The sequence below is a fragment of the Pelodiscus sinensis genome, chromosome 4, assembly GCF_049634645.1.
Source record: "Pelodiscus sinensis isolate JC-2024 chromosome 4, ASM4963464v1, whole genome shotgun sequence".
NCBI classification, from domain to species: domain Eukaryota; kingdom Metazoa; phylum Chordata; order Testudines; family Trionychidae; genus Pelodiscus; species Pelodiscus sinensis.
In genome coordinates, this window is record NC_134714.1 from 108,427,432 (window position 1) to 108,669,060 (window position 241,629).

The window sequence follows — 241,629 nt, forward strand, 5'->3', positions numbered from 1 at the left end:
TCCAGCCCCACTCTTTTCATCCCCCTACAATCCTGCCCTCTCCCCACTCACCCACAATGGTCCAGCCCCCCCCCCACAATGCTGCCCTCCCCACACTCACTCCCAACGGTCCAGCCCCCCCAGACCAGTCCCCCATCCTGCCCTCCCCACCACATGTCCCCCAACGGTCTAGCCCCCCCAATCCTGCCCTCCCCCTACTCACTTCCAACAGTCCAGGCCCCCCAGAACAGCCTGCCCCCCAACGATCCAGCCCCTCTGGACCAGCCCCCCATTCATTCCCTTCTCCTCCTCCCCCCGCTCTCACCTCCGGGTCCCCGACGCGTCTCCTTCTGGACATTTTTTCAAAGTGACAGCTGAGTGGTAACACCAGCCCCACCCCCTTCACCTAGAGTGAGCCCTGGCAGCAACCCACCCACCCACTGGTCGGCCGCTGGGCCCCGAGCCAGTTGCAGTATTGAAGAGGGGCCTCCATATGCTTCCAGCAATGGCAGGGAAGTCACTTCCCTCTGCACTGCCAAGCTCTGTGCAGCCCCGGGGAGATGCATCGGTCTCTCATCTCTTTCCTCCCACAGTATCTTAAAACCTTCTCCTGGAGGAAAGGTTATCCTGTGGAAAGTTTGGTTGCAGTAGGTCTTATAGTGTCAAAGTTCATATAGCACAAACATTCTCCTTTATATATTAGATACACAGTTGAACCTCTTTAGTCTGGCAGTCTCTAGTCCGGCAACATCTGTGGTCTGGCATGATATTAATTAGTTGGGTGTCAACTTATCATGGGTACAGCCAAGTTTCCTTTGGTCCCATAAAGTTTGTTTACAGCCAACAGTCCTGGCTCTCAGTGTTCTGTGCTGTTATTTAGTTCTAATTTTTCACATAAATATCTTCTAAGATCCCAGTAAGCAGTGGAAGTGTTGGCAATGCTGGTAGATAATATTGACCTCCTGTGGTTTGGCAAATTCTCTGATTTGGCGCCGGTCAGGTCCTAAGGGTGCCGGACTAGAGCGGTTCAACATGTATTACCATAGCACAAACACAACATGATAAAAATAATCAGAAATCAAACTCAACCTGAAAATTACAGACAACAACTTGTACTGCAATCTATTTAGCAGTGTAGTTAGCCTATTACAGCAACTGGTGCTGTGCTGTCTTCCTTATTCATTTTCACGTGTTTTTTTTCTGGCTGATGGCTTATGAGCACTGCAAGAAACGTTACTCCATCCCCTGTAATTGGATTCAATGTTCAGTTTTACTTAATGGCTACTGTAAGTATTTGTAGTTTTTGCAACACCTCTCCCTACAATACAAAGTGGGTGTGGGTGAAAGGAAACATACAATGTGAACATGTGTAGTTAAAATTAATTATAGTATACAATTGAGGTAATAGAAATGATCTGCTGCTAAATTATGTCTCCTGTTTCCATTCAGATGGATTAATGTTTATTGTAAACCCTTGAGAAACCAGACACACTCCAAAGTTGTAATGAGTGCTATCATTATTGCTTTGGACATTCACTGAAGTGTAATTATCTGATCATCTGCCTTGTTTTAAAAAATATTTAAAACCTGTTATACATCAATTCTGAGCTGACAAGTTACAAAACAATTTCCTTCAGAGGCTCTGCTGCTTAGTAGTTTTCTGTACTGGGACTGCCATCTTCTGGGGAAACTGCAGCTTTGCACATTTTCTCGCTTTCTGTGAAGAAGACACTGGAAGAGGGGGTTAATTTTTAATAGCCAGGGAAGTAAAATAGCCGCTGACTTATTTGTTAATACAAAAGAGAGTGTTACTCACTTTGTGCAGTAATGAAGGTTCTTAGAGATGTGTGCCCTTATGGGTGCTCCACTCTAGGTGCTGGTGTGTCCTTGTGCCAGCCATCGGAGATCTTTTCTAGCAGTGCCCTGCTGTGCTGTGCCGCGCACGCATAGTAGTGTCTTCTCATGCTGTCTGTTGACTGCATGCACGGTGTGGTACCTCCATTCCTTCTCTACCTTGGACGTACCCCAAGGAGGCTCCAAAGTAGGGGAAGAGAGAGGGGACACCCACAGGGACACCCATCTTGAAGAACCCTCATTAGCGCACAAGGTGAGTCCCAGGTATGTCCCTGTGGGCGCCCCACTCTAGGGCCGTGTCCAGACTCAGGGGTTTTTTCGGGAAAAGTAGTCTTTTCCTGAAAAAACTTCCCCTGCGTCCAGACTCAAGCCGCGTTCTTTCAAAATTATTTCGAAAGAACGCGGCTTTTCTTTCGATGGCGGTAAACCTCGTTTCACGTGGAAGAACGCCTTCCTTCGAAAGTTCCTCTTTCGAAGGAAGGCGTTCTTCAAAGTAAAGAGGCTGTCTTCGAAAGAGAGCATCCAGACTCGCTGGGTGCTCTCTTTTGAAAAAGCGGATTTCTCTTTCGAAAGATCCGCCTGCAGTCTAGATGCGATCTTTCAAAGAGGCTCTTTCGAAAGATGCTTTCAAAAGAGCCTCTTTCGAAAGAAGCCTGCAGTCTAGACATAGCCTAGGTGTCTGAAGAGCAGTCTGTCTCATAGAGGCGGGTTTTGGAGCCGTGTCCTGGAGACAGTAGAGATGACAATGTGTCTCACTGATGTTGTTTGGATTGGGCCAGATGTTAGAGCCTAGTGTCTGGCAAATGTGTGTTCAGAGGACCGGGTTGCTGTTCTGCAGAGGTCCCCAAGTGGGACATTGTTGAGGAAGGCTGTAGTTGACGCCTCCGCTCTGTTAGAGTGAGTCATGATAACAGGTGGCAGTTGCTTGTTATGAATGGTAACAAGTATGGATGCAAGAAGAGATCCATTTCGATATTCATTGCAAGAAGACAACTTGTACTTTCAAGCATTCGGCAAAGGAGATGAAAAGTCTTGTGGATTTCCTCCAGGACTTAGTCCTGTCTAAATAAAAAGCAGTTGCTCATTGGACATCAAGGGTATGTAACACCACTTGAACTGCATCATCGTGTGGATTTGGATAGAATGCAGGGAAGTGTATAGGTTTGTTAATATGGAAGGGTGTGGGAACTTTTGGGAGAAATGTTGGGTGAGGTCTAAGTGGGACTTTGTCCTTACTGAAAAACGTATAAAGAGAATCTGCCATCAAAGCAACCATCTTGCCCACCCCATCTGCTGAAAGTGATAGCTACAAGGAAGGCTACTTTAATCAATAGATGTAGCCACGAAGATGTGGTGAGTGGTTCAAAAGGCAGCTTTGTGAAACTCTTAAGGATGTGGTTGAGGTCCCACAAAGCGGTTGGTGGTTTTACTATGGGGAACATATTTTGTAGGCCCACTAAGAAACATTTAGTCATGGGGTGCAAAAAGAGAGAGACCCTATCCAGCAGTTCATGAAACACTGTAATTGTTGCTGTGTGGACTTTTATTGAGCTAAAAGAGAGAGCTGATTCCCACAGTTCCCAGAGGAGGTGGTCCAATATGATTGGTAGCGGAATGGTGGGGGACTGAGAAGTTATATTTTTCCTGTATCCACATAGAGAATCTCTTCCTGGTAGAATCTCATTGACTATTGATTAGTATTTGTTTTACCCTGTCAGAGCAGGACATTTCAGCAGCATGGAGCCATGAAGGAATTAGGCCTTGAGGTGAAGCATGACCGGATCTGGATGGAGAGTCCTGCTGTGATGCTGGTATAGAAGGTTGTAATATCGTGGGAATGCATGAGGAGCAGAGATTGCCAATCATTGTAGGTACAGAAACCAGGGTTCTACTAGTATGACCCATGCTTGGTCCTGTTGGATTTTCATGGTTACTCGATATATCAAGGGTAGCGGTTGGAACGCATAGAGCAGTGGGTCTTCCCATCTGAGGAGAAATGCATCGCCTAGAGATCCCTTCCCCAGGCCTGTCCTGGAGCAAAACTGGAGGCATTTGTGATTGGATCGGGTCGCGAGGAGGTCGATGTTGGGTTAACCACACTTGGAGAACACTTCTTGGAGGTCTGTTTTGTCCTGGTCCTGCTAGTCTGAAAATAGGTAGCTGAGATTGTCTGCCATAACATTGAGAACTCCCGGTAGGTATGTCACTGTAGTAATCCGGTACTGTATACATCTGTTCCAAAGTTTCATCACCTCAGTACAAAGGGAGCTGGACCATGCGCCTCCTGCTGGTTGATGTAATACATACATGATGTATTGTCTGTTAGGATGCGAATAGCCTGTCTTCGATATATGGAAGAAAATGATGGTATGCATAATGTACTACTCTTAATTCTAGGAGGTTGATGTGGAGTATGGTTTCTTGGTAAGACCATTTGCCCTGTACAGTGTATGGGAGTCCAGGTGTGCTCCCCAACCCATAAGGGAGGCATCTGTAGTTATGGTAATCATCGGAAAAGGTTGTTGAAATGGAACACCCTCTAGCATGTTGTGCGGCTGTGTCTACCAATGTAGCAAAGATAGGCTGTGGTGTGGTATGCTGTTTTGTTTATAGAGTCCTTGGAGGGGACATAAATCATAGCCAGCCATGCTTAGAAGCAATTCATATGGAGTCTGGCTAGTCTCACTACGTATGTGCCAACATGTGGCCAAGTATTTGAAGACAGCTGCTTACTGTCATAACTGGTGAAGCTTGTGCTGTATTTATGAGGGCAGTGAGTCAAACCTGTGTTCGGGTAGTGTTGCTCTGGCTGTGATGGAATCTAGTCAAGCTCCTATGAATTCAAATCTGTGTGGGTTGCAATGTAGATTTTTGATAATTAATATAGAATCCAAGGCTGAGTAGTAGCGCAATAGTCATGTTGACCATATTCTGAGTAACTCGGTAGGATGTGCCTTTGATAAGGCAGGTGTCTAAATAGGGAAAGATTATCACTCCTGGGTGATGGAGGTATGCTGCTTCTACTGCCAGCATTTTGGAAAGACTCTTGGTGCCGTTGATAGCCCAAATGGGAGAACCTGGTATTGGTAATGGTTGGTTCCTACCATAAAATGTAGGACACATCTGTGCTCTGGATGAATAGTTATATGAAAATAAGTGTCTTGGAGGTCGAGGGCTGAGAATCAATCTCCACTTTCTAACGCTGGTGTGATGCTTGCTAATGTTTCCATTTTGAACCTTCAATTCGTTACATACTTGTTGAATTTTCTGAGAACTAGTATGGGTCTCCACCCCCCCAGTCCCTCCCCCATGTTCTTCTGTGTGAGGTAGAACTTCCTTCCTCGATGGGCCAAAGACACTGGTTTTATGGCTCCAATTTGCAGCAGATGTTGAACTGTTCTAGTTGTAGCAAGTTCTCATGAGAGGAGTCCCTGAAGAGGGATGGGAATTGATGTGAAAAGTATGGAGTAACCCAAACTGATGATTTCTAGAACCCAACAGTCGGATGATATCTCAGTCCATCATTGGAAAAATGCACTGTAGGTGATGGGTAAACTGAGGCATGGACAGTGTAGAAGGTGGTATAGGTGGGCATGTTGCTTGAACCCTTACCCAAAACTTCAAATTTGCTGCTTAGATGTGGAAGGTTGGTTCATGCTGGATTGATGCTGATGCTGTGGTCTGTGCTTTTGTTGCCTCTGTCTTTGTCAAAAGTCATAGGGTCTGTGGTACTACCTGTATGACTCCCATGGTCTTGAGTAGGAGTTGTATCTCTGATGCTTATTAGGCGGCATATACATCCCTAGTGTTCTCAGGGTAGTTTGTTAGTCATTCACAGAGTATAAAACCTCATCGGTTTTACTGGCAAATAAGTGGGACTTGTCAAATGGAAGGTCCTCTGCTTTAAGCTGGAGCTCCCTTGGTATATCCGAGGCTTAGAGCCAAGAAGCTCTGTGCTTCATGATTGCCAAAGCAGTGTTATGTGCTGCGGTATCTGCCACGTCCAGGGCTTCCTGGAGTGCCATGCAGGTGATAGTGCAGCCCTCTTGCATTATGGATTGAAGCGGGGGATGCTTCTGCTCAATATAGGGAGAGGGGTTACACTGTGAAATAGTGACCATAATGTAATAAAATTTAACATCCTGGGAGAGGGATTGCTTGAAAATTCCCTATTCTATTCACTCCCTCTGGGGCATCTGACATTGGCCACTGTCAGCAGACAGGAGACTGGGCTAGATGGACCTTTGATCTGATCCGGTATGGCTTTTCTTTTGTTCTTATGCTCTGGGAGGAACTGCATGAGGTCCTGCAGTTTTGAGTAACTGGCACGGTCTTAGTCATCCAGGAATGCCAAATAATTGGCTACATGCAGTCATAACATAGCCAAAGAGTAGACCTTTCTGCTGAGGATACCGAGCTGCTTATGGTCTTTATCCTGGAGGGTAGACTGGAATTGGGGAATACTTGGCTTTGTGATGTTCATCATCCACCACCAAAGAGTTTGGAGGCAGATGTGAAAAGAGAAAGTCCACCCCCTTGGCAAGGACAAAATGTTTCTTATAATTATTGATTGAGGTGGGTTTTTGCTGAATGGTGTTGGCCAGGTCAAGAATGGCTTCATCCACAGGGAGAGCTATCTTGGAGGATGTAGAAGGATGTAGGATGTGGAGAAACCTGTGTTGTTTCTCCTGTGCTTCTTGGTGATTTATCACCTGTGCATTGGCTACTCATTTGAATAACTCTTGAAAATGTTGTAGGTCATCTGTAGGAGTTGGGGTTGTAGGATTCTTCATCAGGGGATGAAAATGAGTTGTGATGGGGGGGATCTGTCGTCTTCCATTGACAGGGGCTCTTCCTCTTCAGACTCTGGTACTTCAGGTGAGGTGGGTGCAGTATCACAACTCGGAAGCAGAGGAGACTTGGCAAGAATTTTTACAGGAGTTGAAGGCATAATGTGGTGATTTTTGTAAGCCAGCCATGCATCCCATGGGGACCATTAGCTCAGGTATAGAGATGATGGGTATGGCCTGTGAAGACCATACCAGCGGGGAGAGGGAAGCAGATGGGTAGACTTGGATGAGCGCGACTTGGAGGATGTCTTTGTGTTAGTGAGGAGTGTTGGGATGAGAACCTGCTTGTGGTCCTGCATCTGCCTCACTAAGTGATATTGAGGGTGTTGGTCATCCAAGGGAGTAGATTGAATGGGCTGACGATGCCAGTGAGTGAGGTGGCGACTGAACATCTGAGTTAGTTTGGTCAGTGCTGAGGTATGTCTTGGTGCACTCTTATTCAGTGCCACTTCAGTAGGTGCCATTGGTGGTGCTGTCAGTACCGGAGGCAGCATCGGCGTCAGTGCCCTCGGAGGCAGCATGTCGCCATGTGTAGACTTTGATGCTGTCTTCAGTGGCAATTTTGGTGTGGTCCTCGGTGCTGTGTTATGCAACAGTGTCATTGGTGCTGATGTTGATGCCGGTGTCGAGGACTTGTGCCTGGGTTCAGAATATGCCCATTTGTGTGGCGCGCTATGTTTTGCTGGCACGGTGCCAGAGGTGCCGGGCTTATTGGCAGTGCTGGCTCTAGTGGAGCTTGGAACCTGGGGCAGGGATCTGGCTGGAGATGTCCTGGCCTTTGCCCTGTCTGAGGATGAGGAAGGATGTTTCTTTTCTGAAGTTGGAATTTTTTTTCCCTCTTGAGTTCTCACTGAAGCAGGAGAGTCCTCTCGGGTTGGTTGGAGGAATTTCTTATACAGAAAAGTCTTCAGGCAATTCGCTCGGTTGCATCTTGCCTGCGCTGTGTAGTTGGAACAGTGCGGGTACTTTTGGGAGTGATGACCTTCTCCCAGGCATTTTATACAGGATGTCAGAGGCATGCATGATATCTCTGCATGATGTCACAGGGTGACTGGTCCTTTAAGAGGGATCAGGGTCTAGTGCACCTGTGATTTGTTGGCTGTCTACCAATTGAGATTAAGAGAAGGCACATGGGCCATAGAAAAAAGCAATCAAGGAAAGGCGAAATGCCTGAGACTACAGCGGAGGGATTGGTTTCATGACTTCTTGAGTTGAATAGCCAATGCTAGGTCATTGGGTAGAAGAGCCATGAGATGAATCAGGAGAGTGGAGCCCTGGAAGAAGGCATAAAGGAAGAGGGAACTGTGTGCTGGTGGACTAATGGGTGCATCACCTGGAAGTGATGCTCTTGGAGAGGGGAAATGGAAATCATGGTACTTTTGTACGTTTTATTGTGGAACTTGGGCGAGGGGTTGTACCATGCACGTTCTATGGACTATTCTATGTGTGGATACACAAATAAATTATCCCTTAAAATAGCACTATTTAATCCGATAGTGAAAAGACTTCTCTTTTTATGGCTGAACTGAGGGGAAACTGGTACATTTATGTCATGGCCTGTCACAAGAGGGCACTCCAGTCTGGGGCCACCCATGAGAGAGACTATATCATGCCTTTCCCAGGGAGAATAACAAGGATTTAATGAGTTTTTTCTACCTCTGAGTGCTCCCTGATCGTATTTTAGAAAACAAATTCTTAGAGTCCCCTTATCACTAAGTTTGCACCCATCATGGTCTTTGCTCTGACCACTGTAAGTGTCTTGTTCTGCCCCTCCCTTTTGGCCTAGATCCCGCCCAGACAATCTCCTGGCTGAGGGCTCAAGCTGTTATATCAGTTCTTGTCTCTCAAGAATGTCCAGCAATGCTTAGCCCTGAGCTTAATCACCAGAATCCAGGTCATACTAGCTTCAGGAAAAGACATTTTATGGAAGTACAATGCGAAGAATCTCATATCGTAAAATAAGGTGAGGTGACCGTAACCACACTGCGGTCTCAATTTGATGGATGAGCTAATTACAGGATAGACACGACTGGCTGCAGCAAGTAATGGGAGGGGCCATTTAAAGCTCCATTGTTCTCTGGAATTTTAAGTATCAAGAATGTTTAAGTTCTGAAGCATCCCCACTCCGTTAGTTGGTGATGTCTTCCCTGGCACTGCTCACCAGATGGAGACAGACACAGTCCAGTATGCTCTGGCCCTGCTCCTCACCACCCTGACTTAGTACACATATGGGGCAATGGCAGCTTTGCACCTACTAGGGTGTTGCTCTTGGTTTTCAGTAGCACAAAGGGGCTGCAATGGGACAGAGAATCTGGCATTGTTACAAAACATTACCTGTTCCCTCAAACTCCTACACAGGATAAATCCTGGATTCCTTCCATATGTGGATGGAGGCCCTAGCTCAAGACATTCTCTCATTTTAGTTTAGTCTCCAAGCTCTCTCCAGGTGCATCTGCACAGCAACCTTCCCTCGAAATAAGCCACACAATTTGTGCTATGCAAATTGAGTAGCTTATTTCGAAATAGCTTATTTTGAAATTTGGCGCTGTCTACACAGCACCATTCCAACAAGTCCCTTAACCCTCATGGAATGAGAGCTACAGGGATGCTGGAATAATGTGTCCATTATTTCAAAATATATTTCAAAATAACGGGTGCATTAAAAGATGTGGAATTGCTATTTTGGGATACTTCTAGTATCCCAAAATAGCCCCACTGTCTAGACGTAGCCTCCGAGAAGGATTTCTTTACCCCACAAATTCAAAACAGTTTGAAGACTCATTTTTCTTTTCTGCCTTCCAGCAGATCTTGACAGATCCCTTTTCAGTTCTTTTCACATATAGCCATTAGTATTAGCCCGCCACTGAAATAAACTCCTTGGCCACACTGTCAACATCCTTAGGGTATGTCTACACTACCCCGCTAGTTCGAACTAGGAGGGTAATGTAGGCATACCGCACTTGCAAATGAAGTGGAACGAGGTGTACCGGTAGTTCGGAATAGGAATCCTAGTCCGAACTACCTAGTTCGAGCCCCGTGTAGCACGGGGTTCGAACCAGCGGGGTTTTAAAAATGGCGGCTCCCCGCTTATGCAAATGAAGCCCGGGAAATTCAAATCCCGGGCTTCATTTGCAAGTGCGGTATGCCTACATTACCCTCCTAGTTCGAACTAGGAGGGTAGTGTAGACATACCCTTAGAGTGTTATGTCTGCAACACAAGTACAAATGCCACACATGTACAAATTAGCTTTCACAGTTTGAATGCATGGATAACAACGCTAACTCAACTGCCCCTATACAGCCATGTGATTCACCTACACATACCACATTTAAGTCAGGAAAGTCACATCCTACAGAGGAGATGCCTGTGGAAAGCACAGTGCAAACAATGGCCCCATTTCTACATCTAAATCCATACAGGAGGATTCCTGTGCCCAGAGACCTGTTGACTTCAGTGGAATGTCATATACTTGCAGGGGTTTGCCAGGGCACTCTTTGAAGTCACTGGGGCACATACAGGGCAAAGGTACATCTGCATCAAACCAACCACAGCAATGAGGCCTGTGAGAAGCATCTAGCTGCTCTATCTTATTGTCCATGAGATAAGTACTTTCCTTTAAGAAAGGCTTTATGTTATAGTTAGTACTACCTGGATGCTTTTAATTAACTGTACCTCAGCCACAATGAAAAATCAATATTATCATAAAACTTAAAGTTTATTTTTTCTTATAATTTAAAGTGAAAGTTTTGCCAATAATGGATAAAACTCTAGGTTGACATGGTGGGCAGATGGTATAGAGGCCATGTTCTCTGTGTTCTACTGTACTAAATGCATCTTCTAGCTGAAGGAAAATAGTGATTATCAAAAAGTCAATTGTCATTCTGCCTCTTTAGAAAAATTCCCATTAAAGATAAAGCCAATTTTAATTAGATTAAGTATCCAATTACTGTAATTACATTTTTTAAAAATTCACATCATGAGGATGACCCTTTTTAAAAGGGTTACAAGAATAATTAGTGTATTCATATTAACCAAAATGTATTGGATAATATTTATACCCAGAAGGCAAAGTACATTACACATATTTCACCTTTGGGGAAAGCCTGCAAATGTTTTGGCAATGGTATGAATATTTATAGGCAAGAATGTGCTTTAGCAAGATTATATGAGAAAGCACTTTTATGCTCACAAATTTTTACCCAAGGGTAAAGAATACATAAAATGTAGTGCAGAGATTATGGATATGCAAAGTATGATTTAAGCAAGGACTTTATATCCGTTTATTTAATTAATTGGGGCAGAAGACTATTTTTCTTATTTTTGTGACAAAAGAGCCCAAAGAATTGAATTGTGAGTTTTCTCTCTGCCCACTAACCATAGCAAAGGAAACTGGCAAAGAAGGTGGAGGGGAAAGTCCCCACCTCACTACTTGCCAGAACATAGCCAGCCATTTTCACTCGTCTTAATTCTGAGTCATATTTTACCCAGTAGAATCCCATCACTCTTTTTTTTCTGATCACGGGCTCATAATTCCAAGGTCAGAAAAGCAGGGTCTCTAGGGAATTTGCAACTATATCATTACTTATTTGGGGACAAACTTTTCAGTCTTTAGTCTGGGGAAGAAGTAACTCCGTGAAAGGGGTTTAGGGACCTAGCCCTCAATCCTGGCTTTACAAAGGAGCTGCGGAAATCTGCTAGGGAGCTTCTCTGCAACAGTGCTGGTGCAGCATATTCACAGATGTTATCATTTCCACAGCTTTTAAGGGCTTTGGAGTCCTTGCTCCATGATTTGGCCTTAGTAATGTCTTCCACTGATTTTCCTAGGAGTTTGGCCTTAGTAAGAACTGCCCAATTTAGCCCTTTACTTGTACTTTTCTCTTCTACCCTGCCACTCATTTTGGCTAACTTTACCTTTTCCAAATCTGCGTAAGTTTCGGTACTTGACTACAGACCAAAGACAGCACTCCAGGAAACTCAAACCATTGGGAAACACTGGGCCTGGTTCTTTTTTCACTGATGTCACATTCACATCAGTGAACTTGTATTAAATTTAAACTAGTATAAATTTAAACTGGTATAAATAAGAGAAAAATTAGGCCCAGATTTTTAAGTGCTCTGTCAAATATGTTCGTGTTCACAAATTATCAACAATTGAACAATTTGTATGTATTTTGCTGTTATTCAAGAACATTCAATTAGGCTACGTCTACACTGGCTCCTTTTTCGAAAGGGGCATGCTAATTTTAAACTTCGGAATAGGGAAATCCACGGGGGATTTAAATATCCCCCGCGGGATTTAAATAAAGATGTCCGCCGCTTTTTTCCGGCCTGGGGAAAAGCCGGAAAAAAGCGTCTAGACTGGCCCGATCCTCCGGAATAAAGCCCTATTCCGGAGGATCTCTTATTCCTACTTCAAAGTCACATTTGAAGTAGGAATAAGAGATCCTCCGGAATAGGGCTTTATTCCGGAGGATCGGGCCAGTCTAGATGCTTTTTTCCGGCTTTTCCCCAGGCCGGAAAAAAGCGGCGGACATCTTTATTTAAATCCCGCGGGGGATATTTAAATCCCCCGCGGATTTCCCTATTCCGAAGTTTAAAATTAGCATGCCCCTTTCGAAAAAGGGGCCAGTGTAGACGTAGCCTTAATGTTTTACATGATCAGATACCAGCCGATAGATTGTTCATGTGTTATTTGTTATTACTGTTGCTTCACGCTGTGCTATCTGATGACACAAATCACATTGAAGTGTTTCTGCTTGTTGGATGAGTGAAACTTTAGTGACGAGAGAAAAGGCTTGAATAAGTATTTTGTGGCACAAACATTTGGGCAAACACATATTTGCATGAGTATTAAAATATCGAGTGTAAATATTTGTGTTGCATACATATTAGCACACTCTGTTTCTATGAACTTTTCTGCAAACAAAAATATCAAATAAATATTTTCAGCAAATGAATAAAAGCATGAAACAACAAAACAAATGCATGCATCTTAAGGGAACAAATGTTCTTGAATGTGTTTTCAGTATTCACCCAATATTTGGGAAGAGTTGGGAGGATTGGAAAGCAAGGATCAACAGAGGGAGAAAATGGATGGGGTGAATGTCAGGAAGAGAGAAGAAATAAAGAATAAAAAAAGAGCATTAAAATGTAATTCTAGATACTTGAGACAAACTATTTTGGCTTAATGGCTGGAAGTATCACTATAAATATCCATTATATGCACACACATATACAACACACATAGTAACTGAAAGGTTTTTTTGTCACATAAATCCTTTTATTTTGAATACTATAAGGACTATCCTTGGAGATTCATGGATAAATATCAAATCTTGTGCAGACATCACTTCTTTAAAAACACCTCCTTGATGGCAAGCAGCATCCAATGTACAGTGATGGTAAAAAAATCACTTCATGAGGTTAACCCTTTATAAAAGTATTGTGGGAATAATCAGTGTCTTCATAGTAATGAAACTCTGTATTGAGTAATATTTATACCCAGAAGGCAAAGTACATAACGTGTATTTACAAGACTTTCATCTTGTTTGCTCATTCTGTTTGCTTAGGAGCCTATTTCCATACCTATATTTGTATATATGGACAAGATGCTCTTCTCAGTTTAGTTTATGGGAACTTTTCCACTGACTTCAGTGGCTGTAGGATTGGGCCCCTAATCAAAGCTGTCCGATGAGTGCAGTGAATTGGGACAACTGTTCTGGGCCCTGTGTTATTGGTGGGGGGAGCAGGAACATGCTTCAGTGTGTGCGTGTTGTGCGAGACTTGGGCTGTCTTCGGAAGCGGCAGCCATAGGTGCCGACTCTGTGGGTGCTCCAGGGCTGAAACACCTACCAGACAGTCCCTTATCAATGCCTCTCCATCTGCCCATCCATGCCTCCCCCTCCCCCAGCAGGCACCACAGATCAGTGCCTCCCTCTTCTCCCCAGTGCATACTAGCAGATCAGCTGTTTTGTGTTTTCAAAAGGTACTGGGGGAGGAGCAAGGGAGCAATGCGCTCAAGGGAGGAACTGGACAGGAAGAGGCATGTGGGGTTGAGGTGGGACTGGAAAGAAGCAGGGCAGAGCATTGGAGGAAGGGGTGGAGTGGGGGCGGGACCTGGTTGGAGCTGGAGGGGAGCATTCCCCCAACAGATTAGAAATACAAGCTGATTTGTCCCAGGCTGTACACCCCACTAGGGATAAGCCCTGACCCTAACACTCTTTGGCTGCGTCTAGACTGGCAAGATTTTCACTTGCCAGCTGTCTACACTGGCTGCTTGAATTTCCGCAAGAACACTGACGATCTCATGTAAGATTGTCAGTGTTCTTGCGGAAATGCTATGCTGCTCCCGTTCGGGCAAGAGCATTTGCGCAAGAGGGCCAGTGTAGACAATGCGGTATTGTTTTGGGCAAAAAAGCCCCGATCGCGAAAATGGCGATCGGGGCTTTCTTGCGCAAAACCGCATCTAGATTGGCATAGACACTTTTCCGCAAAAAGTGCTTTTGCAGAAAAGCGTCCATGCCAATCTAGACGCTTTTTTCCACAAATGCTTTTAACGGAAAAGTTTTTCCGTTAAAAGCATTTGCAGAAAATCATGCCAGTGTAGACGTAGCCTTTGGGTTTGATTCTACCTACCTCATGCACCTACATTTTTTACTGAAATAAATGAGGATTTGGGTGAAGTAGGAAGATTTTTCTTCTAGCCATAATTTTGGTGTCAGAAAGGGTACATCTAGACTGCATTGCTATTTTGGGATACCAGAAATGTCCTGAAATAGCAACAAGGAATGTCCAAGGAATGAGTCCAGTATTTCGAAAAAAAAATTCAAAATAATAGATGCTCTCATTTGCCATCCCTGTAAACTTCATTTTATGAGGAATTGGTGCCATGTAGATGTGCCAAATTTCGAAATAGCCTTTCAAAATTAAATTTTAAAAAGATACGCAATTTGCATAGCGTAAATTACGTATCTTTTTTCAACTTCAGAGTGCAGTCTAGACATAGCCAAAGCTTGGTCCTGAGGTCCCTATCAATATATTTTTGGATGATCAATATAGTTGTTGGATATTTGCTGACTGTATTAAATAAATGTTAAATAAAACATGATAAAAAATGTGTAGCAACTGTCTTGCTCCAACTACATAAACAAACTAGAATAACATTTATTTCAGAAAAATCTTTTTGATGTACTAATGCACCCAACTTGTTCTTTTTCCTTGCAGTGTGAGCTGCAACAGCTAGCATATGCTGTGTCAGTGGTCACTGTACAAGTGCTTCCATAGTCTGGCTGGGGATTTGATTATCCAATGTGGAAAATGAGTTCTGGAGCATAGTGGGTATTTCCATACCTCTCTGTTGTGAGAAGTAAGGAAGGAGAAGCTAGAAAACAAGTGACCCTTGTCAGAAATGTTCTATTCTTTCCACTTATGTCAAAAAGAGTCCACTTGCAGACAGCGACACTACCCTCTGTTTCATACTGTTAAATGCATGAAAAATGCAGAGGAAGCCCCTGATTTTCCATGTTAACCATCACTGAACTGACTCGGTAACACTCACAGGATTGCTAATAGCGCAGTTGTCTCTTGCTGGTTACTCATTGCAGCATGAGCCTAGGGAGGCTCAGGGAGGTCCTACAGCTCTTTTAGTTGCCTCTGTGTCCTATTATAAGTAGTCTCACTCTCTCTCGTGTGCATGTGCTAAAAGAGTTAAAATGGAAATGGTGACATACTGTTTAAGTTGACTTGAGACTGCTTCTGGAATGGCAAAGGCTTGTTGTCCTGGGAAACAACAACCTCCTGATAAACTGATTCTTCTAAATTACTACAAGATATCATAGCCAGCTTATTATCATTGAGGTAGATATTTGTGGTTGCTCAACATACAAAGCTGTCATCCAATTTGTTAGGATGGCTACAACTTTTTCAAGTACAAAAAGGAAAACTGCATAAAAGCTGCCTTTGAAAGGGAAGTGTCTCAACATTGTTTTTGTCATAATACAAAGTAATTAACAATACAAAATTGTATATTAGTGTCAAAGGTTTTGCTGAATTATTTATTTCCACTATGACTACCAGTAATTGCAGATTTAGGGCCTTATCCAAAGCCCACTAAAGTAAACAGAAAGATTCCCCCTTGACTTTGGCTCTGATCTTCGGTCTTTTATTTGTTATTGTTCAAGAATTGTTTCTAAATTATCCAGATTCTTAGGAATGGGATTGGGCAACTGATCACACAAGACATTACTTCCATCTTCATAGAAACGTGGTCACTTCAACTCTAAACATAAACAGAATTCCAACAGTTTTGAAATCAAAAGTTACAAGTTAGTTCAAAGATTTCACACCATGTGTATTAAAACAGCAAATGTCGTTAATCTACACCACATGCTGCATTCAGCACAAAGTTTACCTAATTTCAGATAGAAAATGCCATCACACATAATCACAAAAAAAACTTATTTTACAGATCATTTCAGTGTATTACATTTTAATTAAGCTTAAACGATACTTTGTTGAGTGCACATTACCTTTTAATCTTCAGAGATAAAGAAGAATTACCAAGAATTGATCCCTGGACTGTGTGATGTAGTTATGAAGTCATTTAAATTCTATACCTCTATAAGACATTCTCAATACAAACAAAGAGAAGGCCTCACTCTAACATTGAGGGTAGCAGAATCTGGACCTAAGTGAGTAGTGGAAAGTTTACTAGTGTATGGTTTCCAATCCATCCTCCATACAATCTTTGTGAAGTTAGCAGCAAACACAGGACTGTCATGAACAGCTCTCCTTGTCCTCTCCAGATATTCTCATTTGTGGCTTCTGCAGGGATTCATTCTGTCATACAAGTGAAACATCTTGGAGAGATGACTCGGAGTAGCCAGCCCTCAGTCAGGGGATTCCAGAATTTTCCAAGGAGCTAGTGAGGGAAAGCAAACCCAGGAAACAGGGTCTCTCATCAATGGGAGATCAGATAAAGGCTGCCCTCTTCCCAGAGGTGAAGTGTTATGTAAAAACAATTACTGGAACCTTTAGAATGATCTCCAACTGTTCAGAAGTCCTAGTAACTTGAATAGTGATAGAAATGTAGCCGTGTTAGTCTGGTGTAGCTGAAACAAAATACAGCATGAATTATTGGGCCTAACCAAGTGAGTTATAAGATCAAGAATACATATTCCTGCGACTCCAGAAATATAATCTATACTATCATGCGCCGAAAGTGTCCGTCTGCTATGTACATTGGACAAACATCTCAGACACTTCACCAAAGAATCAATGCCCACAAAACAGACATTAGACAGGATCACAAAGAAAAAACAGTTGCTTGCCATTTCAACCAGAAAGGACACTGTCTCAATGACCTACTCACCTACATCCTACTTCAGAAGACATTCAAATCTGCACTTGAAAGGGAATCCTCTGAACTGGCATTCATGCTAAAATTCGACACTCTCCGCAGGGGGCTGAACAAAGACCCCAGCTATCTTACCCATTACAAAGATAGCTTCCCCAATTATCACCTCTAATACTATTAACTCACAGACATCTACCCTTCCCCACCTCTAATATCATTAACTCACAGGCATTCACATTCCTTCCTCCCCCCCCCCCCCCCCCGCATCCCCCTTCTGTTCTGAAATGTGATTTGTCCTTTTCATATGTGTTCATTTTTTTTTAATTCTATCCTTTGGTATATATAGCTGTGACTATTTTCTTCCACTATTTGAGCTGAGGAAGTGGGTCTGGCCCACGAAAGCTCATCATCTAATAAACCATCTTGTTAGTCTTTAAAGTGCTACATAGTCCTGTATTTTGTTCTAGTAACTTGAGACCTTTCAGGATTGTGCCTTCATATTGGTCTGCTAGGCCTTAGTGAAAAGCAGTTCTTCTGTTCTCAGTTCAAATCCAATTACTAGTATAGTAACACTTGTGGAAAGTCAGTTAAATAGTCGCCACAACCTAGTCCCGCTGCAAAATAATCTATTTCAGCTATAGCAATCTAGTGTAATATAAATATAATGGAAATACCAAACCATTACATTTAATTTGACGTCACAGCTTTTGCCTATGATTCTCAGAAAGAACCAGTATAAACACAGAACTCTCTCACCCTAGTAGTAGCATGAGAGCAGAGATTTTTAGAAATGTAGCATGAGACATATTTGTAGCAATTTACACAATAGCAACCCAAACTTATGAATTATTTCCAATCTTCAGATTTCAAACTTCCTCCTGAAAAAAAAACCCATCACCCCATCATTCTCTTCCAGAATATGATCTGAGGAAGTGGGTCTGGCCCACAAAAGCTATTAAACCATCTTGTTAGTCTTTAAAGTGCTACATAGTTTTTCCTTTAGTTCTAGAGCACACAAATCCCAGGCAGCTGTTAGAATTTTTTGTCAAGATCTGTTCTGAGCAGAGTTAGATAACAGTGTGTTTTTAGATACCAGTAGTTGGTCAGTCTATTTTAGCACTGTTATGACCATTAGTGGCTGAAGTGCACTATTGGTACAATGCAATGGAAAATTTTAGGGAAAAAGAGATAATGAAGAGTTGGAGACACTTTTCAAGAAGTATTTCTTGGTGCAGTTAGGAAAAAAAACCATTTTAAAATGTACCAAAGTGCACTAAATACATCCAAATACATAAATACATTAAGGCTACGTCTAGACTGGCATGATTTTCTGCAAATGCTTTTAACAGAAAAGTTTTTCCGTTAAAAGCATTTACAGAAAAGAGCGTCTAGATTGGCACGGACGCTTTTCTGCAAAAGCACTTTTTGCGGAAAAGCATCCGTGCCAATCTAGATGCGGTTTTGTACAAGAAAGCCCCGATCGCCATTTTCACGATCGGGGCTTTTTTGGGCAAAACAACACCGCGTTGTCTACACTGGCCCTCTTGCACAAAAGCGTTTGCGCAAGAGGGCTTTTGCCCACACGGGAGCAGCATAGTATTTCCGCAAGAATACTGACAATCTTACATGAGATCATCAGTGTTCTTGCAGAAATTCAAGCGGCCAGTGTAGATGTAGCCTAATTGTCTTGTACTGTATTGTAAATATTTGTAAATAGTAAATCCAAAATACACCTTGCTATAATTTTCTTGCACGGTTTCCTTCTGAAAATTATGATCCATAGTGTTTTCAAAGTTTGAACTGACATTCTACTGAGAACTTTGTTGGATATTTTGTCACCAAAAATATAATATACATAAGTGGCAATAATGTTGACTAATTAGTAAATTTTAAATACAAACTTGCTACAAGATAGTCTACTGGATTCTAAAATAAATAAAAGCATTTTTATCTAAGCAGATATACCCAGTTTTAGGTTTTTGTTCGCATAGTCCTCATGTATTATATGCATGTGCAAAATGAATGCTTCTATTATCTTCTCTAAGGCTATGTCTACACTGCCTCTTTTGCCAGCAGAAAGTATGCTAATGAAGCGCTCATTAGCAACTCTCACTTCATTTGCATAATGAAGGCTTTTTGTGCAAGAGGTTTTTGTACAAAAAACAAGCAGTGTAGACGGTGCTGTTTTGTGCAAAAAAAAATCCTTTTGCGCAAGATCTGTATACCTCTTTTTTTAAGGCATCTTTTTTGAGAATCTTGTGCAAAAGGGGGGTTTTGCACAAAATAGATCCATCTACTAGTTTTTGCACAAAAACCTCTTGCGCAAAAAGCCATGGGCAGAGATTATGCAAATGAAGCATGATAAATTGCTAATGAGCACTTAATTTGCATTGCCTCTTCTGCAAAAAAGAGGCAATGTAGACATAGCCTAAAAGAGAAGACAAGGTTCATTCCTGAAAGGAGCTCAAAGCCACCTGAGTATTGTTGAGCCCTTCCTAAAATCCTACTGAAGTGAAAAAAGAACCAGGGATGCCCAGCAACTCACAGGAAATGCTCCCCCCCACACACACACCAATTATTGCTCACCCCTGCTTTACACCCAAATAATTTCCCCTACCTAAATAAGGCTAAGAGAATGAAAAACCCACAGCTCCCCGTATGAGCCAGAGAGATCCCACACAGGCAATGAAGGGGTTGAGGAGGCAGACCAGCTCTCCACTAGCAATGAAAGGGTTTGAGACACTGCCTAACCCAATTAAGAGCTGACCAGGAAGAACAGAGCTCTGCTTTGCTTGGTGGGATGAAAGTTTAGTTGCAGTCCTGATGCAATGGTTGTAGGCCAGCTGGATTGGCTCTCCTGGAATGGATGGCTAAATTTTGGGGAAAGGAAGTTAAATATCGGCAAATTAACTCATCCAATAGTTGATGCATTTATATCGACTACTCCATTACTCGATAGGGCCTGTGAAGTGTAGCAGTACCCCAGGGGCTGTTACTACACTTCAAAGGTGAAAGCACCAGGTGAAGCCGGGGTCAGCTGGACTCCCCACAGTGCCATGAGGAGCCTGAAGCCAAGGCTGCGGGCGGGCGGCGTGTCAAAGCGCACGGAGCCGGGGATCTGGCTCCAGGTGGTGCTGCCGCTTTGAAGTACCCTCCCCTTCTGATCAGGCCGCAGAGGGGAGCAGCCTGTGGACTGTCCCATGAGCAATGGATGGCGGCTCCTGTCCGGGGCTGGGGAGGGGCAGAGCAGCGACTCGGGAGCGAGCGGGCGGGCGGGCGGGCCCCACGAGGCTCTGACTGGGGCGCGTTTCTTTTGTTCTTGAAACGCCCCAGCCAAAGCACCGTCCTGACGGGCTCCGACGCGCCCCTCCCCCCGGGCGCGGGAGCAGCAGAGGCTAACCCGGGCCAAGCAGAGCAGCCCCGCCAGCCGCTAACGCGCATGCTCTCGTCGCTCGCGCACGCTCAGTGATCGGCCAATGACGAGGAAGGGGGAGTCCGAGCTTGCGCCTTACTCCCCTCTCCCCCCCCAACCGCCGCAGCACGCGCCGGAAGTACATCGGGGTCACGCAGCTCGGATGTGGCGCCGGGAGCCGGTTCGGTTCCGGTTGCGCGCAGCGGTTTTCGGTCGGCGGCGGGGTGGGCGAGCGCGGGTTGAGTCCGCCGCGTGCGGCCGTTGGGGGCGGCCATGGCGTATCCCACCGTCCGGAAGGTGGCGATGGTCTCCTGCCTGGTGCTGTGCGTCTCCCTGCTCCTGCCTAGGACCTTCCTGTCCCGGGGCGGGAGGCAGGAGCCCGGCAGCGCGACGCCCGAGGGTAAGAGGCCTCCCCTGGGCCCGGGCCCTCCAGGGACGTGGCGACCCTTCGCGTCCCTAATGGAGCTTGGGCTGCTCAGCTGCCACCCCCCGCTCGGGGCTTCCACCCTCCTCTTGGAGTCTCTCCTCGGTACCGGGGAGGGCGGCCGCTTCTTTGCCTGAATCCGACCATAGGGAAACCCAGTTAGACTGTGACTAGCCCGATCCCAGGGCCAGCCACAACTGGGAGCATTTTATCCTACTGCTTAGGAACCCCAGATTTGGACCAAGGCCTTGTAGTGCTCATGGCTGCGCAGACCTGGCAAAAAGGCCAGGCCTCGGGAGCATACAGTTGGCAACTTAGTGCATTCCAGTGGCTAATGTTTGTAATTCCAAGATTCTCATACTGAGTTACACGTTGCATTAACAGGTAGTAATAGAAACTTAGATACCAAGTTTAATTTACTGCTTAAGGCATAGAATCAGAGTTTCCAACACTTTGGTCATCTGAAGAAGTGGGTTGTACCCACATGATACCATCCATATGTTTTGTTAGTCTGTAACAGGAAAAACTTTAAAAACAACCCCAACAAATAGTCTGGTAGCACTTTAAAGACTAACTTGTCTATCTCTCTGAAGATAATTCTTTGTGTTTGTCTGGTTACCTTCTGTGCCAGGATTTCAAAGCATCTTACACACACACTCTTGATTATCACAGCATTCCTATGCAACATTATCCACATTTTTAGCAAGAGTCCTGAAGAAGAGAGGTTAAAGAAATGCCATCATCTTTAAAAATCTCCATGTGGGCATTGAATCTCTTGCAAGGGCATAGGAGGTATAGGACACACTGAGTCGGCTACAGGCTTATAGGTGTGTGAGCTTTGGGTGTAATGTACAATGGGATCTGCAGACTTGTACGTTGAAATGACCCCATTTTGTTGCACTATTTTGTAAGAATGTGTTTGCCTGGTCAAAAAATTCCCCACAGTACTATATAGTAACTTTGGCTGCAGCTCTTTCCCCCCACAATTGCTGCTTTCATTTCAGTGGTGCTGTTTGTGCAATTCTTGTATAAAATATGTTGGTGGTTTTTTTTTTTTGAATGAAACATACTGTGTGTGTGTGTGTGTGTGTGTATATATATATATATATATAATTCACCAAATATTTTTTCCATCTCACCTTTTCTTGTTCTCATTTCAGAGATCTTTGGTATACCGTGGATTTTCAGAGGCGAAGTCATAGTTCAGTGTTCCTATCTCTGACCCAAATACCTTTTAATCAGATGTCCCAAGTTCCATTTGAGTTTTATTAATTAATGTGTGTAGTAGCTCAGATAAATGTTATGTCAAGGGAGATCACATTACAGTATCCTTCATTCACTGTGTTCTGTCTATTTGAAAGAGATTTTCTTTTGTTTTTTATTTTGCTTTTGAAGTGTCATATGAAATAAAAGTTTATTTGAATCACATTTAGTTTCCTACTCCAATATTATTTCTGATTTTTTTACCAATAACATAACAAACATTTTTACGTGACATATAATTAGGATTAGTACAGTTGTTTTGTCATTTTACTTTCAACATGGAAGATAGAACATGCTTAAATGTCTCTCTTTTGGGATAGCACATTAATGACTCAATCTCACAAAGTGCAGGGTTCTCTGCCTCCATGCCGTCACAGTACTTAGGGCATGTATACACTACAGGGAAGATCGACCCTCCAGAGGTTGATCTTCTAGCATTCAATTTAGCCGGTCTAGTATAGACCCAAAATCGAATGATGAGGGCAGCCCCTGCCAGCATCCTGTACTCCTCATTCTACAAGGAGTAAGGGAAGCCAACGGGAGTGTGTGCTCCGGTCAGCCTCCATCAGAGTAGCTGCTGCAGCAGTGTGGCTTAAGGGAAGCTGAATTCAGCTACACGATTTTGCGTAGCTGAATGGTGTACTTTAAGCCGACCTGCTTCATTTAGGATAAACTTAGGCAAAAAGTACTTGACTTGAGTAGGGCAGTTCTCATTCTTAAATTTAAGCGTGAATTTTTAAGTGGTGGTGAATCATGGACAATACTAAGCAGCCTATAGGACTGAAACCAGATGCCTTACACTGATGGGGATGTAACCTCTGTCTGTTGCACAGCTTCAGTTTAGAGTATATGATCCATTTCTCAATTTCATGGCAGCAGTTTCATTGCAGTTGTTTCTAGACCAAGCTCTTAATATTTTTATGAAAAAATAAAAAATATCAATTAAACAACCATGATTAATTTTCTTGTCTGTAGTCCTCTTGAGTGAATAGTGTTTAAATACTTTTGAAGTTGAATAAGATAATGTCATTTTTAAACTTAAAGGAAATGCCCCAACTCTAGTCTGAATAAAAAATGCATAAAGTTTTCTGCGGTTTGTTAAAATCTAACATTATTCAAGAATGAGTTATCAGACAAGTCTATAACTTAGTATGGGTATGTCAGCTAGTGTAACACTAAAGCTGTGTTCAGAAGTATTTTTTTTTTCATTTAAGAAAGCAATAAGCCACATAGCAGTAGGGGTTAAGCCCCACGGGTGTCATATATTTGATGTCCACTTTGCCATTATGCAAAAGGCTAAAGGATATTGGTTAGGAAAAAGAAATAAAGCCTATATTGATGCTTAAAAATTACTTTAAAATATAGCCCTCTGTACTGTATCCTATGTATTTTGTTACATGGATTCATTTAATTCACTGCTTATTAAAAACACCCCCCTCCCACTCAATGACATATCTTAAAATGGAGGTTTTTGAGGAGTTAAATATGAAACTGAATCGTATAATCAGTACTGCAATTTCAGTAATGGTTTCACAGACACCGAGGCCAAAAGGGACCAATATGATCATCTAGTCTGACCTGTGTAACACTGGGCAATAAAACTTCCCCAAAATAATTCCTTATTAATTCTGCTGTTTTCGTAATTCCTTTTTCACAGGGATTTATTTTTTTAATTGATAATGCATAACTGCATGATAGAAGAGTTAAAGGACAAGAGCAACTGGATCTGACATCATTAGCCAGGATGGGTAAGGAATGGTGTCCCTAGCCTCTGTTTGTCTGAGGGTGGAGATGGATGGCAGGAGAGAGATGGCTTGATCATTACCTATTCAGTTCACTCCCTCTGGGGCACCTGGTATTGGCCACTGTCGGCAGACAGGATACTGGGCTGGATGGACCTTTGGTCTGCCCCAGTATGGCCGTTCTTATGAAGTTTTCATGGGGAGACTAAAGGACATGGAAACTATTTCTGCTACAATAATCAACAGTGAATTAAATATGTTTAATATATGTTTAAAATAATTAAATTATACATTGATTTCTGTATGACAAACATTCCCAAGCAATGGATTTGCAATCAATTTTCAGTTAATTTCAGAATTTTTAACATGGATCATAAAATCATCTTTCTTTTTTGGTTCGGTCTTTTGAGCAACTGGATCTGACACACTTAGCATTTGAATTTCCTTCAGTCAGGGAGGTTTCCAGATAAAGAACTTTTTCTGTTTAAGATAACTATCTTGTCCTTTATCCCTTCTTTCCATCCTGCTCCTTTCATTGTTCAATTTTTGTTTAATCTTATTAAATGTATCATCTGGTGGCAATTTCATAAGGCATATTCCTAAATTGGTTTGTTTTTCCCAACTTTAAACGTCTAAGAACACAGCAAGGTCCCTTTTCTAAAAAGCAGTCATAAGCAGTATTTATATAATAAATACCTGATGCTGTTTTCAATATATCCTGAGGAAAACTTACGCTGGTTGATTATATCAAAAGTGTATGTAGTTGTGTCCTCATTATTGCTTTAAGAGTGAGCAATAGTTTAAGTGGTGTAAGTTGTGCCTAAGATAAAACAAGTCATATTGAAATAAAATGTAAACTAGCGCATGTGAAGAAAAATAAGCAAAACACAAATCTAGTGGGAGTTGAAAACCTAGAAAATAGACAGAGGTTGGTTAATGATCAGTGATTTAAACATCAGCTTGTGGCTTGAAAAAGGTTAACATAATTTGGGCCTCGTATAGGCAAAGGTATCCCAGGGGCCATGGTCTTTATTTGGTTTGACTACCTGGAATAATGCATTCAGTTCCCAGTAGAAAGATATCAGCAAACTGGAGAGAGTTCAGAGAAAAGCAATAAAAATGATTTGGTGGCTGGAGGGAAAATTTAGATTAAATATCAGGAAAAACTGCTGAATAGTGAAGTGCATTAGTTTGTTGAATGGTCTCAAAAGCAAGTGATAGAAGTACCCTGGCTTATAAAATATAGTACCGGGCTGGACAAAATATGAGAAAATACATTGTAGCAACTGGGAGGGAAATGAACTGTTGTTTTTTTTTAATTCCTAATTTCACTGAAAAACAGCTTGCTCTTGACTCACTATGATGAAAAACCCACAAAAAGCATAAATGTCAACAATGCAAACCATAATTGTAAAGAAGCATAAGTATATAGTTAGAGTTCTCACAATATTAGAACTTGCATTTGGAAAGTCTGACTGAGGCTTTTTGTGCCTGGTGCTGTACACTGTGTGTTTAATTAGTACAATTTGATTGTTCATAGTGTGCAGTGGTTAGGACACTTGCTTGGGTTCATTTATGTTCTCTGGCACAGCATTTTGGGCAAATCACTTAGCTGCTATGTGGTTCAGTTCCAGATTTGTGTAAAAAAAGAAAAGTATTATCCTGGAAGGAAGAAGTCCTCTATTACCTGCTGCCTGTAAGAATAGCTATCAAGAACTGTTCTGGCATCCTCTTGACTGGGTGCTCATCTGGAAAGATTAACCTCTTGAAATAGGTTAGCATAAAATAGGTATAAATAAATCTAGCAGAACTAAGTGAATCTGATGGAGTCTGTCTAGATTTTAAGCTTGACGATCTAATTCAGTGGTTCTCAAACTGGTATGCTCATCCCTGGGGGTATGCAGAGGGAACATATACTCATCTAGATAATTGCCTAGTTTTGCAACAGGTTAATTAAAAAGCAATAGTAGAGTCAGGACAAACTAAAATTTCAAAGCAGGGCTTGTTTATACTTCTCTCTATATTGTACGCTGAAAAGTAAATACAATATATCACAATGATTTATAATTGTGGTAAAAATTAGAAAGTAAACAATTATTCAGCAATAATTGCTCTTACACTTTTTTACTTGTATGTCTTATTTTGTAGATAAGAAGTTTAAAGTGAAATTTGGGGTCCAAAAGACCGATCTTACAAGAGGTTCAGTAGTCTGGAAAGGTTGAAAGCCTCTGGTCTAACTAACGTCACATAGGGCATCACTTCTAAATTTGGTCCTGTGATGGATGGGAGTAGTACTACCCTTTTTTAAAACATTACAGCATTCAGTAACTAAAGGGTTAATCCCAGAAAAGCAGGTAACCAGGAAGTGTTGGCAGGAAGCCAGGAGAACCAATGGAAAGAAACTGTTGAGATTTGAGTTGAAAGGAAATTTGTCTGCTACGTACGTGTGTGTGTATGTGAGTGTGTGAGAGAGAGAGAGAGAGAGTGAGAAAGAGAGCGTTTAAACGGGGCCGGGGGTGGGGGATGAATTGAACCAGGCAAGATTACCCATGCCTGGAAATGGACAGGATCTTGAAGATACAGATATGTAAGTGAATGTTTAATTAGACATTGCAGTCAGGTTATTTTCTTTGTTGTAGTTTGATTAAATTCCTCTGTGCTGAGTCCATGTGCACCTCCCTTCCTCCCCATGCACTGTACCTAAAGCTGAATCCCAGGGAAGCAATTCTCTGTTCTTTAATTTGTTTTTGCTCAGTAGCTTTACAACACCTAGCAACCGAGTATGCTTTACCAGATATATCTTTGGTTAATAAAATTACTGTTTTTAAGACTATGATCTGATTCTTGTGTCCTGGAAGGTAATAGAAGGTCTGTGTATGCAAGCCAAAGGTTGAGAGGTCAGCTATCAGAGATTAGTTTTCCTTTTTTTTTCCTCCAAGCTCTCTTGTGGTAAAATAGCTTGGGCTACCCTTCTAGAAGAACTTCCCAAGTGAATCTTCCTGGGTTCAAGAAAGTTTTGTTTTTCACGTAGGTAGTGGCAGCATACCACTCAAGATCAGGGAATCTGTGACTGGGGAGTTTTTAAGCAGAAGCCTATAAAGGCAAGATATTTTTAAAGTCTCTTTTAGGCCCCCACTTTCTGCACTTGACATGCCAGAGTAGGGAACAGCCTTGACAGGCCCAAAGAGTCCAAGTACACCTACGTGGTGATGAGTTCTAAAATAAATGCAACCATTCAGGAAAGAAAGCATCAATGAAGATAGCTCAACAAAAACCTGCTAGCGTGCAACCATAGTGTAAAAAACGATGTTGGAGTGCACAATGAATAGTGACAGTGTTATAATACTATTAGAGCAGTGTTTCTTAAACTTTTTAAGACTGAGAAACACCAAACAATTTTTTTTATAAGGAACACCAAGCCAAAAAAAAACAAGTCGAGGGAAAAAGTTATTCAGGAAAAAAAAGAATTGGGGGAAAATTGAGAGAGAGAAAAAGTCGCCTGCCCCTTTAAGGGTGTCCATTTTGAATTCTGTTCTCCATGGCACACCTCCACTGCCTCGCGGCACAGCGGTGTGCCGCGGAACACAGTTTAAGAAACACTGCGTTAGAGAAACCAGTGATACGCCATCACACAGGCAATTGGGATCTTTATGGTCACCAATCTCAGAACAAATGTTCTGGGAGGGAAGGGGGTGGGAAGCAAGGACATTTCAAAGACAGACAAGGAAAAATAGTAGAGACATAAAGAACTTCCATCTGACGAGAGCTTGAAAATATTGATACAGTAGTTTAGAAAGAAAACCTCAACAAAGCATACAAAATAATGGGTGGTACAGAGAAGGCAAATGGAACACCTAACAATTGACAGGTTCCAAACAAAGATGTGGCACTATAAGATGTATGCTTATCATTCTATAGACCTGCTTTACATTCATCATCACCACCCTTTCATTCAGATACTGTATATTTGGACGTGTAATATGTTGGTTTTTGTATATCACTTAGGCTACATCTATACTACAAGCCTCTTGCGGAAGAGCAAATGCAAATTGAGCGCTCATTTGCATAGGTTTTGAGGAAGAACAGCTCTTGTGCAAAAGGCGTTTTTGTGCAAAAAGGCGCTGTCTACACAAAAAGGCTTGTAGTATAGACGTAGCTGTAGCGTGGTGCTGGGACAATGCAAATAATAAACATTCATTCACCCTCTTAGGTGGCATAAAGGGACCTGGAGAAATTAAATTAATATGTGAATTAGCGTAACCAAAAGGATCCATCTGAGATAATGAAATCTAGAACCCTTCACGAATCATCAGTTTGTATCCCGCCCAGCAGTGAATTTAATTTTTTACTGTTGGATGCTCAGCAGCCTCTGAAATCTTGTGGTCTCAGTCCAGTTGTCTAGGGATGACTGTCCATATGATAAAACCCAGTACAATGGTAACAATTGTTTGGTTGATAGTCTCCTCAGAGAAGTCAAGGAGTGAATGAGTATGGAAGCTGAACTACATCCCATGACAGAGCTGGGTGAGGAAGCTCAGACTAGAAGAGTGTCAATTGTAGCTGTTCTGTGGTTAGAGGATTTCATTTTCTAGTCATGTCAATGAGGCATCTTTTACAAGCACTAAATTCACATAACACAGCGCAATAAAAACTGGTGGTAGCCTCAGTGTATGTGAGTTTCTTGTAATTTTCACAAACAGCTAATTTTTAGGGAACTATTTCAAGTAGCACTGGTCTGAAATATTGGCTCTGTGCATATTTTAAATTATTTTAATCCAGTTAATTTAATTTTTTTTCCCATTGAGATGGGCATATACATATGTGTTTATATTTTCTTGCCACAAAAGTGCTTAGTATGGAAACAGTCTTTTATAAGCATCTCATACCTAATATGAAGTAATGTTTTATGTTATATATTTGTGAATATTGCTTTTTAAAACTACTTTTCATTGCTTTTTGTCATAACTCTGACTTCCTTTTGCAACACACAGAATACTTGTGCACTGATTTTAATAGAACTTTACATAAAGAAAATGATTGTATATTATTGTGTAGAAAGATCCTAGTGATTGATTAAATAATTGAGGTAGACTCATTCGGAATGAAATTGTAGCTTTTAAAGAAGTATGGTGACATTGGAAATCACTGCACTTCTGTCATTTTTTTACCTACTATTGGCACCAAAGATTATTAGAGCTGAAAGAAATTGGAGAAAAAAATCTATATATATTTCTCTTTATTTATTTGGATTTGACAGCACTCTGCACTCCATCATTTCACTTTCGCTTGTGTAGTCAATTTCCTGTTTGTGTGGTTTTTTTCTGCAAAGTAAAGGAAAAGGATGGGAAAGAATTTTTTTAAAAATTAGAAAATGTCATTTTTAAAATGATAAAAACAGACAAAAGTCAAGGACAGAATCTATTTCAGCCCCTTTTTTTTAAAATGACTAGATTTCAAGTTGCTAGTGTTCATTTAGGTCTAAGTTTATTTCTTTATGTAAATTAAAGTTTTTAAAGCGTGGTCAAAGCTTCCTTGGAAAGGTAGAAAAATTATCAATTGAAAAATAGTTCTGTTTGTGTCACACATTTCTGTCCCCTCCACCCCATAGCTGATCTTTTTTTAAAAGATCATTTTAGTGAATGAGATCTGTTTCCTATGAGTATTTCGGCTCCTGTGGCTTACTCCCCACTTGAAGTGGCAATGCTTTGTGTATGGAATCCACAGAAACCTGTTACAAGACATTCCTGCTGTATCTACAAGACTCTTGTCAATAAGATGTCTTGTAAGGTACACTTTTAATAATTCAATAAAATGGACTATAGTAAGTGAAAGGGCTGTTAGAGCTGTGTTAGACTGAGAATTCTTTGGTGAGTGATACACTCATGCCCGGCACTCTTTAAAAAAAACCACCTGCTGCTCAGTCAGCAACTTTTAAAATAAGGGCTTACTTAGTTTTAAAATAATTCTGTAACTTCCACTAAAAATCTTTCTACTCACTGTAATCCATAACCTTTACTCAAGGGCCCCCGGTCCTGTGTGACTAAATGGGATGCAAGGGCCAAGCACCCTTTATTTCAGTGGCAATGTTAATTTATTCAATTTTAATGAAATACCCTTCATTCCAATCCCCCGCCCTCCTCCCTGCAAAACACTTCAGCTGTGGCTCACAGAATGTCAAAATGAATCAGTGATTATGTGCATCAATATTTCAACCAAGGTTTTAGTTTACTGTGTGTTCCAGGTAACCCATCTCCATAGCCTTGCCAATTGTGATGCCTATGTGTCTGGCTTAGAACCAGCTTCCTCCCATGTATGTCAGGGAAGCAGGGATCTTCAGTGACTTAGCTACCTAGTCTTAGCTGCTGCACTGTTTTTCAGACAACTAAGCTCAGTAGCCTACTTTGTGGCTTCTCCAGTTCTCTGGCTCCATTCTGGACTCCAGTTCTGACTCCTGTTGCCTTATTCCATGGCACAGTGCAGGGAGATAGCAGTGCAATTCAATTTGCTCCCCATTTGTGGAGAAAATTGGAGTGCAAGAGGCAATTGCAGGCAAGGAAGGGAGACAGAAAAAAATGTTAGATACCTGATTCAGAAAAATGACAAAATCTGTGGGAAAAATGATGAATTCTGTGACATCTTACAGAAATACCAAATTCCATTCATGGACCTTGCTTGAGGCAAATGAGAGTTCACCTTTGCAGAACTAAGCACAGGCAGGCATCAGTTCCTTAATGTATGCTAAATTCACATTTTCAGAGTTATCTCCCCGGCCCTGAAGATGAGAAATGTTTTTTTTTTCTTAAATAGTGAAAATAGATTCTGTAGTCCAATTCTGGAGCAAGATGTGAATTGCAAAGCAATATTTTGTGACTGAGGGATAGCAGAATATATTGGATCCTGTCTATACTGTTTCCATTCTCACATTGTCTTGTCTTTGAGTCTATCACTCCATTAATAATTTTGTAAGTCAATTCTTTGTGCAACCTACATCTTCCTTGGATTAGAGATTAGTAATTAAAATAAGATCAGAAATACTAATTTCTTACATGAGCTGTAAATAATCCAGTATAGTTTACTGTGCAAAATAAGATCACAATTCTGCAACAACAACAACGAGAAGTCCTGTGGCACCTTATAGACTAACAGATTTATTGGAGCATAAGCTTTCCTGAGCAAAGACCCACTTCATCAGATGCATCTGATGAAGTGGGTCTTTGCCCATGAAAGCTTATGCTCCAATAAATCTATTAGTCTATAAGGTGCCACAGGACTTCTCGTTGTTTATGCAGATTCAGACTAACACGGCTCCCCCTCTGATACTGCAACAGGATCTGCTACCACGGACTCCTGCAGGGTTCCTTGAAGTACTTGTATACTGCATCTACACTAACAGATTCTGCTGCAGAATTAGGCCTGTCCCAGGAAAGATGTGTGTTTAGTTGCCTCTTGAGCTCAGAACCAGAAGTAGAGTTTCTGATTTCTAATGCAATCGCTGACCTTGACTTCCTCGTGGCCTTGGACAAGTTATCTATCAGTCTACCTCAGTTCTTATTTTATATTCATATCTCTATTTTCTCACCTGTAACATGAGGACAGAAATTATGATTACCTGTTTGACAATATTGCACGGAGAATAATTGGAAAGATAATTCACAATTTTATCTTTAGCAAGCCACCCCCTTTCAGTGATGCAAATATGGTACTTAAGAACACAGAGATGAAGCCATCCATGCAAACTATTTCACTTCCATAAGAATGTATATAAAATAACAGAAGAAAAATCTTCAATGTGTTTTTCAGGGAAGACAAGTCATTTTCCTCCAATGATGCATCACCAGGTGTCCCCTGAGGGCAGGTCTTCTGGTGCTCATTTTCCAAGGTCTCACCTGGCAGAGGCAGTTGCTAAGGCCAAGGGTAGTGGAGGAGGAAGTGGCAGTGGGAGAGGTCTCGTGGGGCAGATCATACCTATCTATGGATTTGGAATCCTTTTGTACATACTGTACATTCTGTTTAAGGTAAGAATAAATATCTGTCTTTAAAGCATTGATGCATCCCATGAAATCTTCTGAAAATTCTAAGTTTGTGCTTGTTTTTAAAAATCATTTAGACAAAAATATCTTTAGTTCAACCTAGCACAGAAGAAGATACAAATTAGTGAGTCAGCAATTTATGGAATAGTGACAAATAGGCAATATTCTGCATGATAGCTTTTACAATAGCAAATACTGTAAGGATATGTCTACATTACAGCCTTGGGTGTAATTTCAAACTTGTGTAGATGTACTCATGCTAGCTTGCTAAAAATAGCAGTTGGGGTATGACAGTGCAGCCCTAGCTGGTTCAGTGTAGATCTGATACTTAAATTGCAGCAAGGGTCTTTCTATAATTTAGGTCCCACTATTTTTAAGTTGGATTACAATTTTTTTTCTCCACAACATCTGAGAGAAATAGTTAAATCTATTTTTAATTAATTAATTAAAGAAAACAACATTAGCTGGTGTGAATCAGCAGTGCAGCATTGACATCCCTGGAATTCTCCTAGCTGAAGTTCTGGCCCAAAGAGAAGTTTAAAAAAATCACAGATTAAATACTTCAGAGGTAGCTTGTATTTTTTATGGATACTTATGCAGAAATGCCTAGTATTTACCCACATACATTTAAACTGGAGAAAATCGTGGCTCATACTACGTGATCATACAGTAGGTGTAAGGCGACCCTGATATAGGCTACAAGATGGGGAGTGAGAGCAGACTCTGTGGCTGTTACATCCTTTCCCATCCAGACTGGAAGGGAGCAAGTGAGCTGAAACAGTCACTCACTGTGCCAGCCTGCATGAGAGAGAAACCAGTTTCCATGCATAAAGGACTTGTGTCGCTTGCTTCTCTCCATAGAACAAGGGGTGAGCTAGGCACTGAACCATGGCTCAGAACAATTGGTAGTTTCTGTTCTGGAGAGCCCCATGTTCAGAAGAGGAGAAAGGCTTTTGCAGGCAATGAAAGATATGTTGGCTGGGCTGCTTAAGCACAGTTCAACAGCATCTAACCTCATACAGATGAAAGGGAGTGACTTAAGAGCATATCACTTTTTGGTAGATCCTGATTACATCTGTGTTGCTGTCAGTGTTAGTACAAAGCCAGCGAAGTACATAATGGCAGAAAGCTTTTGGCTAAGACAGAGTCAAATGGGTTAGAATGAATTCTCCACTCTCTCCTTCCCCCAGTATTTTGAAGAGCCAGTTTTGCCTCCAAGAAATCCTCTTGTAGTAGTGGGTGCTCTGTATACAGATGGAATATAGGATTAGGCCATTTGGAGTAATTTCATATTTTTAAAATGTAAATGTGCTGTTTATCAGTTAATCCTTAATTCTGATTTAAAAAAATCATTGGTTATAATACATGATAGCAGGTTTTGGTTAGCTAGGTTTCCGTAATTTTTCATGATTTTCGTCTGTTTTTTTTCCTCTGGTGGTATTTTTCATGTTTAATGTCTAGTATAATTTTAGCTTTCTCTCCTTGTCTTGCTTTGATGCCTTTTGAGTTTCTGTACTGCTGTTCTGTAACTTCTACAATAATAATTTTTTCCACTTACAGCTCTCTTCCAAGAGAAAAACCACTACAGTGGAGCGGAAATCTCCTGCTGCTATCCCTGGAAACATGAATAGGAAAATCAGTAAGTATTATTTCCAAGGTGCTTAGAAATTATCCACATAACCGTTTACAGAGTCATTGTCTTCTGGACACAAAGTAAAACTGCTGTTCCATATGAAATTAATGTTAGAGTTTTAACCCCTCTTTTGTCAGAATTTGTTTAAATAGGAATATAAAACAGCAAACATTATCTTATTTGCTGCTGTTGAAATAGCGCAGCTGTTGTAAATCAGGTGACTCCTCCATCACTTTATAAATTAATGTGTAAAATCAAAACTTTAAAGGCTTGAGATATTTACAATAAAAGGTGAAATGTGTAAAGGATGGGAGTGACACAACATGGTACAAAAAATGTCTGTTCTCTTCATTTGTTTCACTTACATCAATAATGTAGAGAGAATTTAAAAAAAAATTAAAGCACCATCATGTTGCTGGTGCTCATTAATAGTATAAAGGACACTCCATCAACAAAGCAACAAATAATACAATATAGAATGCAAAGTACAAAGTCCTCTGTCCACCTGACAGCAAAGTGCCACTAAAAATTATTCTCTATAGGCAAAATAAAGTTAATTGGGCATTCCACACAGACTCAGAAAATTGCATGATTGGGGGTTAGCAATAGAAAGAGGTGTTTCCATCTCCCCTTAAGCATGGAAGGAATTTGTCAAGTCCCTAATGATCACTTATGAAACCTGTCAATCAAACTTATAACGAAGTAAACTTCATCATTTAAAGTTGCAGTAAATAAAATATTTTTCCACCTTGCCTATATAGAATAATAGCAGCGCTGGTGTATGGTAGCATTTTACACCTTTAAAACATTGAACAAACTTTAGCTACTGAGTCTGTTGAGTATGGGCTTGATCCAGAGGTCATTGAAAGCAATGGGAGTTTCTGCTGACTTCATTGAATTTTTATATCAGGCCAAATAATTTTTTTAATGGCTCTAGCTCCAAAAAGAGCTCTCAGTCTAGGTGAGAATGTTAAAAGTCGAGAAGCAAAGTTCTCCCAGCTAAATGCCTTTTCTTAATGTGAATGTTCTGGGCAGTTACCAGATTGTCTGTAACGTTCTCTTCCCATTGCCACACTGTTTAAATAGCTGACAGGTTTGAAACAGCCAACTCACTCCCAGCTCTGTTGCCTCTATTTTCTTCTCTTTATTTTTAAATAGAATCATAGAACCATAGAGCTGGAAGAGACCTCAGAAGGTCATCAAGTCCAGCCCCCTGCTGTAGGCAGGACCAATTCCAATTAAATCAACCCAGCCAGGGCTTTGTCAGTCAAGACTTAAACACCTCTAGGGATGGAGTCGAGTATCAGAGGGGTAGCAGTGTTAGTCTGAATCTGCAAAAGCAGCGAGGAGTCCTGTGGCACCTTATAGACTAACCGAAGTGTTGGAGCATAAGCTTTCGTGGACAAAGATCCACTTCGTCAGATGCTCCTCGCCACTTCTAGGGATGGAGACTCCACTACTTCCCTAGGTAACCCATTCCAGTGCTTCACCACCACCCAGCTCTCACCTGTGGCTCCTCGTAGCTGTTTGCATGCGACAGCAGCCACACCCTGGGCAACGGCTTCGACTGGCCGGCGAAACCAGGTGAGGGTAGCCAATGGGCCCAAAACCCTCGGTGAGACAGGGAGTTGTCTATCCCAGCATTTGAAGACAGACTCCGGTGGATTGAGTTGGACCAGTAGAAGGTCCAATGGTCAAGAAGGCGGTCTCTGCAACTGTTGTGGAACACGTAGAGCAGGACAAGACACAGAAGACGCCCTGGCCACCCACTGCGCCCAGTCCCATCTCCAGCTGTCTTGACTTTCGTCTTGCTACAGGACCCAGATGGGAATTGGGAAGAGAGAGTGAGGTTGACGCTGCGCAACTTTTCCTCACTTAAATCCAAATCACGCTCAAGTCTCGACACCACATTATTACTATCATCATTATTGCAACCTTCGAAGTCCTGTGGCGATGGGCAAGTGATGAAGCAGCAGGTGTGGACACACTGGGAGCTGTAGTCACAGACCTGCACTCAGGTGGCTCAGGTTTAATGGTCGTTTCTCGCTGATCAAAGCAGCAGTGAAATCCGGCGTCTACCTGGGCGACTGAGCAGTCCTTTTTAGGAACGGACTGCTCACTTCCGTAGAATTGGGGAAGGGGCTAGAAAAGGTGCCCTAAACATTGCCTGCTTCACTACATCCGCGGCTGGTGGGAATCCCATTATGGCGGTCGAACAAATACAAATACAGGCAGTCCCCGGGTTACATGGATTCGATTTACATCGGATCCCTACTTACAAACGGGGTGAGGCAACCCCGCACTAGCTGGTTTTCCCACTATCAGACCAGGGAGACACAAAGCTAGCGCCCCACCCAGCAGACCAGGGAGACGCGGAGCGGCTTTTCTCAGCAGACACCTCAGCTTGAGAATAAAGGACTGAGGGAAGTGAGGTGTGGGAGAATAAAACTGAGCTCTGGAGAAATGTTTGGCTAGAGTTTCCCCTACAATATGTACCAGTTCCGACTTACATACAAATTCAACTTAAGAACAAACCTACAGTCCCTATCTTGTACGTAACCCGGGGACTGCCTGTAAACAGATTAAACATATGATGACATCGCTCACCATTGGAACTTGGAACGTGCACATGCTTTTGGACAACCCTACAACAGACAGACCAGAGAGAAGAACAGCCTTGGTTGCCAGAGAGCTTGCAAGATACAACATTGATATTGCAGCCCTCAGTGAGACTTGTTTAGCTAATGAAGGTTAGCTAACTGAAACTGGAGGTGGATATACTTTTTTCTGGAGCGGTCGTGGCACCGATGAGCGTTGCGATGCTGGAGTTGGATTTGCCGTCAGGAATCACCTTGTTCGGCAATTTGCCAGTCTTCCCAACGGTATGAATGATTGGCTTATGACACTACAGCTTCCGCTACAGATAGAAACCAAGCCACTCTGATCAGTGCCCATGCTCCCACAATGACTAACCTGAACGAGATGAAAGACAAGTTCTATGAAGAACTGGATTCCTTACTATCAGCTGCAAGTAGCACCGACAAGCTGATCCTGCTCGGTGACTTCAATGCAAGAGTAGGATGCGACTCAATAGCCTGGCATGGAGTCGTTGGCAGACATGGAGTGGGCAAATGTAACAGCAACGGCCTACTCCTACCGAAGACCTGTGCAGCACACGGCCTCCTTATCACCAACACAACGTTCTGCCTGCCTACCTCTTGGATGCACCCCCGCTCTAAACATTGGCATCTTATCGACTATGTCATTATCAGGAGAAAAGACAGGCAAGATGTCAGAGTGATCAAGGCCATGTGTGGTGCTGATTGTTGGACAAGATCACAGGCTCATTGTCTCCAAAATGAATCTCCGAATTAGAATGAAGAGGCGGCCACAAGGTAGCAAGTCTATAAAAAGAGTTAATGTGGCCAGGATAAAGAACCCGAGCATAGCCTCAGCATTGACTGAGGATCTAGAAAGCAGGCTTTCCAACCTGCACCTTGTAGGCAGCACTGTGGACAACTGGGAACTTTTATGGAATGCTATCCACTCATCTGCACTGAAGATTTTGGGACCCTCTTTGCGCAAGCAGCCCGACTGGTTCGATGAGAATGATGGGGAGATAGTCTCTACTTGCTGAAAAGCACCGCCTTCATCGTGCACATCAGAATGATCCATCATCAGCTGCCAAGAAGAATGCCTTTGCAAATGCTCGCAGGACAGTCCATAACAAACTGCATAAAATACAGGATGCTTGGTTAAGTGACCAGGCAGCTGAAATTCAGGGGCATGCTGACAGGAATGAACTGAAACGGTTCTATGCAGCCCTTAACACTCTCTATGGACCTCAGTCTCTCGGGAGCTTCCCCCTTATTAGTACAGATGGTTCAACTCTGATTACAGAGAAGGCTCAGATCCTGCAGAGATGGGCTGAACATTTTGAAGACATCCTCAACCAACCCTCATTAATCAACGATGAGGCTATTGAGAGGATTCCCCAGGTTGACATCAATGGCGCCATGGATGATCCACCGGTAGTAGCCAAAGTTTCACAAGCTGTTAGCCAGCTATCCAGCGGCAAAGCTCCAGGGGCAGACGCTATACCTGCAGAGGTCTATAAAGCTGGCGGTCACGTACTCACAGAGAAGCTCACAGAGTTCCAGTCTTTTTGGGAGCAAGGATCCATTCCTCAGGAACTCAAGGATGCATCCATTGTACACCTCTATAAGAGGAAGGGCAATCAACAGGTATGTGACTATCATCGGGGAATTTCGCTGCTTTCCATCGCAGGTAAAATCCTTTCAAGAGTGATGTTAAATCGTTTGGTCACTCATCTGGAGTGTGGCCTGCCGGAGTCACAATGTGGCTTTCGTAAGGGCCGCGGGACTATTGATATGATCTTTGCCACGTGCCAACTTCAGGAGAAATGTCAGGAGCAGAATCGTGAACTTTACACAACCTTTGTTGACCTCACGAAAACCTTCGACACTGTCAGCTGACAAGGTCTGTGGAGGATCATGTCAAAGTTTGGCTTCCCCCCCAAATTCATTCAGATGGTACGCCAGTTTCATGATGGCATGATGGCCAGAGTGCTAGACGGTGGAGAATCTTCTAAGGCATTCCCAGTCACCAATGGCGTCAAACAGGGCTGTGTACTCGCACTTACACTGTTCAGCATCATGTTTACTGCTATGCTGAATGATGCCTTTCAGGACAGCATTGCCGGAATCAGCCTTAAGTACAGAGTGGACAGGAATCTTTTCAACCTGAGGAGACTTCAGGCTATCACCAAAGTGAAAGAGACTGTTCTGAGAGACTTCTTGTTTGCCGATGATTGTGCCTTGTATGCTGGCTCTGAAGCAGAGATGCAAGTCAGTGTGGACAAGTTCTGCACAGCTTGTGACAACTTTGGACTCACCATCAACAGCAGAAAGACCGAAGTCATGTATCAGCCTGTCCCTTATGCACCGTACACAAAACCCACAATCACAGTCACAGGACGGATGCTACAGGCGGTGGACCAGTTCACTTACCTCGGCAGTACTCTTTCCCATGCAGCTAACATTGACATAGAAGTCACGTGCAGAATAGCGAAGGCAAGTTCTGCTTTTGGTAGACTGCGCCCCACTGTATGGGAACGTTGAGGAATCAGCCAAGCAACAAAATTGAAGGTCTACAGAGCCGTGGTACTCACCACCCTCCTGTATGCCTGTGAAACGTGGACTGTGTATCGGAGGCACACAAGACAGCTTAATCACTTCCACATGACTTGTCTTTGCATAATATTACGCATCGGATGGCAAGACAAAACACCGGAAACTGAGGTTCTCTCTAGAGCAAGTTTATCGTCAGTCCACACTCTGCTGATGAGTGCACAGATTAGATGGGTAGGTCATGTCATTTGTATGCCGGATGAACGTATACCTAAGCAGCTCCTTTTTGGGGAACTCTTTACTGGTAAACGCTTGCATGGTGGACAGAGGAAACATTACAAAGATACACTCAAGGCCTTCCTGAAGTTGTTCAGAATTGATACAACCACCTGGGAGTCGCTGGCACACAACCGCCCTGACTGGCGCAGTCTCATTCACAAGGGATGCCAAGTTCTCAAAACAAGGTGCATCTCTGAAGCACAACACAAGAGCGTGCTGCGCAAGTCCAAAGCTACCAGCGCAATGGTTGCAATGCCTATACCTGGCTACCCGACATGTTCCAGGACATTTGGTGCCTGAAATGGCCTGATAAGTCATCTTCGGACACACTGTATCCAGTCTCAAAGTACTTAGTGGTGTTGAGGTCTTCATTGACCACGATGGACGAACAACAAGTGAAATAGTTTTTCCTAATATCCAATCTGGACCTCTTCCACCGCAGCTTCAGACCATTGTTCCTTGTTCTGCCATCTGTCACTATTGAGAATAGCCTTTCTCCAGCCTCTTTGGAACCTCCCTTCAGGAAGTTGAAGGCTGCTATTAAATCCCCCCTCACTCTTCGTTTCTGCAGACTAAACAGACCCAACTCCCTCAGCCTCTCCTCGTAGGTCATATGCTCCAGCCCCCTAATCATTTTGGTTGCCCTCCGCTGGACCCTCTCGAATGCATCCACATTCTTTTTGTAGTGGGGGGCCCAGAACCAGACACACTACTTCAGATGTGACCTCACAAGAGCCGAATGAAGGGGAATAATCACATCTCTGGATCTGCTGGCAATGCTCCTCCTAATGCAGCCTAATATGCCATTAGCCTTCTTGGCTACAAGGGCACACTGTTGACTCATATCCAGCTTCTCATCCACTGTAATCCCCAGGTCCTTTTCTGCAGAACTACTACTTGGCTGGTTGGTCCCCAGCCTGTAACAGTGCTTGGGATTCTTCCATCCCAAGTGCAGGACTCTATACTAGTCCTTGCTGAACCTCATCAGCAGGGGTTGACAAATTATGGAAAACCCTACTTGACAGACAAAAAAGGGACTCCCCATCCTCCCCCACAAAAAGTGTTTTTAATGGCATAAATTCCTAATAAGAATAAGAACAGTAATTACTAATAAGTTATTAATAAATATCTTATAAACCTGTCTTTTCTCTCTGCTGCCATGTCTCCTCCCCTTTCTCCATCAGCTCCCTTGCTGCCCTCCAACCCCTCACCTTCCTCTGCTGTCCTGACTCCTGCCCTTCTCACTCCCCTCAGCCCTCCTGAGACCTGCCCCCCTCCACCAGCCCTTCTCTCCCCCCTCTGCCCACTCCTACAGTAGCCCCACTCTGATCATGTGAGCTACCCCTTCTCATTCCCTCTCCTAAAACCTCCCTCTACACACCTACACTGCCTCTCTCCTCTGGTGCTGGTCCCTCCCCTACAGGTGTCTGCCCTTCTGCTTCACCCCCAGAATCCGTTGGCACCTGCACCCTCCTGGTGCCTCCCCCTTTGTCCTCTTTTTCCCTGATACCCACCCCCTCACCACCCTCTGCCCCCATTCCCTTCATGCCCCGTGCCCTCACAGATGCTTTGCTCCATCCCTGCCTTCTTCATGCCCACCCCTTCTTTCAAGCCTTCTCCCAGCACCTCCCCTCCTGCCTCTCTGTGCCCTCACACATGACTTGCTCCATCCCCACCCCTTCTTTCAAGCCTTCTCCCAGCACCTCTCCCTTCCTCCTCTAGCCCCCAATGCCCTTCCCCTCTCCTATCCTCTCCCAGCATCACCCTGTCCCCCCTCCCACTGACATCTCCCCTCCTGCTCTTTTCCTCATTGTCTGCACTTGACCCCCTGGCATTTCTCTCTCCTGCACTCCTGTCCCTTGGTGCCTTCTCCTTTCTTGTTCTTCTTCTCCTGACCTCCTCCTCTCCCATCCCCTCAGCACAAGCCCCTTCCCCATATTTTTCCCCTCCCCTCCCCACAGCCCAGCCCCTTCCACTCCCCCAGGGCCAGCTTTAGGTTTTTTGCTGCCCCAAGCAAAACATCCCCCCCCTTTTTTTGGTTGTCTTTTACACGTTTGCATTTTGCAATGGTTTTTGTTTGTTTGTTTGTTTTTTGTTTTTGTCCCGGCATTTTAGCCCTATAAATAGCAAATAGCATTTTCATTCGTTTTTTTTTCCATAAAGGCAAAGGCGCTTCAAGTGAACTCCTCCTTTCACTTACTGCTGGGTCACAACAGCCTTTTCCCTTCCCTGTCCTGCCCCTACCTATGGATAAGCTCCCTTCACTCCCGACCCACAGGGGGAGCAGGGTGCAGGGACAGCACAGAGCCAGAGGGGTGCAGGGAACAGTGAAGGGGTACAGGGGTGGCGTGGGGAATGGGAGGAACAGAGTCAGAGGGACGCAGGGATCAGGGGAAGCACAGGGAATGGGACACGGGGAACGAGAGGGGCAGAGGGATCGTGGTCTAGGGACAGCACAGAGCTGGGGGGGCAGGGATAGGAGGGAGCAGGATGTGGGGTGCGGTGGAGGCACGGAGAATGGGACGCAGAGAATGGGAGTGGCAGAGGGATCGGGGTCTAGGGGCAGTGCAGTGAATGGGCAGTACAGAGCTTGGGGGGCAGGGATCGGGGGGAGCAGGGTGTGGGGTTCAAGGGTGGCGCAGAGCCAGAGGGTCGCAGGGAAGAGGGAGAGCAGCTTGGGAAATGGGCAGCGCCGAGACAAAGGGGGGGCTGGAGCCGTGGCAGGACTGGAGCCGGTGGGGCGGGCCCTGGCTGTGCTGCGCGCCGCGGCCAGCTCCCAAGGACACGCGGCCAGGGCTCTTTAAAATCAGCGGGGCCACGTCATCCTGGCATCCCGCCCCGTCTCCTCGTGCTAGAGCTTCACGCAGGCAGCCCGGTGGCAAGAATCGCCGCACTTTCCCCTTCCCAGCGGCAGTCTGCTCCTCCGCCAACCAGTGGATTGGATGGGATCGTGCCACCCTTAGTGCGGGCTTCCGCCAGCCCGTTGCAATGGCCCACCTGGCCAGTCCACTCTGTCACTCTCCAGCTGGTAAAATCTACTCACCATGGGCGAGCGGGTGAGTGTATTTGTCGAGCCCTGCTCATCAGATTTCTTGTGGCCCAATCCTCCAATTTGTCTAAGTCACTCTGGCCCCTATCTCTGCCCTCGAGTATATCAGCCTCTCCCCCTAGCTTAGTGTCATCTGCAAACTTGCTGAGGTTGCAATTCATCCCCTCGCCCAGGTCATTAATAAAGATATTGAACAAAACCGGTCCTAGAACCGAACCTTGGGACACTCTTCTAGAAACTGACCGCCATCCTGACATTGGCCGTTGATCACTACCCGCTGGACCCGACCTTCTAGCCAGCTTTCTATCCATCTTACCATCCATTTATCCAATCAACATTCCCTTAACTTGCTGGCCAGAATATTGCGGGAGACCGTATCAAAAACCTTGCTAAAGTCAAGGTATATCGCATCCACTGACTTTCCCATGTCTATAGAGCCAGTTACCTCATCATAGAAGCTAATCAGATTGGTCAGGCATGACTTGCCCTTCGTGAATCCATGCTGGCTATTCTTGATCACTTTCCCCTCTTCCAAGTGCCTCAAAATGGATTCCTTAAGGATCCCTTCTGTGATTTTTCCAGGGACTGAGGTAAGACTGACTGTCCTATAGTTCCCTGGATCGTCCTTCCTCCCTTTTTTAAAGATGGGCACTACATTTACTTTTTTCCAGTCATCCGGGATCTCTCTCGATCTCCATGATTGGTAACTTTGTAGTAATTAAAAATGGGACACTCCAACAGGGATGTCGATACCTTCTCTGCCCCACTGAGGCCCCAACTCTTCCCCTGAGGTGCCACCCCCCATTTGTTTTTCTTCCTCCCGCTCCCCAGTGCCTATGCTTCCTCTCTATTCTGCAGACACACACCCCACACATCGGGGTCAAGAGAGAAGGGCTTGCCTGCCGAGCTGGGTCTGGGAGCTGCAGCCACCCAACATAGGTAGGAGACAGCTTTGGCTGACTAGGGTTTAGCAGGTAATAGCCTGGCACCTCCCACTTTCCTTGCCATCAATAACCAAAATTTGGGTGTTTTCTCAGTAATACTGCCCAGTCATGGTCAACCCCCTTTCAACCAGATTTTCCAGTTCAAAACCGAGCTCCTGGCAGTTAAAGAATCTGTCACTAGTCAAATGGGAGGTCAAAGAAAAGGAAGTTTTTCTTCACTCAGCGCACAGTCAACCTGTGGAACTCCTAGCCACAGATGTGGTGAAGGCTAAAACTTTAACAGAGCTAGATAGATTCATGGAGGTTGACTGTGTGCTGAACGAAGAAAAACTTCCTTTTGTTTGTTTTAAACTTGCTAACTATTAATTTCATTTGGTGCCCCTTAGTTCTTATTTTGTGGGAATAAGTAAATAACTTTTCCTTATTCACTTTTTTCATATCAGTCATGATGTGATAGACCTCTACCATATCCCTCCTTAGTCTCCTCTTTTCTAAGCTGAAAAGTCCAAGTCTTTTATACCTCTTCATATGGGACCTGTTCCAAACCCCAAATCTTTTTTGGTTGCCTTTTTCTGAATCTTCTCCAATGCCAATATATCTTTTTTGAGATGAGCCAACCACATCTGTACACAATAAGGCAATAAGATATTTTTTGTCTTATTCTCTATCCCTTTTTAAATGAGTCCTAACATTCTGTTTGCTTTTTTGACTGCCGCTGCACACTGAGTGTATGTTTTCAGAGAACTATCCACATTAACTCCAGAATCACTCTCTTAAGTAGTTGTAGTAAAATTAGTCCCCATCATATTGAATTGAGTTGGGATTATTTTTACCAATGTGATTACTTTACATTTATCAACATTTAATTTCATTTACCATTTTGTTGCCCAGTCAGTTTGGTGAGATCTTTTTGAAGCTCTTCACAGTCTGCTTTGGTCTTAACTATCTTGAGCAGTTTAGTATCATCTGCAAATGTTGCCACCTCACTGTTTATCCCCCCCCCTTTTTTTTAGATTATTTATAAATAACTTGAATAGGATGGGTCCCAAGACAGACATAAGAACATAAGAATGGCCGTACTGGGTCAGACCAAAGGTCCATCTAGCCCAGTAGCCTGGCTGCCGACAATGGCCAACACCAGGTGCCCCAGAGGGGGTGGACCAAAGACAATAATCAAGTGATTTGTCTCCTGCCATCCTTCTCCAGCCTCTGACAAACAGAGGCCAGGGACACTATTTCTATCCCCTGGCTAATAGCCTTTTATGGACCTAACCTCCATGAAATTATCTAGCTTCTCTTTAAACTCTGTTATAGTCCTAGCCTTCACAGCCTCCTCTGGCAAGGAGTTCCACAGGTTGACTACGTGCTGTGCGAAGAAGAACTTTCTTTTATTAGTTTTAAACCTGCTTCCCATTAACTTCATTTGGTGTCCTCTAGGTCTTCTATTATGGGAACTAATAAATAACTTTTCTTTATTCGCCCCCTACACACCACTCATGATTTTATATACCTCTATCATATCCCCCCTTAGTCTCCTCTTTTCTAAACTGAAGAGTGTCAGTCGCTTTAACCTCTCTTCATATGGGACCTGTTCTAAGTCCCTAATCATTTTAGTTGCCGTTTTCTGAACCCTTTCTAAGGCCAAAATATCTTTTTTGAGGTGAGGAGACCACATCTGTACACAGTATTCAAGATATGGGCGTACCATAGTTCTATACAGGAACAGTAAGATATTCTATCTTATTTTCTGTCCCTTTCTTAATAATTCCTAAGATTCTATTTGCCTTTTTGACCGCCGCTGCACACTGTTTGGAAGTTTTCAGAGAACTATCCACGATAACTCCAAGATCTCTTTCCTGATTTGTCGTAGCCAAATTAGCCCCCATCATACTGTACTGTACAAATTAGACCCTTGGGGGACCCCACGAGTTACCTCTCTCCACTCAGAAAATTTACCATTTATTCCTACCCTTTGTTTCCTGGCTTTTAACCAGTTATCAAACCATGAAAGAACCTTCCTTCTTATCCCATGACAACTTACTTTACTTAAGAGTCTTGTTGACCCCCTCGAAGAACTCTAGTGGATTAGTAAGGCATAATTTCCCTTTACAGAAACCATGTTGGCTTTTCTCCAACAAATTATGTTCATCTATGTGTCTGTCAATTTTATTCTTTACTATAGTTTCAGCTCATTTGCCCAGTACTGATGTTAGACTTACCCGTCCGTAGTTGCCAGGATCAGCTCTAGAGCCTTTATTAAATATTGGCATCATGTTAGCTATCTTCCAGGCATTAGATACGGAAGGTGATTGAAAGAATAGGTTACAAACCACAGTTAATTGTTCCAAAATTTCCAATTTGAATTCTTTTAGAATTCTTGGGTGAATGTCATATAGTTTCGGTGACTTGTTACTGTTAAGTTTATCCATTTGTTCCAAAACCTCCTCTAGTGACACCTCAAACTGGGACAGTTCCTCAGATTTGTCACCAAAATGAATGGCTCAGGTTTGATAATCTCCCCAATATCCTCTGCTGTGAAGACTGTAGCAGAAGAATTCATTTAGCTTCTCTTCAATTACTTTATCATCTTCAAGTGCTCCTTTAGCATCTCTATCGTCCAAGGGCCCCACTGATAGTTTAGCTGGCTGCCTGCTTCTGATGTACTTAAAATACATTTTGCTATTACTTTTTGAGTTTTTGTCTAGCTGCTCTTCAGACTCCTTTTTGCCTTTTCTTAATATATTTTTACACTTAATTTGAGAAAGTTTATGTTCCTTTCCATTTCCCCCACAAGAATTTGACTTCCACTTTTTAAAAGATGTCTTTTTATCTGAATCTGCTTCTTTTATTTATTTGTTAAACTATTGTGGCACTTCTGGTTCTCATGCTGTGCTTTTTAAATTTGGGGTATACATTTAAGTTGGGCCTCCCACTTAAAGAGCAAGTTCCTTGAACTGTCTCTCTGTATCCTTACATCCATGAAGGGCCAGATATCTGAAAGCAGAACATGTATTAACTTGAATGGCTTTGAATCTTTATTCACAAGAATTGAATAGGTAAAGAACTCTTGATTTTACAACAAGGCATTATAACAATATATGTTCCTTGACGACATAAGATCATCAGATCACTTCAGTCCACATATCAAGTGGTTGCTCATTAGCCATTCTGAGAAGATGCTTTCTATACATCTATGTGCCTTTTGGGAACCTCTCTACTCCTTTTTTTATAACTGGAGAAGTGAAAGCAAATGTTTCCAATAATTTTATGGAGACTGAAATATATCTGCTCTTCTTAGATCCCTCAAAGATCAAGTTTTTGCTTGATAAAGTGTTTGCTGAGACAAACATTCTGTAATACTACTAGAGGAATATGTTTTCAGAGCTGATAGTGGTTGTGTTTGTTTTTCAGCTGACTATGAGCTAACACAACTACAAGAAAAGCTGAGAGAGACTGAGGCGGCTATGGAAAAATTAATCAATAGAGTAGGACCTAATTGTGACAGGTATGTTTTATATTACAGGAATTTAAAGAAGAAGAGTAGATAAATTAAACTTGCTTTGTATCAAAATGTAAATCTCTTATATATGTCAGAATTTTAATTGCTTCTGCTTCACAGTGTTGACACACAGTTTTGCTCTGTTGTTCACATTTTTCTTTTCAAGTTCCATATTAAATTGTTTTTTCCAAGGTCAGTTTCCTTAAAGGGGAACACCTGCGCCCCATTGTATGTACTATGTAATTTGGGAGATATCTATGTCTAAATTGAACATGAAAATATCTTGGGCTCAAAAGCAAAGCAAAAATACACAATCTTCCATAGCCAATGAATTTTCTGAATTTTACCACAGATGACTACTTCATTTTCTGTTCCCTTCCAGTGTTGAGTATTTTTTTATAAAACATTAATGTGGTTATACTTTCTATAGTATAACCTTTTTGAATCTCTGTAAAATGTTTCCTTAGGGGCAAGGCTGCATATTAATCTGTTTCATTAAGCAATTTCCACTAGTTTGATTTGCAAACCCACTTAGTTAATAAAAATGAAAAAAGAAAATTTGCTAAATTAGTGTTTGAAAATGTTTTTCTTTGTTATATTGCTCACTAATATTTGTGCAAAGCTTCTTAATATATATGTTATGTTTACAATTATTTTGAAATAATGATTGAAGATTCTTTCACAAAAAGCTGAATTATAACTCCAAGATATAAGAGTTGTATTTGGCTGTAATATGAAAGTTGAATACGTTGAGATTTTGTTACAAAATTACAAATTTTGTAATCTGTTCCCATTTCCTTATAATTTTAATTGTATACTCTTTACATCTAGAATGAAAAACCTTAGCACTGCTCTAATTTTGTTTCTAATTGTTTATATGTTTTTTTTAAGGGGTTGGTCCAATGCCCTGTGAAGTCAGTGGGAGACCAGAATGAGATTTTAAAAACCTCCAGAACTAGGGCTTAGAACTAGAATTTTTGTTTGGGCCTTTGTAAAAATAGGGTTGATTTGTAAAATTTGTTTCTGGATTGAAATTTTGATCTCCCCTACATCCCATCTGCACAAATCTCTGGGTTTTATAGTACATTATAGTACTACTTGTAGGCCTGTCTTGATGTGAGTAGTTAAATATGGGAGATTTTGTGGAAGACGGGATTTGGGAGGTAACTAGACCTGCAGGCTAAATACAGAAAGTTTGTGCTGGAATAAGTAAAAGGGTCAGTAAACTAGAAGATAGAATATTTGAGCTAGCTAAGGGTTCATGTAGGCTGCATGTTTTTTTTTCGGAAAAACAGATGTTTTTCCGAAAAAACTTCACTTACGTCCACACTGCTATTGCTTTCTTTCGAAAGAAAATTGGAAGAACGCAGGGGTTTTTCCAACATTGGTAAACCTCATTCTACTGGGAAAAACGCCTTTTCTGAAAGAGCTCTTTCAGAAAAAGGCATGTGTGGACAGGAAAGAAGGAGTTCTTTCAAAAGAACAGGAAAGAGGAAAAAGCACAGGTGCCCTGGTGCCCACTCCATCCATAATAATCACATCTTAAATGCAAGATAGTGTCCGTTTATTGTGGACACTATCTTTTAAAAAAGCAGATTTGCTTTTTCAATGCGCTTTGGCAGTGTGGATGCTCTCTTTTGGAAGAAGTTTTTTTAGAAGATCTCTTCTAAAAAAGCTTCCTACACAAGATGCTTGCAGTCTAGACATACCACCAGACAAAAGGGGGGAACACCAAGATAACCATTCAACTGCAAACAAAATGACAATGGATAGTAGAAGTCAGGAGCATTAAAATAAAGTAGAGTAAATCATGGGCAGCACAGGAACCATGCATCCTATACTGGGACTCTTCGCTCATAGAAACAGAAGACTTTTAAAGGAGTAAAGGGATTTTTTTGGTAAATATTAACAGAAAGAGAGGTAAGATTCTGAGAAGGAAGAGGGTTAGACAACAGAATACATTTATTACAAAATATAGATTGTTAGATAATTATCTGATTAAGGGCATGATGAATCATAAAGCTTTGAAACAATCTCAAAACGATCTCGAAATTCTCAGTCTTCTCTCTTGTACAGATGTAATCCATTCCCAGTTTGTCTGATTTGTCTCATAGTGAAGACTGTTTACAGGAAAAATTTAATTTCCCTTGTTAAAGTTCTTATATCTGTCACCTTCATATAACCTTATTTTATTGTCCTTCCCAGTTTATTATAGCATTCACATATTAATCCATAAAAATAGTACAATAAATAATCTTCAATCTATCTTTAATTCTCAAAAAGAACAATTTAAAACACTCATTAACTGTATTTTACCGTAAGATTTAGCAGCCTGTGCAGTATTGTTCATGAACTTAAAGTGCAGCTTAACTCTGAAAGTGATTTACATATCAGATTTGCTCAGGTAACAATTAAAAAGATTTTTCCAAGTTCTCATCCTACAAACTCAACTTGGGATCTGAAGGTCAAGCTAGGACATGGGTTCCCAAACTGGGGGGGGGGGGGGGCGTGAAGAAATTCCAAGGGGGGCGCGAGGCAACCTACCCTCTTCCCTTCCCCTCGGTCAATCTCCCCCCCTAAGTTTCGCTGCTCTTTTTGGTTTTTGGCCCCGGTCAGTTCCTTTTTTTTTTTTCTTTCTCTTTTCTCAACAAGTTTTGCTGCTATTGGGGGGCGGGGACGTGAGGGTTTCTCAAAAATCAAAAAGGGGGCATGATGCCAAAAAGTTCGGAAACCACTGAGCTAGGATCTTTCAAGCAAGGGTATAAGAAGGGTAGCTGTGTTACTCTGGATCTGCAAAAGCAACAAGGAGTCCTGTAGCACCTTATAGACTAACAGATGTATAGGAGCATAAGCTTTCATGGGCAAAGACCCACTTCGTAAGATGCATATAGTGGAAATATCCAGAGGCAGGTATAAATATTCAGGCCAGAATCAGGCTAGAGATAACGAGATTAATTCAATCAGGGAGGATGAGGCCCACTTGTACGAGGAGTAAGGGAGGTCAGAGGAAGAGTGCTGTACTTAGAAATAAATGCTGCATAGATGCTCTGAATTTCAGAGTAAGTTATTTCAAAATAAGCTACGCAATTGATGTAGCTCAATTTCCATAGTTCATTTCGAGTTAAGCCCTGCTGTGTAAACGCATCCTCACTTAAATATTCTGTTGTTGACGCATAGACCAGCAAAGAATGTATGTTTTTCCTAAAGTGGGGTTATGCAGAAATGAGTATAACAAACAGTAAAACCATTCTTTAACATTTTAATAAACATCTCTGCCTCACACAGGGAGCAGCTATACAGGATAAGAAACTGCATTTACTAGTTACTCTTTATAGCAGAGCTGCATTTTCACATAACATAGTTTTGCAGTTTAAATTTTCTTTAGTCTTAAATTTGCTTTAGTCATAGATAAATTTTGCTTCTGATTTTATTTAATTATAGTTAGCAAAAGAATGTAGAAAATGGTATATTTCTCATTCAGCATATCTGCTCCAGTAGGCATGTTTTTCAGACTTGGACATCTGATTCTAACAAATAGCTCCACTCAAGTGAGCACTGATATGCCCAAATGTCTGTTTGATACAGAGCTGTCTTGAAAGCCCAAAGGTAGTTTGAGGGAAACTCATTTTGGAATCTCGACTCACTAGCTCTCTGAATCTCTTCTGTTTATTGATAAGAAAAAAAAAATCTCATTTTCTCTCAGCAGTGCAGAGTCAATGAAATTGAAGAGCTGGAATATTTATTTATTTATTGGCTAGTGCATGAATGAAATTCTTAGCTCTGTTCAGCTGCAAAGTCTTTGTTTCTGATGAATTAGGTAGAAATTTTCTTTAATGGAGATTGCCTATCTTCTAGAACTGGAAGGGACCTTAAAAGGTCATGAAGTCCAGTCCCCTTGCCTTCACAGCAGGACCAAGTACCATCCCTGACAAATTTTTGCCCTAAATGGCCTTAGCAAGGATTGAACTCACAACCCTGGGTTTAGCAGGCTAATGCACAACCCACTGAGCTATCCCTCCCCCAACTACTTTGTAAGTTACAAAATCGTGTTTATAGAAATCATCTTTTTACCATAAACTGAACACATGCTGTGGAAATTGAGAGGGAATAAATATAAAATTCCATGAAGCCATTTTTACAGTATCACTTCTGCCTATATATGAAGATGAAGGCTCCAAACTGAAGTGTTTGAGACACTTAAGTTAGATTACAGATTTTCATTGCAATCATGATAGCTCCTTAGGAACTGTTATGATCTCAGCACATGTATATAAAAACGTTATATCTGCCAATGAGTATTTTGGGACGCCACAGTACAGCATGTGCTTCATTGACATGACAAATTGTAACAGCTCTTTTGGAGCTACAAGCAAGCACAGTAAGAATGAAGTACTGTTGCACTCTGAAATGATCATGCTCCTACACTTCAGTTAGTCTATAAGGTGCCACAGGACTCCTCGCCGCATTTCTTCCACAGTAAACTGTCTGCCGCCTCCTCCTATGCAGTGTCCAGGCAGACAGGGTATCCCATGTAGACATTTACCTGTACAGAAGACCAGCACCATAGTTTATGCAGCATTTAAGTTTCACTTAAGTCCAAGTTTGAGGGCTTTGGTGGTATGTAAATAGTGCATAGGACTTGTGCCTACCCTTCTGCACGGGGTGAATTTCACTGTCTGAGCAAGCCATTTAAAGCCTCAGTGTTGAACCTTACTCAGGAGTTTCAAATACAAGTCGTATAGAGAGCTGAACACCTTTTAATAGACTTTACCATGTGCTAGGACCTTGCCTGAGCCGATTCATGTCAGCTCTCGGTGGCTGGCTGCCGTCTCAAGATATAGGTGATATTTATTCAGTTTATATATATTTTTGTCTTTGGAAAAAGGGGATTAAGCTGGCAGTTCTCTTTCAGCTACAGCCCACGGTAGACAACTGACAAAATCCATTTGTTACGGGAGGATACATAACATTCATCTCAAATACATGCATTCACACTCCACAACTGCACACTTCAGATATTTATCACTTGTCATCTCAGACCCAGACCAATTTTATGGAGTGAATTCTGCTATCAAAGTTCAGTGGGACCAAGAGGTGGAATTTGGCCCTAACTGATTTATACCAGCATGGTGCAATTTTATCAAACAACACTGGTCAAGTCCATAAAAGCTTGCTGTTTGGAAATGCCCTATTGCCTGATTTTAGCAATGGAAATGGAACTTATGGGCAGCAGTTCTGACAGTCAAAATGAGAAAGCATTATCATAAAATCCATCAGCTCTGTAAACATTATATCCTGGTTTCTAGTTTTAGACTGTATGTAGAATTTTAACTGTAACAAGCGTTTGAGTGAAGAACAAGTGTCTTCTGCTAGTAAGTGAATGTACATGAGGCAGAGAGATGTGGGAGCTCTCAATGGATGCTTGAAGCTCCCGGGTTTCCAAGAACAGATATACCATAGTGAAAGTTGTGTGCAAAATAAGGAAGCCATGGAGATAATCTCCCTCTCTTCATCCCCGCATCCCTAATCATGTGCTGGTTTTAGATGCTGCACTCCTCTTAAGTGTGACATTCATCTTACAGGAGCACTTAAAAAATAATATCATCTGTTACTCATGGGGCCAAATTTTGATTTGTCACTGCCACGACACCCAGAGGTACCCAAGATTGTGGGACACCTTGCCACCTTCTGCCCCCATGGTGAAAGGGAGCCTGTCTCTAAACCACAGGAAATGGAAGCACTTCCCACTCAGCCCATGTGAGTGTGCTGCCTTTATGCAGGCAGCATTCAGAGTGTGCACGCTCCCCTCCCTGCCAGAGAATCCAGCCCCTGTTCTGTGGGACCCTCTGGCTACGTCTACACTGCACAGTTATTTCGGAATAAGCTATTCTGGAATAGTTATACTGAAATAGCTTATTTCGAAAAAGCACATCTACACTGCAGGGGAGCCTCAAAATTAGTCCGAGGCAGGCTTCCCTAATGTAGACTTGCTACCTTGATTTAGAGCCCAAGGAGGAATAACTTTGAACAGTAAGGGGCTATTTCAAAATAGCAACAGTGGAGCATCTACATAGGCCTTATTTCAAAATTGCTATTTCGGAACAAGCGTTATTCCTCATAGAATGAAACTTACAGAAGTCGGAATAAGCTGCCTGTTATTTCAAAATGATTTTGAAATAGCGGAATTGCTCTGTAGGTGCTCGCACAGCAATTTCGGAATATCGACTGTTATTCCGAAATAACTTTGCTGTGTTGACACACCCACAGAGTTACAATCACCATGGGAGCGGAGGTTGTTTGTAACTCTGGAGTATTCATAACTCTGAACAAACTGTTATGGTTCTTTCAGAAATATACAATTGAACATTGATTTAACACAGCTTTGAAACTTTATGGTACAGAAGTAAAATGCAGCTTTTTAATTATCTGAATTTAAATTAAACAATCACAAACAAGTTTCCTTAACTTGCCAAATCTCTTTTTATTTTTCCATTTATTTTTTAGTAGTTTACATTTAACACAGTACTGTATTTGCTTTTTCAGATGAAATCAATATATTTACTCTGTCTTTATACCTGTGTAACTGAGAACAGTATCTGGCCCATAACCCCTAACTATTCTGCCAGTTTTGCAAACCAAAAGCCCTATTCTGATGTGTCACTGCATTTGTGGAAGCATAACTCCATTGACTTCAGGGGAGTGATTCCTGACTGACACTGGTATAAGTGATATTAGAATCAGGCAAAGTTTTTTAAAATCACAGCTGGGCTTCTTGTTTACCTTTTACAAAAGACAATAACAAAAATAGTTTGCTGAGGCCAAGTGCTTCTCTGTTCCTGCCATTTAATCAGCATGGGAGAAACTGACAGCCAAATCAATGAGTCACTTGGTTTCAACTAACAGGTGGAGATATGAAAAGACTGCTCTCTGATTTTTTTCCCCACTGACCACTAATGCTATCGGGCTATTATAGGAGAAAAAGAATGTGTGATTACTATATAATGAACAGTTATAGCTAAGTGCTTCTAATGGCAAAGAGCTTCTATTCACTGGGTAATGAAATATATTAGTAAATGATGTGACAGGATACACCTGTAGAAACTATACTTTAGACTTAATCTCAAAATAACCTAATTTCTCTCATCGCCATTCAAATCAAGATGCCACAGGTAAGATTAAACCCAAAACACCCAATTTTTTCATCTCTCTCCTGCCCAGGAGAGCTATCCTGACAGTGCTGCTTGATGATAACATTATGTTGCTACCCAACTGACTTAATGAGGCTGTGAGTCCACAAATAGAATATTTTAACTGGCCAATGAGACTCCAGTACTGTGAAAGCAACATTTAAGTAGCTGCTTCAGCAACCATCCATGCTGTCAGCAAAGAATTTTTATGGAGTGCTACTGCTTTACATGCTATCTTACATAATGTTCAAAACTTAGTGTAGCACCTGAATGAAGCAACACAACAGGATGTGCATTTTTCTGTAGAGTCTCAAACAAGGATATTCCAAGTCACATTCAACTTAGAGAGAAGGAGTCTTTAGAACAGGAGTGGAGAACCATTTTTGAGTTGGGGGCCACTGACCCACAGAAAACCTGACGGGGGCTCTCACAAGTGAAAAGCAAAAAACCAAAAACAAACCAAAAAAAACCTACACAAGAAAGAGAAAGACACTCTCCATATTCCCACGCACCAGAACCTAGGTGGGGCCAGGCTATGAGATTTTGTGTGTTCTAGCCCTGCGGTGGGGGAGGGAGGGGTTGGAGTGCCATTGCAGACTCCCCAATGCTGGGGGGAGCCCGGAGCCTTTGGGGCCATATCCAAGCAAGCTGGGTGCCACATCTGGCCCCTGGGCCTTAGGTTCCCCACCCCTGCTTTACCATAACCATGCTGCTTTCTCTACCAGCCAAGCAACTCCACAACTTTAGTTTGTGTAGGGTGTTTTCTTATCCTTGCTTGTTGTTACCATCCTATTGTACTCAAATATGAAATACTGATTCTACTGTTATCCAGACTCCTTTAGGAGTGGTGTTTGATGTTTTCTAGCAGGGTCCAAAATGTTACAACAGACCAGGAAAAGAAATTACTCCAGCAGCTGCGAGAGATCACTAGGGTCATGAAGGAAGGAAAACTCATAGATGGCATATCCCCAGAGAAGGAAGCTGAAGAAGCTCCTTATATGGAAGATTGGGAAGGTAAATGGGGTCTTTCATTTCTTCTTTACTGTCATCTGAACAAAGTAATTTTGCCAGAAATAGATTATTTTTCTCCAGATGCCAACAGACTTCTACCCAATTGCCTCATGTCTTTTCAGAAACGTGGCCAGCAAGACTTTACAAAAAGGATTCCTTTTCTAATTATGTTAATGAGCACATGGATGTTAAACTATCTAGCATTTCACATTGCGTGGATAACGCAGCATCTGCTGCCAAAATTGGCAGATGACCTTGAGTCCACCCCATTTGCTACTTTGTCTTGCCTGACATCGATTTATTTCTTTGCTTTTCTTAATGTGGCCTGGTTTTATTTTCTTCAGCATAATACCCATGGAAATCAGAACCAAATTATTGTGCCTTCTTTACTTCATTTTGGTTTTGTTTCTTTGTTTGCTCTAATATTGTAAAGAACATTGGAGAAGTTAACCCCAGGAGTTCTGTCTTTTTAAAATTCTGCTTTATAAGCTCATTTTGATTTCTTGTTGTAAGTGTTACATGATCGTGTTTTTAAGCCATCCTGATGGTGGTGTGTTAACTTTTGAATTCTAAAGGCTTTTTTTCAGGAGACTTAATATTTTGCCCTTTAGGAAGCTTTCAGAATAATTCAAAACATAAATAATAGCCTCAGGCTCTGCTTTCTTACCCTAGTTCTTGATGCTTTTTAAAACATGAAATAAACAAAAGTATTTGTTTTTTATCTAGTTACCCAGCTATGTAAAGGATGTTGTTTAATTTTGTATCTGAGGTCTTCAAAATATGTTTTCATGCATTAGCTGGAAGGCACTGAGGTATTCAGAATCTTTCTTTTATTTAAACATCTAGGTCCAGATTTTCCAAAGACTGTCAGCCAGCAACTCCCAGGGGGTCTCAGTCTAGCCCCAGAGGTGGGTGTGGTGCACTTTTGAAAATGTTTGAAGTCCTGACCCCACTGTAGTCAATTGGAGTTTTGCCTTTGACTTCAAAGGGACCCGGATTTCACTCCATCCCCTCAAAGTTTTGGATGGTGTTAATTTGGAACAGCTTATTTTAGGGAGCCTCAACAGAGAAAAAGCTAAGTGTTGCTCTCCTTATGACTTTAAAATTCTTAGGGTAAGCTCTACATTCCTTGAACACGTTTGTCATCAAGGTGGTTGTATCAGTACAGCATCTTTCTTTTAAAATCAAAATTAGTATTTTAAGGTGTATGCCACTTTTGTTCCTAAGGTTATCCAGAAGAAACTTATCCTGTGTATGATCATTCAGATTGCTACAAGCGTAGACAGGACACAATCCTTGTGGATTACCCTGATCAGAACCAGCCCTCTGCTGAAGAGATAGCTGAAAGAATAGAGGCTATGGAAGATGAGGATGAGTTCAGCAGTGACCCCTTGCTATCTGATCTCTCTACCGAGTGTGAAAGCCATGATATGGCACAGAAAAAGGACCAGCAGATTAGCTTCAGTGACCAAGCTGGTATCCTCCATCACAGCCATAACTTTGAGAAGTGCTACTGCTGCCACTATGAAGAGGATGATCCTGCTGTCATAGCAGAGAATGCTGGGTTCCATACTGAAAGCTGCAGTGAGGCTGACGACACAACCAAAGAAGATCTTTCCATGGATTCTGACGATGAAAATGCAGGACTGATGAGCCAAAACGCCAATGATCCGGATGCAGTAGGCACGCTGAGAAAGCGAAACACAAAGGGACTGGAGTAATGGAGGCCACCGTGTGTGGGCATAATAGTGATAGCAAGACTTTACAAACTCTCACACCTGTGCTCTTTGTTCTTGACTCACGCTTATCTTCTCCATTTCCAGCACTTGGTGCTATTTCTGCTCCCTTGGCCATGGTCACACCACCACCACCACCTGAAGTGGAAGTTAATGGTCCCCTTTGAGTCACTTAATTGCTTATCACCTCCAGCATTTGATTGCTAGAGATGGCTGTGAATGGGAACAGAAGGTTATTCTGTTCAACTATCCACACGTTGTTTTGATTTAAGCCTGAGAGTTTGCTGCAGCTGAATTACCACCTTTTCATCTGAAATGTTAACTGCACCAGTAGCCTACCAGTATTGGGAACGGACTTCCTGCCCCAACTGTCCAAACTTTGCTAGCTATCCAGGTATCAGTTATGAGAACAAGACCACTTGTATCTAACTATTTAGGAAGATGGAGAGGAAAGTATTACATTTGTAGCTGCTCTTTTCTCTGAAGCAGCTGCTAACTATCTCCTTGCTGCACAACACTTTTTCAACCGCATTGAAACTGTCAGAAGGATCAATATATCCGACAGAACAGGATATGCATTCCTTGACAGCTGAGGCATTCTTGGCCAAATGCAGAAGTGAAAACAGTGTCTCAGGACTGCAGATGCTCAGCTGATTGCCTTTATCATGTGGCTCCTTAATTTAAATCCTTCACAAAGGACACTCTAATGTTTGCATTGTATGTTGTTATTTATGATAGCTTCCTACTGTGAAAATAGTCTATAGTGGAAGAAAAAACCATAAGAGAAAACACTGTAAACCCTTTCCTCCTTTTCTTTGGAATTTATTTATTTTTACTTTTTTTTAAATGCATTCATTGTAAAGTGTGGATTCCCTCCCAGACCCCACACTCCTTCCTGCACTCTAATCCCTTACCCCAAAGTCCCTTCTGCACCCAACCTGCATCCCCGACCCTGCCCCTCTTCCATTAATATCATAGAAGAGTGTGGTCCTTGATCAATTTCCAACATTTTAGTGTGCTCCCCCTCATCAAAAATTATTGCCCACCCCTGATCTAAACCATCTGTGACTGATGTTTGTCTCATCTGCTCTTAAAAATCTCCAATGATGGATATTCCACAACTTCCCTCGGCAATTTAATCCAGTGTTTCACCATTTTGACAGGAATTTTTTCTAATGTCCAACCTAAACCTTCTGTGTGGCAATTTAAGTCCATTGCTTCTTGTCCTGTCACCAGAAGTTAAAGTGAATAATTTTTCTTCCTCGTCCTTGTGATATTCTTTTAGGGTGCATCTAGACAGCACCCTTCTGTCAGAATAAGATACAAAATTAGCGCTAAGCAAATTGCACAACTTATTCTGAGTCTTAGTTGAAAGAGCTGATTTTGAAATAAGGCACTATTTCGGGAAATAGCAAGCATGTTTAAAGATACGGCATTACTATTTCGAGTTACTTCCGGTACCGAAATAGCACCATAGTCTAGACGTACCCTTTATATACTTGAAAGCTATTATCATGTCCCCTCCTAGTTTTTTCCTTCTCCAGACTAAACAATTCCAGTTCTTTCAATCTTCCCTCATAGGTCATGTTTTCTTTATAATTTTTGTTGTTCTTCTCTGTACCTTCTCCAGTTTGTCCACATCATTTCTGAAGTGTGGTAACTAGAACTGGACACACAACTCCAGTTGAGGCCTAATCAGTGCAGAGTAGAGCAGAATAATTACTTCTTGTATCTTGCTTACGACACTCTTGTTAAAACAGCTAAGAATGATGTTTGCTTTTTTTGCAATAGTATCACAGTGTTGACTCATACTTAGCTTGAGGTCCACTTTGACCCTTAGATCTCTTTCTTCAGTACTCCTTCCTAGGTAGTCATTTACCATTTTGTATGCATGCAACTGGTTGTTCTTTCCTAAATGGAGTACTTTGCATTTGTCCTTACTGAATTTCATCCTAATTACCTCAGACCAGTTCTCCAGTTTGTCTATGTGACTATGCAAATCACAGAATAAAGTGTACATAGCTTTTCAGAAAGCCTTTGAAAAGGTCCTTTACCGAAGGCTCTTAAGTAAAGTAAGTTGTCATGGAATAAGAGGGAAAGTCCTTTCTTGGATTGATAACTGGTTAAGACAGGAAACCCAGGGTAAAAATAAATGGTCAGTTTTCAGAATGGAGAGGTAACTAGTGGTATCCCCCAAGGGTCTGTACTGGGACCAATCCTGTTGTAATGTATTTATAAACAATCTGAAGAAAGCAGTAAACAGATAGAAAAATTTGCAGATGATACTAAACTTCTTGAGATAGTTAAGAATAAAGCAGACTGTGAAGAGCTTCTAAAGGATCTCACAAAACTGTGTGATTGGGCAACAAAATGGCAAATTAATCTTAATGTTGATAAATGCAAAGTAATGCACCTTGGAAAAAATAATCCCAATTATACATACAAATGGTGGAAACTAAATAAGATCTTAGAGTCCTGTGGATAGTTCTCTGAAAACATCCATTCAATGTGCAATCAGAAAAGCAAACAATGTTAGGAATTGCTAAAAAAAAAAAAAAAAAAAAAGGACAGAAAATAAGACAGAGAATATCTTATTGCCTCTATATAAAACCATGGTACACCCACATCTTGAATACTGTGGAAAGGTATGGTCACCTCATCTCAAAAAAGATATATTGGTGTTGGATAAGGTTCAGAAAAGGGCAACAAAAATGATTCAGGGTTTGGAATGCATCCCATATGAAGGGAGATTAAAAAGACTGGGAATTTTCAGCTCAGAAAAGAAGAGACTAAGGGGGGATATGATAGAGGTCTATAAAATCATGACAGGTATTTATTTACTTGTTCCCATAACATAAGAACTAGGGGTCACCAAATGAAATTGGCATTGGCCACTGTTGGACGACAGGATACTGGGCTAGATGGACCTTTGGTTTGACCCAGTATAGCCGTTCTTATAGTCTTATTTTCTTATGATCTGGTGACATAAGAAGGGAGATTGTGATGTGTGGGCAGTGCAAATAATACTGTACCACTGTCTAACCAAACTTTATTAAAAGGTAGGATTTCTGGAGAGGGGCGACTTAGGTGATTCTATCAGCCGTGCCCTGCTAACCTGCCACCTCACCCTGTAGGCACCTAAGTTTTTACTCAGAATCCTTTCTGCTGGTAAGCAGATGTGTAGTGGTTTCTATCTCATGGGCTTTCCAAAGTAGACTTTTCTCTGCGTGTGGGGCTTGACCTGCTAGATATTCCCCTGGGGATGCCTCAGTGCTTAGATCTATGGGAGTAGGGCCCACCCAAAACAGTGCATGAGGAAGAGACCTGATTTGCAGTCCCTAGCCTGCATGATTTGTTCTGTGAAATTGAACCCAGTTCTAAGCTCCCCAAGGCACTTGGCTGTGGGGTATTCAGCGTATCTTCCTGTTGAAGCTTCTCCGCTTGGAGTTAAATACTTCACTTGTCATTGTAGGAAGGATAAGCGTCCTAACCACTGAATTATAGACTCAGTTGTTGCTCTCTGCACAATAAATAGTTGGGATAAAGTGAAGCAGCTTCAACAGGGGAGCATGAGGCCAATCTAGATCAAAATATCCCCTAGGCCAATGGGCAGGGAACTATTCTGAAAGCATAGAAACCTAAGTTCCAATTCCTTCTCCCACTTTTGTTAGTTAGCATTGAATCTAAATCCCTTCTCTCTCCCCTTCCCTCCTTCCTAGCACTTACTTCCCCCCCTCTCAGCTTCTTCATTACCCCAACTCCTCAGGCCTTTTCACTGCTTCTGCGCAATATATTTCTGTACTGTAAAAAAAATGAATTATTACTGAGATCCGTGTTAATATGTCATATAAGAAATCTGTCAAAATGTTTTCTGGATCTTCTTTCTTGTCTGTATTGTTACATGTATTTTGAAATAAATTATCAAAATAATGGAAACTGTTGTGATTATATTATTTTTGATCACCAAAAAATTCAGCATTTTGCAGGATTCTAAAATATTGTGTGCATAGTTTGTAGGCACAGAATTGCTGAGTTCCCATATATATTTCTAGGAGTAATATATTTGACTAAACATCAGCAGCAGTCATTGTCTCTTAGACATAGTGGATTTTAATTTATTGCAGGAACCCAAATGGTACCGTGACAAACAGATTGTCTGGGGTTCTGAGCACAAATAAGACTTTACATCAGGTCATGAGAATGTGGGTTTAGGAAATTCTGTCTGCAAAGGTGTGCTTATGGCATTTAGGTCCCTACTATTTATAAATACATGTCTATGAAATTAAACAGATCTTTGTTTTTATTTGAGTTTTGGTTGCCATTTGGTATATATCTCAAAACAAATGTAAACTGTCTAAAAGTGCCCTGTTCATCTTAGTAGAGTCAACTCACTTTACTATTCCAAATAACTTTTTGTATTTTAGCATTAAATGCTGTTAAAGTCAGTTCGGTTCTCCGTAACCAAAGGCATCTGAGAGTCCCAAAGAAAGAACAATTGTGTGAGCAACACTCTGTGTATCAATCTATCAAGTAGCATGTCAGAATCTTAGTCATCGCAAAGAGTTTTAATATGCTCATACTGCCCAGAAATGTCTACTTGTATGTGCACTATACTGTGTAGATTATATAGACAGGCAGTCCCCGGGTTACGTACAAGATAGGGACTGTAGGTTTGTTCTTAAGTTGAATTTGTATGTAAGTCGGAACTGGTACATATTGTAGGGGAAAGTCTAGCCAAACATTTTTTTTAGTTTTGGATAGCATAGGGAAAGGTTAACTCCCCTCTAATGTTTGTTTTGCTGTCTGTTCCCCTGTTCAGAAGATTTCACATCTATTTCTGTCCCTGTGACAAACTCAGGACTAAAGGAGTAACTCATCAAATACCAAACAGCTCTGCACCATGCTTTGAGCTAATAGCTTTATTTCCACACACCACCCAGGGTTCTAGGAGGAGGGTCCTTTTTTTGCTAACACAATGAGGCCAGCACTTTGTTTGTTTTGGTGGAGTCTTTGTTTGCCCAGGGAGCCCAGCATGTATAGGGGGAGGAGGGACGGAGAGGCTGCTTTTGTCTGCTGTTCGGCAACCTGTTGCTCAGGGGAGGGGGCAGCCTGTTGCTGGCAGGGGGGGAGGGGGGAGGCGTGCAGGATGCGAGGCCGTGGGGGGGGGGGCAGTGGGCGTGGGGAGGCACTTTTCCTCTGCCCGGCAGCTCTGCGGGACCCCAGTCGGAGCCGGCCCGAGGAGGAGGAGGATCCTAGGACCCAGGTGAGCGAGCCCCGGGAATGCTGCTGCGCATGTGCGGGGGTTGCCTCACCCCGTTCGTATCTAGGGATCCGACATAAGTCGGATCCATGTAAGTCGGGGACTGCCTGTACAGTGATGTGGAAGGCAGGGTATGAACCCATTTTTTATGGCCAATTAAGGTCAGGTAATGACATAGTTGATAATTCGTAAGTATTGCAAACATTTGCCAATAAAATATAACATGTTACTATGTGATATATATATATATATGCTCTATATTTGTACAGCAAAGTTATCACAGAGGGTTTTTTGAATTATTTAAGACACATTTGTACTATTTTTATATCCAGTGTGCTATAAAGTCTAGCCTAACACCAGACCTCAAAGGAAGAGACATAACTGATGAAATATTAATAATACCTTTTAAAAAACCTATAACAATATTTCAGAACTTAATTAAGGCCCAACTAGGCCAGAACCACATTTGTAATCTGATAACTTGGGCTCCACCATGACTAGAAGCAAAAGCTACTTATGGAAAGGAGAGAGGTTTCTAAGTATTCCTAGGCTTAACAGCTCATGAGATACTAGACTTTAAATCTGCCTTGGTCCAGGACTGACCATCACAGATGAATGTAGATGTGATGGGAAATAACAAATGTAGAGGGATAGAAGAAAAACAACTGTCAGGTTGTTCAATTTATTTTCTTTGAGAGTTGACAGATGGTTGAAAATGCTTAGAGCATTAGCAGTAGCCCTGGCAGAGATGGATGACTAAGCATGGTAAATGCAATTTATCACAAGCTTTGGTCTATTTTGGGCTGCAGTTTCACTGGTCTAGACATATAGGGAATGAAGGGAGTAATGCTGATGTTGCTTAATAAAGAGTTGTTGAGAATTGTAGGTGCTATGTTAGATCCAAACATAGATCATTTTCTTTTTCACATTGTCCTGCCGAGCTGCTGCTGTTGAAACAAGATTGGCAACCTCTCAGAATTGCTATACAAATACAAAGCCAGTGATGAACACTTATAGGTGCTAAGAGATTAATTGTGAAGTTATTAGCAGGTGAGTAACCAACATAGGGGACAATTTTAAGCTAAAGGTAATTCAGCTAACTGGAATAATACTGTACTTGTGTATATATAGAGACTTTATTTAAAAGTATTTAAGTGAATATCATTTTCTGTGTAGGTGCCAGTCTTAGGAAGTGACGTCCATGTTAGGTACCAAACAAGTAGAGTTAGAGACTTTGCCAGAGTGCATATAAAGGAGTTATAGGCGTGATCTATTCCCTCTAATAGGAAATAAATCAAATACCATTGCCTGGATAGAATGTGACTGCGGACAGATAACAAACTGCCCAAAGGGCACCATATTTTCTCACTAAGTGGAACTTAGTAAGGTAGCACATAAACAATACATGAAGTGTAATAGCTACATAAAGGCTACATCTCCCCATGGTCTTTGCGCAAACCTTTGTCATCAATCGAAAGCCTGCTGCAGACTGAAGGGAGTATACAGTCCTGAACCGCTAGTTCAGCCTTCTCCCTGAATCAGTTTGCAAGCCTTCTGCAGGCAGATCTTAGATGCATATTATTTAGTTCATCTCCACTAATTGATTTGTTTACATTAATGTGCCTACTTCCTCTTATAGATTAGTGTATATATAAGCACCTCAAAATAGGGACTTATAATAGGAAGTGTTGGGCAGCCTTCCTTATTGGCATCACTGCTACTTCCTCTAATTCCTAATAGAGACAGCTCCTTTTGCTTATCTGGTTCCCAATCAGAACGTAGACTGGAGTGCCTATCTCTGTAACTGGGCAAGTCAGAATCCCAGATGCCAACACCCTCTCACTTGGGACCCTGGTAAAACTGGGGTGACTTTGGCACAACCAGGCACAATCACTGTCATTTTTCCAATGCCATGGGGTTTGTTGAAAGAAAACTGCTGTGTATTGATACAGAAGCACCCACATTACTTAATATACATCTTAAAAGTAAACTAAGTAGCAAGCATCTTGCTTAAATTAAATCTTTTGTTCCAATAAAATTATACACACACTCAACTATTTCTGGTGCTTTGTTTACCTCTGCCAACAATTACAGGCATAGCAAATGACTACAGACAGACGTCTGGTGTACCAGATCAGTGTTGGGTATGTAGAATACTTAAAATCGAACAAATGAAGTGTCATGTGAGTAGCAGTTAAACACTAAAGTAATTTTCCACCTGTATCACTCACTGACACCCATTAAGTCCCATTTGTTGGGTTTCTTTCTCTTTCAGTTCAATGACATAAAAAAGTGCAATATCAATTTAAGCCATAGCAGCCCAGCAGAGTATGACTCTCTGCTAAGTATTACTTTACCCCAAAAAAGGAGAATCCTCTCTGACTGCCCTCATCTCTCTTGGTTCAACACCAAGGGAGACACCAGGTAAGACTTTAAAAACGGTCCTTTTCTATATCCATGATTTCAGCACTGACCCATTTTAAGTTGCATATACACAGCAGCAAATCACAGACAAATACCATTGTGGGGGTAAACACCCAATCTTTTATTTAAATGCTTAAGAAATTAGAGCTGAGGGCGACGAATCTGGCACTCAGCTCAACGTAGCAGTAGCAATTATTCCACACCTTGGTGGGTGTGGGCAGGAGAATCAGAACCTCTATTTCATGGGAAATGCCACCATTTTTAATCTAATTGGCTGCCATCTTGTCTAGCAGGGGATGTTCACAAAACCCAGGGAATTCAGCAGACAACTACTAAGGTGACTTGGCACTCTGCTAAGCCCAAATCCCTCAATGCCCAATGGTACCAGCTGTTGGGCCAGGATGACTTGTCCAGCACAGAATCAGACATCAGAGTGTGTGTGTGTGTGTGTGAGAGAGAGAGAGAGAGAGAGGTTCAAAATTTCCTAAGGGAGGCAGGTCCCACCAATGCCCCACTGTTCCCCAGACCCAGTAACTTTTCCCCATAATGGTTGCCTTTCCTCAACCCCTTTCTAGGGCTTCTTGGATGTTTCCTCCTCCCTGGCTGATATTGACCACAAACATCTTCTGCTCTCAGCAACTGTTGAGAGGAGTGGTTAATTAGAGTCAGCTGCTGGTTTTTTTTTCTCTCTCTCCTCTGCCCCCATAAATGAGGGTTCACAGTACCACACAGGGAGGTGATGTAATATAGTGTTCAAAGCACTTTATTTTATTTTAATTTTATTCCGTTTTTTCTTTGATTTTTCATTTCATTATATACAAAAGTTTCAACAAATGTAGGATGAGCAGGCATCAACCAATCCCACCACCCAGTGCCTGACCATAGAGTTCTCATGACAGGCTGCATAAGCAAACCTGCTGACTGTCTCTCTGCTGCTTGCACTAGTCTGCTCTCTGCAGAGGGCTGAAAGTGCGTGGCCCCTAGCCAGGAGAAGCAGATCAGTATGCTCCTCGAGGAGAAAGTCAGTCTATCCCCTCTGCATTGTAGCCAATGTGGTCCCAATTTAACATGGAATAGAAGGGACAGCAGCGAATCAGACATCTTTCAGGCCTGTAAACTTTCCCTTGGCCAGTTAGGGCTTCTAGAGGTCAGTCTCCCCTGCACCTGGTTAGAGGAGGGACAAGCTTTTGCACTTCCTGCAAGAATTACAAGTTTGTGTTCACAGTGCGTAAGATACAGCTCAGTAGAAACCTGCGATGCTACAAGTGGCCACAGCTCCATATAGAAGTCAGTGAGCCTACACAGGAACTGAAATGGGCCCATTGCAATTGATGCAATTTGCTTTAAACATGAAACCAGATTGATAAACACAGCAGGGAACCCAGTATGGTAATGCCTACCCAGTGTTCTAGCTACTCCTGTGCAGGTAATTTCAGAAGAGATTCCCTAACTTTTTTTTTTTACAAAAGGTCATATTTGTTTGAAACAATGCAAGTTTAATTTTTCTGTAGCTGTTGTATCAACAAACACTGAAATCCCTACAACATACACAATGTATTTGTGAAAAATACCAAATTAGTTCTTACATATACTCAAATACATATGTTCCAGAATACCAAATAATTTCTTTAAAAATTTACTTCAGAAAAGCACATTTTTATAGATTTATCTAAAACGCCATACAGTTCTGAACAACAACAAAAAAAGGTGCCTGACCAAGCAAAACAGGCTCCAATAGTCTGGTACAAACAGACAGACATATTCTAAGCATTCTAGAAAAAAAAAAAAAGACTGTTAAATACTTGTTCTTAAGAATAAAACAGAAACTTTTCCAAGTCTGATTGTTTCCCCTTTTTTGATGCTCACAGTTAAAGGAAATCCAGACAATAACGTAGTTAAATTGTACTGTATAATCATTGGTTTGTTTTATGAAAGGCACAGTGATAAATTAGAAACTGTTTACAGAGGGAAAACAATCATATAGTAAACTTGGTGGCTACGTCTAGACTGGCATGATTTTCTGCAAATGCTTTTAACGGAAAACTTTTCCATTAAAAGCATTTGCAGAAAAGAGCGTCTAGATTGGCATGGATGCTCTTTTTGTGGAAAAGCGTCCGTGCCAATCTAGACGCGCTTTTGCGCAAAAAAGCCCCGATCGCCATTTTCACGATCGGGGCTTTTTTGAGCAAAACAAATCTGAGCTGTCTACACTGGCGCTTTTGCGCAAAAGGACTTTTGCCCGAATGGGAGCAGCATAGTATTTCCGCAAGAAGCACTGATTTCTTACATGAGATTGTCAGTGTTCTTGCAGAAATTCAAGCGGCCAGTGTAGACAGCTAGCAAGTTTATCCACAAAAGCAGCTGCTTTTGCGGAAAAGCTTGCCAGTCTAGACACAGCCGCTATGTTCTCTTTACCAGAAAAACAAAACAAACATGTAGCAGCTACAATTTCTACTTTCTGTAAGTTTAAGTAAACAGAATTAGAAACTAAGATTAATTCTCCTTAACAGAGCCATATAGCCACAACACAGCTTAAAAAGATTAGTTAACACATAATATTCTACTGGTATTAGCTGGCTCACAATAGTTCCAGGAAGCATCACTTTCATTTATGGGATCAACATGAACTTGCATTTTTGGAAAATGAGTAATTGCAAAAACCTCCTTGTTCTGAGATCCTGCTGTCCTACTCATATCCTGGATAAAGTTATGGTGTTTTTTTTCAGTTCCCTGTTCATGTTTATAAGTCGTTGTACACAAAACCTCACAGGAAGTCAGTGCAGAATCAATGAAAGATTGGGACCTTACCTGTTGACTGGACACATCATTACTGTCATATGCAAAAGCTACATAAGTTGAAAAAATAAAACAGTTCTTGTAACTTTCTTTAAGTGACAGTTATCTTTGACGTTACGTGCAATGCACGTCAAGTCAGAAAATTCCTTGTCAATTGACTTTATAGGTCAACCCTAAGACATGGGTAACATCACTGTTTATGCGCTTAAAGCAAACAGGAGCAATCAAGTGTGATCAAGCTAAATTTCACCTACTGAAATTTCTTTTGCATTTACATAAAGGCTGCGTCTAGATTGGCATGATTTTCCGGAAATGCTTTTAACGGAAAAAGTTTTCCGTTAAAAGCATTTTCAGAACAGAGCTTCTAGATTGGCACGGACGCTTTTCCGCAAATGCACTTTTTGCGGAAAAGTGTCCATGCCAATCTAGACGCGCTTTTCCGCAAAAAAGCCATTTTTGCGCTCGGGGCTTTTTTGCGGAAAACAAATCTGAGCTGTCTACACTGGCCCTTTTGTGCAAAAGCTTTGCGCAAAAGGGACTTTTGCCCGAATGGGAGCAGCATAGTATTTCCGCAAGAAGCACTGATTTCAGACAGTAGGAAGTCAGTGCTTTTGCGGAAATTCAAGCGGCCAGTGTAGACAGCTGGCAAGTTTTTCTGGAAAAGCGCCTGATTTTCCGGAAAAACTGTCCAGTCTAGACACAGCCATACAGTTCTGTTGGCAAAACAACAAAATAAAAGCTGCTTAGGATATGTATGTGGTTGTTTTTTTAAGGTACATGTAAAATACATAGGTATCCTACTTTTCTTGTCACTTTACGAAAGTCCTAGCAGTGTCTTTGAAGACCTGTGTTTAAATTTCATGCAGACAGCGAATACTTTAAAATGCCAGCAAAATTAAACTTAAAGGCCAAGCATTTATTTTCGTCTCATGGAAATTTTAGAATATGTGGCTAAACGGCTTTTTAGTTTATTAGGGGAGGGATAGCTCTGAGCAGTGGCCTGCTAAACTCAGGGTTGTGAGTTCAATCTTTGAGGGGGCCATTTAGGGATCTGGGGCAAAGCTGTCAGGAATGGTACTTGGTCCTGCCATGAGGGCAGGGGACTGGACTCAATGACCTCTCAAGGTCCCTTCCGGTTTTATGAGATAGGTATACCTCCATATATTATTATGTTTATTATTTATTGCTCAGGAAGCCTTCCTTGGTGATTTAGGAATTACTCTATTATTCAGTATTATGGGTATGCAACATGTCTAGTTTCTCAGCCATGCACAACTACTTATAGGATATGTTTATTCCATAACACATTTGTTGGCAAAATAGAGTTTTAAGGCACATTGCACACAACCAGGCCAAATTCTGCAATGACATATTCTTGATGTAACCCCTTTGACTTTAATCAGGTTCATGGAATATACTTCCATGCTTAATTTTGGTCTCTTATGTCCAGTTTAGAGTATTCATGCCAGTCCCTCTAGTGCTTGATTTCTCTAAGTCAGGGGTTCCCAACCTTTTTGTGCAGCCAGACCCCTTTTCAATTAAAATTTCATGGACCCGAGAGGAGAAAAAAAAAAGAGAAGTAAAAGAAAAAGTAAAGTAAGGCTGGGACCCTACCATGATGGGCTGGAGCCTTATTTTTAAACTTTCCACAGACTCCCTTGCAGTACCATTGTGGAGCACCAAGGGTCTGCGGACCACTGATTGGGAACCACTGCTCTAAGTCAAGATCAGCCCAATTTAAAAATAACCCATGGATATCTTTATGGAGGTACACAAGTATGTGAGTGCAATATAGGGGATAGATCCAAAGTCCCTCCCAGTCAAGCAAAAATCACATTTACTCCAACAGGCTTTGGGGCAATACATGTACAACATTTGAATGTGAGATGAGCAAATTGTTCCCAAGTTCTCTCATTAACATTACATTAAGCAGGGTAAAAGTCTATTTTTCTTTGTAGATGTCTTTTGCTTTTGAGGAAAGGTTTCCAATAAATGGCATGCCAAAGCTTTGACACAGACCGTGCACTGATTAGTCACTCACAGCTTTCATTCTATTACCGCTACACCATTCTGTGTACAAAATGAAACTCTGCCACCTCTGTACATGAGTTCTTTACTTTCTAGGTTCTTTGTAACTACACTCCCCGTGGGTGTCTTTGTTCGTCTAGGAAATGACAGCCAGCCATCTGAAAGAATTGGAATTAGACAGAACAAAGGAATACAGTTGAAAAAGTTGTGATGAATGTTCTGTGCTCTTCTCTCCAGTGGTGGGCAACACAGCTTTGTAGCAAGACATTGGTATAAATCTATAAAAAAGGCATCCTGGTGCCATGTCTCTATCTCAGTGATGGGCGACCTAAGCTAGTGAGTGGGCTGCAAGAGTGTCAGGATGGCTTTCCAGGATAGAGTAGTTTTGCTAATTGTGCTTGGAATTGTACCTGGAATTTGCAGGGGGTGCCAACTGAACCGCAGCAATGCTTTGATTGGCTGCAGAATGAGCACACGGCTCTCAAAATCAATGTTGTGTGCAACTAGCACACACCTCAGGGCATGTGCTCCGGTTTTACATACATGTCACTTTAGGAAAAAATGACATGGAGGGAAGTCAACAGAAACTGGCAACCCTGTGGCTACATCTACACTGGCAGCTACTTGCACAAGAACTCTTTTGCGGAGGAGTTATTGTGTAAAAACTCTTCTAGACGATAGGGTCTACACTGGCATGTGCTCTCGTGCGCAAGAAAGCTCCGATGGCCATTTTAACCATTGGGCTTTCTTGCGCAAGAAATTCATGTTGCCTGTCTACACTGGCCTCTTGCACAAGAACAGTTGCGCAAGAGGGCTTATTCCTGAGCAGAAGCATCATAGTTCTTGTGCAAAAAGCCCTGATTTCATACATTAGAATGTCAGTTTACTTGTGCAAGAACACACGGCCAGTGTAGACAGGCAGCAAGTTTTTGCGCAAGAGCGGCCACTTTGGCGCAAGATCGCGCCAGTGTAGACACAGCCTGTGTGTAGGCAACAGGCACCAATGTGCCTCGTGAGCCACATGCAAACAGGCTGCATGCAGCACACTACCTGAATCCAGACCCAGCGTTAAGAATGCTTGTCAATGATAATAATTGCACTTGCAGAGTAAGTATGTTAACGCTTGAAAATAACTGAAGGGGTGGAAACTGACCATAATTTCCAGTATTATCTTACTCAGCAGTAGCTGGCTGGCCTGATTTAATTCATTTCCAGACACTTACACAAAAACAACCTTATAGGTGCCTCTTTGGGAATAATATGGCCCCCCAATTTAAAATATAACACCTTATTTTAAAATAATTGTACCCACATGGAAGGTTTTCTACAATGCTGAAGGGACTAAAAGAACCTTAATGGCTAATGTGTTATTATTTTCTAATTCCTCCCATATACCCATGGAGAAACAAGCCATTTGCTGGATGTGGAGCAAGGAAGACAATGTAGGGTCTATCTTATATTGGAGTGACCACAACACAGAAACTGTTCTGCAAAGCTTCTGCCATAAAATATGGCCTCTGGACTGTTGAAAATTCCTAAAACCTCTGGTCCTGACCCATTCTATGCACACCATGTCCTGCCTACTCTGACTATTGCACGAAGACTCCTGCCATAACCGAAGCAGGGTTTATGGGATTAAATTATCAGAAGCTGGTTTTTTGGTACGATGTTCAGTTTCCTGATGAGAAATCTTAGCACTGATGGAATTGTGATTTCCTAATATTCAGTGTTAAAGTGAAAGAGGTTAGTCTTATCAGCATGAGCTGAATACTAGGTACCTACACTCAGAAGTTCATCACCTGTATTTTAATCATTAGCAGTAGTTCCAATTTCTCCCAATGACTTGCTGTTTGCCCTAGTGAGAGTCATTTAATCTGTCAGTGTTTCAGGTACCCTAAAACAATAAGAATAATATTTACCTACCACTCTGGGGCTGTTTTATTAGCTAATTTGTACAGTCCTTGTGAAATGCTACAGTGTAATTATTTTCTAGATGCTTATTTAGGAGCTTTGACATTTATTAGCCCAATAACATAAGCTAACCCAGTACTATATAGAACACTATTGCAAGGGACAAAATTAAAGGCCTTTTTTTAGTGAAAGAAGAGTATGACTGGGGTGAATTTCTAAACTTACAATATAGATAAATATTTGCCAAAGTGATTCCTTGATAACAGGGTTCACATTTCTTGGGGGTGCATCCCACTGACAGCTGATAAGACAGGTGATATGATATTAAATACTCATGATGACGTCCATCCATCCATGTGTTAGTTTGAATTAGAAGTTTATTTCCTAATGCCAAACAGGCTACATCTGCATTGCACAGTTATTTCGGAATAGTTAGGAATAACTTAGAATTGCTCTGGTGAGGGGTTATTTCGAAATAGCAGAAGTGGAGCGTCTACACATGCCTAATTTCGAAATAGCTATTTTGGAATAGGTGTTATTCCTTGTAGAACGAGGTTTACAAGAGTCAGAATAAGCCGTCCGTTATTTCAAAATTATTTTGAAATAACGGAATTGCTGTGTAGACACTCACATAGTTATTTTGAAATAACAGCTATTATTCCGAAAAATGTTTGCTGAGTTGACACACCCTAAGACCCCAGACTAGAGCTGCTCAAAATCATGGGGGTGAAGGGAGATCCAGAAGAAGTGTAGTAGAAATTGCATCATTTCTTTGTCATAAACATTGCATTTTTCTAACCAGCTCTACTACAAACCCATCTGCAGTTAGCCCTGGCAATACTGATGTCCAGAACTAAGGAGGTAACAGCACATCAAAAAATGGAGTCTATATGGTGGAGATCAGAGGTGTGTCATAGTAACTCCCCTAGGATAACCCTAAGAGCACCATCTAAAATACATATTCACAGCCTGGGAAAGAGTGGCTGCTAGCAAAGGCAGCTTTCTTTCAGCAGCACCAAGTTAGTGTTTCTAGAGCTACACAGAAATCACGGTTTGTCTAGCCCCAACCTTTTTCTTTGGGAATGTTTTAAGTAAGGCCACCCTTGTTTTTTGTGCTAGAACAACATTTAGAGACGTTTGAGGCTAAACAATATTATAATAGGATTTTTTCTTTCTAGGGTAGACAGGAAGTCCTTTCTATATTAGGGAACCAGCTTTTGGTCCATGTCAAAACTTAGGACATCCCATACTGGGAAGAAAGAGTCCTGGTGTAAGGTAGGTAGGCTGCAGTTATGTCTGATAAACATGCCTCAAGTATCATTTTTCTAATGTAGATGGTCCCTAAAGCAGAACTATTAACAAAAATCCATTCACATTTAATACATTTTGGGGTATTTCTGCATTACACAAATGACTGCTCAGAAGCAGTGATTTTTCTCCTGGCTTAAGGGCAAACATAGGGGAAAGGGATAGTCTGAGCCAGTGCAGAATAGCCCAAAGAATCAAATGGGTCTAAGAAGATCATGCAATTGTTAACTAATACAGTGATTTTAGTAAATGGCTTGAAGTGAAGGTTCAAAAGTGCCTAAGGGAGTTGGGAGCCCAACTCCTAATGGTACTTTGGCTCCTAGCTCCATTAGTCAGTTATAAGACTCCCAGTCTTTCCATTTTCTGTTTCGATCCTGAAACTGCCTTCGCACTAGCAGGCTTTGGCACCAACCAAAGTCAATGTCTGGGTATCAGGGCCCACTGATATGATGCCAGTTGCAGGATCACGGTCTCAATGTTTCTCTGAATAATTTAAACGAGGCCCAAACCTCAAGACAAACTTCCAACTAGAAATTCTGGACAAGCAGTTTCCTTATGATTTCATCATATGCACAAATATTCACGATCAACCAGGTCTTAACACCGAAAAGTAAATATGACTTACAATTCTCATTCTAATTTTCTGGGAAAGTTGATTTTACAATGTAGGGTTACTTGTGACTTTCCTAAATGATAAATAAATGTCCATCCGTGGGTAAGGATAACTAAAAAGGAGACATCTCAGAAGAATAGCCATGTTAGTCTGTAACTTTAAAAATGAGTAGTCCTGTGGCACCTTACACTAGAAAATTATTTTGAAATAACTCCTGAAATAGCTATTTCAAAATAGCACAGCCATGCCACAGGGAAGCCTCGAAATTAGCCTGAGGTAGGCTCCCTTAATGTAGTCATGCTTAGCTCAACTTAGAGACCCAGAAAGCATGGGGGAGTAATTACTTTGCATGACTCTGGAGAGTAGTTATTTCGAAATAGCAGCAGGCAATCCTCCACACTACCTTCATTTCAAAATAGTATTTTGAAATGAGCATTATTCCTCATGGAAAGCAAGATTTATTATTTCAAAATAGCCATCTCATGATTTTGAAATAACAGGCTTGGTAGTGTAGATCAGGGCTTAGAAACTAACAAACAATTATATCTATATCTATGGTATCATGAGTTTTCATGAGCAAAACCTATGAGATGAGATGATCCGGAGTGGAGAAAAAAAGGGGGACCCTCAGAATAAGAAGGGAGAGGGAGAAAAAAATTACTCATCAACTGTAGTTCTGGTGGTAATGAGGCTAATTGAGTGGGCTGGAAGAAGCAGGGTGTGCATGTTCACATGTCTGAAGCAAGTTGTGTTGTAAATATCCCATACAGGTAAGATGTCAGTCCCAGTTCATAAATGCCCATTGGTTTTTAAACAAGACATGCACTGCAGACAGACTGACTGCGGTAACAATTGTTAATGACTGAGTCAGATTAAAAACTATGCCAAAGACAATGTGCCTCACAAATAGTGAGGAATAAAAGACAAACAGACAACCTGACGAAGAGAGTTACCAGGATGTGTTCAGGAATGCTGATTTTGTAATGACTTATACATGTCTATCAAAATACAACTACACATCACTTTGAAAAAAAGGAAAACTATCATTTGTTTGCCCAATATCTCTGACTTCTGTGTTTTTCTGCTCATTTGATAATCAGGGGTACACTGAGAATGAATGCCTGGGCTTCACTGAAATCAGTGGCAAAACTCCCATGGATTCTAATGGGGCAAAGATTTTACCCTAACAATTTAGTTAGCTAAGAAGTTTCTCCGATGTGCATGGGTAACAGAAAATAATTCACACTGCTATGTTTCCAGCAATATCAACTGAAATTTAATACTTCACACATAAATAGTATCTTCCATCCAAGGGTCTCGAAGCACTCAACTGATTAAGCCTCCAAACATAACTGGGAAGGTCTGATGACAATTATCAGCATTTGACACATGGGGAAACTGAGGCACAAAGTGATCACATGACTTGCCTGAAGACACAGTGAGTCAGCTTTGGATTAAAACCCAGGTCCTCCTCCTTCCCAGTCATATGGTCTAACTACCACATTATACTACAATTTTAGCCCAATTTTAATACAGCTTTTGACTTTTAGGGGCACATTTTTCAATTGATGTGCAATCAATAACCACATGCAACATAACCTGTTATTCTCAGGCTCTATAGGATCAGACTCTTAAGCAGAGCTTGAAAAAACTCCTATGTATGTACAAGCAAGGTTTTGTAAGTGTGGCTGTTTAAAGTGCTACCATAGTTTTACATAAAACATACTCATTGTGTGGTAATTGTTAGAACAGTTACTGGCCAACCAAATTATAAAGCAGGTAGGAAATTTTCCTCAACAATTTAACTTAACTTGTCTTAAGTGCATTGTCTACATAAAGCAAGTTGACAAAACCAACAAATACCTAATAAACAGGTTTTCAAGAAAGCTCATGGAGTTCAAGTCTTCTTACAAAGGGTTCTGACAAACATACACCTATCTAAAAAGAAATAGTCATACCTTCTTGGCAGTTAAATAAAAGATAACATTTTAAAAAGTATTAATACAATTTCTTCCAACACAAATGTATTTCTGAAAAATAAAAACAAAATGGAAAGCATTTTCACAAATCTTTTTTTCTCTTTATCAGCCAGCTGCAACATCAAAGCAAACACTAAAAAAGCAACAAAACAATTCATTTTAGGCGGCTATTGATTAGGAACACTAAAAGGAAGTCAGGACAGAAGCAAACAGCTAGACTGTATTTTCACAGAGCAATGCACATGGGCAGCATCTGTAGAGGTCGGGGTGATTAGCTAGAGGAAAATCAATGGCATCTAATTACATGGATAGGCTTCATCTGCAGGAAGCTCTCTGGCCAAACTGAGGCTTATCTGAGAACGGAGAGCAATATTTTTCCATTAACTGCAAACATGTCCTATACAAAGATTAGACAAGAAATACGAGAATCAAAATATACTTTTAATAAGGGCAGCCACCGTGTGCCATTCTATCCAGATTTATTGAAGAGGTCTTTTCAGAATAGGCAAGAACCTATTTGGTACAAATGTAGGTGTGCTTCTTCCTGAGTCACAAGAGCATGTGTTTTCAGCCAGTTTTGAAACTGACAGCATCAGGTTCCAGTGCTGCAAAACAATAATACAGGCTGACTCTTATGCTGTGCAGACAGCCAAAGCCCTGTATCTCTGAGTACTTCTCAGCTATCAGTGGCGCTGCTTTAGGGGTAAGAGTTCACCAGCTCTTCACAGATGAGAAAGAAAGACTGACCCATCCTATTGTATTAACATGATCAAAGACTAAATCTACTGTGAAACAAATTAATTAAGTTGCTAAGATGCAAGAGGTCACATTGTATCTAAGTGAATGGGTTAACCTGATCACATTCTCTTCAGCTGGCAGTGAATGCAAAGGGTGAGATTTTTCATGGGGCTACAATGTTGAGCACTTTTGAAAATCCAACCCATAGTGTCTATGCTGGTTTAAGTTCACTGAAAATTCGTTCATCAAAAGCTAGAGATGGGCCAGATGGGTTACATCCGGTTGTTTGGTTCAGCATTATACAAAGAACAGTCATCATGAATCGGGTGCCAGAGCTATGAGATTCCAAACCCTCTCGAAATGTGGGGTGCTGAGATACAGGATTTTCGTAGGGGACCCCGTGTAGGCTGAATGGACAAATGTACTGCTAGAGCAAGAACAATTTGGTCATTTATGATGCTGTGCCATCATAACGATCTGGAGATCCCAATACGCTTGTAAGGCATCTTGAAAAATAAGTGATTAGGGCAGAAATGAATTGGAAAGACACTTAAATGGATGTCCGTGGTTTCAGAATTCAGAATAAAGGCCTGGGTATTGCAACTGTGCAATGAAGCTTCACTCAACCTTTCTTTCACCTAAATGAGATTCATTCCCTGGGAATGAGATGATAGTTAGCTTCTAAGATGCGGGATCAGTTTAGCAGCACTGACACATTGCATTTTATCCAATCACTTTCGACCTTATCTGAAGGACAAAGAAGACAATCCTACAAAGAGTTTCCATAACAGAAACTTCAGCCTGCTGGGTAGTGTTGCCCACTGATTTCCACCTGGCTTGGGAACTGCTATCTCTATGTTTCTAAAATCTCTGAAACTCGGATTGCCTTTCAGACAAGCTTTTGTATCCACTTAATGCGTAAAGCCAAAGGGCCAGATGCAGCCCTCAGATAAAGCTCCCCATTGTGGGGGTAACATCAGATGCCCACCAGATGGCATTATTCAGCTAATCCACCGAATGATATTGCCAAAACAAACATGTTTGGCATATGTATCTTAGAACAAAAGATAATGAGGAGAGAGGAGGTGGGCCAGCAATATAAGAGCTTCACAGATGAGCAAAGTTGGATAAAGGCCAGGAAGAAATGATTTGATGTCAATCAGCTAGTTGTTACAGTGACAAGTTAAATAAAGAAGCACATTAAAGAGTAGGATATTAGCCAATAAACAATTCAGGCAGAGTTTCTTTATGACTCCCTGCCAAAATTAATAACAAAAGCAAGATTAAATCATCAGTACTTACAGTGTCAACAACATGAAGTCAATTCTAACAAAATTCTCACTGGGACATCATAGTGGACTTACATGATTTGATATTGTTCTTATTCTCATTTATCATACTGAAAGGCCCATGTTTATGCTCCGTTAATAGTTGATATAAAGGAATTCCAGGAGATACTGGTATTAGTATTCTTTTACCATCATGTCTAATTTAGACACCCATCAAACAGATTATTTGGGAAGGCAGATACCTTTGAAAATATTAAAAAATGTATTTTTATCATGTGAGGCACGAACTACTTTCTTGGGACTTACACAATCCCACAATATTGTACTTTGTGTAGAAAGAATTTGCCTGCTTAGGAGGATGACAAGAATGAAAGATCTGGGGAGACAGAAGAACTTAAAAATAGTCATATGGAGGAATGTCTCATCCTGAAATGTCACCACTCAAATGTGATCACTTCTGAGGCAGAAGATAACAGAGCACAGCACCTTACTTTACAATCTTCAGGCAAGGGTAAGGACATCAGAGTGAATGCCTACAAAAATGCCACAGGATTTCAGTAAGTTTTGGACATCTCGTCCCTAGAGATGCCTTTGAAAAACTCTAATCATAATACTCGTGGCTGGTGTTTCTTGCTGAGTCAGTTATCTCAGAATTTTTGGAATGTTTTCTATTCTCTTTGCTGTTTTGGGGTGCTCTGGGCAACAAAGGTCCTTCTTTATACAAGGTATTCCTCTCCTGGGGTATGTCTACACTACAGAGTTAGTTCGAACTAACTTAGTTCGAATTAGTTAATTCGAACTAAGCTAATTCGAACTAACGCGTCTAGAACTAAAAACTAGTTCGAATTAGCATTTTGCTAATTCAAACTAGCATGTCCACATTAAGTGGACCCTGAACAGGGCTTAAGGATGGCCGGAAGCAGTGCCGGCAGGGCATCAGAGGAGGACTTAGAGCGTGGAGATGCTGTCTCAGGCTAGCCGAGGGCTGCGCTTAAAGGGACCCGACCCCCACCCCGGACAGACAGTTCTCAGGGGTGCCCCGCTTGAAAACCAGTCCTGGCTTGGAGTGCCCGGAGTGCCCACACTGGGCACATCACACCACTCGGCCATCAGCCCGACTGCAGTTGCCGCAGGCTGCCATCTGGGGAGAGGGAGCAATTGGGGGGCTGCAGGAGAGCTTCCACCCCAAAAGACCTCAGAGCCAGCCCAGTCCTCCCCATCAGGGGCTCGTACCCCATTCCTCCCTCACCTCCTTCAACTTACCCTTCCCTAGCCCCCCTTCCTGATGTACAAAATAAAGATAACGTTTCTTCCAACATTGACTCTGTCTTTATTGAACAAAACTGGGAGAGACTGGGAAAAGGAGGTGGGAGAGGGGAAGAGAAAGGCTGGGAGAGGGGAGGGCAACTAACATGATCAGGGGTTGGGAACAGGTCCCAGATGAAGAGAGGCTACAGAGACTGGGACTGTTCAGCTTTGAAAAGAGGAGATGGAGCGGGGACAGGATAGAGGTCTCTAAAAGCAGGGGTTGGGAGGGTGCATTCAGAAAAGTTCTTCATGAGTTCCCATAAAGAAGGACTAGAGGACACCAAAGGAAAGGAATGGGTAGCAGGCTTCAAACTAGTAAGAGAAAGTTGTTCTTCTTCCCAAAGCAAATAGTCAACCTGTGGAACTCCTTGCTGCAGGAGGCTGTGAAGGCTACAACAAGAACAGAGTTTAAAGGGAAGTGAGATCAAGTCATGGAGGTTGGGTCCATGGAGTAGTCTTAGCCAGGGGGTAGGAGTGGTGTCCCTGCCCAAAGTTTGTGGAAGGCTGGAGAGGGATGGCACGAGACAAATGGCTTGGTCACTGTCTTCGGTCCATCTCCTCCAGGGTCCCTAGTGTTGGCCACTGTTGGCAGACAGGCTACTGGGCTAGATGGACCTTTGGTCTGACCCAGTACGGCCATTGTAAGCTCAGAGGTCGGGGGGTCTCAGTGGACCCCCTTGATTTTCATGCACACCTGCTCCTGGGTGGCCAGGCTGGCAGCTCTCCTGCCCTAGCCGGCCACTTTCCTGTGCCTAGTGCGGAAATCGTGGACGAGGTCCACGATGTCTGCACTAGCCCAGGAAGGTGCCCGCCTCTTGCGGTCCCAGGCAAGCTCCCGGGAGCCGCCAGCCTGGTCCCGGGAAGAGGGGGAGGGCTGGGGGACATCGGGTGGGTGGCTCTGTGCCGTGCCAGGTGCAGGGTCTGCTGGCTGGGTGATGGCAGGCTTGCACCTGGCACGGGCACCGTAGCCAGGCCGTGCCCCTTTAAGGGGTCCGGGGCTGGGAGGGGGGCAATAGAGTTTCCCTGGTGTTGGCCAGAGTGGCCACCAGGGAAACCTGGGGAGGGCTAGCCTCCCACTAGTTCGAATTAAGGGGCTACACACCCCTTAATTCGAACTAGTAAGTTCGAACTAGGCTTAGTCCTCGTAAAATGAGGTTTTCCTAGTTCGAACTAAGCACTCCGCTAGTTCGATTTAAAGCTTAGAAGCTGTCCAGCAATAATATGAATGCCATTTCTTTCTTAACATTCAAAATCTGAGACTGGAGGAGGCTGAGTGCAGTGTGGTGCAAGAGCGCATCCATTGGCAGAGAGAAGAACATACCTAGTTACTGGGGTCTGGTACCAGCAAAGTGCTGATTAATGAAAACGGCAAGTCATAGTTGATTCCTGTTTATCATTCATTGTAGGAACTCACTGCTCATTGCTCTCCAATCAGGAGATTGTTCTGGTTTTGTACTACAAAGAAAATATTTCTTTTGCGAAAAGACAAAAGATGACGGGCAATCTCTGGCATAGTTTAGAACTTGTCAGATAGAATGGACTGGCATGAACACCTCTTCCCCCATCAAAGCCACAAGACCTCTCTCCATTGACTTCAATGGGATTTGAAATGGGTTTATTCCTCCTAAGACAGTCTTTCATATAGCACTGTAAATCCAACAACAATAATCCAATTGCAAGCACATTTGTCCACTGAAATGTCTTAGTATCTGGAAGCAGAAGCATGGAATAGACCATATTTCTCTTATTAGTTGAAACCATAAAGTCCAAATGGCACAACCTGTCCTATCCCCTACAACCACACAGGGACTGAAAGCAGATCTGATTTCATTTTCTCATATAATCTTTGGTTATATAATGCAGATAGCCTATTAAAAATAAAAAGGGGAATTTTAATATGCACAGTATAAAACATTACTCCCATATTCACTGCTCTTCTGATAAACTGTTATGTGTTTGGAGTAATATTATTGTATGGTATTTTATGCATTGCTCACAGTCATTCCTTGATGACTTTTGAGATATATAGTGGAGAGCTTGTATTTTGAAATCATAGAATCATACAATACTAGAACTGGAAGGGACCTTGAGAGGTCATGAAGTCCAGTCCCCTGCCCTCACGGCAGGACCATGCACCGTCTAGACCATCCCTGACAGGTGTCTGTCTAACCTGCTTTTAAATATCTCTAGCGATGGAGATTCCACAACTTCCCTGGGCAATTTATTCCAGTGTTTCACCACCCTGAGAGGCAGGAAGTTTTTCCTAATGTCTGACCTAAACCTCCCTTGCTGCAATTTAAGCCCATTGCTTCTTATCCCATCATCAGAGGCCAAGGAGACCAATTCCCTCCTCCCCCTCTCCTCCCAGTGACATCCTTTTAGATACATGAAAACTGCTATTATGTCCCCTCTCAGTCTTCTCTTTCCTAAACTAAACAAATCCAATTCTTCCAGTCTTTCCTCATGGCTCATATTTTCTAGACCTTTCATAATTGTTGTTTATATCTCCCAGGTCTATCAGAAAAGTTTAAACAAAAGAAAAAATCCTATTTTAAGCTATTTGTGTGTCCTGAATTTGTCTGTAAGGTACACTGAATTTGCCTAGAAGAATTCACCTCAGTAGCTGGTGCTTTTAATTAAAATGTAAAATAGATTTGAATAGATATCAATGACTTTTACAATGAGAAATAAATATGAAAATTGTTTGTAACTGTAGATTTGACAAAATTCAATATCCAAAATCTAATCACAAGAGGCCAGATTAATGTAATATATTATCTCTACTACCTATCTCAGCCACTCACACAACTGGCTTAAAATAATGATGCATCTTTGTGAGGAACTCTTCATCCAAATATTTTATATCATTTGATACAAAATAAGTATCTGAATTGTTAGAGTGATCTACAAAGACCCAACATGCTGAACTGCTGGTATTCAGTCCCCCTTCAGCCCCCCATTCTAGAATTCCAATAGGTTTTCATTTGAAACAGAACTTAAAAGCAAATTGATGCTAAAACATAAAAAAATGACACTTTAGAATTCAAGTGACTTGTGCAACATTATTTTGTGCTTTCTACTTCTCCTTTTTCTCCTACTATAATTAAAACTCACCCTGCTCCTCCACATAAATAATAGCAACAAATCAAGTTCAGTCCAATATAGGCCTTCCGCCCTCAGGCTTGGTTTTATATTACACGAGGTCCTTGTCTGTTCAAAAAGTGCATCTTTTTTGGTGATCTTTTCTCCTGTCGGGCGATGTGAAGTTCAAAGTATTCCACACAATCTTGAGGTATGATCACAGCCTCTGAATACTTCTTAAACAGAAAAACTGACTTTTATTTTTTAGATCGCTTTTGTGGATTTAGAAAAGACACACCATTCGGAATGGTGTTTCTTGAGCCATGGCTCATCTCCATAACATAGCTTAGAATATCAGATAGGACTTTTATTTACAGAAACTTGATGCCACTTGCAGAAAAATATATAACAGATAAAACAATATTTCCTGAATGTCCTGAATGTTTTAAAGATTCCCATTATTTTCTCCCCAGCAATATGATGGTCCTTCAGAAAATGATTTTTCCCTGGCCTGTTTTGCATGAACCATAAATGATATCAATGTTGTTTTCCCTTGGGGCATACTGAGCAGTTGTGTGGAGACTCTACCACTTCCTTTTACTCACAAGCCAATTTGCTGTCAAAGCTGGAGAGGGCAATAGCAAAGGCTTGCAGTGCACACATTGGGTAGTTGTAGTCCATGGTGAATATATCCTCAGCCACACGGCCAAACTGCATCACTATATAGTCAGCTGCAATGAAAATCATAAAAGTGACAAGGAGTTATTTTTGTCTACAATGCCTATTAAATATACGTGTGCTCTATACCAACCCACTGCTCTCCCTCCCTCCCTCCCCCTCATGACGGATAGACTGAATGCTGCAACATGTATTCATACAAGCAGGCATGACTTCAATGGGGCTATTTGTATGAGGATAATTTGAACGAGGACAAGGCCTTCTGTGTGTTTTCTTTTAAAATGTTATTCAGGTAACTAATGGGTTTTTAAAAAGTCAGGCTTCTGGTCTCTTGCACTCATAAGCATGACATTCACCTCTGTGTAGAATACCTGGACAAGACTCATGCAGACATCATGCAGACATCGTGTGCTGATAACCTGCACAGGGGAGATTTTCATTCATACAAGACAGGATGTAATTCTGTTCTCATTAACATCAACCGAAACAAGTTCAGGCAGGCCGACAGGAAAAGAGGATTGGGACAAAAAGTGTGAGAGGGAGCAAGTAGGGGGGTAGCTTTTTGCTACTCTGAATGCACACACTTGACACAGAAACTCCGCCAGGGTAACTGTGCAGTGTGAAACTCAGCCTCACTCATGGCCTAAAGTGACATGCTGTGCTATGACCATGGTGAGGGGCTGTCACTGGTGTGCTCTGGGAGCCTTTCCCAATACTTGATCAAAGGTTTCAAACACCATACAGCTCTCGGAGGCTGACACTGCCAGTTCCCATGCATGAACTTCACAATGTTGTGGTTACCAAGCCTTCAACACCCTCACTCTCCTAGACAAGACACTGGTCTGATACATCTGTACCTTCCTTGGGTCATCTACACCTGTGGAAAGTGAGTGCATAATGCAGCTCATTCTGCTGCCTCCCCCAAGTGCTCCTATATGCCACACTGAGAACACAGCAGGGCCTGGAACAAGCCACAAATGGTGGGAATGGGAGTTCTCCAGCAAAGGATTAATGCAGTACTCTTGTGGAAAGGAGCATACTGGGGCAGTCCAGGGAATGGCACCATGCTGAATGCTACAGGAAATCCTGGGCTGCTGCCTAGTCCACAGGTAGCCCCAAGGAGGCTGCTCTAAATCAACACAGCCTGTTTTAATTTCACTGGGGACCTACCTGGCCTCTGCAGCAGCCCGGAATCCAGGGGGAGAAAGGTGGCACAAAGCAACTTTTACCCCTTCCCTGTACTTCAGTGAGCACAGCACAAAATCTGTACCAGAAGGTGTAAAACTTGATCTGACTTGTCAGCACGGAATCAGTGTCAGAGTATACACCAAACAAGCGTTGTGTTTGATCCGTTTAGCCAGGTGGGCTACACTTACGGTCATTGTCGTGAATAATTTGGAAGTTTTTCACCGAGGCTTGTGTGACTCGACCATGGAAATTTAGCACATAGGACTGGGTGTCATCATTCCAGACTGGAGTTTTGTTGTGCAGCTCAATGACGCTCTCTATATTTTTGTTCTGCCATCTTGCAAGAAGTGTTTCATGCTCCTGCATACATCACACATACAAACTTCAGGTTAGCACTCTCTGAGGGCAAAGGGGGTTAACAACTTCACCTGTACCTTCCTAATTGTCTCCCTTAACTTCCCATATCACAGTCCAAATAAAAACAAAACAAAGAAATGTAAAGTATTTTAATTGGAATTCAGCATCCAAATCCCATGAGCATCTTTGAAAATTCTAGCCCATAGCTGCCCTCTGATATGTATTATTCATTATTTGTAACATGGTAGTGTCTAGGAGCCCCACTCATAGACCAGTGCTGGGGGTTGTAAAAACACAGAATTAATCTCTAATATTCAACCTTTCAGAAGCAGAAACATAACGAAACTGGGTGAAAGAGGGCATCTTTAAATAATTTTAATTATTGAGAGACATTGTGACTTACATTACGTGGTCGGATAGAAACTCTTTCATGGTCCATATTCATTCCTGGTATGACCACACTCATTTTGCGAGGTCCTTTAAATCCCAAGACATTTGTTTCCTATAATTTTTTTGAGAAAAATATTTGTAATTCTTTTAAATCTTGGAAGTTAACTTCTTTAGCACAAAGGATAAAGCTGGGTCATCCACCCATTATTAGTTCACTCAAAACCCATCTGAAGTGCTTGCATCATCAATGCTAATAAACGCTTTGTCTTAAAAGTTCCGACAACAACAAAAAAATGGAAATGAAATAGTCTGCCATAAAGTTTCTCGTGACAAAGTATTTAGGACATGCTACATGAATGTAGGTAAAACTCATTCCCTGTTGAAACAGATATGAAATAACTAGTGATAACCACATATTCTGGTTATCACGATAAATTGCAGTTATAATTTCATAACCACTAAATGTGCACACACATCTTAATGGTCAGAGAGAAAGAGAAAGGGAGCTTAGTTACCTTTCATTCCACAGCCAGTACAAAAGCAATAGAGGAAGAGTTGCCAATTTTAGTATCTGTTAGTACTGATTTGATTTGTAAAGTCTTCAGATGTGTTAGACTTGGAGATGAGAATGGCAAAACAAACACACATGGTATCATGAAGGCAGGTTTTTTTAGTTACAGAGGCAGAGGTGATGGAGAAAAACACACTGATGCAGGGTATGTCCATGAAAAATATTGTATTTCATGTTAAATATAACTTTGCCCTATATCTACCCAGGTTTTAACGGTTCCCATTGCTGTCATATCCTAGTGTCTCTCAAAAGATAAGAACCAAAATCAAAACAGGCCACTAGTCTGACTTTGCTTTTCAGTTCCAACTTGTCCTCGGGTAGTTTGAGCTATGATCCCCACCCTCCCTATCTTCCAAGGGCAATAAACTGTGAAGGAGAGATTCTCCAATCACTCCACTGTGGTCTATCACTGTGCTACTGAAATCAGAGGCAAGCATTACCCTTCAGTTCATCTACCACAGTGAGACATCAGAAAATGCCAAGAACGTTGTCTACACTAGAACACGTGCAACTCAACTAGTGGGAATTTCCAAGGGACCCATGATTTTATTTGCCTCATTTTTGGGCACACAACTGGAAACACTAGGAAGGGGTTGATTTTTGATACAGGGCTGAGAGTGACTCCCCCTGGCAAACCAGAGCCCTTTCTGATGTGTCAAGTTGGGCTCCCAAAAATTAAGGTATGCCACATCTATAGACACTTTTGACAATGTCTGCCTAAAATTCCCACATGTAGATGAAGCCTTTGTCATACTCTAAATCTCGAAAATCACCTCTGTTATTTCAAAAAACATTCCAGGGAGCTTCCCCGTATCTTCCTACCAGTCCTGCAAAGGATTTTCAGCCATGCTGGATAATACATAAATGGATTTCTATGTCTCCAGAACAGTAACTGAAAGTTTTCTGCCAATTTTACAAAAAGCTTATGTCAAAATCTTTGACAGAGTTAAAAAAAAAAAAAAAAAGTCATTTCAGCTGGTAATTTCTATTTGATACCTTTCTGACAGTGAGACCCAAACCAGAGCATTTGCCAAAAGCATTTGAAGTCCAGTAGGTGCTTAGATAATGTAGCATGAACCATGTTCTGTGAATGAGACTCGTGCCTATGCTTATCTTCCACTAATTATTGAAATTATTGGTTTTCTATTCAGCGTCTTGAGCACTTCTTTTCAAGCAGAAATTGTGTTATATGCAATCCATTGAGATACCAATGTGGCTGGAAACCATGAAAGCTGGAGTTAAACACTAATGCTGTGTCACATTACATTATCCCCCTGAAACGTCAGTACTACAACTCTGCAGACTTTCTGCTCAAAACTAAAATTAATGCTTTTGCTACATGAAAAGGGAACTGAGGGGAGGAAAGTACTGATTTCACACTGTAAATTATACCATTGATGAGTAAATCACTAAAAGGCTTTTATAAAAGCGTCTATCAATGGATGTCATCATTTTGCCAACATCAAGCTGCAACATTAAAATTCAGTTCTGCATAAACATGGAATATATAAATAAAGCAAGTAGGGAAGAAAAGGAACTTAAATTAACTTCCCAACATATCATCCAAATAAAGTCAATTTCCCGTATCTCCTCTCCCTCAGCTCCACCTAATATTTTTGTTATAAATATGTTTTTATTCCAGGGCCTTGACTAGTGCTATTTGAAGGACATAGAACAAAATCGGATCAGATCCAACTGTAACTCCATTTACATGGATGCAAAGGAGCTCAACAGAGGATCTGTGGCCCAGTTCTTCTGTGCCTGTCAATGCAATAACTCCAGTCACTTTACTGCAGCTAGACTGTGTTAAATCAGTTGAAGAACTGCCCCTGTGTATTTAGGTGATGGATTGTCTACTATTGGGTTGTTCCTGGGGAAGGTATAATGGTGATTTATGATTTTAATCAGTAGAGTGTAGAACTTTTCCGTGCTCTAGCTTTTAAAACAACATAGTTTACATGTGGATTATCACGTGTTTTGTTATAATGATCCAGGGTATGTCTACACTTTAGCACTAATTCGAAATAACTTAATTTGAATTAGTTAATTCGAACTAAGCTAATTTGAACTAGTGCATCTAGACCTAAAAACTAGTTCGAATTAGCATTTTGCTAATTTAAACTAGCATGTCTACATTGAGTGGACCCTGAACTGAGGTTAAGGATGGCCAGAAGCAGTGCCGGCAGGGCATCCCATTAGGACTTAGAGCGTGGAGCTGCTGTCTCAGGCTAGCCGAGGGCTGTGCTTAAAGGGACCCGACCCCCACCCCGGACAGACAGTTCTCAGGGGTTCCCCTCTCGCTTGTCTAACTCGATGAGGGACAGCAAAGCAGTCCTGGCTTGGAGTGCCCTGAATGCCCACACTCAGCATATCACAGCACTCGGCCATCAGCCTGGCTGCACTTGCCGCAGGCTGCCATCCGGGGGGGTGTCAATCAGAGGGCTGCAGGAGAGCTTCCACCGCGAGGAGCCCGCAGAGCCACCCCAGTCCTCCCCATCAGGGGCTCGTACCCCATTCCTCCCTCACCTCCTTCCACTTACCCCTCCCTAGCCCCCCTTCCTGATGTACAAAATAAAGGACACGTGTGTTCAAAAATAGAAACTGTCTTTATTGAACAAAACTCGGGGAGACTGGGAAAAGGAGGTGGGAGAGGGGAAGAGAGAGGGTGGGAGAGGGGAGGAGGAAACCTGGGAGGAGGGAGCTGGAAGGGGGAAGCCAGGGGAAGAAGAAGGAGGAGAAGTATCAAACTAGGGTACACCATATCTTCAGTACTGTGTACAGATGTGATCTCCTCACCCCAGAAAAGATATTTTGGCCTTGAAAAAGGTTCAGAAAAGGGCAACTAAAATGATCAGGGGTTTGGAACAGGTCCCATATGAAGAGAGGCTAAAGAGACTGGGACTTTTCAGTTTAGAAAAGAGGAGAATGAGAGGGGATATGATAGAGGTCTATAAAATCATGAGTGGTGTGGAGAGGATGCATAAAGAAAAGTTCTTCATTAGTTCCCATAATAGAAGGACTAGAGGACACCAAATGAAATGAATGGGTAGCAGGCTTCAAACTAATAACAGAAAGTTCTTCTTCACAAAGCAAATAGTCAACCTGCGGAACTCCTTGCTGCAGGAGGCTGTGAAGGCTAGAACTAGAACAGAGTTTAAAGAGAAGTGAGATAAATTCATGGAGGTTGGGTCCATGGAGTGGTATTAGCCAGGGGGTAGAAATGGTGTCCCTGGCCTCTCTTTGTGGAAGGCTGGAGATGGATGGCACGAGACAAATGGCTTGTTCATTGTCTTCGGTCCATCCCCTCCAGGGTACCTAGTGTTGGCTGCTGTCAGCAGACAGGCTACTGGGCTAGATGGACCTTTGGTCTGACCCAGTACGGCCATTCTTATGTTTTTATGTTCTAAGCTCAGGGCTCAGGGTCGGGGTCTCACTTGACCACCTTGATTTTCATGCAAACCTGCTCCTGGGTGGCCAGGCTGGCAGCTATCCTGCCCTAGACGGCCACTTTCCTGTGCCTAGTGCGGAGGTCGTGGACATTGGAGGCTTCCCCCCAAACCTCGATGAGGTCCATGATGTCCGCACTAGACCAGGGGGGCGCCCGCCTCTTGTGGCCCTGGGCAGGCTCCTGGGAGCTGCCAGCCTGGTCCCGGGAAGAGGCGGAGGGCTGGGTGGCAGCAGATGGCTGGCTTGTGCCGTGCCAGGTGCAAGGTCTGCTGGCTGGGTGCTGGCAGGCTTGCACCTGGCATGGGCACCGTAGCCAGACCGTACCCCTTTAAGGGCTCCGAGGCCGGGAGGGGGGCAGACGAGTTTCCCTGGTGGTGCCCAGAGTGGCCACCAGGGAAAGCTGGGGAGGGCTAGCCTCCCACTAGTTTGAATTAAGGGGCTACACACCCCTTAATTCGAACTAGCTAGTTCGAACTAGGCATTAGTCCTCGTAGAATGAGGTTTACCTAGTTCAAATTAAGCGCTCCGCTAGTTCGAATTAAGTTCGAACTAGCGGTTTGCCTGTGTAGCGCCTATGAAAGTTAATTTGAACTAACGACTGTTAGTTCCAATTAACTTTGTAGTGTAGACATACCCACAGATAATACTAAAATCCACGTTCCACACACCCCAACTCCTTCCATGCAAATAGTCCCATAGGGAATACAAAAATTGGAATGATGACAGCTACTGTCTTTCCTTGGTTTCATTTCTTCCTAGCTGGACTACATACACACACCAGTGACCAAAACTCTCGCAACATCAAAGCACACGAAGGTGTGCTCTCTACCTCACTATGCAAGCGACTGAGAGCCTAAGCAACAACCAGTGAAGTGAATGGGCATCTTTTCAAGGACTACAATGGAAACTGGATCTGTTTTTTTAATTATCTAAGCTCCCAGTTTCCAGAGTTGGGGGCAAGCTGACTTGTGGGCTATTCAGAACTTAAAGGAGTGCTGAGTGTGGCAAACAGTCTTGCTGCTAAGCTCATAGCCAGACCTCTGCCTCTCATTAAAATCTTATTTCAGATACATTTACAAAAGCACAGCTATTCTGAAATTGGCCTTTAGGTGCTGCTAGAGATTTATTAATCGGCTGTTTTGCTGTCACTACGAGAGTTTCAGTGGTGAATGCATAAACACTGAAAAAATCAGCATTTGCTCTTACTTCAGCCATAGTGCTGGGAACATAACACAGAGGGGAAATGCACAATTAGGGATTTCAGAGCACTTATCTCACAATTAATAATGATGTGATTGCCAGTTTTTTATTTTGCTTGGGTAAATGAGGCCTGCTGGTCAGATTCAGTATGTTGGCTGATGCTGGCATAGCTTTCTCCAGGAGACATGATCAATACTCTAGAACTGGAAGGGACCTCGAGAGGTCATCAAGCCCAGTCCCTTGCCCTCATGGCAGGACCCAGTACCATCTGACCATCCCTGATAGATGTCTATCTAACCTGCTCTTAAATATCTCCAGAGATGGAAATTCCACAACCTCTCTAGGCAACTTAATATGCATTAAGGAGGAATTGGGTGCATAGCAATCCTTTTCATATTGGACAGCTGATGCTTGTTACAGTAGGTAGTTTTTGGTCAAGGGAAACCCAAGGCTGGAATTAAAAAGGTCACTTTAGGATAAAGTCTTGGAAGCCGTCTGTGTGGTACTTTACCACACTGCATTTGTGCTGCAATCAGTTAACACAATAGGCAGTGTCATTAACCAAATCAAATGCAGATCTCCTTGTGTACTGTGGCCAGAATCATACTACATTTGCAAATCTCATAACTTTTTTCTGAAATACTAGAAGATCAATTAAACAAGTAGCTGTCTTAATTATGTAATTGTTATTTATAATGTGTGCGTAAGTTTTAAACATGCTGGTCTCTTAACAGGGACATAACAAACTCATTAATCTATTTTAGCCACACTCCCCAACAGTGGGTACGCTTTCCCCTCTTACTTTAGTTTTATGCGTGTAGGTACTAACTCCACTGAACATAGTAGGGGTTTTACCTGCAAGGTCAAAATAGCAGGTGATTACAAGCAAATGATGCAATGCTTCAATTTGCATATTTTAGAATATGATAAAGGTAATGCTGCAACAGTCAGTAAAAATAATTCACTAGACATGAAACTGAAGTCTAAATATAAACTGAAGTCAAATGCTTGGGTTTATGATTTGAAAGGTGCTGGCTGAAAATCTGAAGCGACAGGCCTGAGGGGGCCCAACAACAGAGTGAAGGAGGGAGTGATGAGTTGGGAAAATGTATCTGCACGAAGACAGAACCAACCCCATGTCCCAATAAAAGAGCCATGTTAATGTTGGGAATATTACTGACACTGTTGCCTTGAGTCAGGCCCAAGGAAGTGGAGGAGCCCCTCTTTTTGGTTGTCATACGCTGTCGATCCTCCAGGTCATTCAGCGCACCACTCTTCCATCCAGACCAGTGAGGGTAACCTAGACTAGCGGGTGAGCCACAAGAGTGGCCCTCCTTCATCTCAGTGGGTCGCAACACTGTCATAACCAAGATGGTTTCCCAGAACACGGTAATTTTGCTAACTGCACTTGTGTACCCAGAATTTGTGAGCTGTGTCGACTGAACCATTGCAGGGCTTTGATTGGATGCAGAGAAAGCGCCTGCCTCTCAGAATAAATGTGTGCAATCAGCGCACACCTCGCTTCACACGCCTTTGATTCAGTGCATGTCACTTCTATAACACCGGTAGGAAAGAAACCTATGTGGATGAACACGAGCGGAATCTGGCACCCCTGTGCATGGGCAACGGTAAACAAAACGTCTTGTGGGCCACACATAGAACCTCAAGGGGCCACAGGTTGCCCACCACTGCTCCAGACAGATTGTTTCTTATAGCCTGAGGCTCAGCCACTTGAACTGCAGGGGTAGGAGTTGGTGTGGCTAGCTGGGCCCCATCATACTGAAGCCAGAGGTAGGAGAAGGTTGGATGTGCCTGCTTCCTTAAGCGGGAGACATTTGCTCCCTCTTACTCTCTGAGGGATAATTTTAGACCTACATGCCCAGCTCCTGTGAACTCTGGTGGATCATACCCACCATCTCCAATCTTGTCCCCGCAGTCAAAGTTCCCACTGAGAGAGGCCTTTCCCAGAAGTTGCATACAGGGGTGTAAAGCATTCTATCTCCATAGTACCATAGCTCTGAGGTCTTATGAATGGAGATGGGAGAGGAGTGGCTGTCAGATGGCAATCTGGCTGGAGATGAGGCATATAGGTGGATACGTTTCTTACCTCTACTTCCTGCTAAATTCCCTGGTCTTCCAGAGACACAAAACTGGGAGTCTGAGTTGCTCAGGGAGTAAATACTGACTTACACCAGCACAAGCAAGAAGAAAACCAGGCTCAAGGTTTTGGGAACAGTTTCCTACTCCTTGCAGTCTTGGCAAGTGAGCATTACTTACATAGCAAATAGCAGCTAGCTCCTGACGCAGGTTACTTGCTTCTAGGGTTGATGTTGTTTTCATTGGATTTATTCCATTGTCATATACCGTAAACTTAGTTCCCATAAGATTTGATCTATTGAAAAACAGAAAGACAAATTACTTTTCTCCACAAGAGACTCTGAATTATCTAGTCCCTTATCATATTAGAGCCTCAAGTGGTAAAAACCCATCATATTCAAATAACTGTAAATAAAGGGGCCATCTGAAATCCTAAATATACACACACCTCTGGGAGGCAGGATATTATAAGATGCATGTTATAGGGACTGACCCTCTTATTGCTGGGAGAATCAAGAAGTAATACATCAGCTAGAAAATAATCTGTACACGTCCAGTTAATCTACAGTGCCATTTTCAATATATATCATCTGTCAAAAAGAGTTAAATAATTTGACTATCATATATGGTGCTTAAGACGCTCATGAGGCTGAGTTGGGAACTTCTGTTGGGTTAGTTGGTATTTTAGTTGGACTTTTTTTTAAAGCTCTATCAAAGGTGCCTACAACAACAGATAGGTATTTTTCTGTATATTTTTGTAGAAATCTAAAGACATAAATAACAAAAATATGTGTGTGCAGTAACATATATAATTCATGAGAAAGCTGTGCAATAAAACGTATTTACTCCACCATGAGCCACTTAATTATTCACATCAGGTTTGACATAAGTCTGGAAATAAAAGGATTGCCACCAAGGGATGAACATGTTTCAACATCTTCCGACTGTTCAAGTAAAACCAGCCAACTAACTAGCCAGAACAAAAGAAACAAAAACAAAAGAAACAAAAATATGCTGTCCTCTCGGTCACAACTCGGGAAGCTGTGGCTCTGGGCGAGCACCCTAACTGCCTCCCCCTAAAGTCTGGCTTCCTTTGAAGAACAAACTTTCCAGTGTCTCAATTTCTCTTAGAATTGGTAAAAACATTTTTAAAAAAGTATAATACTGCATCCAATTTTTAGTCATTAGTGCTAATAGACAGCAGATAATGTTTTTTTCACTGACATCGTCATCAACAACCATAGGCTCAACGGCCATTGGTGTCCGATGCCTCCCTCACTATTTCCTTCCATCTTTCCCTGTCCAGTGTGGAGTGGCTTAGATTCTGTAGACTAGCTCTGCACAAATCTACTATATCATCTACCCATTCTCTGTGGGGTCTGCCTCTCCTATTCGGACCATCTATTATGTCGAATACCAGGGTCTTAACTTTTCACTCGTCGTTCATTCTGCAGATATGCCCGAATAGCTGCAACTTCCATTGTATAACCTTCTGTAGTAGGTTCTCTTTCGGCTGTATCTTCCTATATAATTCCTCATTGGTGAACTTCTGCATCCATCCTATTCTCAGGATCTTTTCATAACAACTCCTCTCGAATGCCAATATCCTTCTCTTTGAATCTTTAGTTATCACCCATGTCTCACATCCGTACAACATGCTGCTAAATACACACGTTTTCAAGACACTCAGCTTCATTCCTAAGCTAATCGCTTTACTTTTCCAGATCTTATCCATCGCCTTCAAACTCGCTCTTGCTTTCGCTATTCTAGATGCTATTTCCTTCTTACAGTCTAGATCATACGTCACTGTGGGTATGTCTACACTACCACCCTAGTTTGAACTAGGGTGGTAATGTAGGCATACCGCACTTGCAAATGAAGCCCGGGATTTGAATTTCCCGGGCTTCATTTGCATAAGCCGGCCGGCGCCATTTTAAATGCCGGCTTGTTCGAACCCCGTTCCACGTTCCACGAGGCATACAGATAGTTCGGAATGGCTTGCTAGTTCGAACTATCTTGCCCGTGCCGCGTGTAGCCACGCGGCACGGGGTTCGAACAAGCTAGCATTTAAAAATGGTGCCGGCCGGCTTATGCAAATGAAGCCCGGGAAATTCAAATCCCGGGCTTCATTTGCAAGTGCGGTATGCCTACATTACCCTCCTAGTTCGAACTAGCCCGGTAGTGTAGACATACCCATAATGTGTAAATAATTTTTTAACAAAATCAGTTTTCCCCCTTTTATATAAAAGTCCTAAAAATGTGTGTGAAAATATAATTTGAACATTATTAATTATTACTATTGTGTATCTATTGTATAGTAGTAGAAGCCAAATATCTGAGCCATTTGCCCTAGGTACTATAGGCACACATAATATAATATAATATATAATATATAATTTATAATCCAAGCAAAAAATGAGACGTAAGTGTATATTAACAATACAAGACAAGAGGGGACAGGCAGCACACGGTTTTATAAAAATTACTCCACTTGTAAATAAATGCAGTTTAAGACTTTTATTAAAGGGCAGGAAGCCAGGGCTAAAATTTTCAAAAGGAGCTAAAGAGCAGATTTTCAATTATACTCAAAGCAATGGGAGTTGGGTGCCTAATGTGCTTAGATGCTTTTGAAAATCCCCTTAAGGACCTAAATAGCTTCAAAAAATGGCTCTTAAGCATTCCCCATTAACTTGAAATAAGATTTAGGATCCTATATACCTAAATCACTTTTTAAAATGGTAAATGGGACTTTGGTACTTTTGAAAATTTTACCCAGCACCTAGAGTCACATGATATAACCAAGGGCATGTCTACACTTGCACCCTAGTTCGAACTAGAGATACCAATTCAAGCATTTGAAATTACTAATGAAGTGGGAAAAAATTAGGAGTAATGTTAGTTCAAACCAAGGGGTTTGGTTCGAACTAATGCGTCCCGGAGTGCACTTTCACTTTCAGGACAGCTGGCATTTGGAGTAATGTGCCAGCGAGACCATGCTAATGAAGCGCGGGATATTTAAATCCCCACTTCATTAGCATTTTCAAATGCCTACATTTGCATCCCTAGTTTGAACTGGGGTGCAAGTGTAGACATATCCCAAGACTTTAAGAGTCACGCCTCTGTTTAATTTATAGGGACCATCATTGCAAAGACACTGAACATTCTGTTCAGAAAATGTATATTCCTTCCTTCTTTCCCTCTCTCTCTCTCTCTCTCTCATATGCTTAAAATGTTTACCTTAGTTTTCCAATGAAACTCTCTCCACCTCGAGACAGATCAGTAGGGTCTATAGAGATGAGGTAATTAGAAGTTTTGCTCTTCTTTCGCTTCCTTCCAGCTAATAGAAATACCTAAGGAATGCAGAAAATGTCACATTCTAGAATGTCACAGAATGTGTAACACCCCATCCACCAAATAAATGGACAACATTCCTTAGGTTTAACATCATCAGCAGAAACAGTCACCTGAGACTTAGCAAAAATGGGTAAAAGCCAGCAAGGCACCGTGACTGCTTCTTCAATCCATTATTTATGGTTTAAATAATTAAACCTGATATGCTTTCTTAAATGTTTAATTCTAACTTGTACTGGCTCCTCAAAAGGAAGTGAAAATAGAAGCCTTTAAGTCTCAAAGGACAAGGAGTCTCAATTGCTAATGATTTTAGCTGCCAGACATGGATCTTAAGACCAAATAGTAAGATAAAGAATGGGAAAGTAAATATAATGTGGCAATGCACAGCATAGTACCAAACTCTCAGTTGAAGAAAATGTGTCATTCTATCAGCCACATAAAAATTCTGATTGTTTTAAATTCAGGTGCAACGGATATGTCATCCAGGAATATTTTATGACCTTTTTACCATCCTCCCTTTCCAAGTGGAGGTAATAGGTAGGGTACATTCCTCGGTCCATTCCTTTCTTGTCTCTTGTGATTCGGCATTTCACAGTGATGCCCTGGGGAGCGGGTCTCATGGCAAACTCCTCCAAATCATCAACATCTACAACAGGCTCATTTGTGGAAGGGCTGGGAGCTGAGGCTGCCTCCTAGAAGAGGAAGAAAGATCACTTCATGTTTAATTTATAATGACAAAGGAAAGACTGAAAATGCAGGATTTTAAAGAAACATGCCAGGAGCTACACTGCAGCAACAGCTTTTCTTTAACAAAAATTAGAGTGGCAATAGTATATCACATTGCCTTCTTTCTGTTCTGGTCTCCTTACACCTTTCAGATGCTGCAAAGGGGTAGAATGTGGATGCAAATGATCAGAATCTTCTTCCCCCTACCCCAGTGCAAAACTGATAGAACAGTCTCCTATGCCAACTGCACAGGACACATACTGGTAAAAAGGAATCAATGAAATCTCAGGCCATTTCACCCATCCCTTATTTTTGGAGATGTTCTTCTGCTCAACTTTTTCATTACTTGCTTGTCTGAATCCTGATATATATCACAGCAACTCTTTCTCTCAAGATGTGAAAAAAAATGTCCCTGTTAAAAACACTGTCTAGAAAGAAAATACAGGACTATGTAGCACTTAAAAGACTAACAAGATGGTTTATTAGATGATGAGCTTTCGTGGGCCAGACCCACTTCCTCAGATCAAATAGTGGAAGAAAATAGTCACAACCATATATACCAAAGGACACAATTAAAAAAATGAACACATATGAAAAGGACAAATCACATTTCAGAACAGAAGGGGAATGCGAGGGGGGGGGGGTGAGGGGAAGGTAAATGTCTGTGAGCTAATGGTATTAGAGGTGATAATTGGGGAAGCTATCTTTGTAATGGGTAAGATAGTTAGCGTCTTTGTTGAGACCGACGCATAGAGTGTCGAATTTTAGCATGAATGACAGTTTCTTGCCATTTCAACCAGAAAGGACACTGTCTCAACAACTTAATTACCTGCATCCTGCTGCAGAAGCCTTTTAAATCTGCACTTGAAAGGGAATCCTCTGAACTGTCATTCATGCTAAAATTCGACACTCTATGCATCGGTCTCAACAAAGACGCTAACTATCTTACCCATTACAAAGATAGCTTCCCCAATTATCACCTCTAATACCATTAGCTCACAGACATGTACCTTTTCCCACCTCTAATACCATTAGCTCACAGACATTTACCTTCCCCCCCCCCCCCCCCGCATTTCCCTTCTGTTCTGAAATGTGATTTGTCCTTTTCATATGTGTTCATTTTTTTAATTGTATCCTTTGGTATATATGGTTGTGACTATTTTCTTCCACTATTTGATCTGAGGAAGTGGGTCTGGCCCACGAAAGCTCATCATCTAATAAACCATCTTGTTAGTCTTTAAAGTGCTACATAGTCCAGTATTTTGTCTAGAAAGAAATGACACAGTTAATATTAATCTACAGGCAACACTTTTGCCTTCTAACCTTGTTTGATTTCTTGCTTGTTGCAGAGCCAGGTCGAGTGTTGCTGTTTAACTGGGAGGAACTTGAGCTGTCTTCGTCATCCTCATCCTCTTCATCAAAATTCATGCTGCTTGAAATGCCTGAGGAGTAAGCAAACAGGTTTATATGAAATGTGAAAAGACTAAAGCTGTACAGACCTGTCTGCAGAATACAAACTATGATTAGTATTTCTTCAATTATTACACCTAGAAGACCCAGGTCAGATTGGGATCCCAGTGTGCTAGACACTGTACAAACATATAGTAAGAGGGAACTCCTGCCCTGAGAAGCTTTACAATCTAAACAAACAAAACATACAAAAGGTGAGAGGAAAGGAAGTGTCTTCTTCCCATTTTCAGAGAGTGAGTGATTTACCCAAGAACATACAGAGCCAGGAACTGAATCCTAATCTCTTGAGTTGAGTGCTTTAAATCCGAGATCATAAAAGCACAAATCCCACAATTGTATTGGTAAGGGCAGCCCCTTGCTTTGGGACCTAAATAACTGGAAGATGCACCTCACCTTGGTAAGATTTAATAATTAGCTATTCCTAAGGTCCTATTTAATTTGTTCTATTACAGAATTTTCAGGTCCCACAATATTAGGCTTCTGCCACAATTTTGATTTTAATTCGCGTATGTCACATTATCCACAATTTTGCATAGATTTTGAGGTTTGAAACACACACTTTTCCCCTGTTAATACCATTTATCCAAGCTGATGGCATGTGGGGCTTAGGCTCTCAACCCTGCGCAGGGTAGGGGTTCCTGCTGTCAGTCCTACACATTAATGGGTGTAATACAGTTTCAGCAAAATGTCTGGTTATCAAAAAAATTAGCAGACACAAAATAACACTTGAATGTTAGTATTGTTCCAGCAAATTATTCTTAAACAAATAGGTCTTCTTTGTCTCTTCCAGATTACCACAATTAATAAAAGTCCATTATTACTTTTGTGATTTTTTTTTTATGTTTTGTCCACAATGCTGCCACAATTATTTGACAATAATCCTGCAATTAAGGTAGGGCCTTAGCTATTTCTGTATGATATCCTAAGGGCTGCTCTTGACGTAAGAAAAAAAAACATAAAATTAAACTCTGTTTTTATGTATGTGTTTGTATGCAAAAATCAGATCCGTACAGAGGGAATGCCTTAGATCACTGATCCATTTCACAAGCAGAAGGTCTTGGTAGGTGTGGGGGGGAGAGTCTAGGAAGTTTAGTGGGCCTGGTTTTCCCAGAGAGTTTTACGTAGATGAAGCCACCTTTCAGTTTTGGTCCAAATCTGAAATTACAGCTTGATTATACAATATGTTCCAAAAATATTAGTTGTTTTCCATAATTTTGGTGAAGAATTTCCACGATCGTTAATTCAAATGCTGAAGAGTAAACAGGACGATACAAAACAAAGATCCTTGAAGCCAAACAAAGAGTAGAGCAGGGTTAACTTCTTCCTTCTGTACTTACCTGGCACATGATCCAGGGCCACAAGACTGGATTGGGAGGTGGAAGTGGACCAGGATGTATTTGCATGGGGATCTGGGAAAGGAAAAAATCCATGGTCTTGGTTCTGTAAACCCTTAATCACATGAACAATCCTTACTTAACGAGAGGACAGACACAAGGCCCCACACAGCAAGCAGTATGGACTTGCTGCTCTCATTTCTGCTACCATAACTCTCAGATAGTCTCCTTTATAAAAGCCACCCCTGATTGAAGATTCAAATTTATCTTTGGCCCATGGTATCTGGTGTTGCCTCCCATTCAGTATCTGAATTAAAGGAGAATGAGCTGGGTTATAGAACTGAGGTTACAAAATGTATTAGTCGTGGTCGCATTGTAAACCTTCTGTGGCTGAGTTCTTCATTGGGAGTCTGTGGTCTCCTCTGTCATCTTCATCTGTGTGTAATTCAGTGGTACACACAGATTCAACAAGAATATTTATTCAATAAAGTAAAAGTATTTATTTTGCAGCAAGCAAAGACTGATCCAAACTAGTGCATAGACTCGAATATATTAGCGGAAATGCTTGTGACAATATTCTTAGGTGTGAATTTTGACCCTGATGGCAGTTGTGTTTGACATAGTTTTTATTTTATTTTTTCCTGTATTTTGTTGCTACTTCCAAAAACTTCAAATGCTCATCCTCTCTCAATTGCACAGGGGTCAAGTATATGCATACCCATGGCTAAGCACCCCCAAGAAATGCAACAGGAGTGGTCCCATCATTCACTGCTTTCATTCTCCCTACTTTGGAAATAAATAAAACAAAAGTGGCATCAACAGAGCACCTGCTTTTGTAGAAAAACTTGTCAGCTATATACACTGGCCACTTGAATTTCCGCAAGAACACTGACGATCTCATGTAAGAAATCAGTGCTTCTTGCGGAAATACTATGCTGCTCCCGTTCAAGCAAAAGTCCTTTTGCGCAAAAGCTTTTGCGCAAAAGGGCCAGTGTAGACAGTTCAGATTTGTTTTGCACAAAAAAGCCCCAATCGCGAAAATGACGATTGGGGCTTTTTTGCGCAAAAGCGCGTCTAGAATGCCATGGATGCTTTTCCGCAAAAAGTGCTTTTGCAGAAAAGTGTCCATGCCAATCTAGATGCTCTTTTCCGCAAATGCTTTTAAGTAAAACTTTTCCGTTAAAAGCATTTGCGGAAAATCATGCCAGTCTAGACATAGCCCTTGTGTATAAGGGAGTCAGAGCTCATAGATTAACTGGCTTTTTGGCCACATTGCAAAGACCGGTACTTACGTACCATCCTCATACATGAATACAAACTCCCTGAAGTGAATGTGATTACATGCCCCTCTTCATTCTTTGATTCTCATTGAGAACCTTAAAAGCTTTTTAAGCCAATTTTTCAAACCAGAGCCAGGAATTACAGTTGCTTTTCTAACGGATATTAAGAATGTTAGATGAGTTGGAGGGCATGACACTGAACCATGTGAAGTTAAGCTAATTAGCGTTAGCGTATGTGAATTAGTAATAACGTCCTTTGCTACCTTGGAAAATTGGTGTAGTCAACTTATCGAGTTCCTATAAATGCCAAAAGTTGAAGCAGCTGAATCTTGGAAAGGGATGAAAGACAAAGAGCTAAAATGCAGCCGCAGCAAAGTCATAGAACAAGTAGAATCTTGTGTATACCTCGGAAGCTCAATCAGTGCCAATGGCGTTATCGAGGATGAGGTTAAAAGGAAATGTTTCTTAGCCACAAGTGCTGCCTGGAAATTGATGGAATTATGCACTGTGAAAAACACTGCACTTGGTATCAAAGGACAAATGTATCAAAGCAGTGTACTAACAGTATTATGCTGTGGCCCAGAAGGCTGGCAGCAGTAAAGATGAAATACGGCAGGTGTGAAGTGAAATGATTTTAAGATGACTGAATAGGTTAGGAGAAGAGGAGGATATTAAATCAGTGTACAGGCTTGGCTACAACTGGAAAAATTACAATGTTTGGGACGCTGCAGGTGACAAAATAAATGATAGGATGCTAATGAAAATAATTCAGACACAATCAACACCAGTCCGACCACCAATTAGATGGAAGGATGTTATACACAGGGGCATGATCAGGCTGGGTTTTATGGAGAAATAAGTCAAGCAGTGGAATGAATGACAATGTTGCGCTGTGTTCCCGCCCATGTCTGGCAAAGCAGCTCTGGGGTGGATTTAAAAAAGCATTTTTTCAAATACTGACATGCAAATTATATCCCACATTTGTGAGGGCAACCTCAGCATTCCATGGCCCATATGGGCACTGGCGCATAAAAATAAGCAGGGAGCTGAGCATACTAATATGCAGTGACATGAACAGCTATTTTATTTTAGTCTGTATTTACACCCATTGTGCATTACCCAGGTCTCACTTATGTAAGCACCAGCAAACCTTTGCTAATGTTTGAAGCATCTTTTGGAAACCTCCTGAGAATGATTTAAAGAATCTCCTGTTTCAGCTTTGTTCCCAGAAAGCAATTTTGTGTGCTGCTCGAAGTACTGCACAAATCTCTTCTCTCAATCTCAAAGCAACCACAATTGTACTTCCAGCTGGCAATGAAGAATTAAGACTATTCATACTGTTCCAGTCACAATCATTACAGTGGCATTAATGAAACCGAAAAATGTGCACCTACACGTTAGATTTTCATCTGATTTTTGCTACAATCCGAGGAAGTGTGTGTGTGTCCTTCTGACTCATTCAGTGACAAGGAAGGCTCAATGTTAAAAATATCAACATCAAAAGGGCAGAATATTTCCCACAGGAAGAGAATAATTGTAGTCGTGGCACTTTCCAGCAGATGGGGAAATCAAATAAAACATTTGGCATTGCCTTGCAAGGAGAGTATTGCCTCTGCGACTAATGTATTCTAAAACCTCTCTTCTCCTAACTGAAACAGACATGTTGGGTGTTCCTGGGGGAGCAGACAGGCATCTGTTATTATTGGACACTCACCACAAAGATCCTGTCAAACAGCAGAATGTTTTCAAAACAGGCCTAAGCAATTCCAGGCCTAAGCACATTAGGGCAAGGCCTTTCCTACAATGAGCCTTGCCCTAATGTGGCTTTCCCCTTCCCCTTCCCCACCTACCCATAAACAAACGGAAAGTGGCTTATGGGCAACTACTCTTCTCAAGAGTCCCACAGGAGCATGGTTCTTTAGTGTCATGGTGACATGACTGTGGAACAGTCCAGGGAACAAGGCGGAACCACTTGGTCTGCACCTGGAAGTCGCAGCCCTTAAACAAGTGTCCCAATGGGTATTGGCACCTCCCAGGATGAGAAAGGCTTGGCTAACACTTCTCCTTCTCACTCCATGGGATGGCAAACCCCACCATCCAACAAGAACATCCCAGGGAACCTCTGCTGATTGAAACCAGCTTCTGGTGCTTTGTACCCACATAGGGTTGGGAGTGAGCCACTGATGAAGCTAAATGCCAGCGACCTAATTTAAAGTCTCCTGCATAAACCTTTAGGCGAGGTGTGCTCTGCACACTACTGCTGGCAGCGTACTGGGCATGTGTCTCTACAAACAGCCAGCCAGAGAGAGAGCAGGGGAAGTCTCCAGATGCAGGGAGCTGACAGCCTTTTCCTGCCACCAATCGCCCCCAGCGGGGAGAAGCCCAACTCTTTCTCTGCTGTCTCCCTGCTGTCAGAGCCTTCCCCCACTCAGAGAAGGATAAAGACTCCAGCAACACAGGACACTGCACTGCTAAAAGCAGAGAGAGAGAGAGGGAGGGAGAGAGAGATACCTATATCAGGGTACGTCTACACTTGCTCCCTAGTTCGAGTTAGGGATGCAAATGTAGCCGACCGAAATTGCTAATGAAGAAGAGATTTAAATATCCTGCGCTTCATTAGTATAACCTCGCCCGTGTGTTAGTCTGCTCAACAGCGGATTCAAACCAGGAAGTGCACTATGGGATGCATTAGCTCACATCAAACCCCTTGGTTTGAACTAACATGTCCCGGAGCGCACTTCCCAGTTCAAATCAGCTGTTGAGCAGAATAACTTGCAGGCAAGATTATGCTAATGAAGCGCAAGATATTTAAATCCCTGCTTCATTAGCAATTTCAGTCAGCTACATTTGCATCCCTAGCTTGAACTAGGGAACAAGCGTAGACATGCCCTCATAGAGCTGGAAGGGACCTTGAGAGGTCATTGACTCCAATCCCCTGCCCTTATAGTAGGACCAAGCATCACATCAGCAAACCACTGAGCTATCCCTCCCCCCAAGGAATGGCTTGGGTGCGGTGAGAACATTAGGGTATGTACTTGCATATACAGCCACACCTTAAAGGTACGTCTTTATTCTATTCACCTAAGCCAGGCCTTATCAGTCACACCACTATTTATTCCTGTGCTAGGACTACTACACTGCATGCCGCCATAAAAAATGAGCAGGGTGGGCCTACCTTTACTGCCTACCCAGCATGCCAGTTTTAACATAAAAAAGGAGACTGCCCCCAAATAATATATTCCAGTGGTTTGATACCAGTGGTTTGACTTAACTTAAACATTGGTTTATAATTAGAACTGGTTAGAATTTTCTACAGCAACATTTCCCCTAAGAAATTGTCAATTCTTCAAGAGCAAAATATTTTGTTCAAAATTTCCGATTTACACAAAATTTCATTTCCAGGAAAAAAAAATGAAAAAGTGAAACACTGCATTCTGATGTCGTCAAAATGAAACAGTTCTGTTTTTCATTTCAAAATGACTTTTTATTTGGCATTTCTTTGATTTTATATTATTAAAATGCAAACAAAAAATGTCAAAATCAGAATAAAGTGTAGGTATTTTTCAAAATGAAATATTTTGTTTGGAATTTGATTTAAAAGAAAAGTTAAAAAATGTTGTTTGCCTTCTGTTTCAGAACAGATTTCATTTTTTGTTAATTTGCAGAATTTATCAGGAAACAGAAGATTTTTTTTTTCACCGAGCTCTATGTATAATTTCTATATCAACCAATTTTTGTGAGCCAAGTGATTGGCTCAAAATGTTTGAGCCATGATTTAAGGGGCAACCAATAAGCTGGTCAGAACAGTCTCTGACATCCAAATACCCAGGGAACTTGGGAGAAATATGTGCATTTCAGGCTGCATTGCTCACATCCACAGTATGAAACTTTTGAGATAATGAATCTCAGTGAGAGCTGCTCTACAAAAAGAAGCCGGTATTTTGAAAAGAACAATCTATTCTCCACAAGTCAAGTTCTCACTTAAATTTTGCTCTTTGTGGACTATGTGTATATTTTTAAAACACCAGTTTTTCCCTACAGAGCAACTTTGGCTAAAGCCATCTTAACTTCAAAGGTTGCATGCTTAAAAAGCAGAACCATGAAGGCTTCTGGAAAGCATTGTGAAGATTTTAGGATTTCTTTCTTCCTAAGTTACCACTGCTAAGAGATAACATTGTTGCAGAAAGGGAGACAGATACAGACACACACACATGATCATTTCATCCCTAGTCAGGGCTGCCCTTGAAGAAACCCAGAACATTTGAGAAATATGCTGCCAAGAAGCGTCACAGAATACACAGAAGTGTCATTTTCACCTTTAGGAGGATGAACGTAAGATGTGAATTTGTGAACTGATACTATCACCAGTTAATGTTCTGCCTTCTGATTTAAATGTGGCCTTCACAGCTCTCCTCCACCTTTTTGATGCGTAAGTGTGTGGATTTCTCTGATCCTACAAATCAGACAGTAAAATTCATGAATGAGAGCTTTCACACTTTGATTGCAATGTTGCACTGAAATATGGGAAAGCCAAGTCCCAGAGTGCACATAGGTCTCTTGCTGCATGGGCCATTGGGAAACTCCATTACTATTATGGAGGTCAAACAGCTGAGCAACAAGAGAAGGATGATGATTACTCACTGAAGGAAAGACCTCGAGTGAAATGGTGAAAGAACATGAAGACTATGTCTTAGATTAGAACCAGGCTACCCGTGGGAGTAGAAGGAGTTGCCAGACTAAAAGAGGGGTAAACAACAAGGAGCATAAGTAGGTAGCTTTGGCTACTTACCCTTTTTCTGCATGGTTACTCTAAGATCCTGCCTGCTTTGTTGTCGGCCACTAGCCATTGTCTCTCCGTCATCTTCACTGTGGCTGGACTGCCCCACAGTAAGAATCTGAATTTGACTTCCTACCTCCTGAATGTCGTCTTGAAAGGCTGCAGGGCCATCAATTCCTGTCAGACAACAGCAAAGCCTAGTCAAAGAATTACTGAAAAGCTAATCACTGTCAATTCAGAAATACTTGTATGTCATCCCATCTGAGAAACACAGCTCAGCAGTCTACCAGCAATTACATTTTCATGATTAAAATGGTCTTCAAGACAAGCAATTCATTTGCATTCCAAACCCTTTTGATATCTTCCCAGAGATCAGACTAGCTCTGTGACCTGGAAGAGAGTATACACAGTACTGGTATACCTGGGAGTTCATGGAGCAAAAACCGCTTGGCTTCAGAATATCCACAGCTGATGCTGCCTCAACGAATACTCTCTTTGATGCTGATGTAGAGCTTTCTGAAGCCCTAGAATCATAGAACCATAGAATACAGCTGGAAGAGACCTCAGAAGGTCATCAAGTCCTGCCCAAGGCAGGACCAATCCCACCTAAGTCAACGCAGCCAGGGCTTTGTCAAGCTGAGACTTAAACACCTCTAGGGATAGAGATTCCATCACCTTCCTAGGTAACCCATTCCAGTGCTTCACCACTTTCCTAGTAAATAGTTTTTCCTAATATCCAACCTGGACCTCTCCCACTGTAACTTGAGACCATTGCTCCTTGTTCTGCCATCCGCCACTACTGTGAACAGCCTTTCTCCATCCTCTTTGGAACCTCCCTTCAGGAAGTTGAAGGCCGCTATCAAATCCCCCTTCACTCTTTTCTTCTGAAGATTTAACAAATCCAACTCCCTCACGGTACGTCTACACTACAACGTTAATTTGAACTAACTTAGTTCGAATTACTTAATTCGAACTAAGCTAATTCGAACTAGCAAGTCCACATTGAGTGGACCCTGAACAGGGTTTAAGGATGGCCGGAAGCAGTGCCGGCAGGGCATCAGAGGAGGACTTAGAGCGTGGAGATGCTGTCTCAGGCTAGCCGAGGGCTGCGCTTAAAGGGTCCCGACCTCCACCCCGGACAGACAGTTCTAAGGGGTGCCCCGCATGCAAAGCAGTCCTGGCTTGGATTGCCCGGAGTACCCACACTGGGCACATCACACCACTCGGCCATCAGCCTGGCTGCACTTGCCGCAGGCTGCGATCTGGGGACAGGGGGCAATAGGGGGGCTGCAGGAGAGCTTCCACCCCCAGAAGCCCGCAGAGCCAGCCTAGTCCTCCCCATCAGGGGCTCGTACCCCATTCCTCCCTCACCTCCTTCCACTTACCCTTCCCTAGCCCCCCTTCTTATTGATGTACAAAATAAAGATAACGTTTCTTCCAACATTGACTCTGTCTTTATTGAACAAAACTGGGGGAGACTGGGAAAAGGAGGTGGGAGAGGGGAAGAGAAAGGCTGGGAGAGGGGAGGGCAACTAACATGATCAGGGGTTGGGAACAGGTCTCAGATGAAGAGAGGCTACAGAGACTGGGACTGTTCAGCTTAGAAAAGAGGAGATGGAGCGGGGACAGGATAGAGGTCTCTAAAAGCAGGGGTTGGGTGGAGAGGGTGCATTCATAAAAGTTCTTCCTGAGTTCCCATAAAGAAGGACTAGAGGACACCAAAGGAAAGGAATGGGTAGCAGGCTTGAAACTAGTAAGAGAAAGTTGTTGTTCTTCCCAAAGCAAATAGTTAACCTGTGGAACTCCTTGCTGCAGGAGGCTGTGAAGGCTACAACTAGAACAGAGTTTAAAGGGAAGTGAAATCAAGTCATGGAGGTTGGGTCCATGGAGTAGTCTTAGCCAGGGGGTAGGAGTGGTGTCCCTGCCCAAAGTTTGTGGAAGGCTGGAGAGGGATGGCACGAGACAAATGGCTTGGTCACTTTCTTCGGTCCATCCCCTCCAGGGTTCCTAGGGTTGGCCGCTGTCGGCAGACAGGCTACTGGGCTAGATGGACCTTTGGTCTGACCCAGGACGGCCATTGTAAGCTCAGGGCTCAGGGTCGGGGGTCTCAGTGGACCCCCTTGATTTTCATGCATACCTGCTCCTGGGTGGCCAGGCTGGCAGCTCTCCTGCCCTAGACGGACACTTTCCTGTGTAAAAGCTATTTTACAGAACTAGTGGTTTTCGGAACTGCTGAATCAAATGGAAAGTGTGTATGTCTTCTCTGTGTATGAGCACTGCAAGAAGAATGATTTGGTGATTTCTCCTTTGATTATAGCATATCCATTTCCTTGAGGTCTATCACATCCTTTTCATGTGTATTTCAGGGGTATAACACAATCAGACATTGCTTAGACTCTTAGCACATTAAAGTGAGAAATAAGTTGAATTTCACACACTAAACCAATTTTAAGGTACCAGCAGACGTCTTTCAAAATTGTTCATGCTTGTGAATTTTTTCACGAAAATGATGGTGCGTCTTCTTCTAGTTGGACCCCACCAAACTGCTTATTTGTCAGCAGGGACCCTAATGGGAAGAGAAAGCCTCTCTATTTATGATATTGGGTACCATATTTAGGTACCTAAATTATTTAGTAGGTGCCTAATATGGTTATTTGGGCCCATAAAGATTTAGTCGTTCAACTTGATGCGTTGATGTTTATAAACCGAGAAGAATTATAATATTAAAGCCTCTATTGTATTATTATTACATTATTTTTAAAAAAATCTAACTGGTTTCAAGATTAAGCTTGGTAAGTTTATGGAATGGATGGTATGCTACAGTTGGTTGTCTACCATAGATTGTAGGAAACAGCCAGATATGGGCCACTAGAGGGGGAGGGGAAGGGAAGGGATCTTAGTTACTGCAGTAAATTCTTTCCCAAGTGTCTGATTGCTGGGTTTTGCCCACATGATCTGCAACTAACGGATCACCATATTTGGGGTCCAGAAGAATTTTTCCTCAGTTAGAATGGCAGAGACCCTGGGGGGTTACTCCCTTCCTCTGCAGCATGGAGTACAGGGCATTTGCTGGTTGGAACTAGAGTAAATGATGGATTCTTTGTAACTTGAAGTCTTTAAATCATAATCTGAAGCTTCAGTAACTCAGCCAGAGTTATGGGTCTACCACAGAAGACGGCGGGTGAGGTTCTGTAGCCTGTAGCATGCAGAATAAAGAAGATTATGATGGTCCCTTCTGACCTTAATTCTATGACTGTGTGAATTTATTATTTGTATTACAACAGCACCTAGGAGACCCCAAATGAGATTAGATGCCCTTTATGCTATGCACTAAACAAACACATAATAAGAAAGTCCATCCCCAAAAGAAATTAGAGTCAAAAGAGACAAATTGTAGGAGGTGAAATAGCTTGCCCAAGATCCGGTTCAGGAATAGAACTAAAGTCAGTAGACTCTTAGTCCAGTGTTTCCTGATCATTAGATTGTGCGGAATCCTCTAACACTTGGGGTGTGTCTAGACTACAGGGTTTTGTCAACAAAAGTGGACTTTTGTCAACAAAACTATACCTGCGTCTACACTGCCACTGAGTTCTGTCAATATAATGTCGACAGAACTCAGCAGTTTTGTCAACAGTTGTAAATCTGATTCTACGAGGAATAACGCCTTTTGTTGACAGAGTTCTGTCGACAGAAGGTGTTATTGCATCTACACTGTCATGTCTACAAAGCGGCTTGCTTTGTCGACAGAACTGGATGCAGTCTAGACACTCTTTGTCGACAGAAGCTTTGTCGACAGTATTTGTTGACAAAACTTCTGTCAACAAAAGACTGTAGCCTAGACATATCCTTGGAGGTATTGTTATGTTCAAGCAATGTCTAGATGTGGCCGAAATCTGAGAAAATCCCAGTTAGAACAAAACGCAGAAAGGAAGAGAACAATACATTCGCTGCCTCAGAAGAATATGTTCAGAGTGGCATAATTTACCAGGCTCTCTCACCTCAACTATAAATAAATCACTGATTAGGTCTTATAGTGGAGATGTTAGTCCTCCCCTATAGAAAGCCAATTTCATTTTTGCCAGGATTGCAAGTTAGACTGTAAATTAATTTTAAGATTTAGTACGCTACGTCAGCCACATAAAAGTGTACTTTTACAGTCCTAAAAGCTGTAATAATATCATTTATAGATACCATAAATAATAAAAGCCTCTTTAAACTTGCTGCTCCACAAAGTTCTTTAATAAACAACAGAGAGGAGACTTGGTAATGATTACTAATGGCTGGTATTTGTGGGATCAACAATGGTTCTTTAATATCTTCGGCTGAAAAAAACTGGTCAAGCATGGACAAACGGAGTGAGTGAATGCTACTAATTTTTCCTTTTCAACTGTTTCTACGTCTTGGTGGGCAAACACATTTTAAGAACTAAAATGTCAGCTTCTTTCCATACCTTTGCATCAGCTGCTTGCATCTACAGTATACAATAAATTTAATAACTCATGAGTCATGTGCTTTTCATCAACACCTTGTATGACACCTATCACATGTATTTCCCAACATTAAAGAACTGGGATACATGTTAATTGGTGAAGCCAGCTGCAATTCATTACCAGATATCTAAATACATTGGCCCTTGTGCTGTTATTAATATCACAACAGGACACTGGAATAGATGGATTACTGGTCTAATCCAATATGACAATTCCTATCTCCGTACACATATACACATACTTGCTAACTGACATTTTATAAAATCAGTACCTAAAGCTAGGCTTTAAAACCAGATACCTGACTGTCAAAAGTGCTCCATTCCCATCCGGCCTATTGAAATTAATGGGGCAATGAAATGCTCACCACTTTCACGTACCTCGCCATTTATTTATCCACCTATCTTTGTACTTAGGAACCTAATTGTAGACATCCAATTTTTAAAAATATTGGTCACTTTCCTTCTGAGCAGACTTTGATCTGTGGCAGATTAAATGCTTCCAACAATTTTATATAGTCCAGACTAATCAAGCTAGAGTTGCTGTTTCTGATATACAGGCAGTCCCCGGGTTACGTACAAGATAGGGACTGTAGGTTTGTTCTTAAGTTGAATCTGTATGTAAGTCGGAACTGGCGTCCAGATTCAGCCGCTGCTGAAACTGACCGCCAGTTCTGACTTACATACAGATTCAACTTAAGAACCCCAAGTCAGCTGCTGCTGAAACTGATCAGCCACTGATTCCAGGAAGCCCGGGGCAGAGCAACTGTGCCTCGGGCTTCCTGTAGTCAGCGCTGGTCAGTTTCAGCAGCGGCTGACTTGGGGACGCCTGGGGCAGAGCAGCTGGGGTGCTGCCGGGTTGGTCCAGTAGTGCCCAGAGCGGCGCTGTGGGACCAACCGGCAGCGCCCCAGCTGCTCTGCCCCAGGGTCCACAACAAAAGCCTGGTCTGCTGGGGGGGGGGGGGGCACACTAGCTGCGCCCCCCCCCCCCAGCAGACCAGGGACACGGGGAGCAAAGCCGCAGCAGCGGGGTGCCTGCCTCTGAGGCTTTGCTCGCGGTGCCCCTGGTCTGCTGGAGACGGTCCCCAGCAGACGAGGGGCACCGGGAGCAGCTTTTCTCGCTCCGGAGGTCGAGGTGATTGACCGCTGCCTTCGAGCTCCGGGGCCGAGAAAGCCCCGTTCGTAAGTGCGGATCCAACGTAAGTCAGATCCGCGTAAGTTGGGGACTGCCTGTATACAAAGCAACAGTGTTTGCATCCCATGCTGTTAGGGCCGTCACATATTAGGCATTGGGACAAACCTTACACTGGCAAGTCATGCATTAAGAGGAGGAAAATCAATTTCAGCATTCAGAGGAATGCATTATTAGTACAGAGTGTTATTACAACATATTAAAAACTATCCCAGGAACTGACTCTGTACTGGGGATGGAAGATGTATCCAGAAAATAAGACAAATGTGAAACAAAATCCTCTACAATGTTAGCAACAGGGAATACTGTACACAAATAACTGAAAATGTCTCATGCTGAAAGCCTTATGCAGCAAAGGAAGTGTTCGGGGAGAACTCATCTTCACATAAGAATGAACCCTATTTGAGAATGAGAGGGTGTGTGTCTGTGTAATACACACAGACGCACATGATGTAAATGCATAAGACACCTGTGTATAAACAGTTTTACTGCCACCTATTTGATTTCTTAAAACATGTCAAAAGCTGTGTAGCCTTGATTGATATTTCATTACAATTTAAGGATGCATACCTTCCCTCTATATTTCTGACTTTCTAGTCTTTGTGGACTCTGCTCCTTCTACCACCTACCCAAAGAGTGGCTAATTGTGCAAGGGGAAAATATTATAGTCTCCTGTATCTTCTGATTCGAGAGCAGGGATTTAAGGTGGCAAAGGCCAACAGTAGACTGTGAGGAAAGAAAGAAAGTCTTTAATGCCATTGTATCTCCTAAGTGCAGAATCCTTGATGTGGAAGTCTCTGCCTTCCTGTTAAAATGATGCTGAAAGCAAAATTCTTCATATTATTCATCAAGAGAGGAAACCAGTGCAGAAAAAAATGTGATCTGAACTAAATGCTAAGCAAATCCTTTGGGAGAGAAAGCGAGCAAGAGCAATTTGGTTAAAATTGACATTCTCATGTCTTTGCACTCCTTGGTTTTGAGAACAGAAGCTGAAGCCCAGAGTTCAAGAGAAAGGCTGGAAACATCAGAACAGCCAATGAGAAACTATTGTTCTGTATATTTGGGTAGTATGTGCAATGTTCTAGGCACTGATTAAGCACACAAGAAATGGTTCCTGCTCCAAAGAGCTCATAAGTTATAAAGTTGTTTATTTATTATTATTATTACTATTATCCATTGATTTTTTTAGACTGGTTACTACACTCTGGGTTTTTTGTTGTTGTTGTTAACAGAATCTTAGACTTCTGAACAGAACATGACAATAACCAGAGACTAAAACAATTATAATTTCTCTCCTGAAGTGGAAAGAAACAAATGATTTCAGCAGGAAAATAGGGAAGCTATTACTGTAACCACTGGAAAGGAGGCTACATGAAGAAATTTTGGTGAAATATTCATGATGCACAGAAGGCAAATCAGTTTTCTCAGTTCAAGCTTTTTGTGATGTTGCTTTAGACCTATCTACCTTCAAAAGGCCTGAGCAACATAAATCTCTTCAGCCTCCCTTGAGGCAGTAGTGATCATGCATTTTTGGATACTTTAAATTGAGACAGTTGTGAAGCTAGTGGAAGTTGTCATTGAGAAAGAACTGCAAGGTCAGAAAGATTCTTTTACTGTAAGAAGTTTTCTTTGTACTTAATTAGCATAAAAGCATGTTTAATTAATTTTAATTTTAAAGAACTTATAAGAATTGTTTTTATTTACTAAAGTAATTCTTTCTTCCTAGGACATTCTTCATAAGATTGATTGGGTAGTACAATGGCCCATAAAATTCAATGCAGAGACAGTCAAGCTAGTGCACTTGGGAGAGAAAGAAAATCTTACCCCTATTTTACATATTGGAGTGCTGAGGCCCAGAAAAATTCAGGCTCTTATCCAGACAAGCAGTTAAGCATCTGCTTCAAATTCAGCATGTTAAATTGTTCCATTAAACCAGTGTTTCTGAAAGTGGTCCGCGAAATCACTTTGACAAACCTGCTAACATACTGCTCTGGTTTATTTACCAGCTCCGTGGCCACAGAGCCTGGTGGCTCCCATTGGCTCCGATTCACCATATACAGCCAAGGGGAGCTGTGGGAAGCAGTGTGGGCCGGGCCGCTGCTTCCCACAGCTCTTCTTGACTGCAAACGGCGAGTTGTAGCCAATAAGAGCCGTGAGACTCTGTGGGCATGGAGACAGTAAATAAACACAACGGAGCGGCCCATTAGCAGGTTTCTCAAAGCAGTTTCGCGGACCATTTTGAGAACCACTGCATTAAATTTGATTGGGATAACGGAGACTTGGTGGGATGACTCGCATGACTGGAGTGCTATCACGGAAGGGTATAAACTGTTCAGGAAGAACAGGCAGGGGAGAAAAGGAGGAGGAGTTGCACTGTAAGGGTGTGTCTAGACTACATGCCTCCTTCGACGGAGGCATGTAGATTAGCCAGATCGGCAGAGGGAAATGAAGCCGCTATTAAAATAATCGCGGCTTCATTTAAATTTAAATGGCTGCCCCGCTCTGCCGATCAGCTGTTTGTCGGCAGATCGGGGCAGTCTGGACGCGACGCGCCGACAAAGAAGCCTTTCTTCATCGGCACAGGTAAACCTGGTTTCACGAGGCATACCTGTGCCGATGAAGAAAGGCTTCTTTGTCGGCGCGTCGCGTCCAGACTGCCCCGATCTGCCGACAAACAGCTGATCGGCAGAGCGGGGCAGCCATTTAAATTTAAATGAAGCCGCGATTATTTTAATCGCGGCTTCATTTCCCTCTGCCGATCTGGCTAATCTACATGCCTCCGTCGAAGGAGGCATGTAGTCTAGACACACCCTAAGAGAGCAGTATGATTGCTCAGAACTCTAGTATATAGAGGGAGCAAAGCCTATTGAGAGGCTATGGGTCAAGTTTAGAAGTGTAAGCGACAGCAGAGAGTTGTGGTTGGTGTCTGCTACAGGATGCCAAATCAGGTATATAAGGTAGACGAGGCTTTCTTTGGACAACTGAGAGAAGTTTCCAGATCACAGGCCCTGGTTCTCGTGGGGGACTTTAATCACCCTGACATCTGTTGGGAGACCATACAGCAGTACACAGACAATCCAGGAAGTTTTTGGAGAATGCTGGGGATAACTTCTTTGTACAAGTGTTGCAGGATCTGACCACAGACTGTGCACTGCTTGACCTGCTACTCACAAACAGGGAGGAGCTAAGAGGCGAAGTAGAGGTGGGTGACAACCTGGGAAGCAGTGATCATGAGATGGTAGATTTCAGGATCCTGACCAAAGGAAGAAAAGAAAGTAGTAAAATACACACCTTGGACTTCAGTAAAGCAGACTTTGACTTCCTCAGAGACCTGATGGGCAGAATCTCCTGGGATGCTAACATAAAGGGGAAAGGAGACCAGAAGAGCTGGCAGTATTTTAAAGAAGCCTTATTGAAGGCACAGAAAGAAACCATTCCAATGTGTAGCAAGAGAAGCAAATATGATAGGAGACCAGATTGGCTTACCGGGGAAATCCTTGGTAAACTTAAGCACAAAAAGGGAGCTTACAAAAGGTGGAAACTTGGACAGATGACTAGGGAAGGGTATAAATGTATAGCTCGAGAATGCAGGGGAGTTATCAGGAAGTTGAAAGCGCAATTGGAATTGTGACTCACAAGGGATGTGAAGAATAACAAGAAAGGTTTCTACAGCCATGTTAGCAAGAAGAAGGTGATCAGAGGGAGTGTAGGGCCCCTACTGGATGAGGGCGGTAACCTAGTGACAAAAGATGTGGGGAAAGCTGAACTATTTAATGCTTTCTTTGCCTCTGTCTTCACGGACAAGGTTAGCTCCCAGACTAATGCACTCAGTGACACAACATGGGACGAAGGTGGAAAGCCCTTGGTGGGGAAAGAAGAGGTTAGGAACTATTTAGAAAAGCTAAAAGTGCATAAATCCATGGGTCTGGACTTAATACATCTGAGGGTACTGAAGGGGTTGGCAAACGTCATTGAGGAGCCTTTGGCCATTCTCTTTGAAAAGTGGTGGAGATCGTGAGAGATCCCGAGTGATTGGAAAAAGGCAAATGTAGTGCCCATCTTTAAGAAAGGGAAGAAGGACGATCCAGGGAACTATAGGCTGGTCAGTCTTATCTCAGTGCCTGGAAAAATCATGGAGGGGATCCTCAAGGAATCCATTTTAAAGCATTTGATGAAAGAGGGGAAGGTGATCAAGAATAGTCAGCATGGATTCATGAAGGGCAAGTCGTGCCTGACCAATCCGATTAGCTTCTATGATGAGATAACTGGCTCTGTGGATATGATATACCTTGACTTTAGCAAGGTTTTGATACGGTCTCTCATAATATTCTTGCCAGCAAGTTAAGAGAATGTGGATTGGATAAATGGACTGTAAGATGGATAGAAAGCTGGCTGGAAGGTAGGGCCAGTGGGTAGTGATCAACATCTCGATGGCAGGATGATAGTCGGCTTCTAGCGGAGTGCCCCAAGGTTCGGTTCTGGAACCTGCTTTGTTCAACATCTTTATTAATGATCTGGATGAGGGGATGGATTGCACCCTCAGCAAGTTTGTGGATGACACTAAGCTAGGGGGAGAGGTAGATACGCTGGAGGGCAGGAATAGAGTCCAGAATGACTTAGACAAATTAGAAGATTGGGCCACAAGAAATCTGATGAGGTTCAACAAGGACAAGTAGAGTCCTGCACTTGGGACAGAAGAATTACAAGCACTGTTACAGTCTGGGGACCAACTGGCTATGTAGCAGTTCTGTAGAAAAGGACCTGGGGATTATAGTGGATGAGAAGCTGGACATGAGTCAACAGTGTGCCCTTGTAGCCAAGAAGGCTAATGGCATATTAGGTTGCATTAAGAGGAGCATTGCCAGCAGATCCAGAGATGTGATTATTCCTCTTTACTCGGCTCTGGTGAGGCCATATCTGGAGTATTGTGTCCAGTTCTGGGCCCCCAATTACAGGAAGGATGTGGATGCATTGGAGAGGGTCCAGCGGAGGGTAACCAAAATGATTAGGGGGCTGGAGCATATGACCAATGAGGAGAGGATGAGGGAGTTGGGTCTGTTTAGTCTGCAGAAGAGAAGAGTGAGGGAGGATTTGATAGCAGCCTTCAACTTCCTGAAGGAAGGTTCCAAAGAGGCTGGAGAAAGGCTGCTCACAGTAGTGATGGATGGCAAAACAAGGAACAATGGTCTCAAGCTGCGGTGGGAGAGGTTCAGATTGGATATTTGGAAAAACTTTCACTAGGAGGGTGGTGAAGCACTGGAATGGGTTACCTTGGGAAGTAGTGGAGTTTCCATCCCTAGAAGTATTTAAATCTCAGCTTGACAAAGCCCTGGCTGGGTTGATTTATTGGGATTGGTCCTGCCTTGGGCAGGGGGCTGGACTTGATGCCCTTCTGAGGTCTCTTCTAGCTCTATGGTTCTATGATTCCATGAAATACAACAGGATGACCCACCTCCTGAACTTCAAGCACATGCTTAAGCACTTTGCCGAATCAGCCTTGAGAACTTGCACAAGGTGAGACAGAAAACCTGTGGTGGAGCAGAGACCTGAACTTTAAATTTACTGAGTTGCAGTCTGATGTGTTTCAACACAAGCCCCTCCTTCCTCTCCAAACTTGCTGATATCAGTGGAGTGTAATAATGGTTTCAGATGAGACTTCAGAGATGAGACACCAGGTTAAATGAGTCAACAGTCTGATCAGGTATTCTCACTGATATCTTTTACGTTTCAGAGGTTGGTGTGTGCTGACGGAACAAATCTGCAAATTATTATTCTGAAGCACTGCAAAGCTGCTCCTTATCTAACTTGAGGGTGGCGGTAGAATACATCAAAGGAATGCTGGCCAGCTTTGAAATCAAAGATGGAGAGATTTTGAGTTTATCAACAAAGGGAATCCTTTATAAAAAAAATGTGCAGCAGCTGTTTTTATTAAGCTTCCATCTGAAGAAAAGGATTTGCAACCTTTAAAGGATTTCATTCAGTACAAACCTTGAGTCTACATTTTCCTCAACTGATTCACAGTTTTAAAATAAACAGGCCAAACTAAGGATGTTAAGGACTAGTTGACTATCCGATGAGCAAATGCTTATCGGATAGTCAGTCAAGTAGTCGATTCCCTCCCCCCTTGCTGCCTCTATCAGATAGAGGCAGCAAACGGGGGGGGGGGGGATGAAGGGGTATTTCAAAGAGGCAGCGCTGCACAGCTAAGCCTGGGATCAGCTGTGCAGCACTGCCGCTCTGAAATGCCAAGATGGGTTTCAAAGCGGCAGCACCACGTGGAGCCCAGGTCAACTGGGGACAAGTGGAACCTGGGGCCAGCTGACCCTGGGTTCTGAGGAAATGCTGCGCAGTACCCGCAATCAGCTGGAGAGTTCCCAGCCAACCCCGGGCTTTGCGTGGCATTTCAAATCGGCAGTGCAACATGTAGCTTACTTTTGGAATTGTGATGAGATAAAGTGGTGCTAATGACTCTACCACCAATACTAGTCTTGCACCTATCAGCACATAATTCAGTATAATTAAAATGTACTGTCTCAGCAACTGTTCAATAAGTTACAGTAACACAGGTATGGCTTGAAGTCTATCTTTTAAAAATACCTTTTAAGAATTTGCAACTGTGCTGTATGTATAAAAAAATCACTATGGGCTGAAACTTTGCCTTTGAAAAATTCTGCCAAGAAGTGGAATATTTTTAAAATAAAAAAATATAAATCAAAACAACTACAGATCCATTTTGAAGACCATCATAACTCTTAAAATACATTCAAGTTGCCAAAATTTAGAGAGCCATTTGTTCAAGATGTGTGCATCCCCCTAGGTGGTTTTTGGGCCAATAAGTAAGACATTTGGTTTAGGACAAAAATCACTAAAATTAAGTTTGGGAATCTCCCATTCTATCATTTACAATATTTGTTGACCATTCTCCTATCAAGGTCTTTACAAGATCCACTCCACGAGTGACTACACTTTCACTGTCTCTATACCAGGGCTACGTCTACATTGGCATGATCTTGTGCAAATACTTTTTAACACAAGAGTTCTTGTGTTAAAGTATTTGCGCAAGAGAGCATCTACACTGGCATGTGCCTTTGCGCAAGAGATGTGCTTTTGCACAAGAGCATCCGTGCCAGTGTAGACGCTCTCTTGCGCAAGAAAGCTCTGATGGCCATTTTAATCATAGGGCTTTCTTGTGCAAGAAATTCATGTTGCTTGTCTATACTGTCCTCTTGTGCAAGAACAGTTATGCAAGAGGGCTTATTCCTGAGCGGGAGCATCATAGTTCTTGCGCAAGAAGCACCGATTTCACACATTAGAACATCAGTGTTCTTGTGCAAGAACTCAGGGCCAGTGTAAACAGGTAGCAAGTTTTTGCGCAAAAGTATTCGCTTTTGCACAAGATCACACCAACGTAGACACAGCCTAAGAGTGCCTGGTTTGGCACCAGAAACTATAATGATTTCCTTACAGTCACGTTCAGGCCAAAGGACAGTCTAAAGAGTATTCTCATGCCCAGAGATAAGAGGATTTTCCCAGATGAAGACCATTTTTTCTTCCTGATGTTCCACTGCTTTCATAAACAGGTCTAAATGAGCTAAACTGCTCCCATTAAATGAGGAAATGGAGTAATGGAACCTCTTCCATTACAAGTGGAAATGCTTTCCTATTGGCCATATTTTAACACAATTCCATGTTACATAAAGGTGGGACAGGATGGGCTAGTCACAGCAAAGAAATGGAAGAAAAACAGGGAAATAACCATGATGAAATAAATCACGCCCCCCTCCAAAAAAAAAAAAAACCAAACCCATCCTATCAAAGAGAACTGCTGTGGCAGACACACAGAGACATCAGAAAAGCCTATTCTGCTGGTGAGCTGTAGCCACAGCAACAGGTAAAGTCTGAATAAATGAAATAAACTGAACACAAAAGATAAAATGAGAGAGAGATGGCAGGATATGAAATACCACCAGAGTGCAGATTCAGGGTTCAAAATCTCTGTTAGGCAAACAGCATTTCCCATGGCACTTAGTGCATCACTGCAGCAATGTCTAAATTATTTATATGCCAAGTGTATGAGATTTGTGGATGTAGCATCATAAAACTGACTTGCTCTTGAAAACCCTTACTCTGTTTTTGCTTTAGAGTCAAGTCATGGGTTTGAATATTTGTATGAAGGTTTTTAAACTGTCTCTTGTTTATTTCCATTTAGTCAACCGGATAGGGGATAAAACATTTTTCCAAACAGTTATTAATCCCTACTCTTGGCAATCTTTAGTGGGAAATAGAGACACTAATGTGTGTATAATACTTCTAAAAATTCTTAAAATAATGTATGTGTTTAAAAAATATGCTAAGGGTCTGTGTTCACCAGTGTGATAATACTGTACAATACTCACTTTGCATAACCCTTTCTATTTGTTGATTTCAATTATTTTTCTCATCTATTTGTGCTCCTCCAGGCAACACTACAAATCTCAGATACATAAAGAGCAAGACAAATTCTTCCCAATATGCATCCCATTGGCATAACAGCATAGGATGGTAAGTCAAGACAGAATTTGTCCTGATGTTTTTAACAGTTTTAAAGTGGCCATAACCCGGCCTCTTCCTCTCCCAAATCAGTTTTGTACCCAACGATTAATTGCAGGTCCAAATGTTTGCAGTCGGCTGCCTAACTGCCAGATTCGTCATTTTAATCAGGTAGCTAAGGTGCTATTAACTGCTAGTGTTTGTGCTTACAGTTAATTTTGCTCCTTAAGTGAAGGCTTATATTTTTTAAAAATTAGGCTCAATGCCTATTAACTATCATGGAGAGGCATGAAAGACCTTAATAATCACAGGTCTTGACTAAGCTCTTAAGCACTGTAATACATAGAATAGAGCCACAGAATTTATTAACCCAGAACTCTGATGCAACCATTAGCTCTACATAAGCAATTAGTCTCATCCTATGGCTGCTTCTCCTGCCATCTCTCGGTAAGCCTAATATTTCCCTCATGCTCATCTTTATCACTTTGTTCTGATCACAGTTTCATCTTTCTTGGAGCCATTCAGAAAAGCATTACACATCAGAGTACAATCATTACAACAGAGATTCAAGTGCTGCTCATATATAATTCAAATATATTAGGTTTGAATTAGCTTATTATTCATAAAATCTGGTCCCTTTAGCACAAAGGGATGAGCCATGCTCAGAAATGTCACCTGCACTAGAGATAAAACATCAGAGAAACCTTTAAAACATGTCACTGTAGAGTACAATATGAATTCACACCTTTGCCAAACACATCCTGCTGCTTAAAGGGACATAGTGAGGATACAAATCCTAGGGTAAATTAAATACATATGCTGACATACAAAAAAACCCAAGTCTTTGATATATCTTTTAATGAGTTTATTTCACCTGCTCAGTTTATTCCCAAGTAATTCTGCTGTTAACCCTTATGCTGACAGTAATTCCATTTCTCTTTAATATTTTGACAGTGTCTATGGTGGGTATTTGTTTCTGCAAACAGCTTTAGATATTAAATTTTCAGGATAAGTACTAGTTTGTCTATGAGCTAGCATCCAGAATTATTTCATAAAGATGCTTACTTATACACTTCAATTAATGGCAAAACTCCCAATACTTCAAAGGGGCCATGACCTTCAATTTGTACATCTTTTAAAACTCAGTATATATTTGGACAGAAATTTCTGCAATTGAAGTTTGATTTCTGCAAATTCAGAGTGGCCTGAAAAAAGTAATTAGTGGAACATGACTCTCTGCAGACAATTTCCTAAAACCTTTTGAGCATTTAAGTGCTCGTTATATTCATATTTTGTTCCTTTGTTCTTTTACTATCGGCTACATTAATACACCACTTTGTAAAACCATTAGGATGACAAATCTTGACCACCCCTCAATCCAATGTGCATGTGCTAAAATAGGACCAAGCAGTGCAAATTTCCCCATGTGGTGCAAGCATTTGTATAATAATATTTTTCAAACAGTTGTCAGCTATCACAACATCACAAACACTCAAAGAATCTTTAAAAATTACAGAAGCAACTTGCCACTCAACCCAATGTTTGATATTCAGCAGCATGCAGCTAACCTTTGTGTTTCCCCTTTTTCTCCTTTCTTGTACTGCCAGTTTGACAGCTTGCAGCTGCTGCCTTGGTTTTTTTAGTCGATTTTGGAGCTTGTGCATCTGATACCACCTTTACATCTTCCCGCTCGGCCTCCTGAACTGCTTGAGAGATTCAGGGCACCCACCAAAAAAGAAAAACAGGAAAACAAGAGAGAGAGATTGAAATGAAAACTCCATGAAGCCACAGAAAAGAATGCAAGTGCAGCAAAGTGTAAGGTTTAGCTGACATTTCAGTTTATTCAGGGAGGAAATTACACTAAACAAGGGATTGCTGAGCTACAATGGAATTTAAATGACAGACTGGTTAAGATTAGGGTTTTATTTTCTCCCATTCTTCCACTCCTACAATGTATTGGTTGCTATGCATTAGACCCAAAATACCACCACAAATGCTACTATGCTTCTGAGGCACTAAAAGCAGCACATTTCACTGTAGTAAAGCTATATGAGTGCTGATCAGTGTTCAAGCCTCATGAGTAGGGCCCCACCAAATTCATGGCCATAAAAAACAAAATTAAATCTGATCTCCTCCCATTAAATCTGGTCCTTGGTGCACTTTTACCCTATACTATGCACATTTCAGGTGACTCTCAGCTCTGTAGGCAGAATACCACCACCAGCAGTGGCAGCACAGACATAAGGGAGGCAATATCATCGCATTGCAGCCTTACTTCTGCACAGCTGCCTTCAAAGCTGGCCAACCAGAGATTGGTAGCGGCTGACTAAGGATCCAACCCTGCAGGAGGCTTTGAAGAGGTCAGGGTGGCAGTAACATGCCATCTATACTTCTGCACTGCAGCTGACAGGGGCTGTGCCTCCAGGGCTAGCTGTGCCTTCAGTCACCACTCTCCAGCAGTCCAGCTTTGAAACTAGTGCTGCCGCCAGCAGTAGTGCAGAAGTAAGGATAGCAATACTGCAACCCCCCCGCCCAATAACCTTGCAACGCTGCTGCCCTCCTTCCTCCCCCCCACCACACACACACACACACACACACACACACACACACACACACACACACACAGAGAGAGAGCGCTCCCATTTTTGCTCACGGTCCCTATAATTACAACACTGTAAATTTCAGATTGAAATAGCTGAAATTATGAAATGTATGATTTTTAAATTCTGATCACTGTGAAATTGACCGAAATAGACCCTAAATTTGTTAGGCCCCTACCCATGAGCCAGTTCAATAATATAATGATAGCTGGTTTGTTTTTCCATAGTTCACAGCCCTAACTATACAGCTAATTCCAAAAGCATCATCTGAAGCTGAACTTCACAAAACTCACTTCTTATGGTATAAGTCACATCACAATCAACTTTGGCAAGAGTGGCCCATTAGTTTATAGAGACTTATTAGAACCATTTAAAGTGAAAAAAATTGCTCACATTTTAAAAGTTCATTCTGCATAGTAGTTCGTTCTATAGAAATCTCAATGGAATAGAGCATTCACTGTGAAAGCCAGTATAATCATGTGATTGCAGCAACTTTCAAAGTAATAGAGATTTACTATTTATTATAAAGTGCTGCTAGAGGACTTATTTAATTTTGTTAAAACATATAAATATGCAACAGTTTTTTTCTAGCTAGAATGAGCCCTTATGTAAAATAAAATGACTTTTTTTGTTAAAGTGACTTGAATACTTTTTAGGGTTTTGCATACACATTTAAAGCGATCATCATCATGAACTACATACAAATACATGATCAAGCCCTTCAGCCTCCAAACATACCAGCACTGAGAAGGTTAATTAGACGAAGATCTAGATCTTCAAATTTTGTAAACTGTCACCAATGGAATTATGGCACAAGAACATAAGAATAGCCCATATTAAGTAGGACTAATAGCCCCATGTCCTGTCTTCCAACAATGGCCAGTGCCAAGTACCCCAGTGGGAATGAACAGAACAGGCAATCATCAAGGGATTCCTCTCCTGCCACCCATTCCCAGCTTCTGGCAAACAAAGGCAAGGGATACTCCAGAGATACTTTACATCTGCTGAGAATCTGGCCTGAGAGCTGTACAGAATCTACCACACAGGACATGAATCTTATACAACTCCACTTTTTTAAAAGATGCAACTTGACCATTACTATGCACTCACCTGCACCAGAAACAACAAAAAAGTGTTCTTGGAGGGAAAAAAGCTACATTTGGAAAGAGACCATATGGCCGCACTAGAAAGGCAAGATAAGGGACCCGCCAGATATAGCGGGGTGGGGCATTCGCCTCAGGAGTGCAGGGTGGTGGGTTCGAGTCCCGCCTCCTCCACCCGACTGGGAAGAGGCTGCCCCAAGAAAAGAATTGGCTTGCTCACGAGATCATTATCATTGGCAAGCTCCCAGTAAACAGATAAGGCCCAGTGTGACCCAGTAATCTCTATCACAGAAGATATGAACCAGTGGTTCTCAACCTGTGGGCCACTTGCAGCCAATCAACACACAGCTGAGGCCCATGTGGCATCCCTGGGCCCTTACAGCTAGCATATACATTGTGAGACTGACCCACAAAACACAAAGATAGCTGCATAAGCAGCCCACAGTGATAAATAAGTTTGAGAGCCACTAATGTAAACACTCTCCAAATTCATGAGTTATGGGACAAGTCCACTATGGACCAAACCCTAGACTGCTAATCCAGGAGTAGTTCTATTAACTTCAGTGAGCATCCTCACACAAATAAGGCAAGTAGAGCCCTGTGCAGATACAAAATTTGCTTCTGCATCCGCAAATATACATGCAAAAAAGAGCCACAGATATCCATAGCCAGATACAGATATCTGTGGATTTGCAGGGCTCTAAAGATGTATACAAATCATTTGTAAGCTCATATCTCCTCCCTTGCGATATAAAAGTCTATAAATTGTATTAAATTTACAACACACTGTGAGTTAATCATTTTCTTTCTTTTACGAGAGAGCGCTCCGTTATAATGCACTTGTACATAATGAACCCATTCAATCTACAGAACTCTATATGATCAGAAGGGCCAATAGGGCTGTTTTACCCCAACTCCTCATTCTATGTACAGCCTAGTTACAAACCCATTGGCAGCAATGTCTTGCAAAGCATTAGCGAAGACTGTGGACAATGCATGAGACAGAACAGAGGCAGCAATTACTCCGTCCCTCAGGGAGGATGGCAAGATTAATGTTATGAAATGCAGCACAGTAGGCTCTGTTTAACCAGTCATGAAGGCCTCTGATTAACAAGGGCAGCAAAGAACCCCTGCTGATGATAATTTTTACATTTACATGCCTAGGAATTTTGTTCTATATCTGCAGCTGTCTCTCTCCTTTTTAAAAACAAGGGAGGTTATTTCTGGTTTTGTTTCTTTCATCATTATGATGATCTAGTTAGTAAAATTCAGTATTGTCCTAACAACTGATCAATAACTAGCCAGGACTCTAAAGCCACTCTAAAATTTTGTTTAATATTCCAATATGTTCAGCTCAAACACCATTAAAGGAGTCTAAAATGGATCCTAATTGAAATGGGATGGAACGTTCTGATATTACTAACTGAAAAACCAAAAACTCAAGAGTTTTTTAGGACCAACTGCTTGCCATCATTTCAGTCAGCCATTTATTAGGGCTTTGATAGAACTAATAAAAGCCCGAAGTTAAATAATTATTAGTGTGGGTTGCAGTTGCACGAATTAGATTTAAAAAGCTGGCACATGTCAGCAGTAGATGCCTAAATATTAAGACCGAGGTGCGACCTCCTCAAGGTTCCTTCCACCTTTCTGCACAAAGCCAAGAAGGCAGTCTATCTAGGTGACATCTTGAACACACATCACCAGAGTACATCTGATAAAGACAGCGCAATCAAGGGCAAGTGGTAGAACTAACAAAATGACATTTAAAGGCACACCAATGCCCAGTAGCAACAAGTGGATAATTGAAACAATACCACTTATGTTTACTCCATTGCAGCAAACCAACACACACAATGTAGTGAATATTAAATACACCCAGAGATCTCTTCTGGATCGATGCACCAAGTTAAGAAAAACCTGGCAATGTTTATTTGAATAATGAATGCATTTGAAGAATTTGCAATCTGCTCGAAAAAACACTGTACGAGCGGAAAGAGAGGCTAAACAGCTGGATAAATTATTCAGAGCAAATTATTCACTCAGCTTTACTAGGCAACCATTCTATCCATTTATCAAAGTTCTCACACTTCTCATTTCATGACAAGTGAAACCAGAGTGAGTATCAAGCACAGAAAACTAAACAACAGTTTAATAAATACACTGGCTTTTGCCTACTTGTTTGATGTACTCTCACGGATCTCCATTAAAATGGCTTGGCACCTTTCTCTGTAATCTCTTGGCTGTTGAGACTGTTACTATTTATTTGGACAGTGATCCACTATAATTGTATCTGAGCTATTTTAAAATTGTTTCAACATTGCTTAAACTACAACCTTTTAACTAGTCTACAAATATGAGATGTTCCTAGCAGTATATCAATTCTAGTGAAGTAAAGAATGGTAAAAATATTAAATTTCATTGGAAAAGAGCAGCAATTTTTACCAGTTTTGTTGAAAGCCTATAAAACTGAATGATTGAAGTAATGCTCAAAGGTCCCCATTAGGTTCAGGGTCTCTATCTGGGTACTGTTCAAATACTTGGCAAGACATGGTCTCCTCCCAAAAAGATTATAGTCTAAGGTCTCTGCAACTGGTAGTGAGCAGGCAGATTGCTCGGCCTGTACAGAATGACGATGAATTTAACAGTGGGAAAAATAACTACTCTTTAACTTGCTTTAGGAGTATCACTTTTGTGATTCAAAATAGCACAGCCCCTCAAACTGAGCATAACTCCTTGTAGCAATCTCCCAATACGTCAAGTACAAGGATCAAAACTATGTCTAATTAACAGATAATGCCAGGTTTAACTCCATTGCAATTTGAGATCTGCTATTCTTAAACACAAATATTATTTGAAGCCTAGAGGCCTATATTGTGTTTTTCAGTCAAACTAATCCTCAACGTTACAATGTAGGAACCCAATTGTGTAAAGCAATCCATGTGAGTGTATTTCTGTGCTTGAGAAGATTACAGGGTAGGTCCCTATGCGACAATCGCAGGAACAACTCTTAGGGTACCTCTACACTGTAATAAAATATCTGCAGCTCTGTCAGCCGACGGTCAGGGCAGTGTGTGTGTGTATGCTTCCAAGAAAAGGTTTAACGTCTGTGTCTTTACTGCTAGGACCGGGGTCCCATTGCAGAGGGTGGCCAGCAGGCCAACAGACGCCCCGTTATATAGGAAGAGCTTATTACACCTTAGATTTTAACTGCTAGAACACAAAGTTCCTTCGCAGCGGGCAGCCTGGGAAAGGCTGGAAAAGTGCCCTAACGGATCTTGTCACCTGGGAGTGACACAGATCCAAACGCCCAAGCTCTCCCTATGTCTGTCCCTTTATGACCGGCTGAAGTTCTTTTAAATTGTGCTTGGTTCTGTTACAGCAACTGAAGGAGTCAGGTTAAAGCTTAAACAGTTACAGGTTTATTAAAAGACTTATAAAAGCATATGGTTACAATGGCTATTGCTCTATTTCTTAAATGCTAACAAATACAGATTTTAAAAATGGTTACAAAGAAAATAAAGATAGAAAATAGAAATAATGGTACTAAGTGACAGCTTAATCTTTAAAGAGCTCTAACACTATGTATATATATACTTAAACAAAGGACCACATCCAGGTACAATTTTTACCCCTTTCTGTGCCTCTCGACTCCAGCGTGTCAGGCCAGGGCCGGTCTCTCAATTCCTAGGAAAGACGAATACGAGGTGGGCGTCCCCTCTGGAACCTCGGGAGATCAAACACCTAACCCGACCAGCAGATAGATGGTAGATTGACACTCAGAGAAAATGCGCGGCTGAACCCATCTTTATACCTTTGGGGGCCCGTATCCTCTTTCTTATCTAAGATGCCGAATTGTACTGGTCCGTTTTGTGGCGCCAGTTCTTACAAGCAAGTTTCAAGTTAATTTACACTTGCAAGAGAGATAACTAAATTGTGAATACTAGACATTTTTTTACTGGGCGAGAGATTCCTCCCCCTGCGGATGGATGTGTGTTCGTATCAATATGGGTTTGAGTCAAGGGCACTCCTTGGCAGCCTCTTGGTCAGCAATTGGCATATCTCTGTTTACAGCCATTCACGGTCACACAGCCTGGGCCTTCTGCTCTGTGTGCCCTGGATGCTCCAGGCAAGCAAAAATGGATGTTACAAGGGGGGTTCCTGTCTGGCTACAAGCTCTAAAACTGAGGTGTAGATATTCAGGGAACATGAGCTCTGGGACCTTCCCACCTCACCTTCCCTAGAGAGGTTACAGTCCAAAGGGGCAATCCTAATCCAATAGAAGCCAATAGATTTCAGAAGAATCTGAGAAAACTCTCTGCAAACATAAGAGTAAGATTGCAATAAAATCACTGGTTGGCATTAATTAAGGCTGCATATCTTATAGTTCCAGGATTTACTTGTTTAGGGCATGATTTTGCACTGCCCTTAGACATGAATCATCTGATTGGCGAGTAGCCCTGTCAACTTCAGTGGTTGCCACAGAAAAAAAGTCTGAATAGCATTTGTGCATGTTTATCAACTTCAATGGAACTATTCATAGCAAAGGTAACAGAATCATTACCTTAAGTGGGTTTCTAATTACTAGATTATGATCATCTAGTTTGGTCTTCTCCATAAAACAGCACACTTGAATCTCAAGCAGTTAATTTCTGTACCAAGCTGATGAGTGTTGGGTGAGCTACAGCATGGCTGTGTCTACACTGGCATGAATTTCCGGAAATGCTTAAAACGGAATACTATTCCGTTTTCAGTTTTTCTGGAAAAGGAGCGTCTACATTGGCAGGCTGCTTTTCCGGAAAAATCCTTTTTCCGGAAAAGCGTCTGTGGCCAATGTAGACGCGCTTTTCTGGAAAAGAGCCCCGATCGCCATTTTCGCGATCGGGGCTTTTTTCCGGAAAAGACTACTGGGCTGTCTACACTGGCCCTTTTCCGGAACAGTGTTCCGGAATAAGGACTTATGCCCGAGTGGAAGCAGAATAGTTTTTCCGGAATAGCGGCTGATTTTGTACAGTAGAGCATCGTTGCTTTTCCGGAAATTCAAGGGCCAGTGCAGACAGCTCGCAGCTTATTCCGGAAAAGCGGCTGATTTTCCGGAATAAGTAGCCCAGTGTAGACACAGCCCATATGTTTTAGAAAGTCATCCAGCCTTGATTTAATGACATTGTGTGTTGGTGAATCCACTAAATCCCTTAGATAAGTTGTCCTAATGGTTGACTGGATGACTCTGTTCATTAAAAATGTGCTTCTTCTTTCTAGTCTGAATTTGACTTCCAACATATTCAGCTTCAGCCACAGGATCTTGTTATGCTTTTTTCTGCTATTTTTCAAGACCCAAAGACCTTCTTTTTTGGGGTTATTTGGAACAAGATATATATCCCAAGTGGTCCATCCAACCATCGCTGTCAAGTCTTGTGACAGTGAGCATGAATAATATAATCATTACAAGAATCCCATGAAGGGGGAAAGGTAGATAGATTGGATACAGCAGGAAAAGTGGAGAAGGTCATTGCATGAGGGAAAGGAGCTTATGGAATAGTAGTCTTCAGATCCCTCCTTAGCAGAAGCATCAAAGACTTAGCTGTTCTTGGTCAAGGTTTGGGGAATGCCAGTCATCCAGTCCTTTACTTCAGGACAGTGCCTGTCATCTTCAGATCTGGAATCCCAATCACTTCAGGTCCAGCATGCATCTGTGAATATCCCCAGAGCGTGAGCTCAGAGTTCAACATGCACACTTCTGTCACCAGGTTCATGAACCAAGGCAAGGAAGTCCGGTCCGCATGCCCCCTCAAGCCAGGATTCGTATCCAGGCATTCATTGCAGGCCCAATCCCGAGTGAAAAAGGAGTGAGTCAACATGAATGTCAGCTTACAAAAATCCCCGGCATTCTCAACACGAAGAAAAGCAGTTTTGCTGCAAACCCAGAGGCTCGTCTGTACTCTTTATTTTTCAACACCATAGTGTCAGCTTCAGCCACAGGGTGTTTGTTCAGTCACCAGTGTGGCAGGGAATGTATTTCATTTCAGTAGTCACTGGACAGATATGGTACAACACTGAGCGACCCAGCAAGGAAGACGGGGAAATCTTGGTGAGGAATAGTATCCTAGAGGAGTGTGGAAGTCCCCTGAGAGAGCAAAACCCTTAAAGACCTATGCACTATCAGGAAACTCTTCCTCCTGCTCCTGTGCATGCTGGTGGGCTGATTGTGATCAAATCCCCTTTTGACCTTCTCCTTGGTAAATGAAAAAGGCTGAACTTCATAAGTCTCTTGCTGTTAGACATTTTTTCTGGACCTCAAATCTTGTGTGTAACTTTTCTGAATTCCTTCTAATTTTTCAATATCTCTTTTTACATATGGACACAAGAAATAACACCATATTCCAGGTATAGTCTCACCAATGCAATATACGCCGGTAACAGGACTTGCCAACTCCAGCTTGATATTTCCCACCTCACGTATCCAAGGATTGTCTTCACTCTCACTGCTACAGCATGACTGGAGGGGCTCCTATTCCGTTTTCTACCATTCCCTTTCAGTGTCACTGCATGCCAGGATATGGTCTCCCATCTTCTAGGTTTGACCCCTTTGAGAGGAGGGAAGGTGACCTTGCATTTGTCTGTATGAAAACATATGTTGTTCAAAAGAGCCCACCTTACCAATCAATACAGGTCAGACGTAAAACTGATCTGTCTCCATCATTATTTACTGCTCCATCATTTTGTGTTATCGGCAAATGTTATCAGCAACGGTTATATTTTCTTCCACATCATTGATAGAGATATTGAATAGCACTGAGCCAAGCAGTGATCCCTCAAGGACTCCACTGGGAACACCCATAAAGAATGATGATTGTCCATTTATGTTTTGAGATCTATTAATCAGTTTTTAACTGACTGATTTTGTACACTATTAATATTGTATATCATAATTTCACGTGGGATTAAGTCAAAAGCCTGACAGAAGTTTAAATATATTTTAACACAGTTACCTTGTCAAGTACATTTATAGTCTCATAGAAAATATTAAGTTTATATAACAAGATCTGTTTTTCACGAAAGCATATTGATTGGCATTAACTATGATACCATCTTTTAAGTCTTTACTGATTGCATCAAATATCAGTCTTTCAATTTCTTTTCTAAGAATAAATGTAATGCTAACTGGACCTATAATCATCCGGGTCATCCTGTTTAACATTTTAAAATACTGGTTAAATGCTAACTTTTTCCAATCATCTGGAACTTCTTCAGCATTTCAAGGTTTGTGAAAAGGCAACATTAACGTTTCATAGTGTTCTTTAGTCAATTCTTTTACTACTCTTCGGTGTAAACTACGTGGGTCCATTGATTTGAAAATGTTTAACTCTAATAGTTGCTGTTTAACATCCTTCCTAGTTACTAATGGAATAGGATGTATTTCCTTACCACTATAAGATATCATACTGCTTCTTTTCAAATGCAGAACAGAAATGTTTATTGAAGACTTCTGTGGTATTATGACTGACAGTTTGGCATTATGACTAACAACTTTACCATTCTTACCTGGCATCAGACCTATACTATTGTTTTGATATATTTAAAGAATTTATTATCATCCCTTAAATCTACTGGCCACAGATCTTTTCAATACTACTTTTAGCTTCCTTTATTAATTGCCTGTATCTCCTAACCATTGATGTTTACTTACTGCTCTCAACTTCCCCTTTTTTACATGTGTTATGCATTGGGGCTTTTGAACAGAGGAATTAGCAAGCAAATCTGATATGGCTGGCATTCCTGACACCAGGTGGGATGGGTCACATGACTGGCATGCTAAAATCGCTGGATATACTTTATTCAGGAAAGAAAAAGTGAGCAGAAGGGAATCAGGGCTCGCACTCTATGCCTACATGTACAGTTGGAGCTAAAAGTGTGATTCTCAGCTTGTGCAGACACATTCTCACTAGCTCTCATCAAACTAGCAGGTTAACAAAAGTAGTGTAGCTGGGCAGGCACAGGCAGGGGTGAGCAGCAGCATGAGTTAGCTGTGCTGAGTACAAATCCACACGAACCCTCAGGGTATGAATTTATTCCAGTATGCTCTCTCTCAACTCCATTTTCTAGTACACTAGCTTGCTTGTTGGGAGCTAGAGCAAATATGCCTACGTGGGCTGGTAATCATACCCCCAGCTCTCCGTGCAGACATACCCTGTATCAAACATGCCATTACTTTAGGGCTGTTGACAGTTTAGAAAAAACAGATCTGGAATGCTAATGGATCAATGTACTAAGTCGTAAATGACAAGATAAGCTACTGGCAGTTTCTCTTACCAAGTCAGACAAGAGAACAGACTGAGCACTTCTTCAAACATCTACCTACAATCTTTTTATTTTTTTAAACTGCATTAGCAGGGGAAATGTCAATACTGGGAACATGTGCTGGAGGTCTCATGCTGCCATTTGAAACACATCCTTGGAGTTTCTAAATATTATTATAATCTTCTAATGCAAAATTCTCCCACGCTTTACTAAGAGGTAAGGCAGCACTTCCAAGAATCAAGAGCATAATCTAATGCAGAGGACATAATCCCTGCCTTCTCCCAAAAAGGAACAGAGACTGTCTCAGACCAAAGTCAATAGAAAACAGGATCCAAACCATTACATTTCACTGAACGTGCTCACATATTTTTAAAATGAATGATTAAATGATGTCACCTTAAAATCTAACAAATTGCCATTTAATGGAAAACACAATCTCTCTCTCTCTCTCACACACACACATTTATCCTGCCAGAACAGAATGACATGTCAAATCTAACAACGCAGACGACTTGTGATCAGAAATCGGTTTGGCACAAAACACAGACATCTCATTTTACCCTGCTGACAAATGTCAAAGAGAAAGTACACAGTGTTGCCGTAGCTGTGCTGGCCCCAGGACATCAAAAAATGAGGAGTAACGTTAGTTCGAATCAAGGGGTTTAGTTCGAACTAACCTGTCCTGGTGCGCACTTTCACTTTTGAAACAGCTGTTGATCACAGTAATGCGCCGGCGAGATCATGCTAATGAAGTGAGGGGTATTCAAATCCCCGCTTCATTGACTATTTCAAATGCCTGCATTTGCATCCCTAGTTCGAACTAGGGTGCAAGTGTAGACATACCCTTTTAGTGGACAGTCCTGCTTCAGCACCCAACTGTCTTTCTCCTCCACCTTTTTCTTCCCATCCCCCACTCCACCCCCATTTGACTGGAGAGGTTATGTGTTAACTACTTGTGCTAAGCAATCCTGAAGAGCTTTGTGTAAGATGGAAAGCTTCACTCACCTTGTGTCTGATACCCTGGGACTGGCACAGCTACAGCAACACAGCAAAATTACTTTCTCTGTAGCCATATGCAATCTTGTACATGGTTAATCTAAATTCTAAATCAAAAGCTGTTGTGAAATTACTTGAAGGAGAATTTTATTCTATTTTTAATTCAAAATATTTAAATTCCAAACATACCAAAGCCACACCTACAAAAAAGTTACATCAATAAAGCAGACTTCACCTTGTTCAGAGTCTATCCTCACTCAAAATTGTGAAAAAAAGGGATTTGTTCCAAGTGGAAATTCACCATTTTCACAGGAAAAAACAAGTATACCTTCTTGCTTATGAAAACTGCCTTTTGCTTTCGCAGAAAATGTAAGGAGGCAGTAGAAAAGGCCACTTCTTTATAAATCAGTGAAAGCATTATTTTACATCAGAATAGGGGTGGTTACTAGGTTAACACAAATCTGGGATCAAATGATAATTTAAAACTCAACTGTTGCTGTGCATTATTGTGTACAGACCCCCAATCCTATATGTGTGTCAAACTCACATTGGCTTCAATAGATGCAAGACTATCATTACAAAATAAGCTTCAGGGGGGTAGCTGAGTTAGTCTGTTAAAGAAAAAAAAACAAATGGTCTGGTAGCACTTTATAGACTACATGTTTTGTTAGTCTATAAAGTGCTACCAGACCATTTGTTGTTTTTATTACAAAATAAATTAGTGAATTTACCATGATTTAGTAAATCCTATAATAAAACAAATCTATTACTGCAATAAAAGCAAATATTGCAAGTATGTAAATATCAACTCCCCACTTTACTGTACTTAAACCAATGACAATATCCTGGAACACACATCAGATATTTGCAATACTTTAAATAGCCTGAAAAGTGTGATGTACATTGAAGAATTTTGTTATCACACATTTGGAGGAGCTCATATGTTTGCCAAATTCTAAAGAAAATTTAAAGCAATATATGATGTGAAGATACCTGAAAATAAGCCAGCAGACATGTTCCCGAATTACTAACAGGATTTTGGAAGTAAACATTTTAAATTAACTAGTACCAGTATGCCTTACAAGGGATATTAAATGGAAACAAACAGGGAGAAAGAAAAAAAGTAGTTAATAAACAGCCTTTTCTGGGCAGACATTCTTGTGAATTATTTTATTTTTTTAATTCTTCTATAATGAAGCAAATATAATGAGAAAAACAATATTGTTGAAAACTGTTAAGCAGTTATAATGATGAGTGTTTATCTGCAATGTTTTGAAACAAAAGGTAACATTGTAATTTATTCCAAACAGTAATAGGACTCAAAACTCCTCTTTCATATAAAGGCCCCATTTGTAGATCACCAGTCCACAAGTACTGCAGTTAAATACAAGCTTGATATTTCAGTAAGAGTTTAAAAAAGGGCAAAATGGGTCTAAAATGATCCAGCCACAATGGCCATCTAATGTGGAAATAATACAGTTGCTGGACTGTTACAGGTAGCTCAACTCAATATTCAAGGGGGGAAATTCTTTCAGTGTTGCCATTGTCCTTTACTAATTGCTTGGCTCAATTCAGCTCAATGGACTGGAACACTGATGTTAGAAGCCCTCACTGTGCCTGCAGTTTGCCTTTTCCTGACAGCTAATGTTACTTTCTGAAGTCATCCTGTAGTATTAATTGTTACCACTGCTAATATGGTAATTGAATGACAAATGAAAAACATCAAGATCTATCTGGGATTACAGATGGGCTCTGAACATACCACCTTTCACTCCTAGGCCAAAAGCAAATGGAGATTGAAAAATAATTATCAGCTACTCAGTGTTGAGTGACATATTCAAAAGGAGTTTTATGGTCTTGGTCCATTTTTTGAATTGAGAAATGTTCATCACTCAATACACTGAGGCCTTGTCTACGCTTAAAAAAAAGATTGCTGCCGCCATGATCCATCTTCAAGTGTTTGGTTTAGTGACTCTAGGTAAGACTCATTAAATCAAACTCAGGGGGAGCCCCCCGCTGGTGTCTGGTACTCCTCCTTCTGTGAGGAGTAAGGGAAACCAATGGGAGCGAGCAAATGCTACTGTCAGCCTTTCACTTAAAATGACTCTAGCTATGTAGAATACATAGCTGGAGTTGAGTACCTTAAGCCAAGCTGCTGGGTCTAGTGTAGACATGGCCTAAGGGTGCTAATGGGGACTTCCAGTGGCAGTTTTAACACACACCAAGAAATGAATGGGCAAAACAAACTGGTCTCTCTCCTCTCTGTTAAGAGTTACAGCACATCATTTTGTTAATATCTAGGGAAGCATACATGGCTACTGGCTATACTCTTTTTCATTCTTTGGGTAAAGAGTTTCAGAGCTGACATTCTAGTGCCTCACCAAAACTAGGTTCACTCATATATAATACTAGATGATTTACCCAGTGTTGCTTGAGTCCTTAACTCAATTTTTGTTTTTCTTCATTTAAATCATTGCTCTGGGGTGAGGCTGGAGATGATGGGTTCAATATGTCGGGCTGTCCTCGGGGAGAGAGGACTACTCCAGCCCTCTCTCACCACAGCTGCTTGGGGCCAGGTGAGAAGCACCTCTCCATGGCCGCTGCAGCTCCAATGGGCACAACCATGGGAGGGGTACATGTCCCCCAGCTGGGGCATGTCCAGGTTCATCTTCCTCCTGCACTCCCCAATCAGAGCGAGGAATGCAACAAACTGTGCACTTTCCCCTCACTCCCTGACAAAGGGAAACAGCCAGTAATGTTCCTGTATAAATCGGGGGCAGGAAGACTAGCCTGGGGGATGGGACGAGGCTCGTGGCTGGAGCAGTCCCTGGGAAGGGTAGCACACACCCCAACCAGACCCTTTCACCCTGCCTGGTAATTCTGTCTCTTTTCAGTATGGGTTTCTGTTAAGGAATCCCATTCTAGGCACATCTCATTTTCCTGGCATAACTAAACCTTGCTTTCAGTTATGATAAGGGGAAGATGCATACTGAATTTGGTGGTCCTAACTCTTAGCATTTAGGAGGAGTTCTTGAACATAAAGTCAAACAGACAGACAGAATCTCCTTTTAAAGTTATAGACTAACACGGCTACCCCTCTGAGATTTCTAGATAGACAGGGAGGCAGACTCTCTCAAATAGACAATAGAGGGACTAGCATTGCTCAGGTCCTTTACTGTAGTAATGGCTGTATTTTTTAATTAAAAGGAAAATGTACATGTGGGGTGGGGGTTGGGTGTGGGAGGAGGCTCAGGGCAAGGGACACTGGTAGCTGTGGGGGGCTCTGGCAAAAGGGTGGGGGTACAAGAGTCAGGGAAGGGGGATGTGAAGTATGTGGAGGGCCCAGGATGGGGGGGTGTGCAGATGTCAGGGCAGGGTTTTGGGTGGGGGAGCTGAGATCAGGAGGTGATGGGTGCTGGAGTTAGGGAAGGCAGTGATGGGGGCTCCAAGTAGAGGTTGAAGGTGAAGGAGTGAGGGCATGGGGCTGGGAGAGTTAGGGGTCTCAGAGCAGGGGGTGGAGGGTGCTGGAGTGAGAGCAGGAGGTGGGGCTCTTAGATCATAGGGTTCAGTGTGATGGGGTCAGGGCAGGGGGTGGGGGACTCGGGGCAGGGTGAGGGAGGTGGGGAGGGCCAGGGAAGTGGGCTGGGAGGTCATGGGAGGGAGCTTACCAGGACTAACTGTGGTGGCGAGGGTGGTATTGCTCTGGCAGTGGCTCCTCCCAGGGGGCTGAGGTTGCAGGAGCGAACCCCAGCCTCCAGCTGGCCCTCGCTTGCCCCTGTTTAATCAATTACCCAGTAAAACATAATGTTTAATCGGTTAACTACACAAATAGGATTTGATACCCCTATTCTAAATGCCATTTCCCAAATTATTTATGAAGATACTGAATAAAATTTTATACAGGACAGAACCCTCAATATGACTTTCCAGCTTGACTACTTCCAATTGGTTGTGTACCAATCTTATAGCAGGTTTTTCCAGGCTACATTTTCCTACTTTGCTTATGAGAAGATCACATGGGACTGTATCAGAAAAACCTTACTGAAGCTGAGATATTTTATAGATGTTGCTCCCCATTACCCACAAAGCTTGTTACCCTGTCAAAGAAGGTTGATTTGACATGATCTGTTCCTGACAGTTCCTGAGCACTTTATTATTTTCTAGGCATTTACAAACAGACTGACTAATTATTTTCTCCATTATCTTTCTGGCTATCAGTTAAGCTGTCTGGTCTATAATTCCCTGGATTGTCCCTATTCCCCTTTTTATACAGATGAACTGTATTTGCCCTTTTACAGTCATATGGGATCTTCCATTCTCCATGAGCTCTCAGAGAAAATCATTAATAGTTCAGAGACCTCTTCAGTCAGTTACTTAGTTTCTAGGAAGTATTTTGACAGGCCCTGCCAAATTGAAGACATGTAACTTGTCTAAGTAATTCTTACTTTACTCATTCTCTATTTTAGTTTAAGATTACATCCTAGTTATACAGCGGATTAGAGGTAATCATTCTGCAACACTCTGAAGAATTCCAACACCTGCTAAGGATTATTTATAAAAAGAAACTGAGAGAGAATGGATACGATGTGATAAGAAAGGCCAAATTCTGCCTTAAGAAACACAGTAGGTAACCGCACAGATGTCAGAAGGTGCAAGCCATTGTAGGATTTAGTATAGTATAAATAAGGATTTAATGACTGTTTGTGGGACGATGTCTGGTTTCTCTGGGCTGTAGCTGACTTGAAATCCGTGTTATTCAAGTTTGCAATAAAGGTAGCATATGGGTAATTGCTGTAGCGTATCATAAAATAACATTTCTTAGGACAAGATTTTGCCCCTCTGATTAGTTGTGCTGAGAAAGATGTAAAGGAAAGTTTTCTATCTCCAAAGAAAACATTTTCATAAAATTCTGCACAAAATCAACTTCCTAGACAGCATGGTGAAAAATTAGTCTCTTTTGAGATGTTTTTCTCTCCGATTAAGAGTGAAAATAATGTGGGTTTTTTTTTTCTTCATCTGAAATTGAATCTTTGTTGCTTCGACAGCTTTCAGAAGCATGGTTGTTAAAAGAGGTTTGCTATTCAAAACCCTATTTATAACTGATGCATTCTGGAACTTCTATGAATAAATTCCACAGAGAAGAAAAAAAACTTACCCACATTTTTGAGTGGCATGGAGACTCAAACCTGCATTTCTCCTAGCTCCTCTGAGTATTATAGTACACTACTGCATTTTACCTTTGGAGAAAAAAATCAAGAACCCTTTTCACATATTGAAATCAGATTCAAAGGGAGAACATGGAGATTACGGATTATTAAATGGAGAACAGCCAAGCAAGGAGTACACTGTCCAAAGTTTCCACTGTCAAAAAAGTTCATTTTAAAGTTATGATAGTGATTATTTTGGAATTCTGCATAGTTATTGTTATTTTCATCCCCAGACACAGCTGAGCTAAGCTTTCAAGTGCTCATTTAAAAAAGGTTATGTTCTTGTTCCCAAATTAATTTCCTTTTTCAAGAAAATAACAGGACTTTTAGCAGCAAACAGGCACTCAATAGATCACATCAAAATACCATGAAAAATGGTGCTGCTGTTGCTGTTAAGATATGATTCAACCAACGGCGCTTGTTCCTCTGAATGCTTCGTTTTGCGCGTTCTTGTACGGCTGTCTACGTTGGACTGAACCATTAGTGGCTCCTGACGTTTTTTTTTCTGCTTCTGTTCCAGCAGTGCTCGCTGGGGGAAATACAAAGAAAAATAATTTACTGTGAAATAAACGCCATATTTAGGGGAGTATATGTGCATATAGCTTCTGTTCTGTAAACTCCGCTTAACTGAATGTTATTTGGCTTCATACTGTAGAATTTCCAATGAATTGCAACAGACATCCTTACATATCCAGCAACGACAGTTTGTCTTGTGTGCTATTTTCAAGAGGCAAGAGCATAGTCTAAAAGGACACTGAGATGCCAGGCCATAGAATTGCTGCTAAAAGTACCAAACAGGTAAAATAGATGGTCTACTGGCTGCCAGCGCTGGATAAAAAGCAACATCTTTTGGAATGCCAACAGCGTGGGAGTACTGGCTGTGAACCAATACGATAACCAAGAGCATGAGGCATGAAAATACTGATTTATGTTTTTGTAAATCAAGAAAAAATAATCTGTAAACTCAAATCAAGTGACAAGACTGGACACAATCCCAATGGAACAATGATACATGCTGAATTTTAACTATACACTGTATTTTCAATTTAAATTCACATTTACAACAGGTGAAAAGCAGATATCACTGCTAGAAGGCAGGAGATTATCTTTGCGATTGCATGGGTCTCTCCCTTCAGATGTTTCTAAATTTAGAATGTGATGGGTGCCAACATACACTTATGAGGTACTACTATCACAAGCAGTCGGAACAGCCTTAAGAACGAGATGGGCTTAGCGGGGTTTAATTTTGGTAACCCAATGTATTATTTGTCCCCTTCCTCTAAACTGAGCTGTTAGTACATGGGTTGTCTTTTGCTATTTATAACAGCATGGAGTGAAATCAAAAGGGCTGGGTTAAAATAGAGGAATACCCACAGAGGATCAGTTTCCAACAGCCTTCCCTTATGCTGAGTACTACTTTACTCCACTAATGCGGCACTGCTACTCAACATGAATTAGAGGTTACAGTCTAACTCATACGCAACATGAGAGACAAGGTGGGTGATCCTTGCTGAGAGAGACAAGCTTTGGAGCTACACAGAACTCTTCAGGCCTGGAAAAGGTACTCAGCATGTCACAGCTAAAATACAGACAATGGATAAGTCTCATGGGGTAGCCGTTTTAGTCTCTATCTGCAAAAACAACATCATTCAGTTTAGCATAAGTAGTTAACACATATTATAAGGAAATATTCAAGGTGAAATAGCCCATGAACACCACTGGAGCTATAGGAAAATGAGAGAGGTTAGTGGGCTACTGAATGTTGTAATAAACCATAAATCCAGTGTCTTTATTAAGACCTGGATTTTTAGTGTCTAGCAAAGATATGAATTTAATTTCCCAGAGATGTTAACAGGCCAATTCACCTTCAATCATCCCTTATAACATGGGTTAACTACTTATGCTAAATAATCTGATTCACCTGACATTTATCTGTGACACTCCAAGTATCTTTCCTAAGCCTGAAGAAATGCTCGGTGTAGCTCGAAAGCTGGTCTCTTCCACCATGGAAGTGGGTCCAATAAAAGATATCACCTTCCCCAGCTTGTCTCTCTAATATCCTGGGAATGGGATGGCTATAACAACACTGCAATCAGAGACAAGATGGCACATACAACAAGTATTTAATATTGAAGTGGGGCATACATTGAAGGAACTATGATGGGTATGGCATAGACATTACAATGGAAGCAAATGGAACAGAAGTTCAAAGCTAATGAATAAGGCCTCGTCAACACTACCAAATTTTGATGCCAAAAACTGCCGTTTGGCAACAAAACAGCGAGAACATGCGCATTGCAGTACAACATTTGAGGGGGAAAACGCCCAGTTTTGGCGACAAAAAATTTCCACCTTCTGAGAGACTTTTTTCTCTTCCCCTCTTTATTATCCACAAAGAGCCTGTGTAGACACTGCTGTTTGTTTTCTCAACAGAACTGGCTTCAGCCAGCATCCCACAATGCCCGCCCTGATAGCTCACCTCAGTGTTTTGATCTCTGCTGCCTTGCAGGCATGTGCCCCTGCTCTATCTCAGCTCTGGGAAGTATCTAACAGCTGAATGAGCTGCTCTGTTTGGGGAATACACAAAGAACAAATCATTGGAGTGCTCCTGCTCTGCCCTGCACTAGGAGCACAGCAGCAGGCAGACTTGCTGTGCGGGGCAAGAGACAGGTTGCCATGTTGCTTTGACAAATCTCAGCCTGGCGAGCTCACAGGGCTACTCATGAGGCTGTGGGAGAATTCAGGGGGAATCCCAACATGCACAGCAATCAGCTCTGTCTTCTCACATTTCTGCACTGTGGGATACATATACCCATGTACGGCTCACATGGTCGATGTTGGTGCTTCTGCTATGGACATGACCTATCGACAAGGAGCAAGCGTGAACATCATTTAGGGATTTTTGTATTGACGACTTTTGGGTTTCTACATAAGTTTTGTTAATAAAACTTGGTAGTGTAGACAGGCCTCAGAGCATGTTGTAAGGGAGCCAGAGGTATTTGGAAAGAGGGTAAATTAAAGATAAGGAGTGAAACTCTAATTCCACTGAAGCCAATGGTAACATTCCCTTTGACCACAGTGGTTATATCTATACTGCAATTAAAAACTCTCAGTTGGCCTTAGCCTCAGGCTCACAGGGCTCAGGCTAAGGTATTGTTGAACTATGATGTAGGAATAAAGAGAAATATTTTGAAAACTACGTGTTAATTCTCAGCTGGTTAACGCCCCTGCTATTCGTTTTTTTTTCTAGTCTGCCAAAAGGAACAGTACATTCTAAAGCAAAATACAGGACTATGTAGCACTTTAAAGACTAACAAGATGGTTTATTAGATGATGAGCTTTCGTGGGCCAGACCCACTTCCTCAGATCAAATAGTGGAAGAAAATAGTCACAACCATATATAGCAAAGGATACAATTAAAAAAACGAACACATATAAATACATTTTTTAATTGTATCCTTTGGTATATATCAGTGGTCCCCAACCTTTTCAGGTTGGCGGGCGCCAGGGGGCATGGCCGTTCGCCCGCCGGGCGCCAGGGGGCGGGGACACTTGCCCGCCCGGGGGCGGCCCCCCCCAGCCTCATGCCCGGGGGCGGGCCCCCCCCCATAGCCACGCGCCCGGGGCCGGGGGCCCCCCCCCATAGCCACGCGCCTGGGGCTGGCGCGCCCTCCCCCCCCCCCGTAAGCGCCACGGGGTCAAGGCCAGGGCACGCGCGGTGCCCCCGGGGGCGGGGCCAAGGCCGGAGCCGGCAAGGGCACGCGCGGCGCCCCCGGGGGCGGGGCCAAGGCCGGAGCCGGCAAGGGCACGCGCGGCGCCCCCAGATTGCTCCGCGGGCGCATGTAAAGTGCACGGCGGGCGCCATGGCGCCCGCGGGCACCGGGTTGGGGACCACGGGTATACATGGTTGTGACTATTTTCTTCCACTATTTGATCTGAGGAAGTGGGTCTGGCCCACTAAAGCTCATCATCTAATAAACCATCTTGTTAGTCTTTAAAGTGCTACATAGTCCTGCATTTTGTTTCAGCTACACGGCTGAAACACGGCTACATTTCTATCACTATAGTACATTCTAAGTCATCGTAATGCACCTCTAAGTCAACAAAAATGAAAACCACTCAAATTACTATAATAAGAAAAAGTTAACACTAATCATAATCTTCACAATCCTTTACTTTCCACCACTTATGCATGTATAGCACACTCCTGGAAGGCCACAGAACTAATATTTCAAGATGTAATTTTCTGGTAGGATACCTTGATCAGCCTTGTGTGTCAATGAAAGGAGGTCTCCATATCCCACGATAATTCAGTTAAGCAAGCCCTACTTGAAAAAGGAAATAGGCCGAAAGCAGACTCCAAGATCTTACCTGTCTGTCAAGCTTCTGTTGACGCAGATTGCTGCCTTCATCATCTAAAACACTGCAAAGACAAAGAGAATTCATTAGAAAATATGTGTCAGTCAACAGAACACCAAGTTGCAATTACTGGAGCTGTACCTTATTTAGGCAAAGCTCCCACAACGGTCCATGGAAGTGTTGCCTAACTAAAACTGCACAAGTAGTCTCAAGAAAATTAAATGCAACTCATGAAATATAAATAAAGTTCTGTGTGTAATGACTACATGCTCTAAAGTTTAGACTCAACCAGATCATAAAGGAACACAAATCTATCGCGTTTCAGAAGGGTCCTATGCCCTCAGTACAAAATACTTTGTTCTCCCTAACCTTCCAATAAAAATACTGGCATGCACAGCAGTGCTATTGGAATGTAAATTTTTATATAAAGCACATAACATGGTAATGAGTTTCAGGAGCAGTTTAGCAAATCATCAGTACAGGCAGTCCCCGGGTTACGTACAAGATAGGGACTGTAGGTTTGTTCTTAAGTTGAATTTGTATGTAAGTCGGAACTGGTACATATTGTAGGGGAAACTCTAGCCAAACATTTCTCCAGAGCTCACTTTTATTCTCCCACACCTCACTTCCCTCAGTCCTTTATTCTCAAGCTGAGGTGTCTGCTGAGAAAAGCCGCTGCGCGTCTCCCTGGTCTGCTGGGGGGGGGGGCGGCACTAGCTTCGCGTCTCCCTAGTTTGCTGGGGGGAAGCAGCTAGTGTAGGGTTGCCTCACCCCGTTTGTAAGTAGGGATCTGATGTAAGTCAGATCCATGTAACCCGGGGACTGCCTGTATTTAAAACTGGTTTGAGAAAATAAATGGTATAAGTTTCTCCAGGGTGAGAACCGGAACTGTTTCCCTCCTGAAAAAATCAGAAGAATTATATTTACAAGCGATTCTAATTTAGTGTCTGCACTCAAAAAATCAGAGATCTGCAATACAAACATTATTGTATTCTACCAATTACTATAATTTTCTCTCTGATTCTAGGTGATTGTATATTGTTGCTGGTTTGGAGATTAGCTCATGCCAGATTCAGTCTTTTTATTAATTAGATGTTGGATGGAAATAAAAGACAGAAACCTTTGCAATACATTTGATAACATGACTAAATCCACCTTACTTTGAGGGGAACAAATTCTACATGCTGTAACAATATTATCACTAAATATGTAAAGTACATAAATAAATTCATAGATTTAATTAAGCAAGAGAATATAGACTACCAAAAGATATAAATATAACATACTTCAATATTAACTACATTAATCTGACTTCCACTTATCATAGTGGCAGGCAACCTGTGACTCATTGGAGTTCTATGTGTAACCACCAGACATTGTGTTTATTGTTACCCACGTGCAGGGTTGCCAGATTCCACTGGTTTCCCTCCATGCAGGTTTTTTTTTCCCTACTGGGTTTTACTGACATGACACACACTTAAAGCAAGAACACATGACGTCAGGTGCATGCTGATTGCACACAATGTTGACTGTGAGAGAAGTGCGCTCCCACTGCATCCAATCAAAGTGCTGCTACGGTGCAATCGGCACACCCCACAAATTCTAAGTACGCAAGTGCAGCTGGCAAATTACTCCCATCCCAGGAGACCATCTTGGTTGAGACAATCTTGCAGCCCATTGAGATGACTGATGGGCACTCTTGCAGCTTGCTCACTAGCCTAAGTTGCCCTTTGCTGGCTAGTAACAACAAAAAGTGGGCTGTGCCCATGAAAGCTCATGATGCCATCTACATGTTTTGTTAGTCTATAAAGTGCTACCAGACCATTTGCTTGCTGTTTTTAACAAAAAATGTGTATCCCATGTTGGTACCCTTGACAACTGCAAGCACAGAACAAGAGAGACAGAAATGGTTTCTGCACTTACACCTATTTCAAAATAACAGAAACATGACATAATATTATTTCAGCACCCTCTGTGATCATTAACTTGGTTGCAGGCAGCATGGTGTAGAGTTAAGTGGGAAACCTGAACCCAGGAACAACCACTGGAGTTCTCACCCTCCAGAAAATAAAGAAAAAAAGACATGTGAGGAAGCATGTAGCATAACATCAGCGTTTTACAAGTTCTGCAGCAGGCATCATTATATCTATCTTATGAAAGGCTAATGCTAAAGGATGCACAATGAAACGAGTTTCACAATGGGAATTGGAATTGTGCTTTAGAAAAATTACAGACGTAAAAGTTTGTAGTCTTTGGGGGAGCTAATTCTAGCTGTGTTGCATTTAGGATAGCACTTGCCAAAAGCCTATGCAGCATTCCAAGCAATGAAGAGATAAATGGTTTGAATTTCAAAGCTTGTACCCAAGTTACAGTAATAAAAAGTGGCCTCTAAAAAGTCTTTACTCATCTATGCCACCAGCTATGCTACCATTAAGTTCTCCTCAGAGTATCTAACTTTGAAATGTCAAAGGCAAGACAGAGGCACTGGGCTGGACCCCAGGCATCTAAGTGAACTTTATCACACTTGCAAATTTTGAGTGGGTGTCATCTGGGACCATTTGATCTGAGGTGTACCTGGGCAGATTCAGTCACATCTGAATCCTATTTGAAACTTTTACTCATAGACACGTCGGTACTTCAGCACCCACCAGCAGTCAAACTCCCTCCTCTCCCCCCAACACCCCCTGTCTGCCAGCAGCCCCACTGATCAACTATTTCCCCTCTGGCCCAGTGCCTTCCGCCTGCCACAATCAGCTGTTCTATGGCATACTATGTTCTATGGTGCTGGGGAAGAGAGGGGAGAAGTGGGGATGCGGCATTCTTAGAGCAGGAGATGAAACTGGGCAGGAAGAGGTGGGGTGGGGATGGCATTGGGGGGAGGGGAGGAAAAGACGACGGAAAGGCCTGGGAGAAGGGGGAGGCCTTGAGGTGCAAGGGGGGCTCAAGCTCCCCTGGGGCCTGGAGGAAGCTGGCGCCTGTGCTTTTACTGCTTCATTTCGCAAAAGACAACACCCTGAAGGATACAGAGTTGTGGGTGTGAGAAAAAAGAAATGTGTTTTATTTCTTTAGTGAAGATTGTGCGAGACCCATAAGGAAATGTGTCTGAGTAAACAGGGCACCAGGCAGAGAATTCATTTTGTGAATCTGTGCGGTAGAGCATATGTTTCGGACATACAAAATTGCACTGTTGCTGTGAAAGAGGCTAAAAGAGTCTGGCACGTCAAACACATCACAGTAATGTGTCATCTGTGGTTGTCAAATTCTAAAATAGCTTTAGGATCCCTGGCAAGAGGACCCTTCCTACCACTAACCAAAAACTCTGAAGGTATTAGTCACTTAGCTATGTCAACTGTATAGATCAGTTTCTTACTCTCACTTATGAAACACTGACAGCACACCCAGCCTGGGACAAGACACACAAGATAACTTTGAAACAAAAAACAGGACTATGTAGCACTTTAAAGACTAACAAGATGGTTTATTAGGTGATGAGCTAATAAACCATCCTGTTAGTCTTTGAAGTGCTACATAGTCCTGTTTTTTGTTTCAGCTAGACCAGATTATCACAGCTACATTTCTATTAAGATAACTTCGAGTGAGAGTCTGTGCAGTGCTTCCAAAAGGCACAACACAAAACTTGCAGCCCTGAGGCTGAAAGGGGAAAGATTGCATTAAGCCACATATGACCTCTCAACTCATGGTACTGCCCCAAATCCCAATAATACAAAATGCTATAGCTCAACACTCTCCTAGTTCTCATATGCCCCTAGCACGCACCCCTAACCTCTTCCAGGGCTTGTACTTGAGACCTTATCAGATACAGTTAGTTTGTTGGGTGGAGTTCTGTTGTCTCTGGCCCCAGGGCTTTTATAACCCCTGTACATTGCACAGGACTGTAGAGTGGCCATAGCAGGGATGAAAATGTCATCCATGTCCCTGTCCTAGGGAGTTTATGATCTTGGCATTGTTCTCAAAAGAATCATGCAATGTATTTGTTTTCCAAAAGACACTGAGCACCAACAGCAAAGTTTGCTGTCCTTTTGCAACAAAAGGCCTACAACAGATAATAATTTGTACTTAGAATCTTTCTTTTGAGAAACTCAGAGCACATTAGGAAAAATACATAAACATTATCCCCAAGTTACAAATTGTCTGCATTGTCCTGAATATTTATCTTTCCTCATGCTACACAACCCCAGTTACATTTCTGGCCAGATGACATTAGTGAAATGCGAGTATCAATCATTCCTTGTGCATGAACTTAAAAATCCCCTTTTGAGAATTAAACCAAGTATTTAACAATTAGTTAACAGTCCAGAATTTTAGAACAGCACAGGCAACAATGCACAGGGAGAGGCCCAAAGACGGTAAGTAATGTGAACAGTCATGTCATTGGCAGAATTCACATCATCTCCTGCATTATACATTAGACCATTCTGCCTGTCTCAGATAATAGAGCAAATGAGCAACAGACTTCATCATATACCTTTCCATATAAACAGTTGAATTATTATTGCAAGACATTATGTTCCAGGAATATCGTGGTTTGTCTGTGATGCTAAGTGTTGTACCACAGATATGGTAGCTAAACACCTATGATCTAACTTTGGATTTTCTACAGCGCATGTCATCATAATATCCCAGCATGGCCTAGTGGCCAGAACAGAGGAGTAGATAGCTGGCCTCCTTAATTCCATACTCAACTTTAGCTATGATTCATTGGTTTAAACGGGCTAAATCCAGATTTTGTGTAAACAAGAGTGACTCCTACAGAAGTCTGGTCCCAAACCTACAGTCTTAAAAATGATAGTTTAAATTACATAGTATATGGGAAGTGGTCAGAAAACAGATATAATTTTCACTGATTTAGCATGCAATGCATTCAAAGCAACTGCCTTACATGCTGAATGGAGCCCAAAGTAATGGATCTCCAGACAGGTTTTGTGACTATCAAGCTTTTTAAGACACCTCTCCATACCCTCTTCCTGTTGAATGAGATTATTTTTAGAATCTCTAAGAATATGCAGCCACAGCTGGGACTGAGATCTGTTTGCCAACAACTTATATAGCTCTTTTGCTTCTTCTATAGACACTTCTCTATGGCCTGATGACTATTTTCTAAATTTCTGGGCTGTTTTTCACATTTCTTGTATAAATAAGTGTAAACTGCAAGCCTTGTCCCTTGGGTGTTTAAACTTCAAACCATCTCATTTAAACTGACCACGGAACATCTTCTGTGCAAACAAGTCCTGTTGGAATGTGAACATGCCAGCCTCCTGTTGGCCACTCAGCTTATGGTCTGTGAAATGTGGACTGGAATACATCTCTCCCACCCTCCTTTCAAAAGGGCAACATGAGGCTTAAAGTTTAGGAAGCACTCTGGAGAGCTAAATATGACAGATTTAAACTGAGCGTACTAAAAAATTATTTCCATTAAAGAATTCCTACTGCTCATTTTCAGACAATTCTCAACACTACAAGACATCATTTAGACATTGCCTGGGCTAGGATTTAAAAGTGCAATGTTAGAATACATTAGCTGAGTTCTAATTAACAAGGTGACACTAGAATTTTCAAATATGCAGCGAATACAGGCAGTCCCCGGGTTACGTACAAGATAGGGACTGTAGGTTTGTTCTTAAGTTGAATTTGTATGTAAGTCGGAACTGGTACATATTGTAGGGGAAACTCTAGCCAAACATTTCTCCAGAGCTCACTTTTATTCTCCCACACCTCACTTCCCTCAGTCCTTTATTCTCAAGATGAGGTGTCTGCTGAGAAAAGCCGCTCCGCGTCTCCCTGGTCTGCTGGGGGGGGGGGGGGAGGGAGGCGCTAGCTTCGCGTCTCCCTTGTCTGCTGGAGGGAAGCAGCTAGTGTGGGGTTGCCTCACCCTGTTTGTAAGTAGGGATCCGATGTAAGTCGGATCCATGTAACCCGGGGACTGCCTGTACATTAAAACATGCTAAAGTGGTCAAGTTAAAACCTATTGTTTATCTCAAATAATTAAGCACATATGAAGGGCAGTGCATCTTGTCTGCTCTAAACTGTTAGACTCATAGACTCATAGACTTTAAGGTCAGAAGGAACCATTATGATCATCTAGTCTGACCCCCTGCACAGTGCAGGCCACAAAATCTCACCCACCCCTCCTAGAATAATCCTCTCACCTATATCTCAGATATTGAAGCCTTCAAATACTTTGAAGACCCTAAGATGTAGAGAATCCTCCAGCTGTGATCTGTACCCCATGCTACAGAGGAAGGCGAAAAACCTCCAGGGCCTCTGCCAATCTACCCTGGAGGAAAATTCCTTCCCGACCCCAAATATGGCAATCAGCTAAACCCTGAGCAATGTGTATCATTCTGTATCACACCTTTAAATCCTTCCTAATTAGACCAGAGGGTTTCATTCTTAAATACAGAATGCCAACAACAGTGCCTCGGGGTGTATCGTGCCCTCACTTCTGGGTATCCCCCAAAGAAGTCAATGATAAAAATTAGGGTAGAACTTAGCCTTTGGGGTTTTACTGTTATATTAGTAGGTCACCATCAGCTGGAAATATAGTGACCAATTATTATTTTCTAAGAGACAGCTGTTACCCCAGGAGCAAATGGCCAATGACTCCTATTTCATATCCCAAACTCCCCACAGGAGAAATTTTAAGGAGGTGTAATGAGCCACCAGATATGCCATTAAAAGGACATGTGGTATCTTAAAAACAGGTTTCTGGTGCCTGGTTAACTCTGGTCGTACTTTGCTATACTGCCCTAAAATGCCTGCATGAAAATCCTGGGACGTGATCTCTTGCCAGCACTGAAGTGACTTTTGACAGATATAGATGAAAACCCACTATAAAGAGTTAGCAGAAGATCTTCCACAACACTTGGCATTCCTGGTATACAGATGCCCTGGTCCTGAGTATCAAACTACAAAGGATTCTTTTCACACCATTTTATAGGAAACAAGAAAGTTCAGAAGCCCTGGTAGCATTTTCTTCCTTCCCAACCTGTGGGAGATGCATGGTCCATTAGAAACATCTTCCAGTTCCCTCTGCAGACGGAGGAAATACAAAAGTTTCATATTCTCCCTCCCTTCATTACATACAGAGGACACAGTGGTAGCACTAACAGAGAAGGTCTGTGATTAATACAATGGCCAAACTGATGGAAATATTGTGGTGGGGCTACTTAGGGACAGTAGCTGCACATACAGAGGCAGGTTACTAGATTAAATCTAGCTGCACCTTTGACATACAAGTCAGAAAATCTTCAGCCACACAAATACACTCAGATATAGTAAGTCTTAATTAGGTACAAATTATTACAATAATTACATATATTAAAAAGTTGCAAACCATAAGGCAAATTAGAACAAGAACATGACAATCAACTATTTCAATTTTGATTAAGCAGCCCATATTGGTAGCTGGTTTTGCTAGATCCTGAACACAGTCTATTAGAAAAGGCAGTTACGTGGTGTGTAAAGTATCGAAAGATTTATTGCAGTTTTGCTCCCATACAGTTCTAAAATTCAAGTAAGTTAAAGATTTAGCATTTATGCAGGTTAGAGAATTTTCCACACAGGATCTATCCTTTACTTTTAACTCAGGTAAATTCTTTGTTCAGGTCAGCAGGTATATCCCTTGTAGAGGACTCAAGATCAGGCAGATAATTCAATATTTGAGAGATCTGTGATAAAGATCTGATTCAAACCCTACTGAAGCCAGTGAGAATCTATTAATTGACTTTACTGAGCACTGGCTCAAGCCCTAAATTTAAACATGGATGACCTCCTATTTTAAATGAGTAATTTAATGTTAATATTCTCCTCCTCTTTCACCATGCTTGATTTACCATCTTTCATTTTAATCTTTCACCAAACTACTGAGGCTGGTATCGCTTCTTCAGCAATGCATGATACAAATGCCTCAACGCAACCTAGACAAAATTCACATTTTTTAAGTTCTGTATAATAATAAAAATAAACAAAAAAAAATCAATGATAATAATTTTAATATGTGTAGAGTCTTCTTTACAGGCTGTATTCCAACATCTGAAAAATGCCCCAAACAAGATTTGTAAGAAGCCGGTACTTTGTAAGAGCCAGATTTTAGTTAATATACAATGGAAGCTTTAATACAGACTACAACAAAAATTCCTTCAATTTGCAACTTGGAGCATAGAGTCAAGAGGTTCAGTAAATAAACCTCTCACTACATTTATTTGTAATTTTACACAGCTGGATTTCAATTTAATGTAAAACTGCAGTGTCTTGATGCAAGTAATGTATTTCGCAGTAGTTAATTTTCAACTTCTGCTCACAAAATGTCTCTTTAAATGTGCAAATTGTTCCTATTTCAGTAAGTCCCCGCAAGGAAAAAAACCAAATGACAAATGTATTCTATTAGAAAGTGCAAAATGAATGTATTTAGTAACTATTCAAAGTGAAGATATCTTTTAAAAAGAAAGCAGCTGTGAAAAGGTTTTTCCTTCTTGGCTTTGCATCTGCTCCACTCACTGAAAGGAGTATTTTCAGTGAAACAGGTTTACAAGCACCAGACCTATAACTTGCCTGTGTAGCCAAGCTGTCAAGAGATGCACAAATTGCAAAGACAAATGCCCCCATTCAGACAAGCAAATACACTAAGGCTGCGTCTAGACTAGCATGATTTTCCGCAAATGCTTTTAATGGAAAAACTTTTCCGTTAAAAGCATTTGCGGAAAAGAGCGTCTAGATTGGCATGGACGCTTTTGTGCAAAAGCACTTTTAGTGGAAAAGCGTCCGTGCCAATCTAGACACGGTTTTGCGCAAGAAAGCCCCAATCGCCATTTTCGCCATCAGGGCTTTTTTGCGCAAAACAGTTTTTACCTGTCTACACTGGCCCTCTTGTGCAAAAGCATTTGCACAAGAGGGCTTATCCCTGTGCGGGAGCATCATAGTATTTGCGCAAGAACACCAACAATCTTACATTAGATCATCAGTGTTCTTGCGCAAATTCAAGCGGCCAGTGTAGACAGCTGGCAAGTTTTTCTGCAAAAGCATGTGCTTTTGCGGAAAAACTTGCCAGACTAGACGCAGCCTAAGTATACGGTACTTCACACACAAACTGTCAACTTTGAATTTCCCATTTTTCAAATATTACAATTAATTATTTTCACTGCAGTAGCACCTAAATGTGCCAAGAAAATGAGAGTGCCATTGTCTTAGGCTCAGTATCAGACATGGGTCTGAAAAAGTAAATATTACTCTCATTTTCCAGATGGGAGTAGAAGCAAAAATAAATTAAGTGGTGCACAGTTTTACATTTTTTCAGGGCAAAATAAGAAAGGACTTAGTATGACAAATACCAATACAAATAACATACAGACCCATACTAGAGAGAAAAAGAGCAAGTACTAAGGGTACATTTGAGCTACGCAAATTGCATAGCTTATTTCAAGTCAATTTCAAAATAGCTTATTTCAAAATTTGGTGCTATCTACACAGCACTTATTTTGAAATAAATCGCTATTCCGAAACATCTCTTACTCCTTGTGGAATGAGGCTTACAGGGACATCAGAATAGCGAGCCCATTATATTTTGAAATAACGGGTATGCTCAAAAGACGTGGAATAGGCTGCAGTGTAGACATAGCCTAAGAGTTCTTAAATCTTACAGTTTGGAGTTTATCTGTATTTTGGGAAAAAAGTAAACACAAAGATGAATAACAGAAGTAGAAGTTCTTTGATCAAGGTGGACTTGAAGGACAAGAGTTGGTAGTAATTTAAGCAGCTATTTAAAACGTTCAGAGTCCTATCCAAAATATCAATGGTATGTGTTTCTTTTCTAATATTAAATAAATAACTACAAACCTATGGAATGGCAACATTTGGCTTACTGTACTTGTTTCCATGACATTCCCCCAATTACATTTTAATAGTTTGGTGACAAGTTCTTCACTTCATTAAATAGATAGTGATAAAATCTAGATAAGCATTACCATACAGAGCTTAGCAGAAAGCTTTCCAGCAGCACCACTGACCTGCATTTACTTCCTCTGCAGAAGTCCGGCTACAAGTTCGGGGAACTCTCACACCGTATGTGCACTCCACAGTGACTGCCAGATAATTAGCTCCTCCAAGCAAATTAAATTAAGTAAGTTCCCAAGCCAATCAAGCTCAGAAGGGTATGAAAAAGCTTGGATGCTAAAAGCCCCCACATAATGTATCGACTGTACTCTGATGCAGCCTGTATACTGTAGCCCCCTAGAAGTCATTTGGCAGAACATTAGTGGTCCTCATGACTATGTTGCATAAATTCTGTAATTAGGGAGTCCTTTTAGTTGGATACATTTCTTTTAATGTATGTGAGAATCAATTCAGGCTGGGTTATTCACCAGGACCCTCAAATCCAAGAGTAGTTGCTCTATCCCTTGATCTAAGGAAGAGTCTCCATTAACCATCTCTTATAGTAGGATGGGAAACTTCTCTTTTGAGGCCTATAAGTACCAAAGAGAAAGCAGGAATCCAGTCTTCTGCTAGTGCCAGGAACTGTAATGAAGGGCCGCACTCCCATGTATAAATGTTTTTCTTAACCCACAGGACCAACTTCCAAGTAGACTGACTAGGATTTCATTGTCCTTTTCAATTTTTAGTTCACACCACAAATAAAGGCACTGTTGTAAAGGAGCACAGCATAATCATTTCTAGTGCAGCTGTTCCACGGACCTCCAAAAAGACCCAAAGAGATGAAACTGGAGGAGGACAAAAGGGAGGGGTAGAAATAAATATGCTGATAGCTACCTTGCATGTATAATCTTTGCGTCAGAATTATCAGCACCAATTCAGCGGGTAAATACAAGTAAATGAAGAAGAGAGAACAATGTATTAATGTGCAAAGAATTATTCCAGGCCCATGGGCTAGAACCAGAGACTGGATTTGCTGTTGTACTAATAGTTACAGATGCAAGTACTCTTAAAAACAAAAAAACTGGAGGGCACAATCATTTAAAAATCACCATCATACCATTCCTAGAAGGCTCCGTAAATGTTCTGTTTGAAGTGCTAGCACAAGAGTGGCTTATCTGAATATTCATTGTTCAGTCTATAATTCAGAGTCATAATTTGAACTCCAACATTCCAGTATTGGTGGATTAGGATTACTCTGGGAATTCTATACTTTAAAACAGTCGATATACAGTAGGGTTTGGGGGGAGGGTCTGGTGGTGGTATTTTCCTTCCTCCGCCACCACAAGCAATAATAATGGCCTTTAGCAACACCACGTTCTGGAAATCACACAGCACACAGAGCTGAAATGTCAACGTTTTGACTCAGATACATTTCCCTGCATTTCACACAGCCAATGGATTTAACTAAGGAAAAGGTCAGTATATCAAAACAAGAATATGTTCACAATTATTTCTTTAATTCCAAGTACGTAATTATTAAACTAAACTCCAACCAAATATGCAAGGATGCGTGCAATACCCAGAATAACCCGTAAAACTCAAATTTTGTTTAAAATTTAATTCATGTTATTCATCAAGATACATATAGATATATCCCTGGGTATGGCTGGAGGAGTTGAAAATGTAAATATAAGATTTTTGTAGAACTCACACACAGAACTAATGTTTAGATCAAGAAGTCAATTAAGGCCTTGTCTACACTGGCACATTTTGTCACCAAAACCTGCCTTTCGGCAACAAAACAATGAAAGTGTTTACACTACAATGGAACTTTTGTTGAGGAAAAAAACCTGGTTTTGGCAACAAAAAACTTCGAGCCCTGCAAGAGACTTTTCCCCTCCTTTTATTGTCAACAAAGATCCAGTATGGACTCCGCTGTTTGTTTTATCAAGAGAACTGGCTCTCGCCAGTATCCCACAATGCATGCCCTGATGGCTGTGCTCAGTGCATTGTGATCTCTGCTGCCCTGCAGGCATGTACCCCCCCCCCCCCCCCCCGTCCTTTCAAAGCTCCGGTAAATATTTGACAGCTGAGTGTCAGCTTTGTTTCCTATTTGGGGAACAAACAAAAAACCCAAATCATCGCAATGCTTCTGTTCTGCTGCTGCCAGGGAGGGCTGGAGAGACTTCTGTGCTGCTTTGACATTACTTAGCATGGAGAGACCTCAGCTACGAGGGAATCCCAAGAAGCACAGAGATCAGCTCTGCAAAACTGCATGGTGGGAAGTTTACCCACATTGCTTTTCTCTACCTGCCAACAGGGTGCTAGCAATGTGGCCATTCAATGTTGACAACAGGAGACAGAAAAACTGGTTTTACTGGTTTTCACTTTTGGCGACTGTTGCATGTTGATAGCATTTTAGCTGCCAAACTTTCCCAGTGTAGAAATGGAGTTCCAGGAGTAGAGTATATGGGGTATATAGTCAAGTAGCATTACCAGTTGATCAGAAAGGCAAAACAATCCTATGCAATCTCTATATTGGAATATAGGTAGGAACTGGCAGAGAATTTACATGCTATGGTTTAATATTCTGACAATAAGAGCCCAATCTTACAAAAGATGACAAGTGTGCTGATATTCCCAAAATGAAGTTAATGAGAAAGGAAGGCACTCAGCAGGACTGGGCTCCCAAAGTAGCATTTCAAAATAGGCTTCGGGTTATTTTAGCCTGTGTGAAATATTTGCATTGGTGACTTTCAATTAGCAAGACAAAAAAATGAGGTGATGATCTATAGTAACACAGGATTGTCTCCGATAGTATACCTGAGTGCTTTAAGAGACCCAAGCCACCATTTACCTTGAAATATCTATTAAACTCATATTTGTGCAATTACAGACAGGTGACTGAGAGAAAGCACATAATAGTAAAATACAGGTAATGGAAATGAAGTCGGAGAAGAAAGCAGATGATTATGCTGTTTTTTTCTCTCACAGAATGCAGTATCAGCAAGATGAAGATTATGCTCCAAAAGAGGGAAGGTGTATATAAGAAACATGAGTGGTGGAGATCCAATAGAGAACAGACTTGGGATATTACATGAGATTAGGTAGACTGAACTTTACATAGATCAGGGAAAAGAGACATAAAGGAAAACTGAAGCAAATGGAAAAAAATCTGAACTGGCCACAAGACTACTCATTGTTTTTAAAGTTACAGACTAAGATGGCAGCCTCTCAGACAATTAAAGAGATGGCGACTAGATGTCCTGTTTTTAAAGAGATTAGGGATTTAACATAACGTTAACTGATTAAACCTAGGTGAACATGGGGCCTGCAGCATTGGAGCCGTCCCCCTGCCTACGGTGGGCAGGGGGCTGCTCCAGCCTCTGCCGGTTAACCAGTTAACTGGTTAACCATTCACATCCTTAGAAGAGACTGTGCCACACTGAAGGCCTCTTGCAGGTGTCTGGCTGTTTCTTAAAAAATGGGCAAATTTGTCCTGTATTTTCTGTCGTCTCCACCATCAGCAAGTCCTGCTGCTGGGTGGATCCCTGCTCCCCAAGCAATGGGTTGGGAGGTCCGGTGGCTGACGACGGAGGGTGGGTGTGCAAGGCTGGTGTTTAGGTGAATCGCAGTTCTGAGCCAGTCCTGCTGCTGGCCCACCGTTGCAGCTCTTGCTGTGTGCCAGCTCTGGAGTGGGGAGAGGGAAGTGATTTCCCACCCCAAACCTGCAGAGGCTCAGCACCTTCTTCACTCCCTTCCTCCCTCATTGGCCTGGGTCTCGCCCCCAGGGAGCGCAGAGCAGCTTGATCTTTAGGCACCTCCTCCTGACAGAGTCACCTTACTGGCCAGACTCTGTGCCCCAGAAGCATCTGCAGTCAGGTTCCCTGAGTCCTGGTGCATAATGCGTGAGTGACGGGACAGGAGGCAACGAGGTTATGTCAGCTGCAGCCTGGAGGTGTTAATTGCCTTTCAGCACTGGATATGGCCCAACGCAGCACTTCCCCCACTCTGACTGACTTTTCTGTGGGTCAGTGGCCCCGCAAAAAATGTTCCCCATCCCTGCCTTAAGGGACCATCCCCATAGTTTATATGTGGATCTTTATGTGTAAAGCACCTTAGGAAAATTTGAGATAAAAGCTACATAAATATATGCTGTTCTTTTAAAGGTCAACTGTCACTACTTCCTGTTTCATTTTTGTGCCTCTTTAATTAGGGTGACCATATTTCCCCACCTTACACCATTCCTCTGATCCAAGTGTGTCTGATGGCCTCACAGACGTTCAGATCAAGAGTAAGTTGATTTGACTGACTCCCATTTAAAAGTTGGAGTCCATTTATTTACCTACTTTCAGACGTTTGGGCTCACACAGAGAAGGGTATCACACACACCATACCTCTCTCTCTCTCAGAGGGGCGGGGTGAATTACCAACCAACCTTCTCTGCCCAGCACTCTCCACCCTCTGTGCCTGGCTGGGCCCCCTCCCTTTGACTAGGATAGACCCATCTCACCAGGTGCTGCATCTTTCCAAGGCAGCATGTGGGGCAGGGGCAGGCATGTTCACATGCTCCCCCAGATTTCTGCCAGGGTTCACACCAGAATGTGGTCAATAGGGTTGCCAGATAGTTTCACAAAAAATACCGAACATGGCAGGGGAAAAATTGGCTGATAAAAACAAACAAACAAACAAAAACCTGCCAGACACAGCAGGGGAAAAATGTCTCTGCCGGCCTTGCATCCAAGAAAAACAGAAAATACCGGACATTTTGTATGTCCAGTATTTTCTGGGTTTTTTCACGGGACAGAAGACACTATTACCGGACTGTCTGGGCGAAAACTGGACACCTGGCAACCCTAGTGGTCAGCAGCTGCCTGCTGGTGCTGTGCGTGAGGGAAGGGACAAGAGCTGCTTCCAGCCCCAGGGGAGAAGGAGGGTGGGAAGTGCTGCCCTGGACCATGTCTAGTGTAGAAAGGCAGTTAATACCTCCATGCTGCACCTGGCATCTGACATAACCCACAGACAGGGGTGGCAGCCATTGCGCTGCATCAGAGGCAGCAATGTGGGATGCGAGCTGGAAGCCAGTCTGTGAGGGGAGCCAGTTTGAAAGCAAGCTCCCCACACAGACCCGCTGCTGCACTGCTGCCTCTGATACAGAGGCAGCAGCGTGGGGTGGCAGCAGCCCTGTCTGTGTGGGTCCGAGCTCCCTGCAAACAGAGGATGCTCTGTCTCCGGCGAGCCTGATAGCAGCAGCAGTGCATCTCTGGGACTATCAAACAGTCATATAACCGACAATATTTCATGCAGTTACACGACTATTCAGTTACCTGATATCTAACATCCCTAATTCACACCTCACGAGTATCAAAAGTTAATCAATGTAAGTGCTTCTGTAGACACAGCCTAGATCACCTCTCCCTGTGAAAAGCAACCATATCTGGGAGAAGTACAATCATTTCACACATAATGGAGCACGCCTGTGTAATTCGGGACAGAAAATAAAAAAAATGTTTCTCTGTTTTATTTGAATGATGTGAAAAGTGCTACTGTTTATTCATTTAAAATGACAAAGGAGAGAGCTAGAACTCCTGAGGTGCTTAAGTAATCAAAGCTGAACAGAAATATAGTAAGAATTACAGTTTCACTATGCTGTATTCGTAAAGTGATAAATCACTAGCTTCTATGTAATTTTTTAAAAGGAGGTTTGCAGTCTTATTTTAGAATACAGTCTCTATGGGCAGATACAGTGTGTCTGGTGAGTATCAAAACATACCAATTTCATTATCTAACACCTGTTTCATACAAATGCTATCTTCATAATATTTTCTGAGAATGAAAAAAGAAAATTGTTAATGCTGCTCGGACTTCATTCTCTATATTTATCTTACACCAAAGTGGAAATTTTTGAAACTGCTTTTGGTGAACCACATCTAGTTTAGAGATGTAATAGTGTAGTCGACTAAACGATTAATCAAGAAGTGAGTGCTTATCAGTTAATGCTTTTGACTACACACAACACACACACACATACCCGCAGCTCAGCAAGTAAATTGTTTAGCAGGCTGGCCCTGTCCCAGCTCACACCACGTCTCAGCATAAAGGTCCCAGCCTGCCCATGCACCAGCTCTTAAAGTGCTTGTACTGCAGAGCCGCAGCAGAGATTGATGCTGGGACCCAGCACGAGCTGGGACTGAGTGATAGCAGTGTTAATACTTTCCAATTAATCATGTAGTCGACAACATTTTTGTTGGGTACACAATTAACGAATTACACGCTTCTTAACATCCCTAATTTAGTTACTTGTTTCTCTGTCATGAGAACAAACTGTTCATTTCAAACAGACATTTAGGCTCCATTGACACTGGCACTCCACAGCACTGTAACTTTCTGGCTCACAGATGTGAAAAAAACAACCTCCTCCTCTTCCCTGGAGGCTAGAAACACCTGTAGTAATTTGAGGGTCAGTAACATGGAGTCAGCAGGCCTGAATAGAGGCCTGTAACATGAAAACAGCAACAGGCCTGCAATCTAGTGAGCAAGACTTTGATTCAGTAACACAGGAGCCAAGAAAGAGGCCCTATTGATAATTGTGTGATTGTGTAAGTTAGGTCGAGCACGGAAGGAAACAGGGAGGGACTGGGTACAAACTGTAAGCCAAAGGGGAGTAACGGACCATCTTAATAAGAAATGTCTTGGTACAAAGACTCCCTAAAAACTAATGCACATACCGACCGAGGTTCAGGACTGGGTCGAGATTGACAGCATGCAGGATAGTAAGCAAGCCCCCCTTCCAGAAGGTGAGGGGTGGTAACTAGGCAACAGAGGGTGGTAACCTGGTACGTAAAGAAATGATATAAGTTGTTTGTACCTGTCTATAAAAGGACACCGCAAAGGGTGCTCTCCGGCTGACCTTGGGAGGGAGGGGGGTGCACTAAGCACCTGAACAGCAGGTGTCATTGCCTAACTTACAGAATGCACAGTAGCTTAACTTTAACAGCTGTTAATATCTGTTATATGGCAATAGGCCTGCCCAGTGATGGTACCTTGTCAACACGGACCATAGTGCCCAGTGGTGTAACATTATACTGATCTCTGTTACCAACTGATAGAGCTTCGCATTTGACAATAAACTTACTCAATTGATTTCAAACCTTGCCTGCATCTTTCCTTTCCGGGGCCTCTCAGAAATCTCCTGTGTTGACCCAAGTGCACGGGGTCTAACACTCTAGATAAAGGGAGTACTGCAGCCGAAAGTTTATCATCACCGATGGAGTAGAGGTCCTGTCAGGAGCGCACCAGGACAAATCTGACCAGACGACGCTGACACTGACAGTCCAGACCACCAAAGGTACTGAGGTACGAAGACACCGAAGTACAACACTGACTACAACTGTGGTCACCAACCCGTCGATCGTGATCAACTGGTCGATCCTGGATGCTCGACCAGTCGACCCCTCCCCCCACCCAGACCTCCAGTGGCACCCTCCCCCAGCACCCACTGTCATCATTCCTCTGCCCTAGCACCCATTGGCACCCTGCCCCAGCACCCTGTCCCCTGCCCTAGCACCCACAAGTACACTGTCCCCTACCCCAGCACCCATTGGCAATCTGCCCCAGAACCCTGTCCCTTGCTCCCACCAGCACACTTGGGGCCACATTTGTAAGGTTTGGAGGGGTTGTGTTTTTGTATCTCACTTGTGTGACCCCGACTGACTTTTCTGTGGGTCAGTGACCCCTGATTCAAAACAGGTTCCCCGCCCCTCTCCTAAATAAAGACAATACTGAAATATTTTGTGTTTGACATAATATTTTATTTAAAAATGAAGCCTGGCCAACAAGCCCCCAGTTGGGGCCAAGCCATCATCTGGCCACAGCATCATAACACTCCTGTACCCCCCACCCCGACCCCAAATCTGAGCCTATCATACACTGGAACACTCTCACATCCCCAAACTCCTGCACCCCCACATCCTCAGTCTTCTGCCATAGCACTCCTGCACCATCCACACTCTGCAAATCTGAGTCCTGAGCCCGTCATACTCACAACCTCCCTGCCCTGAGCCCCTCACACACCCCAACCCAAACTCCTGCACCCTCATATCCACAAGCCTATGGCTTGATTAGTACCCCAACCCTCCACCTGAGCCCAACACCCCCCAGCCTGGAGCCCTCTCCCTGAACCAGCATCCCCTTCTCCACTTCCTCCTGCAAACAAATTCCCTCCCAGAGCTTGCACTTCTCACCCTTTCCCACATCTAATTCCCTCATTCACACCCCAGAGCCTGCACCTTCTGTCTCATCCCAGTGAGGGTATGGCTAGACTGCAAGAGTTTTTCCATCAAACACGCTCTTTTGGCAACCCCTGTATTCCTCATTCCACGAGGAATGAGGGGGCTTCCAAAAGAAGGGGGTTTTCCGACATTTGGCCCAGTCTAGACGGGCCAAATGTCAGAAAAATTTCTTCCAACAGAAGCATAAAAAACAAGTGGCAGTGTAGCCATACCATGAGAGTGTATAAGGGCCAGGGATAGCAAGTGATGGAGAGAAGGGGAACAGAGAGGGCGGGGCCTCAAGGAAGGGGTGGGGTCTTAGGGAAGGGGTGGGGTAGGTCTTAGCTTGTCCTGACATTTAAAAAGTGATCTTGGATGCAAAAAGGTTGGAGGCCACTGGACTACAGCGTTGGAAGCCCAGCTCCCAGCATGATCGGCTACTCGCCTTATGGAAGTGGTTTACATAAGTACTGGGAGTGCTCATGCCATGGCACCACTTTCCATGTAAAACACTGCTGCAGCTGTGCTTTCAACTTGTAAGTATAGACTGGGCTATTCAACTTTGGAAGCTCCGGGGCCACAGTGATACTTACAGCACATGCCAAGGGCCGCAACTTAAGTATGGTTGCATATACATGCAAATAGATATGCAAATAGTTTCTCTCCCACAAGGCCCCAGTGCTCCCGGCACCTCCTCCCGGGGGGCTAGATATGCTGATACCCTGTACCCGTCTGTTCCAGCCAGCCTGTCAGCTTGTGTCTTTCAATTCTCACCCTGCCTGGGAGACGCCTTGCCGTTGTGGAGTGTGTTCCCAGGATCCCACCCATGGGCCATGTGTTGAGCCCCATGTAAACCTAAACCGCACCGTGGGCCACAAACAAATGGGCCTGCGGGCCACATGTTGAGTAGCCCTGGTGTAGACAAAGCCTTATTTGAGAAAGCCTACAACATTCTGTACAAACATTTTTATTTTATTTGGCCTGTATACAGAAAAGCTCTTTGTTATTTTATCTGGAGCTCTGGTGGTGTGAAATGTATCTAATACCATACATGTGCCATACTAGGGACCAGTGTTCCCTGCAAGCTGTGCACTTGTGCAGCTGCTCAGGAGAGATTCCAGTGCTGCCCAGCTGATTAGCAGAGCACCCACAGCTAGGTTTGTGTTTCTCCTGGTGGTACACATGCACACTAACTAGATACACATAACAAAATTTATTCTGCACACAGATGGAAACAATTAGAGGGGAAGATGCTTGGGCCTCAACCTCACACAACTCTCTAACTTTACCATCAGAGAGTGTCCCATTGACTTCAAACAGGACTATTTACAGGGCACAAAATTAAGCAGGTGCATAAATCCTTCACAGGACTAGGGCCTTGGTCTGTCAACTCTTTGAAATAGGAAGGAATTTTTATTAGAGAAGTATACAGTCTTCTACCAAAAAATTTAAAAGTCGTAATAATAAAAAAAAATCACAAAGTGATTTAATATGGAATTAGAAGATTTACCCAGCGTTGCTCGGGTCCTTAACACAATTAATTTTCTTAATTAAACAAAAATTTCCATGCTTCATTTAAATCATTGCTCTGGGGTGGGGCAGAGAGGTTCAGTGTGCAGGCTGCCTCAGGGAGAGAGGACTTCCCCAGCCCTCTCTCACCGCAGCAGCTTGGGGCCAGGTGAGGAACATCTTTCCATGACCACTGCAGTCCCAGAGGGGGCCATGCCCTCAGCCAGTCCCTTTCACCTACCTGGTGATTCTTTTTCTTTTCTGTATGGTGTTTTGAGAAACAATCCCATTCCGAGCACATCCCATTTTCTTGCCACAACCAAACCCGGACTTTGCTTTAAGTTATGATAAGAGGAAGCTGTATATCAAATTTGGTGGTCTTAGCTCTTATCGTTTAGGAGGAGTTCTTGAACAGACAGACACAGAGAAAAACTCTCCAATATATAGTAGATGAGGGAGTAGAGTCAATAAGAAGCAGTGACAAAGCACAGTCACTCACTTTTCATTTTTCAGGTTTGAGCTATTGATTCATCTCTTAAATACTGTGGCCTGAAAAGGTTCTCAAACTAGCGGTGCTGAGGGATACAGGAGCAACCCTTGGCTTGAAGTGGATTCCATCATATACATGGTTTACAATTTTGTTCAATGGTTTGTAGCACCCCCACTGTAAAAACTGTTCCAGCATCACTGACTAGGAGAAATTGCAATATAATATGTAAGCCATGTAAATACGTTCCATTTAAGAAAGAGTTTTTCCCAGTGATTTTACCCAATATTATGTAAGCTACTGAATGTGAATTTCTTTCTTTCTAAACATTTCTTGTTAATTCTTTGCCAAGCAAAAAATCAAGAATAAACATAGACATGGAATATATTATGGTATATCTAACCTCTTTCTGAGTTGTCTCCATTTGGTCTTCTCAGCTTGCCTCCAGCGAATCACATGAAAAATTACAATTTATTCTAACAATTATTCTGATTATTCTTCTTCCGGTACTTTTTCAAATGTTGTATGGAGGAATCAGAGATCCATATGAAACAGTGGTAAAACAGTGACTCAGTGTAAGCATTACACATTGCTCTGCCTGGATAATAGACACATTCTGATTAGGAAAGAAAAGACCTAAAGCTACTGTGTAGAAGCAACCCCAATTTTCTCACAACTTTTAAAAAGGCACGCTGTAGATAAAATGACAAGTCTAGAAATCTTTTATTTTCTTTGTGTGTGTGTATATATATATATATATATATATATATATATATATATATATATATATATATGAGACATAGAAATTAATTACTGCCTACATGAATGACTTGACTTTTAAATGTTTTTCAATTTCTTTGGCTGTCACCTGATATACCAGGCTTTCATATGAAGATTTAAACTTTGCTCTCAACACATGGGTATACACTGACAGAAGCTGCTAGGAAGGAATGGGATTTTTGGGAAGCGGTGTGGAAGGGAAGCCACACAGGCTATGTCTAGACAGTGGTGCTATTTTGGGATACCAGAAGTATCCCAAAATAGCTATTCTACATCTTTAAATTTGCCTGTTATTTCAAAATATATTTATATTTATATTTTGAAATAATGGGAGAGCTATTCCAGTGTCCCTGTAACCCTCGTTCCACAATGATTAAGGGACTTGTTGGAAGAGCGCATTATTTTGAAATTTGGTGCTGTGTAGACAGCACCAAATTTCAAAATTACCTTGAAATAAGGTATGTAATTTGCATAGCACAAACTGCATAGCTTATTTTGAGGTAAGGATTTTGTGTAGATGCACCCATAGTGATTAGGCTCTCAATTCTACAGTACTGGGAATAAGTTTCCCTGACATCGGACTTTCCATCATGGTCCCCCCCGTGAAGGGACATCTGACAGTAACTCCATGAGATGGATCTTTGGAATACTTTTCCCCTTCCTTTTTATTCTTCCATTTTGAAGTCACTCAATTTAATACCATCTACATGTTTTGTTAGTCTTTCAAGTGCTACTAGACTATGTGTTGTTTTTTAAATTTAATATATGTATTATTCCCAAATCACTGTAAGATGTTTATAACAGTTCCTGCTTCAAAATGTGTTTTTCCTTCCACTGGATGGTTAATAATTTTGTAATATAAATTTAAAAGTTTTTAGGGTCCATAAGAATCATTTTTAAGAGTTTTGGTCACTTGTTTTAAGAATTTGAAAACATAGTTTATTGCTGTTGAACAAAATTGTTAAATAATCTTGCTATCGATATCAGGAACCTGGATGAAACAACCCAATCGGTATTGTCTCTAATTACTATGCACCTCTAAAAAAAATCACTTAAGGCCTGAAAGATACTTTCTGTAAGCATTCAGAACTGAATTGTACCAAACCTTCCTTAAGCCACACTTCAGTTGGCAACAAATATGGAAGTTTGCAGGTCACTGGATTTTTTTAAATGAATTCTAAGTACTTGAAATTAGGGGATGGAATTAAGTGCCCTGTCAATTAAAATTTTGATCCCAATCTGCAAAGGCTTCTGAATGTGTCTTATTTTTATACATGAGTAAACCCACTGGCCTCAGTGGGAATAGTAAGTAAGTGTTTGCATAGACAGAAGTCAAAGAAGCTGCAATAACACTGGGGGTGTAAAATTGAAGCTGTCAAGAAAGAGGCTAATTAACCTGTCAAAGTTAATGTATTGCCTATGTTTTTAAAAAAAAAAACACTAATGTCAGATGGTCAACATTTACATATAGTAATATACAAAGGAAGGGGGGAAAAACCCGATACCTAATCTGATGGACCTCTATACAAATATTTAACATATAATTAATATTGTACAAATATTTTAAGAGGGAAGCATTTCTTCAAAACAAAACATGCAAGAAAATTGGGGGGAGTCAGTGTTATCACAACTCCAAGTATGGAAATGATGTTTAATATCAAAATAACCTTCAGTCCCTAAACTGCTACATAAAATCCCTATTAGAATAATAAATGAATTTTGGATTTATCATCATTTAAGTCATTCTTAATTGATTTACTCCTTAGTCTTTGTTTGTTATTTGGAAATAGCTTGACATGCTTTAAAAACTAAATGATATCCATCTGAGAAATTGCTTGCACATACTCCACTAGCCATAATATGTTTACCTCTAGCAAGTAGTTTTGAGTTAAGCAAAGCAGAATCTATTATTAGCACAATAAGAGTGGAATTAGTAATACAGTTCTCATTAAAGGTGTGCTGCTAATCCCCCCTATAAACTGCACTGAAAATTTATAGCAACATGTTATATTCTAGATATTAATAAGAACAGCAATTCTTTGGAATGCTGGCAAGATTTTAATTATATAGGATAGTAATCTGTATGATTGTCAGTGCTTTGAAACAAAATGGAAAGTAAGATCTGCATTTCTAATGTGTGTTTTTGTGCTAATCTTCATACTGAAAACACTGCAATTCATTTACCAACTAGGCAAAGTCAGTTTTCCTTACTATTCTTTTTTTCTTTTTAAGTGCATAGTGTGACATATTGCAACCACATGCAGTATGTTTGGGGGGCATAGAATCATAGATTCATAGAACACTGGAACTGGAAAGCACCTTGAAAGGTCATTGAGTCCAGTCTCCTGCCCTCACAGCAGGACCAAGTACCATCCCTGACACTATAGTTCCCGCTAAGGTGCAAGACTGTGTGGCCATGCACAAAAAATTCTCCGGCCACCCACCTACTTTGCAGAACTGCACGGCAGCACTCACCTTCCTGCTGGTGCACCTGTAGGAAGGTGAGCGGTGCGGTAGGTGACTCCTCCGTGCCGGGGCTGGCTGAGGTGGAGTGCTGGGGGGGAGGGGGGCAACTGGGGCCACGCAGTGGTGGGGAGCAAGTGGGGAGGAGGTGTGGGGTCTGGGATGGAGGTTGGGTGCAGAAGCAAGCTTGAGGTAAGGAGTTAGGGTGCAGGAGGAAGTGTGGGGTCTGGGAGGGAGTTTGGGTAAAGGAGACAGTTGTGTCCTGGGGCACAAGACTAGGGTGCAGGGGTTTGGGTTGTAACCCAGGACAGAAAAGGATTGTGACCTGAGGTGCAGAGGTTTGGGTTGTGACCTAGAGCAGGGGACTGGGATGCAGGTGTTTGGGATGTGACCTGGGGCATGGATTGAGGTACAGGAGGACGGCCGGGGTTTGGGTTGGAACATAAGACAGGAGGAGTTATGATCTGGTGCAGAGGATGAGGGTGCAGGATCTAGGAGGGGATATCGGTGCAAGAGGGGGCAGAAGGCTTGGGATATGTGGGATAAGGGGGCAGGAGTGGGAGGTAGGGGTTGGGGGAGGGAGGTGCTAGAGTACCACCTGAGTGACTCCTGGCCAGCAACCCAACAGATTTCTGAGAAAGCCTCCCTGCCTGCCCCTGCACAGGCGGCAGGGGCCATGTGCATGTGTGAATAACTAGGAGCTGGAGGGAAAGGGGCCCGGTGCTTTTCAAACAGGCAGCTCCAATTGACCAGAAACTGGCAAATGGGATTATGCTGGGAGCAGAGACGGCTCATGATGCCCTTTTCCCGCCCCTTCAGGCTCACAGTTGTGAAAGATAAATGGCTATGGCAGCCGCTTTTCTCAGTGGCGTGTGGGTAGGCGCAGCAATCAGGGAGCCTGCCTAGGGCTCCCTGCTGCATCGGTGGGCTGGATCTGCTGGCTTGGTGGGCCATATCCGGCCCATGGGCTGTATCTTGCCCAGCCCTGACATATACATTACCTGTCTTGCAAAATCAGATAGCAACAGTGAATAGATGGTGTGAGGATAGCATAGTCCCACTCAAAAAAGGGCTTTTCTACTTTCATATTTTATTAATGTATGAATGCGGCTGCTATTTTAATCATTCCAATTTGTTTATCATAATATCTGTCTGCAACAGAGGCAACAATTAGAAAAGAATTATTCTTACTGTAAGGACTAAAGGCCTACAAGAGGTTCAATCAGTGAACACACTTCTAAACCAGCTAATACATTCATACAGAAAATTTCAATTAAAATATGGAAAAATGACAGAAATGTATAATATTGGGATAAGATGACTATTGATTTTAGAGGGGGAAAAACCAGCATGAAAAGATAGCGAAAAACGAACAGCATTTAGTACATTTGTCATAAAAATAATAGTTTAGTTCTAGCAAGAGCATTATATATTTTGATGCTAAACGTACAGTGGTGGAGATGTAGGCCTCTACACTACATCAGAAGGTCGAAGTAAGATACGCAACTCCAGCTATGTAAATTATGTAGCTGGAGTGAATGTATCTTACATTGCGCTTTCGTACCGTCCACACAGTGGGACGTCAATGGGAGCAAATGCTCCTGTTGGCTTCCCTTACTTCCCTATACTACACTCACTAAATCAAACCCCGGAAGATCGTGGCAGCATCAATCTTCCACATATTGTAGATATACCCAAAGGCTGCGTCTAGACTGGCATGATTTTGCGCAAATACTTTTAATGGAAAAGTTTTTCTGTTAAAAGTATTTGCGCAAGAGAGCGTTTATACTGGCATGTGCCTTTGCGCAAAAGATTTGCCATCAGGCTTTCTTGCTCAAGAAATTAACTGGGCTGTCTACAGTGGCCCACTTGCACAAGAATTCTTGCGCAAGAGGGCTTATCCCAGAGCGGGAATGTCAGAATATTTGCGCAAGAACCACTGATTTTGTACAGTACAAAGTCAGTGTTCTTGCGCAAATACTTGCGGCCAGTGTAGACAGGCGGCAAGATTTTGCACAAAAGCAACTGCTTTTGTGCAAAATCTTGTCAGTCTAGACACACCCTAAGGATGTGTCTTAAATACACCCCTCTGCTGAAAGAGAGATGTAGATTAGTAACATTGCTATTGCAAATGAAGCGGGGATTTAAATATCCCACACTTCATTTGTATAAAAATGGCCGCTGCTTTTTGCCAACATCGCATTTTGCTGGCAAAAAGCAGCAGTCTCGATGGGGATCGGTTGACAAGGAAAGCATTTTCCGACGTATCCTGTAAACCTCGTTACACGAGGCATAAGGGATCAGTCGGAAAAGGCTTTCCTTATCAACCAATCCCCGTCTAGACTACCGCTTTTCGCCGGCAAAGTGCTGCATCGGCAAAAGGCGGTGGCCATTTTTATTCAAATGAAGCGCAGGATATTTAAATCCCCGCTTCATTTGCAACAGCGATGTGCCTAATCTACATCCCTCTGTCGGCAGAGGGGTGTAGTTTAGACACACGCTAAGTGTCTAGTTAGACTTAACATGAATAGACTTAATATGAATAGAAAGTATTCCTTATTTTTCCTTGGCATTCCTGCATTAATCATTCAACAGCTATTTACTACTGTTAACAAAAACAAAGAGAAACAGAAACATTTAAGCCTCGGGTGCCATAAAGTAACTTTCTGGAGTTAACTGTGTCTTAGATATATGCACAAACCTGCCATTGTTTATATGTGGAGTTGTCCATGTTTAGAGTGAAAGACTCCAATAGGCAGCATGGTTTATAGTAGGCAGAGGAACAGGAATGTGTTAGGAGGGAAGCTTGTGGTCTATTCCTGGATCCTGTCATTGAATCCCAATGTTACTGAAAGTCACAATGTCATTCTGTGTCAAGTGGCCATGGCCTCTTCAATCACATCAGGATAATAATATTTCTCCTCCTTTGTAACCTAATCCATAATCCTCAAATGAAATTCATATCAGACCCAGTCAATGCTCCCTCCTAGGCACTTATTTCACCACTAGATCCCATCTGCTCTAAACCTTCAGAGTCTGAACAGAGCCCACACGGTGCCCTTAACATGGGCTCCTTAGGCATAATCTCAGGGTGCTAAGACTCCATTTAGAACCTTCTTCTGAGAGCGTAGAGTCTGTTGACCCTTCAGTCAAATTACCTCACCCCTGGTACTAGTACTCACTGTCTCAGAGCTTAACCACGCCAGCCATGTGGGTGCTCTGGGGTCATCGGTTAACTCTTGGAGGGCATGTATGTTATAGGTGTAACACATAACACAAAGACACTTTGAACAGGATACTAAAGCACCATTGCTTTTACTCAGTAGTACAAGGGAGTACAGAACATTTCAAAAACTACAAGTGTCCTGTATGCAGCACACTGCACTCCAGCTCATTCTTCCCTAAGGAGTCTGGGGGACTGCCTGAGAAAATGACCAAAATCCGCAAAGAAATCAGTTCTTGTCCTGTCATAGCCTTTCACTCCCTCTATCAAGTGACTACCAGATCAGCTTCCTCAGGTGATTCCAGACTCCGTTGCCAGGCTATCTTTCCTCTGACAAACCACTTTTCCTGTGTGGAGAGCCAGATTACTATCTAAAATGTCTGTCTCTGAATAGAAAATCATCCAGATGTAATGACCTTGTACAGCCACCCCCTATATCACTATCCCTTGAAACTTCCTCCAACAGGGAGAGAGAAGGGCAACAGAAAACACAGGCCTGCACTTTCCATATGGGGTTTGCTGCTTAGTAAAGATACACATGTCCAGTTCACAATCTCACACAGAATTAACAATATTCCCCAAATCATCACACAGGGCAAAGTGCCCTGTATCTATTGAGCTGGCAACAGTGTAATACAATACAGCAAAAAACCACAAGTGCCACCTGCACATAAAGACCATTCATCACTCATGCTGTAAGTTAATGTGGATGTTCCAGAAAAAGTGGGATACAAGTGTTAAAATAACAATCTTTGCTGCTCAATGCAGGACCCAGGATTAGATGATCCAGGAAACCCTGTACAATTGCACCAGGTGTAATACAGCTGTTCCTGGCAATGTGTGAAGCTATTTCTAAATACTGATGAATAAAGAACTATACGTACTTTCCAAAACTTAATTGTTTATATAGTCAAAATAATTTCCTTCTACTTATAATTGAAATCCATATGCCAGCATATGTTGTCCAAGATTCCTAGATAATTATACATGACTCTGTATTTCTGGATTTCTTGATAAACTAGCTGAAGGCCCATCTTATGCCAGGATGAAATAAATATATCATGTACCAACGGGGGTTATTTGCACATCAAGTCACAACTCTCAATCTCAGTGCCCAGCCTGCTAAAGTATTCACATCTTTCTCCTCATCGTTCCTTTTCATTTTCTCTTTTCTCCCATTCCAGAATACTCATGCTAGACTTACAAAAATGGCAGCAACTCAATAAAAATAATCCCCTGTTTGGCACCCAGATCAGCGAGGTTTTCCAGTCAACACTCAGCACAGCTGCAGCATTTCAGCATAGATGCTACTACACCGAGAAATTTGCCCACTGGCATAGTTAATCCATCTCTCTGATGTAGAAGCTAGGTCAGAAAAAGACTACTCTGTAAACCTAGAGTTATCTACATGAGTCAGGCCAGATTTTTCACAGCCCAACAGACATAATTAACCCAACCTAATTTTCTATCATAGGCCAGGCCTCAGACAAATGAGAATTTTATGACAATCCTTACATTTATATAGTGTCTTTCACACAAACTGATCCCAAAACACTGTGCAAACTGTATACAAACTGAAGCACATAGTCAAAGTGATTGGAGAGTAAAACACCACAATTTGGTCATATCAGTATAAGACAGGAAACGAAGAACATTATATCCATGTAAATTATCTTCCTCCCTCCTCCCCACTATCAGTCCAGGTTTACTTTTTACTGTGGCCACATGCAGGCATTTCCTGATGCAATCATCACAGAACCCATTAGTATCCTCGTCACCTCCACACTGGATTACTGCAATGTGATAACCTGCTTGCTTAATGGAGTGCTGTTGTGAACAAATTATTGTGGAATGTGCCTGTTTCCTTCTGTTTCCAGGTACAAGTCAATATATTGTTTCCAATTTATAAAGCCTTACATAGATCGGTATCTCGCTATTTTAGGATTATTATAACTGAAAGTTTCCAAACATACTCAGTTGGGAGCAGAGGCATGACATATTCTTGCTCAAACACTTGAGTGTTTTAGGACTATTAGGGTATGTCTACACTACAAAGTTAGTTCAAACTAACGGACGTTAGTTTGAACTAACTTTCATAGGCACTACACTAGCGCTCCGTTAGTTTGAATTTAATTCGAACTAACGGAGCGCTTAGTTCGAACTAGGTAATCCTCATTCCACGAGGATTAAGCCTAGTTAGAATTTACTAGTTCAAATTAAGGGCTGTGTAGCCCCTTAATTCGAACTAGTGGGAGGCTAGCCACTCTGGCCAACACCAGGGAAACTCGTCTGCCCCCTCCCCGGCCCTGGACCCCTTAAAGGAGCATGGGCTGGCTACGGTGCCCGTGCCAGGTGCAAGCCTGCCAGCACCCAGCCAGCAGACCCTGCACCTGGCACGGATCGAGCCACCCACCTGATGCCCCCCAGCCCTCCCCCTCTTCCTGGGACCAGGCTGGCGGCTCCCGGGAGCTTGCCCGGGACCGCAAGAGGCAAGCACCCGCCTGGGCTAGTGTGGACATCATGGACCTCGTCCACGATCTCCGCACTAGGCACAGGAAAGTGGCCATCTAGGGCAGGAGAGCTGCCAGCCTGGCCACCCAGGAGCAGGTGTGCATGAAAATCAAGGGGGTCCACTGAGACCCCCGACCCTGAGCCCTGAGCTTACAATGGCCGTCCTGGGTCAGACCAAAGGTCCATCTAGTCCAGTAGCCTGCCTGCCGACAGCGGCCAACCCTAGGGACCCTGGAGGGGATGGACCGAAGACAGTGACCAAGCCATTTGTTTCGTGTCATCCCTCTCCAGCCCTCCACAATCCTTGGGCAGCGACACCACTCCTACCCCCTGGCTAATACCACTCCATGGACCCAACCTCCATGACTTGGTCTCACTTCCCTTTAAACTCTGTTCTAGTTGTAGCCTTCACAGCCTCCTGCAGCAAGGAGTTCCACAGGTTGACTCTTTGCTTTGTGAAGAACAACTTTCTGTTCCTAGTTTGAAGCCTGCTACCCATTCCTTTCCTTTGGTGTCCTCTAGTCCTTCTTTATGGGAACTAATGAAGAACTTTTCTGTATGCACCGTCTCCACCCAACTCCTGCTTTTAGAGACCTCTATCCTGTTCCCCCTCTGTCTCCTCTTTTCTAAGCTGAGAAGTCCCAGTCTCTTTAGCCTCTCTTCATATGGGACCTGTTCCCAACCCCTGATCATTTTAGTTGCCCTCCCCTCTCCCAGCCTCTCTCTTCCCCTCTCCCACCTCCTTTTCCCAGTCTCCCCCAGTTTTGTTCAATAAAGACAGATTCCATTTTTGAACACATTTGTCCTTTATTTTGCACATCAAGAAAAGGGGCTAGGGAAGGGTAAGTGGAAGGAGGTGAGGGAGGAATGGGGTACGCGCCCCCGATGGGGAGGACTGGGCTGGCTCTGTGTGCTTTTGGGGTGGAACCTCTCCTGCAGCCTCCCGATTGCCTCCTCTGCCCAGATGGCAGCCTGCGGCAAGTGCAGCTGGTCTGATGGCCGAGTGCTGTGATGTGCCCAGTGTGGGTAGTCCGGGCACTCCAAGCCAGGACTGCTTTGCAAGCAGGGCACCCCTGAGAACTGTCTGTCCGGGGTGGGGGTTGGGACCCTTTAAACGCAGCCCTCGGCTAGCCTGAGACAGCATCTCCACGCTCTAAGTCCTCCTCTGATGCCCTGCCGGCACTGCTTCCGGCCATCCTTAAGCCTGGTTCAGGGTCCACTTAATGTGGACATGCTAGTTCGAATTAGCAAAACGCTAATTCGAACTAGTTTTTTAGTCTAGATCCGTTAGTTCGAATTAGCTTAGTTCGAATTAACTAATTCGAACTAAGTTAGTTCGAATTAACATTGTAGTGTAGATGTACCCTTAGTTACTTATGAATACCTAGAGTACTGCAAGCAGAACAGATGTTTATACTTAATGACTTAATACTACTAACTTAATGACAAGTTTTACATTTAATTCATGTCATGTCTAGAACTCATTGCCCTGGTTGGAATGTGGCCAACTCTTCCAAAAAGAACCATGAAATATTAATATCCAAGAAGGATAGAATACCATAAAGCAATTTTCCAGCCACAAAGGATTCATATAAAAAGGAAAGTAGTCACTGAGGTAAAATTCAGTACAGTTCATGAAGAAGTGATAGGACTATTGCAATGCACAGGAATATGGTTTGTGTGAAAATGAACAGATTGATTCGAAAGAAAGAAAGAAAGAAAGAAAGAAAGAAAGAAAGAAAGAAAGAAAGAAAGAAAGAAAGAAAGAAAGAAAGAAAGAAAGATCTGTAGCATCATTAATTCAAACATTTGTTCACAGAAAAATAGAAATTACAAAGCTAGACAAAAACTAAAATCCTTTGGGCTGAATTTACATCATAATGCACAAGGAATTAATTAGAGAACTCCCAGTATTGTTAACTGAACGTATGTACCATCCATCATACAATGAAAACATAGTATTTTTGTGCCCATGGTGTATTTTGTTTTTGTTCTTGATAATCATTTTATGCTGAGAGTAAATCGTTCTTACTAAGGAGTAGACAAAAAAAGCCTGCATCTCAGAGATATATGCTGTGTGCCATTTTGAATCAACAGAACAACTTTTCCCTCCTGTGCTACCCCCCAAATAATAAGCATCTTTAGTAGTACTTATACAGGAAGATTTTTCAAAAGAACTCAGTATTGGGCTAACAAATTAGAACTCAGTATGCTTTTGAAAATACCACCCATCATTTCTAATATGTTTAATCTCCCAAAACGTTGTATTTTTTGTAGGTATATATTAGCCTAAAATTCAAATGCTACTATTTTACCTGTAATCCCAATTTATATACTGTAACACGGTAAAGGTTTTGGAGTTAGGACAGTTTTTATTTTGTATAATCCCAAGCATATAGTCACTATTATACAAATAAACAACTGATGACTGCTTCAGGTTCATATCTTTCATATGAAAAATAATGTTGCTTTCATTTTAATTATAATTTTTTTTAAGACTGGAGTTGCTATATCTTTAGGACTGTGGGTGAAATCCTGGCCTCCTTTATATCAATGGGAGTTTTACCACTGACTTCAATAAGACTAGGATTTCAAGCTCTGTGAATGTGGTTATACTGGATATAGAAGTTAAATTCATTTCAAGTACTGGGCATCTGGAAAAGTATCAGCCTGACTGTATATTCCCACCCACAAGAAATACTCTATTAACCCAAACTTACCATGGTATATATATTCCTCATTTATTTATAGAAAATGAAATCCTTCAAAGGAATTTTGCTGTCAAAGGAATACAAAGCCTGGAAATTCTAAATTAAAATTAAACTCCAAAAATGCAAATTTGTTGCCTAGTTTTCTGGATTGTTATTCTGGATGTCCCGAAATAAATGTAAACATTTAGGGTACATCTACACAGCGTGCTTATTTTGGAGTAAGCTATTTTGGAAGATATATACACCAAAATAGCTTATTTCGAAATAGAGCATCTACGCTACAGGGAAGCCTCAAAATTAGTCTGAGGCAGGCTCCCCTAATGGGGACACACTACCGCAAATTAGAGCCCCAAGAATCACAGGGAGTAATTACTTTGAATGGCCCTGGGAAGGAGTTATTTCAACATAGCAGCAGTGGGACATTCGTACTACCGCTTTTTTGAAATAGCTATTTTGGAAGAGGCGTTATTCCTCATGCAATGAGGTTTACAGAAGTCGATATAAGCAGTCCATAATTTCCAATTTATTTAGAAATAACGGAATTGCTGTGTAGATGCTCGCATTGTTATTTCAGATAATGCTAGTTATTCCGAAATAATGCTGCTGGGTAGATGCACCCTTAGTTTGTGATCATTTATTTCTCATGTTTCTGAAAATTACAATTCTGGTTCAAGAAGAAAATTGTAATAAAAAAAAGTTTAGGGTAGTTGGCTCATGGTAAGATACTTTATCTTTGAAGCCAGGGGTAAATGCTCACAGGAACCTATGTAATCAATTTCAGACTTAGAGATCAAATAGCATAAAAGATACTTAACCAATGCCACATCAAACAAAGGAATAAGACTCACCATTTTTATTTTATAGCATACTAGCAAATTTACCAGGCATTGCTCGGGTCTGTAATTCAGGAATTTCATCAAGAGTATTTTGTTTTTTCATCCCTATAGTCTTCTCATTTGCTATGTTTTAACAAAAAAAAGGGGCTATAGCCAATCTGATTTCTGATAATATTGTTTTCTAAGTTTACAAACCTTAAGCATTGATTTAACTGTGCCAAAACAGAGCTCTACTCAAATTTCTCTGTGTTATCTCTTTTCTGTAAGTTTTTTTGAGAAACAATCCCATTCCAGGTTCATCCTATTTTTCCAGCTCATCTTAGTTCAATCTTTTTCAACATTCGCTTGGTCATATTAATGTTGAGACTTGCACTTGCTCCGGTGATTTTGTCTTTTTTCTGTTTGGTTTTATGAGAAGCAAGCCTATTACAGGAACATCCCATTTTCCTGGCACAACCAAACTCTTACATTGCTTTAAATTATAAGAGGAAGCTGCTAACTGAATTTGGTGATCTGAACTAGCCCTTAGGCTACGTCTAGACTGGCCCCTATTCCGAAATAGCCATGCTAATTTCCAACTTTGGAATAGGGAAATCCGCGGGGGATTTAAATATCCCCCGCGGGATTTAAATAAACATGTCCACGCTGAAGGTAGGAATAAGAGATCCTCCAGAAAAGGGCTTTATTCCGGAGGATCGCGCCAGTCTAGATGCTTTTTTCCGGCTTTTCCCCAAGCCGGAAAAAAAGCGGCGGACATGTTTATTTAAATCCCGCGGGGGATATTTAAATCCCCCGCGGATTTCCCTATTCCAAAGTTGGAAATTAGCATGGCTATTTCGGAATAGGGGCCAGTCTAGATGTAGCCTTACTGTTTAGAAAGAATTCTTATCACTTAGGAAGAGTTCTTGATCAAACAGACAGACAAACTCTCTAAAGTATATAACAGATATAGGCTACATCTACACTGGCCCCAAATTCCGGAAAAGGGATGCAAAGCAGGTAAGTCAGCATAGGGAAATCCGCGGGGTAGGAATAAGAGATCCTCCGGAAAAGGGCTTTATTCCGGAGGATCGCGCCAGTCTAGACGCTTTTTTCCGGCTTTTCCCCAAGCCGGAAAAAAAGCGGCGGACATGTTTATTTAAATACGTGGGGGATATTTAAATCCCCCGTGGATTTCACTATGCTGACTTACCTGCTTTGCATCCCTTTTTCGGAATTTGGGGCCAGTGTAGACGTAGCCATATAGTTATATGCCAAGTAACAGGGTTCTTAGGCCTAATATACAGGACTGTAAAAAAAATGCTAATATTATTCCAGTGCAGGTATGGAAAACTTTCCCTGCAATTTTGTACATTACCTCCTTTTAAAAACTGTACGGGGGCAGATGAAGTGATATAAAATTCACTAACTTAGAAGAATCAGTTATTAGAGTCTGGCTCATACATGTGTAGAAGCAATTTAAATCTTATTTACCAGTTGCTTTATTGATGCTGTTCCCCAAAAAGATTAATTACCTCTCCATATACCTACCCTGCAGTTTAACTAGGCATATAAGAATACATGCTGGCCCAAGGTCTTTAAAACTTTATTTAATGGAAATTCCTTCCCCTTTCTGAGGAATTTCCTCCCACTTTCAGAGGAAATTTCTATCCCCCACACCCAAAATTTGGGGTGCTTTTCAGTATATAAAGCACTATAGTGGCAACTAGGAAACCAACAAGTTAGTCTAAATCAGCTTCCAGCCAACCCATTTTATTTGCATTAATTTTCATACTGTTTTATTAGAACTGTAGTGTACAGGGAGAAAGTGTCTTCCTGTCCTTACAAGCCAGCGAAAATGTGGCAGCACAAGATATGACCAGCTGGAATCTCACATTGAAAGAAGTTCAGCTGCTCTTCCTTTTACTTTATCTTTGGCACAGTCATTATTTGAGCAAACTACAGTATTTAGCTTTGTACCGTTCTGCCATTGAAAGTGATACCATTAGAACAGAGAACTGTATTGCTCTGACCTCTAACCAGGGAACAACTACTTCACTTATATTCAGTCATATCCACAAACATCCTATTTGAAATCAATCAAGGAATTTCGTCAAAATATAATTCCTCATTTGCAGGTAGCTAAAATTGTGATTACAATCAAACATATCATCAAAACTCACGCTGATACTTCGTTACCTTTGTTAGATGATTTATATCACTAATTATGAATTATAATAGTCACAGATTTGTGTTAACATGCATCTGAGCATGAGCAAACTTACCATTCAGAACTCAGCATGAGGGAACATTTGAGAGCTAAAGCTAAAATTCAGCTACATGGAAGAAAGCTGAAGAACTCAACTGCTCGGACAGTGAACACAAGAAAGTCTCAAATATTATCAAATTAAATTCTCTCTCAAAATGAGATTATTGTTGACTATTTCCATCATTCCCTCAGCTACAGCATGATCTTGACGGAGTCGTGAATCCAATTCAACCTCAATGATGCCCCCTTCAGTCCATACCAATGACAGCCATTAAGATTAGCATCCTTGCTTGTTAATCTGACTGCATCTTTCACTCCTTCCACCAGCATCTCCTTCACTATATCTGGTTTGAAGTGATGATCCTTGCCTTAATGGCCCTAAACAACTTTTTCCCTGCTTACTTTCTTGTGAGATTTCTGGGTCATCCCTCTACTTCACTCTAGCTAAGGTCCCCCATTTATCTGCTTCTCCCACACTCCTCTCTGCATTTTCTTCCATCTTGTAACAGAATGGCTGGCCCCTTAAATTGAATGGTCTCCTATTCCTGACCAGGTGTGCCCTAGTTTGGTGTCATACGGAGGCTGGGGCTACCCCTCAGCATCTTGAGAGGGAAGAAGCAGTCCAGAAACAAGAGTAAACTTCCCCAGGCCAGAGAGGGTTGAAGGCAGAGGGCCTCAGACTTGAAGCTGGAGGGCCAGAGACAGCTGAAGGCTCGAGAATGATGGAGGGGTAAACCCACTGATCCCCAGATGGGAAGGAAACAGGGCAGAGAAACACCCCAACAGGAGGAGCTGGAGTGAGGTTTGATGAGACATACCAGAGCCATACTTGGTGCTGGACTGGTGGGACCAGTGAGAAACAGTTGTTCAGGGAGGAGGGAAGGTGTCTGGTTTACGGTAGAGGTGACGGAGTTCAATAATAAATTAACCCCATGCAAGGGTTATTTGTGTACTCTAAAAGCTGAACAGAGTTTATCTGAGGAATCAAAAGAGAAACTGAGGCAAGGGGGCATGTGTAGGGCTGCCCTGAAGCCACACATTTACAAACTCCTTTCCTGATCACAACTGTATGATCACCACTCTCTCCTCCCCTGCCTCCAATATAACCCAATTGTAGAGCAATATATACAGGAAATCAGCCAGTCAATAATGGCCAACCAGAGGGACAGCTGATGATTATATAGCCTTAACGAAAAAAATCAATAACAATGGGAGTAACAAGATGTATGGTAATGATCACTCTGGTAACTTTGTTGGCACAGTGTACCCCTTTTCCTGGCCTGTCTGCTGTTCCTTATCTTTTTTATCATAAGTTCTTCAGGGAAGACAGCCTCCCCACATATCTTTAAAGTATTACTGTAACACAGTGCTCACCAACCAGTAGATCTTGGAGCCTTTGACAGGTTTGGATGGGAGGCTATCAAGTGCTGGCACTTTATCTACCCATCTCAGCACTGCTGTGCTGCTCCTGCCCTCTGCCTTGGGGCTGTCCCCCCAGGAGCCTCTTGCTTGTTGTGCAGGGCTCAGGAAGAAAAGGAAGGGGCGCTAATGTCAGGATGCCCCTCCCCCCACTCTGTACCCCATCTCCATAGAGCGGGGCAGGGGAGGAAGGGATGGAGAGAATTTGCTCGCTGCTTTTGGGAGTGGCGCAGGGCCAGAGTAGTGGTGAGCCTGCCTTATTTCCCTGCACCACCACCCAGAAGCCACCTATGCCCAGCTGGAGCCCACATTCCAAACCCCAGACCCAGACCTGAACCCTCCTGCATCCCAAACTCCTGCCCTAGCCCTGAGTCCCCCAGCACCCAAACTCCCTCCCACACCTGCACCCTGAACCTGCACCTCAACTTCCTGCCCCAGGCTCAGCTCAGAACCCCTCCCACACTTAAATCCTTTAGACCAAGTCAGAGTCCACATCTCCCTCCCCCACACCCCAGCCCTCTGCCCCCAGCCTGATAAAAGTGAGTGAGGATGAGGGAAGATGGAGTAAAAAGAGGCAGGGCCTCTGAGAACGGGTGGGAAGGAGACAGGGCAAGAGTATTCGGGTTTGAGGTAGATCCTGGATTGCATTTAAATTCAAAAAGAGATCTCATGCTTAAAAAGGTTGGAGACCACTGCTGTAACATAACAAAAAACAGAGCTCACAGTGAAACTCCTGGGAGTCTACGGCAGGGCACTCTCGTCTGCTGCAGAATTCCCTGGCCTCATCTGTCCACATGCAGAGCTCATCACTAGATTTCCCTCTTTGCAGAGGCCTTCCTATAGTAAAGATTGAGGCTGCAAAAAACCCAAGAAGATACATCTTTTGCTCCCCACCCTGATTCATTTTCACAAATCTTCAGCTGGCACAATTTACCACTTGTGGGAATATCTTCCTAGTTATACCTTACTAAACCTTACACTTGGCACCTACTTACCATAGCATTAGTAGTATCAGTGGCATTGGTTAGCAGAGGAAAGGTTAAAAAAAAAAGTCTACTTTTATAAAAATATGCATGTGTACGTTTATCTTTGAGTAATCAGCAATAACACAATTGAATAATTTTCCTCCAAGATTTGAGAATATGTAGAATGAATAATTTCAGTTCATTTTAAAGGGTATAACTATGAAAATAATAAATTGTGATACTATTATTTAAGAAAAAACAAGTCGTCCTCAGACACCTTAAAGACTAACGAATTAATTTAGGCATAAGTTTTTATGAGCGGAACCCACTTCGTCATGGGTTGCAGCCTACGAAAACTCATGTCCACATACATTTGTCAATCTTTAAATGTTCCACAGGACTCCTTGTTGTTTTTGCTAAAACAAACTAACGCGACTAGTCCTCCCCTGAAACTTATTATTTAAGAGTTATACATAATAAAATCCCAATTAAAGGTAATAAACCTGTTAGAGGAACAGATTTACTATATAGACATGCTGTGTTTAAACAGATCACCACGCTATTTGCATAAACAGGCTGACAATCTATATAAAAATGCAAATAAAACACTGTAGTTTATGGTAACTTAAGGTGTTTTCATGATTTGATTCACTTATACATAGGGCCCAACCAAATAAACAGCTGTGAAAAATGCATCACAGAGAGTGAAATCTGATTGCCCCTGGGAAATCTGTCCCAGCTGTTTGTCACAGATGGAGAGGAAAGAGGCTTCCTCTTCCCCTGTAAAAGCTGCCCTCGGGGCAGGTCAGACCCATCTCTAGGAACCTCCTCTGACTGCAAGAAGCTCCATGACTCCAGCTATCCTCAAAAGAAGGCTGCATCTTCAGCTGTCATCCACCCTTGCCCTTCCAGACCCACATGCATTCTCCCTTTACATACAGGTCTCCTCAATGCCTCCTGGTTCAATAGTAGCACAGCAAAACGTACCTGTTTTGTGGGGCTGCATTCCATCCAGGGATTGCTAGGAGAAAGACTTCTGAAGGGCCTGAAAGCATAGCAATTAATCACTGTGCATGAAGATGATGATAGAAAATATCTCAAGCAATGTTACAGGGCAAAATATATTGTGCAAGAGAACAACAGGGAGAACAGAGAGTGAAAGGAAACAGGAGAAAAACAAGGGTTGGGGAAGCAAAGATCAGAGGTAAATATGGACAAGCTAAAAGGAAACGGTGCCTGGAAGGAGAATAAACAGAAAATAAAAACAGGAATAGTCACAAAAATGACTATTCATTGCACATGTTGTTAATTGCACGTATATTGAGATTGCAAATAGTTGATAGTAAAGATATAATGAAATAATATTTTAACTTTCTAATTTTGCGCCCCTAAATGTACTGCACCTGGGGCAAGTGCCCTACTTGCCCCACCCTTGTTACGGCTCTGGCAGGGATGTGTTACTACAAGGCCCAGCACAATGCAGCTTTGATTTTAGTTGGAGTCTAGTCTATAACATATATGAAGAGGCCAGTGTCCTCTTTAGGTAGAGTTATAAGTGAAATGTTTAAAGGATGAGACCACATTACATTTTATTCCCTACAGAAATCCACAGACTAGACTCATCAGTCTGATCATGGGCAGTAGACATGGGGTCTAAGCACACTGCTCCTTAAGAGCAGCCCTTTTTCAAACATCAAACCCTACCTCCTCCAGCCAGGCCGGCTGAGTGACAATATGCATATTTTGCCATACATGCACAACTAGGGATGTAAAAAATATAGAAAAACATTAACTGTGTAACTGATCAAAAAGCTATCACTAACACGGATAAACATTTAGGGGGTGTAGCACTAGGAAGGGAAGGATTGCTGCTCCTCACCGCAGGCTCTGCCCCCTCCCAGATGTGGCAGTCGGCCCCTCTCCATTGCCACAGCCAACCCTACTCCCGGTGAACTCACAACTGCTGATGGGTTCCCAGAAACTGGTCCTGCAGCCGGCAGGCTCTCAGCTATTGGCACCGCCGCTGCAGCAGGCCCCTCTCCTGGCATGCTCCTAGTTGCTGGTGGGGTCCCAGCAGTAGGCCCTGCTCCCGGCTGCCAGCCATGAGTTCCCAGCCAGTGAGTTTAACTGTTTAAGTATGCTGATGGTTATTGGTTAAACAGTTAAACTTTGAGGCTGTGTCTACACTGGCACCCTTTTCTGTAAAAGGAATGCTAATGAGACACTTCGGAATTGCAAATTCCACGGGGAATTTAAATATCCCCCGCGGCATTTGCATGAACATGGCTGCCGCTTTTTTCCGGCTCGGGGTTTTGCTGGAGAAAAGCGCCAGTCTAGTCTTGAAAGTAGAAATAAGGGATCTTGTGGAAAAGGGCTTATTATCCGCAAAATCCTGTCTAGACTGGAGCTTTTCTCCGGCAAAACCCCGAGCCGGAAAAAAGCGGCAGCCATGTTCATGCAAATGTCGTGGGGGATATTTAAATCCCCCGCAGAATTTGCAATTCCGAAGTGTCTCATTAGCATCCCTTTTACGGAAAAGGGTGCCAGTGTAGAGACAGCCTGAGGGTGTGTCTAGACTGCAGGGTTTTGTCGACAAAAGTCCACTTTTGTCGACAAAAGTCCACTTTTGTCGACAAAACTATACCTGCGTTTACACTACCGCTGAGTTCTGTCAACATAACGTTGACAGAACTCAGCAGTTTTGTCAATGGAGGTAAACCTCATTCGACGAGGAATAACGCCTTTTGTCGACAGAAGGCATTATTGCATCTACACCGTCCGTTGCGTCTACACTGTCATGTCGCCAAAGCGGCTTGCTTTGTCAACAGAACTGGATGTAGTCTAGACGCTCTTTGTTGACAAAAGCTTTGTCAATAGTATCTGTCGACAAAACTTCTGTCGACAAAAGCCTGTAGTGTAGACGTACCCTAACATCCCAACTCACAACCACAAACAGAAGTTTAACCTTTTTAGCCATCTTGCAATGCTTGGTGCACAAGGGCCAGACTGAAAATATACTTCAAGTAAATGTCTTTCTACTCTTAATAGAGCAGGAACAAGTACTGGCCACTTTCATCTTCAACAACATCCTTCTTACAGAGTTTATTTGCCTGCCATCTCTAAAAAAAATTTTCTAACCACCCCAATTACCAATATTTGTGAATTTATGACACGGCACTTATCCCACACAATGTTTTTCAAATAAATCATTTATCTTACAAATCAGTAATGTCACTACAGAGTGACCATTTCTAAGCACAACTTAGATATTCCCTGGCAAATCTTTTTAAGTAACAGATTCCAAATGTCTTTTTCAACAATATATAATGCTACTGTATGTATATTTCTTGTACAGGCAGTCCCCGACTTAACGCGGATCTGACTTATGTCGGATCCGCACTTATGAACGAGGCTTTCTCGCCCCGGAGGTCAAGGTGGCGGATTGCTACCTGCGAGCTCCGGGGCGAGAAAGCCCCGTTCGTAAGCTGCTCCGGTGCCCCTGGTCTGCTGGAGACCGTCTCCAGCAGACCAGGAGCAACGGGCGGGGTTCCCGCGCTTCTGAGGCTTTGCCAGAGCAAAGCCTCAGAAGCGCGGGGAACCGCCGCTGCTGCCGCTTCAGTCCCGGTGCCTGTGGTCTGCTGGGGACGGTCCCCAGCAGACCACAGGCACCGGGACTGAAGCCGCAGCCGCGCCTCTGAGGCTTTGCTCAGAGGCGCGGGACCCGCCGCGGCTGCGGCTTCAGTCCCGGTGCCTGTGGTCTGCTGGGGACCGTCCCCAGCAGACCACAGGCACCGGGACTGAAGCCGCAGCCACGGCGGGGTCCCGCGCCTCTGAGACTTTGCCAGAGCAAAGCCTCAGAGGCGCGGCACCCCGCTGCCGCTGCGGCTCTGCTCCCCGTGTCCCTGGTCTGCTGGGGGGGGGGCGCAGCTAGTGTGTCCCCCCCCCAACAGACCAGGCTTTTGTTTTGGACCCTGGGGCAGAGCAGCTGGGGCGCTGCCGATTGGTCCTGCAGCGCCACTCTGGGCACTACTGGACCAACCCGGCAGCACCCCAGCTGCTGTGCCCCAGGTCCTGATTCAGCCGCTGCTGGTCAGTTTCAGCAGCGGCTGAATCAGGACGCCTGGGGCAGAGCAGATGGGGTGCTGCTGGGTTGGTCCAGCAGCACCGAGGAGCGGCGCTACTGGAGCAACCCAGCAGCACCCCAGCTGCTCTGCCCCAGGCGTCCCCAAGTCAGCTTCTGCTGAAACTGACCAGCGCTGACTACAGGAAGCCCGAGGCACAGTTGCTCTGCCCTGGGCTTCCTGGAATCAGCTGCTGATCAGTTTCAGCAGCAGCTGACTTGGGGACGCCTGGGGTTCTTAAGTTGATTCTGTATGTAAGTCAGAACTGGCGGTCAGTTTCAGCAGCGGCTGAATCTGGACGCCAGTTCCGACTTACATACAGATTCAACTTAAGAACAAACCTACAGTCCCTATCTTGTACGTAACCCGGGGACTGCCAGTATTGCATAATTATGTTTATATACAGGCAGTCCCTGACTTACGAACGGGTTACGTTTCCGATCACCTGGTTGTAACTCAATTTGGTCATAAGTCGGAAATACCCTTAAACGCGCTACCTGCACTGTTTGAAAAACTTGACGTACATGGTTCTCAACTAGAAAATATTATGGGAGGTTGGTCGTAAATACGGATGGTCGTAGTGGGTGTGTTTGTAAGTTGGGAAGTGGCTGTAGAGTTATCTGCTAAAATGCTGTCCCCCATACTGGAGGATCCTGCTGGGGTTTGTGGGACTATTTGCAGAACTCTTTGTGTTTTCAGCAGAACTACACAGATGCTTTGCTGAGAGCTTCAGAAGATTAAAATGTCCCCATGATCGGACAGTACTTTATTTTTCTGATGTAAAAACTGCACTTTATAAACCTTGACTACACTTGCCTATTTTGTAGTCATGAGAATTGCACACATTCGTAGGGAAGAAACTATACTATTTCATCCAAAGTTTCTTCTCCTAGCTAGGATTAAATAAAACTAGCATGCAAGCTCCATAGATCTTACAAGATAGCAATGGGCTCACTGCAAAATCTGCATCCACATTTTAAATACCTCTATTTATGAATTAAGATGCTATATATGTTTGTCAAGATTCCCCAACAGACATTTTGGATATCAAAATATTTAGACACTAGAAGACTTACCTGGCATTGTCCAGGGCAGGGCAGGGATCACACATTCAATCCTCTGGCTTCTCCCTGAAACTGGCACTGAGGGGTTGTGCACCCCACCCTCTGGCCTCTCCCTGGGGCCAGATCTGGGCAGAGGGGAGAGGTGCACCCAACCCGCCAGTGCTCTCTGGGCATGGCCTAAGGTCAGGGAAGACCTTATAGTGTGGGTAGTCTGGAGTTGGAGGGCTATGCAGGCTGCCTTGGGGTGGGTGGGCATGCCAGCCACCTGCCAGCACTCCCCAGGGCTGTCCCAGGGGCAAGGGGGAGGGAGATCTGCACAGGTTGCTTGGGGGAAGGGCGGCCATGCACAGCCCAGGGTTGCCAGGGCCATGCTGTCAGGCAGAAATTGCTCCCTAGGTTCATGCTGCCCCTTGGTGGTCATTCATGAGTATAACTGTCCCTGCTATCATGCCCCTCCCTTTCCTGAACCAATTTTTGTATTACCTATTTATGGCTTCACCTATGGCCCCAATCCTTATAAAGACTTATTCACAGATTTAATTTTGCAGGAGTAGTCTCATTGAAGCTAAGGATGTGAACGGGTAACTGATTAACTGATACCTGGGAGCAGAACCCTGCCCACAACATGCAAAGGAGAGAGCAGCTCCAACCCAGCTGAGCCCCCACTGTGCCATGGGTCGGGGCCAAAGGTTGGCAACTAGCAGTCCCACAGGCTGGGGGCTGTTCCCGCCAGACTGGGCCCACCAGGCCACAGGCAGGGGACCACTTAATCAGTTAGCCAGTTAAATGTAACATTTAACTTGTTAACTGATTAAAAAGGATTTTACATTTCTAATTGAAGCTTTTTTATTTTATTTTACAGCTTTGTTCAAATTAGATTGCATTAGACTACAGCAGTGAGCTCCAACCTTTTTAAACATGAGATCACTTTTTTTAATTTAACTGCAATCCAGGATCTACCTCAAACTCAAATACCTTTGCCCCGCCTCCTTTGTGCCCCTTCTCCAAGGCCCCGGCCCTGCCCTTACTCACTCCCTCCTCCTTCTTCCCTCCCTCCCACATCCTTCCTCCCTTTCATCAGGCAGGGGGAGAGGGTTTGGGTGCGGGCTCTGGTCTTCGGCTAAAGGATTTGAAGTGTGGCAGGGAGTTTGAACTGAGCCTAGGGCAGGAGTTGGGGTACAGGAGAAAGTTCAGGGTACAGGCTCTCTAATGGAGTTTGGGTCTGGGAGGGGGGCTCAGGGTTAGGGCAGGGGTTTGGGGTGCAGGAAGGGGTTCATGACTGGGGCAGGGGTTCAGGATGTGGGCTCCAGCTGGACACTGCTTCCACAGGTGTTCCCTGCCCTGGCCCAGTACCACTCTCAAAAGCAGCCAGCAAACTCCCTCCATCCCAAACCCTGTGCCCCCCTCTGTTCTGTGGAGACAGACTACAGAGTAGGAGAGGAGGCACCCTGATATCAGCACTCCCTTCTCTCCCCTGCCCTGCCCTCTCCTGCCCTGCCCAGAAAACGGGGGGTGGAGCAGCTCCAAGGAAAAGGGTGCCCTGCCCTGCACGGCAGTGCAGGGGTGGAGCAGCTAAAGTGCTGGCACTTGATAGCCTCTTGGCCAAACCGGTCAGGACCACGTGTCATCGGAGGCTCCAAGATCTACCAGCAGATCCCCATCTACTGGTTGGTGACCACTGGATTACAGAGAACAAGTGACATATTTCTGGTCGTCAGTACCAAAGCCAATCAGTTACAAGTGAGGGAATAGAATAGAATAGAATAGAATAGAATAGAATAGAATAGAATAGAATAGAATAGAATAGAATAGAATAGAATTGTTTGAGGCAAAATGTAATATACTTTAAATTCTTCCTGAAAAATAATTTGAATTTTCTTCCCTGGAGGTGAAGAGAGGAGCAAAAACTCACATTAGTCCCGGAAGGAGTCTCTCATATTTTTAGTTAATCTGCTCAAAAGTTCAGTATCTCAACTATACTCAAATGTATTAGGTGCTTTGGGGACTTGTGAATTGCTTAGTAGTCCTTTCCCAACTCATTCCATTTCAAAAGAAAAGTGTATCAACTGAGCAGCCTGACATTTTATACAGAAGTGCCTCTAAGCTTGAATCAGTCCAGATATGCATCTACATACTGGTACAGTCAGATTGGTCAGATGAACAATGTCAGTGATAGATTTAGATCATTATTTTAGAACTCACACTAAAATTATAATTTCTTCTCTAATTCTGCAGTGTCTTACAGCTTTTGCATCAGTAAAGCTCAGGCCATGATAGACATGTCATTATGGACTGCAGCATGCTAACTGTCCTGCGCTCTTCCCCCAAGCTAGCAGTGACACTGTATTGCAGGGGTGGTGCCTGACAGCCAATAGTAGGTATCCAACCTACCTTTCAGCTTTAAAAGCTAACAACCACTAAAAGTAGGACATTATACAAAAGGAGATAGGAGATAACTAATCATATCTCCAAGCAGATCAGCCAGTGTAAGTCTTGCTGCCAGATAGAACATAGTACAAGATGTACACAACTTCTAGGCTACGTCTACACTGGCCCCTTTTCCGGAAGGGGCATGTAAATTTCACCAGTCGTCGTAGGGAAATCCGCGGGGGATTTAAATATCCCCCGCGGCATTTAAATAAAAATGTCCGCCGCTTTTTTCCGGCTTTTAAAAAAGCCGGAAAAGAGCGTCTACACTGGCCTCGATCCTCCGGAAAAAGTGCCCTTTTCCGGAGGGTCTTATTCCTACTTTGAAAGTAAGACCCTTTGAATAAGACCCTCCGGAAAAGGGCACTTTTTCCGGAGGATCGGGGCCAGTGTAGACGCTCTTTTCCGGCTTTTTTAAAAGCCGGAAAAAAGCGGCGGACATTTTTATTTAAATGCCGCGGGGGATATTTAAATCCCCCGCGGATTTCCCTACGACGACTGGTGAAATTTACATGCCCCTTCCGGAAAAGGGGCCAGTGTAGACGTAGCCCTAGGGTATACTCTTGCTGTATATGTGAAATCTCTGACAAGAGCAAGTTTTGCCTCAATTTACAGAAAACTTTTTCATATATATTACTCGTACTGAAATAAAACACACTATAGAGATTCAAGTTTACAGGATAAACATATTTTCAGCTGGATCCCCTGGGATACTGAACGCAACAGAGTTTAATGGGATGTGTTGGTGCTTACCACCACTCAGGGTACAGCCATTTGTCCAATGAAAAATAATATGTGAATGTAGGACAACGTGAATGTTATTAATATTAATTAATATTTAATTTGTGGTAATATTAATAAATCATGGTTAACTTATCATAATAACATTACTATACATCAGAACAAAACATTTACTTTACAAGAAAAGGAATTTGATTATTTTTAGCAGTAGTTAATTTTAATAGCAAAGAAAAGAGCATTAAAAATAAAACTGGACAGACTGTGATAAATATCCACAAGAGGCAAATATGAAGAATCGCTACCAAAGGTAGTATGCCTCTGAATTGTGAAGCACAGATAGACCAAAACTGCAGCGTGGGAGGAAAATATAACAACACATCATGCTTTGTTTTCCTTTCCATAGCCACTATCAGCCCCTCTGCAAAGTTTTAGCATCACCTGTCTACTGTATGAAAAAAGAGAAATGGTCAGGTTGCTGCAGGGAAGAGTCATGGAACAACCTGATTTTGTGGAACATTGCTCTTTACTACATGACTCCAATGACATAACAGACTCAGCCAGTGGCTTTTGGAACTATATTTCATCTTCCTTTGTTCTCCGTCTCAATGCTGACATTCTTACATTTTTAAACTCTTCAATCTCTGAAATACTTATGTTCGCTAGGACTATAATCTGTACGGATCTCCCAAGAGAAACATATTACAGTTTTCAGTTAAATAATTAACCATCTTATTTTTACTCCATGTTTGGGACTGAGTTATTCGTCTCCTGCATTTATAGTTCATCTGTCACCATGATGTCTAGCCACTAGGATAGCTGTAACTCACATAAGAAGGGTAATAAAAGAAGCAAAGCACCAGTTCCCTCCAATACTTTTCAAACCAGATGTTGTTTCAAACCAGCAGTTGTTTAAACCAGTATTTAAAATGTGTTCTGTAATAAACTTTTAAAAACTGGAGTATCTTCCCAAAAATGTTGAGTACTTTAGCTATATATAAAGAACTGATATTCACAGAATCTGGTGAAACATGAATAGTTATTGTGCTACCAATTGTTGTAAATATACCTATCCAAACTAAACATCTTCATCTATATCCCCAACAACTACTTATACAGTAACTGAAGTCCTGAAATTTCACTTTATACAATGAAGTCACTATACTAAAGTAAAATTCTCATACATTTTCTTTTTGCAATTCTTCAATTTAAAAACTCAGAAATTTTTAACTGAAGTCAGATAAACAAAGTACATTCTTAAAAATAAGTAATAATGGAAGGTGTTGTTCAAAGCACTGCATAAGCAACTGGATCCAAATAAAACAGATAATATAAAATCAAATAAAACATTCAAAAGGCAAACATGGCAAATGCATAAGGACAACAACAAAATAAATCTGTAGATGCAACATCAGCAACCAGTAATGCTGTTATTGCCAGGACAGAGGCAACTCTTTCTTTTTTAAGGGTATAAAGTTAAAAATAATAAAGCAAATGAATATCACTTTCATAGTAGTGTTATACCACAACTCAATTTACCCACTTTTAATCAAGTGAGATAAATGAATTTCTATTCCAAACATCTTCCTTTATTTATTAATTCAGTAACCATGGGGAAAGGGGACTAAATGGGAGCATGTGCATCTATACCAATCCTCTGGAACCTGTTAGCCTGTATTTCTTGTGCATCCAAACTCTTGTGCACCCAAACTCATGACTTCAGCCACACAGACAGTTGAGACGCAAACCAGGATCAGAACCTTCACAGTGCCGCTGTTCCACAAGCCCTGATTACAATTTGCAGTCTGTCTTGCAGCCCTCAGAGATAAGGGGATCCATTCTAGAGTGGCAGGCACTGCCCACCACACTTTTGACGCACACACCTCTCCAGAAAGAAAGCCAGGAAACAGAGACTTTGGTAGCTTATGGCAACCAAGGAACCAATGACAGAGAGGGATAGCTGGCGCTGCCATGGCAATCACAGCTCTTCTCCATGGCAGCAGTAGCAGGGAGGGCAGCTAATACTGACTGCCAGGCTTCTATAAGGGCCATAATGTGTCTGTGCTGTAGCACAGTGGGGCAAGAAGAAAAGGAGTATTTGAGGCATCCTATACAAAAGGTTATTTTGTTTTTCCCATTAATGCCTACAACACATACCAAGTCAGCAAGTGATTCAAACTAAAGATGCTCTGCTAGGTGCCTAATCTGTCAGAGAAACTCACTCTAAACTCCTTTCTTTCCCCCAGTGACTGACCCTTTTATTCAATGGGATCCTCTCATCCAGTACAAAATGAGAAAGAGACACAAGTCCTGTGATGCACTCGGGACTCATGGGGCAATGCAAACAACAAAGTAGCACAGGAATGGTCTGTAGAACCGATTTTGCATTGGCCCCCGAGGTACCTCAAAAAGCTTGTCAGCTGCTTCTGTAAACACCCTTAGTGCCTCTGAACAGTGCACGTGGGTTACCATCACAAAGCTTCTCAGCTCCAAAGTAAAAGTAGGTTTCACGGCTGCCAAGAAGATAGTACAGAGACATTCATTGATCATGAGCAAAGGGCCTACACTTGTTCCTACGAAGTCAGAGGTAAGGCTCAATGGGAGCAGGACTGAGCCCCAAATGTGGACTCTTGCTCAGATGGGCCATCTCAGCTCACGTCCCCACCGGTGACATCCTAGAGCGCCCATCTGAATCTGAGAGAGCTGGGAGCAGGAGACAAACGGCAATCGCTTGCTGGGGTGCCCCCACTTCTACCTGGGAGACGAAAGCTGGAAAGTATCGCTTTCCTCTAGAAAACCTGGGGTGCCCCTCGAGATGTCTGCGGTGTGATCAGAGTAGCGCTCCCAGCCCCTTGCGGTCCTGAGCACAAGGGCAGCCAAGGCGCGGAGCCTGTTGAACTCCCGCAAAAGAGGCCAAAAGGGCTGGGAACGGACCCTGCTCCGGACCTTGTCCACCCCAAGCGGCGCGCTCAGCCCCAAACGGAGCAACACGGGGGGGGGCTCCTCTAGCCACACGGGGGGCGCCCCCTGGCCCGGCCCTGAAAACTTTGCAGGCGCGGAGGGGGAGCCGCCAGGCCGGCCCCCCAACGGTGCCCTGGCTCCCTGCCCGGTGGGCGGGAAGCGCCTTCCCTACCTGTAGGGGATCCAGTCCGAGTGGTGCTTGGAAGTCATGTCTCCCCGGGCCAGGCGGCTGCTCCGGGGGCAGCGCGGGGGCTGGGAGCCGGAGGAGAGGACGCCGCTGCTGGTCCCCTGGTCAGAGCCCACCGCGACCCGGGCAGCATCCCCCGGCCGGGGCGGGCGGCGGCGATCCCAGCGGCAGCAGCCCCCCAGGGTGGGCTCCTAGCGCCGGGGCGGGCAGCATAGTGCCCCGCTCGTCTCTGCCGTGCCCGCCTGGCAGCGGCGGCGGCTGCAGGAGGCTGGGCCAGGAGGGGGAGCTCTCGCCGCCCCAGGCCAGGGAGGGAGCCCGCTTGCCCTCGCGGCCACCCCGCCTGCCGCCGCTCCCGGCTCAGCCCCGGCCGCGCTGCACGGAGGAGGAGCCGCGCGCCGGGCCATTCCACAGGCAGCCCGGCCGGGCCCGCTCCCCCCGCCGCCGCCACCGACCAATCCCCGCAGCCCGAGCCCCCGGCCGGCCCCCACTCACGTCGCGGCCCCAGGTCTGGGCGGGCTCCCCGGGGGCAGCGGCCGCACGGAGGGGGCGGGGCGGGGCGGCTGAGGCCACTGGGGAGCGGAGGGAAGGGGGTGAAGAAGGGGACTGGGGTTTTCAGAGGTGCCTTCCGTGTCCCCCCCCCCCCCCAGGTTTCCGGCCAGAGGGATGTGCGCGCAGGGACAAGCTGGGCGACAGGTGCAGGGGAGGCCAGGACACAGCTTGCTGGGGCAGCTGCCGCATTGGCCGTAGCCGCGGCTTTGATTCCACTCCTCGCTCTCACAGGCAGCCCTTGCGGACCTGCACAAATCTCTCTACAGCCCGGCCTGCGGCCTCGCTTCGGTTGGAGAGACAGAGGAAGCCAAAGGAGAATCACGCCTCTGAAATGCAGCCATCCCTTTCCTGTGCACGGATCTTCCTGGAGAGTGCTAGATGCCATGTGCCAGCGACCCCAGTTTGGTACCCATTCTGCTTGGTGGGGGGAGAACGACTTTGACTCTGGCTGTTAGCTCTTGCTGAAACCTAGTCTTCCATGTTTACTGCCAGGGTTGTAAGCTGTGCTTGCTTGCTTGCTTATAGCTCGCCTAGGTATGTCTCCCTATGCTGCAATCACCGCCTCACTTGCGCTGTAGATAGAGCCTGTTGGTGCTCCTGGAACACAAGCAACAGTATTATTGATCATTCATTTCAGGTGAATGTAGGAGCAAGTGATCTTACGGTTTCATCTGCCCTAGCCACTTGCTGTAAAAAAAAAAAAAAAAAAAAAAAAAAAAAAGGGTTCAAGGCTAACAGACGCCTTTTGCAGGCTTTGTCAAGTCCCACAGTTAAGACTTCCAAAATTTACATAAGTGAGGAGGTAAAAAGGACCCACAACCTTCATTTACCTCAGGAGGATTGCAGGTGCTCAGTCCTGATGAAAAAATATCTTAAACTACAGTCAGATGCCTAAATATATTTCTGGGAGACAGATTGGAAGGTGGAAAGGAATCCTTATGGATCAATTTAGGGAGGTTCCTTGCCGACCACTTGTGGAAGATAGCACAACGATAAGAGCAAAAGGAGTCATAGATGGCATCATCAGTCAGGACATAAGGAAAAGATAATATAAGAGACAAGAATGTACATATAGGGAGAAGAGGTAGGAAAAGCCAGTTTGTTAACTTCCCTTCCCCTAACACAAAATCTTCATGCAATTCCTGTGCATTATGGTATTATCATGGTGAACGCAAGTCCTTTGCATTTGATGGGCAAGGTCATGGTCTCAAAAAGCATGTTGTAAAATTGGTGGTTCAGAAAAAGGCAATAAGTGTAATTAATGGCATAGAAAAGCTCAGCAGATGAGAGAATGAAAAGATTAAGATTGTTTAACAGCTTAAAAACGAGATGAATAAGAGCAGATATAAATGTGTGTTTTTTAAAAAATGCTTCAACCTGCCCTATACCATTTTGTATACAGGCAGTCCCCGGGTTACGTACAAGATAGGGACTGTAGGTTTGTTCTTAAGTTGAATCTGTATGTAAGTCGGAACTGGCGTCCAGATTCAGACACTGCTGAAACTGACCGCCAGTTCTGACTTACATAGAGAATCAACTTAAGAACCCCAGGCGTCCCCAAGTCAGCTGCTGCTGAAACTGATCAGCAGCTGATTCCAGGAAGCCCTGGGCAGAGCAACTCTGCCTCGGGCTTCCTGTAGTCAGCGCTGGTCAGTTTCAGCAGAAGCTGACTTGGGGACGCCTGGGGCAGAGCAGCTGGGGTGCTACTGGACCAACCCAGCAGCACCCCATCTGCTCTGCCCCAGACGTCCTGATTCAGCCGCTGCTGAAACTGACCAGCAGCGGCTGAATCAGGACCTGGGGCAGAGCAGCTGGGGTGCTGCCGGGTTGGTCCAGTAGTGCCCACGGGCGCTGCAGGACCAATCGGCAGCGCCCCAGCTGCTCTGCCCCAGAGTCCAAAACAAAAGCCTGGTCTGCGGGGGGGGGGGGGCACACTAGCTGCGCCCCCCCCCCCCAGCAGACCAGGGACAGGGGGAGCAGAGCCGCAGCGGCAGCGGGGTGCCGCGCCTCTGAGGCTTTGCTCTGGCAAAGCCTCAGAGGCGAGGGACCCCGCCGCTGCTGCCGCTCCAGTCTGGGTGCCTGTGGTCTGCTGGGGACGGTCCCCAGCAGACCACAGGCACCCTGACTGAAGCCGCAGCCGCGGGGGGGTCCCGCGCCTCTGAGGCTTTGCCAGAGCAAAGCCTCAGAGGCGTGGGGAACCGCCGCTGCTGCCGCTCCAGTCTGGGTGCCTGTGGTCTGCTGGGGACCGTCCCCAGCAGACCACAGGCACCCTGACTGAAGCCGCAGCCGCGGGGGGGTCCCGCGCCTCTGAGGCTTTGCCAGAGCAAAGCCTCAGAGGCGCGGGGAACCGCCGCTGCTGCCGCTTTGACTGAAGCGGCAGCAGCGGCGGTTCCCCGCGCCTCTGAGGCTTTGCTCTGGCAAAGCCTCAGAGGCGCGGGACCCCCCCGCGGCTGCGGCTTCAGTCAGGGTGCCTGTGGTCTGCTGGGGACGGTCCCCAGCAGACCACAGGCACCCAGACTGGAGCGGCAGCAGCGGCGGTTCCCCGCGCCTCTGAGGCTTTGCCAGAGCAAAGCCTCAGAAGCGCGGGAACCCCCGCTGCTGCCACATGAGACCCGGTGCCTGTGGTCTGCTGGGGACGGTCCCCAGCAGACCACAGGCACCGGCACCCAAGTGGCAGCAGCAGCGGTTCCCGCGCTTCCGGAGCAGCTTACGAACGGGGCTTTCTCGCCCCGACTTCCGGGGCGAGAAAGCTCCGTTCGTAAGTGCGGATCCGACGTAAGTCGGATCCGCGTAAGTCGGGGACTGCCTGTAATAATATACTATACATAAGTACAAGAACAAGATGACAGTTAATGAAATAAGTTGGTGAATTAAAAATGGACAAAAGCTTTTCATGCATGACATAACTAGACTGTAGAACTTGCTGCCACAGAATGCTGTTGTGGCCAAGAATTTAGTAAAACTCAAAATGGCAATAGATATTTATATAGATGACTAATAAATAGTGACAGAATTTTGAAGGAATATTAAATCTAATTATTCGGGTCTTAAATTAATCTCTATTAGAGATCAGGATGACACCCAGTGTCAGGGACAAATTATCCCACATCTGCCTACTGCAGGGTTTTTGTACCTTCCTCTGGAGCTCCTGGTGATGAACATTCCTGGAGACAGAGTACGCTCAGGTCCAATCCTATTTGGCATTTTCTATGTTCCTATGCATAACAAACCATGTTTTCATCACTAGAAAATCTTAACTTAATTGAACAGAATCAGCTGCAAAAATACCTGCATGCTTGTGTGGCAGTAGCTGATTTGGGTTATAAAACTGTGCCCATTGCGGAACATAGCAAAAACACTATTGATCAAGAAGTTCATGCATTCTTCAAAGGCAAATGTTCTCAGGATTTATGATGTCAATAGAACATGTGCTGTCAAAAAGCTCTAAGTCATACTGTCTGATAGCTAGTTCATATGTAAACATGAAAAGGTCACCATGAACATCTGAGCTGTTTGAATTGGTGGAAGCATTTGCCATAGTTTAATAGCCCGAGATAGTGTTTCATATGTAAAAATAAAAAATGCAAAGGACTATCAGATTTTCAAGGTGAAAAACTGGGACACACGGGGAGAGGGGAAGTTTTCAGGGTATGGTTTCAGTGGTGCATGAAGTAGAGAGAATGGAAGAGAAAAATCCCTGCCTGTAGAGATGTGTCTAGAATCAAACGTCATAAGGATCTGACTCTGAGGGCAAAAGGACAGTCCAGTCCATGGGAAGCTAAGGAAAGGTCAAGGTAGTGTCCTTATTGTACAAGAAAGTTCAGGATGGCTTTTGAGGTGCATAAATACTTGTTTGAGCTGCTGAAAATTGGCAGCAGGTTAATCTGGAGTTGGAGTTTTTTTGTGGTCAGTTTCCTGACAGTTATACAAAACAAGACAAAACACTTGCACGTAACAAGTAACTATTGTATGTAATAAAGCAGGAATATCTGTAAAGCAACACCATAGCTGGCTACTAACTAGGAAGAGAATAACATCCATCAAAATCTATTTAGTTTTTATGTTTAATTAGTTGTACTCACAATGCTGATAAGCAAGACTTACTTTTTGTTAGATGAAGTGAATGTTTAAAAGTTTAAGGTATGTATAAACACAACAGTGTATTATAATACTGAGGGAAGCCAATGTTTTAGCTAATACTGCAAACTCACATGCATTGCAAAACTATCCGTCGCTGAGAATTCTCTCTACATACAGAATTATTACCTGAGCAGTTATTCCTAGTTTGTCCTCCGTGTAAGGTAGCTGTCTTGCAAATACATCGTCGCTTGAGATGATGAATAATACAACACAGCTTTATCTAACAATTGAAAACATCTGAATGTTACAAAACCCTTTGGGCAATGAATAGAGATTGTCTAACACAAAAGCATTAAACCTCAGTCTGCTGACTTAATCCTTGAAACAGATATTAAATATCTGTACTCATTTGGAAATCAGTTTGCAGGACACAAACAGGGTTTGGTGGATTTTTTATTCCATTCATACTCTTATTTATTCTTTCCTATAAGGCAACTGCTTCTTGTTTCTAGACTGGCAGAATGTCATTGTACAAAGACAGTCTGCTACAAACAGAGATACTCAAAATAAATATATCTGAGTATTTTCCATCCCTCGTCACTGTTCTAAGAATTAGAGCACTGTAGTCCCTGCCTTGAATTAAAATTTCAGTCTGATTTGTCAGAAAGATAGCCTCTCTTATTGCAGCTTCTTAATTTTAGTGGTAATCTTGGAAACAAAAATCAAAGAAGTTATCCACACCACTGAGCTTTCCTTGCTTTAAGGCCCAATCCTACTTCTATTAAGTCTATGGCACATTACCAGGGGTCTCAAACTCCCGGCCTGCAGGCCGTCCACAGACCAAAGCAAGTTTGCAGTCTGGGCCAGGAGGCCAGACAGCATGGGAAGGGGGGAGGGAGGGATGCCTGAACCACCCCTCCCCAAACCGCACCCCTTCCTGCTACTGCCCCACTATCTCTCTCATGGCACCCAGTCTCCCAGGCAGGAGGGAGGATGCCTGGCTTGGAGAGAGAGCAAAGGGCATCAAAACCTACATGGATCATCAACAAAGATGTTCCTATAAATCCTGCAAAAAATCAAAACATTGAAATTTTATGGTGAAATTACATTCAATGTGAACCAGAGACTTGATGGAAATACTCATTGACCGTGGTAACCTTTGGATGGGACCTCAAAACATTTAGGCCAAATTACCTCTTTCTGCACAAAGACAGGTGGAAAGAGAAAGTCCTGGTTTAAATCTTTCTGCTTGTTTTGCTAGTGATGGGAAAATCCAGCATTGTGACATTTCAGTTTTCTAAGTATGCAGGGAAGGTGAGTAATTTGAGGATGAAATTCTGCAAAGGAACATAAATCTCTCTGTAAAAAGATTTGTTGCAATTTTTACTTGGCTAAGCTTTCCTGGACAGACACAGAGGGTCACTTTTCTTTGCTTTATTCCATCTATCATCATGCCAATGTGTACATTTTTATTTATTTATTGTGATGCTGGAAAGCATCAGTAATATGCTGGAATAGTATCTTTATTCTGCAGAGTTTGAATATAATTTCCTAGCCAGTTGGAGTAATTTTCATTGTAACTGCTTCAGTTCTAGTTGCTTAGCATCATTCAGTTCTACCAACTACCAGTGTTTTAGAAAATAAAATCAAGTCAACATGATCTGAATTAACCTGAATGCTTATATAAACTACGTAAGTACTGTATTGCCAAAATTAAATTTGAGGGATTCAGCTAACACCACCAGTCTTGTACATCACGGAGTTATAGTAGCCCATAGATTTACCAATACTAGTCAGTGTTTTTTAATTGTTACTTGATGCTTGGTTTTTAATTTTAGTTCTGAATAGTGGCTGATAAAACTTAACTCTTGTCACAAAATATTTTGATGGGAATAATCTGATTGGCCATAGGAAATAGTGTCAGACAATTGTAAGTCTCATCACAACCACTTATAAAGAATAAGGCTGACCTACGCAGCCCATATCACAGCTAATGAGGGTGAACTAGCAGGATCATCAGACGGATTTGCCAAACCTTTCAAACCCTTTTCCACTGAGATTATTAGACGTGTAATCTACTGCATGTCCTAACCTCATTCTAATCAGCTCCTACTTTCTGCTTATCTAAAGGGCATGTCTACATTACCGGGATGATTGACTCTGTGGCAGTAAATTTTCCAGCATTCCATTTAGTGGATCTAGTGGGAACATGCTAAATTGAACGCTGAGGGTACCCCCATCAATGCCGGTACTCCTTGCTGTCATGAGGAGTAAGGGAAGTCAATGGGAGCATGTGAGGAGAGTGCCCTAGCTCAGTTTAAGGTATATCAAATCCAGCTATGTTATTTACCCCCTTAAATCAACCTGCCCTAAAATGATTAATTGTTCACATTGGTTCAATTTTACTTTTAAGTATTGTATCAGTGGCAAATTCACCTATCATATCTTATTCTTCCACAAGTTTTGCAAAGCTTCTATTTTAAAAAGGTTTGTTCTGGTCAGTGAACCTTTTAAGTAATCGAGTTTTATATTATTGGTTATCACAAGGTTGTGGCAGCCATGTTGGTCCCAGGATATTAGAAGGACAAGGTGGGTTTCTACCAGGGCTCATGACAGATTTTACCAGGCTCTGGGAAAGGTGGTGAAGGGGCTTAGCTCCAGGCCTCCCCTGGGAGCTAGCTTCTCACACCTGGCCCTCAGTGTTACCTGGGCCACAAAGGGCTCTGGCAGTGATTTAAAGAGTCTGGGCTCCAACCGCTACTGCTTCTATGGTACTGGCTGTGGCTGCCTAGAGCCCCAGGCCCTTTTGATTTGCCAGGTCCCAGGCCAGCTGCTCTATTTGGCCCTCTGTCGGTTGCCATGGTTTTTACATTGACAATTTTCATCTTCTTACACTGCTCTACTTATCCTGAATTTGGTTGGTTACTGAATTCTCTTCAAGTGACGGTTGTGTACCCAACATTTATGTACTTGATTGTAATTGGCCATCATGCTTGCAACACAGTTATACATTTGTTTTCAAAATCAAATCCAGCTATTCTAAACAAAATTGTACCTTCCAAAAATAAATAAAAGAAAGGGACAAGCTCTTGAAACCAGAAGGTAATTCTGTACAGATTTATTTCTCCCAAAGAGGTTTCAAATCCACAGATTTTTCAGCCCCGATTATAACGATTTGCTTTTAAAAGCTGTTAGCCTCACATAAAAATGAACCTGAAAATTGAAGTGCTCCCTGCAGAACTAATAGGTGGAACTGAAAATGTGTTGCTATAAATGCTAGCTTGGAACATCAATATAATGACCTCATTTTATACCCTTTATATTTTTTCTCCCAGTGAACATGATTAGTGAAAGAGGTCTGCTTCCTCAGAAACAAACTGAAGATGTTGGAAGAAGCACATATCCTGGAACCCTTCACCATATAGTTGCAATCATATTAAAAATGAGATTGAGTTCAGTGTACAAGAAAAGAAATTACATCAGTTCCGCTGTGCTCACATTGGAGACACAAGTCACTGGAAAATCAGGGGAGAGAATTTAGAATGACTGAGCTTTTCTAACCAGAGATATGTAGTATTGTAGCTCTCCGTCTCCAGTGTCTTTAAAGGACAGTTAAGATTGAGAAATCTCTCATCATTTTGCCACTTCTTTGTTTGCTATTTTGGTTGGAAATGTCTGACGTAAGAAATTGTGTGAAGTGAAAGAGTGTTGAAGTTATTGCTTTGACAGTCTCCTCACAATACAGAGGTTCCACTTAGCCCTCATCACCATCCTACCTGAGTGCCTTCCACCCCCAAATCTGTTTTATCCCCACATCACCTCTATGGTGCAGGAAAGTACCATCTTCACTTTTCAGATGAGAAAGTAAGGCACAGAGTAGATGAAGTGATTGGTCCATAGTCACATAGGAAATCTGCGGTTAAACTAGGAATTTAATTCTGATGCTCTGTCCTTTTTCTCTTCTTGCCTAACCTTTTGCTTAAATCCCAAGGAAAGTATACATCATTCTAGTGCTACTCATACTTCATTATTCACTTACACATACTATTAAATGGAATACTGACTCTGCGCATTTACAATATACATAACTATATATCCCCTATCGTGGGTACAAAAGTAAGAGGAGTTCAGCATGGCAGACACTGCCATAGCTCTTTACATATCCTAGTATAAATGCTCAAACAAAATATGCTGCTATTTTGTACTTCTCCTAGCATAGCCTATGTAACTGAATATTTCAAATATATATATAGAGAGAGAATAAATTAGCTTCACCAGCTACCTGATTACTTCATTGCAAGATTTATAAATTCTATTGGTTTCATAATACTGGTAAAAATTACACACGTCTCAGTCATATTGAGACAATGACAAAGTTCAGGTCTACACTACAGGGGAAGGACAAATCAAGATATGCAACTCCAGCCATGTTAATTACGTAGCAGGGTCTGACATATCTTAATTCGAGTTTCCGTGCTGTATCCACAGTAGAAGGTTAACGGGACCATTAGCTCCCATTGGCTACCCTTACTCCTTGCGCGGAGCAGGAGTACTGATGCCGATTGGGTTCCCCTCTGAATTCGATGTAGCCAGCCTTTACTACATCCACTAAATCAAACTCCAGACGATCAACCGCGGCAACATCAATCTTCCACGTAGTGAAGACATGAGAAGGCAAGAGAGGTAAACGTAGACACTACCAATGACAGGGTACACAATTTTAAGTCCAGTCTGTTAAAAGAGCTTTTTAAAAATTGTTATAAGTTGGTTTGACCGTGGGTTTAACAGCTTAACACTACAGCAGGTTAGGCATTTTTTGAAAAATGGTTTTAATTAGAAAATGCTGATCTGTCTAAACCGAAATATTTTGCAGGAATATGTGAAGTTTCAATTAAACTTTCATCAGGAAAGATTTCTCAGGCCTAGGCCAGGAGAGGCCCCCAGCCCAAACAGTTTGTAGCAATGGTCCCAACAGAGTAATCTGCTGGCAGGCCTCAAGACATTTTTCTGATGCTGACTGTCTGCAGGCGCAGCTCTCTGCAGCTCCCACTGGCTATGGTTCACCATTCCCAGTCAACGGGAGATGCTGCAGGCACATTCCTGTGGCCTGCCGCTTCCCACAGCTCATTGGCTGGGAATGGAAAATGTGGCTAATGGGAGGTGTAGGGGGTTGTGCCTCTGACTGGTCAAGGTCAGCCAAACGTCTCGTGGCCTGCCAGTGGACTACAACGGGATGCGTGCAGCCCGCGGGCTGCAGATTGCCCACCACTGGTCTCTAACCTGGGACTTAGGGCACTCACCTGGGATGTGGTAGGCAGATTCACATCCCTGCTCCAAATCAGGGACAATAAGGATTTAATTCTAGGGATCCCACATCCCAAGTGAATGCCCAAACTACCAGGCTATTGACTATAAGTGGGTGTCTCTGTTTTGTCCCAATGCATAATATTTTAAAAAAATGAAATCTTAAAAGATTCACCAACCATTTCCCATCCACTTCTAGTTACAACTGAGTGAGCCACAACAGAGTTAACTAGCACTTGTTCAGACTAACCCAGGTTCTAAAGGAGAGCTGCAGGGAAGCTGAAAAATTCCACAAGCTTAGCTCTGTGGTGTTTCCTTTGGATAGTTCCCTACAGGGGGAAAATGTTCTCAAAGACAAGGAGTTAAGAAGTCTCTCTCTCTCTGGCTACGTCTACACTACAAGGTTTTTGCACAAAAATGGCCATTTTTGCGCAAAAACCCGCTGAGCATCCACACCTCAAGCACGTTTTTCTGTAGAACAGCAGAACAGAGAGCTTTTTGCGGTATAGGTGTACCTCTTTCTAGGAGGAATAACTTCTTTTTGCACAGGAGTTCTTGTGCAAAAATGTGCATGGATGCTTAAAAGGGGTTTCTTGCACAAAAAGAGCCTATCAGAAAAAGCACAAGTGCTCTGATGGCCATTCTGTTAACGTCAATCAGAGATTTCTTGTGCAAGAGTGTCCATGCAGTCTGGACGCTCTCCTGCACAAAAGCGCATTGCTTTTCTGATGTGCTTTTGTAGTGTGGATGTGCTTTTGTGAAAGAAGTTTTTGCGGAAGCTCTCTTCCTCAAAAAGCTTATTGCGCAAAAAGCCTGAAGTGTATATGTAGTCTTATACTTGTAGATCACTGGGATACCATAAATCCACAGCATAAAGAGTTGTTCACATGGCTGGCTGCCCTTCTGTGCAGCTTCCCATCCATTCCCAAGAACATGTGTCCAGTACTTCACTTCAGCTATTGGCTGGGTTTTTCTGCAGCTGTTCAGAGACCTTGGAGGGCAGCCAGAGGGAGTTATTACAGTTCAAACTAAAAACATTAAGCTCATTGTTATATAGAAGACTAGTAAAGGGCTTTTGTTGTTATTTGTTTGTTTTTCCACTGCAGTTCACTTCAGTCTTCACGACGTGAAAAAATAAATCGTAAGTAGGAGCTCGGTTTTTGACCAACAAACTGTAAAATTGACTCCCTTTAGCACAGCTCTCGGGTACCAAGTCAGTACTGACTCAAAAGGGAGCGTGTTCCTGTGTCACTGAATGCAAAACAGCAATTCTTGGACACACAGGCACTTAGATCAGTATTAAGGAGGTGAGAGCATTCCTCCCAAACTGCCAAAAATGCAACCAGTAATATGGTGATAAGCAAGTTTTTCTGTCAAGTTTTTCCAATGTTTCAACCAGACATTTTCTGTGAGGAAAAAAAAAAAAAAAATCAAAGCAGTCTTGTTTACTCTTCTATAAAAAGTTAGTTAGAAAATTGTTGGCAAAATGTCTTTCTTGGCACACATATAGGAAGTTATGCTTTTAAAATTTCCCCTTTAGACATAGCATTGCAAATACTTAAGCAACAATTACTAAGCAAAGCTTGTGTTCAGAGCTTCTGAACAACAGAAATCAAAACGGATGCATGAAAATAAGATTCCTGCTTTCAAAAGTTAAGTTTTTCAAATAGCAGATTCTCATTTTTTGCATAATAGGAGATAAGACTAAGCAACATATCACGTGCAGCTTTAGGCTAGAAAGAGATAATGAAGGAAAAAAAAACCAAATGTTAGTTTCTATATATCAACACAGTGCAATTAATAAAATAATTCTGCAGATAACTGGACAGCTCGGAATCTATGCTTATATTAGTTTTCACTCCAAAAGTTGTCTTAAATGAATCTTGATATTTCCTCCTTTGGCATCTCATCTCCATTTCAGGCCTCATCAAGCTTCTCCTAGACTATTAAAGTGGTTTTTCTGGGATTCCTTAACTTTTCTGATCTGATCAACACCTCTTCTTTGACTCAGTCATTTCAAAAACTCCTCCACTATAAGCCCCATTCCCCTAGGCCAAATCCTTCTCACCCTACTTAAATGAGTAACCCACAGTTTGGTGGCTGTGAGTAAGGCAAGCAAAATTGCCCCCTTCTACCACCCTTTCTAGAGTTGCACAGATGGTTATATACTGAGTACATGTTCTAAGTACATATCTGATGCCCACTGTTCAAACTAGGGATGGTTAACCAATAAGTATCCTCCTTAAAGGGTGATGCTTACTGGTTCCAGTTAACCAATGAGGACTGGAGCAGCTCTCTGCCCTGCCACAGGCAGGGGGCTGCTCCAGCCTTGCAAGGCCTGCCATACACGAACTACAAAGCTATATACATAGGTTCCTTGCATTGTCTCCATCCCATGTTCAGGGTCAGCTATAATTTGACCATTTAGCAACAAGCTGTGATTACTTGAGCTTCAGAGACAGGGAAAACTCCACCTACAATGAATTGTCTCTGAAAAAAGCAAAACCAGAAAATGTATTTCACACACGCTTGTGCCGAAGGACCTGCATAAAAGATTTATGCTTCTGGTGTAACCATGTAAAAATCAGTCAGGTTCTGAAGATTTGCACCACAGAGGCACAAAAAATGTCTCTGCACACGTTGGAAAAGTTCTTTATAAAACTGCGACTTTCAAACAGTCACAAAGTGCTTTATGTTGAATTACAATAATGCTAGTGAAAAATGTATGCTTCAGCCCTAAGGCAGGGTTTGCTAGGGATTCTGCAGCACCCCTACCTCCCGCAGAGATGGCCTAGATGAGCTCAGGAAGCAGCCATCTTCAGCCCTCTTGGCTGGTAAGATAAACCAGAAAGAATCTAGAGATGGGGAGAAAAAGTAGCAGCGTGGGGGGGAGGTGAAGGGAGGGAAATGGGGCAGAAAAGGGATCCTGCTTTGGGATGTGAGTGGGTTTTGGAGGAAAAATATTGGATTTAGTGACGTTTACTGAAAGTCTGATTTAATATGGGCTGAAGTTAATGGAAAGACTGCTAGTGATTTCAACTGGCTTTGGCTCAGGCCTGATCCCAAGACATATTGCCATGTGTAGGCCATACAGACAGTGAGCATAACAGTAAAACAAAGTGAGTTTAAACATTCACAGTGGAAGTCTGCAGTGTGCCAATCCTTTGCTGCTGCACCTGGAACAGCCTGACCTGGTGCATTTTACCCATTCCACATTTTGTTTTACAAAACTTCAGAGACTCAAGTTTGCTTTTTTCAAATCCTGCCTCCTCTACAGGAATAGCTGACCAGTTCCCCCATTCCAGTGCTTACAGCACTCATACCTAGTCTGCACTCTCCTTATTTATTACAATAAATATTCCTGCTGGTAGCTGGAGCCAGCAGCAGCCAGGGCTGGGTTCAATATCTAGGGTTTCCTGTCCATTGAGCCAACATAAAACTGGTTTGAGCCTCCACCCAACATCCTGGGAAATTCTCAGAGCACCCTGTACACCTCTGAGAGGCAATGCTTCCCCACTCGCTCGCACAGAGTCTGAGCATAGAAAAGAAACTTTTATTAAAGGGGGGGAAGTAACTTGCATTAATTTGGGAAAACACTGCAAACAGGGTTCATAAACCCTGAATAAAAGACCCACTGGGAGCAGGTTAGTCAGAGTCCTTTTCCCCTTAGATTCTTAAGTCCAGCAACCCAAAAGTCCCCTTCTCTGCACTCCACTCACAGTTGCTGCGCTTGGTCAGTACAGACTCAGTTCAGAGGTTCATCTGCAGAGTCCACCTCCCAACCTGCTGACCACTTGTCATGCCTCTCTGCTGCCCTGCTGGCCACTCATTGCCCTCACTGCTGCCCCGCTGGCTGCTCGTCCTACACTTTGTTGGCTGTCAGCCACCATCTGCTGCCAAGGACCTCTCAGCTGTGACTTCTGCACCTCAGTGTCTTGGTAATGTTCAGCTCATTCACAGGCTGGACAACACCACTGTCCCATTTCAAGTGATTTCAGCTCCCAATAATTTTAACTTGTAACAGGCAGAAACACAGCTCTGCCACAATTAAAATAAGAAAGAAGCTCCTAATGAAGTCTATTTAGCTCTATTCTTTGAGCAGTGGGGAGTCATACAAATCTAGTCAGTACACTTGGGAAGGGTGTGTAGCCTCTGGAGCAGAAATACCTGCCCCCCTTTACACTCTCAATAGGAGCAGCAAAAGTCAAGCTCCTATTTCGCAAGGTCTTTTCTGCTAAATGCGATTTCCTCCCCCTCCCCCTTCGGAACAGATTAAGAATACTCCTGCTTTTCTGTATTCCCACAATTATAAACATTCATAACCACACTTTACTATCCTAGCATTTAATGCAAACATGGCTAGGATTGGGTCACAAATTAAGTTGATTACAATGAGCAAAACACTGCTTGGTCTGCTGGATATCTAGCAAATCTAAGCAAAGCAGGAGCAAACTGTATTTACATAGACACACTAAGGGTCTCTCCCCGATTCCAACTAGCTGTCAGGGAAGCATTCATTCAGACCCTGCTTACAAATACATAGGTGGACACAAATTTTTCCATGGTTTTAAGTGTGATGTTCTGTAAACTATGGTAATGGTTTGAGGCAATCTATTAGGAGATGACACTACATTGCAGTGTAGCAACAGACACTCTATCCCTGAGACTTACAGACACTCCTTGTGGCTTTCAATGTGCAAGGCACAGCAGATCTGTATAGCAAGCAGTCTTGTCTTCTGGACAAGCCTCCAAAAGAAGAGAGTCACAAAAGGAAACAAAGTTAAGCAGAAATGGAAGCAGACAGAAAGAACACAATCAATATTTCAGACATGGAAAAAGTTCACAAAAGGTTAATAGGTAAAGGGTAATGCGAAGGGGGAAGGATGATAGAGATAAGGGGGGGAAGGGAGACTGAGAAGTCAAGATGACAAGAATGGGGGGTAATGGATAATCTAAAGACAGTTAAAGGAACTACCCTGAAAACCATTTATATCAACAATCTGAAAAAAAGCAGCAATAAAGATAAAGACTTAGAAAGCACTGAAAATAATATATATTCCAAGAGACAATGGGCTCTACGAGCCACTGATACATTTTACTTTAATTAGAAGCAAGTCATAGATGAAGCACCAAAAGATAAGTCATACGTGAAACCATAGCAGAAAGGGTACGTCTAGACTACAGGCTTTTGTCAACAGAAGTTGTCGACAGATACTGTGGACAAAGAGCATCTACACTACATTCAGTTCTGTCGACAAAGCAAGCTGCTTTGTCGACATAGTAGTGTAGACGCAAAGGACAGTTTACATGCAATAACACCTTCTGTCGACAGAACTCTGTCGACAGAAGGCGTTATGCCTCGTAAAATGAGGTTTACCAGCGTCGACAAAACTGCTGAGTTTTGTCGACGTTATGTCGACAGAACTCAGCGGTAGTGTAGACGCAGGTATAGTTTTGTCAACAAAACTCTGTAGTCTAGACACACCCAAAGTGTTGACATGCCTTTCTGTGTTTGCCAGCTTCTCACTCCCTACTGGCATTGAACTGTATTGTTGGATCTCGTATTACACAACACATCTACTAAAAAGGGAAGGTCTATGCCTGTAAGAAAACAAATACTGTGTATTTTTCTGAAATGGAAAATTTGATTTCAAGTCAGACTGTGTTTATAGAAAAAGATGTGTAGTGCTAAGTTATTTCACTCAGTGCCACCTCCCGAAAGCACTCCAGCCGCTGGGAGTTCTATTCTTGGAGAGCTTGCAGTATTGAACTATGGGTTTTAACTATTAAATGTTAGAGGAATAGCTTAACTTTTTCTTCATTTTTATATAAACCAGTTCGTGTAAACAGCATCCTAGGAATATCTAAATGCATGACATTTTGAGATCATAGCAGTCTGTGGCTCAGGTATAAACTACGCTATGGAAAGACCCTAGGGAAAAATAGACAATTCTAAAACAAGTATCTAGAGCAATTCAAAAGATTAATGCACATTTAGCCTGCAGCTAACCTAACATGAAAGTATTTGAGAGAGAAATGTGATCATGCTAGAAAGTCTCAAGACCCACTTATTCACGGTACAAGGACCAACATTTTTTGTTAAGATTTAGTTTAAAAAAAAAATCAGATTCAGGAATTATGTTAATTCTGTCTGCCTTAAGGAATTTGCTGATGAATTTTCAAACTTTCTGAAGGGCCAGCAGACATCTCTTTTCACTACTGTGTTTGATAATGATCCCAGTGATTTAATCATAATTAGAAAAAAGGATTCCCTTCCATGAAAAAAATATATTTTCAGAAATATTCTTTTCTAGGTGACTGAAGTTCAACTGTCCACAGAAGACATCCAGGACATCTCTATATCACCTTTCCACCGTGTAGTCCATCAGTATCTTACTTGACCACCCTTTGGAGGAAAAATTTAGTCTTCTCTTTATGCTCAACTGTTTGTTGCCTCTAAACTGCAAGCATCAAAAGTGAAAAAGTAGTGCCAGTAGTAATGACAGTGAGATGGATGCCTGTTCACTTAAAACTAGATGGAGACTATGGACTCATTTAATACTGGCCACTTAACAGTCATCAGATCAAAAGTGATTTTCATTCTCTACTGAGCTGAGCTGAATTCCAAGCAGATACAAATGGAGATATCTGTATCCCATTGCCAACCCCGTGAGTAGAGCTGGTAGAAAATTTTCAAGTTTTAACATGGGTGGCAGCCTTCCCTGGCACTGCCACAGAACTCCACCCTGCCTGAACATCCCACTACCTCTTCCACCCCAGAAGGTCCCTGCATCCCCCCCGCTGCTAGAGAAGGTAGCTCAATGGAGGGGAGGGGAGGGGAGGGGAGGGAGGAGCCTTCAGAGAAGGAAGAGCTGGCTCTTGAGGAGACTGCTGGCTGGGGCCAGGGTCAACCTGACATGTAGAGAAGTTGCTGGCTTGGACCAATGCTGGGTCCAGCCCAACTGTGGCAGTGCTAGGGCTGGCCCAGTGCTTGGGGGGGCCTCACAGATTGGCACAGCCTGCCTGGTGATACTAGGATCAGCCCAGTGCTCGGGGAGGATTCTGGCTCAATTAGGTACTGGGAGTGGCCTGGTGCTCCGAGGCCAGAAGAGCAGCGCAGTCTGGTGCTGAGGGAGGGGAGGGTCAGTGGCTTGGCCCCAAGTGGCTGGAATGGGCAGGCCAGGGCTTCTCTAGTCTGGGGAGTCACCTGGGGCTCTTCTTTTTATGGGGGAGTGTCACAGGGTGGTTCTTTCTTCATTCTCCCAGGGGGTAGGACCTTGGGTCCCCTGGGCTGTCTGAGTCCACCACTCACTCTGCACGATCGGTCAAACACCAGTAATTAGACCCCTTCCTGCAGGGCTGGATAGCCAGCGTCTGTAAACTAAAATCAAAGGCTGGCCCTTTAATGCAGGGCTGGATGACCCACTGGCCAGAGTCACGGGGGTGAGGGTTGTGCCCTGGTAGGGGGGGACCTGGGCCCACCCTACTCCACCGAGTCCCGACCCAGCGCACTGTGAGTGGCACAACGGTCCACCACTGCCTTGGTGGGGAATCCAACCGAAACATGCCAAGGATCTCAAGGTGGGAGAGGCCTCTCCTGCACCCTCCCTGGGCCACTTCCTACCAGATCCACTGGGTCAATGTCCCACGCAGCAGCTGGGTCCTCTAGCTCTTCAGGGGTGTGGCGGGGCCCCATCCGCCTGCCCTCATAAGTCCAAAGCCCCTGGCCTGAGTCCATAATACAGTTTGTAGCTGGCCCTTTAAACAAGGCCAAGACCCTCCGGCCTGAGTCCACACCACGGTCTATAGCTGGCCCCTTAAGCAAGGCCTAGGCCCTCTGGCCTGAGTCCACAATGTAGTTCAGGAGTTGTAGCGAGGCACAACCCCGGCTAGGGGGATCCATGCCCACCCTACTCCACCAGGTCCCAGCCCAGGGCCCTGTGAGCGACCAGGTAACGGGTCACTCCCTCGGCGGGGCAGTCCAGCCGAAACACACCGAGGTTCTCTGGGCAGGAGAGGCGGCTCCCGCTCCTGCCCTGGGCCACTTCCTACCCAGTCCCCGGGGGTGCCTTCACCTGTACCTGCCCAGCTGGCTGCAACCTCCATGCCGGTGTCCCCTCCGTAGGTAGTCCTGGGGTTACTCCAACTCTCCTCCGCGTCCCTTCCGGCCTCTCCTGGCGTCCCCAGCAACAGCTGAGTGGGAGCTCCCTACCCAAGTCCTTCTCCTCCAGCTGTCTCTGCAGACTGAGTCCTTCCCCAGGCTTTTATAGCCCTGCTGCAGCCCGGGCATGCTCGGTAAGGCTGTGGGGGAGGGGCCTCTGCAGCCAGGTAATCCTGGCTGGACCCTGTAGGTTCAGTGCGGGGCTGCCTCACCCTGTCACAGGGGGCCATGTGTCCCTGGGAATCTACTGGAGTTGCATTACCTCCATCACCAGGGCCTCTGCTGCTCTGAGTTCGGGTGGCTGGCTGCTACGGCTCAGGAGTGCTAAACAGAGGTCCTTCTCCTCCAACTGCCAGCCCTGACTGAGCCTCTCCCCAGACTTTTATATCTGGGCTAGAGTCCGAGCATGCCCAGCAGGGCTGTGGGGGCAAGGCTCCTCCAGCAAGGACAGCCTGGCTAAACCCTGCTTGTTCAGTGTGGGGCTGGTACACCCCATCACAGGGAGGCTTTGGGGCTCTGGCATCTGGAGGCAAGGCCCTGGGCAGAAGGGATGGGGCCAGCGGGCTCGCCTCCCCAAAGTGGTGGTTCAGAATGTAAAAATTCATGGGCACTAAAAGCCAGGGATTCTTTTACCCACTGAAAATGTTCACGGAATGTTTTGTTCCATTTTCTGATCCTATAGTCATCCAAATCCCTCATTTTTTTAAAATAAAATATTTCTTAGAACCGTAAGATTACAAACACAGAAATAAAACCCTAATGAGCCAAACTCATTTGAAATAGCTAAGCACAATACCACATAAGGCAGCGAACAGCAGGGGCTAGTATGTAGCCCACTGGTCTGGAATTCAGAGGAGCTAAATGATATTATTGACTAGGCCACCAACCTGCCAGGTGATAGTAGGCAAGTCACTAGACCTGCTTTGTTCCTCTGTTTCCCCTCCCCTTATTTGTTTTGTCTAGTTAGACTGTAAGTCCAAATGGCTTTTGCCTGAGGAGAATGGAAAAATAATCGATTATTTAACTAGGGTACATGTAAACTACAAGTCAGGACCATGATTCTTAGCTTGCTTAGACATACTCATGTTAGCTGTTATCTGAGCTAGTGCAATACAAATAGTAGGGTAGCTGGGGTAGGATAGGCAGCAGTGGCCTGGGCTGGCTGCCCTGCATACACATGCACTTGGACCCTGGTGGCCACTGCTACCACCAGCGGCGGATTTAGGGCAGGGCGAGCGGGGCGGCTGCCCCGGGCCCCGTGCTTCCCGAGGCCCCGCGCATGTGCCTTGGCACCACAGTGCATACACTGTGTCAAAGGGGGGGCCCCGCGAAATTTTGCTGGCTGGGGCCCCGCGGCGCTGCCCGGGGCCCCACGGCACTCTCATCCACCCCTGGCTACCACTGCTCATACTACCACACTGCTATTTCTCACACACCAATCCAAATGAGAGTTGGAGCAAGTGTGCTCATGCAAGCTGGGAATTGCACTCTTAGCTCATAGCATCGAGGTAGCCTAAGGAGGCAGAAATCAGCTGATGATTGCAAGGAGAATCTCAAAAGGAGGCTAAGAGGTTGTCTCTCAGCCAAATTACTAATACATCTGCAGTTCATCAGTTATCCTGGATGCGACAAATTCTTTGTGAAAATGTCAGTGCCAGCATCTGCTCTAAGCAGCCTCGCTCAATTCCATTAATACCTGCTGACCATTTTGAGCCGAAGAAAAGTTAGTGCCGAGATTGTGTTTGAGGAAAGAGCATCCATCCTTCATTTATGGTGATAAACATGCTGTAAATTCATCTGGGGAAGACTGGCTACATGTATTAGCTGGAGCAGTGCTTATAAAATACAGAATATATTTCAGAAAAAATAAAGACAATGTGAGGATGGAGAATTTAATTTTCACATGAGCTGAAACACAATTTTACTACTAACCAATACAGCTTGTAGGAAGAGTAATCCTCTCATTGTACCATATAAAAGGCATTTAGAAGTAAATTGCTCCCCCATCTCTGATGCCTGCTTTCTTCCAAAGAAATGCCAACAGCATTCCTTTGCAATGGATGAAAGGGATTCTGGGTGGTATGAAACATGGCGAGAGGGCAAATAATTTCCTTTAAAAAAGCCTATGGGAAGAGAGGAAAATTCAGCAAGGAACGAGTCCATTCCATGGTTCCTAGAGCACCCAACTAAAGGGACCTACAAGAACTGCAATGACACGAGGTAATGGGAGTAGGCAGTTGTGTCTCACTATGTTTCTGACAACTGCCCTCTTAGGGCAACATGCCTGTCATTCTCTGAATTGTCCTGCAAATCTGCAAAGTAACAGCTGGAGATGGGGGAACGGAAAAGGCAAGTAAGGCCATTAAGACATTGAATGGTAATTTCACTATGAATTCTAGCAAATCTAGCTCTAAGGGATGATGCCGTAGCAGGGATGGACAATAATTTTTGATGGGAGGCCATTCCAAGATTTTGGAAAGTTTAACTTTTCCATGATATTAATGGAGGTTGGAGGAGGTTGGGTGCAGAAGGGAGCTTATGGTAACGGATTGGGGTCTAGGAGGGGATGTGGGGGTCTACGAGGGAGTTTGGGGGAAGGAGGTGGTTATGACCTGGGGCAGGGGATTGGGGTGTAGGGTCTGGGAGGGGCATGAGTTCAGGAGGAGGACAGAGGTTTTGTCTTATGTGGGGTAGGGGGTTGGGGAAGGAAGGGGTTGGGGTGCCAGAGGCAGGCTCTGGCTGAGATATGTACCTGGGTGACTCCCAGCCAGCAGCCCAGTAGGGTTCTCAGGCAGCTTCCTTGCCTGCCCCATTCCCGCACAGGCTGCAGGCGCCACATGTGTTGGTGACTAAGAGCCTGAGGGGAGAGGGGTGAAGAGAGTAGTGCTTCGCACGTTGCCTGTTCTTCAAACAGGCAGCTCCCATTCGCCAGAAATCAGCCAATGTGATTGTCCTGGGGGCAGGAGCAGTGCGTGAAGCAAGCTGTGGAAGAAAGAGCTGCGGCAGCCACTTTCATGAGCGGTTGGAGAGGGGCAAATAGAGAGTCTGTCTGAGGCTTCCCGCTGCATCTGCAGGCTGGACCTGGTGGCTTGGTGGGACGGATCTGGTCACCGGGACGTATTTTGCCCATTCCTGCACCAGAGTGTTTGGTCCTCCTCTTTCACCCTTCCCCAGCCCACATCCAAAGCTTTCTGCCCCTCTTCTGCAAAAGAGGCTTCTGCAGTGTGCATGGATGAGAGTGCTCAATACAGGCCTACCACTCCCTGCTGTCTATGGCATGGCTGTTTTATTTACTGATTCATTTAAGAGGGGCAGGCAGACAGATCAGAAAGCAGAGAAATGAATGGAGAGACCAGAACCTTTTTCATCTCAAGTAAAAGTAGTATAAATGCTCTATGGCAGCAAAGCATCTAATATGAGAACAAAAGTTCAAAGCTAAATAATTGAAAACTATGTCTGGTAGAACCACCTCTTTCACTGCTTAAAGACTTTTATGGAAATATGGTGGAGGGGCTTGTTTCCTGGATAAAGCCCAGGTTTATTTTATAGATACATTTAGGGTATGTCTACACAGTAGAGGTGGTTTTTTTTTTTTTGATAACTGACATTATTCTTAAATAACAAAGAGCATGTTTACACAGCAAGCACGTTATTTTGAAATAATTTCAAAAAAACGGGTTTTTTACTCCAACTCCTGTAGGCTGTGTAGGCAGCGCCAAAAGCCGAATTAAGCTATTTCGATTTAAGATTACAAAACTGATGTAGATGAAGTTGCATAGCTTAATTTGAGTTTTGCCCTGCTGTGTAGATGTGCCCTTAGAAGTTAAAGGGGTTTGGAACAGGTCCCATATGGGAGAGGCTAAAGTGACTGGGACTTTTCAGTTTGCAAAAGAGGAGACTAAGGGGGGATATGATAGAGGTATATAAAATCATGAGTGGTGTGGAAAGGGTGAATAAAGAAAAGTTATTCATTAGTTCCCATACTATAAGGACTAGAGAACACCAAATGAAATTAATGGGTAGCAGGTTTAAAACTAATAAAAGAAAGTTCTTCTTCACACAGCGCATAGTCAACCTGTGGAACTCCTTGCCGGAGGAGGCTGTGAAGGCTAGAACTATAACAGAGTTTAAAGAGAAGCTAGATAAATTCATGGAGATTAGGTCCATAAAAGACTATTAGCCAGGGGGTAGGTATGGTGTCCCTGGCCTCTGTTTGTCAGAGGCTGGAGACGGATGGCACGAGACAAATCTCTTGATCATTGTCTTCGGTCCACCCCCTCCGGAGAACCTGGTGTTGGCCACTGTCGGCAGACAGGCTACTGGGCTAAATGGACCTTTGGTCTGACCCAGTACGGCCATTCTTATGTTCTTATGTTCTTAAAGATGGTTCAGCAGTATCTTAAGAAACAGCATCTGCATCAGTCTTGAAACAATCATTTCAGGGACAGAATTTTTCTAAAAATCAGGCAGGGCAACAGCTAGCTAAAGTCAAGCTAATTGTATCTGTTTAATAAACATTCCTAATTAAGGGGGAAAATAAACTATACTTTAATTCCCCTCTTGTGCAATCTTTATTTATATTTAAAAGGCAACATTTTCAAAAGTCACCTTTAACACAGCGGGTTCAAAATTACATGTCTGAGATTTTGGGCCTACAGTGATGTGGATTGGTGAGCTTTATGCTGCGTTTGGATGAGTAGTTAGACAGGACTCCTCTACTCTATGTAGTGGTCTGATCTGTTTATAGACTCCTACGCTGTGTCTAGAGTGGCAAGTTTTTCCGCAAAAGCACCTGCTTTTGCGGAAAAACTTGCCAGCTGTCTACACTGGCCGCTTGAATTTCTGCAAGAACACTGACGATCTCATGTAAGAAATCAGTGCTTCTTGCGGAAATACTATGCTGCTCCCGTTCGGGCAAAAGTCCTTTTGCGCAAAAACTGTGTAGACAGCTCAGATTTGTTTTGCACAAAAAAGCCCCGATCGCGAAAATGGGGATGGGGGCTTTTTTGCACAAAAGCGCGTCTAGATTGGCACAGACGCTTTTCCGCAAAAACGGCTTTTTCTGTGCCAATCTAGACGCTCTTTTCCTCAAATGCTTTTAACGGAAAACTTTTCCGTTAAAAGCATTTGCAGAAAATCATTCCAGTCTAGACGTAGCCATAGACTTTAAGGTCAGAAGGGACCATTATGATCATCTAGTCTGACCCCCTGCACAATGCAGGCCACAGAATCTCACCTACCCCCTCCCAGAATAATCCTCTCACCTATATCTCAGATATTGAAGCCTTCAAATAGTTTGAAGACCCCAAGATGAAGAGAATCCTCCAGCTGTGATCTGTGCCCCATGCTAGAGAGGAAGGCGAAAAACCTCCAGGGCCTCTGCCAATTTACCCTGGAGGAAAATTCCTTCCCAACCCCAAATATGGCGATCAGCTAAACCCTGAGCATGTGGGCAAGACTCACCAGCCAGACACCCTGAAAGTTCTCTATAGTAACTCCTATCATCCCTCCATTGACCTATTTACCACTGATAATGAATGGTCAATTAGTTACCAAGATCATGTTATCTCATCAAACCATCCCCTTCATAAATCCATCGGCTGTGTCTACATTGAAAGTAGGAATAAGGGATCTTCCGGAAAAGGGTTTATTTTCCGCAAGATCCCTTCTAGACTGGCGCTTTTCTCCGGCAAAACCCCGAGCCGGAAAAAAGTGGCAGCTATGTTCATACAAATGCCGCGGGGGATATTTAAATCCCCCGCGGCATTTGCAATTCTGAAGTGTCTCATTAGCATCCCTTTTCCGGAAAATGGTGCCAATGTAGACACAGCCATCTAGTTTAATCTTGAAGCCAGCTAGATCTTTTGCCCCCACTACTTCCCTTTTTTTGCATGTGCATCCAATGCCTTATATGTGAAAACCTGTGTACCCAAAAATTTGCACAGAGGGGACTGGTTCATCCAGGCTACTCTAAATTATACCCTGTTGGCTCTGCCCCCAAGGGCTATTAATCAATCAGGCATAATAGTAAATCAGTTACACCCTTCTTCCCTCAGGAATGCTGTGACAATGGCCCCTATGCTGCTGCCTCTGCCTAGTGGGGCCTACACCAGGAAAATCCCTAGCAGAGGAGCTGGGCCTGCTTTGCACTGTGGAAGTAGAGCAGCTCTCAGGAGTAAGCCCTACGTTTCTAATTCAGACAGAAAGCTGAAGGAGGAAATTAGATGAAAATGTAACGATAGAAGTAAAACAACGACAGCTAACCAGTTCCCTGCATTTCATTTTGCAGATGAATGGATTGATTTAGTAACCTGCAAGTAACGTTGCACAGTTTAACTGAGGACTGATTAGACACTCCTATACCTACATAGTTATGGGTATTCTAACATCCGAGACATGAAATCTGGAAAAAACCAGAATTTGCTGTTGTACGATAAATTTCACATCATGTTTTTGGTGGTGAAGCTAATAAGAGCTAATGCCATGACAACAAGACTTCCTCCTTATTATTGATTGCATTAGCAACATGATGTTGTGCACTTGCTTTTCTAGGAGCCCACGCTCATTTTCGTTTCTGAAAAAAAATCATCAACATCTTCTAGGTTACTTAAAATCATTGCAAATCTGTAGGAGCTGGAGTAAGATCATCATATTTAATAACAAAAACAGTGAATCAAACACATTACAAGATCAGGGACCTGAATCTTTAGCAGGTGTGTTTGGACATAACGTCACTGTTTTTTCAAGGGAATGATGCAGACTGACATGAGCTGAAATTTTGGCCTAATCTTGCTGTGCTACCATGTAAATTATCATAGAACACAATGGCTATACTAGCAACGATGGGCTGCTAACATTTTTAAAAGGTCTCTCTCAAAATAGCCTGCCTCAGTCAGCACCTCATGTGAAAATTCCCAAGGAAAACTCTCCCCCTCAAAATCCATCGATTTTATATTTTTCCTTCTGTTTCTCACAAAATCCATCAATCCACATCTGTTGACACCTCTGAAAAACCCGTAACTACCAGAGTTGTCCATCTATACCAATCCACCATCTTCCTCCTCATCCAAATCGACATGTTCTTCCACCCTCCCCTGAGCAGACTACAGTAATTCCTCATGTAACACAGTAGATATGTTTCAGAAAATGATTGTGCTAAGTGAAAACGTGTTATGCGGGGTCAATTTTCCCATTGAAAATAATGGAAAAGGTGGGGGTTGCGTTTCAAGCAGTGGTGTCGAAGTCAGTTTTCTGTTGGTGCTGAGTCATCTCCAGCCAGCACTTGCTAGCAGCCGGCCGCTGAGCACAAGCAGCTGCCTTGGGACCGGGAAGCCCCACATTGCCATGTGGGCACCTTGCCCCCTCTCCTCTATCCCCATTGCAGGCCAGTGGCTGGATTTCCCCAGCCGGCCTGTCGCTGGCATCTGTGCGGGGCTTCCCTCGCCTCCCTGCAAAGTGGTGGAAGGTTCGCCACTCACTGTGCCGTTCCCCGCTGACCCCCCCTTGCTGGACGCAGTGCGGGTCCCAGCAGGCCCATCACAGGGGCATACTCCCAACCCAATCTCCCTCCCCTCCCCTCCCCTTCCTTTCCCCAGAGCCAAACACCTCCCCTCTCTGCTATAACCGAGTCCCCTTTCTCCCCCAACCTATGTCCCGGTCCCAAGGCAGCTGCCTGTGCTCAGCAGCTGGCTGCTAGCAAGTGCAGGCTGGAGCCGCAAGCGCACAAGCAGCTCACAGCAGCCTGGCTGAGAGAACGGCTGACCAGAGCACTTCCGTGTTATTTTGGGGACGGTCATGTTATTCAAATAACGTTCCCTTAAAAAAATTGTGCTATCGCGAAAACGTGTTAAGCAGGCATGTGTTAAATGAGTAATTACTGTACCTCTCAGTGCACTCTCATCTTCCCTCAGCCCTGAATGGTGACTTCTTCAACAGCTGTGCCTGACACAATATAGCAGAACTCTGTAGACATCTCCTCTGCTAGCATTAGTGAGTGTGTCTCTGCATGTGGTGGGGTCCGGGGTGGCTAGTCAGCTGGGAAACAAGTCCCCACTGGTCACAGACTGGAGTTCATTTTGGTGGGGGAGTCCCCTTCAGTTCTTGTGCTAGGCTGAACATCCCTGATAATTAGTGCTTTTCTCCAGCCCTTTGTGTGTGTACACACCTTTCCTCCTGCTGATCGGCTAGGCCTGGGAAGAGTCTCTAAGTGTTGTCTCTAAACAGTGAGAGGGAAGTGGTGTCCAGGCAATCTTGTACCTGCTTTTTATACTCCAGACTGTTTGTAGCCAGCCAGAAAGTGGTGACTAGAGTAAGTAGAAAGGTGGAAATGCAGGACTCCTGGTCAGTGCAACAGCAGTCCTCCTCCCTCCCCCGCCTATTGCATGGTGACAGACTTCATAGGGCACCTTGAAGAGGCCCTGGAGGCAGGCACAGGATGGGAGTTCTCCTGGTAGCAGATGCACTTACAAGGTGGCAGCTACTGGAGTCAGCAGTAGCCAGCTCAGTTCCAGCCTCTCAGTAGTTAAACATATTAACAAGCAGAACTACATTTAGCAGTTCTCAGTGAAGCTGGTGCATGCTTTTTTCTTTTGCCCTGCCTCATCTCAGACATAACAGATCTCTCTCCATTATCTTGCTGCTATCACCAGCCTCAGGATTTTGAGGAAGGCTCATGAGATAATTCTTGAGGACACACCCTTTACTTTAAATACGTTTGCATAAAAGGAATGTGTGTGGGAGATGAGCATCTTTAGCTGCTCCTGCAGCCTCATGCTGCAGAAGTGGTGCTCAGCTGCCTGTTCCTTTTAGCCTTAGCAATCACCTAACACTTGGTTACATTTTTGAGGTTCTCTTTACACTTACAATTGTGATATCTAAAAATTCTCCTTCACAAGAGCCCAAGGAAATTTTGCTAATATGGAGCAAGTATTCACACCCTTCCTGCCATCTGAGTTCAAGAATTGTGAGTTAACTACCCCCATTGGTTTAGAAATGTAAGGGTCTTTTTGTTCTTCTTTATGATTCATGTTTTCAATCTTTTCAGACCTGCTAGATATTTTTCTTGTCCATAACAGCAACAATACTCACAAGCCCATGATTCCAGGTGCTGAGGCTTCAAGACAGACATCATGACACTCACAATAAAAACATGAGTGTGATCAACCATGGAACTCACCCGAGCACATAAATAGGCCAGCCAACTTCATTGAGACTACTCACAAGCCTAAATTTAAGCATTTGCAGTGCGCTGCATATGAAATCAAACCTTTAGGTTCTATGACATAATGTGTTAGTTCATGGTAACTCTGCAGTGGTAACATGGCAACTGCATTGGAAATGAGCCATTAAATGGTACTGGATCATTTCGTGATTATGAATTTACTTGGGCCGCCAATATGATTTGTCTTAAATAACTTTTTGCATGGCAAGTGAAAATGAATTAGGCCACAGAATACAGATATTGCAACATACTCCAGCATTTTAGATTTTTCTCCTGAGATGCAGAACAAGAATTAAATGTTTCCTGCCTAGCGACTGTATAAAGTATACTGATGAATAAGAGTGTTTTAAATTAGCAGCATCTTCCACGTGAATGGTTCTGTATTAAAGAAAAAATGAAAACATACATTTTTTCTAGCCACTTGATGTGAATAATATTTGGCATTTCTGAACGGAAATGCCTTGATTCAATACTATTGAACTAGGAGAATATAAACGGGCACCAAATAAATTAAGTAACCAGGACAAGAAGTCAGATCCTGGCACAGAATCAGGTTGCTTTGATAGAAGAAAATGCTGGGTGACGGGGCACTGACCAAGTCAGAACTATATCGACTCCATCTATGCCTTAATATAGTGAGTGTGTTGGAGTAAACTGGGATTAGGGGGAATGGCCAGATTGCTTGTGTTATTTGGTAATATCTTGCCAAAAGCAGAGTTTTGGAAGTCATTGCACCTAGATGCAATTTACAGCAGCCCCATGGTTGCTCTAACTTATGCGGGGGAGGGGGTGTGAATCAGTCTAGAAAGTGTCCTACTTTGATAGGTGTGAGTATTTGGCTGGACTCAGGTCTTTGTGACAGTAGGTGATCGGATCCTAAACCAGTTGCCTGCCCGATCATGAAAATGTGAAGATCTACATACACTTCATATGAGAAAGGTTATTCTTATGAGATCATAATATCAAAGAATTGACTATTTTTATGGCTACAATCCCATAAGGTCCTCTGCACGCAGAACACCCACACGCATCAGTGACACCTCTTGCTCAGGCTTGTGTGAACACAAATATTTGCAGAGGGAGCAGATATAGTGTTTTCATCTGGTTTCTCTTTAAGTTTGCTTGAGAAATATTAATAGTACTAATAATAGTAATTACTGTAATGAATGTAATAGCTGGTACCAGCTGCTGACTGTATGCTTAGCTCCTATGTTCTTTATATTAGGAGTCAGGCATTTCAGAAAACTAGTAATGGTTGGTGCTCGCTGTTACATTCTTAGACGTTAATGCCAACAAATCTATTGTTTGTTGTAACAACGTTGCAATCTGCTTTTAAATAAGTGGAGCCTCTCTGAGGGTATGTCTACACTACAAAGTTAGTTCGAACTAACGGACGTTAGTTCGAACTAACTTTCATAGGCGCTACACTAGCGCTCTGCTAGTTCGAATTTAATTCGAACTAGCGGAGCGCTTAGTTCAAACTAGGTAAACCTCATTTTACGAGGATTAAGCCTAGTTCGAACTAGCTAGTTCGAATTAAGGGCTGTGTAGACCCTTAATTCGAACTAGTGGGAGGCTAAGGCTTCCCAGGTTTCCCTGGTGGCCACTCTGGCCAACACCAGGGAAACTCTATGCCTCCCTCCCGGCCCCGGACCCCTTAAAAGGGCACGGTCTGGCTACGGTGCCCATGCCAGGTGCAAGCCTGCCAGCACCCAGCCAGCAGACCCTGCACCTGGCACGGATCGAGCCAGCCACCCGATGCCCCCCAGCCCTCCCCCTCTTCCTGGGACCAGGCTGGTGGCTCCAGGGAGCTTGCCCGGGACCGCAAGAGGCGGGCACCCGCCTGGGCTAGTGCGGACATCGTGGACCTTGTCTAGACGCGTTAGTTCGAATAAGTTAGTTCGAATTAGCGCTGTAGTGTAGACATACCCAAACAGAGATCTCGGCAAAATGTAAGTAGATGTAACTCACAGGTTATTCTTAGGAGATCATAATATCAAATTTACTTACCAGTGACATTTTTCTGTTCTGTTTAAGGTTTCAGATGTCCCTTAAACCAAGCTTTAGGCCATAATCAATTCACCTTTAAGAATAAAAGTATTTGGTCTGACCCAGTATGGACATTCTTGTGTTCTTATGACTTAAGGCAGCTTATGTCAACCTCAGTTTGTATTGTAGACCCGGCCTCATCCTACAGCCAACCTTAACTCCAATATTGGAAGAGAAAAATCGGAAGGTAGGACCACAAAGTCATGATGAAAATACCTTTTGGGGGGAAACATTTAGAAATGTGTCCAAAGAGGGTAGATGGTAGAGAGAAAGAGCCTGAGATAGGTGAATGAATTCCACATCCCATAAGGCCAACAGAGGAAAGATTTGATCATTCTAAAACACAGTAAAGGGTCCTCCCAACAGCCAAGTGTGGCCTCACCTGCACTCCACGCCCAAGGCTCCACTTTGGCAGTGCTACTGGGCTTGAGGGACTGGGGTTGCACCGTCTGTCTTCCTGGGGTTTGGGAAGTTGCATGCTCCCTCCCAGCGCTCCAGGTGGCTCGTCTCTCTCAGCCAGAGATTAATGAGCTTTCCATGCCCAGAATGGTGGAAACCCTTTATCCTATGAACTGAAAAGAGGTTACCTCTGGCTAATGAGACACCCCAAGCCCTATTATGGGCTGCCAGGGACCTTTAGAAAGCCCCTCTTCTGGCACAGAAGGGAGGGAGGAGGGATGTGAAATAAGCTGCAGTAATGTGAGTGGCAACAGGGCGAAAAGACTTCCCTTGGATGGATGGCTGCTCTCCTCCCTAAAGGGGAAACAATCCAGTGAACTGCTGGCCAACATAGTAATGCAACTCCCGTAAAGAGGGCAAGGCAAGGTTCTTCCTTTTTCATGTTTGAATTTATTTCTTTTGTTTGGCTTAAGAGTACTACTCAGGCCTACCCCATGACCCCCTTTTGTAACACTGAAAAATACACAAGAGCGAGGAATTGAAAACCTTTAGAGTGGGATCAATTTACTTCAGGCACCTGTCACCAGAGAGGGAAACACTGAGGCCACACAAGGCAAAGGAGGGGTCTTGTCACAAGGATTATAGAATCATAGAACACTAGGACTGGAAGGGACCTCGAGAGGTCATCGAGTCCAGTCCCCTGCCCTCACGGCAGGACCCAGCACTGTCGAGACCATCCTTGATAGATGTCTATATAACCTGCTCTGAAATATCTCCAGAGAAGAAGATTCCACAACCTCCCTAGGCAACTTATTCCAGTGTTTAACCACCCTGGCACTAAGGAAGTTTTTCCTATTATTCAACCTAAATCTCCCTTGCTGCAGTTTAAGCCCATTGCTTCTTGTCCTATTCTCAAAAGCCAAGGAGAACAATTTTTCCTCCCTCCTCCTTGTGACACCCTTTTAGATACCTGAAAACCTCTATCATGTCCCCTCTCAGTCTTCTCCTTTCCAAACGAACCGTGCCCAGTTTTTTCCACTCTTCCTTCATAGGTCATATTCTCTAGACCTCTAATCATTCTTGTTCCTCTCCTCTGGACCTTCTCTAATTTCTCTACATCCTTCTTGAAACGCGGTGCCCAGAACTGGACACAATACTCCAAATGAGGCCTAATCAGCTCACAGTAGAGTAGAAGAATGACTTCTCATCTCTTGCTCACAGCACTCCTGTTAATCCATCCCAGAATCATGTTTGCTTTCTTTACAACAGCATCACACTGTTGGCTCATATCTAGCGTGTGGTCCACTATGACCCCTAGTCATAGGATGCAAGACAAACGGACAATAAAAAACAGGTGGGTAGGAAGAAGAGCAGGAAGAGCAATGGGAGTAATAGGAGGAGTGAAGAAAATCAGAAAATAAGCAGGTGCTTGGATAAGTCAATGGTAACATGGTCAGTCAGGTAATATATCAGATATTAGGGAATGTCTACACATACAGCCTATTTCAGAATAGGGCTGCAAATGTAGGCATATGGAATTGCAAATCAAGCCCGGGATTTAAATATCCCGTTCCTGATTTGCATCTTCCCGGCCGGGTGCCATTTTTGAAATTTACAAGCCTGGAATAACTTCAGGTGTTCGAAACGGGTGTTCGAAATAAAGCCCTATTTCAAACTACCTGCTATTCCTCCTGCAATGTGGTTTAACAGGTAGTTCAAAATAGGGCTTTATTTCGAACGCCCGTTTCACTGCTGCGTGTTAACGCGGGCAGTTATTCCGGGCTTGTAAATTTCAAAAATGGCGCCCAGCCGGGAAGATGCAAATCAAGTGCGGGATATTTAAATGCCGGACTTGATTTGCAATTCCGAATGCCTACATTTGCATCCCTATTCCGAAATAGGCTGCAAGTGTAGACATAGCCTTAGAGATCTGAAGTTACTTCTTATTCTAAAACAAAGACACAAGTAATTCTTTAATCATTTCTGGAATGTTTTGATTACACAGTGGTACCTTGACATACTAGTAGGGGAAATCTGTGCACTCACAAGATACATTATGAGGGGTGTCTTCTTCCTAAGTTAAAAAAAACAGGAAAAGGTTTGTTGCTCTAAATTATACTGGACAAATTAATTTCATTGCAAATCATTGGGAATCAAAGAATGATCACAAGGACAAATAAAATGCCCTTTATGTGGGATTATATAAAAGAACCAGCTAGAAGACGTGTATATTACCTGAAGAGCATAATAGGAGTTAGTCAGGAGCTGGCTTGTTTTTGTTGTACACATAATTACTTTATTGAATTTGTTGTGCAAGGGCCTTTCCTGTAGGCTTGACACTGAAAAAGACAAGATGTAGTCAGAACACATCTTTTTATCCTTCCTATTTTGGCAGTGAAACCTGCAACCTAAGAAAACGGATGCTCTGAAATTAGATGGCTTTCACCATAAGTGCTTACAGAGAATTTTAGGAGTAAGCGATGAGGAAAGAAAAACAAACTGTGAGGTCAGATACATGACTGCAGTAAGGTCTCTATTGCAAATAATTTGTAAGAGAAGACACGGATGGCTGGCAAGCATGGAAAAGGTGGGTAATCCAACGTGCTGAAAAGCATGGGATGGAGAAAGGTGCAAGATCTAAGGTATATGAATTACTATTATTTCACTTGCAGTTATGTGTTCATATTGTAAGTATTACATTATTATTAACACTGACATAAAGCATTGGAAAATCTTTGACATAACGTATAAGAGGCATTATAAACCAGTGCAAAAAGAGTTCTGGATTGAGGATCAGAAGACCTGGAGTCTAGTTCTAGCTTAGTGACTGGTCTGCGGTGTCCCTGTGCAAGTCACTTCACCTCTTTTGTCCGTCTTTTGTCTTTTCTATTTAGATTGCAATTTATCAGAAGCAGGATCGCCTCTTCCTCTGACTGTGCAGGGCCTAGCACCATGGGATCCCAGTTTCAGTTAGGGCTTCTTGATAACACTGTAGTACACATCTTCATACTAATAAAAGACAACAGACACATCAAAAGGCTGTATGCTGAGTGCCCATTCAAGGGCGGGGAGATAGAATCCATTCTTCTCCCATAGGCTACTACAGCAATGCAAAGGGTCCAGTGACAGCCAGGCATGCTGTGCCCCTCTGCTACAAAGCAGGGTATTTAACCAGCCAACCTCCAGCCAAATCCCTCCCCCCTCGCCTGAATTCACCCCGAAAATGGAGGTACTGCTCTGTGGCACAGGCCCACGGCACAGAGGGCCCCTGTGCAATCTCTCAGCACCCTGGCACTTCCTATGCAGAACTATGCCAGTTCTACTTCTTTCGAGGCCTTTACTTAGGCATGCTTTGCCTTGGTAATACTTTCAGAGGAGTTTCCTTTGATGAAGCATTGTTTTCTACAGGCTAAGGAATGAAGAATTACTACCAGTAATAAAAATACATGGTAACATGTAGATTTCTAGCTACAGGGAAAGCTTCAGGAGGGCTCAACTGTATGGTTTCATGCGTCTAAGGCTCTTGTTTTTTGTCTTGGTTTTATTACATGCTAGCTCTGGAGATGGATAAATATGCAACTGCAAATGCAAATTGGTTTTCAAAAGTGATTTGTCTGACTAGATCTGTACTTTGTGAGGGTAAATACCAAGAGACTCAAACACACCCATAAACAGGCACGTGCCAGTATGCTAGAAGTCTGCGGAAGCTCCAAGCATGTATTAGTCCGTCAAAAGGGAGTTGTAAAATTGGGTTAAAATCCAGTGTAAAGAGATGACTGTCATACTACTTGTAATTAGATTGCTGCAAGATGTTCTCAAGTGAAACTCAGTGAGATACCCGGCTTTAGGCTTCATTCTACACTACAAAAACAGCCTTAGATCACCTGGGTTTGTGAACCTGGATCATTCTCTAGGGTTGCATCAAAATCAGGGGAAATGTGGCAGTTTTTGCTCCACTTTCAGATTACGCATGAATTTCAAAACTCAAAAAGAAATTAAGGGCACAAACCCCCACTGAGAAAAACTGAAAAACAAGGTCACACAAACCCTACAATTTGAATCCTAAAGGTCGGCACAGACCTAAAAATTGTGTCCTTTTTGTTAAATAAAGGAGCGGGAATGCCACTTTCTGGAGACCATTGACTTTAAATGATATTATTGTGTAGCTCTGAAGATACGTACATATCAAATGACATCATTCAAGTGGATCGAAACATGCTGGTTGCCATCTCTTATTCATGTTAAATACTAACACCACCAATGAAAAGAATTTCCCTATCCACAGCTGGCACCAGAATTTCATGTTTGCTGCTCAGTTCTACGTAAACAGCTAAATTAAGCAGACAGATTTTCAAAAGACTTCAGAATTCATTTGAAAGTTTGACCACCACTGCCAATGGGAGCTGAGCATGTCTGAAAGTATGGCCGTTATTTAGGTGCCTTCGGAATGAACCAGGCTTTGGAATGGTTAGCCCCAAATGTGGATACTGAGTACTTGAATATCTAGCCACAAGCTTTTTTGAAAGTCTGCCGCATAGTAATGAATTTGTCTAGGCTTAAGTACAGGCAGTCCCCGACTTACGTCGGATCCGCAGTTACGAACTGGAGACCAGCAGACCAGGGAGATGGGAAGCAAAGCCGGGGAGCATGCGGGCAGCGGACAGCCCACACGCGTCGCGGCTGTCCCGCTGCCAGCGTCCTCAGAGGCTTTGCTCCCCATCTCCCTGGTCTGCTGGTCTCCAGCAGACCAGGGAGACAGGGAGCAAAGCCGTGGAGCACGCGGGCAGCGGACAGCCCAGACGCGCCGCGGCTGTCCCGCTGCCGGCATGTTCCGCGGCTTTGCTCCCCGTCTCCCTGGTCTGCTGGAGACCAACAGACCAGGGAGACGGGGAGCAAAGCCGGGGAGCACGCGGGCAGCGGACAGCCCAGACGCGCCGCGGCTGTCCCGCTGCCGGCGTGCTCCGCAGCTTTGCTCCCCGTCTCCCTGGTCTGCTGGAGACCAGCAGACCAGGGAGACGCGGAGCAAAGCCGCGGAGGACCCGGGCGGCGGGACCGCGGTGCGTCTCGGTCCCCCCCCCCACGTCTCCCTGGTCTGCTGGGGGAGGAGGTGCAGCTAGTACCCCCCCCCCCCGGCAGTCCAGGCTTTTCTCCGGACGCCTGTGGTAGAGTAGCTGGGGCGCTGCCAGTTGGTCCCGCAGCGCCGCTCTGGGCGCTACTGGACCAACCCAGCAGCACCCCAGCTGCTCTGCCCCAGGCGTCCTGATTCAGCTGCTGCTGAAACTGACCAGCGCTGACTACAGGAAGCCCGAGGCAGAGTTGCTCTGCCCCAGGCTTCCTGGAATCAGCCGCTGATCAGTTTCAGCAGCAGCTGACTTGGGGACGCCTGGGGGTCTTAAGTTGAATCTGTATGTAAGTCGGAACTGGCGTCCAGATTCAGCCTGTTGAAACTGATCAGAGGCTGATTCCAGGAAGCCCGGGGCAGAGCAACTCTGCCTCGGGCTTCCTATAGTCAGCCGCTGGTCAGTTTCAGCAGCGGCTGAATCTGGACGCCAGTCCCGACTTACATACAGATTCAACTTAAGAACAAACCTACAGTCCCTATCTTGTACGTAACCCAGGGACTGCCTGTACAGCTATTTAGGCTATGTCTACACAGCAACATTATTTTGGAATAACTGACATTATTCCAAAATAACATAGTCCACATCTACACAGCAGGCAGATATTTCAAAATAATGTTGAAATAATGTCAAGCTGGAGGATTTCTTTCTCTGACTCCTACAACCCTCATTGTATGAGAAGTAAGGGAAGTCAGAAGAAGAGTGCTCTAACTCAGACTTCCTGCTGTGTAGACAGTGCCAAGAGCCGAAATTAGCTATTTTGACCTAAGCTACGCAATTGATGTAGCTCAAGTTGGGTAGCTTATTTTGGCTTCAGCCCTTCTGTGTACACTTGCTCTTACAGTGCCTGCAAAAAGAATTCTGTGGTTTGATTTGGGATTGTATGTAACCAAGGCCAAGTTAGAAACCAAGCTTCATTTAGGAATACACAGAGGGCTAAGTTATAGCTGGTGCTGCACAGCTGTGCAATACAGACTGGGGAGGAGGTAGACAAAGAGCTTTCCTACCTTACACCTAACATAAGGACCTGCCCATCTTTTGGTTCAACTGTACTCCTGTTGAAATTGCTGGCAAAAAGGGGCGCTAATTTCATAGGTACAAATTCACGTGACTCAAATGCCACTGCTGCATCAGTGGCTGACAGCAGGATTAGTAGGGAGTATATGCATCTCTCCTTCCCGCATAGGAGAGCAGAGCAAAGCTAGGATGCATTGGGGTGTGGAGCAGGAGGAAGGGCACCCTGAATTACATCCCAAAACATGCACTTCAGAGACATTCTGTACATATTGTCTCTTGCTGTACATGACCTCCTGATATCTGTCTCGCCAAACAAGGGCTGTGGCTTAAAAGCCTAATTATAGCCCTTCCTAGTTCCATTTGGTCACACAGTGTACACTGCATTGCCTGCTTACGCCCTCTCTTCTCCCAACCCTCACAGTTTCGCTAACGGTAGTATTTTGCTTTACTAAAAAGTACTGAGTAGGAAGACACTGTCCAGGTGACCCATTTCTCAAGAAATCAATACCTCTGTTTTGTGGCTGCTGTTGAGAGTGTTAATCAAAGTGGTTCATGTGTTGCACATACAAAATCTATACTTCGTTTTTAGCATTCTTCTGAAGTGCTTATTCTTTACATCATTGCCAAATCCCCTAACGAGAACTTTCTTGATCTTGTTATACATTTTGCTCTTCAATGCCTGCTTGTCTATCATAGCTCTACTTGCACAGCAGTTTTTCCTCATGATTTACTTTTCTTTCAGGTTTTCAGATCTTTTCTTCCATCTCAGGACTTTCAGTTCTGTCATTTCCAAAAATATAAAAAGGAATGGAGTAAAGCAAATAAGAGTTTATTATAAAAAATTAGAGTGAACTCATAACTGAACAACTTCTTCTGTGTAAACCAAAAGAATAGCAGATTTGTAGTATTATTTGGATGCCAAATTAAGACACCAGTGTGAAAAATACACACACAGAGTACTCCTGCCTTTGAAGTCAATGGCAAAACTCTTAATTGACTTCAGTAGGTAAAGAGTTGGGCCCCAAATTGTGAGAGTAATTTAAGCTTGAGTGCCATACTTTAGACATCTAAATGATTATTAGAGCATCCAAATAGTGGATAAGCTGATTTTCAGGTACTTTTATGCTCCCAACCTTGAAAACTTGTAAGTTATCTTTCCCTAAATAATTTTGTGGACAAAAACCTTTTGTAATAAGTTGGTGCAAATGCAGAATTAGAAGTAATTGGAACAAAAGACTTGTTTCCCAGAAGTTACTGTGATTGTTTTAACTAATGCAGGTATTTGGGGTTGTCTGTGTTTCCATTTTTAAACTGAGCCATGCCTGAAAAAAGGGATGTAGCTTTATGTATCTACCCACCTACGTATTTATATTGCAACCATTAATATTATAATATCTAGCTGCTAATTTTTTCAAAGGTCATGGTCTACTACCTAGGAAATATAATTTGTCCAGAATACACTTGTATTCGGCTCAACCAGGCGGTACTTTCCTAAAAATGTCTAGGTTTTGCATCATGAGTCGTTTGGTCCAAAAATTCATCATGTGAGCATATTTTCATGAATGTCATTGTCTTAATTTTGTTCTAGTGACGTTTAATATTTATGCTTAGAAAATAATTTAATTAGGATGGCCTTTTGAAGGTTCATATGAATGGCAACTGAGAAAGAGCTTGCATATAATTCAAAGTAAAACTACTTCAAATTGTGTTTCTTGGCTTCTAACAGCTATAATTACTCTGCTATTCAAACTGCTCAATATGTTTCAAGGAGTGATAAAGAATCTTCAGTAACTGTATTAATGAGTCTGCTTTTTACAAAGAGCAAATCCATACGCAGTAGAGCAAGTAAATTAACAGTGAGCAAAGAGCTGAACTAAATAAATATTACCCAGTAATTTGCAGTTAAGTTGACTCAGTCTTGCAACACTAAATCATTATCCTTCTGTATATTCATCTTGAAAAGTGAAAGATAGCCACATGAGAACATTTGGTTTGCACATACATTTATTTAGAGTGAATTAGTGTCCTCAGCTCATCATATAGCAGTTCAAATACAACAAAAGTGCACAACCCTTTTTAAAACAAACATCTAAAATCCAAGTTTGTTTTTTAAACTAAAGCTTGAGACAACTTGTTGTAGGATTAATCTCTTTGAATGTATGTGCATGTGTTATGTTTGAAATAAGACTTACTATAAACAAAGTATAAATCAATCTCTTTTCAATCTCTAGCCTTTATAAGTGAATTAGATAAGATCAACAGATGGTCCTGTGGCACCTTAGAGACTAACCAAAATATACAGAATCATGAGCGTTCATGGATAAAACTGACTTCATCAGATGATGTGGAGTGGAAATAACAAAAACCAAGAGAGATATCTAACAGCAGAAGTAGTGGCTGTCAGTTGTAGGACCCATATTAATTAGGCTAATTAAGTGGGCTGAATGTATCACATCCATGGCTTTTGATGTAGAAATACAAATGTTAATGGCAGGAGAAACTGGCTTTATAATGAACCAACTAGTTAATGTCTTTGTTGAAGCCCAAGATAATGGAATCAAATCTGTAGAAAAATTCCAGTTCTGCAGACTCTCTCTAATTAGCTGGAGACATTCCTTTGTAGAAGAATGGCTACTTTTAAATCCATGATTGAATGACCAGGCAGGTTAAAATGTTCCCCTACAGGTTTATTTATGTTACCATTTTTGATGTCTGATTGATTCTTCCAATTCCAATGGATCAGCCACTCCCTTGGGTCAATATAGATACACTTTACATCTTACCAAAATACCATGCTTATAGTCAAAAAAGTTATTGTTTAAAGGAATCTTATACACTACAATTCATTTCAGAGTTTGCCAATCAGGCTAATAGCAGTGATGCTAAACCTGCTAGCTTGAAGTAAGTCTTTCCAGTTCACCTATTAGATTGGGGGTCATCAGTCCATTGTTCAAAACTCTTTGTTAGAAATCATGTCCAGAGATGGGGAGCAGGAATTAAGACAGAGAAGTGATGTCAGTCTCCTTTTGTACAATTTTTAGGGTGGTGGTGCTGAGTCAGTCCCCTTCACCTGTTTGTGTGTCTCCAAGGGTTGCCAACTCTCCTGGACCGAACCAACTGGATGCCATTGATGGCAATGGTGTACAGTCCAGGGGAGTTAGCAACCCTAGCCTTTTCTTAATCCATCCCCACCTCCACCCTCACTGGAGCTGCAACTGGGAAAAACCATTGAGCCCTGGGCCAAAGCCAGAAGCAGTGGGACCCCATGCAGCAGCCAAGTCACCAGGACTGGTGGCCTGGACTCCGGGGCCAGGAGGCTGTGGGGCCAATGGAGAATAGGATCCTGAGGGCCAACAGAGCCCACCAAGCCAGTGGGACCCTGGGGTTGACAAAACCAGTGGAGCTGGCAAGACTGCATGGGGACTGCCTGGAGACCAGGACCCAGGGTTGGCAAAGCCAGTGGCAGGTCAGCAGCAGACCCAGCCCCTAGCATGGGCAAACCAGGTACAAAACCTTGGGGGTGTTGCAGTACCCCCTGCAGTCCTACTTTCCAGGTCTATGGATGTCACCCAAGAAAACAACAACATGTTTCAGATACAAACACATAACAAATATTCATAACTTCACATACAAAGATGACACGTGGATTTAAACAGTGTATGTACATAATATTTAGCAGTCAATTTTCCATATCTCACACGCTGTGCTTTGTATCAGGTATACTGCAATTTAGTAACAGTGGCTATCTTTCATTTTCAATTTAGTTTCATTTTATACAGCGTTGCACTCGCCTCATCTTGAATTTTTCAGTTCCTAGTTTTACCATTTCACAGCACAAAGAAGAATGATGAGTGAAAGTAGCAAGGCATTGCTCATAGGAATAGCTATGGATCTTGAGTGGGTGCTTCCTCCTCTCTTTTCTAGAAAAGTGAATGAATAATTGTGTCCAGCTTACCTTCAAGAGGTAATGTGATTAGCAGATTAATTTTAGTGTATATATTGATTCATGATCCATGTATTTAATTTCAGTTATAGAAGGATGCCATCCAAAGACTGTCCCTTACAACAAAAGCTGTAATGAAAAGACAATTCCCACCACACTTTTCATTTTAATGCAGGTCAGGCTCGTCTAATTAGTTCTAAATTAGGAACACCCAGAAGACTTTATTCAATTATAGTTTTTAAGTTACTCAGGCAATACAATTCATTTAACTAATTTCATTATTTAGAACTCAGAACACTGTGCATGCCCCTGAAATGACAATACAGGCAGTCCCTGACTTACGTTGGATCCCTACATACAAACGGGGCTTTACTCGCCGCGGAGGACATGGGCGGCGGGACCACCCAGATGCGCCGCGGTCCCACCGCCCGCGTTCTCCGCAGCGAGAAAAGCTGCTCCGCGTCTCCCTGGTCTGCTGGGGGGGGAGGCCAGCTAGTGCATTCCCCCCCCCTCCCCAGCAGACCACGGAGACGCGGAGCAAAGCTGCGGAGGACGCGGGCGGTGGGACCAGCTAGTGTGCCCCCTCCCAGCAGACCAGGCTTTTCTCACCGCGGAGGATGCGGGCGGTCCTGCCACCCGCGTCCTCCGTGGTGAGAAAAGCCGCTCCGCGTCTTCCTGGTCTGCTGGGGGTGGCCCCCCAGCAGACCAGGAAGACGTGGAGCAAAGCCGTGGAGGACGCGGGCGGCACGAGCGCCGAGACGCGCCGCAATCCCGCCGCCCGCGTCCTCTGCAGCTTTGCTCCGCATCTCCCTGGTCTGCTGGGGGGGGGGGGTCACAGCTAGTGCGTTCCCCCCCCCCCCAGCAGACCAGGCTTTTCTCGCCGATGCCTGGAGTAGAGCAGCTGGGGCGCTGCCGGGTTGGTCCCACAGTGCCGCTCCTCGGCGCTACTGGATCAACCCGGCAGCACCCCAGCTGCTCTGCCCCAGGTGTCCCCAAGTCAGCCGCTGACTTGGGGACGCCTGGGGCAAAGCAGCTGGGGTGCTACCGGGTTGGTCCCCGCAGCGCCGAGGTGCGGCGCTGCAGGGACCTACCCGGCAGCGCCCCAGCTGCTCTGTCCCAGGTGTCCAGATTCAGCCGCTGTTGAAACTGATCAGCAGCTGATTCCAAGAAGCCCGGGGCAGAGCAGCTCTGCCTCGGGCTTCCTGTAGTCAGCTGCTGGTCAGTTTCAACAGCGGCTGAATCTGGACGCCAGTTCCGACTTACATACAAATTCAACTTAAGAACAAACCTACAGTCCCTATCTTGTACGTAACCCGGGGACTGCCTGTATCCCTTTTCTCACAGCCACAAAGCAGAGAAGCCTGGACTTAGAACTGCACACAAATACCTCTTATTTTTCCCCCTCCAAGCACTTTGTTTCATGTTTGTTTTATACCTGTCAATGAAAGCAAACTCCCCATTAAAAAAACCCCACCCACAACCCACTGTCTTGTTTTAGATCAAGTAAACAAACACTTCTCCACTTCACCTCAAGGCACCTTCCTCACATCCTGACACCTAAACATTTTTAGGTGGCACAATGAATTGTGATGAGATCCCAGCCAAACAACTGAAGTGTCTTCTGGCTCTTCAATGATATCCACATTACACCTCAGCTATTAATTTATTTCTGAAAATGGGAATTTTGCAGTTTTTCCCTCTCATTGAGCATGTCATTATCCCGTTACTTAAATTAAGAAGAGAACTTGTTGCCTACCTCAGAGCCCAGTTCTGCTGTTTGGAGCAGCCATAGTGCTTTAACAAAACACAAGGCTTGTTCTCTTTGATAATGCATCTTCTCAGCTGGCCCCTATTTTGTTGTTTTAATATCTATCCTCCCTTGCAATCTTTGTAATCATCAGTTTGAACAGCAGGACCATTAGTTGCACTGGGGATGCTATTTCAGACACAAAAATAAATTGTACTGCTCTCCACTTGTCGAATACATAGATAATCCAGATGATATGGTATCTCGGACATACTGTACATGTGGCCTCTTAATGTACAGACAAGCCCTCTCTGTGAAAAGGATACAACAATTTGTTTCTGCCTTCACAGGTTGCTGCATATTGGCCCTTTCAGGTAGAAAGAGGACTGATATGATGATAAAACTACACTTTATGCTCTAGCACTGTTATTTAAAAAGTCTGTAGGATTTAGCCAATGCCCACTGAAGTGAATGTAGGTCTTTCCATTACATTTCTTTTATATTCTTAAATTTAGTTTTTACATTGCAAACACGTGGATCCAAAGTTTAAATGCAAATGAAATGCTGAAGTACTTCACAGGTCAAGATTCATTCTTCCATAGGTTCTAGAACCAGAAGGGGCCATTGTGATCTCCGGTTGTTAAATTTTGTTTAATCAACTAATTGACTAGTTGATGGATTTTCCATCAACCAGTCAATTAGTCAATAAGTGGGGGAGCCGTAGTAGGGTTAGCTCCCGGCTGCAGGAGTTAACTCTGCTGCGGCTCTGCCTTTTAAATGTATTAAGAGTCTGCCAGCTTTTAAAAGGCTGAAGAGCAGCAGGGGGGACCCTGTGCGAGCTGGGACACTTGATTCCCAGCTTGCACCAGATCCCCCTCATTGAGCTTCTGATTTTTAAATGTATTAAAAGCCAGCAGGCTCTTAAAACATTTAAAAGGCAGAGGTGCAGCATCTGGGCCTGGGTGCAAATCAGGAATCAGCGGATTCCTGGCTCGCACCCGGTCCCTGCCACCCCTCTGCCTCCCCTGCTCCCTGTGGAAACAGTGCTGGAGGGGGAATGGCTTTTAAGTCGCCTCCCACAGCACCAGTTTCTGGTCCCTCCCCCCACTTGGACAGAGACAGCAAGGGGGAGGGAAGTGACTAGTGGAGGTACTAGTAGACTGTCCAATAAGCTTTTGCTTATCAGATAGTTGATTAGTTACTTACATCCCTATTGTGATCATCTAGTCTGGCCTCCTACATAACACAGGCCATAGAACATCCCCAAAGTAATTCTTAGGGCAATGTGATGCCCTCCCATGCCTTAAGATAATTGGCTTGTGAATATGAATATGCAAAATTCAAGGACAAATGCCTCATGTAAACTATCAATTTTAACATTACCATCTGTTGGCTCTGTACATCCTACATTGGCGCATGTATCATTCTTGTATTTGAAGTTAGAAATATGAAGTGTGAACCTGTTTATAGTTATAAACATGTTAAGGAGGGCCATTATTTGTGCCCAGAAACTTAATAACTGTGATCAAATCAATGACGTGACCAGCCTTTTTTCTTCTGTTAGCCCAAATGGTGGGCGGTCCTAGAAAGACGTATGACCATGCCACATGGTCCTGGGATCCAGCTTGGACCTGGTAATTTTCCATTGGAGTAGGAGATGTAAAATAAAGGATTCTGGCCTGGGGGAGGGGGGATGAAGGGTGGAGTTTATTTAAGCAATAGGAAGCAATCACTTTGTCTTCAGCTGGCTCTGCCTGGCACACCCTAAAAGGAAACAAAGAACTTTGAAGAAGCTGTTGGCCCATGTCAGAGCAAAAGATCAACTCTGATTTAAAACTTTTACCTGAAATAAGAACAGCTATTTAGAGTAAGAATTTGCATGTAACAAGTTTCTTAGTGGATTAGAACTAGCTATGCATTTTTTACTTGTTTTAAGTCAGTAACTAACTTTGATCTGACTGATTTCACTTGCAACCACTTAAATCCTACTTTTTGTACTTAATAAAAACACTTTTGTTTATTGTCAGGCCAAGTGTAAATAACTGTTACCTGGGGTGGGCAACCACTGTGCATCTCTCTCTTTCATTGATAATGGCTAACCTTATGCGGTTTCTCTGTGTAAAACTTTTACACAGTGTAAGATGAATTTATTTGAGGTATTTGTCCTGTTTGGAGGTTGGTTTCCTGGGTGCTGAGCCCTCAAAGTCCTCCTAAAGCTGAATTGGTTCAGGATCGGCACTGCTCTGTAGGGAGACAGCAGCCTCAACTCTGTTCCTTGGCTGGGGGTGACCAGAGGTTCTTGTCCAGCAGGACAGGGTGGTGGGGAGCCCCAGAGAGCAGGCAGGTGAGTATCAATGGCATGATCAACACACCCAGGGGGACAACCTAAGGGGACTTTTGTGATCGCACCCCATCACAAGCAAATCTTTTAGAAAAGCATCCAATTTAAACATAGTTAGTGGTGGAGCATCTGCCATGACTGTTGGTAAATGGTTCCAATGGTTACACAAACTCTTATAAAGTAATCTTATTGCTCGTCTCAATTTGCCTAGCTTCAGCATCCAGCCATTGGAGTGTGATTTACTTCCTCTACAAGGCTAAAGAGCCCATTAATAAATATTCGTTGTCCATGTAGGTATTTATAGGCAGTATTCAAGTATTCACTAAAACCTCCTCTTTGTTAAGTCTTCCATCAATCTCTATAAGGCAAGTTTTCTAATCTTTTAATCATTTTCTTGGCTCTTCTTGGAATCAACTCCAATTTATCCAACGTGGGTCTCATTTTCTTTTCTTCCATTGCAAGTGGCATATATTTTAATCCCAGCTCTGTACAGAGTCTTTCAGTGAAGGGTCCCTCACTCCCTTACAGCGGACCTCATCAGCATTTTCATTGGCACATCATAACAAAGTCCTTTGGAAAAGCTGAATGTTTCTAAAAGTACTGCTGTAACTAAGCAATAACGGTCATAGTGCAGGTCCTGGGGATTAATGACCAGTGGGAGGTGATTCTCCAAAGATAGTCACTTAAGCCATAGGAAATGACCTCTGCCAGGGTAGTTATAATTTGGGGGGGGGGGGGGGGGGAAGCTTTTCCTGATTCTCTCTCACTAAGGACATGACATGCTTCTGAGTCAGCAAGGTCTACTTACAAGGGGATTAATTAAAGCACGCGCTCACGTGCCTTAATAATTTAGGGTGTAAAAGCCCAATCAGACCAGGTGCCAAGAGTTCTCAGCGTCTCACATAGCTAGGCCCCATTACTTCTGTGCTGCCTTCAAAGCAGGGTGGTTAGAAACAGGTGGCTGTTGGCTGAGGGTCCAGCTTTACAGGCAGCAGCACGGAAGAAAGGATGGCAGTCAGTGTTCCCTATAAGCTGCGCACTTGTGTGACTGCTCAGAAGAGATTCAAACACTGCCCAGCTGATTCACAGAGTGTTCACAGCTCAGTTCTTTGTTTCTATTGCTGCTGCACATGGCTGCCAAACACGTGATTTTAAGGAGTACTGTTCTATCCTATTATATACACTTTTTTCCCTAGTTCAGTTGTAAATGATTTGAAGCCAAATGTGATTTTCTTCTCTTCTTCAATTGAAATGAATGATCCTGGAGGTGTTAAATAAAGTGTTTGAAGGAGATGTCTGCAAGTGCTTAAGAAGTGGTGAAAGATACCTGAGGGAAGCCAGCAGAAAGTCAAATAAAAACAAGGGTTTTAAGACTGAACTCATAATTAGAGATCTCAATAGGCGAATTTTTGTGAATGATGTAGTTCTCATAACCACTCAGATCCTGGCACTACTTGTGACTACTGTTCTATCCACTCTATTTCTACCTGAGTCTCACCAGGAATCGTTTTCTGAATGCAGATGGAGAGAAAGAGTTGACAATTTGCCCTGTCTTTAGATTTCCCTGTATATTCTGTCATTTAATTTAAAACAAATTGGCTGGTTTTATTTCCAGTATTTATATCCTTTGGCTACCATAAATATGACAAAGTCTCTCTTATATATATATATATATATATATATATATATATATATATATATATATATATATATATATATATTCCTTAATACAGATAAGCTGTAGAAGTTCTCTTCCCAGTTACAATTTTAAGTAACAAGAATATAATTTACCTATTTAGAGAATTATGTGCAAGAATAGAATACATACCTTATGGTCAGACAATTACTGCATATTTTATGTTTCTTTTTTCTGTAAACCTCATAGGGTTCAAAAGACTATCAGATAATTGAATCCCAGCCAAAATACCTTCAATCATGAAATTGTGTTTTTATCTTTTTTTAACATACACACAGAGGTTAAGTTTTCAGCCATCTCTTGAGGCTCATATAATTGACAGGGAAAAGTTACAATTACTCTTAAATCTGCAATGCAGAACAACTGCATGCGATAAAACTATAGAAAAAGAAAAATTATAAACCATTACACAGTTTATTTCTCTCATATAACATGAAACAGAATTACCATGAAAAATATTTTTCAGATTTCTTATTTAGAAAGTTGTTTACTAACAATTTATATACCATATCGCAACATTCTATAAATCAAACACAAATAATTAGAAAGGTGCTTTGAATTACATTTTATTGCTGAACCACCCAATGAAACCCTTCTGAACTAGTACATCCTTAGAAAGCTGCCAAATTCATTCCTGATACAACTACTCTCGTGTTCACTTGAGATGTGCTAAGGCTGAATTTTCTGAAGCATTTCAGTGCTTTTAAAGTGTGATTATTCTATTACAACTGTTTCAAAGTTTATATATCTAAGGGTATGTCTAGAGTAGTGTTTCTTAAACTTTTTAAGACCAAGGAACACCAAACCATTTATTTTTATGAGGAACACCAAGGATTTTTTGTTGAAGGGGGAAAAAAAAGGTTGGGAGGGGATTTACTGAGCAAAAAAAGGTCACCTGCCCCTTTAAAGGTGGCCATCTTGAATTCTGTTGTTCTCTGCGGCACACCTCTGACTGCCTTGTGGCACACTGGTGTGCTGCAGAACACAGTTTAAGAAACATTGGTCTAGATTTTATCATCCTATTTTAACTCAGCTCTGTAGTAAATCATAACATTTGCATCCTGGAACAATATTTTATGAAGTGTCTAGACACAGCATTTGCAATTGTGTTAAACCGAGTTATTTGGCTTTTCATTAACTCAAGTTACCACTGGTACGATTAATAGGGTGAGGTGCTGGGATGTGCACTAGGTGTCACAGCTGTGGGCAGCTGCAGAGTCCTGGGCAAAGGGCTGACACTTGGCCTTGAGACCTACAACACAGCTCCTGGGGCCAGCATCCAGGACTCTGGGCAGCAGTAAAGCTCCCAGTGCTTGGAACCTTGAAGCCAACAGTAGTGCCCACAAGGCTGGTGGCCTGGACTCTGAGAGGCTGCGGAGCTGGCAGTCAGGACCCCCTGGAGATGGCATCTGGGACTCACTGCAGCAGCAGGGCCCCTGGGCAGTGCTGCCTTTAAGCTGTGGGGCAGCACAACTTCCCAGGTAATTAATCAGCCCCGCCCAGTCAGTCAGCTCCCTGCATGGAGCCCTGAGCCTCTGTCTGGGCGGGGCTGATGAATCACCTGTGAAGCTGTGTGGCCTCTCAGCTTTGAGGGAACAATGCTCCTGGGTGCATGCTGGGACCTCAGCTGCAGCACCCACCCACTTCCACTTTCTGTGCCCAAGCAAGTTCTACAAGCTCTAGCCTACGTGTACCTTCTGGTTATGTCTACACTGCTATAAAAATCTGTGGCACACAGTCCAGTCATCTCTCACTGGCTTGTAGGGTGCAGGTTGCGGGGCTAAAAACTGCAGGGTAGACATTTGGATTTGAACTGGAGCCCAGGCTAGGGTTGTGAACCATTATTTGACTAGTCGACTATCCAATAACCAAATTGCTTACTGGATAGTTGACAGACTATCAGAATGAGGCAGCAAGGAGGGGGGAGAGGAGGAAGTGCTTCAAAGCAGTAGCACCATGTGGAGCCTGGGACCAGACCCTGGATTCCACATGGCGCTGCTGTTTTGAAATGCCGTCTGCAGCTTGGGGCCAGCTGGGAGCCCAGGATGCATATGGTGCTGTCAAAGCAGCAACATCATATGGAGCCTGGAGTCAGTGGGGGTCCCTCCCCCCAGCTGACCCCAAGTTCCATGCGGCACTGCCGCTTTGAAATGCTACGGGGAGCACAGGGTTAGCGGGGACTGCTTGAGTCCCCCGCTTGTCCCGTGCTCCCCGCAGTGCTCTTGCCTTTGAAGTGTAGCAACAGCCCTAGGCTGTTGCTACACTTCAAAGGCAGAAGCATCCTTATCGACTAATTAAATAGCAAATTGCTATTTGATTAGCAAAACAATCAAAATTTTACATCCCTAGCCCAGGCTCGAAGACCCTTCCCTCTCCCAAGGTCTCTGAGCTTGAGCTCAAGCCTCTAAATTGCGTAGCCAGAGTTGTCAGCCGATCCACACCATGGATCTTATTGTAGTGTAGACATACACAAGTATCCAAAGTGTGGGGGGAAGATCCTCTGCTAGTCCAGGTGCTGATTTGAAATCTCAGAATCTGATGTTGCCTGTGGTCTGCAGAAGTGATATATTCTATGTCACTTTTGGCCAGAGAGCAGACCAGATTTTGTATAGAAAAAACTGGCCCAAACCACCCAGAAAGCAGAGTGGCTCGTGAACGTATACCAATGAAAATCAGCACTAATGCACACAGCCCCAATATCTGTGTTTACGGCAGTTCTGTTCCTCGGACACTGAGGGTGGAGGAGGAGTGGGGGCAGAAGAGCAGATAATCCCATGCCCCCAATTATTGTCACTGGGGAAGGGAAAAGAAGGGTAGTACAAAGTGGCTGGCTCCTTTAAATGAAGCAGGTCAAGTTGTTGTGTGTCAGAACAGGTGTTCCCTCATTGGCCATCTGAAAGGACAATGAAGCATCAGGGAGACCATGAGGGGGATAGTGTCCTTGCACAATAGAATGGGGCCTGGTGAGTCAGGAGAGGAAGGAAGTGAGAAGGCTGAAAGCACAGAGTCATAGCCATGGTGCAAACAACATGGGGTAAGCCTGAATTGCCCAGGATGGAATTTGAGGAGAGTAGAAAGCTCTACAGGACCTCTCTAAGAAGAGGGAGGAATTGACTAGGATGCTTGTGAAGGGATGAGCCAGAAGCTCCTCCTGAGCCAGAAAGCCAGTGCACGGTGGCTGAATGATGCTGGGGAAACTGTTTGCAGTGAGGGTTCTATGGACTATATAACTGAATAAGTGATGCTGAGAGGTGGAATTTTGAGTGGACATTGGGAAAGACTGTTCTTTTTATGTTTGGAGCACGGGGCAACTGTAAAGCCATAGCCTGCCACAGGAGGGCAATCCAGGCGGGCCACCCTCAGAGAAGTCAGATATGCTCTCCAGTTCAAATACACAGTGTAACTATTATATAGGTCTAGAGTCAAATATGGTTGCCTTTTCTTTGGAGACAAAACTTTCCTCTCTGTGACATGGCAACAGATGTCCAGGGCTTTGTAGTTTGGCTTGTCAGTGGACTGGTGAAGAAATTAGTAACACAGAGACTGAGTATTCTCTAAGCATAACTAGTTTTGCTTACATGTATATACCAGTGCTGAAATGAGATAACCCATCAGCATGGTGTGTCTTTCCAAAAGTCAAAACTTGCTTGCACACAAAGAAAAAGAATTTGCAAGATGATGTCTAACAGCACCACCTAGTGACACTTGCTATAATAATTCCCAGATGTGTGACCTGGAAGGAGATATTGGTGAAGAAAGGGCAAAATCTTGGCCCCATTGAAGTCAATAGCAGAAGTAATTCAACTGAAGTCAGTGGGGTGAGGATTTGACTCAAGATGCTTTCCCCTAAAGTAAAATTTGCATAGACCTATGCAATCTTGAAATTTCTAAAAGATGTTGCTTAAGACTTTGCATTTCCCTTCATACTCCCCTCTTAGTAGTATCTCCACTACCTCTGGGCCTGCCACCTATAGTACTGTGGGGGATTTCACCCTCTCTAATTTCTCTTCTATACCACATGCTTACAGAAATCTTTGGAAACATTGCAGCTAATTTTTCCAACTCTCTGCCAGGTTCCCTACAATTGCAGGATTCAGTAACAGTTCTTGCCAGGGACTTGGTATTCTGCCAACATTATATACAAAAAGGTGTGACATGCATGGTGCTGGTAAAAGATTCCTATTTTCTAGCTCTGATTACTGGATAGGAATCATCAGTATCTCCCAGTTCCAGTGACAACTGTTACATCTGCTGATCCTCTACATTTCTCTCAAACACGAGAGGAGGGGAAATCAAAGTGTATGTAATGGCGGGGGGGATGTTTCTCTTTCAAAGAGCCTAATTATGGATGTTGCTCTTTAAGTCCTGATATTTTAGTGCCCTTGGGGAGTGCCAGAATGCTTCCAGCCTCCAATTCTCTCTGGACCTCCCTCTCCTTCGCCATATTTCCTAATCCTGCCTCTGCTTCTAGTGTAATAATTTCCGCGATAAGCACAGGTGATATAAAGAGAATTTCATAGCTGGGTAAGGAAACCTCTGGATTCAGAATGGAAGAAAGATCAGAACTGAAAAGGTGGAGAAGCATTCAGAAGATTACCCATGGATCTCTCATCCAATAGGAACCTTGCTATCCTTTGAGGGCTATTCATTACCAGTCAAGTGATGTCAGGCTGTGACGGACCGGGCCGGGTCTGGGCATGGCTGAGGGCATCTGCTCAGGGTGAATTGCTCAAACTCGGGGCTCCTTACAGCCCCAGACTGGAGACCTTCCCAAACAGACCACAAACCAGTCACATGGAACGCTTCAGCTTCCAATCTGGCCAGCCAGAAGCCTCACGAGCAAAACCACTCTGACACCCCAGCTCTCCCTGTGCCCCAATCAGCCCCTGGCCACTCACACAGGTGAGGGGTTATAGAACCCAATCTCACCTTCCCCAAATGGGTTCTTCCGGTCCCAAGAAACCAGCCACAGATCACGATCAATTTACACTCTGGATCTTACCCACAAGATCACGCTGAGCCCAGCCTTTAGAATCTAAAATCTAAAGGTTTATTTACTAAAAGAAAAGCATGAGGGTAAGGTTGTTAGAGGCTAATACATTACATGCATCGAATCACCCAGTTCTCGATGCAGGCTCTTAGCAAAGATGTTATAAACTGCTATCTTAAAAGTCTCTGGTGTACATCCTATGTCAAGATGGATACACAGTTCTTTCCGGCTTGTGGTTCCCTGCAAGACTGCATCTGGGATCAGGAGCTAAACTGAAGACAAGATGGAGGGTGCCACATGGCACTTATATACCTGTCCTGGCATCCTCCTGGCTAGAATAGGTCACATGGTTCAGGGATCTATCCTTGTTTCACATGCTTGCAGCCATTATGCCCTGGCTGATTTGCATGTTCCAGTCACATTCCTGAGGTGTGTATTGGCCCCTAAGGATTCATTGTCTCTGTGACCTTGCTAGTTAGCATAGCCACTGGCTGAACATTCTCTGCCCATTGCTCTGCCTCAGACAGAGAACCTTCCAGCATCAACACAGATTACATATTTATAACTCCACATACAGATTTTATACATGTACATGAACAGCATATACATAATCAGTAGAACATAAGCTTTCATGTGACACCTCACATGACCCCCTTTGTATACACTTTGGGGCATATACCAACTCCCCGCTCCCGTGGGTGCAGCAGTGATCTGGCTGCTCCCCTTAAAATCCAGTAACGTGACACAGGCATCTATTTTAAAAGCAGTTCCCAGTAAGAATAGATTATTATACTTTTTGGAACATCTGTTCTAGGAACAGATTTATCATCAAGTAAAGGAAGGAATGCTAACTAAGGTACTCCTATTATATGCCTCCCTGCTTTCTCCCCTCTCCCCAGACCTGTAGGACCTGACTACCTAGCAAATGTTTAATGTATTTTTTCCTCAGAGTAACCATTTTACACAGAGAAGTGATTTTGCCACACTGGGAGTCTGTGGTGTAGCTGGGAATTGAAAGTAGGTGTCTTAAGTTCCAGGCAGATGCCTCAGTTACTGACCCATCCTTCTCGTCTCTACAAAGGCAGCATTTACAAGGAGTAGAAATGGCTGGTGGGAAGATGGCAGAATGTGAGAGATGGAAAGAGTATGAGGAGAAGTAGTGATTTTAACCATCTATTTTAACAGACATTTCACAAGTTCTCTTTTCAGTCTTCATTCTACTGTCTCTGTTTGGGTGCATCTACATTACACCCTTAGTTAGAAATAAGTTATAAAATTTGAGCTACACAAATTGTGTAGCTTATTTCAAGTATATTTTAAAATAGCTTTTTTTGTTATTTGGCACTGTCTACACAGCACCAAATCTCGAAATAAACTGTTATTCTGAAATGTCCCTTAATCCTCATAAAACGAGGTTTACAAGGACATCAGAATAGCATG

General features: G+C 43.0%; 2 protein-coding genes and 2 long non-coding RNA genes across 12 annotated transcripts; 1 reads left to right on the forward strand and 3 right to left on the reverse strand.

Moving 5' to 3' along the window:
- Nucleotides 1-15,763: 15,763 nt before the first annotated feature.
- Nucleotides 15,764-20,561, reverse strand: LOC142829222 (uncharacterized). Its single transcript, XR_012903638.1, has 3 exons — nt 20,439-20,561; nt 16,394-16,603; nt 15,764-15,961 (listed from the first exon to the last, which is right to left on the reverse strand). It is a non-coding gene; the product is annotated as an uncharacterized LOC142829222 (long non-coding RNA).
- On the forward strand, nt 20,499-59,013 carry RIC3 (RIC3 acetylcholine receptor chaperone). 4 transcript variants are annotated; one of them, XM_075928013.1, is made up of 6 exons: nt 20,499-20,850; nt 31,680-31,894; nt 33,470-33,548; nt 46,376-46,469; nt 54,519-54,664; nt 55,889-59,013. In XM_075928013.1, exons 1-6 carry the CDS (start codon nt 20,724-20,726, stop codon nt 56,380-56,382), a joined length of 1,155 nt encoding a protein of 384 aa, XP_075784128.1. In that variant the 5' UTR covers nt 20,499-20,723; the 3' UTR covers nt 56,383-59,013. The 4 variants fall into 4 exon arrangements, with proteins under 4 accessions (XP_075784128.1, XP_075784127.1, XP_025042050.1 ...); XM_075928012.1 differs by having other exon boundaries at nt 20,500-20,850; nt 54,516-54,664; XM_025186265.2 differs by lacking the exon at nt 20,499-20,850 and adding an exon at nt 22,092-23,885 and having other exon boundaries at nt 54,516-54,664.
- Nucleotides 59,014-81,165: 22,152 nt separating this feature from the next.
- On the reverse strand, nt 81,166-189,923 carry TUB (TUB bipartite transcription factor). 6 transcript variants are annotated; one of them, XM_006126330.4, is made up of 13 exons: nt 189,559-189,920; nt 140,778-140,829; nt 136,773-136,935; nt 119,774-119,911; nt 104,011-104,175; nt 97,945-98,016; nt 96,461-96,579; nt 94,912-95,103; nt 94,298-94,410; nt 91,241-91,355; nt 83,759-83,857; nt 83,187-83,358; nt 81,166-81,863 (listed from the first exon to the last, which is right to left on the reverse strand). In XM_006126330.4, the coding sequence occupies exons 1-13, from the start codon at nt 189,594-189,596 to the stop codon at nt 81,730-81,732; spliced, it is 1,572 nt and encodes a 523-aa protein (XP_006126392.2). In that variant the 5' UTR covers nt 189,597-189,920; the 3' UTR covers nt 81,166-81,729. The 6 variants fall into 6 exon arrangements, with proteins under 6 accessions (XP_006126392.2, XP_075784121.1, XP_075784125.1 ...); XM_075928006.1 differs by having other exon boundaries at nt 119,774-119,908; nt 189,559-189,918; XM_075928010.1 differs by lacking the exon at nt 119,774-119,911 and having other exon boundaries at nt 189,559-189,921.
- A 660-nt stretch (nt 189,924-190,583) lies between these two features.
- LOC142829221 (uncharacterized) lies at nt 190,584-207,710 on the reverse strand. Its single transcript, XR_012903637.1, has 3 exons — nt 207,588-207,710; nt 194,389-194,482; nt 190,584-190,719 (listed from the first exon to the last, which is right to left on the reverse strand). It is a non-coding gene; the product is annotated as an uncharacterized LOC142829221 (long non-coding RNA).
- Between the last annotated feature and the right edge of the window lie 33,919 nt (nt 207,711-241,629).

Excerpts from the sequence above, each read along its gene's own strand:
- RIC3 (XM_075928012.1), top strand. The coding sequence starts at position 20,724 with ATGGCGTATCCCACCGTCCGGAAGGTGGCGATGGTCTCCTGCCTGGTG. Across the intron at positions 31,895-33,469 it reads TACTGTACATTCTGTTTAAG|CTCTCTTCCAAGAGAAAAAC; the intron begins GTAAGAATAAAT and ends TTCCACTTACAG. Across the intron at positions 33,549-46,375 it reads AAACATGAATAGGAAAATCA|CTGACTATGAGCTAACACAA; the intron begins GTAAGTATTATT and ends TTTGTTTTTCAG.
- TUB (XM_006126330.4), bottom strand. The coding sequence starts at position 189,596 with ATGACTTCCAAGCACCACTCGGACTGGATCCCCTACAG. Across the intron at positions 140,830-189,558 it reads TCGGACTGGATCCCCTACAG|TGTTTTAGATGATGAAGGCA; the intron begins GTAGGGAAGGCG and ends TTGTCTTTGCAG. Across the intron at positions 136,936-140,777 it reads AACAGAAGCTTGACAGACAG|CGAGCACTGCTGGAACAGAA; the intron begins GTAAGATCTTGG and ends TATTTCCCCCAG.